The sequence below is a fragment of the Leucoraja erinacea genome, chromosome 1 (assembly GCF_028641065.1).
Source record: "Leucoraja erinacea ecotype New England chromosome 1, Leri_hhj_1, whole genome shotgun sequence".
Classification (NCBI taxonomy): domain Eukaryota; kingdom Metazoa; phylum Chordata; class Chondrichthyes; order Rajiformes; family Rajidae; genus Leucoraja; species Leucoraja erinaceus.
Window position 1 is genome coordinate 14,676,823 of NC_073377.1, and position 280,049 is coordinate 14,956,871.

Consider the following 280,049-nt stretch of genomic DNA (forward strand, 5'->3'; position numbering starts at 1 on the left):
AATTTTCACCCAGATAGTTGTGAATTTATGGAATTCCCTGCCACAGAGGTCAGTGGAGGCCAAGTCACTGGATGGATTTAAGAGATAGTTAGATAGAGCTCTAGGGGCTAGTGGAGTGAAGGGATATGGGGAGAAGGCAGGTGCGGGTTAGTGATAGGGGACGATCAGCCATGATCACAATGAATGGCGGTGCTGGCTCGAAGGACCGAATGGCCTCCTCCTGCACCTATTTTCTATGTTTCTATGTTTCTATGGTCGGTGCAGACTCGGTGGCCCATAGGGCCTATTTCCTTGTTATTTCTCTAAAGTCTAAAGTCTGGGCAGAACAGACTATCCACCCACATTGAAACTAAATGGCAGCCACACCCAAGGAAAGAGCTAACTCACAATTACTTGACACTTGTGCCTGGAAATAATGGTCCTAGAAGTATAAAGATGTTTGTGTGGCTGGAGAGAGTGTATAGACTGAAGCCCAGTGGACATTTTCATTCATTCTATTCAGGGGCAGTAACTGGTGGAAAGTAGTTCACTTCAAATACCTTGTCACTGGCCATGTTACACTAATGCCCCAACACAAAGAGCAAAGAGACTCTTGGCTTGATTCAACGACATTGAAAACAATGGGAGTTATTTTTGCCTTAGTCTATTATGGCTGGAGCTAAGTACAAGTAGTCAGCTGGAGAAATGGAGCCCAATCAGAGTCGCTGACTTTCAATAGATTTGTTGTTCACTGTTTTCCCTTTAAGAAAAACGTTAACAATTGCAAAGAGAGTTCGGTCCTGAAAAGGTACACATTAGCCACCACTTTCTGCCCTTTCATAGACACTGAACACCCATTCACTCAACAACTGAATCAAAGAGCTTGAGCCTCAATCTTCACATTAATGGTGTCAATGTTGGGTCAGGGCGGCACGGTGGCGCAGCGGTTGAGTTGCTGCCTTACATGGCTACGGGTGCTGTCTGTACGGAGTTTGTACGTTCTTCCAGTGACTGCCTGGGTTTTCACCGGGTGCTCCAGTTTCCTCCCACGTTCCCAAGATGTGCAGATTTGCAGGTTAATTGACTACTGTAAATTTTTCCGACTGTGTAGAATATAATTCATGTACAGGTTATTGCTGGTCCGCACAGACTCGGTGGGCCGAAGGGCCTGTTTCTACACTGTATCTCTAAACTAAACTAAATCGACATCTTGATTCTGAGTTAGCAGGCTGTGGATCATGTTCCATTCTAGTTTATTTAGCTCAGTTTGGAGATATAATGCAGAAACAGGCCCTTCGCTAACACCATCCTACACACACGGGCCAATTTACAATTTTTACCAAAGCCAATTAACCTATAAACCTGTACATTCTTCTTATAGCCTGACCTTCTGTGCATGTCCCACAGCTCTGCTATTCCAAATACAGTACCCTGACAAAGAGGTATAAGCTTTTCTATGTTTCTATGGGATATGGGGAGAAGGCAGGTACAGATTATTGATTGGGGACGATCAGCCATGATCACAATGAATGGCGGTGCTGGCTCGAAGGGCCGAATGGCCTCCTCCTGCACCTATTTTCTATGTTTCTATTCAAATTGCAACCTCCACCAACCTCTGTGATCTCACCCTATCAAAGATATTTCCTTTGTTCCGCTTATCCAACTCCAATCTTTGCTGCATCAGGATACTAACGTTTTGTTCTCTTTTCCAGGTCACGTGATAGGAACAGAATTAGGCCATTTGGCCCATCAAGTACTCCATCTTTCAATCATGGCTGATCTATCTTTCCCTTTCAAACCCATTTCCTGCCTTCTCCCCATAACCTCTGACACCCACATTTGTGTAGTGTTCTAGTGAAAAGGGTCACAAACGTGAAACATTACCTCTGTCTTTCATTCCACAGAAACTACCTGACCTGTTAATTATTTTCCAATATGTTCTGCTTTTATTTGCGGTGTTAAATCTGTCCACTCTCATAAGGTCAGAAGTGATAAGATCAGAATTAGTCCATTCATAGAAACATAGAAACATGGAAAAGGACCGAATGGCCTACTCTTGCACCTATTGTCTATTGTCTATTAAACATAGAAACATAGAAAATAGGTGCAGGAGTAGGCCATTCGGCCCTTCGAGCCTGCACCGCCAGTCAATATGATCATGGCTGATCATCCAGCTCAGTATCCTGTACCTGCCTTCTCTCCATACCCCCTGATCCCTTTAGCCACAAGGGCCACATCTAACTCCCTCTTAAATATAGCCAATGAACTGGCCTCAACTACCTTCTGCGGGAGAGAATTCCAGAGATTCACCACTCTCTGTGTGAAAAATGTTTTCCTCATTCGGCCCATTAAGTCTACACAACCATTCAATCATGGCTGACCTATCTCTCCCTCCTAACCCCATTTTCCTGCCTTCTCCCCATAACCCCTGACACCGGTACTAATCAGCACAGGGATTGAGTTAAGGAAAGAAGGGAAGTTGTCCCATTGTGCTGACCATTATTCAACACTGACAAATAACCTGATTATTATCAAATTGTTGTTAGCAAATTGGCTGCTGCGTTTCAAAGAGTGTCTATATTTCAAAAACTGTTAATAGGCGGTGAAGCAATTTGCAAGACCTGAAATCAACATGAAAGATGCTGTGTAGATTGACACAAAAAGCCGGAGATACTCAGCGGGTCAGGCAGAATCTCTGGAAAAAAGGAACAGGTGACTTTTCGGGCGGAGACCCTTCTTCAGACTGAGATTCGGGGAAAGAAGCTGTACTTTTGCCAGTCGGTGAAATCATTCACAGCAGCCGTGTTTCTAGATCATCCCTTTGAGAGTCACTAACGAACCTGTGCCAGAAAAAAGGTCTTACTAAGTTGACCCACAGGCAGGGTAGAAACCAAACTTTGTTCTGTAACATCTTCTACAGGTGTAATCAGTTTTTCCAGCTTCTTCTGAATTGGTTTTGAAAATCAGTGGTGGCTGGAGTAATGTGAGTAATGTGACTGCAACGTTCTCGTGAACAACAGCGCTATCATCTTATAGAATTAACAGCACTAACAGGCTAGATGCAGGAAGATTGTTCCCGATGTTGGGGAAGTCCAGGCAAAGGGGTTACAGTTTAAGGATAAGGGGGAAATCCTTTGGGACCGAGATGAGAAAAACATTTTTCACACAGAGAGTGGTGAATCTCCGGAACTCTGCCACAGAAGGTAGTTGAGGCCAGTTCATTGGCTATAGTTAGATGTGGCCCTTTGTGGCTAAAGGGATCAGGGGGTATGGAGAGAAGGCAGATACAGGATAATGAATTGGCCATGATCATATTGAATGGTGGTGCAGGCTCAAGGGCCGAATGGCCTACCCCTGCACCGATTTCCTATGTTTCTATGTTTCTATTTTTAGACAGGTTTCTTCTCCAGAGGCAACTGTGGTAAGGAAATCGTTACTCGCCCAAATGATCCTAGTGTCAGCGATACTCTCTGCAGGTACCTGCAAGGTCTCCACCGGGTGTGAAACTGAATCAAATGCATTTTATTAATCCATGAAGTAAATGCCTTTTCTGGTTTCTCACATTTTCAGAAAAGGAGCACATGGTTTTTACAGGAAGCACAAAGGGGGAACAAAAAGCCTAGAGGACGGACGCTGAGTACATTTGGGAAGGATAAAGGAACTTTTCTAAGTGTGATGGGCATCAAGGGGCATGAGGTGTGGACAGGAATATGACATTGAGATGGACGACAGCCTATGTAGAGGTAGAAGCATCAGTGTGTAGGAAGGAACTGTAGATGCTGATTTACACTTTTTTTAAACTGTGCTTTTTTAAAATTTCTTAAATTTTTAATTCAATTTCAATTTTATTTTTAATATGTTGTATTATTTATTTATTATTTATTTTTATTATTTATTTGTGATTTTTTTATGATACTGCCTGTAAGGGAAATTCATTTCGTTGTCTCAAATTGAGACAATGACAATAAATTTGAATACAATACAATACAATACAATACACTGAAGATAGACACAAAATTGTACCACCATTGTACCAGTTCCAAAAAACCCAAACCCATCCACCCTGAATGACTTGAGGCCAGTGGCACTCACGCCAGTTGCCATGAAGTGTCTAGAAAAACTGGTTCTCACACGTATCAATCACCTGGTCCCGGGCACGATCAACCCCCTCCAGTTCGCCTACCGCCCCAACCGCTCAGTGGACGACGCAGTGGCCATTGCTCTACACCACATCCTGCAACACATGGACAGCAGAGGAACATACGTCAGAACGCTGTTCCTGGATTACAGTTCGGCCTTTAACACCATTCGCCCGGGCAGGCTGACTGAGAAGCTGACAGACCTCGGCGTCCCGACTCCCACCTGTAACTGGATCTTGGATTTCCTGACTGAAAGACCACAGGTGGTGAGGATGGGAAGGAGGGTGTCTGCAGAGCTCACCGTCAGCACAGGATCACCACAAGGCTGCTGTCTCAGTCCCAAACTTTTCACCCTGTACACACACGACTGTGTCTCCACCCAGGAAAATACCATCATTATTAAGTATGCGGATGATACCACCATCCTGGGCCTCATCAAGGGAGGGGACGAGTCGGGCTACAGGAGTCTGGTGAACGACATTCTTGCCTATGGTGAGGTGAACGACCTAAGCCTCAACACAGACAAGACAAGAGAAATAATAATGGACTTCAGGAAAAATCCACCCCCCCTGCAGCCCCTCATCATCAAGGGGACTGTGGTGGAGAGGGCTGACAGTTACAGATACCTGGGATTACAAGTAACATCAGATCTGAACTGGACTTTGAACACTGCTGCCACAGTGAAAAAAGCCCAGCAGAGACTGTACTTCATCAGGCTGCTCAGAAAAGCTGGTCTGCACTGTTGCCCTCTCACCCAGGTCTACAAAGGACTGATAGAGAGCATCGTCACCACAGGCATCACGGTGTGGTATGGAAACACCACACAGACAGAGAGGAAGGCTCTGCAAAGAGTTATAAAGACTGCAGAGAGGATTATCAGAACGGAACTCCCCTCCATGGATACAATCTATACACAGCGCTGTCAAAAAAGAGCAGAGAGAATCATCAGAGACACACTACATCCAGCTCACTCCCTGCTCAAACACAAAAACTGCACATACAACCTCAGGCACAGACGAGCGGACAGCATCGTCACAAACAGAACACGCTTTTTTAAGAGCTTCTTCCCTGCCACAGTGAGACTCTTGGCCAAAACAAAATGAACTGATGTCCTGACCTACCTCATAGCACATCATATTATATTATATTATATTGTCTCCTGGGCCTGTGCAATTTACAATGCAATCGACACTTTTTATATAGGGTTTGTGTAATTTACAATGCTCTCACTTTCCCCTTTATATAGGGTTTTAGGCATTTTCTTTCTTTTTTAGTTCTAGAGAAGTATATGTTTTTATAGATTATGTGTCTTCTGTGTGTCTTTTTAACTTGACTTGACTTGACTTGACTCTCTGAACAACCGCACAAGAGTTCCTATGTGTGTAAGCACAAATGGCAAATAAAGTTTTTGACCTTTGACCTTTGAAATGCTGGAGTAACTCAGCGGGTCGGGCAGCGTCTTTGGAGTAAAGGAATAGATAATGTTTTGGGTTGAGACCCTTCTCAGACACACCAAAGATAGAAACCAAAATGGCAGGGGATTAATATATCAAACCAAAAAAAGACACAAAGTGCTGGAGTAATTCAACGGGTCTGGCAGCATCTCTGGAGAAAAGGAATAGGTGATGTTTCGGGCCGATACCATTTTTCAGACAATTGAGGCATCAGTGTGCTTTCTTCACCATAGTGTCATTGTGACTGGACCAGGGTAAATTGTTGACATCCACTGACACCCAGAAACTTGAAGTTCTTGACCATCGACAGAGCACCTTATCTTATTCTTCTTCTCATGCAGGCTCGCAGTGCCAAGAATGTGTTTAATGTTTTCCTTCCCGTCAGGCACTGCCGTTTCAGAGGTTACAGAGTCATAGAGTCCTGCAGCACAGTAACTGGCCATTCTGACTGCCATGTTCCTCCTGACCATCAGGCAATTATCAACACTAATCATATTTACCAGCACTTGGCCCATGGCCTTCCGTGCCTTGAATAGACTCCACATGCTGGAGTAACTCAGCAGGTCAGACTCTGAAGAAAGATCCCATTCCAAAACATCACCCATCCTTTTTCTCCTGACCTACTGAGTTACTCCAGCACTTTGTGTCTATCTTCAGTATATATTAGCATCTGCAGAACCTTTCTACACCTTCTGTGCCTTAACAAGTGATGCTTTCATGAAAGAGTTAGATAGAGCTCTTAAAGATAGCAAAGTCAGGGTATATGGGAAGAAGGTAGGAACAGGATGCTGATTGTGGATGATCAGCCATGATCACAGTGAATGACAGTGCTGGCTTGAAGGGCCAAATGGCCTACTCTTGCACCTATTGTCTATTGTCTATTGATGTCCAGATATTTCCTAAATATTGTGAGATTCTTTCCCCCCCCATCACTAACTCAGACAGTGCATTCCAGATTCCAAACACTCTCTGGATGATAAAGTTCTTCCACAGATCCCCTTACTCTGAACCAGTGCCCTCCAGCTTTTGATAGCTCTGCTATGGGGAATCATCTCCTACTATCGATCCTATCTGTGCCCTTCATGATTTTGTAAACCTCCATCAAGTCCTTCCTCAGTCTCCCCCACTCTAAATAAAACAATCCTATCCTTTCCAATCTCGTGCTATAACACCCTGGTGAATCTCCTTCACATCCTGTCCAGTGCAATTATCTTATCCTTCTTAGTTGTGACCGGAACCTGTGTTTTATAAATGAGTCTACAGAAGGATCTCGACCCGAAACGTCACCCATTCCTTCTCTCCAGAGATGCTGCCTGTCCCGCTGAGTTACTCCAGCTTTTTGTGTTTCTAATCAACATTTTATAAAGTTGCTACACAACTTCCATGAGCTTGTAATTCGGAGTGCCGCTACTAAAGGCAAACGCCCTTTGCTCCTAGTTTTTTCCATTAGCTGTGGTAGCGTTCAATTCACCTCTCCCGCATTGAGAACTTTGGGCTTTGTCTATGGAACAGATGCACTCTAACACGCTACAATGCTGACAACTATCTTCTGAAACTGTATCTTCCCCTTTGATCTACCCTATTGTACTTGACTTTGAACTGATTGTATCTACACATGGTATATCTGATCTTATGACGAGACACATGTTAAGAACTAAGTGATCTTTATTGACAGATACAAAGTCAGACACTCGCATGCTGAGAGTGAGTCTCTGCAGTTGCAGTTGGGCACACCCGTGACTCATGACGTCATCTTCCCGCCAAACGCAGTCACGCGCCCGTTCCAGTTCTACTGACGAGGGTTCGATCTATCACTGGCCTAACTACCCAATGGAGCTACAACCTGTTTGGATAACATGCAATTGAAAGCTCTTCACTGCACCTAGGTACAGTAAATAACAATAATAGACCTAAACCTATCCCATGTCTTCTTCAACATATTATGTATACATACACAGAACAGAACAGGGTAGAAACAGGCCCTTTGGCCCATTGTATTGATGCCAGGTTAAACTAATCTCCTGTGCCTGCACGCTATCCATATCCCTCCATTCCGTTCATCCATGTGTCTAAAAGCTTCTTAAATGTCACTATCATGTCTGCTACCACCACCACCCCAGGCAGCACTTGTTGAGATCCAGATGTTACTTGTCCTGTGGTATCCTTTGATAATAGCTTTGTTTTCCAGAAATACAGCATGGAAACAGGCCCTTCAGCCCACCGGGCCCATGTACAAGATACAAGATACAAGATACAAGATACATTTAATTGTCATTTGGACCCCTTGAGGTCCAAACGAAATGCCGTTTCTGCAGCCATACATTACAAACAAATAGACCCAAGACACAACAACACAACATAATTTACATAAACATCCATCACATCATTGTGATGGAAGGCCAAATAAACTTATCTCTCCACTGCACTCTCCCCCCCCACGATGTCAGAGTCAAAGTCAAAGCCCCCGGCTGGCGATGGCGATTGTCCCGCGGCCATTAAAGCCACGCCGGGTGATGCGAGGTCGCACACCGGGTCTTGCTGTTAGAGCCCCCGGCGTGCGCTCGCAGAGTCCCGAGGCCATTCCAAGCCTCGCGGGGTGGTGCTGTAAAGGCCCCGCTCCAGGAGCTCTTCAACCCCGCAACTCGGGCGGGGGAAGTCGCCGTTGCGAGAGCCCTGAAAAGCGGTCTCCCTCCAGGGAGCCGCGGGCTCCCGGTGCCGCCGTCCACAGACCTGCCGTTGGAGCCTCCGACTCTCCGGTAGCAGCAGCAGCAGCATCAGCGCTCCTCCACCACTCCACCCGCTCCGGACTCGGCCAGCCCCGCGACGGCGACGGTGAGTCGTCGGCACCTGAGTCCCCGGCTTCTTCCTGTTGGAGGCCGCTCCTCGTTGCGGCCCCAACGACAACGGAAACCCGACGAAAAAGGTTGGGTCTCCAGTGCAGGGAGAGATTTAAAAAGTTTCCCCCCCCCCCTCCGACACACACACCCCAACAAAAAATAACAAAAACTACATTAAAACACAGCCATTGATTGCCCATTCACACTAGTTCTACGTTATCCCACATTCAAAGCCCCTCCGTACCCACTGAGATCAAATTTCAGAGGCCAATCAACCTAAGTCCTTTGGGATGGGGGGGGGGGGGGGGGGGGATGTAGCATCCGGAGAAAAACCTACGTGGTCACAGGGAAAACGTGCAAACTCCACACAGACAGCACCCGCAGTCGGGATCGAACCAGGATCTCTGGCGCTGTGAGGCAGCAGCTCTTGCAGCTGCGCTACTGTACTGCCCACTAAATGCCCCCTAAACAAATGTATAAATTCTTCTGTTTATCTCACCGGTACTCCTGAAGGTGCCAGGCACTCAGTGGCGGTCTTATACCTGCACATGGCATTTAAAATTCTTACACACAAGGAGCAGAGTTCTGGATAAGATGGAGCAGGACACTACATAGACAATAGACAATAGACAATAGACAATAGGTGCAGGAGTAGGCCATTCGGCCCTTCGAGTCAGCACCACCATTCAATGTGATCATGGCTGATCTTCCCCAATCAGTACCCCGTTCCTGCCTACTCCTCATATCCCCTGACTCCGCTATCTTTAAGAGCCCTATCTAGCTCTCTCTTTAAAATAGCCAGAGAACCGGCCTCCACCACCCTCTGAGGCAGAGAATTCCACAGACTCACCACTCTCTGTGAAAAAGTGTTTCCTCATCTCCGTTCTAAATGGCTTACCCCTTATTCTTAAAAAGTGGCCCCTGGTTCTGGACTCCCCCAACATCGGGTACATGTTTCCTGCCTCTAGCATGTCCAAACCTTTAATAATCTTGTGTGGTTCAATAAGATCACCTCTCATCCTTCTAGATTCCAGAGTATTCAAGCCCAGCCGCTTTATTCTCTCAGCATATGACAGTCTCGCAATCCTGGGAATTAACCTGGTGAACCTACGCTGCACTCCCTCAATAGCAAGAATGTCCTTCCTCAAATTAAGGGACGAAAACTGCAAACAATACTCCAGTTGTGGTCTCATTATCAATCAAATATGATTGGATAGAGTGGCGAATAGTGAAAGGCCTGGATGGAGTGGATGTGGAGAGGATGTTTCCACTAGTGGGAGAGTCTGGGACTAGAGGTCACAGCCGCAGAATAAAAGGACGTTCCTTTAGGAAGGAGATGAGGAGGAATTTCTTTAGTCAGAGACTGGTGAATCTGTGGAACTCATTGCCACAGAAGGCTGTGGAGGCCAAGTCAGTGGATATTATTAAGCAGAGATAGATATATTCTTGTTCAGTATGGGAGTCAGGGGTTATGGGGAGAAGACAGGAGAATGGGGTTGGGGGGAGGGGGGGGAGATAGATCAGCTATGATTGAATGGTGGAGTAGACTCGATGGGCCGAATAGCCTAATTCACTTATGACCTAGAACTATTGTTATTGTATGTGCCTCAAACACTTCTGGCAGCTAGTTTCATATACATACCACTCTCTGTGTGACCGTTGCCCTCAAGCTACCCTCGAGTAAACCTTTCCCCTCTCGCCTTGAACCCAAGCCCTCCAATTCTTGAGTTTTTCATGCTATCTAGTCAGATCAGATAATACTAGACATAAATACAATCAAGACAAACTCAAGTACAATAGATAGAACAAAGGGGAAGATACAGAATGCAGAATAAAGTTTCCAGCATTGTAGCGCACCAGTTACATAGACAATGTTCAATGTCCGCAATGGGGTAGAGGTGAATCTTCTCCAATCACTTATGATCTTATAAAGTTATCCGTTTGAGCTGCCTGCAAGCATTGTAACCCAGAACGAAGTCTGGAGGTGAAGATACCTTTGCAACAGCTCCAGAGCTGCTCACATAAACATGGAGCTCTGGATGGGGCTCCGGGCTCTCATGTAACGCTGCCTGCCTGCCTGCCTGCCTGCGGCTGTTTATTTTTCTGCGACGTTTGCTTTTGCTTTTGTGAGATTGGGGGTATTCACACAGCCTGCCCCTGAGGAATGTTTCCTGGTTTCATGTAACCTGGGTTTGCATATTCACCAAGCCCCAAGGTCAGGGTTGAGATACATAAACAGCAGTTTTAAAATGTGGGAACCACAACTATATATTTAGCCCAATACCATACTTTACCCAACCCTTGTGCATTCGGCAGAGGCATAATTGGTATAATCTCAAACTATAATCTCAAACTATCTCAACCTTTCTTTCCCATAATCGCTCACTAAGTTTATCGCGCTGTTAATGTTATTAATGGTTTAATAGTTCAACGGTTCTTTATTATCACATGTACCGAGCTACGGTGAAATTATTTTTTGCGTACAGTTCAGTCAATTACCACTTCACATAAACACAACCCCAGATTAAGTATATAACATAGAAGTGTATAGAAGTGTAGAGTGTATAGCAGTATAGAATGGGCGGTATGATGCAGGAGCGGTAGAGTTGCTGCCTTACAGCGCCAGAGACCTGAGTTCGATCCTGACCTCGGGTGCTGTCAGAAACATAGAAAATAGGTGCAGGAGTAGGCCATTCGGCCCTTCGAGCCTGCACCGCCATTCAATATGATCATGGCTGATCATCCAACTCAGTATCCCGTACCTGCCTTCTCTCCATACTTTAGCCACAAGGGCCACATCTAACTCCCTCTTAAATATAGCCAATGAACTGGCCTCAACTACCTTCTGTGGCAGAGAATTCCAGAGATTCACCACTCTCTGTGTGAACATTTTTTTTCTCATCTCGGTCCTAATAGATTTCCCCCTTATCCTTAAACTGTGACCCCTTGTTCTGGACTTCCCCAACATCGAGAACAATCTTCCTGCATCTAGCCTGTCCAACCTCTTAAGAATTCTGTCTGTACGGAGTTTGTACGTTCTCCCCGTGACCTGCGTAGGTTTTCTCCAGTATTTCCGGTTCCCTCCCACACTCGAAAGACGTACAGATTTGTAGTTTAATTGGCTTGATAAAATTGTAAATTGTCCCTAGAGTGTGTGGGATAGTGTGAGTGTACGCGGATTGCTGGTCGGTACAGACTCGGTGGGCCAAAGGGCCTGTTTCCATGGTGCATCTCTAAACTAAACTAAACTAAACCTAAGTAGTCCACTGAGACAATATAGATGCGTCGCCAGGTTTTGGCGCCATTTTCAAAAGCCAGGTTGCTTTAAGTGCAGCCGGCCATAAAGGCCCATTGTCCTGGCGGCGTTGCAGGGTCGGCCTACCCTGTTCATTTTGCTACTTGGGGATACAAGGGAAGGAGTCCTTGTTGCAATTATATAGACTGCAGCTGGAGTATGGTCTTAAACTTTGACATTTAAAAATATATACATATTTGCCTTAGAGAAAGTGCAGCATGGGTTTCTGGAATAGCAGGTTTACTGTGTGACAAGAGATCACGTACAGGGCGACATTCTCCAGAGTTTAGAAGAACAACAAGGGATTTTCTTGAAACATACAAAATTCTTTAAATGCTAAAGAAGCTGGAAGCAACAAGTAGTTTCCCCATGCTGAATAGTCTGGTTTAGAGATAGAGCGTGGGAACAGGCCCTTCAGCCCACCGAGTCCACGCCGACCTGTACACTAGTTCTATCCAATAGACTAGGGACAAGTTGCAGAAGACAATTAACCAACAAACCTGCACATCCTTGGAATGTTTGAGGAAACCGGAGTACCCGTAGAAAATCCATGCGGTTACACGGGAACGTACGAACTCCATACAGAGAGCACCCATGGTCAGGATATAACCCAGGTCTCGGGCGCTGTAAGGCAGCAACTCTGCTGCTGCCCCACTACGCCGCTCAGTATACTGGAACCACAAACAGCTAGGTCATAGAGACATTGAGTCATAGAGTGATACAGTGTGGAAACAGGCGCTTCGGCCCAATTGCCCACACCGACCAACATGCCCCAGCTACACTAGTCCCACCTGCCTGCGTTTGGTCCATATCCCTCCAAACTTGTCCTATCCATGTGCCCGTCTAACTGTTTCTTAAACGTTAGGATTCCTGCCTCTGTGCATCTAGATCGGTATCTTAACCTGGTCCAACCTATGTCTAACTCCAAAGTTACAGCATTTAATTTAACTCGTAACTTTGAAATGGCCTAACAAGCAATTCTGTTTGCAAGCAATTACAGCCAAAGAGGATCATTGCTGAACTTGTTTATTGACTTCCATGCCCCACGAATAAACAAATAAAGAACAGATCTCTGAGTTGTCACTGGATGATCACAGAGGTCATTAATTAGTAAATGCCAAAGATAGACACAAAATGCTGGAGTAATTCAGCGGGACATGCAGTATTTCTGGATAGGATTGAGTGAGGTTTCGGGAGAGACCCTTCTTCAGACTGAGAGTCACTGAGACACAGAGATAAGGAAGTGTAAGGTGTGAAAACGAGAGATCAAAGGGAATGAAAGTTCAAGGATCTCATGTCACCTTCTTCCCTGATTCTCTGTCTGAAGAAAGGTCACAACCCGGAACGTCATCCATTCCTTCTGTCCGGAGATGCTGCCTGTTCTGCTGAGTTACTCCAGCATTTTGTGTCTATCTACGGTGTAAACCAGCATCTGCAGTTCCTTCCTACACAACTAGTAATTGCTATTGACTGATCTCATGGTAATTAACTTCATAAAATGGATCCAAAATTAGCTCGGGGCAAAGGTAGACGTTCTAATTGATGGAAAGCTGAATAATGTGCGGTATCAAAGGACTCAGTAATAAATATCACTTGTGTCAGACTTAACGTAGGAGGTAAGATTAACAAATGTGCAGATGATAGGAAAACTCCAATGTGGTTTAAAAACAAAGTGAAAAAGAAAGTTGTAGACTGCTTTAACAAGGGAGAGTTTTAAGAAAGCATAAAATTAACCTAATATGTGTCATAAAGAAAACGTTAGAAGTTGTCATTAAATGGTTTGTAACAGGGGACACAAACAAAACAAGGTAATCAGTAAAGTTAATATGACTTTGTGAAAGGGAAGAGAAACACAAAATGCTGGAGTAACTCAGCGGGACAGGCAGCATCTCTGGATAGAAGGAATGGGTGACATTTCAGGTTGAGACCCTTCTTCAGAGTGGGAGTCAGGGGAGAGGGAGACACAGAGATATGGAAGGGTACGGTGTGAAAACGAGAGATCAAAGGGGACGAAGTACATGGTAAATGTAGAATGGATCATTGTTAGCTGCGGGAAGGTGGCAAGGAGGCATACAAAGATAAAATTTAATCAGGAGGGCAGTCAGACTGGTCGGAAAACTAGGATGGGAGAAGGACAGAAAGAGATGGAAAGCAAGGGTTACTTGAAGCTAGAGGAGTCAATATTCATACTGCTGGGTTGTAAGCTGCCTAATGGGTCTGGCCCACAGGCAATTTTTGACAAACCGGCAACTGGAACGGCGACTGTCAGAGTGAAACACACACACACACACACACACACACACAAACATCACTTCCTTCACCAGCCCATTATGCTGGTGGGGGACAGGGCAAGTGGGGGTAGCGCTGTCTGAGTGAAATTCACACAGTGCAAAGCCAAGGTGATACAGACACACACCGCGATGAACAGGAAGGTCGACGCTGTTATTAAGAAGGTTAAGCACAGTGTAAGGTAAGTCCTTTAAAAGAGGGGTGGGGGAGAGGGGGGAGAAGGAGGGAGAAGAAGTGATAATAGTGGATACAACTTTTAAGAAGCCAGAGATACACAGCTGTGAAGCTCGGCGGACATTTAACATTACCAGTCAGTTATTCTTGGTTCTGAAAACTACTCTTATGTTTTTTCCCCCAATGAGCCAATGAAATTCACCGGTCACCACCGGCTCCAACCTACGAGAATCTACGAGAACCTTCGACCTCCTGGCAACCCACTAGTTCTTCCTGGCGATCCACCTACGGCATGAGAATTCTCGCTGCTCTCCATGCATTCTGGTTGTCGCTAATTTTTCAACATGTTGAAAAAATTTGCGGCGACCATAATGAGGCCGCGATTAGTTCCCAGAATGCGGGAACTCCTCACGACCGTGAAGGCGACTCTCCGACAACCATCCGCGAACACGTGGTCTCCTGCAGTCGCCTAAAAAGTCGCCTAAGTGGGACAGGACCATAGGTGAAATATTTTGTGTCGATCTTGGGTGCTAACCAGCATCTGCAGTTCCCTGCTACACATTTTGTGAAAGGGAATTTGTGTTTGACCACTTGATTGAAGCTTGTAGAAGAGGCACCAAGCATCACGTGATATGGATACAGGGGAATTGGTAGATGTACTACATTTAGCATCTGATTGCATGCTCTGTGGACAATTATTGCAGAGAACAACTCATTGTGCAGGAGTTAGCACACGGGGGTGGGTTGAAGGTTGATTGGGGAGCAGTAAAATGAAAGTAGATAAAAAATGGACCTTCTCCTGGTTGTCAAGTTGCCATGGGTGATGCACAACATAGTGCTGGGGTCTCAATTCTTTCCAAGTTTAAAAGTATTGGATGAAGGCACTGAAGCTTAAGATGGTTAAGATGTGAAGAGATATGAGGATGTGATGAGATGTGAAGATGTGAAGAGAACGGGGTGGTGAATCTGTGGAACTCTTTGCCACAGAAGGCTGTGGAGACCTATTTTTAAGGCAGAGATAGATAGATTCTTGATTAGTATGGTCTCAGAGGCTATGGGGAGAAGACAGGAGAATGGGGTGAGGAGGAAGAGATCGATCAGCCATGATTAAATGGCGGAGTAGACTTGATGGGCTGAATGGCCTAATTCTACTATCTTAGAAACATAGAAACATAGAAATTAGGTGCAGGAGTAGGCCATTCGGCCCTTCGAGCCTGCACCACCATTCAATATGATCATGGCTGATCATCCAACTTAGTATCCCGTACCTGCCTTCTCTCCATACCCTCTGATCCCCTTAGCCACAAGGGCCACATCTAACTCCCTCTTAAATATAGCCAATGAACTGGCCTCAACTACCCTCTGTGGCAGAGAGTTCCAGAGATTCACCACTCTCTGTGTGAAAAAAGTTCTACTCATCTCGGTTTTAAAGGATTTCCCCCTTATCCTTAAGCTGTGACCCCTTGTCCTGGACTTCCCTAACATCGGGAACAATCTTCCTGCATCTAGCCTGTCCAACCCCTTAAGAATTTTGTAAGTTTCTACAAGATCCCCTCTCAATCTCCTAAATTCTAGAGAGTATAAACCAAGTCTATCCAGTCTTTCTTCATAAGACAGTCCAGACATCCCAGGAATCAGTCTGGTAAACCTTCTCTGCACTCCCTCTATGGCAATAATGTCCTTCCTCAGATTTGGAGACCAAAACTTATGATCTTATGACTTATGATCTTATGATAACATAAAAAGGATATAAAGAAGTAAAGATAAGTGGGCAAAGTTCTGGTAAATGGAATGTAATTTGAGAAAATGTGAAGTTAATTTTGGTAGAAAAATTAAATCATTTTCAAAAGACGTGTAGGATTGGACTATGAATGAGGGGCTGAGTGGCCTGCTCCCACTCCTAATTCACCTGTATGTTAATTGGAATGGTCAGCTGAGCAAATCAGTGGAAAATAGAAATAATTCTGGAAAAATGTGAGGTGATATAACTGGGGCGGGCAAACAGCATCCAGTTAATTGTAAACATGAAGCGGTGTGGAGAGCAGTGAAAACAGAAAATGCTGAAAATATTCAGCGAGTCAATCAGCATCCACACAGAGAGAAACAAAGGGAAACTTTCAGATTAATGACATTTTACCACAACTATCTCCAGAGCTGCTGCCAGACCAGCAGAGCAAAACAGTGCTGGAACTGGTAGAGCTGCTGCCTCGGGTTTGATCCTGACCTCGAGTGCTGTCTGTGTAGAGTTTGCACGTTCTCACTGTGGGTTTCCTTCGGGTGCTCTGGTTTCCTCTCACATGCGGGTTTGTAGGTTAATTGGCCTCTGAAAATTGCTCTTTAGTGTGTAAAGAGTGGATGAGAAAGTGGCATAACAGAACAAGTGTTAGCGGGTGGTACACAAAATTGCTGGAGAAACTCAGCGGGTGCAGCAGCATCTATGGAGCGAAGGAAATAGGCGACGTTTCGGGCCGAAACCCTTCTCTCCATAGATGCTGCTGCATCCGCTGAGTTTCTCTAGCAATTTTGTGTACCTTCGATCTTCCAGCATCTGCAGTTCCTTCTTGAACACAAGTGTTAGCGGGTGATCAATGGGTAGCATGAACTCAGTGGGCTGAAGAGCCTGTTTCTATGCTGTTTCTCTAAACTAAAATAAACTGTTCCACCACTAAGTTCCTCCCAACTGTTATCAGGCAACTGAATCATCCTACCACAACCAGAGAGCAATGTTAAACTACTATCTATCTTTGATGACCCTCGGACTATCCTCGATCTGACTTTACTGGGTTTAACTTGCACAAAAGGTTATTCCCTTATCATGTATCTATACACTGTAAATGGATCGATTGTAATCATGTATTGTCTTTCTGCTGACTGGTTAGCACGCAACAAAAGCTTTTCACTGTACCTCGGTGCACGTGACAATAAACTAAACTGAACTAACTAAACATTTTGATTTTATTACATGTTTTTGGGTTCTGCAGTTTATATGCTTGTCAGGCACTCGGATGAGCACGAGAGATCTCTGCCGATGAGTCTGTGGACTGAGAAACGGAAAGCAGGATTTATCAGACTGGCCCTTTTGGCAGCAACAGATTCAAAGCCCTTTGACAGTGAAGTAAATTGCATGTTGTGAGTTTAATGTTTGCTATTTGCCACAAACAGAGGGAACAGCAATTCAATTTTGCCATTTAAATGTCTTTTGTTCTCTAATTATCACATGTCTCAACCATAATTGAAACAAACACAGGATACATCCAAAATGTAGTGCCAGCCGGCAGCTTTATTTCACGGGATTTTGAGAGAATGTAACAGGGGACGTTGCAGCCCCAATAACTTATTCTGCCATTTACTTATATCATGGCTGACCTAGATTTCAATTACAGCGCAATGCTTTATGCAAGATATCCCGATACCCTTACCTGATCTAACTACCTTTCAATTGACACAGCAAGAACATCTCTTTCGAAGAGAATTCTGTATTTCTGCTAAACTTCATGCAACACTGAACAGGGTTGTGGAAACATGGAACTGCAGATGTTGGTTTATACCGAACATCCGCACATCTGCATTCCAGCACTTTGTGTCCTTTTGAGGAAAGACACAAAGTGCTGGAGTATCTCAGCAGGTCAGGCGGTATCTCTGCAGAAAAAGGATGGATGACATTTTGTGGTCGGGTCAGCCTGAAGAAGGGTCTCGACCCAAAACGACATCCATCCTTTTCCTCCAGAGATGCTGCCTGACCCACTGAGATACTCCAGCACTTTGTGTCTATCTTCCAACTGCATGTTTTTTTTTAAAAGGACACAAAGTGGGTCAGGGAGCATCTTTGGACCACAGGGATTGGCGACATTTCGGGTCGGGACCCTTCATCAGACTTTTTCAGCTGTAACGGGTTAGATCTTATATCCTCCATATAGAACATAGAACAGAACAGCACAGGAGCAGGCCTTTCAGCCCACAGTGTCCGTGCCGAATATGATGTTAAATTGAGCTAATGTCCTCTGCCTGAACAAAATCCATATCCCTCCATTCCCTGCATTTTCATGTGCCTATCTAAAAGCCTCTTTTGATTCTGTGGATTCCCAGCAGATGAATTGGGTTCCTTGTCAATTTAGTTTAATTTAGTTTAGAGATACAGCGACGAAACAGGTCCTTCAGCCCACCGAGTCCGTACCGACCAGCGATCCCCACACATTAACACTATCCTACACACACTAGGGACAATTTATACAAACACCAATCCAATTAACCTACAAACCTGTACATCTTTGATCTTGGAGAAAACCCACGCGGTCACGGGAAGAATGTACAAACTCCGTACAGACAGCACCTGTAGTCGGGATCGAACCTGCCTCTCCAGCGTTGCAAGCGCTGTATGGCAACAACTCTACCACTGCGCCACCGTGCTGCCCTTATTATTTAATCATAAGATTATTTAATCATTTCAAACAAACCAATTAGATCACCGCTCATCTCCCCAGTTCATGATTAGACAATTTAAAGGACTTTCCATCTCATATATATTGACAAGGTTTATGTAGAATAATAATCATAGAAATGTTACAGTATTGAGGAGGCCATTCAACCCATCGAGTCCATGGAAGCTCCTCATTCAGTACTCCATTGGTTCCATTCTATCCCCACCACCCTGCCTTCTATTCTATCTGTGTCTATGCAATTTCCTTTCATAAAAAACAAAACAGAGTGTCCTAGAGGCACTCATCTGCATGGAGAGAAATAGAATTGCCACTGCTTCTCTCCCATGCACCCGCCTGAACCTCTGAGTACCACCACCATTCACTTTTTCTGTTTTGGATCACCTGTACCTGCAGAATTCTGCTTTGAAAACTTTGGTCGATTGTCATAGTCATACAGCCCTTTGGCCCAACTTGCCCACAACGTCCAACATGTCCCATCTACACTAGTTCCACCTACCTGAGTTTGGCCCATATCCCTCTAAACCTGTCATATCCATGTGCCTGTCCAAATGTTCCTTAATGATTGCGATCGTACCTGCCTCACGTACCTCCTCCAGCAGCTCATTTCATACATCCAGATTCAGATTCAGATTCAGATTCAATTTTAATTGTCATTGTCAGTGTACAGTACAGAGACAACGAAATGCATTTAGCATCTCCCTTGAAGAGCGACATAGCAAACGATTTGAATAAAAAATAATAATAAGTGTCCGGGGGGGGGTGGTGGTGATTGGCAGTCACCGAGGTACGTTGTTGAGTAGAGTGACAGCCGCCGGAAAGAAGCTGTTCCTCGACCTGCTGGTTCGGCAACGGAGAGACCTGTAGCGCCTCCCGGATGGTAGGAGGGTAAACAGTCCATGGTTGGGGTGAGAGCAGTCCTTGGCGATGCTGAGCGCCCTCCGCAGACAGCGCTTGCTTTGGACAGACTCAATGGAGGGGAGCGTGGAACCGGTGATGCGTTGGGCAATTTTCACCACCCTCTGCAATGCCTTCCGGTCGGAGACAGAGCAGTTGCCATACCATACTGTGATGCAGTTGGTAAGGATGCTCTCGATGGTGCAGTGGTAGAAGTTCACCAGGATCTGAGGAGACAGATGGACCTTCTTCAGTCTCCTCAGGAAGAAGAGACGCTGATGAGCCTTCTTGATCAGAGTAGAGGTATTGTGGGTCCAAGAGAGGTCATCGGAGATGCTGACTCCCAGGAACCTGAAGCTAGAAACACGTTCCACCTCCGTCCCGTTAATGTGGATGGGGGTGTGCGTGCCGCCTCTGGAAAGTCTACAATGAGCTCCTTGGTCTTCTTGGAGTTAAGGGCCAGGTTGTTGTCAGCGCACCATGCTGCTAAGTGCTGGACCTCCTCCCTGTAGGCCAGCTCATCGTTGTTGCTGATGAGGCCAATCACCGTTGTATCATCTGCATACTTGATGATGGTGTTAGTACCATGTACAGGTGTGCAGTCATAGGTGAAGAGGGAGTAGAGGAGGGGGCTCAGCACACAGCCCTGAGGAACGCCGGTGTTCAGGGTGAGGGTTGAAGAGGTGTGCTTGTCTAACCTAACAGGCTGGGGTCTGTTGGTTAGAAAGTCCAGTATCCAGTTGCAGAGGGAGGGGTCGATGCCCAGGTTACCGAGTTTGGTGATCAGTTTTGATGGAATAATGGTGTTGAATGCTTAGCTGTAATCGATGAACAGCATTCTTACATAAGTGTCTCTGTTGTCGAGGTGGGAGAGGGCGGAGTGAAGTGCCGTTGAGATGGCATCCTTCGTACTCCTGTTCTTGCGGTAGGCAAACTGATAGGGATCCAGTGTGGGGGGTAGGCAGCTTTTGAGGTGTGCCAGGACCAGCCTCTCGAAGCACTTGGTGATGATGGGGGTAAGTGCAACTGGGCGGAAGTCGTTGAGGCTTGCCGCAGTTGAGTGTTTTGGCACTGGCACGATGGAGGTGGCTTTAAGGCAAGTGGGGACAACTGCTTGGGCAAGTGACAGGTTGATCCACCGCCCTTTGCGTAAGAAAGTTACCCCTCAGGTTTATTTTGAATCTTTCCCCCCTAACCTTCAACCCATGTCCTCTGGTACTCGATTCCCCTCACTCTGGGCAAGCGACTCTGTGCGTTTACCTGATCTATTCCTCGCATCATTTTTTACACCTCTATAAGATCAGCCCTCATCCTCCTGCGCTCCAAGGAGTAAAGTCCAAGCCTGCTCTACCTCTCCCAATAGCTCAGACCCTCGAGTCCTGATTGTGCTTCCATTACACTTCCAGGCGGTGAATTCCAGATCCTAACCCCACTGTACATACAAAGGTTTTTCCTTGTCACCCTCTACTTTTGCCCAAGTTTGCCTCGTCTAAATCAGGCGTGAACTTGTAGATGTCCATAAAAGGTTTTGTCAACCTGCTTAGTTTGACGAGCCGAAACCCAGTTTCCCCACTCTTACCTTGCCACTGAATGCCTTCATCCCTGGAACCATTCCTTCCCCACTGTCATTCCAGCTCCCCCACTGTGGGCAACATAGTGACATAGCTGGTAGAGTTGCTGCCTCACAGCGTCAGGGACCCGGGTTTGATCCTGACCTCAGGGTGTTGTCCGTATGGAATCTGCACGTTCTCTCTGTGACCGCGTGGATTTCCTCCGGGTGCTCCGCTTTCAAGAGTCAAGAGTCAAGAGAGTCAAGAGTCAATTTAATTGTCATTTGGACCCCTAGAGGTACAAACGAAATGCCGTTTCTGCAGCCATACATTACACACAAATAGACCCAGACACAACATAATTACATTTTACATAAACATCCATCACATAGCTGTGATGGAAGGCCAAAAAAAACTTATCCTCCCACACTCGGGTTTATGGGATAATTGACCCTCTATAAATTGCCCCGAGTCTGTCGGGAGTGGATGTGAAAGTGGGATAACATGGAACTAATGCACGGGTGATCGATGGTCAGCGTGGACACGATGGGCCGAAGGGCCTGTTTCCATGTTGTACCTCCAAACTAAACTAACCTAAACAATTCTCGTAAATGTTCGCTACAACTTCAGCTTCTTCCGAAAGAACTGGACGTAATATTCCATTTGTGGCCCAACCAGTCTTTTGCTTGGTATTGGTTTTTTGTTGTTGTGTGTACCAAGCTACCGTGGAAAATGATTGTTGCGCATTGGATCCAGGCAAATCATACCGGGTGTGAGTAATAATCAAACCGTACACAGGTACATCAGGTAGTGCAAAGAGAAAATAAACATAGGGCAGAATGTCGTGTTGTAACGTCATAGTGTTATAGCTGCAGAGGACCTACAGATATAAAGATATATTGATTTGGATAAATTCATTGGACAGGATAGGATAGGTTTAGATGGGCAGGTGGGACTAGTGTAGCTGGGACATGTTGGGCGGCATGGGCTAGTTACTGTAAGCCAAAGGGCCTGTTTCCGCGCTGTATGACCCTATGACTCTTTGACTCCAAAGAGTACAAGGTCCACAATGATTGGGAGATCATGCCTGCATCCATAGCTTGTGAGATGTCTGTTCAATAGGCTGATACCAGTGAGGTATCCTGAATCTGGTGGTACATGCTTTCAAGCTTATCTATCTCTAACAGAGCTAATATAAAAACTGAACAGGCTGCATCAGGGCACCATCTGGGATGCAAGCAGAAGCCTCCACATGGTGCATCCTGGGCAATGCTGACGACAGATCTGTACCACAGTGACTGACTGAAGTAGCCAATTCTGCAACCACCGACCGTCAACCGTCACTGACCGACCGGAAAGATGTGATATGGAAGATGGCCGGACACGAGGAAGAAGAGAGCACCATCTATGAAAAGAGAAACAGAGAAAACGATTCTGGTCAAAGTCCCTTCTTCATGCTCTGCCTGACCTATGGAGTGTTTCCAGCACCTCCTGTTTTTCACTTCCACTGTCGGTATTTTAGTTTTCAACCGAATTTCCTTTTCAACTCTGTCTCTATTTATGATCTTGAGGATCTGCTGTGTTTAGAGTCATAGTCATACAGCATAGAAATATAGCCCTCGGCCCAACATGCCGACCAACATGTCCCATCTACACTAGTCCCACCCGCCTGTGTTTGGACTATATTCCTCCAAACCTATCCTATCCATCCTAAATGTTTCTTAAACATTGCGATAGTCTCTGTCTCAACTGCCTCCTCCGGCAGCTCGTTCTATACACCCACCACCCTTTGTGTGTAAACGTTACCGCTCAGATTCCTCTTTAAGTTTTTCCCCTTCACCTTAAACCTATATCCTCTGCCATTCCTCAGCCCACCACGGCGTTTAAGCACCATTCTCTCCATGTGCTCTTCCACTGTCAAGGACGTCCCTCTGGTTTAACTTTAGATAGCTCAATTGCTCTGGCTGTAGTGACCAGGTGCCGCAGATGTTGGTTTACAAAAGACCCAAAGTGCTGGAGTAACTCAGCAGGTCAGGCAGCATCTCTGGAGAACACGGATAGGTGACGTTTCTGGACGGAAGGGTCCTTCCAGCACTTTGTGTCTTCACTCTGCCTGCCTTCACTCTGGCCATTTCTGGTTTCATTGTTTTGCTCAGTTTTCCTGACTCTACTCGTATAGTCTGGTGCATTGGGCATGCTCCACGCCCTCACCATTTACCAAAATATTACACAAAGCAGCTTAATACGCTTGTAACCACCCGTATTAATCCATCTGGACGCGCCCAGCTCCTTTGTTCTCCGCATCTCTCCTCCCATCTTCTCCCCCACTGAAAAACAACTTGTTTTTCTCTCAAAGATAAACAATAAATGCTGGAGAACTCTCATCGGAAAGGGGAGGAGAACTTCTTCAAAGTGGGTAGACACAAAATGTTGAACTCAGCGGGTGAGGCAGGATCTCTGGAGAGAAGGAATGGGCAGCGTTTCGGGTCATGACCCTTCTTCAGACTGACGAAGGTCAGTCCGAAGAAGGGTCTCAACCAGAAACGTCGCCCATTCCTTCTCTCCAGATATCCTGCCTCACCCGCTGAGTTACACCAGCATTTTGTGTCTACCTTTGATTTAAACCAGCATCTGCAGTTCTTTCTTACACATTCTTCCAAGTGGGCATACCTAGAGATTTTGCAGTCTTTCCCAGTTCTGAATTGAATTGAATCCCGAAGCTGAACCTGTGAACTGTTTCCCTTTCCACAGAAGCTGCCCGACCTACTGAATATTTCAGTATTTTCTGTTTTTATTCCACCCATGTCCCTGCATGCTCTTAAGAATTTCACATTGAATTTGAATGATTCTCTCACCTCAGTTGCTTATCAGTTCTCTGTATGAAAATACATCCTGTACGCCCAAATAGGCGGCACGGTGGCGCAGCGGTAGAGTTGCTGCCTTATGCCCCTGTCCCACTTAGGAAACCTGAACGGAACCCTCTGGAGACTTTGCGCCCCACCCAAGGTTTCCGTGCGGTTCCTGTAGGTTTTTGTCAGTCTCCCTACCTGCTTCCACTACCTGGAACCTCCAGCAACCACCTGCAACCTCCGGGAACCGCACGGAAACCTTAGGTGGGGCGTAAAGTCTCCAGAGGTTTCCGTTCAGGTTTCCTAAGTGGGACAGGGGCATAACAGCGCCAAAGACCCGGGTTCAATTCTGCCTTACAGGTGCAGCCTGTATGGAGTTTGTACGTTCTCCCTGTGACTGCGTGGGTTTTCTCCGGATGTTCCGGTTTCCTCCCACATTCCAAAGACGTGCAGGTTTGTAAGTTAATTGGCTTCTGTAAATTGTTCCTAGGATTGTGGTACTAGAGCTAGTGGAAAGGAGATCGCTGGTGCGCACGGTCTCAATGGGCCCAAGGGTCTGTTACCACTCTGTATCTCTAAACTAAACTAGTTTATCGCAATCGTGGTGACTATCCTTCTCACTGCTTACCACACTTTCCAATCAATAAATCTGAGGATTTATTTACCTCCACGCCAATGACTTAGATCATGGACACTCAGTGATTCCAACACTGGTAATTGGGGCATACCATTGTCTACAGTTCTCCAATGTGAAAACCCATCGTATGTTACTGGCATCAGCTTTCTAACTTTAGGCAAAGTTTCTATTTATATTGTTAGTGCTCTTTTAATTCCATTAGCAGTAATTCCACTATCCAAGCCATGTCGGACTATATCAAACACTCTTTGAATATTAATCCACAACTATATTTCCTTCATCGACCTTCTCTCTGGAATCATCAAAACTTAATCCACGTACCCAGCAGTCTCTGAGCAATAATGTTGCCACTATAAATTCTATTGAATTCTATTAAATCTTTCCCCCCCTCACCTTAAACCGATGTCGTCTAGTTCTTGATTTTCCCTGCTCTGTAAAAGATTGTGTGTTCACCCCATCAATTCCCTTCATGATTTTACACACCATACATTCACCCCTTAGCCTCCTGCGCTCCAAGAAATAGATTCCTGGCCCTACCCAGCAGTTCCCCCTCGCTCAAGCCCTCGAGTCCTGGCAACATCCTGATAAACAAGAAACTCAGACACACCGGCAAAAATAAATTACACATGCATCATACATTAATTACATACACATCTCTAAAAGAAAGAAGATAACAAAAACATAATAATGAAATAAAAGTCCAGTATACTGCAGAATAATAATAATAATAATAATAATAATAATAATAATAATAATAATAATAATAATAATAATAATAATATATTTTATTGTCATTGCACATAAACGCAACGAGATTTGGTATGCAGCTTCCATCCGATGTCATGACTTAAATAACTAAGAAAATTTAGATTTAGATACCCAAAGAACATGGATTGTAAAAAGAACAGTAAAATTGTCAAAACAGTCAAACAGGCTAAAGTGCAGATGTGTCTGTGCGACGTGACCATCCGAGGGAGACAGTCCAGGGGGGGGGGGGGGGGGGGGGGGGCACTCAGCAGGGCCGGTTCAGAGCCGCTATAGCTCTGGGAATGAAGCTGTTCCTGAGTCTGGAGGTTCGGGCGTAGAAGGCCTTGTGACGTCTGCCGGAGGGAAGTAGTTCGAACAGTCCATTACAAGGGTGTGAGGAGTCTTTATGGATGGTGACGGCCTTGCTGGGGCATCCTCAGGAAGGCCGTCAGCATCTTCCTAAGGTGGACTAGAATATTCTGTGGTTGAGGTAGGATTAGGGTTGTGCATGCTGGTTCAAGAACCTAATAAGGAAAGTAGAGTTCCTGAGCCTGGTGGTATGGAGCTTCAGGCCTCTGTGGTGGTAGCAGCAAGAAGAGGGCATGGCCTGGATGGTGTGGCCATTTGGGCCATGTTTTTGGGAGCTCGAAGAAAACCAGAAAAGTCCGCCTTTGCCTATGTGACCTCCCGGTTGCCAAATATTTTCTCTACCCATTCCTGTACTGGCCTTTCTGTCCTGGGCCTCCTCCATTGTCAGAGTGAGGCCACACGCAAATTGGAGGAACAGCACCTCATATTTCGCTTGGGTAGCTTACACCCCAGCTGTGTGAACATTGACTTCTCTAACTTCAAGTAACCCTTGCACCCCCTCGCTCTCCATCCCTCCCCCACCCTGGGCGTCCTGCTCGTTTCACTGTTCATATCCCTTCGTTATCACCTCTTCCACAGCCAACAATGGACCATTGTGGGCTCCACCTAAAGAAATCGGTGGTAGAGAAACAGAACTCAATGCTAGCATTTATTTCAAGAGCGCTTGTATGCCACTGTGCTGTCCAATATACCAAATTAGTACTCCAACTGTGTCTTCTGCCTCCAGGTATACATCAACATATTTATCCCTCATTGGCCACAGCCCTCTTGTTGCTGTAGTAATTCCTTTCACCATGTTATTTTAGAGAAATACTTCCTTAAACGTAGTTCAGTGTGAAACACAAATAATTCAATGTAAATTGAGACAGACCCAGACTAGGCTGATGCAGTGAGGGACAGTATGCTATGTTCATACCTCCCCAGTATCAGGCAGCGTTAGGGCGACACGGTGGCACAGTGGCAGAGTTGCTGCCTTACTGCGCCAGAGACCCGGGTTCGATCCTGACTACGGGTGCTGTCTGTAAAGAGTTTGAACGTTCTCCCTGTGACTGCCTGGTTTTTCTCCGGGATCTCCGGTTCCCTCCCACACTCCAAATAAGTACAGGTTTGAAGGCTTGTGTAAATTGAAAATGATCCCGAGTGTGTACAGGACAGCATTAGTGTGCGGGGATCGCTGGTCGGTGCTGACTCGGTGGGCTGAAGGGCCTGTTTCCACGCTGTAACCCTAAATTAAACTAAACTAAGCTAAACGTGCGTGTGGTGCATGGGTGGCCTGGGTATGTTGAACAGTCTCCCACATTGGTATGTATCTTGCCAATTGACCACATTAGACACCCAGAGGCGTTATTTTGTCTGGGGTGGAAGAAATTGAGCTGACACAGACTCTTTGCTTCTCGGCTTTGAATAATTAGTTTGGTGACAGGAGGTAAAATGTATCAAACTGCACAAACAGGCCGAGCAATAAGGCCCCAGACTTCAGCTGGATCATTCTGGAGTGGTGCCAACATTCCAGGCAGGTGTCAGGAACCACTGCCATAACACATTCCAAAGCCCCTTGCAATGCTTCTAAATACAGGTACAAACAATCCACTGCTCACTTACGCATTCAACCCTTCTCTGCCCTTGGTTTATCATTTACAAAAGGAGGCTACTTCCAATCATTTCATGCCTTCCTTTTGACCGCGTGGAACAAGTAGCCTGCACTGAAGATAGACACAAAATGCTGGAGTAACTCAGTGGGACAGGCAGCATTTCTGGAGAAAAGGAATGGGTGACGTTTCGGGTCGAGACCCTCCTTCAGTCTGAAGACCCGAAATATCATCCATTCCTTCCCTCCAGAGATGCTGCCTGAGTTACCATATAACCATATAACCATATAACCATATAACAATTACAGCACGGAAACAGGCCATCTCGGCCCTACAAGTCCCTGCTGAACAAATTTTTTTCCCCTTAGTCCCACCTGCCTGCACTCATACCATAACCCTCCATTCCCTTCTCATCCATATGCCTATCCAATTTATTTTTAAATGATACCAATGAACCTGCCTCCATCACTTCCACTGGGAGCTCATTCCACACCGCTACCACTCTCTGCGTAAAGAAGTTCCCCCTCATATTACCCATTAACTTCTGTCCCTTAATTCTGAAGTCATGTCATGTACCACTGAGTTACTCCAGCATTTTGTGTCTATCTTCGGTTTAAACCAACACCTGCAGTTCCTTCCCACATAAGTAGTCCTCACTTGTCATTCTGCTGTTTATTGTTGATCCATGGTTTATTTGGGTCTCCCGCAGAGATAAGCAATTGAAATCCCATTTGCACAGCAAGGTAGATTGGGTCCATTTGGTTTAATTGACTTGTAAGCAAATCCAATCATCATCTGCTTAATGACTGGAGCATCCGAGCACCATAAACACATCAGCCTTCTGGTGTTACAACACAATGGTTTGTTGAAGTGCAGAACAACCGACGGCAAGATTTAAAGCGACTGTTAGATCGCACCCTGGCCATTGCCTCGTCTCCCCTCTCCCATTAGGAAAAAGGTATAGAAGTGTCAAAATGCACACTTCCAGATCCAGGGACACTTTCTTCCCAAGATAGACACAAAAAGCTGGAGTAACTCAGCAGGACAGGCAGCATCCCTGGGGAGAAGGAATTGGTGATGCCTTTCAGGTCGAGACCCTTCTTCAGAGTCTGAAGAAGGGTCTCGACCCAAAACGTCACCCATTCCTTCCCGCCAGAGATGCTGCCTGTCCCGCTGAGTTACTCCAGCTTTTTGTGTCTATCTTCAGTTTAAACCAGCATCTGCAGTTTCCTCGGCTAAAAATCTGTAGCCTCCCTTCGATCTGGTATTTTGTTGGTCCACATGCTTGATCAATGGTGTTTTATCATTAATGTTTTATTATTATTATTAATGTTTAGTGTTTCCTGAGTCATTCGTAACTGTCACTGTATGCCATGTAGTTACTTGTGAGTGGAGCACCAAGGCAAATTCCTTGTATGTGAATACTTGGCCAATAAATTTACTTACTTACTTACACAGTTTCTTCCCAGCTGTTATCAGGCAACTGATTACAGTAACTTTTGGGGGTAACTGGGGTAACTTTTTCTTACAAAGGGGGGTGGGTGTATGGAACAAGCTGCCAGAGGAGGTAGTTGAGGCTGGGACTATCCCAACATTTAAAAGACAGTTAGACAGGTACAGGGATAGGACAGGTTTGGGGGGATATGGACCAGTTGGCAGGTGGGACTAGTGTAGCTGGGACATTGTTAGCCGGTGTGGGTGAGTTGAATCATGGGACTGTTTCCACACTGTATCACTCTATGACTCCATAACTCAAATCATCCTACCACAACCAGAGAGCAGTTCTGAACTACTAACGACCTCATTGGAGACCCTCGGACTGTCCTTGTTCAGTCTTTGCTGGCTTTACCTAATCATTAACTCCTTATCATGTACCTATACACTGTAATTTGCCCGATTGTAATCATGTATTGCCTTTCCACTGACTGGTTAGCACACAACAAAAGCTTTTCACTGTACCTCGGCACATGTGACAATAAACTAAACTGTAACTGTAAATGGAGGCAAATTAAAGGGCCAGTCCCACTTTCACGACCGAATTCACGACCTCTGTCGAGTTTGCCCTTGACTCATACTCGCAGCATGGTCGTCACAAGGTCGTAGGAGGTCGTAGGTAGGTCGTAGGTAGGTCGTGATGCTAGTCGTAGGTACTCGTGGCATCAAGTAGGTCGGGGCGTTTTTCTAGCCTGATGAAAAATGTCCACGAGTAAAAAAGGTTGTGAATTAGGTCGTGAAAGTGGGACAGGCCCTTTACTTACCACCCATGTGATACGATGGATCCTGAGAGGGCTGAAGATATCGCAGAGCCCAATTCTGCTTTTTATTCTTTTCTAGAAGATATTCACAAAGTGCTGGAGAAACTCAGCGGGTCAGGCAGCATCTCTGGAGAAAAGGAATAGGTGGCCTTTTGGGTCAGGACCCTTCTTTGTCACCGGTCCTTTTTCTCCTGAGATGCTGCCTGACCCACTGAGTTACTGCAGCATATTTTGTCTATCTTCAGTATGTTTTAGAATCCTCTGCCCAGCCTGCGTTCGTTCGTTTGTTTGTTTGTTTGTTCATTTGTTCCGGTGAAAGCTTTGTGCACATGGCAGCCAGACAACAGTCGCTTGTCTCTTTCTTTTTTTTTCACTTTTAATTTAAATTTAACTTCAGGTTTTCGTGTACTGTGTTGTGTGTTATGACTGTTGGTTGATCAATTTCCCTCCGGGGATGAATAAAGTTCTATTGTATCGTATCATATCGTATCGTAAACCAGCATCTGAATTTTCCACACACTTTCCTTTACCAGGTTCACTATTCTTTCTATGGTCACTTCTGAGAGCAATTATGTTTAAATGAGAACTGGGGAGTTGAATTTCCACATGATGTCATATTTTCCACTGCCTTGAGCACTCTCCCTCCGTAACTTGTTTCACTTAAACACTATTTGCAGGGTACATGGCAGTAATGTTTTCTGCCGTCTCCCAAACCTTCAATCTACAACATGGAGAACAAGGGCCACAGTGATATAGGATTCAAGATTCAGGATTCAAGATTCAAGAGAGTTTATTGTCATGTGTCCCTGATAGGGCAATGAGATTCTTGCTTTGCTTCAGCACAACAGAATATAGTAGGCATGACTGCAGAACAGATAAATGTGTCCATATACCATGATATAAATATATACACACATGAATAAATAAACTGATAAAGTGCAAATAAACAGATAATGGGCTATTAATGTTCAGAGTTTTGTCCGAGCCAGGTTTAATAGCCTGATGGCTGTGGGGAAGTAGCTATTCCTGAACCTGGTTGTTGCAGTCTTCAGGCTCCTGTACATTCTACCTGAAGGTAGCAGGGAGATGAGTGTGTGGCCAGGATGGTGTGGGTCTTTGATGATACTGCCAGCGATTTTGAGGCAGCGACTGCGATAGATCCCCTCGATGGAAGGGAGGTCAGAGCCGATGATGGACTGGGCAGTGTTTACTACTTTTTGTAGTCTTTTCCGCTCCAGGGCGCTCAACTTACCGAACCAAGCCACGATGCAACCGGTCAGCATGCTCTCTACTGTGCACCTGTAGAAGTTAGAGAAAGTCCTCCTTAACAAACCGACTCTCCGTAATCTTCTAAGGAAGTAGAGGATCTGATGTGCTTTCTTAATAATTGCGTTAGTGTTCTCGGACCAGGAAAGATCTTCAGAGATGTGCACGCCCAGGAATTTGAAGCTCTTGACCCTTTCAACCATCGACCCTTTGATATAAACGGGACTGTGGGTCCCCATCCTACTCCTTCCAAAGTCCACAATCAGTTCCTTGGTTTTGCTGGTGTTGAGGGCCAGGTTATTGTGCTGGCACCATATGGACAGTCGCTCGATCTCTCTTCTATACTCTGACTCATCCCCATCAGTGATACGTCCCACGACAGTGGTGTCATCAACGAACTTGATGATGGAGTTCGCACTATGACCAGCTACGCAGTCATGAGTATAGAGTGAGTACAGCAGGGGGCTGAGCACGCAGCCTTGAGGTGCTCCCGTGCTGATTGTTATCGAGGCTGACACATTTCCACCAATACGAACAGACTGTGGTCTGTGAATGAGAAAGTCAAGGATCCAATTGCAGAGGGATGCGCAGAGACCCAGTTCTGCGAGTTTGGTAACCAGTTTGGAGTTTGGAGGGGATGATTGTGTTAAATGCCGAGCTGTAATCGATGAATAACAGTTTTACATGTGAGTTTTTGTTGTCCAAGCGGTCCAGAGCAGAGTGGAGAGCCAGTGAGATCGCATCAGAGGTGAGAGGATCACCACTACTAGCAAGTTCCCACTCCCCTCCAAGTCATCCACCAACATGATTTGGAAAGATTTTGTAGCTGAGGCAAAGTCTCAAGGCACTCTTGGCCTGTCCAACTGTAGTAGTCCAAAAAGGTGGCTCAAGCCCATCTCCTCCAAAGATGGACATTGGTCTTCAAGCAACATCCACCGACCACAGGAACGTGAATAAATGTCGACGTGAAATGACACATGCTTTGAAGGAAATTGCATTTGCAGGACATTATTGCTCTTGTCCATCTTTAGATTTTCGAGATACAGAGGGGTTAACGGGCCGTTCGGCCCATCGAGACCGCTCCGACCCGAGATCACCCTGTCCACTTGCACTATCCTACACAGGAGGGGCAGTTTACAATTTTTTCCGAAGCCAATTGACATACAAACCTGTGCATCTTTGGAGCGTGGGAGGAAACCGGAGCACCCGGGGAAAACCCACGCAGTTCACGGGGAGAACTTATAAACTCTGAGCAGACAGCACCCATAGTCAGAATGGAACCCGGGTCTCTGAGGCTGTAAGGCAGCAACTCTACTGCTGCACCACTGTCAGTTGAGGCTGACTTGGCTACATCCACAAATGACTTGGGATCCTGATTGATTAAAAGATAGAGCATGGAAACAGACCCTTTGGCCATCCATCCATGCTTACCTTTGATCAGCCTTTCATACTGGTTCTATGTTATCCTACATTCACATTTACACCCTTACACACAGTAATCCCACTTTCATATCCACTCCTAACTCCCAACCTACAAAACCGCACGTCTCTGGGACGTGGGAGGAAACTGGAGAAACCAGAGAGAAACCATGGAAAGCACGGTCACAGGGAGAACATGCGAGCTCCACAAAGTCAGTCAGGATCAAACTCGAGTCTGTGGCGCTGTTTGGCAGCATTTCTCAAAGCTGTGCCATTGGGCCGAATATAGGCACACGATGCTGGAGTAACTCAGGGGGTCATGCAGCATCTCTGGAGAGAAAAGAATAGGCAATGTAAAGGGTCGGAACCCTTCTGCAGACCACTGTGCCGCTGTGTCGCTGGATGTTGTGGGGAATAACACATGCAGAGACAACCTGTTCACCAGCCAGCCCCGTCCCAGTCCCAGTCTCCGCTCTGCTCATGTTGCCACTGTACGACATGCGCCGACCAGTTATCCTGCTGGTCAGCTGGTCCAAAGATGCTCATCTTGAGGATGCTCCAACAGTAAGGCTTTAGCCATTCAATCTTGACCCCTGACGACATTGCCGCCTTGCTGTCGGTAAGCCACGGTTATTACAACCAACTACAATTAATACAACAAGGGCGGCGACGGTGGCACAGCGGTAGAGTTGCAGCCTCAGAGCGCTAGAGACCCGGGTTCGATCCTGACTACCGGGAGCTGTCTGCACGGAGTTTGTACATTCTCCCCGTGACCTACGTGGGTTTTCTCCGGAATCTCAGGTTTCCTCCCGCACTCCAAAGACGTACAGGTTTGTAGCGTAAAATTGTAAATGTCCCTGGTGTGTGTAGGTTAGAGTGGTGTAGGGGGATCGCTGGTCGGCGAGGACTCGGTAGGCCGATGGGCCTGCTTCCACCCTGTAAACTAAACTAAACTAAATTTGAATCCTTGTGGTTTAAATTGTGAAACAAGGAACACCCAGGCAGAATCAGCCGGCACCTCATTCTTTTTCACCTGCTGGTAATAAATGTCAAATATGCTGCATGTACATTTCCATTCAATGTTTTCCAAGCGTAGTAGCATGCAGATTTCAAGCAGTTTTATAGACTATTGCCTAACCTCCTCTGCTGAAAGTATTCATCAGTGGCATGACCTTGGTGGAAAGGCCTGGAAAAGTAGGCGGGCAGCACGGTGGCGCAGCGGTAGAGTTACTGCCTCACAGCGTCAAATATTGGCCAAGATTGACTGGCAATTAATTCTAAAAGGGTTGACGGTGGATATGCAATGGAAGACATTTAAAGACTGCATGGATGAACTACAAAAATTGTTCATACCAGTTTGGCAAAAGAATAAATCCGGGAAGGTAGTACATCTGTGGATAACAAGGGAAATCAGGGATTGTATCAAAGCGAAGGATGATGCGTACAAATTAGCCAGAAAAAACAGCATACCGGAGGACTGGGAAAAATTCAGAGACCAGCGGAGGAGGACAAAGGGCTTAATTAGGAAAGGAAAAGTAGATTATGAAAGAAAACTGGCAGCGAACATAAAAACTGACTGCAAACGTTTTTATAGATATGTGAAAAGAAAGAGATTAGTTAAAACAAATGTAGGTCCATTGCAGTCAGAAACAGGTGAGTTGATCATGGGGAACAAGGATATGGCGGACCAATTGAATAACTACTTTGGTTCCGTCTTCACTAAGGAAGACATAAATAATTTGCCGGAAATAGCAGGGGACCGCGGGTCAAAGGAGTTGGAGGAATTGAGTGAAATCCAAGTTAGCCGGGAAGTGGTGTTGGGTAAATTGAATGGATTAAAGGCCGATAAATCCCCAGGGCCAGATAGGCTGCATCCCAGAGTACTTAAGGACGTAGCTCCAGAAATAGTGGATGCATTAGTAATAATCTTTCAAAACTCTTTAGATTCTGGAGTAGTTCCTGAGGATTTGGGTAGCAAACATAACCCCACTTTTTAAGAAGGGAGGGAGAGAGAAAACGGGGAATTACAGACCAGTTAGTCTAACATCGGTAGTGGGGAAACTGCTAGAGTCAGTTATTAAAGATGGGATAGCAGCACATTTGGAAAGTGGTGAAATCATTGGACAAAGTCAGCATGGATTTACGAAAGGTAAATCATGTCTGACGAATCTGATAGAATTTTTCGAGGATGTAACTAGTAGCGTGGATAGGGGAGAACCAGTGGATGTGGTGTATCTGGACTTCCAGAAGGCTTTCAACAAGGTCCCACATAAGAGATTAGTATACAAACTTAAAGCACACGGCATTGGGGGTTCAGTATTGATGTGGATAGAGAACTGGCTGGCAAACAGGAAGCAAAGAGTAGGAGTAAACGGGTCCTTTTCACAATGGCAGGCAGTGACTAGTGGGGTACCACAAGGCTCAGTGCTGGGACCCCAGCTATTTACAATATATATTAATGATCTGGATGAGGGAATTGAAGGCAATATCTCCAAGTTTGCGGATGACACTAAGCTGGGGGGCAGTGTTAGCTGTGAGGAGGATGCTAGGAGACTGCAAGGTGACTTGGATAGGCTGGGTGAGTGGACAAATGTTTGGCAGATGCAGTATAATGTGGATAAATGTGAGATCCATTTTGGTGGCAAAAACAGGAAAGCTATTATCTAAATGGTGGCCAACTAGAAAAAGGGGAGATGCAGCAAGACCTGGGTGTCATGGTACACCAGTCATTGAAAGTAGGCATGCAGGTGCAGCAGGCAGTGAAGAAAGCGAATGGTATGTTAGCTTTCATAGCTAAAGGATTTGAGTATAGGAGCAGGGAGGTTCTACTGCAGTTGTACAGGGTCTTGGTGAGACCACACCTGGAGTATTGCGTACAGTTTTGGTCTCCAAATCTGAGGAAGGACATTATTGCCATAGAGGGAGTGCAGAGAAGGTTCACCAGACTGATTCCTGGGATGTCAGGACTGTCTTATGAAGAAAGACTGGAAAGACTTGGTTTATACTCTCTAGAATTTAGGAGATTGAGAGGGGATCTTATAGAAACTTACAAAATTCTTAAGGGGTTGGACAGGCTAGATGCAGGAAGATTGCTCCCGATGTTGGGGAAGTCCAGGACAAGGGGTCACAGCTTAAGGATAAGGGGGAAATCCTTTAAAACCGAGATGAGAAGAACTTTTTTCACACAGAGTGGTGAATCTCTGGAACTCTCTGCCATAGAGGGTAGTCGAGGCCAGTTCATTGGCGATATTTAAGAGGGAGTTAGATGTGGCCCTTTTGGCTAAAGGGATCAGAAGGTATGGAGAGAAGGCAGGTACGGGATACTGAGTTGGATGATCAGCCATGATCATATTGAATGGCGGTGCAGGCTCGAAGGGCCGAATGGCCTACTCCTGCGCCTAATTTCTATGTTTCTATGTTTCTAATACCCGGGTTCGATCCTGATTAAGGGTGCTGTCTGTACGGAGTTTGTTCGTTCTCCCGTGAAAAGCACGGGTTTTCTCCGGGCGCTCCGGTTTCCTCCCACACTCCAAAGATGTACAGGTACGTAGGTTAATTGGCTGAGGTAAAAATAGTGCGGTATAGGATAGTGTTAGTGTACGGGGATCGCTGGTCGGCGTGGACTCAGTGGGCGGATGAGCCTGTTTACTCACTGTATCTCCAAACTAAATAAACTAAGGGCTCAAGGGCAAAATAGATTCTCAGAGTCAGGTTTGTGGGACAGGTTTTTTTAGATTTACCAAGCCGATTAACCTACAAACCTGTATGTTGGACTATCTTTAATCGAATGTTACTTGACTTTATCTTACACTTGATGTTATTCCCTTTATCCCCCATCTGTATACTGTGGACAACTTGATTGTAATCATGTATTGACACAAAAAGCTGGAGTAACTCAGTGGAGACAGGCAGCATCTCTGGAGAGAAGGAATGGGTGACGTTTCGGATCGAGGCCCAGTCTGAAGAAAGGTCTCGACCCGAAATGTCACCCATTCCTTCTCTCCAGAGATGCTCCCTGTCCCCACTCCAGAGTTACTCCAGCTTTTTGTGTCTATCTTCGGGTTAAACCAGCATCTGCAGTTCCTTCATACACATTTGTAATCATGCATAGTATTTTCACTGACTGAATAGCGCGCAACAAAAAAGTATTTCACTTTACCTCAGTGCACGTGACAATAATAAACTAAACTAAACCAAACTATTCATGTACCTGTCCAAATATCTTTTAAACGCTTCGTACATTTCTCAACTATCTCCGGCCTGAATCCAGAGTGAGAAATAATTCAATATTTATTTTAATTATTTTAATTTTAACAAGCAATTGGATATATATATAGTAGATAAGGAAACAATTTCAGTGGTTTATTGAAAGAGCAATGAGAATGCATGTCATTGTCTGAAGAAGGGTTTCGGCCCGAAATGTTGTCTATTTCCTTTGCTCCATAGATGCTGCTGCACCCGCTGAGTTTCTCCAGCATTTTTGTTTACCTTCGATTTTCCAGCATCTGCAGTTCCTTCTTAAACACATGCATGTCATTGGATACGTTTTTGCTTGAGCTAGCATCAGGAGCAATGGGCTGAATGGCCTCAGACTGTGCTGAAAGATTGTAGGAAAGGGGATAGGCCTTTCAAGGACCATAAACGGCTGCATTTGATAAAACAATTGAGACACCTATAAACAAATCTGAAGCAGGCCAGCTTGAGGGGGTTGTGGTTTTAAATTTGGTCGCAGTCTTTGAGTTGCACAACAAATCTTCTGTCTAAAGTTACCAGGCAGACCTGAATATGACCACAAAGATTATGAAGTCTGATCGTGTTGCTATAACTCTGAACCCGTTCTGTGAGTGTATTCATTTAGAATGGATGGTGCTTCATTCACAGCTTTAGGCACTTGTGGTCTGGAAACCTTCGAGGTGCTCGCCAATAAAAATAATTACTTCTAACTCTAGAATACAGGAACATTCCTTCATAGTGGAGTCACAGACACTGAGTGACACAGATACCTGAGAAAGTTGGAAACCATTTTGAACCATAATGTAAGTCACAGTGACTCCTGTCCAACCCACCTTGGTCTCTTGAAACTGCTCGGCCCGAGATCCGTCCAGCTATCAAACAAACTCTCATTCCTGATCCCAAAGACTCCCAAAAAGCCACTCCACTGACTCTCAAACAGAGGAAACAATCATTCACTGTTCCCTTCATGGAAACTCTCCATAACTTAAAATAAAATCTGCATTTCTCCCTCCTCTGCTGCAGTAGAACCAGCCCAGTACCTAAAACCTTTCCTTCATATCTATAACACCCTCACTGGAGATTTTATGCTGGGACGAGTGTAGATGGGACATTGTTGTTTGGACTGGACAAGTTGGGCCGAAGGGCCTGTTTCCACACTGTATAGAATGGAGTCAGTCTGAATGCATACATAGAATGGAGATAGAATTCAGTCTGAAGAAGGGTTTCGGCCCGAAACGTTGCCTATTTCCTTCACTCCATCGATGCTGCCGCACCCGCTGAGTTTCTCCAGCACTTTTGTCTACCTTCCACACTGTATAACTCTCTATGACTCTAAGCTAACTTACATGCTCTGAATGACCATGGTGAGGTGAACAGTTCTTACATTTGTAAAAGTCTAAAAATCTGGGTGATTTTGTTGAATGGCAATGGACTGTGCTGTTTCCCGATTACAGTGCAACCTCAATACGCTGGGCTTACATCCATCGACTTTGAGATTAGATTTGTTAAGAGGCTGAGGTTGGTGTAACACATCTGTATTTAAGATTTACATAGTCACAAGCATTAAGAAGGGCTGAAGAAGGGTCTCAACCTGCAAACGTCACCTATCCATGTTCTCCAGAGACACGGCCTGACCTGCTGAGTTACCCCAGCACTTTTGTGTCCTTTTGAGGGCCAAATGGTCACTGGATCACAAGAACGCAGTGACCTGAGTGATCCCCTTGAATCACACCTGCTCAGTCACAATAGTCATAATTTCAGCTTGTTTGGCATTTTCACCTCTTGGTCAGCAGAGTAGCTGGTCCAGTCAAGGACGTGCCCATTAGGCAGAGAAAATCTAATCAAAGCAACTTGGATGATTAACACTGTGTCCCTGATTAGTCCCCTTCCCTTATCAGCTGTTTATTATCAGCCCCAGACCCGGGGGCCACAGTTTAAGAATAAGGAGTAAGCCATTTAGAACGGAGACGAGGAAACACTTTTTTTCATACAGAGAGTCGTGAGTGTGGAATTCTCTGCCTCAGAGAGCAGTGCAGGCCGGTTCTCTGGATACTTTCAAGAGAGAGCTAGATAGGGCTCTTCAAGATAGCGGAGTCAGGGGATATGGGGAGAAGGCAGGAACGGGGTACTGATTGGGGATGATCAGCCATGATCACATTGAATGGCGGTGCTGGCCCAAAGGCTGAATGGCCTACTCCTGCACCTATTGTCTATTGTCTATTGTTGGGGTATTTGGGCTGCAGGTGAGGTTGACAGTGTCATAGGACACAGACCGTTCGGTCCAACTTGCCCACGCCGACCAACATGCACCATCTACACTAGTTCCATCTGCCTGCGTTTAGCCCATATTCCTCTAAACCTGTGCCTGTACCTGTATCCATGTGCCTGTCTCAATGTTTCTTAAACATTATGATAGTCCCTGCCCCAACTACCTCCTCTGGCAGCCCGTTCCATACACCCGCCACCCTTTGTGTGAAAAAGTTACCCCTCAGATTCCTATTCAATTTTTCTCCCCCCCCCCCCCCCCACCTCACCTTAAACCTTTAGTTCTCGATTCCCCTACTCTGGGCAAGGAACTCTGTGCGCCTACCCAATCTATTCGTGTCATGATTTTATACACCTTTATAAGATCACCCCTCATTATTATCAAATGCCTTGCTGAAGAATGAGTGCATATTGTCATCACTGATGAGTTGCTGGGAGACCTGTGCTCCCTTTAGCCATCATCTGTTCTTCACCATACAGGAATTATCATCATAAAGCCCAAACCGGCATGACACTCATTTTCAACCCTGTCTTCCATACATTGTGGAATCAGGCATGTAAGAGGTTGGACACGCTAGATGCAGAAAAAAATGTTCCCCATGTTGGAGGAGTCCAGAACCAGGGGTCACAGTTTAAAAAAAGGGGTAGGCCATTTAGGACTGAGATGAGGAAAAACCTCTTCACCCAGAGAGTTGTGAATCTGTGTAGTTCTCTGCCACAGAAGGCAGTGGAGGCCAATTCACTGGAGGTATTCAAGAGAGAGTTGGATGTGGCTCTTCGGGCTAATGGAGTCAAGGGATATGGGGGAGAAAGCAGGAACGGGGTACTGATTCTGGATGATCAGCCCTGATCATATTAAATGGCAGTGCTGGCTCAAAGGGCCAAATGGCCTACACCTATTTTCTATGTTTCTATATATCAATATTACTATGGCATACAAGGGTCTGCAGATGCTGGTTTGGGAAAAAAGCTACAAAGTGCTGAAGTGATTCGACGGGTCAGGCAGCATCGCTGGAAAACATTTCTTGCGCGACGTGGCTCTGGTTCCAGTTAGGGGCCAACCAGGATTACAGGTACCTGCACTCAATTTCCCTTCACTCACAACAGTTCTCCGTCCATGCTCTGTGTTCCTCACTCTCCGTACCAGCAAACCCTCACTCTATCTCTCTCGCTGTTGCTGCCCTCGCTCACCCGCACCTGCCATGGACCTCAACTTTAATTTATTCTCCACCTTCTGCACTGAAGAAGGGTTTCAACCCGAAACGCCACCTGTCCACGTCCCCCCGGAGATGCTGCCTGACCCATTGAGTTACTCCAGCACTTTGTGTCTATGTTGCTGGGAACTGCAGCTACAAAAAAAGCACTAAGTGCTGGAGTAACTCAATGGGTCAGGCAGCAGCTCTGGAGGATATAGATATACAACGTTACAGGGTCCCAACTCCAAACACCTCTTATCCATGTCCTTCAGAGATGTTGCCTCAGCCATTGAGTTAGTATTTTTTTATTCATAGAGAGGTACATACTTGCAAAGAAACAGGCTCTTCAGCCCAACTTGCCTATGCTGACCACCATGCCCAAACCACACTAGTCACACCTGCCCGCACTTGGGCCATTACCCTCTAAACCTATCTTAACCATGTGCCTGCCCAAATAGTTATGATAGTACCTGCCTCAACTACCTCCTCCAGTAGCTTGTTCCATATACCCACCCATCTGTAATGTCTCTGACAAATGGCTTGACGCTTCTAATAGAGCAATACCCCTCTAAGATTCTCATTGGCATTTTGAAATCCTCAGAGACTGTGACTCTCCCTAGTTCTATTATCCCCCCTGAATATTCCTGTCTAGTTTCATCCATCAGCACATCCATTCAGCGCTGTATCAGCTACTTTCTTTGATTGGAGATCAAGCTCTACAATCCCATGTTTTGCTCTTTCTAGTCATCTTCCGACCTCCCTTCATGGTACACTTCATTGCTTGTTGTGTGTTTTGTTGAATGTAAGCATTACAATTAAAATGCCTGAATTAGTTTGACCTGAAACATCTCTTGCCCATTCCTGCCACAGATTAGTTTAGTTTAGTTTAGTTTATTGTCACGTGTACCGAGGTACAGTGAAAAGCTTTTGTTGCGTGCTAACCAGTCAGCGGAAAGATAATGCATGATACAATCAAGCTGCCCACAGTGTACAGATACATAATATAGGGAATAATGTCTAGTGCAAGATAAAGTTCATTAAAGTCTGATGAAAAATAGTCTGAGGATTTCCAAAGAGGTAGATAGCATCTCAGGACAGTTCTCTTGTTGATGATGGGGTGGTTCAGTTGCCTGATAACAGCTGGGAAGAAACGGTCCCTGAATCTGGAGGTGTGAATTTTCATGCTTCTTTACCTCGTGCGTGCCAGTTGAACAAGTGGGAGAAGTGGGAGTGACCGAGGTGAAACTGATCCTTGATTATGCTGCTGGACTTGCCGAGGCAGCGTGAGGTGCAAATGGAGTTAATGGAAGGGGGAGGTTGGTTTGTGTGATGGCCTGATATGCTGCCACAATTCTCTGCAATTTCTTGCGGTCTTGGATGGAGCTGTTCCCAAACCATACTGTGATGCATCCTAATAAAATATTTTCTACAGCGCATCTGTAGAAGTTGGTGACTGGTGCCTCTAAGCGGATACTGCCTGACCCACTGAGTTCCTCCAGCACTTTGTTTTGGGCTTAAGATTTTAGCATCTTGTGTCTACAATTAAAATGTCTGTAGGCTTTGAACTATTTTTTTTAAATCAATGGGCGGCACCATGGTGCAGCAGGGGTGGCATAGTGGGGGCACGAGTAGAGTTGCTGCCTTATAGCGGCATAGACCCGGGTTTGATCCTGACCACGGGCGCCGTCTGTACAGAGTATATACTTTCTTTCCCCGTGGTTTCCTCCCTGTGTTGGATCGTGCCGGCGTGCTGATGTGTGTTGGATCGTGCCGGCGTGCGGGGGATCGCTGGTCGGCGTGGATCCGGTGGGCCGAAGGGCCTGTTTCCGCGCCGTATCTCCAAACTGAACAGAACAAAAAAAAAAATCTATATTAGCAGAAAAAATAGTGAAAGAGCAGTCTGGTAAAGCATTACTAGACTGGGCATTGTGAACGTCCTAACTTTTTGGTAGGGAAATCCATGTAGAGTTTAATAGAGTGTTCCATAGGGAATTGCAAAAGCAGCCTGGGGGCCCAGAAAGACATAATACTGACTACTCTAGTGTCTACTGAAAAGTACACTACAAAAGCCTTCCGTGACGTGGCCCGTGCCATGAATTAAATGTTTTGACTTGAGTGTAAAGCTTCCCCCAGAGGTATGAGCATAAATAATATAGTAACATAGCATTTTCTCCTAATATATTTGACTAGCAGGGCTTTGTGTGGTGGAGAGCACAAAGTGCTAGTGTTTAAGTCCATGTTGTAGGTGTGTGAAACACTACACTGCAAGGCCTTACACTGCCGGGGATCATTTTTAACATCCATATGCAGCAAAGGAAATGTGACACGGGACATTTACAATGTGTAGCTACAGTATTACACAAAGGTCAGCCAATCATAAAAACCAAATACTTTCCAGATGCTTCATTAACGTAAATGAGCTCCTGGAAGACAAATAAAAACTCCCAAATAATTCTGTTTGGTTTAATAGATGCAAGATTTGAAAAGAGAAAAATGCAATCAATTGATCATGAGGGCGGCACGTTGGTGCTGCGGTAGAGTTGTTGCCTTACAGCACCTGGGTCGCGGGTTCGATCCGGACCACGGGTGCTGTCTGTATGGAGTTTGTACGTTCTCTCCGTGACCCGCGTGGGTTCCCCTCCAGTTTGGGTTTCCCCACAGTTTGAAAATAAGAATAAGGGGTAAGCCATTTAGAGCGCAGATGAGGAAACCTTTTCACACAGAGAGTTGTGAGTCTGTGGAACTCTCCGCCTCAGAGGGCGGTGGAGGCCGGTTCTCTTGATGCTTTCAAGAGAAAGCTAGATAGGGCTCTTAAAAATAGCGGAGTCAGGGGATATGGGGAGAAGGCAGGAACGGGGTACTGATTGGGGATGATCAGCCATGATCACTTTGAATGGCGGTGCTGGCTCGAAGGGCCGAATGGCCTACTCCTGCACCTATTGTCTATTGTCTATTGCTCCAGTTTTCTCCCACGTTCCAAAGACATACAGGTTTGTACGTTAATTGGCTACGGTAAAATTGTCAATTGTCCCAAGTGTGTGGGATAGTGCTGGTGTACGGAGTGATCACTGGTCGGTGCGGACTCAGTAGGCTGACATACGATCTGTTTCCGGGCAGTATCTCTAAAGTCTAAAGTCTAAAGACTGCCCCGGATTAATACAAAATGATCCATGTCTGTTGGAGTAGGAGTTGGTTGTTTGCTACAGCTCACTCCCGCATTTCCAAAGTGAATGACACCCAAGTCAGGGAAAGCGGGGGAGCGCTGTCTGAAATTCACACCCGTGATGAAGAGGAAGGTAAAACGGCTGCACGGTAACGGTAAGTCCTTTAGAGAGCGCGCATGGGGGGGGGGAAGGAGAAGGGAATAGAAGGGGATCGAGAGGGGGGGACTGAGGGGGGGGGGGGGAAAGGGGGGGACCTCGAGCTGGGGGCACGCACGGACACACACACACACACACACACACACCGCACACACACACACACACACACACACACACACACGGGGGGACAAGGGGAGGGAGAAGGGGGGGGAGAAGGGGGGGGAGCCACGGGGGGGGGAGACAGGGGGGGAGACAGGTGGGGAGACAGGGGGGGAGATGGGGGGGAGAAGGGGGGGGAGAAGGGGGGGGAGAACAGGGGGGGACACACACACACAGAAGGGGGGGAGAACACACACAGAAGGGGGGGACACAGAACCGGGGGGGGAGAGGGGGGGAGAGGGGGGGAGACACACACACACACACACACACAAAGGGAGAAGGGGGGGGAGAAGTAAAACGGCTGGGAGGGAGTAAGGGGGGGAGCGAGGGGGGGGGAGAAGGGGGCAGAGATGGGGGGGAGATGGGAGAGAAGGAGAAATAGAGAGGGGGGAGAGGGGGGGAGAGGGGGGGGAGAGGGGGGGGGGGGAAGGGGGGGGGAGGGGGGGGGGGGAGACACTTTTAAGAAGCCAGACAGTCTGAAGAAGGGTTTCGGCCCGAAACGTTGCCTATTTCCTTCGCTCTATAGATGCTGCTGCACCCGCTGAGTTTCTCCAGCATTTTTGTGTACCAACTTATAATAAAGTTTAGCGGGCATTTTACCTACCGGTCGGTTTTCCTGTGTCCTGAAAACTCCAATGAACCAATCAAAATGCCCGGTCATTGAAGGAGATTGCCTACGGCTGCCCTCGACTGCCTGTAAGTAAATAGCAACCCCACTCGAGTTACTACGTGTTAAAAAGAACCACGTCAACCAAATTTTACTTGCGGAAATTCAACATGCTGAAAATTTTTCCACGACTAAGCTGAGGCCGCGAGTATTCGGGAACCTCCCTCGAGCATGAAGGAGAGTTCCAGTGACCTCATAGGACCTCCTAGGACCACGTGTCGAACATGCTGCGAGTTTGAGTCGAGAGAAAACTCGTGTAAACTCACAAATTAGGTTGCCGCAGTGGGACAGCCCCTTTTCTCTCCCTCCAGAAACCAGAAATGAATCTGATTTTTGTTTAGTGGGTAAACGGGCAATTGAATCTTGTATTCAGCATTGTTGCCAATAATGTGTCCTCCTGACCCATTGGACATTTAAAGCAGAGTTCTCTGTAAATTCACTTTGTACTGTCTAACACTCTTCAATGATTCAATGAAACTTTATTGTCACAGCTACCTAGGTACAGTGAAATGCTTTGTTTTGTACACAATCTGGTAAAATTACACAGCAGACCTCACATGGTCGGTACATAAAGTTTGAAGAAGGGTCTCGACCCGAAACGTCACCTACTCATTTTCCCCAGAAATGCTCCCTGAACTGCTGAGTTACTCCAGCTTTTTGTGGTCCATCACGTGTTGCCATGTTGCTTGCACCAACATGGTTACAAAAGTTCACCACAGTCCTATCTTTCTCCTGCCGCCACACATTGCAGCAGACCACCACCTCACTGGGTCCCCCCTTTTGTTCTCAGCAGCCTCCACCAGGTCCCCTCCATCGTTCTCTTGCGCTCCCCCCACCCCCCCACCCTTTCTCCTCCCTCCTCCACCGGGTCCCCTCTCGGTCCTCACCTCTTTCACTCTCAACACTGGCCCAGGATGTTTTGTGTTTCAAGTCCCACTGCAGTAACATGAATCGAAAAATTTAGATGCAACTCCAGTGCAATACATTAACAAAGTCTGACAAAGGGTCCCAACCTGAAACATCGCCTATCCATTCCATTCCATCCAAAGATGCTGCCTGACCTGTGGAGTTACTTCAGATCTTTATGTAGGAAAGAACTGCAGATGCTGGTTTAAATCGAAGGTAGACAAAAATGGATGGAGTAACTCAGCGGGACAAGCAACATCTCTGGAGAAAAGGAATGGTTGACATTTCGGCCCGAGATCCCTCTTCAGACTGAATCAGACCTACTAAATCGTCACCCATTCCTTCTCTCCAGAGATGCTGCCTGTCCCATTGAGTTACTCCAGCATCTTGTGTCTTACTTCAGCATTTTGTTGTCACTCAAGATTCCAGCATCTGCAGTTCCTTGTGTCCTCATTAATAAATGAAATGTCTTCTCAATGGTCAATAGTTTAGTTTAGCTTCGAGATACAGTGTGGAAACAGGCCCTTCGGCCCACCGAGCCCACACTCACCAGCGATCCCCATACACTAACATTATCCTACACACACTAGGGACAATTTACAATTTTACCTAGCCAATTAGCGTAACGCCTATACGACTTTGGAGTGTGGGGGGAGACTGGAACACCCAGTGAAAACATAGAGAGAATGTACAAACTCCGTACAGACAGCACCCGTAGTCAGCATCGGGTCAAGGAGATAGATTCTTGATTATTACGGGTGTCAGGGGTTATGGGAAGAAGGCAGGAGAATGGGGTTAGGAAGGAGAGATATATCAGCCATGATTGAATGGCGTAGACTTGATGGGCCCAATGGCCTAATTTTGTTTTTTAATAAAGTATGTTGCCTATCAGCTAAAACCAAATTTCAATGTGGTACATGGATAGAAACATAGAAACATAGAAAATGAGTGCAGGAGGAGGCCATTCGGCTCTTCGAACCAGCACCGCCATTCATTGCGATCATGGCTGATCGTCCCCTATCAATAACCCGTGCCTGCCTTCTCCCCATATCCCTTGACTCCACTAGCCCCTAGAGCTCTATCTCACTCTCTCTTAAATCCATCCAGTGATTTGGCCTCCACTGCCCTCTGTGGCAGGGAATTCCACAAATTCACAATTCTCTGGGAGAAAAAGTTTTTTCTCACCTCAGTCTTAAATGACCTCCCCTTTATTCTAAGACTGTGGCCCCTGGTTCTGGACTCGCCCAACATTGGGAACATTTTTCCTGCATCTAGCTTGTCCAGTCCGCTTAAAATTTCATATGTTTCTATAAGATCCCCTCATCCTTCTAAACTCCAGTGAATACAAGCCCAGTCTTTTCAATCTTTCCTCATATGACAGTCCCGCCATCCCAGGGATCAATCTCGTGAACCTAAGCTGCACTGCCTCAATCACAAGGATGTCCTTCCTCAAATTAGGAGACCAAAACTGTACACAATACTCCAGATGTGATCTCACCAGAGCCCTATACAACTGCAGAAGAACCTCTTTACTCCTATACTGAAATCCTCTTGTTATTAAGGCCAGCATTCCATTAGCTTTCTCCACTGCCTGCTGTACCTGCATGCCAACTTTCAGTGACAAGGACACCCAGGTCTCGCTGTACCTCCCCCTTACCTAACCTAACCCTGTTGAGATACCACCAGCTAGGCCTCAGCTCGCCGATATACGATTGGATCCTGAACTTTCTGACGGAGCGACCGCAGGCAGTGAGACTGGGCCCGCACCTGTCCTCCACTATCACCCTGAGCACCGGCACACCACAGGGCTGTGTACTAAGCCCCATGCTCTACTCCCTCTTCACTCACGATTGTGTTCCTGCATTCGACACCATCGTGAAGTTTGCAGACGACACTACAGTGATTGGGCTGATCACCAACGGTGATGAAACAAAATACAGAGCGGAGGTGCAGAACCTGGCGGACTGGTGCGCACGTAACAACTTGTCACTAAACACCTCCAAGACCAAGGAGCTGATTATTGACTTCAGGAGGTCCCATAATGGAGAATACGCCCCAATCTCCATTTACGGGGAAAGTGTGGAGAGAGTGTCCAGCTTTAAGTTTCTGGGCACTCACATTTCAGAGGACCTCACATGGTCCACCAACACCGCTGCGCTGGTCAAGAAGGCACAGCAATGACTGTTCTTCCTGAGGACATTAAAAAAGACTGGTCTGCCCCAACAGCTGCTGGCAACGTTCTACCGCTGCACCACTGTATGGCATCTCTGTATGGTATCTCAGCTGCACGGAGGCGGAGAGGAGAGCTCTTCAGCGCGTCGTCCACAGAGCGCAGAGGATCATTGGGACACAGCTACCAGCCTTGGAAGGCATCTACCACGCACGGTGCCTCAGGAAGGCCGTCAGCATCCAGTTTTCACATAGAGAGTGGTGAATCTCTGGAACTCTCTGCCACAGAGGGTAGTTGAGGCCAGTTCATTGGCTATATTTAAGAGGGAGTTAGATGTAGCCCTTGTGGCTAAGGGGATCAGGGGGTATGGAGAGAAGGCAGGTACAGGATACTGAGTTGGATGATCAGCCATGATCATATTGAATGGCGGTGCAGGCTCGAAGGGCCGAATGGCCTACTCCTGCACCTAATTTCTATGTTTCTATGTTAAAGACTCATCACACCCCAGTAACGGACTGTTTGAACTACTTCCCTCGGGCAGACGTTACAAGGCCTTCTACGCCCCTACCTCCAGACTCAGAAACAGCTTTATTCCCAGAGCTATAGCAGCTCTGAACCGGCCCTGCTGAGTGTCCCCACCCCCGCCCCTGGACTGTCTCCCTCGGATGGTCACGCCACACAGCTTATTTATTTATTTTACTTTTCTTTTTCATCGGTTGGAGCTGCATACTAAATCTCGTTGCACTGACGTGCAATGACAATAAAATATATTATTATTATTATTATTATTATAATAATCTGCCCCCTTGTTTTTGCCGCCAAAGTGGATAACCTCACATTTATCTATGTTATACTGCATCTGCCACGCATCTGCCCACTCACTCAACCTGTCCAGGTCACCCTGCTACTTCTTAACATCCTCTTCACAGTTCACACTGCCACCCAGCTTTGTGTCATCCGCAAACCTGCTAGAGTTGCTCCTAATTCCCTATTCCAAATCATTAATATATATGGTAAACAGTTGCGGCCCCAATACCGAGCCTTGCGGCACTGCACTACTCTTTGCTTCCGGTCTGCCAACCAATTTTCTATCCATGTCAACACCCTACCCCCACTGTCAATACCCTACCCCCAATGTCAATACCCTACCCCCAAAAGGTTTAGGAGGGATATGGAATCTGTGGGTTGTGAATCTGTGGAAGGCAGTGGAGGCCAATTCACTGGATGTTTTCAAGAGATATTTAGATATAGCTCTTAGAGCTAATGGAATCAAGGAATATGAGGAGAATGGAGGAACGGGGTATTGATTTTGGATGATCAGCCATGATCAAATTGAATGGCGGTGCATGCTTGAAAGGCCAAATGGCCTACGCCTACGCCTACTTTCTATGTTTCTATGACCTTATGGCCCATCTTCTGACTCAGAATTCTCTGGCCAAGTTGTCCGACACTTGAGAGATGGAGGTGACTGCTGACCGTTTTAGTCCGTAACTACATTCTACCCCCCCCCCCCCCCCCCCCCCCCCCCCACCACCACCATCAGACAGAAACATAGACATAGAAACATAGAAATTAGGTGCAGGAGTAGGCCATTCGGCCCCTCGAGCCTGCACCGCCATTCAATATGATCATGGCTGATCATCCAACTCAGTATCCCGTACCTGCCTTCTCTCCATACCCCCTGATCCCTTTAGCCACAAGGGCCACATCTACCTCCCTCTTAAATATAGCCAATGAACTGGTCTCAACTACCTTCTGTGGCAGAGAATTCTAGCAAGTACAAGCCAAGTCTATCCAGTCTTTCTTCATCTGAAGGTGCTGACATCCCAGGAATCAGTCTGGTGAACCTTCTCTGTTCTCCCTCTATGGCAAGAATGTATTTTCTCAAATTAGGAGATCAAAACTGTACGCAATACTCCAGGTGTGGTCTCACGAAGACATGTACAACTGCAGTAGAACCTCCCTGCTCCTATACTCAAATCCTTTTGCTATGAATACTAACATACCATTTGCTTTCTTCACTGCCTGCTGCACCTGCATGCCTACTTTCAATGACTGGTGTACCATGACACCCAGGTCTCGTTGCATCTCCCCTAAGCCCCAGAAGCCAGCATGTTTAGAACAGGCATGGCAGCATAGTAACGCAGTTTGTAAATCCTCTGCCTCACCATGTCAGAGAATCAAATTCAATCCTGATCACGGGAGCTGTTTGCAGATCCTCTCTGTGACCGCATGGGTTTCCTTCTGGGTTTAGCTAGTTTAGTTTAGTTTATTCTTGTCACATGTCCTGAGGGACAGTGAAAAACTTTTGCTTGCGTGCAACCGTGGCCTGCGGACTTTACATCGGGAGCTCTCATGGATGTCGGGAGCACCAACGTCGCGGATGTTTCGACCAGCCCTAACGCGGGATTCGATCGTCTGACCTCTCCGGTAGGCGGCGCGGCTCTGGCCAGCAGCGGCCTCTGCAGCCTGTCCGCGTTTTTATTATTTTTTGTCTGTGTTTTTATGTAGTTTTTGTTATTTTATGTGGGGGTGTGTTGTGGGGGGGGGGCGGGGGGTTGGGAGGGGGGGGGGAAACTTTTTGCTCTCCCTGCATGGAGACCCGCCTTTTCTCGTCGGGGTCTCAGGTGTCGTTGAGGCCGCAACGAGGAGCGGCCTCCAACAGGAAGAAGCCGGGGACTCAGGTGTCGACTCCCGTTTGCCGTCGCGGAGCTGGCCGAGTCCGAAGCGGGTGGAGCGGGTGGAGCGGTGGAGGAGCTGCTGCTGCTGTCGTTGCTGCTGCTGCTGCTGCTGCTGCTGCTGCTACCGGAGAGTCGGAGGCTCCAACGACGGGTCTGTGGACGACGGCACCGGGAGCCCACGGCTCCCTGGAGGGAGACCGCTTCTCAGGGCTCCTGCAACGGCGACTTCTCCCGCCCGAGTTGCGGGGTCGAAGAGCTCCTGGAGCGGGGCCTGACACCACTGCCCCGCGCGGCTGGAATGGCCGCGGACTCTGCGAGCGCACACCGGGGGCTCTAACACCAAGACCCGGTGTGCGACCTCGCACCACCCGGCGTGGCTTTAATGGCCGCGGGACAATCGCCATCGCCAGCCGGGGGCTATGACTTTGACTCTGACATCGGGGGGGGGAGAGTGCAGTGGAGAGATAAGTTTATTTGGCCTTCCATCACAGCTATGTGATGGATGTTTATGTTAAATGTAATTATTGTTGTGTCTGGGGTCTATTTGTATGTAATGTATGGCTGCAGAAACGGCATTTCGTTTGGACCTCCAGGGGTCCAAATGACAATTAAATTGACTCTCTCTGACTCTCTCTCTCTCTGACGCGGGAGAGCTGACATCCCCCCGATGCAGGAGCTGATCGTCTCGACGCAGAGGGCCCGCCGCCAACTGTGGGTGTCAAGATCGTCAACGGAGGGCTCAATGCCACCGACCGCGGGAGAGCAAAGGGAAGGAATTAAACTTTTTGTCGCCTTCCATCACAGAGGGGAATGTGGAGGAGTCTCTGTGATGGATGTTTATGTTAAAATATGTTTTGTGTGTACCATTTCTTTTTTTTTTACGACTGACTTGGCAAATGAAATTCCTCGTATGTTGCAAAACAAACTTGGCTAATAAAGTATTATTGTGATTGTGATTGTGATTATCCAGTCAAAGAAAAGACGATACATCAAGTGGTCCACAGTGCACAGGTAAAGGATAAAGAATACAACATTTAGGCCAAGATAAAGTCCGATTAAAAATAGTTGAAAGGTCTCCAATGAGGGAGATGGGAAGCTAGGACCATACTGGTGAGTGGACTGTTCAGTTGCCCGATAACATCTGGGAATAAACTGTCCAATCAGGAGGTATGTATTTTCAAAATATATGTGTTTTCCGTACCTTCTGCCAAATGGGGGAGGGGAGATGGGGGAGGGGAGATGGGGGAGTGCCCGGGGTGAGTCTGGTCACTTTCTGGTCCTCCCGTTTCCTCCACATCCCAAAGGCATGGTGTTGGTCTCTCAGTCTGAAGAAGGGTCTCAACCTAAAAAGTCACCCGTTCCTTCCATCCAGCGATGCTGCCTGAGTTGCTGAGTTACTCCAGCATTTTGTATCCATCTTATTGGTGGTAAGTTAATTGGTCACTGTAAATTGCCCGTAGTGTGCAAGTGATGGTAGAATCTGGGGGGAATTGACAACAAATTGAAGAATAAAATTGGATGACATTAGGGTAGGATAAGTGGACTGGCATGTAGTGGTGTGCAAGAGGCTTTTAGATAGGCACATGGGGGGAATGGAGGGACATGGATTATATGAAGAAAGATGAGATTAGTTTATGTTGGGCACAAACAGTGGGGGCTGAGGGATCATAAGGAATAGGAGTAGAATTAGGCCATTCGGCCCATCAAATCTATTCCGCCATTCAATCATGGCTGATCTATCTCTCCTTCCTAACCCCATTCTCCTGCCTTCTCCCCATAACCAGGATGTGTTCCTGTGCTGTACTGCATTCTGTGTTGTAAATGAGTGGTTTATGGCCAGCATGGACTAACTGAGTCAACATGACCTGTTTCCATGCTGTATCTCTCTATCCATCTGTCTGAACTGAATGTCTTTTCTGGAAGTGAATTTCTATGATTCAATAACTGAGATGATTGAGGTCAGAGATCGCCCCTAAATTAGTTTTGGTACAGAATGTCCCCAGTTGCAGATTGGTGGAAATAATGATGTTCATAATGATGTTCATCTTCCTCACTGATGTTGCAAAAATCACTCTTCAGTCCAAGAAAGATTAAAATTAATGCAATCTTAGTTAAAACCTCAGACTCACACAGTTGGAGTTGTATCATTTATCATTAAACCAATGATCTTGCATTTTACATGTTTTAATGAGAAGAGTGTTCTGGTTCATTAGTTGCATTTAAACTGTTTTGTTTTATTGTATAGACAATGACTGGAGCAGGTTAAACCCATTCAATAAATACAATGCAAGTGGATCTTGATCTTGATGTTTGAGGGTGCAACCCTCAAACATTACAATGCTACACAGGCATTAAATGGGCAAATAATGAGAGGCGCTCATTATTTTACTAAAATGAATCCCCAGATTAAACTAAAAGATAGGTAACTATTTTAGGTAACTAAAGTTTGAATTCTCCAAGTAGCAAAATATTTGAAACTGTAGCAAAACACTTGTCAGGGGTTATGGAGAGGAGAATGGGATTAAGAGGGAAAGATACATCAGACATGACATAATAATAATAATAATAATAATAATATATAATAATTAGACAGGATTTTGCCATAAATGCCGTGCCTTTTCATGCCTTTTTTGATGACCACAAAGATAATACCTTTTACACGATCGAGTGCCTAAATCAGCCTTTTTTTGCCGTTTTCCTAAAAAGTCGTGCTATTTTCTCTAGTTGTACCGTGATCACAATGTCGTTTTCTATGTTAACATGTTAATATTAATGTTATTAATAATGTGTTAACATAGTATAAATTAGAAGAAAATTTCTACCACTGGGGCGAAACCGGGGAAGAAATACAAAGCATAGCTAAACTTCTCAAAGGTAGTTGTAATGCACAAGATATCGATATGAATATAATGTCTGTAGCTTGTTTTGGGTATGCACCAGTGACCTCAGCTGAGGTAGAAAGACGTTTTTCACAACTGAAGCATATTCGGTCTGACAGACGGCATAATTTAACACCAGATAATTTGTAAAAAATGCTAGTAATTACGTGCAATCAGGCAACTTTGGTCATTTAATGTAGAATACATTTATAATTATCATCTTTGACCATATTTTGATGGTGGAAATACATACCTTGTAATGCCCTTTTTGTCAATAAATGCCTTTTAATTTTATTATGCCTTTTTGCCTGCACATTTCAGAGTTTTTTAGTGCCTAAACATCATGGCTCTAATAATAATAATAATAATTATTATTATAATAATAATAATAATAATAATAATAATAATGATGATAATAATAATTCATTATAATAATAAGAATGGCGGAGTAAACTTGATGGGCCAAATGGCCTAATTCTGCTCCTATCACTTATGAACCATATAACCATATAACAATTACAGCATGGAAACAGGCCATCTCGGCCCTACAAGTCCGTGCCAAACAATTATTTTTCTTTAGTCCCATCTACCTGCACTCATACCATAACCCTCCATTCCCTTCTCATCCATATGCCTATCCAATTTATTTTTAAATGATACCAACGAACCTGCCTCCACCACTTCCACTGGAATCTCATTCCACACCGCTACCACTCTCTGAGTAAAGAAGTTCCCCCTCATGTTACCCCTAAACTTCTGTCCCTTAATTCTGAAGTCATGTCCTCTTGTTTGAATCTTCCCTATTCTCAAAGGGAAAAGCTTGTCCACATCAACTCTGTCTATCCCTCTCATCATTTTAAAAACCTCTATCAAGTCCCCCCTTAACCTTCTGCGCTCCAGAGAATAAAGACCTAACTTATTCAACCTTTCTCTGTAACTTAGTTGCTGAAACCCAGGCAACATTCTAGTAAATCTCCTCTGTACTCTCTCTATTTTGTTGACATCCTTCCTATAATTGGGCAACCAAAATTGTACACCATACTCCAGATTTGGTTTCACCAATGCCTTGTACAATTTTAACTTTACATCCCAGCTTCTATGCTCAATGCTCTGATTTATAAAGGCTAGCATACCAAAAGCTTTCTTTACCACCCTGTCTATATGAGATTCCACCTTCAAGGAACTATGCACGGTTATTCCCAGGTCCCTCTGTTCAACTGCATTCTTCAATTCCCTACCATAAACATGTCCTCTGGTTTTGCATTATTCTTGAATTGTAATTTTTTTTTAAACAGATATAATTAAAATGTGAAAATGTACTGTTGAATTCTTGGTGTTATTGATATTCTGCTACTGTTGATTTGAACTACAGGTTTGATACACTACTCTCTCATCACCAGAATCTGACCTTTCTTTTTCAAAACATAGCTATTGCATACACAGTGTCTAACTTTGTGTTTAAAAGTTTTTTAACATGGAAAATACTTCCCCAGCTTGCATTAACCAACGTCTAAAAGGAGAAAATTGTTATTTTAGTGGAGTGTTTCTGTTTGTAACACTGATCTTGAGTCATTTTTAAACATACTGGAACCTTACATATAAAATATTGTTTGTTTGACATTGTTCACTTTAAAATATATTCTCAATCTAAATAATCCATGCTCCCCTCCAAATTTAACCTGGGCCCCTGGGAGGGATAAGAAGAAGGGCTTAGTATTGTTTAGTTTCGAGATACGGCGGGGAAACAGGCCCTTCGGCCTACTGAGTCCGCACCGACCAGCGATCCCTGTACACTATCCTACATACTAGGGACAATTTACAATTTTTACCGAAGCCAAATTAAGCTGCAAACCTGCACACTTTTCAAATGTAGGAGGAAATCAGAGCATCCAGGAAAATTTCATGCGGTGCTGTGGAGAATGTACAAACTCCATACAGACAACGCCCGTGATCAGGATCGAACCGGGGTCTCTGGCACTGTGGGGCAGCAACTCTCCCATTGCACCACCGTGCCACTCGATGAACGGGGAACAATTACAATGTAACGAGGCAGAGTTTAGTTGATAGCACAGTGGCACAAAAGTTATTGATTCACGATTAAAACATAGGTTTAATTTTACCATGCGGCAGAAATGCTGCAGGAGAGGGTTGTGGTCTACACACTACTTGATGTGTGTTTCTACGACATCTACCTCTTCCGTGAAAATTATTTTTGGCTGGCAAGGCAACATAACAGTAGATTCCAAAGCGCTGAAAAACGCACCAAGATAAAGTTAACAACGTGAATATTAAATATTTGCTGGACTGAAATATACCCAAGTCTCCACGACAAAATTTAGGAAAGAACTGCAGATGCTGGTTTAAATCGAAGGTAGACACAAAATGCTGGGGTAACTCAACGCAACAGGCAGCATCTCTGGAGAGCAGGAAAATAAATCCTGTTCCATTTCTGTTCACATTTCCTGTTGGTCTTTTGGAATCACTGTAAACAATGCTTTTTTCCTTTGCTTTAAGTCTTGGGCACATCCATAGAATTGCAAGAATTCTGTAACTGCAGGACTTCCTGTTCCTACCTTTCAAACATTTACATGCAGAGTTGTGACAGTCCTTTACTAGTGGGGCTCAGCTTTTGTTTAGTGTCTGCTAAACTGTCTGTCCCAGGTGTGTTTCTTGTGGCTTCTACATCAACAGGGATGGTCACAGGGGCCAATTATTTCAGCACAGTTTTACATTCAAGAGTAAATTACATCAGTTCTGATTTCCATGTGAAAGTACGGACGAGATAACCAAAAAGCTTCTTGGATGAAAGGACAGCATAATGTCACAACTGGGTGGCACAACGGCGCAACTGGTAGAGCTTTTGCCTCACCGCATCAGAGACCAGGGTGCGACCCTGACCTCGGGTGCTGATTGTGTGGAGTTTGCACATTACCATATAACCATATAACCATATAACAATTACAGCACGGAAACAGGCCATCTCGACCCTTCTAGTCCGTGCCGAACACATAATCTCCCCTAGTCCCATATACCTGCGCTCAGACCATAACCCTCCATTCCCTTCCCATCCATATAACTATCCAATTTATTTTTAAATGATAAAAACGAACCTGCCTCCACTACCTTCACTGGAAGCTCATTCCACACCGCTACCACTCTCTGAGTAAAGAAGTTCCCCCTCATGTTACCCCTAAACTTCAGTCCCTTCATTCTCATGTCATGTCCCCTTGTTTGAATCTTCCCTACTCTCAGTGGGAAAAGCTTTTCTCATTACCCCTGTGACCATGTGGGTTTGCTCTGGGTGCTCCGGTTTTCTCCCACATTCTAAAGACGTTTGGGTTTGTAGGTTAATTGGCTTCTGTAAATTGCCCTTAGTGTGTAGGAAGTGGATGATGAAGTGAGTAACATAGAACTAGTGTGAACCAGTTGAGTGATCAATGGTCGGTGTGGACTCAGTGGGCCGAATGAAGTGTTTCCATGCTGTATCTCTAAATTAAATTAAACTAAACTAACCTCTACTAGCCGGAAGGCCACGAGAAGCACAGGAATTGGAAGACCAACTATCTCCAAGGTTCTTAGTCACACACTCCTCACCTGTTTGGACATATATTGGCATTTGGGTCAGATTCTGGAACTCCCTACCCAGGAGTTAATTTGATAAATGTCATTGGTTTGAGAACATGATTCACTACATTCAAGTCCAAGTCCAAGTTCAAGTCCAAGTTCACATTTATTCAAGTCAAGTCAAGTTTATTTGGCACATACATATACGAGATGTGCAGTGAAATGAAAGTGGCAATGAAAGTGGAGTTACCATACAGCCATACAAGTAAAAAGAACACAATGCATGATAGAGTTTAACATAAACATCCGTCACAGTGGAATCAGCATTCTTCACAGTGATGGAAGGCGATAAAGTTCAGTCACTCTTCATTCTTTGTTCACCCTTGGTCGGGGCCTTGAACCCTCCGCAGTCGCCGTTACAGACGGCACGATGTACAAGAACTCTTCCGACGTCGGGAAGGATCAGAACGCACTCTGCGGCTTGGAGTGAGGAAAGATAAAACATTTGCGTAAAGATAACAAATAAGTAAAGATAACAAAACTGGTAGCACAGCGGTAGAGTTGCTGCCTTACAGCGCCATAGTCCTGGATTGATCCTGACTAGGGATGCTCTGTGTTTCGGAGTTTGTACGTTCTCCCCGTGACCTGCATGGGGTTTCTCCGGGATCTCTGGATTTCTCCCACACTCCAAAGAGGTACAGGTTTATAGGTTAATTGCCTTCGGTAAAATTGTAAATTGCCCCAAGTGTGTGTAGGACAGCGCTAGTGTGCGGGGATCCAGGGCCGGATTTACGTATAAGCTTCACAAGCTTAAGCTTAGGGCCTCGGGATCTAGGGGGGCTTTGGCAGGGCCGGATTTACCTACAGGCTTCATAGGCTGAATCCTTCATAGGCTGAAGCCTAGGACCGCAAAATCTAGGGGGCCTCTGGCCAAGGTGTTTTTTTCCCTGAGTTAAAAAAAATCCTGAGAAAAAAAAAAAATTGGAACGCTATTAGCGTTTCCACTTTGACGGAAATTACCCGAAATTCTGGTTCCAGCCCGCTGGAAGTTTTGGGGAAAAACATTGCGACCATCCGCGCCTGCGCAGTTGGGGGAAGCCGGTGACGCAGTAGCGACGCAAAATGACCCTGTCTCTCTGCGTGTGCGCAGTGGGACTGGGCGGGTTCAGATCTCCATTTGCACTCCACACAATCACCTCGATGCCTCGTGTCTACCAAAGATCCTTGGTGTCTACTCCAGGTAAGTAGTCGAATATTGCGTTGCGGGAGTGACCGTTTCGCCGGGCTATGGTGTCTGCGGAGCGGAGTCGTGGCCTCGTGCCACAGGAGGGAAAGCGAGGGGGAGGGAGGGAGAGAGAGAGGGGGGATGTGAGAGGGGGAAAAGGGGGAGTTGAGACAGAGGGGGAGAGTGAGGGTGGGGAGGGGGGAGAGAGAGAGAGCGGAGGGGGAGAGGGAGAGGGGAAGGAGTGGCAGGGGGGAGAGAGAGAGATGGGGAGGGAGAGAGAAGTGGAGGGAGAGGGAGGTTGAAGGAAGTGGGTGGAGAGGGAAATGGGGATTATCTTTAGTGGGATTGCAAAATTAAGGTAGGTTTTAGAGCAATTATATTTTGTCTTCCATATGAATAATATCAAACAATTGGAACAGCTTTCTTTTCTATAACAATACTGAAAAATATGTATTCCATAGTTTGCAACTTTCATTTTGCATCATATTTTTACTGTGCACACACTAACACAGTCGAACAGTAACAGGCAATCAAATCAACATACAAAACATTTTCTAAAAAAAGGTTTTATTTACTGCAAAAACTTACAGTATTTTATTTGCAGTGTTTGCATGTTTCTTTATAACATTTTACATAACATTTTATTTTACAACTTAATTATTAAAACAAAGACAGCTTCAATTCTTGATTTAAAAAAATGTATACAACAATGATCCCAATCATCCCATTCCAACCACTCATTACTCTTGACGCAACCAAAATTATTTCTGAAATATTGGTCATAAATTTGGTGCGAAAATGCTCCTAAATAAGGCTCAAAATTCACCAGAGAGCACCTAAAACCTCAGAGCTTCCAGGGCCATTAAGGCCCTGGACCCCGGCTGCCATGGTCTTTCAGTTTCGCGCTTGTGATATGCGCTGCATGCACCTATTTCACATAAAATGTTTGTAATTCTGCTATGCCACCCCTTTTTTGAAAAGCTTCATACGGGCCTGGTGTATAATATTTTTGACACTGTCATAGGCCTTTCTTACATATGCTGTCAAAACGCATTGTAGTCTCTATACAACACTTCAGTAATTTTCCTTGCCCTCCATTTGATAATAATAGTGTTTTAAGCCGATAACTCGACACTAGCACTGGCAATATATGATAAGCGCAGCTTTCAAGCCCTTATCTCATTGGCCACGCTCGGCTGCACATCGGTGTCAATCTGCTGGACTCTTCCATCTTCCTCTCGTCGTGGGGGTGGGGGATTGGGAAGGGCCTCACAAGTGGAATAGCCTAGGGCCTCTCTTCATCTAAATCCGGCCCTGTGGGGATTGCTGGTCGGCTGAACCCTGTTGTTGCTGAACACTAATTCTCCCCTAGTCCCATCTACCTGCACTCAGACCATAACCCTCCATCATTACAAATGGTTTTGTGGGCAAGGACGTGGAGGAGAGGCGTTGAGGTTAAGGTAATGATGTTTGCTGATGAATATGAAAACTTGCTGCAGTGAGGATATTTGCATTCGGCAAATGAATCCAGATGGGGTGAAGAGAGGATAAAACCTGGCGCAAGTTTAAAGTGTGAAGTCATGCACTTGGTTAAAAAATTAATGCGGGTAGATTATTATCTGATCATATTATTACTTTATTCTCTTATCATGTATCTGTACACTGTAAATGGTTGGATTGTAATCATGTATTGTCTTTCCGCTGACTGCTTAGCACGCGACAAAAAGCTTTTCACTGTACTTAGGGTACTCGTGACAATGAACTAAACAACTGACCTAAATGAAGAAAAGTTGCAATTGAGTGGAGTACACATACTGTAGATGTTCTTATGCACTAAATGCAAACATTAGCTCTCAGGTGTAGCAGGTAATTAAGAAGGCAGATGGCATATGGGCATTTATTGCTAAGGCGTGGGGTTTAAAAGTAGAGAAACATCTGCAATCGAAGAGGTCACACCCAGAGTACTGTGTACTGTTTTTGTCTCCTTACTTAAGAGAAGATAAACAATAAAACTCCACAAATCTGCCACAGTCACGATTCGGTTCAGGCTGGACTGGCAGATTATCTGAGTCTTCCTCAGTCTGAAGAAGGGTCTCGACTCAAAAAGTCACCCACCCGTTTTCTCCAGAGATGCCGCCGGACCCGCTGAGTTACTCTTGCATTTTGTGTCTATCTTTCAGACTTTCCAAACAAATGGAAGTTCTTCCATTTGGTATCCTTGTGCTTTTTAAAAAAAACCTTGCGCACCATCGTAATATATTACCCAGTCAGCAGAGTTACTTAAAATGGTGATTCTGGAGCGCTAGTATGGGTGTTGTGGGCTGAAGGGACTGATTTCCAGAGGGCTAGTATGCAAATTGTGCGCCAAATGGATTCTTGGGCTGGTGTCTCAGTCAATCAAGCCTGTTGTGCTGGCAACTCACTCACGGCTGGTGGGCTGATAGTTGACTCACAGCTAATCCTTGAAATTCTATCTCAAGCAGGGTATAAGGCCACCAAATTCAAGTGCAGTTTCTTCCCACTTCTAGCAGGATGCAAGGCCACCAAATTCAAGTGCAGTTTCATACCATTTGAAGTAGGGTGCAAAGTCATTAAAGACAGCGAGTCGTGACCTCTCCCTCCTCGATCTTGCAGAGACTGAGCCACACCCACATTTCTGGGTTTTATAACCCCTCCCACCCCCACCGGAAAAGGTGTGGCTTTCATGGAGTGATTGACAGGAGAGAGATTCTCAACATTTTTTTTTAAACTAATAACACTTTTATTTTTCATTGATGGGAAGAATTCTCTGCACCTGCTCAGCGGAGGAGGACTGAGTAAGATGGCCAAAAATCACAGCCGTATGTGGTAGCGTTTTTATCTAAAATCAATATACAGTGCAAACAGGAAGTAAGTGCATTTACAGCAGTGCCTTTTAACTTCAAGCCAAAGCACCCAAGCCACCATTTGCAGTAACTAATGCATTTTAACTTCATGCCACCATTTGCAGTAAGTGGTGCCTTTCAACTTCAAGCCAATGCACCCACGCCCCCATTTGCAGTAAGTAATGCATTGTAACTTCAAGACATTGCACCCAAGCCACCATCTGCAGTAAGTAGTGCCTTTCAACTTCAAGCCCAAAGCTCCCAAGCCTCCATTTGCAGTAAGTAGTGCCTTTCAACTTCATGCCACCATTTGCAGTAAGTGGTGTCTTTCAACTTCAAGCCACACCCAAGCCATCATTTGCAGTAAGTGGTGTCTCCGTAACCTTTGACGCCCTTACTAATCAAAAACTTATCAATCTTCGCTTTAGAAGTTCCCAATGACTTGGCTTCGACAACTGTCTGTGGCAATCAATTGCACGGATTCACCACCTGGCTACTGAAATTCCTCCTCATCTCCTTTCTAAAGGTACGTCCTTTTATTCTGAGGCTGTGCCCTCTGGTCCTGGACCTAGACTCTCCCACCAGTGGGAACATCCTCTACACTTCCTAGTGGATGTCTGAAACGCGCCTCCAGAGGTGGTGGTGGATCAAGATGCAATAGATGCATTTAGGAGGCTTTTCTTCTTCTTCTTCATCTTGCGTATGGCGTGCACAGCCTAAAGTTGTAGGAAACCTGAGGAGGCTTTTGAAAATTTATGTGCAGCAATGGAAGCATATGCATCAGTGTAGACAGAGACAAGTTTAACTTGGCAACATGTCTAGCGAGCACATTGTGGGCCAAAGGACCTGATCCAGCAGTGTGCTATTCTATCTTTTATGTTCTATGTTTTTGATGCATTGTTAAACTGAGGTCACAAATGCTCTCACAAGTAGACATAAAATTGACAATGGCACCATTTTGAAGAACAAGGATATTTTCTCCTCCGTATCTTGCTTAACATAGAAACATAGATAGAAACATAGAAATTAGGTGCAGGAGTAGGCCATTCGGCCCTTCGAGCCTGCATCGCCATTCAATATGATCATGGCTGATCATCCAACTCAGTATCCCGTACCTGCCTTCTCTCCATACCGTCTGATCCCCTTAGCCACAAGGGCCACATCTAACTCCCTCTTAAATATAGCCAATGAACTGGCCTCGACTACCCTCTGTGGCAGAGAGTTCCAGAGATTCACCACTCTCTGTGTGAAAAAACATTTAACTCGATCAACATCTTCAATTATCGCTCATCGTCACAATGTTCTGTGTGGTCCTCACTATGTGAAAGGCAGCTCCTCATTTCCTACATTATAATACTTACCACATTTCAAAAAATATTTTGTTGCTTATAAAATTCCTTGAAATTAAAGGCACTTTGTAAGTAGATGCCTTTCTTTCTTAACTTCGTGACCACTGGGAATATAATTCCAAAACAATCTCTAACAAAAAGGATTGCAAAAAGCATAGTTTAAACATTGACGAGAGATACAGCACAGGAACGGGCCCTTTGGCCCACCGAGTCCACGCTGACCAGCGACCCTTCCACACGCTAGTAGTATCCGACACATTAGGAACTATTTATAATTTTACCGAAGCCAATTAACCTACAAACCTGCATGTGTTTGGAGTGTGGGAAGAAACTGGAGCACCTGGAGAAAACCCACATGGTCACAGGGAGAACGTATAAACAATAATAATAATAATAATAATAATAATAATAATAATAATATATTTCATTGTCATTGCACATAAGTGCAACGAGATTTGGTATGCAGCTTCCATCCGATGTCATAACTTAAATAACTAATAAAATTTAGATTTAGATATCCCGAGAACATGGTTATAAAAAGAACATTACAACAGTAAATAGTCAAAACAGTTCAAACAGACTAAAGTGCAGATGTGTCTGTGCGACATGGCCACCCGAGGGAGACAGTCCAGGTGGGGTGGGGGGCACTCAGCAGGGCCGGTTCAGAGCCACTAAAGCTCTGGAATGAAGCTGTTCCTGAGTCTGGAGGTTCGGGCGTAGAAGGCCTTGTAACGTCTGCACTTCGTACAGTAAACTCCGTACTGACAGCACCCATAGTCAGGTTCGAACCCAGGTCTCTTCCTACATATGTTGCAAAAACCTACCTGATTTGCTAATATCCTTCAGTCAGGGAAATCAGGCATGCTTCCTGGGTTCAAGCCTGCTTGTGACTTCAAACCCACTGATGTGGTTGAATCCTATCCCTGCTTTACAATGGCTGCCAACCCATCCAACTCAAATAACGGTTACTGATGTCTACCTCATCTCCGATATCCCCATCCAATGAAAGATTAAAAGTAGTGTTGAGATGGATATGATGGGGGAAGACAGAGAAAACGTACAAACTCATGATATGTGTATAAAACAATGAGAGGAATAGATCGGATCGATGCACAGAGTCTCTTGCCCAGAGTAGGGGAATCGAGGACACGAGGACATAGGTACAAGGTGAAAGGGAAAAGATTTAATAGGAATCTGAGGGGTAACTTTTTCACACAAAGGGTGGTGGGTGTATGGAACAAGCTGCCAGAGGAGGTAGTTGAGGCTGGGACTATCCCAACTTCTGAGAAACATTTAGACAGGTACATGGATAGAACAGGTTTGGAGAGATATGGACCAAGTGCAGGCAGGTGGGACTAGTGTAACTGGGACATGGTGGCCATTGTGGGCGAGTTGGGCCTATTTCCACACTGTATCACTCCATGATTGCAATATAGATAGTCCTACACAGGCAGGAGTTTGCAAGTTCTCCCTGTGACCATGTGGGTTTCCTCCGGGTGCAGTGGTTTCCTCCCACATCCCAATGACGTGCGGGTTTGTAGGTTAATTGGCCTCTGTGAATTGCCCCGCGTGTGTGGGGAGTGTATTTGAAAGTGGGATAACACATAGAACTGGTGTGAACGGGTGATCATTGGGCGCCGTGGACTCAGCGGGCCCAAGGTCCTGTTTCCGCGCTATGTCTCCAAAGCAAACTAAACAAAACTTTGTAAGTTGAAAGAGTAAAGGGCCCTGTGGCCAGTCGAATGGTGTTTATACATTGCAAACTAATTACATGTTGGGTCTGTGATTGTCTTTGCAAGCTGGAGTAATTACACTTTTAATAACACTCTACAATTAGTGGGGGGCTAGCAAGAACGAAGGGGACCCAGGGTGGGATGGGGCTGTTGCCACGTGCAGTAGTCAGGACTATTTAACCATATAACCATATAACAATTACAGCACGGAAACAGGCCATCTCGACCCTTCTAGTCCGTGCCGAACACGTATTCTCCCCTAGTCCCATATACCTGCGTTCAGACCATAACCCTCCATACCTTTCCCGTCCATATAACTATCCAATTTATTTTTAACTGATAAAACCGAACCTGCCTCCACCACCTTCACTGGAAGCTCATTCCACACAGCTACCACTCTCTGAGTAAAGAAGTTCCCCCTCATGTTACCCCTAAACTTCTGTCCCTTAATTCTAAAGTCATGTCCCCTTGTTTGAATCTTCCCTACTCTCAATGGGAAAAGCTTATCCACGTCAACTCTGTCTATCCCTCTCATCATTTTAAAGACCTCTATCAAGTCCCCCCTTAACCTTCTGCGCTCCAAAGAATAAAGCCCTAACTTGTTCAACCTTTCTCTGTAACTGTTTGATGAACTTTTATAACTGTCGGCGACATAATGTGGCGATACCTGTGTACTGCCTGGGTGTGATCTGCTCCATGAATTTACCAGGTTGTATGCAAAACAAAAGTACACAAAAAAGCTGGAGAAACTCAGCGGGTGCCGCAGCATCTATGGAGCGAAGGAAATAGGCAACGTTTCGGGCCGAAACCCTTCTTCAGACAAAACAAAGCAGTTCACTGTACCTAGGTACACGTGGCAACAAAGTCTTACTTGTGCAGTGCATTTATTTACCTTTTGAGGGGGATGTCCCAGAAAGTCAGGAAATAAAATGAAAATGATGCTGACATCGTCAACCCTTAAACAAGCTACCTGAGGACCGTAATGTAAAACTTCAGGGCTTTTCGAACGTTTCATGAGTGTGTTTGATGGTTAGAGTGATACATCGTGGAAACACGCCCTTTTGCCCAACTTGCCCACACCGGCCAACATGCCCCATCTACACTAGTCCCACCTGCCTGTGTTTGGCTCATACCACTTTAACCCTATCCTATCCATGAAGGACATTATTGCCATAGAGGGAGTGCAGAGACGGTTCACCAGACTGATTCCTGGGATGTCAGGACTGTCTTATGAAGAAAGACTGGATAGACTTGGTTTATACTCTCTAGAATTTAGAAGATTGAGCGGGGATCTTATAGAAACTTACAAAATTCTTAAGGGGTTGGACAGGCTAGATGCAGGAAGATTGTTCCCGATGTTAGGGAAGTCCAGGACAAGGGGTCACAGCTTAAGGATAAAGGGGAAATCCTTTAAAACCGAGATGAGAAGAACTTTTTTCACACAGAAAATGGTGAATCTCTGGAACTCTCTGCCACAGAGGGTAGTTGAGGCCAGTTCATTGGCTATATTTAAGAGGGAGTTAGATGTGGCCCTTGTGGCTAAGGGGATCAGGGGGTATGGAGAGAAGGCAGGTACGGGATACTGAGTTGGATGATCAGCCATGATCATATTGAATGGCGGTGCAGGCTCGAAGGGCCGAATGGCCTACTCCTGCACCTAATTTCTATGTTTCTATGTTTCTATGTTTCTAACCTGTCCAAATGTTTTTTTTAAACATTTGCAGGGAAGAAGCTGTTCTTGAACCTGGTGATCACACGTTACAGGCTCCTGTAACTTTCATTCCGATGGTAGCAGTGAAATGAGAGTGTGGCCAGGGTGGTGTGAGTCTTTGATGATGCACAGAGTCTCTTGCCCAGATTAGGGGAATCAGTGACCAGAGGACATCGGTTCAAGGTGAAGGGGAAAATATTTAATTGGAATCCAAGGGGTAACTTTTTCACACAAAGGATGGTGGGTGTATGGAACAAGCTGCCAGATGAGGTAGTTGAGGCTGGGACTATCCAATCTTTTAAGTTAGACAGGTACATGGATAGGACAGGTTTGATGGGATATGGACCCAGGCGCAGGCAGGTGGAACTAGTGTAGCTGGGGCATTTTAGCCGGTGTGGGCATGTTGGGCCGAAGAGCCTGTTTCCACACTGCATCACTCTATGACAATGTTGGCTGCTTTTATTGAGGCAGTGCCTCCTGTAGATCCATCCCTTCAATGGTGGGGGAGGTCAGTACCTTTGATGGACCGAGTTGTGTCCGCCACTCTCTGTAATTAGTTGCACTGTCTACCAGCAACACCGGTAGGAGGAAGTGAAAAAAGGGCAGATTAAATAAAAACTAAAAACATTATAAGCGAGATGGCACTAGCAGCAACCCTTGCCTGTCTGTTGGTATTTGTTACTGTTTTTTTAAGAAGGTCTGAGTTTTGCTGCCGGTAGATTATCTTATCTGCATTAATGCAGCTTGCTGCTTGTGAGAGATGGGAATGTAATCAACGGCACCGATTCCCTCTTTGCAAAGTGCGTTGCAAAGTGACAGTGGTGGGAGAAATGTAACAGTCGCCGTCAAAAGAGAAACACTGTTCATTCGGGGCAGGCAACTGGCTGTTTGCACACCGCGGCACAAGGTGCATTGAATGCAAAATATGAATCCCCCCCCCCAGCTTCTCCCCACTTCTAGTATCTTTGCTTGCGACCCTTGCACAAGCTTCTGTCAAGGAGAAGCTATACTTCACCCTCGTTAGACCTCATTTGGACTACGCAGTTGCAGCATGGGACCCATACACAAATAAAAACATTTCTTCCATCGAACGTGTCCAAAGACAGGCAGCTCGATTTGTTACTAACACCTATGAGAGAGAAGCGAGTGTCACCAAACTTCTGAATTCTCTGGGGTGGGGAACCCTCTCCAAGACAGACGTGAAGCTCACCGTTTGACCTGTTTTTACAAAATGTTAAATGGTCAGCTCGACGTAGATTACAAGACCTACACCAAACCCAAACCAATTAGGAGCAGACGAGGGCATTTGATCCAATTTGCGATCAGAATCAGAATCAGAATCAGAATGCTTTATTGTCATTGCATGTGTCACATACAACGAGATTACTGTGTCTCTCCATTTAAAAGAACTTCAAACATTCACATACTCATACTTTTTACACTCCCTCCCTCCCCAAACCCACCCATGGATTCACATTTACATAAATTAACACTGTCTCCCACCCCCCCTCCTTCCCTATAACCCGCTCCCTAGACAGAGTTCAGTTCCAAGATTGCTGATGGGTAAAAGCTGTTCTTGAGTCTGGCAGTGCGTGACTTTAGCGACCTGTACCTTTTTCCTGAAGGCAGCAGTGTGAAAAGGTGGTGACAAGGATGTGTAATGTCTTTCACGATATTACAGGTCCTGCTGCGGCATCTGGAGTGGTAAATGTCCCCCAGAGGGGGCAGGGGGAGTCCAATGATACCCTGGGCAGTTTTTATCACCCTCTGGAGAGCTGCTCTGTGAGCTGCTGAACAGTTCCCAAACCAGGCAGTTATGCAGTAAGTCAGTATGCTTTCTACCGAACAGCGGTAGAAAGACTCCAGCAGTTTAGCAGACAGATGGGCCTTCCTCAGTGTTCTGAGGAAGTAAAGTCTCTGTTGCGCCTTTTTTACAACTATAGCAGAGTTCACAGACCATTTAAGATCCTCACTGATGTTGATCCCCAGAAATTTAAAACTAGGCACCCTCTCCACCTCCTCGCCCCCTATATCCAGTGGCCTGAGCTCCGCTCTATGTCGCCTGAAATCAGTGATGATCTCCTTTGTCTTTTTAGTGTTCAGAGAGAGATTGTTGTGAGCACACCACTCAGAAAGTCTGTGCACCTCCTCTCTATAGGCGACCTCGTTCCCATTTGAGATGAGCCCCACCACAGTTGCATCGTCTGCAAATTTTATGATCCTATTTGCGGGGTGATGGGGCAAGCAGTCATGTGTGTATAGGGCGTAGAGGAGCGGACTGAGGACACAGCCCTGCGGTGCTCCTGTGCTGAGGGTCAGGGATGTCGAGGTGTAGGGTCCAAGTCTCACCGTCTGTGGGCGTTCACTGAGAAAGTCCAATATCCACCGACACAGTTGACTGCTGAGGCCAAGTAGGGTCTAGCATTTTTGTAATCAGCTTGCTGGGTATGATTGTATTAAAAGCTGAGCTGTAATCAACAAAAAGCATCCTGACATATGACCCCTTCTCCTCTAGGTGCTGTAGTGCAGCATAGAGGACAGTGTTTATGGCATCCTCTGTAGATCTATTAGCCCTATATGCATACTGGTGTGGGTCGAGTGAGGGGGGGAGAGATAATTTAAGGTGACCTAGGACCAGCCTTTCAAAGCACTTGGAGACTACAGATGTAAGAGCAACGGGCCTGTAGTCATTGAGGGAGGTGATGATTGTCTGCTTGGGCACCGGGATGATAGTGGTGGTTTTCAGGCATGTTGGCACGGAGGAGTGTGCTAGGGAAAGGTTAAAAATGTCTGTGGATACCCCAGCGAGCTGGTGAGCACAGTCCCGGAGCACCCTGCCTGGGATCTCATCCGGGCCAGCAGCCTTACTAGCATTAACAGTTCTCAGGGCCCGCTTTACCTCCTCTAACTGGAGTGTAAGTGGCTGGTCAGCAGGGTCCAGTTGGAGAGAGGTTCTTTCATTCGGATCTCTCTCGAAACGGACAAAACGATCCCAGCTACAAAGACAGATGTATACAGCAATTCGTTCTTCCCCCGCACAATTAAAGCATGGAATAATCTCCACCCTACTATAGTTACCCAACCAGATGCAACTAAATTTAAAGTAGCTCTTTCTTCCCAATAACCCTTTCTGGCTTAAACCCTCCCTTCACCACCTCCAGTTGAAATTCCATTTGGAATATTTTGGAGGACCAAGAAACCAAGAACCAAGAACCAAGCTGGAGGAAGTGTAGACCGCTGTGTGTGCAGGAGCCCAGCCCGTCCTGCAGGTCACAACACTGTGAGCCACTGACTGCAAGCGAGTTCCTCGTGTGGGGCGGGCTGGAGAAGCGAGCGATGCCGAGCTGGGAAGGAGAAAGGGAAGATTTAATTGCCAGAGTCGGGTTACCCTCACTTGACTCCTGAATTATCCGGGGGATTAGCACCTATGAGTCAATTTTAGACCACACAGTGCAGGCAGGTGAAACCCAATCCCTCTAACTTGTATCAAAATTATCTTTTGCATCTAATCATTTGTGCAGTTTTGTATTGCTGATACCCCTTGTCTGAAAACTGTGTAGTCGTGACAGGTGATTAAAAGAAAGCGATATTTCGATAGTAATTAAACGTCATTGTAGAAAAGGTACTTCTGCTTAAAGAATGTGCGTTTAAATTTTGTGATAGAATTGTTGGGAAATTGTTTTGGATCTGGATCTGGATGTAATACCTTGAAAAGCTCTAAGTAGAGCATCACTCAGCACTATGCTGATGGTGGATGTGCTAGTCGAGAAGGAGATGGCATGGCTTTTTGAAACACCCAAATTCAACCAGCTTTGTTACCATCTTTGTATGTGTTGAGTGCTGTTTTGGAGATCGCTGATTTGCTGGCTGACTAAATTAGTGCCTAATATATTCCAATCACCTTTTGCTGTCTTGAGGTGAGCTCAAAAATTTGTGTTAGTACAGTAATTAAAAGTGCTAATGATTAGTGCCGTGCGGAATATATTTCAAATAAGCTTGTTTCCAGGTTGGTAGCTTCTGGCTTGAGTTCACATGCCTATGGGCATCAGGATTTTAGGGTGATTAACATGGATGTTGGGAACCCGCCATCCTTAAATCAGCATCGTAGTATTCTTTTGATCTTTGTGGAATGTTGTCAGATCGCTGATGAACTTGTGTGATGAGTCAGTCTGAGTAGGTGATGAGTAGTAGGTGGATGAAGTTTAAAGTCCTTTATCATGCTGGAGACTGAGCTCTGCCACTGGTAGTTGTTAGATATGAAACTTGCTGCTCTGTTTTGCACTGCCTGGATCTTATTGATGTTCCCTTGAGTGAAAGGATCCCACACGGAGCAGCAATATTCAACATATGGACATACAAAGCTTTTCTATGCTTGGATCTTAACTTCTTTGGGTGCGTTTTGCAGATTGCAACGTGGAAAGCCGATGACACTGCTGGCTTTGTCGAATGGACGAGTGCCCCGGTATAGTGCGGGTAAATATGAACTCATATGAGAACGTTTAGTTTATTGTCACGTGTACCGAGGTACAGTGAAAAGCTTTTGTTGTGTGCTATCCAGTCAGCGGAAAGACTATACAGTACATAATTACAATCGAGCCATTTATCGCGTATAGCTACATGATAAAGGGAATAGCGTTTAGTACAAGGCAAATCCAGTGAAGCCCGATCAAGGGTAGTCTGAGGGTCACCAATGAGGTGGATAGTAGTTCAGCACTGCTCTCTGGTTGTGGTAGGATGATTCAGTTGCCTGATAACAGCTGGGAAGAAACTGCACCTGAATCTGGAGGTGTGCGTTTTCACACTTCTGTACTTTTTGCCTGATGGGAGAGAGGCGAAGGGGGTGATCGGGATGCAACTCGTCCTTGATTGTGTTGCTGGCCTTGCCGTGGCAGTGTGAGGTATAAATTGAAGCAACAGAAGGGAGGTTGGTTTGTGTGATGACAAAAGACATTGGAGCAAGAGTAGGCCATTTGGCCCTTCAAGCCTATCCTGGCTTGAACCTGGTGCCCTGCAGAATGATCTTCCATCTCATCATGGTAGACGGAAAATGCTGGAGAAACTCAGCGGGTGAGGCAGCATCTTTAGAGAGAAGGAAATAGGCGACCTTCTTCAGATTGATGTCGGGGAAAGGAGGGGGTGCGGGAAAAAGAAATGAAGAGGCGGAGACAGTAGGCTTTGTGGGAGAGCTGGGAACGGGGAGGGGAATGAGGGAGAAAGCAAGGGCTATCTAAAATTAGAGAAGTCAATGTTCATACCACTGGGGTGTAAACTACCCAAGCAAAATATAAGGTGCTGTTCCTCCAATTTGTGCTGGGCCTCACTCTGACAATGGAGGAGGTCCAGGGCAGAAAGGTCAGATTGGGAATGGGAGAGGGAGTTGAAGTGCTGAGCCACTGGGAGATCAGGTTGGTTAGTACGAACTGAGCGGAGGTGTTGGGCGAAGCGATCGCCGAGCCTGCGCTTGGTCTCACCGATGTAGGGCAGCTGACATCTAGAGCAGCGGATGCAATAAATGAGATTGGAGGATGTGCAGGTGAACCTCTGCCGCACCTGGAAAGACTGATTGGGTCCTCGGATGCAGTCTAGGGGGGAGGTAAAGCGACAAGTGTAGCATTTCCTGCAGTTGCAAGGGAAAGTACCAGGGGAGGGGGTGGTTTGGGTAGGAATGGACAAATTGACCAGGGAGTTATGGAGGGAGCGGTCTCTGCGGAAATCAGAAAGGGGTGGAGATGGGAAGATGTGGCCAGTGGTGGGATCCCGTTGGAGGTGGCAAAAACGTGGGAGGATTATATGTTGTATGTGAAAGCTGCTGGGGTGGAAGGTGAGGACAAGGGGGACACTGTCCTTGTTACCAGTGGGGGGGAAGGGGAGTAAGAGCAGAGCTGCGGGATATAGAGGAGACCCTGGTGAGGGCCTCATCTATAAGAGAAGAGGAGAACTCCCGTTCCCTAAAGAATGAAGTCATCTTCGATGCCCTGGTATGGAACACCTCATCCTGGGTGCAGATACGGTGTAGACGGAGGAATTTGGAGTAGGGGATAGAGGCCTTACAGGAAGCAGGGTGGGAAGAAGTGTAGTCAAGATAGCTAAGGGAGTCAATGGGTTTGTAGTAGATGTCGGTCAGTAGTCTGTTACCTGCGATGGAGATAGTGAGTTCTAGAAACAGTAGGGAGATGTCGGAAATGGTCCAGGTGTATTTGAGTGCCAGACGGAAATTAGTGGTGAAATGGATGAAGTCAGTGAGTTGTGTATGGGTGCAGGAGATAGCACCAATGCAATCGTCAATGTAGAGTTCGGGAATAGGGCCATGGTACTCCTCGAACAAGGATTGTTCAACGTACCCTACAAAGAGGCAGGTATAGCTGCGGCCCATGCGCGTGCTCATAGCTATGCCTATGGATTTGGAGGAAATTGGAGGAGTCAAACGAAAGTTGTTGAGGGTAGGGACCAGCTCCGCTAGGCAGAGGAGAGTATTAGTGGACGGAAACTGGTTGGTTTCTATGGTCGAGGAAGAAACGGAGGGCTTTAAGATCCTCCTTGTGGGGGATGGGGGATGACTGGACATCCATGGTGAAGATGAGGGAGTGGGGGCCTGGCAAAAGAAAATCATGAAGGAGACGAAGAGCGTGTCAGGTGTCTTGAACATAGCTGGGGAGGGATTGGACCAGGGGGGATAGGATGGAGTCGAGGTATGTGGAAATAAGTTCGGTGGGACCTGAACTTATTTCACCTCATCACTATTACCTTGCCAGCTTCCCAAGTCCTTTCAGTATTCAGAAATTCATCTAGCTCTGCTTTGAATGCAAGGGATGATGGAGCCTCCACTGCTAATCAAGAATCTGTTCATCTCTGCCTTAAAAATAGCCAATGACTTGGCCAGTGCTTTGCGTCTTTTATCGTTCTCTGACTTGGGCAGGGGGAGAGGCCACTGCCCTGAGGTGCTCGTCGTGGTTGAGGAGCAATCTGTTCATCTCTGCCTAAAATAGCCAATGACTTGGCCAGCTTTGCGTCTTTTATCGTTTTGACTTGGGCACTTGTGCCGGGAAAACGGTGCACTTTGAGGCCAGCACTCTGTGTCTCGGGGGACAAAGAGAGGGAAGCAGGGGGAGGGCTAAGCACGCTGCCCTGAGGTGCACGTGTGTTGAGGAGCAATGTTGCTACTGATAATGATCTACACTGACTGAGGCCAGCCTGCGGTCGTGTTCTTGTATTGTTGCAATAAGGCATTCTAATGCCCCTGTCCCACTTAGGAAACCTGAACGGAAACCTCTGGAGACTTTGCGCCCCACCCAAGGTTTCTGTGCGGTTCCCGGAGGTTGCAGGTGGTTGCCGGAGGTTGCAGGTAGTGGAAGCAGGTAGGGAGACTGACAAAAACCTCCGGGAACCTCCGGGAACCGCACGGAAACCTTGGGTGGGGTGCAAAGTCCCCAGAGGTTTCCGTTCAGGTTTCCTAAGTGGGACAGGGGCATAACTTGGCGGCAAGGTCGTGTGTTTGCAGGGAGTAGAGTTGGGAGAATGCATTCTGTAGGGCACCAGAGTCGATGAATTATTGAGGTGTTGTCAGCTATCTCCACTGATAGTGGTCTGTGGGTCAGAAAGCCCAAGGATCCAGTGGCAGAGGGGGGATGCTGACTCCTAGATCTAGGAGTTTGGCGTTCAGAAGTCTGGGAATTCATGGCTCTTGGCAGCTGAACTCAAGACCCAGTAGATCTTGGGCTTTCTGCTTCCATTACCTGCAACCTCCGGCAACCACCTGCAACCTCCGGGAACCGCACGGAAACCTTGGGCGGGGCACAAAGTCTCCAGATGTTTCAGTTCAGGTTTCCTAAGTGGGACAGGGGCATAAGTGGGACATTACTCTTGTAGTCAAACCCTGTCACAAACACTGGCATGAAGCTTCTCCATTTTACAAGATAAACTGATAAACTAGATAAGTTACTCAAAAATGCTGGAGAAACTCAGCGGGTGCAGCAGCATCTATGGAGCGAAGGAAATAGGCAACGTTTCGGGCCGAAACCCTTCTTCAGACCCGAAACGTTGCCTATTTCCTTCGCTCCATAGATGCTGCTGCACCCGCTGAGTTTCTCCAGCATTTTTGTGTACCTTCGATTCTCCAGCATCTGCAGTTCCTTCTTAAAAACTAGATACGTAAATGGCGGAGTGTCTGTGAGTGTGTACATGTGTGTGTGTGGTGTGTGTGCAGGAGTGAGTTCGGGAGGAAATGTAGAAAACTGAATGATCTTTAAGTTACTGACTAACTTCCACTTCTTTTTTTCTTAGCATGCTGCTTGATGGCCGTTTATAATCTCTTTGACTCTTATTTATTGTGCTTGCATTATGTAATATCTCTCCACTGTGAAGGGCAAAAACGAAAGACAAAATGAAAGATCTAACAAATCTCTCAGCTGCTGTTGCCATAGCAACAAAGTTAAAGTGATGTTGCATTGTTGACCTGCTTAAGGGTTTAACTTGAGTATTGGGCAGTTAATAAATAACAATCCGTACAGATAAATAACAGTTTGACATTTTTTTCATAAAGAAATCCTGCACGTCACTTTTCAAACTAATTGATTATGGGGGACAGAGAATTACCATACTGTTGAACACTGGAAATAATATAGCCTACTTGTACTGATGTACTTCAGCAGTGCAATCCTCTCCAAAGAATAAAATTAATTACAACAGAGCCACACCAAATAGTAGAAGTGAGTTTGACCTTTTGTTGCATTATAATATTAAAAAACCGAACGACCTAACTTGTCACTGGAGAGACTATAAAAAGGAACACATTTGATTTTCTTCCCAGTCCTGAATCTAATTACTTGTGACCCAGATTCTGCTCTGAATCTCATCCATTTTATGAGGCAAAGGGATGCTGCCTTCAATTGAGTGGCCTGACCTAACTACTTCCGAACACCTGGTAAAAGCTGGCTTTATACCTCAAACTGTCTGCATGCAAGAGTCGCCATTTTGATGCCATTGTTCAGCCTCACCTGCAGCTGGCCACACATGCCCGTTACAGCCGTTGCCTCTTCTCCGGTCGTCCCATGAACCATTGTCCTCTGTTTGCACGGCCCTTTTCAACCTTTGGTACGTAGGCCCTTTAGTACGGGTTTCAGGGGTTATGTGGAGAAAGCAAGAGAATGGGGTTGTGGGGGAGAGATGGATCAGCCATGGTTGAATGCCAGGGTAGACTTGATGGGCCGAATGGCCTAATTCTGTTCCTATCCTCACCTATGACCTTATGACCCCTTGATCACCAGGGGGCACCTCCCACAGCCAACCTTCAGGGTGCAGAAGGTCAGACCCCACCAGGTTCTTCTTACCAGGTTATTTGTCCAGTGACCGCCGTCGTCTCCCTCCATCCTCCTATCATGCCGGCAGTTCCCCAGCGGGCGAGCTAGGCCTGGTGTTGCCAAGTATGCTGGAGGCTGTTTTGACGCCATAGCGATTGCTGTGTGTTGGGTAGGAGTCAAGGGTCCAATACAGAGTGGAGGGGGGGGGGCGGAATGTGTCAGATCCATGAGTTTGGTTGGAATTATGGTGTTGAAGGTGGAGTCTGTAAACATAGAAACATAGAAAATAGGGCCCTCCGAGCCTGCACTAACAACTCAGTATCCTGTACCTGCCTTCTCTCCATACCCCCTGATCCCTTTAGCCACAACGGCCACATCTAACTCGCTCTTAAATACAGTCAATGAACTGGCCTCAACTACCTTCTGCGGCAGAGAGTTCCACAGATTCACCACTCTGTGTGAAAAATGTTTTTCTCATCTCGGTCCTAAAAGATTTCCCCCTTATCCTTAAGCTGTGACCCCTTGTTCTGGACTTCCCCAACATCGGGAACAATCTTCCTGCATCTAGCCTGTCCAACCCCTGAAGAATGTTGTGAGTTTCTATAAGATCCACCCCCTCAATCTTCTAAATTCTAGTATCTTTATTATCCTAAACAGTATCCTTATTACCCACATATTCCAGGGGTGAGTGTAGCGCCAGAGAGATGCCGTTTGCCGTGGACGTGTTGCGATGGCAGATGAACTGCTGTGGACCAAAGCTTTGTGGGAGGCCGGAGTTAACGTGTGCCATAACCAGCCTCTCGTATCACTTCATGACAGTGGATGTCAGACGCGTGTGATGGTAGTGATTAAGGCACGTTGCTACCTTGTCGTTTTTAAGGCTCTGGGATTATAGTGCTCTTGAAGCTAGTTGGAACCACAGATTGGTCTAGCTGGTCATAAGTTCATAAGTTAATAAGTGATAGGAGCAGAATTAGGCCATTCGGCCCATCAAGTCGACACCGCCATTCAATCATGGCTGATTTATCTTTACCTCTTAACACTATTCTTCGACCTGATCCCCATGACCCCTGACACCCATACTGATCAAGAATCTTATCTATTTCTGCCGTACTGAAATATCCATTGACTTGGCCTCCACAGCCTTCTGTGGCAGCGGTCCATGCACGATCTGAGTTCACGATTGGAGACATCTTCCTGACCTGTCGAATAGTGGAGGCAGCCCAGACCATCACATAAACCAGCCTCCCTTCTATTGACTCCATTTATACCACAAGCTGCCTTGGCAAGGCCAGCAGTATAATAAAGGATGAGTCGCACCCTGGCCACTCCCTCTTCTCCCCTCTCCCATCGGGCAAGAGGTATAGAAGTGTGAAAACTCACACCTCCAGATTCAGGGACAGTTTCTTCCCAGCTGTTATCAGGCAACTGAACCATCCTATGATAACCAGGGAGCAGTCCTGAACTACTATTTACCTCATTGGTGACCCTCGGACTATCCTTGATTGGGCTTTACTGGCTTTACCTTGCACTCAACGCTATTCCCTTATCATCTATCCATACACTGTAAATGGGTCGATTGTAATCATGTATTGTCTTTCTGCTGACCAGATAGCATGCAACAAAAGCTTTTCACTGCACCTTGGTACATGTGACAATAAAATAAAATAAACTAAACTCTCTCGATGAGTTCATCACTAACATCCTCGTGACATCTTCTACTCCTTGCTTTCTCTCTCGTATATTTACCTGAGCAACACACAATCTGCTGAAAGAACTCAGCGGGTCAAGAGTCAAGAGTGTTTAATTGTCACATGTCCCAAACCGGAACTATGACATTCTTACTTGCGGCAGCACGACAGATATGTAAACATAGTACTCGTATGTAAACACCATAATAAACAGCTAAAAATCATGTGCAGTATACATATATATAAAAAACAAACAATAATTGTGCAAAGGCAAAAACAGTGCCCACCCAAGTCACGTTCACAGGTTATAGGAGTAGAATTAGGCCATTAGGCCCCCCGAATCTACTCCGCCATTCAATCATGTCTGATTTCTGCCTTCTAATCCCATTTTCCTGCCTTCTCCCCATAACCCTTGACACCCGTTCTAATCAAGAATTTATCTATCTCTGCCTTAAAAATATCAATAGACAAACATCAATTGACTTGGCCACAGGCATCTATGTAGTTCAGAGCTTATTTTTGAGGTTGCAGTGTTTAATAGCCTGATGATTGTTGGGAAGAAGCTGCCCCTTGAGCCTGGACACTACTGTTTTCAGGTTTCTTTGCCTTCTTCCCGATCTCAGGGGTGAAAAATGAGAGCGTGGCCAGGGTGGTGATGTCTCTGATATGCTGGCTCTCTCTTTGAGGCAGCGGCTCCGGTAGATCCCTTCTATGTTGAGGAGGTCAGTACCCGTGATGGGATCAAGTCATAAGGTCATAAGTGATAGTAGTAGAATTAGGTCATTCGGCCCATCAAGTCTCTCAGCCCATAAAGATGGCTGATCTATCTCTCCCACCTAATCCAATTCTCCTGCCTTCTCCCCATAACCTCTGACACCTGTACTAATCAACAATCTATCTATCTCTGCCTTAAAAATATCCACTGACGGCCTCCACTGCCTTCTGTGGCAAATAATTCCACAGAATCACCACACTCTGACTAAAGAAATGTCTCCTCATCTCCTCCCTAAAAGAATGTCCTTTAATTCTGAGGCTATGAGGAGAGGTCATAGACTCCACTTTGGCGGCAAAAACAAGGGGGCAGATTATTAACTCAATGGGGTTAGGTTAGGTAGGGGGAGGTTCAGCGAGACCTGGGTGTTCTTGTATACCAGTCACTGAAAGTTGGCGTGCAGGTACAGCAGGCAGTGAAGAAAGCTAATGGAATGTTGTCCTTCGTTACAAGAGGATTTCAGTATAGGAGCAAAGGAGGTTCTTCTGCAGTTGTATAGGGCTCTGGTGAGACCACATCTGGAGTATTGTGTACAGTTTTGGTCTCCTAATCTGTGGAAGGACATCCTTGTGATTGAGGCAGTGCAGCGTAGGTTCACGAGATTGATCCCTGGGATGGCGGGACTGTCATATGAGGAAAGATTGAAAATACTAGGCTTGTACTCACTGGAGTTTAGAAGGATGAGGCTGGGTCTTATAGAAACATATACAATTATAAAAGGACTGGACAAGCTAGATGCAGGAAAAATGTTCCCAATGTTGGGCGAGTCCAGAACCAGGGCCCACAGTCTTAGAATAAAGGGGAAGCCATTTAAGACTGAGGTGAGAAAAAACTTTTCACCCAGAGAGTTGTGAATTTATGGAATTCCCTGCCACAGAGGGCAGTGGAGGCCAAGTCACTGGATGGTTTTAAGAGAGAGTTAGATAGAGCTCTAGGGGTTAGTGGAGTCAGGGGATATGGGGAGAAGGCAGGCACGGGTTATTTATTGGGGGTGATCAGCCATGATCACAATGAATGGCTGGCTCGAAGGGCCGTATGGCCTCCTCCTGCACCTATTTTCTATGTTTCTATGTTTCTAGTGGAAAGTACCTGTCCATTTCCTCACCAGATGCTGCCCGACCCACTGAGTCCCTCCAGCAATTTGTTTTTACTTCCAGCATTTGTTTTGTTTCTTGCAGGAGATTAAATCCGCCAGTTTTGATATTTCTGCTCCCCAGGAGACTCCATGTCAACACATGCAGCCATCATGTTATTTAATAACCTGATGGTCGTTGGGAAGAAGCTGCTCCTGAACCTGGACGTTGCAGTTTTCAGACCCTTGTAGCTTCTTGCCGATGGGTGGAGTGAAATAACAAGTTCTCCTTTGGAGTAGCTATTTTGGACAGATATTCACATGAGTTGTGCCTGAGGTGAACCGGTGCTCAATTATGTTTTTAAAAACATGTAGGTTGTTGAGCTAAAAAAAAATCTCACGCCTGGGTACAGCTACAGGGCCCATCAGCTGATGATGTGTCACCACTGGGGCACGAGGAAATAATCCACTGTAGATAAAGAGGTGGCTGTATGGTAATTCGAATATCACTGTACCTTAATTGGTACATGTGACAATAAAAGACCTTTGAAACCTTTGAAACCTTGGTCAAAGTAATTGAGTGCATTGGGCATTTGTCTTCTGAAATGGGTAGCAGTGATTACTAAACGCTATGATGATAAGAATCACACCATTGACACTGAGGTGGCTATGATTAGACTTTACTTTAGACTTTGGAGATGCAGCGCGGGAACAGGCCCTTCGGCCCACCATGTTCGCTCCGACCAACGATCACCCCGTACGCTAGCACTATCCTACTCACTAGGGTCAATTTACAATTTTTACCTTAGCCAATTAACCTTCAAACCTGTCTTTGTCTTCGGAATGTTGGAGGATACCGGAGAAACACCTGGAGAAAATCCATGCGGTCAAGGAAAGAACGTGCAAACTCCGTACAGACAGCGCCCGCGGTCAGGATGGAACCCGGGTCTCTGGCGCAGTAAGGGAGCAACTCTGCCACTGCACCGCCGTGCCGCCATTAGTTGCATTTCTTTTCATGCTTTAAACTTTGAGTCCATTGCGTGGCAGTGTGTGTTTGCGTTCTGACGGAAACGGCAATTAAATCTCGTTCCAGACTCATACTGCAAGAAAAACACAAAGTGCTGGAGTCACTCTGTAGGTCAGGCAGCATCAATGAAAAGAATGGAAATTGCCCATGCAGACCGACATGCCTCATCCACACTAGTCCCACCTGCTTACATTTGACCTATATCCTTCTAAACCTGTCCTATCCATGTACCTGTCTAAATGCTTCCTAAATGTTGCGATAGTGCCTGCCTTAACTACCTCATCTGGCAACTTGTTCCATACCCGCATACATGGTGACAAGTGTAGAAGTGAGATCGACCGATTGACCAAATGGTGCCAGCACAATAACTGGGCTCTCAACAACAGTAAAACCAAGGAACTGATTATGGACTTTGGAAGGTGTAGGATAGGGACTCACAATCCCGTCTACATCAACAGGACAAAGGGTCAAGAACTTCAAATTCCTGGGCGTGCATATTTCTGAAGATCTTTCCTGGTCCCAGCACACGGATGCAATTATAAAGAAAACACATCAGCGTCTCTACTTCCTGAGAAGATTACGGAGAGTCGGTATGTCAAAGAGAACTCTCTCGAACTTCTACAGGTGCACAGTAGAGAGCACGCTGACTGGCTTGGTTCGGCAACCTGAGCGTCCAGGAGCGGAAAAGAATGCCGAAAGTTGTGACCACTGCCCAGTCCATTATTGGCTCTGACCTCCCCACCATCGAAGGGATCTATCGCAGTCGCTGCCTCAAAAAGGCTGCCAGCATCACCAGGGACCCACACCATCCTGGCCACACACTCATCTCTCCGCTGCCATCAGGTAGAAGGTACAGGAGCCTGAAATCTGCAACATCCAGGTTCAGGAACAGCTTCTTCATCAGGCTATTAAACTTGCCATCAAACAAACTCTGAAATATAACAGCCTATTGCACTTTATCTGTTTATTTATGAGTATATATATGGTCTATGCTACATAGACATACTGAACTGTTCTGTATTTATGCCTACAATATTCAGTTGTGCTGCAGCAAGCAAGAATTTCATTGTCCTATCTGGGACACATGACAATAAACTCTCTTGACTTGACTTGACCACCCTTTGTGTAAACAAAGTGACCCCGCAGTTTCTGATGAAAACTTTTCCCCCCTCATTTTAAACCTATGTCCTCTGCTTCTCGATTCCGTGACTCTGGGCAAAAGACTGTGCGTATACCCGATCTATTCCCCACACGATTTTATACACCTCTATAAGATCATCCTGCGCCCCAAGGAATAGAGTACCAGCCTACTCAATCTCTTCCTATAACTCAAGCCCTTGATTCCTGACAACATCCTCGTAACTCCTCGCCATTCATTCTTGTGGTAAAATTCATAGAATTAACCCCTGCAAACATGTGTAAACTGCACCTTTGGTTATTTAATTCATTGTTCTTTCAATACTGGACATCTCTGGCAAGGCCAGCGTTAGGCCGATACCTTTGTTACCATTGACAGGAGGTGATGAGTCACTGTCCTAAACTGCTCTGACCTTCTGCATTGCCCACAATGCTATCGGGGAGGGAGTTCCAGGATGTAGACTCAGTAAAGGGCCTGACCCACTTGGGCGATGTTTTCGGCGACAGCCTGAAGGAGGTTGCCGCGGTGAGGTCACGGCATGACGTGGGGTGACGAATGTAATGACACGCGGTGTCTCCTTGCCGCCGCTGGATTTTGGAATGTTCAAAATCTTTCCGCGACACCTACGTGCCTTATCATGTCGTGCGCTCTGTCGCATGCTAACGTAGGCTGTCCTGCGGGTGATGCAGGGTCATGACCTCGGCTAATTCATTTTGCAACAGACTGCATCATCATGCGTCAATCTGTTGTCCTCAGATGTCATAGACAGTGACGCAGCCTGTCGCGGGTGGACGTATGTTGACTTTGGCTGTCGCTGTTTGACGTTTGTGCGGTCGCAGGATATCGTAGGCGCAGTCGTAGTCTGACGTATGTTGGCGCTGTTGAGGTCCTGGAGATTGTGACATCGGCTGATGCAGATTGTCGCAGCTTGACGTCAGCTATGTCGTAGCCTGTTGTAGATTGTCGTACAACTTGACCTTTGTTCAGCGGCAGCAGGCATCAGTTTCTGACGCCCACAGTCACCGAAAAAATCACAAAGTGGGACATACCCTTAACAGTGATTTGTTTCCAAGTGAAGGTGGCGCGCGGGTGTGCAACTGGAAGATGGACCTTCGGGTAATGGTGTTCCCGTTTCACTTAGTCCTTCTTGGTGTTAGATGTCTTAGTTTAGTGTAGAGATACAGCATGGAAACAGGCCCTTCGGCCCGCCGAGTCCGCACCGACCAGCGATCCCCGCACATTAACACGATCCTACGCACACTAGGAACAATTTACACCTCAACCAAGCCAATTAACCAACAAACCTGTACGTCTTTGAGTGTGGGAGGAAACCGAAGCTCTCGGATAAAAACCCAAGCAGGTCACTGGGAGAACGTACAAACTCCCTACAGACAGCACCCGTAGTCGGGATTGAACCCGGGACTCTGGCGCTGTAAGGCAGCAACTCTACCGCTGCGCCACCGTGCTGCATGGTTGTGGGCGGTGCAGTTGGGGTAGCCAGGACAAGTAACTGCAGAATATGCCATAGACTGTAGCCACTGTGGTAACAATGTGCTGGTGGGAATGAATTATTCGAGTGGTAGATAAGCTACCAGTCTAATGGGCTACTTTATCCTGGCTGATATACTGGTTTAAATCGAAGATAGACACAAAATGCTAGAGTAACTCAGCGGGTCAGGCAGCATCTCTGGAGAGAAGGACTGGGTAACGTTTCGGTTCGAGACCATTTCTTCAGACTCGACCCGAAACGTCACCCATTCTTTCTCTGCAGAGATGTTGCCTGTCCCGCTGAGCTCCTCCAGCATTTTGTGTCTATCTTCGATTTAAACCAGTATCTGCAGTTCCTTCCCACGCGTCTTGTCTTGTCCTGACCGGTGTCGAGCTTCTTGCATGTTGTTGGGGGTCCTGCACTCGTCTGAACAAGTGAGGATTCCGTCCCGCTAATGACACTTTGGCCTTGTAGATGACGGGAAGGCCGAGGTCTGTCAAGAGGTAAAGTCACTTGCTGCAGTTTACCCAGCCTCTTGTAGCAGCACACTATGCATGTGGCTTGTCCACTTGAGTTTCTGATCAATGGTGATCTGGGGTGTTGATGGTGATGGATTAGGTGATGGTAAAACCATTGAATTTCAAGGATAAGTGGTTCAACTCTCGCTTAAATCAAGAGGAAATGAAAGAGAGGTGGCCCAGGATAGTGAGGGGGGAATCGGCAAGCAAAGAGTGTCGGCAGTGGCAGGAAAAAGCCAACAAAAGCAATTTCTGTTGTGAAATTGGGAAATTGTCTTTCACAACGGAAATAGACACGAAATGCTGGAGTAACTCAGCGGGTGAGGCAGCATCTATGGAGAGAAGAAATGGGTGACGTTTCGGGTCTATTCAGATTCAGATTCAGATTCAGATTCAGATTCAACTTTAATTGTCATTGTCAGTGTACAGTACAGAGACAACGAAATGCAGTTAGCATCTCCCTGGAAGAGCGACATAGAATATGATTTCAATAAATAAATCTATTTACATGTATACAGACATAGTGTTTTTCCTGTGGGAGGAGTGTCCGAGGGGGAGGGGGGTGATTGGCAGTCACCGAGGTACATTGTTGAGTAGGTGTGCCAGGACCAGCCTCTCGAAGCACTTGGTGATGATGGGGGTAAGTCCAACTGGGCGGAAGTCGTTGAGGCTTGCCACAGTGGAGTGTTTTGGCACCGGCACGATGGAGGTGGTTTTAAGGCACGTGGGGACCACTGCTTGGGCAAGTGACAGGTTGAAGATGTCAGTCCAGACGTCTGTCAGCTGCGCAGCACAGGCCCTGAGGACGCACCCGGGGATGCCATCAGGGCCAGCAGCCTTACGTAGCAAAGTTACAACATTTTGAGATTTTAAAAATCAAGTCTGTAATTTATCCCATCAGATAAAGCATAAAAAGAAGTTTAATTTAACACCTAATTCACTTTCATATCTCAAGTATTTAAAAAGTTATGGCCATTTTCATACTCGGAAATTAGCATCTTGTTCCCTATTGATTTTCTATGGACATAACAAAAAAGCTGTGATCGTGGACAGTCAAAAGCCCATAACTTTCTTAAAAATTAAGAGAACTGAATGAAATTTTCAGTTATCATAGATTGAAGCATTCTGAAACAAATATAAAACAATCTTACTTGGATGACCTGAAATTAAAGCATATAATTAGTTAGTTACCCAATTGGAGCTAATTTCAAACTTCAATTACTAGATCTAAACATCTATCTATTTCTTAATAAATGATTAACATTTTTAAATAGCCTAAGTGTCCAAATAATATTCACAAATAATTCACGATAAAACATGATTTTAAAATCTTATTTACATTAATTTATAAGCCAAATGGAAGGAATTTAATGTTCAATTGCTGTAAATTAAAGTCAATTTAAACCAGCTTTCTAGTGGGATCCTGTGTACACGCTGGTTTAGAACGTTCACATTGCGGTGGATTTGTACCCTCAAATGCCCAGAAAAATACTGCGGGATATAATGGGCCCAAAATGAGCTACTCGCAACATTAAACTTTGTATAAAGGGATCTTAAGAAGCCCTTTTTAATGTAAAAATAAACAGCCTACCTTCTGTTGTCTGCTGTATGAGACCCTGCCGGTTGCCGGTGGTCGCGGGTTTAGAGGTTAATTTTTAAACTACTACAACAATTATATAAAGCCTTTAAAACTAATAATAGCTAAAGCGACGGAATATTCCAGCGATTTTCCATTAATAATTAACTAGGCTGAACATCCTCGATTGGAACAGCCTAGGGAAAATCACGTTTTAAACCCGGTCGCTTCAGGTAGGCTTTGCAACATACCTTACGTGCATTAGTCCTACTCAGTGCCACGTACACGTCGTAGGGGGTGAGTGTGAGGGGTTGGTGATCGGCAGGTAGCACAGCCTTGATGGCTGTCTCTAGATTGTCCCTGTCGAAACGGCCATAGAAGTGGTTAAGCTCCTCAAGGAAGGAGGCATCGCTGGATGTGGGGGTGGTGTTGGTGGGTCTATAGTCCGTGATGGCCTGGATACCTTGCCACATGTGTCGGGGGTCGGAGTTGTTGATGAAGTGCTCCTCAATCCTGAGCTTATGGCAGTGCTTGGCCTTCTTGATGCCCATCTTCAGGTTAGCCCTGGATGAACTGTAGGCTCGAGCATCGCCTGACCTGAAAGCGGTGTCCCGTGCTTTCAGCAGTAGCCTGACCTCGCTGTTCATCCATGGCGTCTGATTCGGGAATATGGTCACTCGTTTGAGGGAGATGACACTACTGATGGTGGAGTTTCTACATTTTCCTAGACCTTCATTCCCTTTGTCCTATTGTCACACCCAACACTTCCTTAATTAGGTACATCCCTCTCCCCGACATCAGTTTGTAGAAGGGTTTCGCCCGCAGCATCACCCATTCCTTCTCTCCAGATGCTGCCTCACCCGCTGAGTTACTCCAGCATTTTGTGTCTACCTTCGATTTTAACCAGCATCTGCAGTTCTTTCTTACTCAGAAATATCCTCTCTCCTGTTGCTAGGGGACCAGTTTAAAGAGGGGACGGGGTCTGTGGAGGTGGCAGGAAAAATATATTAAATCTAACTTCATAATGAAATGAAAACCAAAATCATAACATTCACACAACAACCATGTCAGTGCCTGGCTCCTAAGCAGTGCAGAAGTGTACAGGACTAGGGTGGAAAGGCATAGATAGAGTGGGTGTGGAGAGGTTGGTGTCACTGGTGGGAGAGTCCAGGACCAGAGGTCAGAGCCTCAGAATTAAAGGACGCTCTTTTAGAAAGGAGGTGAGGAGGAACGTTTTTATTCAGAGGATCGTTAATCTGTGGAACTCATTGCGACAGAGGGCTGTGGAAGTCAAGTCAGTGGATATTTTTAAGGCTTTATAGATAGATAATTTCTTGATTAGAATAGGTGTCAATGGTTATTGGGTGTATGCAAGAGAGAGTTAGATATCGAACTAACAGAATCAAGGGATATGGGGAAAATGCAGGAACAGGGTATTGATTCTGGATGATCAGCCATGATCGTATTGAATGGCGGTGCTGGCTCGAAGGGTTCGAATAGCCCACTCCTCCACCTGTTTTCTATGTTTCTATGTTATGGGGAGAAGGCAGGAAAATTGGATTAGGAGGCAGAGATCAGCCATGATTGATAGGCAGAGTAGGCACGATGGGCCGAATGGCCTAATTCCTATAACTTGTGACTATGAGCCGACTTCAGTTGACCTTTCCACTGCGATGATCGGTCGGGTCTTCACAATAATACCTGGATTAGAGCAGATTGGTATTTCATTGAAACAATACGGCAAAAGCTGGAGATTAACGTTCCCCCCTGACTACATTCCCATTGTTTGCTGCCAGAGTGTTTACCCAACAACTGGATAAGATTAAATAAAGTCTAGTCCTTCGAAAGAATGCAGAAGATAAAATGAGCTGCCAATGATTGCTGAAAAATGTGTTCTCGTGATTACCTCGTGCACTCTGACAAAAGCCATTATATTTCTGGTGAGGGACGGTGTGTGCCATTCACGTGCTCCATTCAAGCATTGAGGTCGTTCATGCCATAGCGTGAAGTTCACAACTCACAAGTTTACAGGAGCAGAATTGTGACTGACTTGGCAAATGAAATTCCTCGTATGTTGCTAAACATACTAGGCTGATAAAATATTATTGTGATTGTGATTAGCCCATTTGGCCCATCAAGTCTGCTTTGTTTTTCAATCGTGGCTGATCTATCTTTCCCTCATAACCCCTGACACCCGTACTAATCAACAATCTGTCAATCTCGAGCTTAAAAATATCCATCGACGGCCTCCACAGCCGTCTGTGGCAATGGATTCCACAGATTCACCACCCGCTGACTAAAGAAATTCCTCCACATCTCCTTGCTAAAGGAACGTTCTTTTATTCTGAAGCTACAGCCTCCAGTCATAGACTCTCCAACTGGTGGAAACATCCTCCCCACATCCACTCCATCCAGGCCTTCACAACAGCAGTTCCCCAAAGATGCACGGGGGTTGTTTGTAGGTTAATTGGCTTCGCTAAAGATTGTAAATTGTGTGTAGGACAGTGTTAGTGTGTGGGGATCGCTGGTCGGCATTGACTCGATGGGCCGAAGGGCCTGTTTCCGTGCTGTATCTCTAAAAGTGGACTCATTAATGGTCGAACACCCGTCAAAGTGCTGCTAGTGCTGTCAGGCAGCTTGTTGACTGAACTGCCCTCTAGTGGCCCGATGGGAATTTATCCCCACCACAGATCTCTCCTAAACGTGGGTCACCTTGGTGTGACTTTGCACAGACCGAAGCGATCCCTTCAAGTTTATCCGCCACGCCATGTCGTGTCGCCCGGCATCTATTTGCTTTGTTGGAACCTGGTCCCTTCAGACAATTCCCTTTCGCAGAGGCAGACGCTGATAAAGTGCTCAGAATTCCATCTGCCTGTGGGACTGGAGCCTGAGCTCTTTATCCAGTGGAAGGGACCCAGCAGCCCCCGAGGATCAGGGTCCCAGCTGAGAGGGTGGGATGGGTTTGTAAAGGACGTCTAATTTATGTTTAGCCAACAATGGCAGCTTTAATCCTCCGGAGAGGGCTTCCCTGGGAGAGGTATGCCTTTTGTCCCCCGACTTAAAAATGTAAAGAAGAGCGGCTTCCCCCATGTAATTTACGGTGGGGCGGAGGGTGGGGGGGTGCTGGGCTGGGCGGCGTACTTCATAGCCCTGTCCTGCAGTTATCTGATTAATCTGAGACCCTGGTCAGTCGCAGACAGTTTGCCTTTTGTTGGCAGCGTTTCAATTTTGGAAGCAATGCTTTGTGGCCGTCATTAGTGCCACTTTAGTTACTGATTAGTTGGCAGTTCGGGATATTTTTGACACGGTATTAGCAGCAGTCACACTGGCTGCTCGTTTTCGAAATGACTTAGTTACCCAGCTCTTAATATTTCACTTAGCAAGCTTATGATTCTCCCATAGCAAGGCGATCCCCTCCTCTACAAGCAGTGGAACAGGATTTTTTTTTTTTTTAATATAGTTATGTGAAGTATGCTGCCTGTCAACTGAAACCAAATAGAATTTCAATGTGGTGCATGGAGAGGAACGGTTTAGAGGGATTTGGGCCCAAAGCGGGTAAATGGGATTAGCTTAGATGGGGTATCTTGGACAAGTTGGGCTGATGGGTCTGATTCCGTGCTCTTTGACTGTGAAAGCTGGCACTAAACGAGAAAATTACTGAAAATTCTGAAGAAGGGTTTCGACCCGAAACGTTGCCTGTTTCCGTCGCTCCATAGATGCTGCCTCACCCGCTGAGTTTCTCCAGCATTTTTGTCTACCTTCCATTTTCCAGCATCTGCAGTTCCTTCTTAAAGGAGAAAATTACATCTTCCATGATGTCGACAGGGGAATCACAGAAAAACTGTTCAGTTTAGAGAAACAGAGTGGAAACAGGCCCTTCGGCCCACTGAGTCCGCGCCGACCAACAATCACCCGTACACTAGTTCTGTCCTGCAATTCACAGAACCTACAACTCCGCACGTCTTTGGAATGTAGGGGGGAACTGGAGCACATAATGAAAGCCCACACGGTCACAGGGAGAACGTGCAGACAGCACCCGTAGTTGGGATCGAACCTGGGTCGCTGGCGCTATAAGGCAGCAACTCCACCGTGCCATCCTTGAAACGGCAGATGGACAAGTTTTATCTCCACAGAAGACAGACACAAAATGCTGGAGTAACTCAGCGAGACAGGCAGCATCTCTAGGTAGAAGGAATGGGCGACGTTTCGGGTCGAGACCCTTCTTCAGACTCCACAGGTCGGGCAGCATCTGCTGAGAGAGTTATTGTTGTTATTTTTTCACACAGAGAGTGGTGAATCTCTGGAACTCTCTGCCACAGAGGGTAGTTGAGGCCAGTTCATTGGCTATATTTAAGAGGGAGTTAGATGTGGCCCTTGTGGCCAAGGGGATCAGAGGGTATGGAGAGAAGGCAGGTACGGGATACTGAGTTGGATGATCAGCCATGATCATATTGAATGGCGGTGCAGGCTCGAAGGGCCGAATGGCCTACTCCTGCACCTAATTTCTATGTTTCTATGTCTATAAAATCTTAAGAATCGTAGTTTTGTTTAGTTTATTGTCACGTGTACTGAGGTACAGTGAGAAGCTTTTCACGCTGCTCTTTCACCCTCCACGGATACTGACTGATCTTGAAGCATGTGTGTTATTTTCTGTTCTTATTTCAGATTTTTTTGCGCATCTGAAGTGTTTTGTTTTTGACGAGTCACATCTCTATTTTGTTGTGGAGAATTGTTGGTTGGAGAGTGGAGTTCACAATAACAGCTGCAATTGGTGATCAGGGAAATATGCCGTGGGTATCTCAGCGAGCCAATGAAGACAAACTTGTTCAGCTACATCGACCACTTGATTTCCCTTCCATCACCCTCTTTTCAAAGTTGTCAAATTGGAAAGGGTACAGAGAAGATATACAAGGACTCGAGGGTCTGAGCTCTAGGGAGAGGATCGGCAGGCTGGGGCTCTATTCCTTGGAGCTCAGGAGAATGAGGGGTAATCTTATAGAGCGGTATAAAATCATGAGGGGAATAGATCGGGTAGATGCACCTTAGATCGGGTAGAGTCCCTTGCCCAGAGTAGGGGAATCGAGGACCAGAGGACATAGGTTTAAGGTGAGGGGTATCTGAGGGGTAACCTTTTCACACAAAGGGCGGTGGGTGTACGGAACGAGCTGCCAGAGGAGGTAGTTGAAACATAGAAACATAGAAATTAGGTGCAGGAGTAGGCCATTCGGCCCTTCGAGCCTGCACCGCCATTCAATATGATCATGGCTGATCATCCAACTCAGTATCCCGTACCTGCCTTCTCTCCATACCCCCTGATCCCCTTAGCCACAAGGGCAACATTGAACTCCCTCTTAAATATAGCCAATGAACTGGCCTCAACTACCCTCTGTGGCAGAGAGTTCCAGAGATTCACCACTCTCTGTGTGAAAAAAGTTCTTCTCATCTCGGTTTCAAAGGATTTCCCCCTTATCCTTAAGCTGTGACCCCTTGTCCTGGACTTCCCCAACATCGGGAACAATCTTCCTGCATCTAGCCTGTCCAACCCCTTAAGAATTTTGTAAGTTTCTATAAGATCCCCTCTCAATCTCCTAAATTCTAGAGAGTATAAACCAAGTCTATCCAATCTTTCTTCATAAGACAGTCCTGACATCCCAGGAATCAGTCTGGTGAACCGTCTCTGCACTCCCTCTATGGCAATAATGTCCTTCCTCAGATTTGGAGACCAAAACTGTACGCAATACTCCAGGTGTGGTCTAACCAAGACCCTGTACAACTGCAGTAGAACCTCCCTGCTCCTATACTCAAATCCTTTTGCAATGAAAGCTAACATACCATTCGCTTTCTTTACTGCCTGCTGCACCTGCATGCCTACCTTCAATGACTGGTGTACCATGACACCCAGGTCTCGCTGCATCTCCCCCTTTCCCAATCGGCCACCATTTAGATAATAGTCTGCTTTTCCCGTTTTTGCCACCAAAATGGATAACCTCACATTTATCCACATTATACTGCATCTGCCAAACATTTGCCCACTCACCCAGCCACCAAGTCTTGAGGAAGAGACTATTACAACATTTAAGAAAATGTTAGACCGGTACATGGATGGGACAGGTTTGGAGGCCTATAGGCAAAGCGCAGGCAGGTGGGACTAGTGTGGGTCTGACATGTTGGCTGGTGTGGGCAAGTTGGGCTGAAGGGCCTGTTTCTACACTGTATGATTCTATGATTGAATGAAAGTTTGTTTTTTTCTCTTTGATCTAAAACTGGGATCTCCATAAAATTGGCACCAAATGTCAACAATTAGTCTCTCAGAAGATGACCAGTCTAGAGAACAACATGCAGAGGAAGGAACTGCAGATGCTGGTTTACTCTGAATATAGATATAAAAAGCTGGAGTAACTCAGCAGGACAGGCAGAATCTCTGGATAGAAGGAATGGGTGACGATTCGGTTTGAGACCCTTCTTCAGAGTGAGAGTCGGGGAAGAGAGAGACTAGAGATATGGAAGGGTAAGGTGTGAAAATGACAGATCAAAGCAGACGACGATAAGGAAATGTAGAATGGTTCAAAAGATAGGCACAAAAAGCTGGAGTAACTCAGCGGGAGAGGCAGTATCTCTGGAGAGAAGGAATGGGTGACGTTTCGGTTTGAGACCCTTCTTGAAGAAGGGTCTCTTCGGTTCGAACCAGCATCTGCAGTTCCTTCTTACACTTAGAATGGTTCATATATGGAGGGGTAATGGGCTGCTATTATCAGATGTTTTCACACCCTACCCCATATCTCTTGACTCCCTCTCCGCTGACTCTCAATTCTACATTGTCCTTGATCTACATCCCCTTCGATCTCTCATTTTCACACCCTACCCTTCCATATCTCTACGCCACATTCTTCCCTCACTCTCAATCTAAAGAAGGGTCTTGAACCAAAATGTCACCCATTCCTCTCCAGAGATGCTGCCTGTCATACTTTGTGTCTATCTGCAGTGTAAACCAGCCCTTTGTGTCTATCTTCGGTGTAAATCAGCATCTGCAGTTCTCTCCTTCAATACGCCTCCCTTCTATCCCCCCTCCCCCCGAATGCAGTGGAGGTTCCTCCTATTCGTGCTGCTGGCTAGGCTCCTGTGTTTACAGTAAACGGCTTCCACAAAGCATTCCATGAGTTCCAAGTGCTGGAAATGTGTGCCTTGCTCATTGCTGTGAGCCGCGGTTCTGTATAACCAGTCTTCCCCGAGTTTTCACTCTTCACTGGATGTTTTCAAGAGAGAGTTAGATTTAGTTCTTCGGGCTAACGGAATCAAGGGATATGGGGAGAAAGCAGGAATGGGCTACTGATTTTGGATGATCAGCCATGACCATATTAAATGGCGGTGCTGGCTCGAAGGGCCGAATGGCCTACTCATGCACCTATTTTCTATGTTTCGATGTTTCACCAATGCCTTTTAAATGCTGCACAGAGACCTCTGCCTTGAAGTGAAATAAAACTTTACAGAGAGAAAGCGCGAGGGATTCAGCAGCAGCCCGGTTGAATTGTGACGGCAATCATTCAGAAACCATGTCAGACCAGCTGGGACGAGAGGAAAAGATTCAAGCAGTTTGTTATATTAGCCCGTTTCATTTTCTCATTTTACCTCGGCAGCTTTGCCTGGGATTGAAGGGGCTGGGAATGAGGCAAGGTCACATGGGGCATTTGGTTAACATATTATGAGCGTTTGATGGCAATGGGCCTGTATTCGCTGGAGTTTAGATGGATGAGGGGGGGTCCTCATTGAAACTTATCGGATTGTGAAAGGCTTGGATAGAGTGGATGTGGAGAGAATGTTTCCACTACAATACAATACAATACAATACAATTTATTTGTGAAATTTGAACCTCATAGAGGTTCAAACAAAATGTTGTTTCTGCAGTCATACACACAAGAAAAAGAACCAAGACAAAACACAATTTACACAAACATCCATCACAGCGAATCTCCTCCTCACTGTGATGGAAGGCAAAGTCTTATCTGTCCCCTGCACTCCTCATTCTCCTCCCGATGTCAGTCAAAGCCCCCGGCGGGCGATGGTTAGTGTCCCGCGGCCATTTAAACCGCGCCGGGTGATGCAAGGCCGCGCTCCGGGTCTTGGTGTTGGAGCCCCCGGCGGGTGCTAGCAAGTCCCACGGCCGTTAAAGCCGCGCCGGGCGATGTAAGGCCTCGCTCCAGGTAATTTTCAACCCCGCAACTCGGGCGGGAGAAGTCGCCGTTGACCCGCTGAGTTACTGCAACACTTTGTGTTTTTGCTCAGTTAGAAGAAGGCATGGTCGCCACAGGACAGCAGTAACATTATAATCGGTGGCAATTAAGTACTTTGGTGTGGTCTGAAATGGAGGCATTAAATAAATACTGAAGGCAGACACAATATGCTGGAATAACTCAGGGGGTCAGGCAGCATCTCTGGAGAAAAACAGTACGGGTGGCGTTTCGGGTCGAGACGTGACCAAATTCATTTTCTCCAGAGATGCTGCCTGACCCGCTGAGTTACTCCTGCACTTTATGTCTGTCTTCGGTATAAACCAGCCTCTGCAGTTCCTTGCCCCGCACATTAAATGCATACATTTGTGTGCAAATGCCTCCGTTGCCATGCGGCGAGAACAGAGAGGTTGAGAAGGAGTTTCTTCCCAGAGGCCATTCGGACTGTAAACGCCTATCTCACCAGGGACTAACTCTATCTTATAGAAACTTACAAAATTCTTAAGGGGTTGGACAGGCTAGATGCAGGAAGATTGTTTCCGATGTTGGGGAAGTCCAGGACAAGGGGTCACAGCTTAAGGATAAGGGGGAAATCCTTTAAAACCGAGATGAGGAGAACTTTTTTCACACAGAGAGTGGTGAATCTCTGGAACTCTCTGCCACAGCGGGTAGTTGAGGCCAGTTCATTGGCTATATTTAAGAGGGAGTTAGATGTGGCCCTTATGGCCAAGGGGATCAGAGGGTATGGAGAAAAGGCAGGTACGGGATACTGAGTTGGATGATCAGCCATGATCATATTAAATGGCGGTGCAGGCTCGAAGGGCCGAATGGCCTACTCCTGCACCTAATTTCTATGTTTCTATGTTTCTATGTTTACTGAACGTTTTTCCTTCCATTATTTATTATGTAAAGGTATATGTGTGTTATGATTGTGTTTATAGGTTGTTTGTCTTTTTGCACAAAAGTCCGCGAGCATTGCCACTTTCATTTCACTGCACATCTCGTATGTGTATGTGACAAATAAACTTGACTTGACTTGACTTGACTTGACTTGACTTAACGTTGAGCATTTATGTAGTCGAGGATCTTGTGTGCCTTTTTATTTTTACAGATTTATCAACTCCATCAGTAGTCTTAAAAAACAGTGTTGTACACAGGGTTCCCTGTTCTTGTTACCGCTCTGAAATCTTCCCATTTAAGCCCGATTGGCCTTAATTTGTGTCCTTATTTCTCCTTCCAGTGTCCCTCTCTGGGACAGAGAGAGCATTGCCATTCCCACAGGGAGATTTCTCTTTTGCAATTTTTCAGCAGCTTTCTGGTAAACAGATCTTCGTGCCGTAATTTATTTATTTTTTGTCACCTGGAATTTTCTTCAGGCTATTTTTAAGCCTCCATGTTTGGTTTTCACCAGCCACTCCTTTCTTTACAAAGTTCAATTCCTGTTTATTCAAAGATTAAAATCCTGACAGCTAGGGAGCATTTCATTAAATCAGAGGGCCCAGGTTATTTCAGTGACAGAAAGAGAATGAAACGCAACTGTGAATCCAAATTTTAATAAAAAGGCAAAATGCAGGAAATACGCAACAGGTTTTTTGGCATGCGTGAAAAGAAATAGAGAACCTGCTAACCATAAGCACTGGCACGGATTATGATTTTAAAAAATTTACATCTAGAATATTAACCAGGTTTCAATGAGGCTGCTAGATATTCCTGGCATTGTTCAATTTATTCTCTTGATGGTTTAAGCTCTAATCATACTTGGCTAATAGTATGATTATAATTATGAGCAACATCCGACATTTCATTTTCTTCACTTTCACTTCTTCAATGGTGGGATTTAACTTTGGACAGTATTAACTTAGTGGAATTTCCCCATCTGTATTCCCCTCACCTTCTTCCCCTCTCTCGCTCCTTTCTCTCCACCTTCCTCTACCTTCCTCTACCTTCCTCTCTCTCCGTCCCTCTCTCCCTCCCTCTTCCTCTCTCTTCCTCTATCTTCCTCTCCCTCTCTCTCTCCTTCTCTCCCTCTTTCCCTCTCTCCCCCTCTCTCCCTCTCTCTCTCCCCTCTCTCTCCCCCCTCTCTCTCTCTCCCTCTCCCCCCCCCTCTCTCTCCCCCCTCTCTCTCCCACCTCTGTCTTCCCCTCTCTCTTTCCCCCTCTCTTCACCCCTCTCCCATCCTTCTTCCTCCCTCTTCCTCCCTCTTCCTCGCTCTCACTCTCTCACTCCCCCCCCCCGTCTCTCTCTCTCCCCTCCCTCTCTCTCCGCCCCTCTCTCAGTTTTGTGTGTGCGTGCGTGTGCGTGTGTGTGTGTGCGTGTACCATTGTCAGGCGGCTCCTGGGCTGTGTGATGTGGTTTGGATGGGTTGGTAACATCTTAATCAGCATGCTCTGCTGCCCTAGCCACAGAATGGCCCCTCGCTCCGAGGCTGCCAGTGTTTGGTGTGTGAATGGGGCGTTTGTGGGGCTGAGCATTGCTCGTGTTCCACCTTGTGCTGGCCGGGTTGGATCCACACGCCAATAGAAACACAGCGAGTATTTCTCTCTCTCTCTCTCTCTGCTGTCACTGGTCGTTTGGGTTTTCTCTTGGTTCATTGCTCGGCATAAATCATTCCCACTTGTGCAGGTTTATGACATCTGCAAACACTGCGGATCTGGCCACTGACTTTCCAATGGGCAGCGCAGATTGGAAGGTAGAAGGTAATTTCCGCGGGGGGAAAAGGGAGAGTGAAAGCAGGCAACTACAGGCAGCTCCACGGATACCAGTCGCAACATGGGGATATGATCCGACAGAGGCACTGTGCAATTATGTTTGACAAATTTGTCACAGAGTTTGCAGGTGGATGTTTTAGTTTTTAGTTTGTGCTGGGCGGTGGAGGAGCGTTAGAGCTGCTGACTTAAGGGCCTGCCCCACTTTCACGACTTAATTCAAAACCTCTGCCGAGTTTAAAGTACCTAAAAAAAAAATCAATATCGTGGTAATCTACGACCTCCCACGACCTGCCACAACTATGTTCACAAACTCCTACGAGTATGTCTACGAATTCTCACGACTATTTCGATGCAATCCTTACGAGTAAAAAGTTGCCATTTCTTTCATCCTGGCCATTTTTTACTCGTGGACATTTTTTATCGGGCTGGAAAAAAAGTCCCGACATACCTGATGCCCTGAGTACCTACTGCTGGCATAATGAGCCGCTACGATATATCTACAAACTCCTACCACCTCCTACGGACCTGTAACGAACATTCTGCGAGTTTGAATCAAGGTTGAAAACTCGGGAGAATTCGTGAATTACGTTGTGAAAGTGGGGGAGGCCCTTTACAGCGCCAGAGACCCAGGTTCAATCCTGACTTATGAGTGCATGTCCGTACAGAAGTCTGTACATTCGCCCTGTGACCTGCGATCTCCGATTTCCTTCCACACTCCAAAGATGTACAGGTTTGTATGTTAATTGGCTTGGTATAAATGTAAAATAAATTGTCCGCAGTGCGTGTAGGATAGTGTTAATGTGCGGGGATCGCTGGTCAGTGCGGACTCGGTGAGCCGAAGGGCCTGTTTCCGCTCTGTATCTGTAAAACTAAAAAACTATCAACTAAAACTATAGGTTATTGACACTTCTACCGACGTACAGTGAAAAACTTTTGTTGCGTGCTAACCAGCCAGCGGAAAGACTACACATGATTTACATATTCTGTTGTGCTATGGCAAGCAAGAATTTCATTGTTCTATCTGGGACATATGACAATAAAACACTCTTGACCCTTGATAACAATCGAGCCATCCACAGTGTTCAGATACATGATGAAGTGAATAACGTTTAGTACAAGATAAAGTCTGATTAAAGATAGCCCAAGGGTCAGCAGTGAGGTAGGTGGGAGGTCAGGACTGCTCTCTAGTTGTTGATAGGATGGTTCAGTTGCTTGATGACAGCTGGGAAGAAACTGTACCTACGGGTGGCGTTTCGGGTCATGACCCTTCTTCACACTTAGATTAGTGAATCTAGTAAATTAGTGAAGGAACTGCAGATGTTGGTTTACACCGAAGATAGACACAAAATGCTGGAGTAATTCAGTGGGACAAGCAACATCTCTGGAGAGAAGGAATGGGTGGCGTTTCGGGTCGAGACCTGAACAATGTCCCAGCTACCCTAGTCCCACTTGCCTGCGCTTGGTCTATAACCCTGCAAACCTGTCCTATCCATGTACCTGTCCACCTGTCTCTTGCTGCAGTGCTCACGTGTGTGTATCTGCCCTAGGAATCAGGGTCGCTGGGTCGCAGTCAGGAGCAGAAGCACTGGTTAATTTTTCCTCCCCTCTCACAAACCCATTGCACCCTGATTGCGGCTCCTCTCCCGGTGGTTACATCAGAACACACCTCGTCAAGAGTGTTTTATTGTCATGTGTCCCAGATACAACAATGACATTCTTACTTGCTGCAGCACAACAGAATATGTAAACATAGACTGTGAACAATATGATAAACAAGAGAGAAAAAAAAAGGTTCAGTGTGTGTGTGTGTATATATACACATACTCACAAATGCACATATATATAGAAGATAGAAACAAAAAGCTGGAGTTACGCATGGGACAGGCAGCATCTCTGGAGAGAAGGAATGGGTGACGTTTCGGGTCGAGACCCTTCTTCAGATTCTTCCAATCTGAAGAAGGGTCTCGACCCGAAACGTCACCCATTCCTTCTCTCCAGAGATGCTGCCTGGCCCACTGCGTAACTCCAGCTTTTTGCGTCTATCTTCGGTTTAAACTAGCAGCTGTAGTCCATTCATACAACACCAGATTCAGATTCAGATTCAAACTTTATTGGTATTGTGCAGTGTACAAGTACAGAGACAACGAAATGCAGTTAGCATCTCACCCAGAGGTATGAACACAGAACAATGGAACAGTAAAATATATATATGTATATGCAGTAGCAGTAATTAAATTTTCGGGGGGGGTGGTGTGACAGGCAATCACCAAGGTGCAGAGTTAAGTAGGGTTCAGAGTTAAGTAATGCAGAGTTAAGTAGTACATTTTTTTTTAGCGTGTGTATATATATATACACATAAGCATACGCATACACATGCATACACACAAAAGACAAAACAATAATAGTGCAATTATAACAATAATAGTTCATAGTTCAGAGCTTATTTGAGGTTGTCGTGTTTAATAGCCGAATGCCTGTAGGTGTGCTGCTAACATCCCGGATAAGAATGTTTGTGAGTGGGTCAGGTGCACATTCCTATGGTTGCATTTACGTCTCTGGATCAGGAGCTTATCAAGTGAAATAGCAGCACTGGGAGGGGGACAAGAATGTGAGCGGTTACTGGCGGAGGCTGAAGCCATCATTAGGCCATTAGCAGCTCGAGATTATGAGACAAAAGAGGGTCCTTTTGTGTGAAAACGCATGAAAATGCAGCCTAGCCAGGCTCCAGGGCCAGAGATGCTCCAATTAGATAAACCAAGGAGGTCAACCCAAGCCCCTGCCCCCTCTGTTGCTGCACCAGGTAATAGCTCCTTAATTATGTCAGCTAATAATGTCAACCTTGGTAGCTGGGTCCCGCTGAGATACTCCAGCATTTTGTGTCCAGCCTTGGTAGCTTGTTGCCTATGAATCAGTCTGTGTTCCACTCCAGTGATTCCAACACAGAATCCAGGCTCGCATTGACCCGATCACAACTGCCAACTGTCAACAGTCACGTCAAAGGCGGCACGGTGGCACAACGGTAGAGTTGCTGCCTTACAGCGCCAGAGACCCAGGTTCGATCCTGACTACAGGTGTTTGGCTGTACGGAGTTTGTACGTTCTCCCCGTGACCTGCGTGGGTTTTCTCCGGGATCTCCTGGGTTCCTCCCACGTTCCAAAGACCTACAGGCTTGGTAAAATTGTAAATTGTCCCTAGCGTGGGTAGGATAGTGATAGTGTGCGGGGATCGCTGGTCGGTGAGGACTCCGTGGGACGAAGGGCCTGTTTCCGCGCTGTATCTCTAAACTAAACCAAACTAAACTGCGCTTACTCCTTCCTCTCCTTTCTTGAATTCACCACTAACTTCCACCCTGCCCTCAAATTCACCTGGACTATCCCAGACACCTCCCTCCCTCCCCTTTCTTGAAGCTCATTCCTACACGTGTTAAATTATCATATGTACTCGGAATAGAACAGTGAAATTCTTACTGGCAGCAGCTTACAGGTCTGTAAACACGGTACTCAGAGATAACATTATGAACAAATATAAATTCAATTCATTAAAAAGCCTCAAATTAGGGCAAAGAGCCCAAAGTCCTTAGTGCAACCAAGAGAGTTTGTGGTTCATAGTTGAGTTGATGTTTGTAGTGTTCAAGTTGGGAAGAGCCTGTTCTTGGTTGTTGGGAAGAGTCTGTTGAACCTGGAGGTCAAGGTTTTCAGACTCCTATACCTTCTTCCCAATAGCAGGAGTGAAATGAGAGCATAGTCAAGGTGGTATGGGTCCTTGATGATGCTGGCTGCCTTTACGAGTCTGAAGAAGGGTTTAGTTTGGTTTAGTGATACAGCACGGAAAGAGCCCGCACCGACCAGAGGTCCCCGTACATTAACACTACCCTACAAACACTAAGGTTCATTTTACATTTGTAGCTAGCCAACTAACCTACAAACCTGTACGTCTTCTGAGTGTGGGAGGAAACCGAAGATCTTGGAGAAAACCCATGCAGGTTATGGGGACAGTACAGACTAGCACCCGTAGTCAGGATCGAACTCGGGTCTCCAGCTCTGTAATGCAGTAGCTCTACCGCTGCGCCACCGTGCCGCCATAAAGGGTCCCAACCCGAAATGGCGTCTATCCGTTCCTTCCACAGATGCCGCCTGACTCGCTGAGTTCCTCCAGCACTAGGACTTTACAAACTGATCCAATCTGTGCGCCACGAGGAATGGGAGCTACTCACCAATGTGTGACATTAGAACAGAGGACAGCAAGGGAAGCTAGAGATGTACCTACCACTAGCACCCAGTCAGGATCCGAGGAGACTCGGGGAGGACTCTGCTGCACTTCCTCCAGCACCTAGGACTTTCCAAACTGGCGTCTATCCGTGCTCCACAGATGCCGGACTCGCTGATGGCACTAGGAGCTTTACTGATGTGTCGAGGAATCAGTGTTCTCACCAAGTGTGTGTGGTGGGAAGGGACCCACACACATCACAAGTATTTACCTTTCAAACGCACTTCATTGTTTGGCTTAAAAGGAGCTTGTGCAGCAGGAGAATGGGGTTGAGAGGGAAAGATAGATCCGTTAAGATCGAATGGCGGAGTAGAGTTGATGGGCTGAATGACCTTATTCTGCCCTTGGAACTTATGGCAACTTTGGAAATGGCACCAGAACATGGCGGCACCCGCATGTGTAAACAGGCAAAAATAATTTCACTGCACACTTGCACGCGCGGCAAATAACGCACTATCGAAACATTGAACTTTTCTATCACAAAAGGGGACACAGGAGACAGCAAATTAAAAATAAAAAATAAAAATATACTTTGTTCAGAAAAAAACCCCCCATATGAAACAAGTACTGTGCAAAAAAAACTTCCGATATTTTCAGAGGCTATACATACATTCATTGGCATCATGTTTTGTTTAGTTTAGAGATACAGCGCTGAAACAGGCCCTTTGGCCCAGCACATTAACACTATCCTTTGGCAACTAGACAGGGTGTGGCTGTTTGGTTTATATTATTCAGTGTATTGAGGTACAGTGAAAAGCTTTTGTTGCGTGCTAACCAGCCAGCTGAAAGACAATAAACGATTACAATCGGGCCATTTACAGTGTACAGATACATGATAAGGGAATAACATTTAGTGCAATGTAAAGCCAGCAAAGTCTGATCGAGGATTGTCCGAGGGCCACCAATGAGGTAGATAGTGGTTGTATAAAATCATGAGAGGAATAGATCGGGTTGATACACAGAGTGTCTTGCACAGAGTAAGGGAATCGAGGGCCAGAGGACATAGGGTCAAGGTGAAGGGGAAAAGATTTAATAGGAATCTGAGGGGTAACTTTTTCACAAAAAGGGTGGTGGGTGTATGGAGTAAGGTGCCAGAGGAGGTAGTTGAGGCTGGGACTATCCCATTGTTTAAGAAACAGTTAGACAGGTACATGGATAGGACCGGTTTGGAGGGATATGGACCAAACGCAGGCAGGGTGGAACTAGTGACGCTGGGACATTGTTGGCCAGTGTGGGCAAGTTGGGCCGAAGGGCCTGTTTCCACGCTGTATCACTCTATGACTCTAGTAGTGCAGCACTGCTCTCTTGTTGTGGTAGCAGGAGAGATTACCTACAGCGTCTCTCCGCTGAGCTCCGAGATGCACTCTGAGAGTTTGGTTAGTGATGGAAATGGCCCGGAGGTTATTTTTTGTTGCCAAGGCCTCTCTCTGCAGGAGCAGGGTTTGAAGGCAAAGGAGCTGCCGCCACAGAAGCGCGACAGTGGAGCCTTTTGTTTAAGGTGATAAAAAAAATCTCCCTTTCAAGTGAAGGACACACACCAGAGCCCCTGCCCAATGTAAACTGTGTTAGAAAGTGAATGTGTCAGGCAGCTGTATTGATGGCCAAAGTGAGTCACGGAGGCTGCTAAAGAGTTGGGCACTGTTGTATCTCAATTCCAGGATTAAATCGTTTTTTCTCCTTTTGTTTTGCCCTCAAGTTTTTCCACGCGATTGTGATTCAGTTTCCGAAAGTGGTGACTCAAGCTAAGACCTGATTTCCAGCTCTCTCTGTCTCCAGTTCCCATCCTGTAAGCGGCTTGATTGTGATTGTGTATGGTTAGCAAAACGCTTGTTCACTGTACCTCTGTACACGTGGCATTAAACTAAACTGAACCATCCCCACAGTCCGTCATTAACCATACAACCATATAACAATTACAGCACGGAAACAGGCCATCTCGGCCCTTCTAGTCCGTGCTGAACACTTATTCTCCCCTAGTCCCATCTACCTGCACTCAGACCATAACCCTCCATCATTACAAATGGTTTTGTGGGCAAGGACATGGAGGAGAGGCGTTGAGGTTAAGGTAATGATGTTTGCTGATGAATATGAAAACTTGCTGCAGTGAGGATATTTGCATTCGGCAAATGAATCCAGATGGGGTGAAGAGAGGATAAAACCTGGCGCAAGTTTAAAGTGTGAAGTCATGCACTTGGTTAAAAAATTAATGCGGGTAGATTATTATCTGATCATATTATTACTTTATTCTCTTATCATGTATCTGTACACTGTAAATGGTTGGACTGTAATCATGTATTGTCTTTCCGCTGACTGCTTAGCACGCGACAAAAAGCTTTTCACTGTACTTAGGGTACTCGTGACAATGAACTAAACAACTGACCTAAATGAAGAAAAGTTGCAATTGAGTGGAGTACACATACTGTAGATGTTCTTATGCACTAAATGCAAACATTAGCTCTCAGGTGTAGCAGGTAATTAAGAAGGCAGATGGCATATGGGCATTTATTGCTAAGGCGTGGGGTTTAAAAGTAGAGAAACATCTGCAATCGAAGAGGTCACACCCAGAGTACTGTGTACTGTTTTTGTCTCCTTACTTAAGAGAAGATAAACAATAAAACTCCACAAATCTGCCACAGTCACGATTCGGTTCAGGCTGGACTGGCAGATTATCTGAGTCTTCCTCAGTCTGAAGAAGGGTCTCGACTCAAAAAGTCACCCACCCGTTTTCTCCAGAGATGCTGCCAGACCCGCTGAGTTACTCTTGCATTTTGTGTCTATCTTTCAGACTTTCCAAACAAATGGAAGTTCTTCCATTTGGTACCCTTGTGCTTTTTAAAAAAAACGTTGCGCACCATTGTAATATATTACCCAGTCAGCAGAGTTACTTAAAATGGTGATTGACACAAAAAGCTGGAGTAACTCAGCGGGACAGGCAGCATATCTGGAGAGAAGAAATGGGTGATGTTTCGGGTCGAGACCCTTCTTCAGACTGGTTAGGGAAACGAGCGATATAGAGGATGATGTAGAGAGATAAAGAACAATTAATAAAATATATGCAAAAAAGCAACATTGATAAAGGAAACAGGCCATTGTTAGCTGTTTGTTGGGGGAAAACGAGAAGCTAGTGCAACTTAGGTGGGGAAGGGATAGAGAAAGAGGGAATGCCAGGGCTAACTGAAATGAGAGGAATCAAAATTCATACCACTGGGTTGTAAGCTGCCCAAGCAAAATATGAGATTTGCCTTAAACTTGTGTTCAAGAGTTATTATATCTTGAAATCGTGAGTTTCATCTCTGGACATCGTCTAGCCATCTGCCTATCAATATCCCCCTCAGCTGTGCTCACTTTTCCCTCCCCCCTCCTCTCTTCCAGCATTCTTTCCCACTCACCCTCCTCCCATGCAATCAGTCTGAACAAGGGTCCCGACCTGAAACGTCACCTACCCCTGTTCTCCAGAGATGCTGAGTTACCCCGCCATCTTGAGTGTTTCTTTGGTAAATCAGCATCTGTGGTTCCCTGTTACTGGTCTCTTTAACTAGCCGTGTGGTGTTAAGCCTTCTTTTAGCTGTTGTGCTCTGTGAAACTCCCAAGAAATTTCAGAAATGCATTTTGGTTGACAAATGTCAATGGATTGCTGCCTTCTGTCAGGGCTGCATGCTCACTTAAACCTGCTGCACTGGAAACTCACTGAGTAAGAAGATCGAACCTGCTCAACCAGTTCCACATATCTTCATCAAAGACTTTCGCTTGATGCTGTCAATTTGCAGAGATAATTCCATTTGTGATTCGCTACATCATCAAGGATCCAGCATTCGCCTCTCTCACACCCCCCCAGCCCCTGCATAGAACAACCCATCTCCCCCCTCCCCTCACCCTTGTCTTAGCTCAATTGCCAACAGTGCAATGGAGTCACAAGTTCGATCCTGACTGCGGGTTTGTAAGTTCAAGGAGCATTCGGCCCATCTAGTCCACTCCGTCATTCAATCATGGCTGATCTGTCTTTCCCTCAACCCCATTCTCTTGCCTTCTCCCCATAACCTCTGACACCTCTATTAATCAATAGTCTATCAATCTCCGCCTTAAAAATATCCATTGAGTGCATCCACAGCCTTCTGTGACAATGAATTCCACAGATTCACCACCGTCTGTCTAAAGAAATTCCTCCTCATCTCCTTTCTAAAGGTATGTCCTTTTATTTTGAGCCTATGGCCTCTGGTCCTAGACTCTCCCATTCGTGGGAACATCCTCTCCACATCCACTCTATCCTGGCCTTTCACTATTCGGTAAGTTTCAATGTGGAAACTACCCACTCATCCTTCTAAACTCCAATGAATACAGGCCCAGTGCCGTAAAATGCTCATCATATGTTAACCCAATCATTCCTGGGATCATTCTGGTCAACCTGGTTCATTTCTGACTACGGGTGTGTATGTTCTCTCTGTGACCAGGTGCTCTGGTTTCCTCCCTCATTCCAAAGACGTGCGAGTTTGTAGATTAATTGGCTTCTGTAAATTATCCCTAGTATGTAGGATAGAACTAGTGTAGGGGTGATCATTGGTCAGGGCAGACCTGGTGGGCCGAAGGGCCTGTTTCCACATTTTATCTCTAAACTAAACTAACAGAAACAAGGGACTGCAGATGCTGGTTTACAAAAATACCTCAAAGTGTTGGAGGAAGGATGAAGATAAGATTTACGAGGATGTTGCCAGGACTCGAGGGCCCAAGTTATAGGGAGAGGTTGAGCAGGCTAGGACTTTATCCCTTGAAGCATGAGGGGTGATCTTACTGAGATCATGAGGGGAATAGATCGGGTAGATTATGTAAATGTGTGTTTTATTGTCACCATGAACTCGGTGTGCCAAAGGGCCTGCCTCTGCTGCATTTAGTTTGGAGATACAGCATGGAAACAGTCCTTTAAACCTACCGAGTCCGTGCCGACCAACAATCCCCATACACTAGTTCTATCCTCCAGACTAGGAACAGTTTCATTTCAAGAGTTACAACAGAATCATGGACTGCACTCAAATAATTTCTTCAGATATCTACAAATTAGAGATTTTGTTAAATCTAACACACAAGTCTACAGGACTAGGGAACCAGAAATCCTTGATGAATGTTTGAACAAGCATCCTAACACTGAAAAATTAATAGCTCATATTTATAACACCCTCCTAAACAACGAGGTACCACCGACGGAACCATATAGACACACATGGGAAAATGAATTAGGTGATCCTATAACGAAAGATTTGTGGGACGAAAGTTTACAACATATACATCAATGTTCGTTAAATGCTAGACATGCTTTCATATAATTTAAAGTCTTACATAGATTACACTACTCTAAAATAAAACTAAATAGAATCTTCCCACAAATCTCTCCTATTTGTGATACATCTAGATGCTAATTTAACACATACGTTTGCAAATTGTATAAAAATTAAACATTTCTGGACTGATATTTTTGAAATAATTTCATAAGTTATTAATACAAAACTGGATCCAAACTCAAAATTAATAATACTTGGAATATCAGAGCAAAGTTTAACAGTCACAACAAGCCAAAGAAATTTCCTCAACTACAGTATAATAACCGGGAAAAAATTAATATTAAAATTTTGGAAACATAGAAACATAGAAACATAGAAATTAGGTGCAGGAGTAGGCCATTCGGCCCTTCGAGCCTGCACTGCCATTCAATATGATCATGGCTGATCATCCAACTCAGTATCCCGTACCTGCCTCCTCTCCATACCCCCTGATCCCCTTAGCCACAAGGGCCACATCTAACTCCCTCTTAAATATAGCCAATGAACTGGCCTCAACTACCCTCTGTGGCAGAGAGTTCCACAGATTCACCACTCTCTGTGTGAAAAAAGTTCTTCTCATCTCGGTTTTAAAGGATTTCCCCCTTATCCTTAAACTGTGACCCCTTGTCCTGGACTTCCCCAACATCGGGAACAATCTTCCTGCATCTAGCCTGTCCAACCCCTTAAGAATTTTGTAAGTTTCTATAAGATCCCCTCTCAATCTCCTAAATTCTAGAGAGTATAAACCGAGTCTATCCAGTCTTTCTTCATAAGACAGTCCTGACATCCCAGGAATCAGTCTGGTGAACCGTCTCTGCACTCCCTCTATGGCAATAATGTCCTTCCTCAGATTTGGGGGGTCCCTGGTGTGTGTGGCCCCTGGTTCTGGACTGCCACCCTCCAGCCGTTGCGGGAGCTCCGGAGAACCGGTCACCAACTAGGGACCCGCGCGCTCCCGATGTTTATGCCAGGCCCTACAACCCCCACAATTAAAATGTGGATTGTGGAAATGTCGGAGACCCTATGTCTAGAAAGAATTAGACTTGTCTTGATGGACAAACAATAACTTTTTTTATAAAATATGGGCTCCATTCATTAATTATCTGACGGGATAGACTGGCCCAGCACGAAAACCCAACTGAAATTAGAGAGAGTACAGAGGAGATTTACTAGAATATTGCCTGGGTTTCAACAACTAAGTTACAGAGAAAGGTTGAATAAGTTAGGTCTTTATTCTCTGGAGCGCAGAAGGTTAAGGATGGACCTGATAGAGGTCTTTAAAATGATGAGAGGGATAGACAGAGTTGATGTGGACAAGCTTTTCCCTTTGAGAATAGGGAAGATTCAAACAAGAGGACATGACTTCAGAATTAAGGGACAGAAGTTTAGGGGTAATATGAGGGGGACCTTCTTTACTCAGAGAGTGGTAGCGGTGTGGAATGAGCTTCCAGTGGAAGTGGTGGAGGCAGGTTCATTGGTATCATTTAAAAATAAATTGGATAGGCATATGGATGAGAAGGGAATGGAGGGTTATGGTATGAGTGCAGGCAGGTGGGACTAAGGGGAAAAAACAATTTGTTCGGCACGGACTTGTAGGGCCGAGATGGCCTGTTTCCGTGCTGTAATTGTTATATGGTTATATGGTTATATGAAACTTGAACTCAGGATTAGATGAAAAGTCATACTTTATAATCTACGAACCTATCTCCAATGACGTATTATATGTAATCCATTCCACCTTTTTTGTTTTTTTGATATTTGTAACTCTTTTTTCTCTCTTTCTCTCTTTTCCTATATTTAAAAAAAACACAAGAAGCAGAAGTGATCGACAATTGAAAATTTTAATAATGTATGACTGATGTACATGAAAAGTTCTTTTACTATAAAATGTAACTATACTTTATAATATGTCTACTTCTAATAAAAATATTTTTTTTTAAAAAGAAGAAAAAAAGACTAGGAGCAGTTTGCAGAAACCAATTAAGCAACAAACCTGCACGTCTAGTTAAAGATACAGACAGAATCAGGCCATTCAGCCCACCGTGCCTGCGCCATCTTGCGATTTTGCCCTGTCCCCCTCCCCCCCACTCCGTACACTCGTATCCTACACACCTGGGACCATTTACGATTTTTACCAAAGCCAATTAACCTACAAAAATGTTATCATCAGTCTGAAGAAGGGTTTCGGCCCGAAACGTCGCCTATTTCCTTCGCTCCATAAATGCTGCTGCACCCGCTGAGTTTCTCCAGCATTTTTGTGTACCTTCAATCTTCCAGCATCTGCAGTTCTTTCTTGAAAACCTACAGACCTGTATGTCTCTGGATTGTGGGAGGAAACCAGAACACCCGGAGACAACCCACTCAGTCACGGGGAGAATGTGCAAACTCCGAACAGACAGCACCCGTGGTCAGGATGGAACTCGGGGCTAGGCGGCTGTAAGGCAGCAACTCTACCGCTGCGCCACTGTGCTGACTCTGTATCCATCTATCTATGACAGGTGTTCAGCACTAATCTGGGTAATTGAACCTGAAGATTTGTTGCTGAATGAACGTTGAGACATCAACCGAGAGGTTTCAAGATGTTTGCTGGTCAGCTTCACCTCATTGGGAGCCCCTTCCCCTGAATCATAAACGTCATAAGGTCAAAATGATTAGGGGGCAGAATTAGGCCATTCGGCACATCGTCTACTCCGCCATTCAATCATAGTCATAGAGTGATGTGGAAACAGGCCCTTCGGCCCAACTCGCCCACACCGGTCAACAATGTCCCAGCTACACTAGTCCCACCTGCCTGCGCATGGTCCATATCCCTCCAAACCTGTCCTATCCATGTACATGTCTAACTGTTTCTTAAATGATGGGATAGTCCCAACCTCAACTACCTCATCTGGCAGCTTGTTCCATACACCCACCACCCTTTGTGTGAAAAGGTTACCCCTCGGATTCCTATTTAATCTTATCCCATTCACCTTGAATCTACGTCCTCTGGTCCTCGATTCCCCTAATCTGGGCAAGAGACTCTGTGCATCTACCCGATCTATCCCTCTCATGATTTTATACACTTCTATAAGATCACCCCTCATCCTCCTGCGCTCCATGGAATAGAGACCCAGCCTACTCAACCTCTCCCTATAGCTCGCACCCTCTAGTCCTGGCAACATCCTCGTAAATCTTTTCTCAACCCTTTCAAGCTTGACAATATCTTTCCTATTATATGGTGCCCAGAACTGAACACAATATTCTGAAGAAGGGTCTCGTTCTGAAACGTCATCTATTCCTTCTCTCCAGATATGCTGCCTAGACCACTGAGTAACTCCAGCATTTTGTGTCTATCTCTAATATTCTAAATGGGGTCTCACCAACGTGTTATACAACTGCAACATGACCTCCCAACTTCTACACTCAATACTGATGAAGGCCAAAGTCCCAAAGCTTTTTTGATCACCTTATTTACCTGCGACTCAACCTTCAAGGAACCATGCACCTGTACTGCTAGATCCCTCTGCTCTACAACACTACGCAGAGGCCTACCATTTACTGTGTAGGTCCCGCCCTAGTTCGACATCCCAAAATGCAACACCTCACACTTTTCTGTATTAAATCATGGCTGATCCATCTCTCCCTTCTAACCCCATCCTCCTGCCTTCTCCCCATAACCTCTGACACCCGTACTAATCGAGAATCTATCTATCTCTGCCTTAAAAATATCCACTGACTTGACCTCCTCTCCACAGCATTTTGTGGCAAAGAATTCCACAGATTCACCACCCTCTGACTAAAGAGATTTCTCCTCATCTCCTTCCCAAACGAACGCCCTTTATCACCCCATTCTAGGATATCAGAATGAAATCTATGCCGACCGATCGGCACAGTAATGAGGGAGGACGATGCTGTCATTTGCCTGACGTATTAAAATTGGACTGTTAAATTGGATTGTCAAAACTTGTTGCCTGGCATTCTAGTGCCATGGAAATCGAACGAAAGCAGGTTAATTGACTTTCATTTGTGGAACTTTGCTGTGCAATTTGTGACTGCTGTGCGTGTGGAAGGTTTGGCTCCGAAAAATAGACACAAAGCAGGGTGCGATGTCCCGATTAATTCATCGCACGATAAGCACAAGACAATGTTGTCCTTTTTTTCCTGCGCCCTGAATCCGGTGGAGGCCACTTAATTTATACTCGTGAGTCACCGGCAGTCCTGCTGCAATGTAAAAACACCTAAACATTCAATCACTATGTCTTCAGGCAGGGAGAAAGCAGGGGTGGAGAGGATAGGGGTGTGTGGAGTTTACAAACAAAGGCTATGTGTTAACCCTGTCACATATGTATTTGGGTTGAGAAAGATTTCTTTATTACTCAGCAGGTTAATTTAAGGAGTATTAGTTGGATCTTATAACTTTCCAATTAGGCAGCTTCTGCCATCCTAATGAGGGACAATGAGGAGATTATGGGGACCCTTTGTCTTGCAAAGCAGCGCCTTTCTTCTGCGGGTGTCACAAAGGTGTTCCTCAGTCCTCAGAATGGAGTTACTGTGGCTGATAAGTTTATTCAGCCTGCCGGAATAATGTGGAAGGGGGGAAAGAAAGACATGGGCCAATGCTCGGTGGAGCGGCAGGGGGCGGGGAGGGGGGGGTCAGGGAAGCGGAGTGGCCTGAATTAGGCTCATCAATCTGTCCATTAATGCAAAGCCTCTCTTCATTGTCGGGGAGCCTGTAAAGCTGTCATTTGATGGCAGCTCGGGGTTTTAATGCCAAGCTGTTTGTGACACTCTCCCTTCTCATTCCCTCTCTGTTGATGGTATTGCCATCTCACGCACCCCCTTCATCTGCAGGCAGAGACACTGTCTGCTCACAGTAGTCTGGCTAATTAGGCTTTACCCATTGTGTGCTCACACAAAGAAAAAGTACAGGCAAATTAAACCGCATTCATTCATTATTTTTCCACACCCCCCCTCCTCCCATTCATCCTCCCCCAAAAAAAACCCAGTGCTATCTGGTTTTAATTTTTTAATTGTCCGTTAATTTTTTTTTGTCGAGGTAAGATTGGGTCTCGATCCATTCACTGGGACGACTTTATTTTAGTGAGAAGAGGAATGAGTCGTTTGAACGACGGCAATGGCTTGAATGCCTTTCGTCCTTTGCCTGATGTTGCAAACAACCTCAGCGGAGGAGTGTTTGATTTGCGTGGTGGCAGGGGCCATCTGCATTGATTTTGAGGAACAGTGAACTGTTATTTACAATCTGTTTTGCCCCAAGCTGTTTTGACCATTGCACATTGTGGCTACACTCTGCCGGGTGAATTCTCCAGTTGCATATCAAGCTCATAACTTGGATCATTGGTGGATCATTTCAAAACTGTCTCTTATATTCATCCTGGGTACGGCCACCACTCTTAACACTTACGATCAAGGAAAGTATTCACAGTTCATCAGACTATTTTAATACAATTTGATTACTGTGGCATTAGTATGACCAGTTTGATTTAGAGAGACAGGCCCTTCGACCCACTGAGTCCACGCTGACCAGCGATCCCCGCACACTAGCACTACCGTACACACTAGGGATAATTTACAATCTCTACCGAAGTCAATTAACCCACAAACCTGTACGCCTGTGGAGTGTGGGAAGGATCCGGAGTACCCGGAGAAAACCCACGTGGTCACAGGGAGAACGCACAACAGAACGTACAGACAGCACCTGTAGTCAGGATCGAACCTAGGTCTCTGGTGCCGTAAATGCCCCTGTCCCACTTAGGAAACCTGAACGGAAACCTCTGGTTTCCTTTGTGCCCCACCCGAGGTTTCCGTGCGGTTCCCGGAGGTTGCAGGTGGTTGCCGGAGGTTGCAGGTAGTGGAAGCAGGTAGGGAGACTGACAAAAACCTCTGGGAACCGCACGGAAACATTGGGCGGGGCGCAAAGTCTCCAGAGGGTTCCGTTCAGGTTTCCTAAGTGGGACAGGGGCATAAGGCAGCAACTCTAATGCTGTGCCACTGTGCCGCGTGGAATTGACATGAATTATTTATTGCTTTAATAATTCATGATCCCTGATAGAAGTATATAAAATTATGAGAAGTATAAATAGGGAAGACAGTCAGAACCATTTTCTCAGGGTGGCAATGCCCAAGACTAGAGGGTGTGGCTTTAAGGTGAAAGGGGACAAAGTTTATAGAAGTGCGGGGCAATCTTTCTTTACACGGAGGTGCCTGGAACGTTTTGCCAGGGGCAGGTATGATAATAACATTGATGAATCTTTTAGAAAGGCACATAGATACGCAGGGAATGGAGGGATATGGACCATCTGCAGGCAGATGAGCTCAGTTGATCTTGGCATCATGTTGGGCTGAAGGGCCTGTACCTGTGCTGTACTGTTCTATGTCCTTTGTTCTTTGAAACAATGCCTGTGACAGATATGGTTCATGAAATTCAACGCTCTGTCATTTATTGCCCTTCATTAGCACAGGAATCTGGAATGCAATGAAAAAATCTGCAATGTTCACTTAAAGCTCTTAAAAAAAAAGTGGTATTCTTTGGCAAAGTGTTAAAATAAAATCTTTAAGTTGTTTAAAACATCATGGACTGTTACAGACTTTTGGTTCCTCCCTTCCATACCCTGTTTTCTTGTATATGTGCACCATTTTCTAGTTGAATAGGTTGGTAGAGAACTCCCTCCTTGACTAGTCACAGACTGGTAGAGCCCTTCAGCCCAACTTGCCCACACCAACCAACATGTCCCACCTACCTGCGTTTGACCTACATCTCTCTAAATCTGTCCTATCCACATATCTGTCTAAATGTTTCCTAAACGTTGCGATGGTACCCGCCTTAGCTACCTCCTCTGGCAGCTCGTTCCATACACCCACCACCCTGTGTATTATAAAGTTACCCTGTTCCTATAAGGTAACTATTAAATTTTTCCCCATCGCCTTAAACCTCTGGTTCTCGATTCCCCTACTCCGGGCAAAAGATCCTGTGCGTCTACCCGATCTACTCCTCTCATGATTTTGTACGCCTCTGTAAGATCACCCCTTATCCTCCTGCGCTCCAAGGAATAAAATCATTACCTGCTCAACCTCTCCCTATAGCTCAGGCCCTCGAGTCCTCGAGTCCTGGCAACATCCTCGTAAATCATCTCTGCGCCCTTTCCAGTTTGACAACATCTTGACTTAATCAACCTAAATAAAACCTTTTTTAAATCATGTTTATTGTCACGTCGTGGTCTGTGGGGGGTTTGTCACATCAGGTGGGATATCCTAGAAGGGACGGGCTTTTTGTTAATGGATATTTTTAAGGTGAGATTGATAGATTGGTGATGAGTATAGGGTGTCAGGGGTTATGGGGAGAAGGCAGAAGAATGAGGGTAGAGAGCGAAAGGTAGATCAGCCATGATTGAATGGTGGAGTAGACTTGATGGGGGCCGAATGGCCTCATTCTGCTCTTAGAACCTGTGAACCTTTTTCTATGGTGGAACATACAATGGACACCACATCAGCAGGTATGATATCAGCTGATGTGTTATCAGCGGGTGGGCTGCGGGAACAGGAGGACCGGGTCAATGTGGGATCAAAACCCCCTGTTGTTTCAGCAGATGTTTCTTGGACAAGCACTTAGGAGAAGAGAGTCATCAGCGGTGACACATCAGGAGATGCGTCCACACGAGTCTCATTTAGTAGGTATTGTATTAAGAGTGGGTGTGGAACACATTATCAACATACACTGACTGTGCTGCCCTCTACGCTGCTTGCTATATTTTGTCAGCAGCAGTATTTTTACCGAAGGTGGTTGCAACATAATTTCTATCGCCGGCCAACTCCCTTCCAGTTAAACTGGAAAGTTAATTCCAAATTATAATTGTTAATGCAATTATCAATCATCGCAATCTGCTCGAAATCCGTGCATATTTTGAACATTAAACAGGCGCAGGGACTCCTGAAGCAGCAGGCTGAGCCAGTTTTATTCATTGTAGGCAGTAATATTGTTGCCATTCGCCTAGAAACAGCGGCCAAACAAAAATCAGGGGATTTTAAACGCTGACACCAGTTTTCAGTGAAGCATCGTACAGAATCAAGTCCAGTCCACCCTATAGAGAGTTGTGTGGTTGATAGTTTGTTCATTTCAAGTGATGTGAAGTCGAGTTGTTGCCACTTTAATTAAAACGACTTGATTGTTGGTGCTTGGAGCCGCTTCTAGCCATTCTTAAATACAGAGAAGGAACTGAAAAGGACACGTTTGTGCTCGGCGCTGGTTCGCGGCCGCTTTAACGTGTGTGTGTGTGTGTGTGACCGTGCAGATGAATCTTAGCGGAGACTTGAACTGTGAAGCAATGAGTGCAATTTCGAGTGGATTTTGACCGCAATCGCGCCCAGTGTAGAAACCCTGGCCAGATTTCAAGGTCCACTGATCTTGGAAGCTTTATTTTAGTTCAGTGAAACTTTCTTAACTTTAGTAGATATTCCAGGCTTTCCGCGTGGACTTTTGAACAAGTTTGACAAATATTCCTGTGTTTTTTTGTTGTTGAGTGTTTCTCTGAAATCAACGTTTTGCTGATACATTAACTGGAAGCCACGTTACTTTGAATGCGATTGGAATCTGCGCAGATAGAGATTACGGGGAGACACTGGACAAAGTGGAACTTTCTTTCGGAGAAAAGATAGTGTAAGTGATTGTATCAGTTGTTCTCAACGAGTAGCAGCGCCGACAGCACAGAGGGAGGAGCTGGGCGCTGGATGTAGTTGGGCGTTTGAATCGCTTTTCCCTCCCACAACACTGCTCACTCTGAGCGTCATTGCGGAGAGCTCCGGAGACTGAAATCTGATCCCCCTTAATTTTCTCTCTTTCTCTCTCTCCCCCTCTCTCCCTCTCTCACTCCAGTTCTGCCACTGGCTCTTCGCTGGCAGTTCAGGTCTCGGAGCCAAACCTTCACACACTCGTTCGTACACAGCAGTCAGCAAACTGAAAGCACTGAGACGGCACACGGGAGCGAGCGAGCCAAAGCAGCACCTCTGGAGACACAGCGTACACCCCTCCCACCCCCCACCCCCAACACACAGACACTGGAAGAAATATACTCCTGATACTCGCGACTGACTGCCCAGGGACAGACACTCTGAAGACAAGAAACAGCGCTGGGCAAACGGGGAGGATTCATTCTGCTAAAAAAAAAACCGCGAGCCCTGTGAAGAAACCAAGTAGAGTGAATGCAAAACTAAAAGCCCAAAACAAAATGGTAAAGAAAAGGTGCATAAACTGGTAAGCGAAGGATTGTTTGCTACAGGCACCGGATCGGCTCCTGAACTGAATTCAGGAGTGTTGCAGTTTCTGCAGTCGTTGACAATCAGCCGCCAGTTTTCATTTCTGGGTTTCATGCTGGATTTACAAATGACTTGAATATTCCGAGCTGTTTTTTCATCGCTTCTTGAAACCGCTGGAGAAACCCCCCTTCAACTCTACAGCGAGGACCCAAGCAAGGCATTGCTGAGCGAGTCGGAATTGGCACTTTTAAAAAGACTTGAAAACAGGTTTTTTTGCCTCCTTTTCGGTCAGTAAAAGGTTCGTTTTTTTAAATTATCACTTTCTTTCTCCCTGTCCGGTTTAGTTTTAGCAAAGTGGGGTGGGGGTGAGATGCAAAAGATCAGCCGTTTGCTTAGCATTGGAGCAAGCATAATCTTTGGGAGCAAGGGTCTGTGTGAAGTGTTTCCTTGAGGTGGGAGCTATCAGCCAATTAGGGAGGTATAATATATGGAGACAGATTGGCGTGTGGAGGAGGTTGGGAGCTGCGAAATTACAGCACGTTTCCTGCACCCGGGAGGAAAGGGAAGATTGCAAAGAAAAAGGCAGAGATAGATGTTGTTTCAGGGTCCCTCTGACTAAGGCGAGGAGGGGATTGTGTGTGTGTTTTGGTGTGTGTACATAAACGTTTTATAGCCCTATATATATATTATATGAGTTGTATAGATCTCTCTCTCTCTCTCTCACACACACACACACACACTTACAAATCGTGTTCTAATGGGTCGAGTTCCCCAGACCTAGCTGAATCCTACTGGTCGCAAACCAACACGCAGAAAAAATAGTTGAGCAAAGGCCCTGGAATATAAAGTTACCACCGGCGGTCGAAACTTTAAGTGTGCATCATTTTTTTCCCCCTCCATTTGATCCAAGCCCTTCAGTAATCGGAGAGCCGATGTTTTTTTTAGGCTGGACAGCAGCAGCAATGGGCTTTTTTTTTGGAGTCGCGTTTGGTATTTATTTTGTTGGCGTCACCCCATGCACCTCTGCCGTGCAAACAAACCCGGATACCTTGCAGAGAGTGTGGCTGCCCGGCGCTGCACACAAGCACTGGGCAATAATTAACTTTAATGTGTGAGCGGCTCTCGCATGATCCGTGCCCACACGGGGGCTGGAGCCCCCACCTCCCACCCCCCATTGATCTGTTTGCTGAACGTTACAGAAGGCAGTTCGCATTGAAATCTGGAAACCGACTGGCAATTTCCAGTTTATTTTTTGCAAAAAAATAAGTTTTCAACTGAAAGCGACCCTCCATCCGTGACTCCCACAACCCTGACAATGTGAGATATGCCTGCCCTGTCGGGTTTTGCATTCCCCTCTACATCACAGTCTATATCTCTCGTTTCCCTTTGCCCTGACTGGAGTAGTCTGAAGAAGGGTCTCGACCCGAAACGTCACCTATTCCATTTACTCCAGAGATGCTGCCTGACCCGCTGAGTTACTCCAGCATTTTGTGGCGGTCTTGGGCATTAAGTGAATATGACTTTGCCACTGGGATTTGCCTTCCCATCTAATAGCTTGCAGCATTAGTATGTATGCCTGTCACGTTGTAGCGAACGCTTAAAACACCATCTACACAACTGGTCATCTGAGCCGTGTAGGGAGGACGGAGCTGCAGATGCTGGTTTACACCGAAGATGGACACAAAATGCTGGAGTAACTCAGCGGGACAGGCAGCATCTCTGGGGAGGGGAAAGGAATATGTGACGTTTCGGGTCGAGACCCTTCTTCAGGCTGTCCCGTTGAGTTACTCCAGCATTTTGTGTCCAACGTTAGTTATCTTGAGTCCCTCGGTCCCCACGTCGCCGACTTGCAGGGTTGAAAAGGATTTAACGTTGTGAGCAAAAGGGAAGAAACATTCTGGGAATGTATTTAATTTTCATGTCGTTTTACATTCCCCCAGTAAATACCACGGCCACTTGACAGAATGTTAGTCGCGTTTGTTTTGCCCTTCCAGCGGCAACGTTGTGCCAAGTCGCTGTTTAGTTTTAAAGTCGCAGACAAGCAGCGGTGGAGAGAAAGCAGTGTGTAGGAAAGAAACTGCAGATAGATGCTGGTTTACACCGAGGATAGACCAAAACAAAATGCTGGAGCAACTCAGCGGGTCAGGCAGCACCTCTGGAGAGAAGGAATGGGTACCGTTTCGAGCCGAGACCCTTCTGCAGACTGAGAGTCGGGGGAGAGGGAAACAAGAGGTGATAGAGAGATATAAAGAACAAATTAATACCTGTCTTTGCAAAGAACACTTGCTCATCGTCGGCCTCTTGAAGCTTTGCCCTTTAATGAATGCATCCGTTTGGGGAATCTATTGCAAACTGTTTGATTGTATTTATTTAAAAAAATAAGCATTTCCAAATATCTGGATATAATGCATATCCCGTCAATAGCATTAAATCATTAGATGCATGGAAATAAGCAAACATCTCGCTGAGTCTCGTCCTCCCACACCCCACGGCCTGCTGTTCGCGCAGTGATCAAGTTAACGCTGTTTCGGCTGTGCCCTTAGTTGTAGAGGAGGAATGTATTAACCATAATCTTTGGTATTAACAGTCTTGTGCTGGGCAAAAGTGCGGAACGCTGTTGGGGAAAACCCGCTGCTTTGAACGTCAATTGGTTGTGTGTAACTTTGCCGCCATATAGCAATAGGCAACATAGCCTCTTTCTAATAGTCACCCGTTGGGGTACTGCTGGCCAACACACTGAGAGAGCCCTCGGTTTAACCAGCCCGGGTTGGGGGCTGCACAGGCGGGCACTTGGCGATGTCTCATCGCGGGTAGACTGAACGGGAACTGCACGCTTTTCAGCGCTTTGGCTTTCATGTGTTGCAAAGCAAGAGAAAATGCAGATGTTGCAAGGGTCGCGAACCGCTACAAATGCTCAATAAATCACCTTAAATACATGGAAAGGGGGTACATAGAGCATAGGTTTCAGTGTACGCGTTTGGAGTTAATAGAGGGTGGTATGCTATGTGATGTTCACTGTTCTTTTCATTGAATTTTAAAAACGCAGTTTAAATATTGAATGAAAGTTAAAAATAATACAAAGTTAACAGCAGAACTGTGAAAATCAAGTGGAAAATATAGAGTTTATTAAAAGGGGCTAGTATTTTCAATGGAATAATGAAATGGCCTATCAATTGATGCTAAAATATGCTGGGATTTTTTTTCGTATGCACCTATATACCTTGTTAAAATTTCAAAAGCGGCATCATTCATGCATTATGTGCTGGAAAATATATGTTAAGCAACTGGTAAAAAGGCAGCTCAGTGTTGGAGGAGACCTATTTACTCTGCTCAGCATATTTCAACTCCCCAGTGTAGTATTCAACCTCCTGATTACACAGAATGCCATTCTTCCTGATGTACAGTGCACTCCTGTGAGACTCTTTCTGCAATATTGTACACATTTACAGGCAGTGCAGAGAAGTGAATGTTGTGCAGTGTAAGCAGGAAAAGAAAAAAGGCATATGTGTGTGTGTGTGGAAGAAAAATACTGCCGTGGTAGTCACAAAAAACGCGACAGTTTGGGGCAGCCGAGATTAATGGCATGTGCTGCTTTGAGCTGAGCTGGTAAATGAATAATTAACCGGGTAACAGCTTACACAGTGTGTGTATGTGTTTGGAAAGTGGCTGAGGAATCACAGAATCGGAGAGTGACGCACCTCAGAAAAGAAAACGACCCTTGTTAGTGTACAGTTAGTTGAAGGCAGCCTTCCAGAGGCTGAATAACGAGTTTTATTTAGAGAAAATCTAACTATGTATGATGAATGGTATTTTATCCAGAGATGCTGCCTGTCCGCGCTGAGTTACTCTAGCATTTGGTGTCTATCTGCAGGATATTTTAACATTTTTATTAGATAAGTCTTTGCAATATGGTTTGTCACTTTGTAAATGCTTTTTCAGTATTAAACAGTGGATGATCATTGGAAGAAAATATATGGCAACTGCCGACATCCTTTATTAGGGGCTTTTGGAACAAAAGAATATTCTGTCCAAAAGGACAGAAAGTGCTGGAGTAACTCAAGGGGTCAGGCAGCAACTTCCCGCTGACCCGCTGCGTTACTCCAGCACTCTGTGTCCTTTTGTGCAAACCAGCGTCTGCAGTTCCTTGAACCCACATAGCCAGCTGCATTACCGCCATTAGTCCTGAAAGGGTTAATATGTAACATGTAGGAGAGAGAAGCCAGGAAAGAACAAAACCAAAATGCCAGAAGGCAATTCTGTATGCGAGGATGGCCCAGTGACAAGTTATTACCATGAGACTGAATGAATCTGGGTTGGTTAATCTGGCGCAGAATTTAACTGTCAATAGTCACATCGTCCTTTTCTCAATTTTTAAAGAATTCCCTTGACCGTTACATAGGACACCAACCAATGCTGTAACGAATGGCTGTGAATATTGTAGTTCCATCTACTTTATCAGATAAAAATATGTCGGGCAGCCGTCCCTTGGTCCACCTTTTGGGCGATTGTGTGTTTAAATGGTGGACGGAGGGGGCTGAGTCTGACGTGCTTGTGGGAAAGACAGCCTGTTGGCGTTCAGCGGCCATTTCAACAAAGCGCGAGATGCCATAGAGAACCACAACACCTCATCACAACGGCAGGAACATTCAGATTCAGATTCAATTTTAATTGTCATTGTCAGTGTACAGTACAGAGACAACACAATGCATTTAGCATCTCCCTGGAAGAGCGACATAGCAAATGATTTGAATAAATAATAATAAGTGTCCGGGGGGGTGGTGATTGGCAGTCATCCGGTGAAGGTAGGAGGATAGACACAAAGTGCCGGAGTAGCTCAGCGAGTCGGGCAGCATCTATGGAGAAAAAGGATGGAGGAATGGCATTTCGGGTTGGGATCCTTCTATAGAATGAGAGTGTAGGGGAGAGAGAACTGGAGGTGGGAAAAGGCCAGAACAAATCTGGGCCAGCAACAGATGACCAAGGAAGGATGGAGCCTATAATGGCCCATTGTTGGCTGGGGAAGAGGTGATAATAAAGGGATACATGGATGCAGGGAGAGAACACTGGGATCTCAAAAGTGATCTTACATCATGGCAGTTCGCATGTTTCTCCTTGAATCACACCAACAGGGTTTGATTCTTTCAGGCACATCTTTGTGGCAGAGGGGCCACTATATTTGTGTAGTGTTTGCCCTTCAGTTTCCCTCATTGTGCTGAGTAAACATAGTACCAAACACATTTCAGATGTGTTTAAGAAGGAACTGCAGATGCTGGAAAATCGAAGATAAACAAAAGTGCTGGAGAAACTCAGCGGGTGCAGCAGCATCTATGGAGCGAAGGAAATAGGCAACGTTTCGTCCCGAAACGTTGCCTATTTCCTTCGCTCCATAGATGCTGCTGCATCCGCTGAGTTTCTCCAGCACTTTTGTCTACATTTCAGATGTGCACAGATCTGTAGAGGCTTGGGAGAGAGGCCCTGGGTTTCACTGAGTTAGCTGATATTGGATGGGAGGGGATGGGCAAAAACGCTTGCTGTCCTGATGTGTGTGTGTGTGTGCAGTTGCTGGAGTAACTCAGTCTGAAGAAGGGCGTCGACCCGAAACGTCACCCATTCCTTCTCTCCAGAGATGCTGCCTGTCCCGCTGAGTTACTCCAGCATTTTGTGTCTATCTGGCTGTACTGGTGCCATGGAGGGGTGAGGGTGTGGGGAACGGGGCCAAGCATGTGTGTTTGGATATTAAGTGGATGTAAGATTGGGTTCAGATGGGATGCCATCTCACCGCACCACCTTCAGGCACTTGTAATAATGGTATCTTCGGCTAGCAGCGGATCAATACCCAGTAGAGGTGAGGCAGGAAGAAAATAATTTAATTCGGATGAGAGGCTGTGTGCATTGATTTGGTAGATTCAACGTGGAAGTGAGCTATCAATAGGGGGAAAACGTAACATTTTGACCCATTGTGGTCGTGGGCAGTCCAGGAGCACTTAATAGCCAGACACTAAAGTGGTACATTGGCATAGTTGCCCTCTCACACACAAGGATCATTTAAGATCATACACATCCAGGCAACCACTGTTTTCTTGGGGTGTCAGAGGTGGTGGTGGAGGCAGATCTGATAGTGGCACAAGAGGCTTTTGGATAGGCAAATGAATAGATGAATATGGATCGCATACAGGCAGAGAAAATGTGTTTAACTTGGCATCCTGTTTGGCACAGGCATTGTGGGCTGAAGGGTGTGTTCCAGTGCTGTTCTGGTCTAGCTTCTACATGTCTCTGTCCACAGCTTTAAGCTTTAAAGTTACAGAGATAGGTTGAATAAGTTAGGTCTTTATTCTCTGAAGCGCAGAAGGTTAAGGGGGGACCTGATAGAGGTCTTTAAAATGATGAGAGGGATAGAGTTGATGTGGACAAGCTTTTCCCTTTGAGAATAGGAAAGATTCAAACAAGAGGACATGACTTCAGAATTAAGGGACAGAAGTTTAGGGGTAATATGAGGGGGAACTTCTTTACGCAGAGAGTGGTAGCGGTGTGGAATGAGCTCCCAGTGGAAGTGGTGGAGGCAGGTTCATTGGTATCATTTAAAAATAAATTGGATAGGCATATGGATGAGAAGGGAATGGAGGGTTATGGTATGAGTGCAGGCAGGTGGGACTAAGGGGAAAAAAAATTGTTCGGCATGGACTTGTAGGGCCGAGATGGCCTGTTTCCGTGCTGTAATTGTTATATGGTTATTTAGGTGATGCTAATTGTCAATCCGATTTGGCAGTTTACATTTTGACAATTTCACATTTTTTTTTGATCGTTTAAGTCAATTTACAATTATGTCACCATGCGATGTGGAATGATTTGTTGAATTCTCATCAAATAGCATCATTAAAATGTAAGAACTAGGAAAACATTTCCCAATGACTTGAATGTGGCAGAAGCTTGCAGCTGCCCTGGGTTCCACTTACTGGTTTGTGCTCCTCCATCTGACCTGTGATAGCAGCCATCACAACATAAATGTTGCAGGGCTAGAGCAGGAGAAGCCAACAACAGGAACATGCATTTATGTAGCGCCCTTAAACAGTTCCTTGCATCTGCAGCCTTTGAGTTCCCATTTCCTGATAGCTGTCTAGCGACCCCTGCTGGAGGGTGTTAGAGAGCACAACTGGAGAGCAGTCCTGAGCTACCATCCACTACATTGATGACCCTCGGACTATCTTTGATATGACTTTACTGGCTTTACCTTGCATCATGTGTTGTCTTTCCGCTGACTGGCTAGCACGTGACAAAAACCTTTCACTGGACTTCGGTACACGTGACAATAAACTAAGCTGAACTCATAAGTGATGGGTTGTAGAATTAGGCCATTCGGCCCATTAAGTCTACACTGCCACTCAATCATGGCTGATCTATCTCTCCCTCCTAACCCCATTCTCCTGCCTTCTCCCCATAACCTCTGACAACCTGAACTCATAACCAACTGAACTGAACGAGTGGAAACTTGCAATCAAGTAATGCCACGCATTGGCAGCAGGAAATGCTGCCTGACCCACTGAGTTACTCCAGCATTATGTCTTTGGTGGCAAGTGGTCTTATCTCAACGGGTCTGCAATCAGTGACACACGAGCAAACATGGCTCGTTCACTGCGCCCTTTAACATTTCTCTCTTTCGGCAATGATTTAATGTACCATCAGCATTAGATAAGGCTGCAGCTGACATCAAAGTGTTCCCCCCTCAGCTCACTGTGTGAAGAATAATTGCTTCTGCAACACACCAAACGCCTCTGTCGTTTGGAACCCTTCCTCTAACGAGGAAGCAATTCCTACACCATTGGATGAGGGAAGATTGAAAGGGAATATTCATTTCTTCTGGGCATTTTCACCTGCCTGTTGATTGGAACTCAAACCAAATCTCAATTCCAAGTTCTTGCCATTTTTATTACAAAGCTGATACAAGGTTGTATCTCTGCTCCATGTAAGGTTATGCGATAGATAAGAATGCGATTTATTTTCAGTTCTGGTCTCGCAAGATCTTTGTTTTTTCTCCTTCTCTGGGCTTTCTTTTCATCTATTGGCTTGCTTCCAAAGGCACTGATTTGGAGAGAAAAATTGCGTGGGGCTCAGTCCTTAAATCTTTCATCTTCTGGCTATTTACTTAACATTGAATCCGTCCAGTCTTTTACAAATGGGCTTATTCAGGGGAATCCAATTCTTGCAAGCTCTCCCTCCAGTTCACCCTACCCTTCAGAGTGTAGTTTAGTTTAGACATACAGCGAGGAAACAAGCCCTTCAGCCCACCATGTCCGTGCCAACCAGCGATCCCTGCACACTAACACTATCCTAAACACACTAGGGACAATTTACAACGACACCAAGCCAATTAACCTACATTCCTGGACGTCTTTTGCGTGTGGGAGGAAACCAGAGCACCCAGAGAAAACCCACGCGGTCACGGGCAGAACGTACAAACTCCACATAGCCACAAAATGCTGGAGTAACTCAGCGGGACCGACAGCGTCTCTGGAGAGAACGTCACCCATTCCTTCTCTCCAAAGATGCTGCCTGTCCCGCTGAGTTACTCCAGCATTTTGTGTCTATCTTCGGTTTAAACCAGCATCTGCAGTTGCCGCATACACGTACGAACTCCATACAGACAGCAACCATAGTCAGGATCGAACCATGCTCTCTGGCGCAGTAAGGCAATAACTCTACTGCTGTGTCACCGTGCTGCCCTTGTTGTGTGACTTTGTTACCGCTCACGAGGAGGGGGGGTAACATGACGATGCAAACTAGTCTGGGGTTGCCCTGGTGTCATGGTCACAAACATTATTTCAACCACTGCCCTCAGAAAAAGTTGCTGAACAATCATCTCATTTCATAGACTTCTTGATGACTAAGTCAACGGGCATGTTTGCCCCCATTAAAACAGTAAATACACTTCGTATTCAGTGCAGAAACAAAGACCTGCAGATGCTGGCTTATACCAAAGACATACACAAAAAGCTGGAGTAACTCAGTGGGTCAGGCAGCATCTCTGGAGAGAAGGGATGGGTGACGTTTTAGGTCGGTGCATTCAGTGCATTGAGAATGAGGTGGATTGAAATGGCCAATTATGTCATAAGGCGCTAACGGAACGCTGGTTAGCACACAACAGAAGCTTTTCACTGTACCTTGGTACACGTGACAATAAACTAAACGCCAACTCTAATCGTGTGCTTGGTGTTGACACTGCCTTCTTCCCTTGTCAACTTAAAGGAGATATCTTCCTCTCTCATATGTAAAGAGCTCGGAGATTTTTACGTGGAACTCACCCTATCATATAACATAGAAAAGTACAGCACAGGAACAGGCCCTTCGGCCCATCATGTTCCTGCTGAACATGATGCCAAGTTAAACCAATCTCATCTGACTGTACACAATGCATATCCCTCTATTCCTTACACTTCCACCTGCCTACCTAAAAATCGTATCTAAGACTTATCACGATGTTTAGGTTTATCTGTGTGGCATCCTTGGAAAGTATTTGCGCATTCTGGAGTTATTTCAGCAAGCCGATAGCCTTCAGTGGAGGCAGCTTCACCACCTGATTTTATTTAACAGCAAGGTAATGTATTGTGGTATTTTGGGTCTAAAAATTAGCCAATTTGCAGAGGCTCACCACAGCGGCTAATGTTTAGCCACCGCCTGTAAAGGCTTGGATGAGCAGGGTGGTGATAAATCTTTACCATCAAGCAACAGCATCGGGTTATTGTTAATCATAGACGTCGAGCTAGATTCTGCTTTTAGAAATGCTTCAAAAGGCAGAAGGGTGCAAAGAGTGAAAAGTACCTCAGTCGCTCAAGTTGTGGAAATCACTTTTTATCTCACTCACACTTTTTCTCTTTCTCTCTCCCTCTCTCTCTCCTCTCTCCCTCACTCTCTCCTCTCCCTCACTCTCTCCTCTCCCTCACTCTCTCCTTTCCCTCACTCTCTCCTTTCCCTCTCTCTCCCTCACTCTCTCTCTCACACACACACACACACACCCACACACACCCACACCCGCACACACGCACACACGCACACACGCACTCACACACACACACACACACACACACACACACACACACACACACACACACACACTTCCACTCCAGGGTTTTACCATGTGGCTCTGGGCATTCTAGTGACATTCGGTGATAGTTGCTTTACATTAAGTGCCAATATTTAAAATTTACATCAACTATTAAACTAATCTGCTCAACTAGAACACTTGAGAGACTCTGCGAAACCCACTTCACACAAAAGTCTGTTTAGATTAGGAGTGTTTTTTGCATGGGTTTGTTAATTGGTAATAATCTCATGCTGTGAATCCTGGGGGTTGTATCTTTGGCTATAAAGATCAGATTACATTCAATAAGAAGTTTATAAAACAAGAAACCTTGTGTAATCCACAATGCGGTTGATGAAACCATACAGAAGGTATTTCAAATATCTGCTGTGGGAGGATACAGTAACTGGGATTTTTAGATAAGACGTCTTGCAGGTGGTTTTGGGAAAGGAACCCTGAGGCACAGTAGAGTTGCTGCCTTACAGCGCCAGAGATCCGGGTTCGACCCTGACTATGGGTGCTGCCTGTGCAGAGTTTTATACTTTTTCCCTGTGACCTGCGTGGGTTTTCTCTGGGTGTTCCATTTCCCCCCACACTCCAAAGATGTACCGGTTTGTTGGTTAGTTGGCTACTGTAAAAATAGTAAATTGTCGCTAGTGAGTAGTGTGCTACTGTGTAGTGTAGTGTACTGTAGTAGTATACTGGAGTACAGGACTATCGCTGGCTGGCCGGACTCGGTGGACTGAAGGGACTGTTTCCACGCATTATCTCTAAAGTAAAGTAAAGTTCACAATTTATGGGGGTAAAATTAGGCCATTCGGCCCATCGAGTCCTCCACCATTCAATCATGCCTGATTTCTGCCTCCTAATCCCATTTTCCTGCCCTCTCCCCATAACTTTTGACACCCGTTCTGCTCAAGAATTTGCCTATCTCTGCCTAAAAAATATCCACTGACTTGGCCTCCACAGCTCTCTGTGGCAGTAAATTCCACAGATTAACTACCTTCTGGCTAAAGAAGTTCCTCCTCGCCTCCATTTTAAAAGAACGTCCTTTAATTCTGAGGCTATGATCCCTGGTCCTAGACTCTCCCACCAGTGGAAACGTCCTGTCTACATCCACTCTGTGCCTTTCATTATTCTGTAAGATTCAATGAGGCTCCTCCTCAACCTTCTAAACTCCACGAGTTGAGGCCCAGTGCTGTCAAACTCTCATTATCCGCTAACCCACTCATTCCCTAATTCCTGGAATTCCTGGAAAGTATAATATAATATAATTCTTGATTAGAACAGGTGTCAATGGTATGGGGAGAAGGCAGGAAAATGGGATTAATAGGCAGAGATCAGCCATGATTGAATGGCGGAGTAGACTCGATGGGCCGAATGGCCTATTGTAATAGTGTTTGGCTGGAAGTTCCTGGAAGAGAGTTCTCGTCATTCTCATTTCTTTGCCAGATCTCTGCTCTGAAGTAGTCTGTAGTGGAGATCACGGCAGGAAATCAGTCCCAGGACAAAGAAGGCATGTCACTGACCTCGAGTGTAGGTGCCGGGGTAAGAGGGATAAAGGAGCCTTGACAGCTACAGGCCAGGTCACTGAAATGAGCAGATGGCCAGAACAAGGCAAGACAGATAATGCTTCTTGCTGGGCGAGGCAGGGCCCTCTTCCCCACTCTATGCAAACAGCCACAAGCCAAAGCGACCGAAGGCTGTGTGGCCTTTTTCACAGAAATGCAAAGGCCACGTTTCACATGCAGCAGAGGAATCTTTGATGTGCAGATTGGGATCATTTATTCTCTGAATAAATGCCAGCTGGAGCGCAAGGGTTTTGTTTGCTTTAATGACAGTGAGCAGAGTCAGCCTTAGATAGATAGATCTACATATATATCCTCTGTAGGAAGGAACTGCAGATGCTGGTTTAAACCGGAGAAAGACACAAAATGCTGGAGTAACTCAGCGGGACAGGCAGCATCTCTGGAGAGAAGGAATGGGTGACGTTTTGGGTCGAGGCCCTTCTTCAGACTGATGTCAGGGGAGAGGGAGATAGATTGATAAGGAAGTGTTGGGTGTGAAAATAGGACAAAGGGAATGGAGATCCAGGAAAATGTAAAATAGATCATTGTTAGCTGGGAGAAGTTAACATCAAAGAAAACAGATAAAATGTAGTCGGAGACAGTAAGACTGGTCGGAGAACTGTGAAGGGGAGGGATAGAGAAAGAGGGAAAGCAAGGGTTACTTGAAGTTAGAGAAGTCAGTGTAATGGGGCAACCAGAACTGCACACATTACTCCAAATGCGGCCTACAAATGTTTTACGCAACTGCAAAGTGACATCCTGACCCTTGTACTCAATGGGGTGCAAGCTGCCGAAGCGAACTATTTTGCTCATTGGATTTCTTGGATCAAATGTTTTAAGAAATAAGGTCACACCATTTCCATCCAGGGTGGTCACGGTGGCACAGCGGTAGAGTCGCTGCCTTACAGCGAATGCAGCGCCGGAGACCCGAGTTCGATCCCGACCACAGGTGCTGTCTGTACGGAGTTTGTACATTTTCCCTGTGACCTGCGTGGGTTTTCTCCGGGATCTTCGTTTTCCTCCCACACTCCAAAGACGTACAGGTTTGTAGGTTAATTGGCTTGGCCAATGTAAATATTGTCCCTAGTGGGTGTAGAATAGTGTTAATGTGCGGGGGTCGCAGGTGAGCACATGAATATGCAGGGAATGGAGGGATATAGATCTCAAGCAGGCAATGGAGATTAGTTTAATTTGAGCATGGAGATTGTGGGCCGAAGGGCCTGTTTGTTCAGTTTCCACCAGCATGGAAACGGGCCCTTCTGCTCACCAAGTCCACGCCGACCAGCGATCACCCGTACACTAACACTATTCTACACACACTGCCAACCGGACGCAAATTACAGGACCTCATATTCCGCCTGGGTTGCCTGTGTCCGGTTGGCATGAACATTAAATTTTCCCAGTTTTGCTAGCCCTTGCTGTCTCCTCCCCTTCCTTAACCCTCGCTGACCCCAGAGTCTCCCTCCATCCCCCCGCCCTCGGGCTCCTCCTCCTCCTGGAAGGATCCCCCCCCCCCCCCCCCCCCCCCCCACCCCCCATCAGTCTGAAGAAGGGTTTAGGCCCGAAACGTTGCCTATTTCCTTTGCTCCATAGATGCTGCTGCACCCGCTGAATTTCTCCAGCATTTTTGTGTACCTACTAATTTTAGATGATCAGACATGATCATATTGAATGGTGGTGCTGGCTCGAACGGCCAAATGGCCTACTCCTACACCTATTTTCTATGTTTCTATCAAGTTTTTTCTCAGCCTTCGACGTTCCAGAGAAAGCAATCCATGTTTGTCCAACCTCTCCTTGTAGCTAAAACCCTCTAATCGAGACAGCACCCTGGTAAACCTCGTCTGCACATTCTTCCAGTAATGGAGCGACCAGAACTGCACACATTACACCAGCTGCGGCCTAACCAATGTTTTACACAACTGCAACATGACTTTCTGACTCCTATACTCTTCACTGCTTACTGCAGCAGGCAGTGAAGAAAGCGAATGGTATGTTAGCATTCATAGCAAAAGGATTTAAGTATAGGAGCAGGGAGGTTCTACTGCAGTTGTACAGGGTCTTGGTGAGACCACACCTGGAGTATTGCGTACAGTTTTGGTCTCCTAATCTGAGGAAGGACATTATTGCCATAGAGGGAGTACAGAGAAGGTTCACCAGACTGATTCCTGGGACGTCAGGACTTTCATATGAAGAAAGACTGGATAGACTCTGCTTGTACTCGCTAGAATTTAGGAGATTGAGGGGGGATCTTATAGAAACTTATAAAATTCTTAAGGGGTTGGACAGGCTAGATGCAGGAAGATTGTTCCCGATGTTGGGGAAGTCCAGGACAAGGGGTCACAGCTTAAGGATAAGGGGGAAATCTTTTAGGACCGAGATGAGAAAAACATTTTTCACACAGAGAGTGGTGAATCTCTGGAACTCTCTGCCACATAAGGTAGTTGAGGCCAGTTCATTGGCTATATTTAAGAGGGAGTTAGATGTGGCCCTTGTGGCTAAAGGGAACAGGGGGAATGGAGAGAAGGCAGGTATGGGATACTGAGTTGGATGATCAGCCATGGTCATATTGAATGGCGGTGCAGGCTCGAAGGGCCGAATGGCCTACTCCTGCACCTATATTCTATGTTTCTATAATAGACTCCAATAGTCAATAGTCAACTCAGCGGGACAGGCAGCATCTCTGAGGAGAAGGAATTCCAGAGACCCTTCAGACTGAAGAAGGTTCTCCACCCGAAACGTCACCCATTCCTTTGCTCCAGAGATGCTGCCTGTCCGGCTGAGTTACTCCAGCATTTTGTGTCTACCTTCAATGTAAACCAGCATCTGCAGATCTTTCCTACACATCCTATACTCAATACCCTGTCCGATGAAGGCAGGCATACTACATGCCTTCTTTACCATTTTATCTACTTGTACTGCTATTTTCACGGACCTATGAACTTGAACCTCAAGGTCCCTCTGTCAAGAGTGCTGTTTGAATAAGCTCCTGTGAGGTGCTTTATGGAGTAATAAGAAGTAACTGCAGATGCTGGTTTATACCAAAGGGAGGCATAGTATGTTGCTGTAACTCAGCAAGTGCTGGAGTAACTCAGCAAGTGCTGGAGTAACTCAGCGTCTCTGGAGAAAATGGATAGATCGCGTTTCAGGTCAAGACCCTTCTTCAGACTGATAGTGGTCGGGGGAGCGGGCAAGAAAAATCTTCCCTGCTCCCCTTACTACAATTAGTCCTAAGGATCTTCTCTATCGTCACCTATCCATTTTCTCCAGATACGCTGAGTTACTCCAGCACTTTGTGTCGATCTTGTGGAGTAGTGGTATTTTAAGTATTACAATTCTAATTGTAAATTTAGAAACATAGAAAATAGTTGCAGGAGTAGGCCATTCAACCGTTTGATCAAGGCTGATCATCCAACATCAGGAACCCGTTCCTGCTTTTTCCAATGACTCCCTACAAGTAGTTGGTTGATGAGGAAACCAGAATTGCTGGGGGCAGGCCATTTGATGGGATAGATGGTGAGGGCACACGAGATATCACAACCCATCACGTCATTTTTTGGCCCAAAATGCTGGAGTGACTCAATTAGTCAGGCAGTGTCTCTGAAGAGAAGGAATGGGTGACGTTTCGGGTCGAGATCCTTCTAAAGACTCGACCCATTCCGTCTCTCCAGAGATGCTGCCTGTCCAGCTGAGTTACTCCAGCTTTTTGTGTCTTTCTTCAGTTTAAACCAGCATCTGCCGTTCCTTCCTTCCGACACATATCATTGTTCAGCATGCCCACATGCATACTGTGCTTTCCGGCAAGTGTAACTGCTTAGTGATTGGGAGCGGAGCGGAGCGGTAAGCTTTGGTTATCCCTCCCTAGCCTCAGGGTGCTGAGTTTAACAGTGACAACCTCACCTGCTAGCACAAACCAGTCCTCGATTCTGAAACGCTCAGCTCTCTGCGGTGCCTTCAATGCACAGTTTCTTTACGCAGAGAGATACGGCTAAAACCTTCACACTGTTTCCCCAACAAGTCCTCAGCACTTCGTTATTCTATTTATTTTCAGGGGGTGGCACAGTGACGCAGCGGTAGAGTTGCTGCCTTACAGCGTCAGAAACCAGGGGTCGATCCTGACTGCGGGTGCCGTCAATGCGGAGTTTGTACGTTCTCCCCGTGACCTGCGTGGGTTTTCCCCGGGTGCTCAGGTTTCCTCCCACACTTCAAAAGCGTCCATGTTTGTAGGCTAATTTGGCTTTGGTTAAAATTGTCCCTAGTGTGTATGATAATGTTTAGTGTACGGGGATCGGATCGCTGGTCGGCGTGGACTCGGTGGGCCGATGGGTCTGTTTCTGGGCTGCATCTCACAAGTACGTTCTCATCGCCATTGTGAATGATTCCCGATTCGCAAACTGTGACATGCGACATGGTGGATCTGACCTATCGCAACCTGCAGTAAATATGATGCAAAATAGGCAGATTACTGGGGGAGAATTAACTGTAGCACCTTCCACTGCCACTGGACTAATTACTGCTCGAGCCCTCACTCACTCACTCACTCACTCACTCACTCACTCACTCACTCACTCACTCACACACTCACTCACTCACTCACTCACTTACTCACACACTCACTCACACACTCACTCACTCACACACACACTCACACTCACACACACACTCACTCACTCTCACTCACTCACACACCACACTCACTCACACACTCACTCACACACACACACACTCACACACTCACACTCACACTCACTCACACACACACACACACACACACACACACACACACTCACACACACACTCACTCACACACTCACACACAGACACACTCACACACACACACACTCACTCGCTCACACACACACACACTCACACTCACACTTACACTTACACTCTCACCCTGCTTCTGATCTCACACTTGAGAAGGCACAGTCTGCTGTCAATAGCTGTTGGGGTTGGTCTAACCACAACATTCCGGTTTCCATGCCTTTCAAATCTGACAGGCACAAAGAGCTGGAGTAACTCAGCGGGAAAGGCAGCATCTCTGGAGGAAAGAGGATGGGTGACGTTTCGAGTCGGGACCCTTCCCCTGGCTCTCTGAGCTGCAAGGATATCTCATTGAAACATATAAGATTGTTAAGGGCTTGGACACGCTAGAGGCAGGAAACATGTTCCCGATGTCGAGGGAGTCTAGAACCAGAGGCCACAGTTTAAGAATAAGGAGTAAGCCATTTAGAACGGAGAATAGGAGGAAACATTTTTTCTCACAGAGAGTGGTGAGTCTGTGGAATTCTCTGCCTCAGCAGGCGGTGGAGGCAGGTTCTCTGGATGTTTTCAAGAGAGCAAGATGGGGCTTTTAAAATAGTGGAGTCAGGGGATATAGGGAGAAGGCAGGAACGGGGTACTGATTGGGGATGATCAGCCATGATCACATTGAATGGCGGCACTGGCTCGAACGGCCAAATGACCTCCTCCTGCACCTATTGTCTATTGATAGCAGATTCAGCAAACCCCCACAACACCGAGTGCCGTCCGATGGTGCAATGTTGGCGGAAATGATAGATTCCACAGTGGGTTGGATATTCTCACCTCTTCCTCAGAATTAAAGGACGTTCTTTTAGGAAAGTGATGAGGAGCGGCTTCTCCTCCTTCCCTCGCCCCTGCCCCCTCCCCAGGCCACATCTGGCGTCTTGGGGCCACAACTGATATTTCTGGACCATTTTCAATGTCTTCACCCTCATCTGAGCCACTCCTGGAGTCTATGGGACAATCTTGAAGTCTCTGGGTCACTCCTGGAGTTTCTGGACCCCTCCTGCCCCCTCCTGCAGTCTCTGGGTCACTCCTGGAGTCTCTGGACCCCTCCCTGGAGTTTCTGGACCCCTCCTGTCGTCTCTCGGTCACTCCTGGAGTTTCTGGACCACTCCTGCAGTCTCTGGGTCACTCCTGGAGTCTCTGGACCACTCCTGTCGTCTCTCGGTCACTCCTGGCCCTGCCACCTGCCATCCGACCGCATACCTGGCCTGTGGCTGTTGATAGAGAGAACCCTTTCCCCATCTGCCACTGTCAGAGTTCAAGGACGTTCTTTTAGGAAGGAGATGAAGTGAAATGTCGTTAGTCAGAAGGTGTTGAATCTGTGGAATTATTTGCCACAGAAGGCTGTGGAAGCCAAGTCAGTGCATATTTTTAAGGCGGGATAGAGAGATTCTTGATTATGGGGAGAAGGCAGGAGAATGGGGTTAGGAGAAAGATAGATCAGCCATGATTGAATGGCGGAGTGGACTTGATTCTACTCCTATTCCTTTTATGACTGTCCAACCCCACAGTTAAGCCCGTATCTGGACACACGGCCTTTGTTTCCGCCTCCTGGCTTGACTTTCAGAATTTGGGGAATCACTTTTTAAAAAATCATTTATTTTAAGCTGGTGGCGGGATGAAGGAAAGACTTCAGGTTGTCTGGAAATGAATGAGGTGGCACAGGATCTACCCCATCAATTCATCTCATGATTTTATACACCTCTATAAGATCACCCCTTCATCCTGCTGTGCTCCAAGGAATAGAGTCCCAGCCTGCTCAACCTCTACCTGTAGCTCAGCCCCTCGAGTTCCAGCAACATCCTCGTAAATCTTCTCTGTACCCATTCCAACTTGACAACATCTTTCCTGTAACATGCTGCCCAGATCTGAGCACAATACCAGCATCTGCAGTTCTTTCCTACACACAATACTCTAAATGCATCTTATATAGTTGGAACATTGTTGGCGAATGTCTTCACTGCCCGTTAGCCTTGTCTGAATGTCATCGATGCAGTGCAGGCGGATGACTCCTTTGTGCCAGATAATTTGAACATTATGCAACTCTCAGCAAACGATCCTCCCTCTTCTGATCCTCTGATGGGAGAACGGTCATTGATGAAGCATCAGTAAGCTGTTGGACCTGTTCTGAAGAACTCCTGCAGTGAAGTTGTGTGGCTGTGATAGACTTCAAACAACTTCAGTGAAAGGCCTGGATGGAGTGGATTGGCCACTAGTGAGAGAGTCTAGGATCAGAAGTCACACTCAGAATTAAAGGGCGTTCCCTTAAGAAAGGGATGAGGAGGTATTTCTTTAGTCAGAGGGTGGTGAATCTATGGTTTTCATTCCCACAGAAGGCTGTGGAGGCCGTCAATGGATATTTTTAAGGCCGAGATAGATATTCTTGATTAGTACGGGTATCAGAGGTTATGGGGAGAAAGCAGGAGAATGGGGTTGAGAGGGAAAGATAGATTAGCCATTATTGAATGGCAGAGTACAATCGATGGGTCGAATGGCCTAATTCTGCTCCTATCAGCATCTTTCTGTATGAGAGCTGATTTTCCATTTGCATCTGTGGATCTGGAGTCCAAGCCACCTAATTGCTCATCCACTGACCTCCAGTGCTTGGGCTAACTGATCTGCTGAAAGCTTTATGCTGACCAGGGATCAAGCCTGAGAGCTTTCTGCTCTCCGTGGATGGGCATCCAACGGCAAGCACTCAGGATAGAGCCGTAGAGATACACAGCATGGAAGCAGGCCCTTCGGCCCACGTCGACCAATATGTCCCTGCAGAGATGAACTTCTCCCAAACTAAACAGTGTAACGTTCATGTATCAGAAAGAACTGTGGATGCTGGTTTAAATCGAAGATAGACACAAAATGCTGGAGTAACTTAGCTAGACAGGCAGCATCTGTGGGGGGAGGGAAAGGGTGACATTTAGGGTCGAGGCCCTTCAGTCTGAAAAAGGGTCTCGACCCGAAACGTCGCCCATTGCTTCTGTCCAGAGATGCTGCCAGTCCAGCTGAGTTACACCAGCATTTTGTGTCTATCTGCGAGTGTAACATTCTTTTTTCTTCTCCCCTTCCAACCACATACAAATGAGCACCACATGTCCCTGCTCAAGGCCTTGGTGGTTTTGACGTCTCTGTGTTAACTGTTCTTCCAGACATGGCCACAATTCCCCAGACTCGCTGCATTGGTTTACTCTTAATCAGGCTACATTGAAAAAGCCTCATCTGGTATCTTATTAAATTGGACACAGAACTTTGTGTACTGTACACTAGGTTACAGTGAACTGCAACAATTTAGGAACAGTTGCTGTTAGAAAACTGAACACGTCTGCTAAAAAATATCAGTCGCTCTTAGATTATGCACCAGAACAAAAGTAGCCTGTAATTATGAGCGAGCGTAATACTGAAAAGAGTCTAATTTAAAGTGCACACTGTATGGATAATTTTAAAGTGCATACTAGATGAATCGTGGCTTGAAGTATTGTACAGGAAATAATGGTGGCAGGGCTGCACCAGGACTGTGTCAGAGATGGCAGTGACCTGCTTAGCTGTTTCTGCCATTGAGATTGTTTACTTTTGATCCAAGATGGCGTCCAACCCAGGTGACTCTCAGTGCTAGTCACAGAAGTGGATCTGCAATCATGCATTACCATCGCTCCACTCTTTTAAATCTATCATAGAAACATAGACAATAGGTGCAGGAGTAGGCCATTCGCCCTTCAAGCCAGCACCGCCATTCAATGTGATCATGGCTGATCATCCCCAATCAGTACTTCGATCCTGCTTCATCCCCATATCCCTTGATTCCTTTAGCCCTAAGAGCTATATCTTACTCTCTCTCTTGAAAGCATCCAGTGAATTGGCCTCCACTGCATTCTGTGGCAGAGAATTCCACAGACCCACAACTCTCTGGGTGAAGACGTTTTTCCTCGTCTCAGTGCTAAATGGCTTACCCCTTATTCTTAAACCGTGACCCCTGGATCTGGGCTCCCCCAACATCGGGAACATATCATGTGGATAGCTCGATTGTAAATACATACTGTCTTTCCACTAACTGGTTAGCACGCAACAAAAGCTTTTCACTGTACCTCGGTACACCTGATAATACGCTAAACTGAACTAAACAAAGGGATTGAAGTCGGCGTATCTTGCTCTCTCTATCTTTGGAATTGATGCACGACAATGCTGAGAACTGCATTCTGTATCTTTCCCTTTCCTTTATCTATTGTAGTTGCGTTGTTTGTATATCTATGTACGGTATATTTAAATCTGTTTGGATTGCATGCAAAGCAAAATTTCTCACTGTAATAAGGCACGAGGGCACAGCCTGGGTATAGTTGAAGATACAATATTTAAGATTTCCCTCTCCCCAAAATTCTCTTTCCCACTCCTATGTGTTGATTCTCGACTTGAATTGGATTGATGGGGCAGTGGATTGTCGCGGAGCGTCGCCTTGGTAGAGTTGCTGGGGTCGTGGTTGAGAACGCTCCGCGAATGTTGTGTTGCCGCACGGCGACCCGGTAAGGCATTGCCCGCTCCCCGCTGGTATCCCAGCGCTGCGATGCCGCCGACTCCCGACATTCTCGGAGCTGCGGGCCGCGCTGGATTTGGAGCGCCTCGCAGCCAGGGGTAGAGATGCCGGGGTCGGAGCTCCAACCGGCGCCGCCCGCGGCCGGACGGAGCCCCCAACTCCGCGAGGTTGGGAGTCGCCGACCAGGTAGGTAGGGGACTAAGAATTAAAGTTTCCCCCTTCACCCCTACACCACCACCACCACATAAAATCCCTCCAACTAACTGACTAACATTTATGCAATGATTCGTTGATTCTGGAATGGAGAGGGTCTGGACAATATGTCTGGAGCTATGATCCTGGTAGGGCCACCCATGGCGGTAAGGTGGAGGGGGAGGTCTCTGACAAAGAGCAATCCAACCAAGACCTCTACGGTGGAACAGGCGGAGGACGATGGCTGACCTTAGTGGAGCGTCACAACGGCTGGGAAGGCGGATGAAGGCTGCAGTATAAAAGGGTCTCGGTGATCTTGGACTCCATGCCACTGGATCCTGACCCAGATCTGTCAAGGACTGTGGGGTAGCTGTCTGTGCACCAGTCTCACCAGGTTAAACAAAGTCACGCACAGGCGTCCTCCTTATAGGGAATAGCACCCTGGAGACACCCATAGTCAGCCACGACCGAAGGGGGTCTAAGAGCTCCCTATAATGACAATTTCTCAATAACGAACAACTGCAGATGTTGGTTTGTAGCAAAAGACAGACACAAAGTGCTGGAGCAACTCAATGAGTCAGGCAACATCTGTGGAGACAATGGACAGGTGATTTTCCGGGCCGGGTTATCACCTATCCATGTTCTCCAGAGATGCTGCCTGGCCCGCTGAGTTACTCCAGCACTTTGTGATCATCAAAGCTTTTCACTGTACCTCGGTTCAAGAGTAAACTGAAACATTCTGTGTAACATTAAATAATCCTCAGATAGACACAAAATGCTGGAGTAACTCAGCGGGACAGGCAGCCTCTCTGGAGAGAAGGAATGGGTGACGTTTCGGGTAGAGACCCTTCTTAAATAATCCTTGCACTACTTCAACCAGCAGTTGCTTTCAGTTTAGTTTATTGTCACGTGTACCGAGGTACAGTGAAAAGCTTTTGTTGCGTGCTAGCCAGTCAGCAGAAAGGCAAGACATGATTACAATCGAACCATTTACAGTGTATAGATACATGATAAGGGAATAACGTTCAGTGCAAGGTAAAGCCAGCAAAGTCCGATCAAGGATAGTCCGAGGGTCACCAAAGAGGTAGATAGTTCAGAGGAGTGCCCTGATCAATTCTTCATCGCTTCACTCCTGTAAGAAGTCTGTGTGTCCCCGTGTCCATTAGTGGGTGTCGCATGTCAAACGCTAGTGTGTGGAGAGCACCCCCACCCTGGTGGCACCCTGGCGTGGTTACCACAGAGCCCGAGGGTGAGGTATCTGGTATGCGAGCGCCACTGATCCTGCTGACATTCAGCCTAGGGTGCAGATTCCTTCTATGGGTAGGTGCTTTGAAGTGCAAAAGGAGGCTGGAGGGAAGTTGACTGAAAGAGACTCTTTGGTCTGCAAACCTTTACAGGCAGATCCCGCTTTAAGGATGGGATGGGGGGGAGGGGAGGGAAGGGGAGGAGAGAGGAGTGGTCTACATTTACTGAAAACTGGCTCCGCACTCCCCGTAGTTTTCCGTAGGACAAAATCCGCAGCATCTGCACGCCCTTCAATAAACACGAGTTGAAGAAAAGTACATTTTAGTTTATTCGTATGAACTCTGAGAGAGTTAGATACAACTCTAGGGCCTAGTAGAGTCAAGGGCTAGTGGAGTGGAGTCAAGGGCCTAGTGGAGTCAAGGGATATGGGGAGAAGGCAGGCACGGGTTATTGATTGGGGACGATCAGCCATGATCGCAATGAATGGCGGTGCAGGCTCGCAGGGCCGAATGGCCTCCTTCTGCACCTATTTTCTATGTTTCTATGTCATGAAAGTATTCTAATAGATATTGTTTAGACAAACGATGCGGAAACAGGAAACATCGGCGACCACGATCACCCTTAGCAGACAAACCTGCACGCATTGGGAATATGGGAGGAAACCAGAGCATGCAGGGAAAACCCACGGGATCACGGGAAAAACGTACAAACTCCGTACAGACAGCATCTGTATTCAGGGTGTAACTGCCATTATGATCACAGTGAATGGTGGTGCTGGCACGAAGGGCCGAATGGCCTTCTCCTGCGTCTATTGTCTGTTCGAACATGGGTCTCTGGCGCTGTAAGGCAGCAACTCTACCACTGCACCACCGTGCCGCCCTTTTTCTCAATTGTCGATGTACACTTTTCCTCATAAGTTTCATGAGTGAATTTTATCCCTATTTTTGGGTAGGAATTTGAATTCTACAAGGGCGGATTTGTCTAACCTAACTCCTAGGGGTTGTAGGTATCAAGTGGCATCAATCATGCCTTTGTAAGGCCGTATTCCAGAAAATGTTATTCATTCAGGTCTTGCTTGCCTCCAGCCATTCTTAGCAGCCTGCCATTGTTGACGTTGAAAGGCAGAGGCCCTTGCCTTGAAGGCACCACCTGCTGATGAGGTGTTGAACAGTATAGGGGGCTGCAGGCCTTGTCAGAGACATATGGGGTGCCTCATTTCTTAATGGTTCTAATGGAAATGGAATGCACACCCTGGGTATTTTTGCAGATGCAATATTTTAAGATTCCCCCCTCCCCAAAAAAATCCTTCTTCCTATGTTACTTCCATAATCCTAGGATGAGGGGGGGGGGGGGGGCCTCATTGAAACTTACCGAATCAGGAAAGGTCTGGATAGAGTGGATGTGAAGAGGATGTTTCCACTAGTGGGAGAGTCTTGGACCAGATGCCATAGCCTCAGAATAAATGGACGTACCTTTAGAAAGGAATTGAAGAGGAGTTTCTCTAGTCAGAGGGTGGTGAATCTGTGGAATTCATTGCCGCAGACGGCTGTGGAGGCCAAGTCAATGGAATTTTTAAGGCGGGGATTAACATTTTCTTGATTAGTAAGGGTGTCAGAGGTTATGGGGTGAAGGCTGGAGAATGGGGTTGAGAGGGAAAGATAGACCAGCCATGATTGAATGGCGGAGTAAACCTGATGGGCCAAATGGCCTAATTCTGCTCCTAAAACTAATGAACTTCCCACTCCTGCAGTTTGATTCTCAAATTGAATTGGACTGATAACAGAACTGAAGATGCGTAGAAAGACAGTGCGGAAATAGGCCCTTCACCCCACCTCTTTGGAGTGTGGGAGATCCCCACGCAGGTCACGGGGTACAAATGTACAAACTCCGTACAGATAAGCACCTGTAGTCAGGATTGAACCCGGGTCCCTGGCGCTGTAAGGCAGCCACTCTACCGCTGCGCCACCATGCTGCCCTGTAATGACAAATTCTCACCAGTAAGTTTGGATAGTCAGTTCTAGATTTTAACTCCAGATAAGACAATAGACTTGTGATAAGGTGCTACATAAAAGATTATTGCATGAGATCAGAATATATACAATTGAGGTTGATTATATTGGCATTGATATGGTGATAAGGCAGGGATATCGGATTGGCAATCAAGACTGTGCCTTTCAAATCAGTGCTGGAGCCTCAATTGCAAGATGTTTGATTCATAGCAAAAGGATTTGAGTATAAGAGCAGGGAGGTTCTACTGCAGTTGTGCAGGGTCTTGGTGAGACCACACCTGGAGTACTGCGTACAGTTTTGGTCTCCCAATCTGAGGAAAGACATTCTTGCCATAGAGGGAGTACAGAGAAGGTTCACCAGACTGATTCCTGGGATGGCAGGACTTTCATATGAAGAAAGACTGGATAGACTCGGCTTGTACACGCTAGAATTCAGAAGATTGAGGGGGGTTGGACAGGCTACATGCAGGAAGATTATTCCCGATGTTGGGGAAGTCCACAACTAGGGGTCACAGTTTAAGGATAAGAGGGAAGTATTTTAGGACCGAGATGAGGAAATCATTTTTTATACAGTGGTGATTCTGTGGAATTCTCTGCCACAGAAGGTAGTTGAGGCCAGTTCATTGGCTATATTTAAGAGGGAGTTAGATGTGGCCCTTCTGGCTAAAGGCATCAGGGAGTATGGCGAGAAGGCAGGGATGGGATACTGAATTGGATGATCAGCCATGATCATATCGAATGGCGGTGCAGGCTCGAAGGGCCGAATGGCCTACTCCCGCACCTATTTTCTATGTTTCTATGGTTAGGTTGAACCCGGGTGTAAGTTAGCAGCTCTAACGCTGCGTCATAGTGCAGAGATGATTCATTGGAGTCATTCATAGGATTGATGTTCTGTTCAGTGTAGTTTATTGTCACGTGTACAGTGAAAAGCTTTTGTTGCATGCTATCCAGTCAGCGGAAAGACAAAACACGATTACAATCGAGCCATCCCTATACAGATACATGATAAGGGAATAAAGTTTAGTGCCAGGTAAAGTCAGTAACATCCAATTAAACCTCAAAGGAGTCCAGGGGTCTCCAATAAGGTAGAAAGTAGTTCAGGACTGCTCTCTAGTTGTGGTAGGATGGTTCAGTTGCCTGATAACAGCTGGAGGGAGGCTGAGAAGACTGGGTCTCCAGTTGTTGAAGATATTACGGAAACATCTAACATTTTGAGAGACTGGTAAGGTAGATGCTGATAAAATATTTATCTTGTGTAGTTACCTTGAAATAGTGGGGATACTTTCAAAATACGAGTTGCGCTTTTTCAGTTTGTGATGAGAAGGAACTTCTTCCTTGACACAGTCGGCAACCTTTAAATTCTCTTGCCAAGAGAGTTGTGGAGCCAGAGTCATTTCAAGGCCACAGCTGACATACATTTAGTAGTGAGAGGGGCAAAATTTAGAGGATTTGTGCAAGACAAGTTCTTTACACAGAGGGCAGGGAGTGTCTAGAACGCGCTGCCAGGGTTGGTGGTGGAGGCCGATACGATAGTGGGGTTTTGGAGGGTTTTGGATAGGCATGTGGCTGTGCAGGGAATGGAGGGTTATGGATCACGAGCAGGCAGAGGAGATTCGCTTAACCTGACATTGTATTCAGCACGAATATCGTGGGCCGAAGGGCCTGTTCCAGTGCTGTGCTGTTTCACGTTATGTACATACATGGAATTCATGGGCATGGGGAGAAAGACTTTGAAGCCAAGCTATGATTAGTACCGGTGTCGGGGGTTATGGGGAGAAGGCAGGAGGATGGGGTTAGGAGGGAGAGATAGATCAGCCATGATTGCATGGCGGGGTAGACTTGATGGGCCAAATGGCCTAATTCTGCTCTTATCAATTATGGCTTTATGCGATAAAAACCGTGACCCACAATAGCTTCTTCCAAACAGCCATCAGCCGTTTGAACACTACACATCACTAACCTCAACTTCCATGAACTGTCTTTGGTTGCACTAAGGACGATGGGGTTTTTTTTGGCACTCGTATTGTGGTGATTAATTTATTAGGGTTTTTTTTGGTTTAGTACATATTATGTGCGTGATTTCTCTTTCAGGCCTGTCATGCCACGGCAAGTAAGAATTTCATTGTTCCGTTGACAATATGACAATTAATCACAACCAAAGACACAACGTGATGGAGTGACTCAGTAGGCCAGGCAGCATCTCTGGAGACCCAACATGTTTTTTCTGAAAAACGGGCGCTTTTTCTGAAGAATTCATATCAAATTCTTCACTCTCAGTAGCCCCCTGATTATCTAATATTATTGGGATGTTTTTAATGTCTTCACTGTAAAGACCAATCCAAAATAACCATTTAATATATCTGTCATTTCTTTATATTCCATTATTAATACCACAGTCACATTGTTCAAGTTTAAGTTAGTCAATCTTTTTTCTACATCTATGTCAGTTAATTTTCTAATGCTTGGTTTAGTTTAGATGCAGCATGGAAACAGGCCCTTCAGCCGAGTTCGTACTGACCAGCGATCCCCTTAGGGATAGGCCATTCGACCCATCAAGTCTACTCTGCTATTCAAACATGGCCTATCTACTTTTCCCTCTCAACCCCATTCTCCTGCCTTTTAACCCCTAACACCTGTACTAATCGAGAACCTACCAATCTCTGGTTTACAAATACCCAATGATTTGGCCTCCATAGCAATCTGTGGCAATGAATTCCACAGATTCACCACCCACTGACATAAGAAATTCCCCTTTACTAATCAAGAATTGATTAGTTGGACAGCCACGGTAGCGCAGCGGTAGAGTTGCTGCCTTACAGCGCCGGAGACCTGGGTTCAATCCCGACTAATGGTGATGTCTGTACGGAGTTTGCACTTTCTCCCCGTGACCTGCGTGGGTTTTCTCCGAGATCTTCGGTTTCCTCACACACTCCAAAGACGTACAGGTTTGTAGGTTAATTGGCTTGGTGTATGTAAATTGTCCATAGTGTGCATAGGACTCGGTGCGGATCGCTGGTCGGTGCGGACTCGGTGGGCCGAAGGGCCTGTTTCAATGCTGTATCTCTAAACTAAACTAAAATAAACGCTTTGAAAGCTGAGAGATGCAGACCTGGTTGTTGTGCTGACGTGTCTTTTTCTCCTGCAGGGCACAGAGCGACGGAGGTGGGCAGTGCCAGCACTGCGCCCATGACTGTGAGGGAGGCACGCAGATGATGTCCAAGGCTGGGCAGGCCGTTGGCAGTCGGGCGGACAGCAGCTGCGGAGGAATGATCGCCCTGTGGTACGCGCTCTGTGTCTGCGTTGCCACCGCCGCCAGCATCCCAACAGCCAGGCTCCGCATCTCCGACCATGAAACGAAGGCCAGCACGCGCGCTCCACCAAGTAAGCATCGCCATGGATTTATTTCCGTCTTCAGTTCGTCCGTATATGTTGGGGGTTTGTGGGGGGGGGGTGTATGGAATGTAAAGAAGAGTCAGAATGTAGACCCAACATGCTGGAGTAACTCAGTGGGTCAGGCAGCATCTGCAGACGAAAATAATAGTGACATTTGGGCTCAGGGCCCTTCTTCAGACTGCAGATTAGAGGTTGTGGGCTGAGAAGGGCTCTGACCTTAAACGCCACCTATTCCTTTTTTCCAGAGATGCTGCCTGACCCGCTGAGTTACTCCAGCATTTTATAATAATATCTTTTATTGTCATTTCACATCAGTGCAACGAGGTTTAGTATGCAGCTTCCAACCAATGTCAAAGTGAAATAAATAAATAAACTGTGTGGCGTGACCATCCGAGGGAGGTCCAGGGGGGATGGGGGGCACTCAGCAGGGCCGGTTCAGAGCCGCTATAGCTCTGGGAATGAAGCCGTTCCTGAGTCTGGAGGTTCGGGCGTAGAATGCCTTGTAACGTCTGCCGGAGGGAAGTAGTTTGAACAGTCCATTACAAGGGTGTGAGGAGTCTTTATGGATGCTGACGGCCTTCCTGAGGCACCGTGTGTGGTAGATGATTGAAATGATTCAATTTATTGTCATTGTCAGTGTACAGTACAGAGACAACGAAATGCATTTTTAGCATCTCCCTTGAAAGGGAGACACAGGGCGTCGCGGTGTGCCCGCGCCTGCCGCCGTAACATTCCATTACAGGCAAAGGTGGGTGAAGTGTCTTGCCCAAGGACACAACGACAGTATGCACTCCAAGCGGGATTTGAACCGGCTACCTTCCGGTCGCCAGCCGAACTCTTAGCCCATTGTGCTATCTGTCGTCCTCCAAGGCTGGTAGCTGTGTCCCAATAATCCTCTGCGCTCTGTGGACGACGCGCTGAAGAGCTCTCCTCTCCGCCTCCGCGCAGCTGAGATACCACACAGAGCGTTAATATGCTCTCTGTGGTGCAGCGGCTATCTTCAGTGTAAAGCCGCATCTGCAGTTCCTTCCTACACAAGAGTCAGAATGCGTATGATTCTTGCATTCACCGTTCTTGGATTTTAAATGATTGATCTGTGCATTGTAAACAAGTTCAGTGTTTCTGGTGTGTATGGTGTTTGAGAAGGTCCTTTTCTTGAATTGCAGCAGTCTTTGTGTTGAAGGTATTGTGCTCAGTCTGTGCTGCTTGCTCAGGTAGCCCAGGATATTGACTCACATAGGAACCTTTTGTCCTTTATAGTGAAACCTGCGTTTCTGCTGAGCAATCCACCATGTGAAGTTTATTAGTGATAGCAGAATTAGGCCATTTGTCCCATCAAGTCTACTACCATTCAATCATGGCTGATCTATCTTGCCACCTCAACCCCATTCTCCTGCCTTTGCCCCATAACCCCTGACACCCTTTCCGGTTTCACATTTTATTTTGAGGTTCCTGTGAAGCATCACATTGCACTGGTACATTAACACTGCTACAGAAAGTTGGAATTAACATGAAAAGAATTGGTGATATTTATAGCTGTTCATTATCTCGGCTGATTAAATATTTCTGCAATTTCCATCAGGCTGTTAATAATTTGATTCCCATGGGAAAAGGAATATGAATGGCTTAAAAATAATTTGCCTTATAAATCTTCTGATCCATTAATCTAAGTGGAGTTTATATCCACAACTCGCATCATCTAGTCTGAGACTAGAATCAGGCCAGTTACAGTAGATAGGCAGTGAAGAAAGCGAATGGTATGATAGCTTTCATAGCAAAAGGATTTGAGTATAGGAGCAAGGAGGTTCTACTGCAGTTGTACAGAGTCTTGGTGAGACCACACCTGGAGTATTGCGTACAGTTTTGGTCTCCAAATCTGAGGAAGGACATTATTGCCATAGAGGGAGTGCAGAGAAGGTTCACCAGACTGATTCCTGGGATGTCAGGACTGTCTTATGAAGAAAGACTGGATAGACTTGGTTTATATTCTCTAGAATTTAGGAGATTGAGAGGGGATCTTATAGAAACGTACAAAATTCTTAAGGGGTTGGACAGGCTAGATGCAGGAAGATTGTTCCCGATGTTGGGGAAGTCCAGGACAAGGGGTCACAGCTTAAGGATAAGGGGGAAATCCTTTAAAACCGAGATGCGAAGAACTTTTTTCACACAGAGAGTGGTAAATCTCTGGAACTCTCTGCCACAGAGGGTAGTCAAGGCCAGTTCATTGGCTATATTTAAGAGGGAGTTAGATGTGGCCCTTGTGGCTAAGGGGATCAGAGGGTATGGAGAGAAGGCAGGTACGGGATACTGAGTTGGATGATCAGCCATGATCATATTGAATGGCGGTGCAGGCTCGAAGGGCCGAATGGCCTACTCCTGCACCTAATTTCTATGTTTCTATGTCTGATTTAATATGCTGGACTTTGCTGCTTGGCCGGTGTGGGCAAGTTGGGCTGAAGGGCCTGTTTCTACGCTGTCTCACTGTATGACTCCATGCTTGCTTTAAGTGGCAGTGGTTGTTACAAAGTGGGTTCTGATGGATTCTACCCCACAGGCGTTGCTTTGCCTCCCATCCCCACGCTCCCAGCAATGGATAACAGGCTGGCGAGGAAACCAGAGCAAGCACCCCCTTCTGCTTGCCCACCTCCCTCATCTGCTCACCATCCACGCAGAAGGATAAGGGATGGTGGTCCTTGGGAAGATGCCCTTCCCCCCCCCCACCTCTTCTCCCCCCCATAATGTTCCCCCTCACCACCGTTGACTTCCCTCCGCTGTGTGCCCCCAGCTTGATTTAGTACCATAAATCGTTACCTAGGTTGTTTTTTTTTTCAATCTGCAAGAAAGCCGCAGTGAAAATATCTACCAAATGAAACACAGCACAACTTATTTTCTGCAGTTAAATGGGCTGATTTATGGAGCTCCCAAAAAGCCACGGATGAATTTGCTGGAGGTGGATATATAAAGACTGCGCTGATTAGGGCTGGAGCCGTGGGTTCTGCCCGCCAAGAGCTTTGGAGTCCTGTTGCTCAATGCGAGCTGATTGTGCTGCATGCAGACTGTGGCTGAGGTTTCTCTTGTGTGGGCAGCAGTTCCTCTCAAGGGAGCGTGCTGCAGACACATAGACACAGATCCACACACACACACACATGCGCGTGCATGCTTGCCTGTACACCACTCTACACACACATACACACACACGCACTCTCATACACACACTTTCTCCCACTCGCACACCTCTCTTGCACGCACACTCACTCGCACACTCTTGCACACACACATGCACTCTCTCGCGCATGCACATACTCTCACACCCAAACAGCTCTTGCACACACACACACACACACTCACACACACACACACACAAACACACACACACACACACACACACACACACACACACACACACACACACACACACACACACACACACACACACACACACACACACACACACACACACACACACACACACACACACACATATATACTGACACACACACACACACACCTCACACACACACATACATATATACTGACACGCACACACTCTCTCTTACACACACACATACACTCCCACCCACACTCTCACACACATACACTCTCGCACACACATACACACATCACACTCCATCAAATTCACACACAGTCACACATACACACACAACACACACACAGTCACACATACATACACACACACACACACACACACATCCATACACACACACACACACACACCCACACACACACACACACACACACTAACACACACACACACACACACACACATGATGAATTTGGAACTGACACACACACACTGGGGTAAGGGACACACACAAGTACTCAGCAACACACACACACTCTCACTTTCTGGCATGTCTCCCTCTCCACTCTCACTCGCGCGCGCACCAGCACACACACATACCACTCACGCACACACACACACACACACTATCAACACTTTCATACACACACACACAAAATCAAACACTCACACACATATAGTCACTCGCACATACACTTTCACACGCACTCTTACACGCTCTCTCTCTCTCTCTCTCTCTCTCTCTCTCACTCGCACACAGTCACACGTACACAGTTCCTACCTTGCCCCCGTGTCTGTGAATTGAGTTGTTTATCGCAGTGAGGCTCCCGCGCCTTTCTCTTGCACTCGGTTCACACTAAAGCCAACATGTCTAGTGGGGTGGTGCTGAATATGATGAATTTGGAACTGATCTACCAGCTTGGAAAGGATGGGGAGGTGGGGTGGGGTAAGGGACACAGGGGGCAAGTACATCAGCAACAGTGTCGGACAACGCTGCATTAGCTTGCTTTCTGGCATGTCTCCCTCTCCACCCTCCCATTGCTGGTGCACTGAAGGGTGTGAATGGCCAGCTGGAAGCACCAGCAGGCAGGCCTGAAACCGAGGTGCCAAACTGGCAACGCTACCACACAAGCCTGTGGGACCAGCGAGTTACAGAATAATGCAGCATAGAAACAGGTCTTCAGATGGCTGTGGAGGCCAAGTCAGTGGATATTTTTAAGACGGCGATAGATAGATTTTTGATTAATACAGGTGTCAGAGGGTATGGAGAGAAGGCAGGAGAATGGGGTTAGGAGGGAGAGATAAATCAGCCAATTGAATGGCGAAGTAACTTCTGCTCCTATCACTTATGACCTTCAAGTACCTATTTCCACTAATCCCATTCCATTCTCCCCATATTCCCCTCAAAACCACCCTCCTTTCTCCCCATCTCCGTGCAATCAACAATTTACTCTCAACAATGTCACCCATTCCTTCTCTCCAGTAGCTGCCTGTCCCGCTGAGGTACTCCAGCATTTTGTGTCTATCTTCAGTTTAAACCAACATCTGCAGTTCCTTCCTACACATTTATCAATATCACACCATCACATGGAGAACATGCAAACTCCATACAGGCAGCACTGGAGGTCAGTGTTGAATCTGGGTCATTGGAGCTGTGCAGAAACAACTCTCTTAACTGTGCCTCTGTGCCACCCCCAAATAGGACTCGTGATTATTTGCTATGTCTTATCCATAATGTTTCAATGAACTCTCTACATGGATCATCATAGCTCCACTACTTCAAGCTTTGCAACATTTAGGCTTTGCCAGAATTGTATCCTTTTATCACGTGTACCATGAGAAGCCAAGCTTCTTTCCCTTGCCGTTTTGTGAGACATTTCTGTCTGCTGCCCTTTACAACAAAGAAGATATTTAAAGAAGGTATACAAGGTCATGACTGGTTTGTGCTGTATTCAAGACCGGGTTAGATTTAGCTCTGCGGGCTAACGGAATTAGGGGATATGGGGAGAAAGCAGAAACGGAGTACTGATTTTGGATGATCAGCCATGATGGTGTTCAAGAAGGAACTGCAGGTGGTGTTGGTGGTGGTGGTGTTCAAGAAGGAACTGCAGATGCTGGAAGATCGAAGGTACACAAAATTGCTGGAGAAACTCAGCATCTATGGAGCGAAGGAAATAGGCGACGTTTCGGGCCAAAACCATTCTTCAGGCTGAGAGTCAGGGGAGAGGGAAACAAGAGATATGAAAGGGTAAGTTGTGAAAACAAGAGATTAAAGGGGCGAAGTTCAAGGAAAATGCAGAATAGATCATTGTTAGATCGGGGAAGGTGACAACGAGGCATGCAATGTATAATTTAAGCAGGAGGGAAGTCGGACTGATCGGAGAAGTAGGAATCGGGGAGGGCAGGAGAGAAAGGGAAAGCAAGGGTTACTTGAAAAGTTATACTGCTCTCATTAGTCCCGATGTTTCATAACCATATTGGTTGTGCAGTACTTTCTCTGAAGTTACGCAGAGGACCAGCAACACAGAAATCTGAGTTCAAATCCTTCTGCGGTATCTGTGGAATTTAAATTCAGTTAATGATCTGGAATTTATGTTAAAAAAAAATAAACAACTAATCTCAGGAATGATGACCATGAAACCGCCAGATTGTTAAAGCATTTTTATACCGTCCTTTAGCAGAATGAGAAGTGACTTGATTGAAATATAAAAGATTCCCAAAGGACCGTGACAAAGTGGCTGTGGTCCGAGAGCAAGGTCACGTTCAACATAGAAACATAGGCAATAGGTGCAGGAGCAGGAGTAGGCCATTCGGCCCTTCGAGCCTGCAACGCCATTCAATATGATCATGGCTGGTCATCCAGAATCGGTACCCCGTTCCTGCTTTTTCTCCATATCTCTTGATTCCGTTAGCCCTGAGAGCTCTATCTAACTCTCTCTTGAATACATCAGTTTAGAATAAGGGCTTGCCATTTAATACAGAGATGAGTTGATTTTGTTCACTCAGAGTGCCATGAATCTTTAGGCCATTCTTCCTTAAATGTTTAGTGGAAGCGCAATCATTGAATATCTTTAAGACAAGAGTCAGTAGATTCCAGATAATATAGAGGGTGAACAGAGTTACCACAAGTAAACGCGGAATGTTGGAGTTGATCAGATCGGCTATGATCGTGTTAAATAGTGGAGCTAGTTTGATGGGCTGAATGGCCTACTCCTGCTCTTAATTAATGCATTTGTATGTTCTAGGACTAGGGGCATGGGTTTAAAATATGTGGTGGAAGATGCAAGGGGAGGAAGCAGGAAAATTCCCCTTTATACAGGAAGTATTTATGGCTAACAATTCACTGTGTATAACAGTATGGATAGCTGGCATTAAATTAGGTGCTTGAGCAAAAGGTCTTTTGCCCAGAATGGAGGAATCAAGAACCAGAAGGCATGGGTTTAAGATGAGGGGAGAAAAGATTTAATAGGAACCCGAGGGGCAACTTTTTTTACACCAAGGGCACAGTAGGTATGTTGAACGAGCGGCCGGTGGAGGTGGTTCAAGCAGGTACTGTGGCAACATGTAAGAAACATTCAGACAGGTACATGGATAGGACCCGCTGAGTTTCTCCAGCATTTTTGTGTACCAGGTACATGGATAGGACAGGTTTAGAAAGATATGGGCTAAATGCAGGCATGTGGGGGCGGGGACTAGTCAAGATGGGGCATGTTGGTAAGCCTGGGAAAGTTGTGCCAACGGACCTGTTTCCACGCTCCGGATTCGCACACTATGCTCACGAAGAAACTGCATTGCTGTTCCTTCAGTGTCACCGAGACCGCATCCCGAAACTCCCAAGCCAACAGCGTTATGTGAGCACCTTTGCCAGGACTGCAGTTTAGTTTAGAGATACAGCTCGGAAGCAGGCCCTTCGGCTCACCGAGTCCTCGCCGACCGCAAATCTCCGCACATTCACACTGTCCCGCACACACTAGGGACGATTTTCAATTTTACCGAAGTCAATTAACCAACAAACCTGCATGGAGTGTGGGAGGAAACCGGAGCACCCGGAGAAAACCCACGCGGTCATGGGGAGACCGTACAAACCCCATACAGACAAGCACCTGTAGTCAGGATCGAACCTGGGCCTCTTGTGTTCTCAGGCAGCACCGTTTTGTTACCTGGACTCTGGAATATCCTCCCTAAAATGTTCTAGCTGTTTACTTCCCTCATAGAATCCCCATTGTTCCCTAAACGTATGGTCTTCCCCCATTCCTGAGTTCATCATCCATCTGTGTCTGATTAAAGCGGGTGAGACATTTTCCTACGCTTAAACAAGCTGCCTTTTCAACAAGGTGTCTCCATTCAACAAGCTGCTGTTGTCCCTGTTTGATAATTAAAACCAAACCATTGTAACCCGAGCAGAAAATGACTCTTTTGGCTTAATGCAAAGTTAGCTGACCCCAAGCTGTTATGGATTAAATTGATTACAGCTGTTGTGGAATTACAGAAATCCAGATGTGCGGTAAGGTAGCTCCAGCTGCCAGTCAGACAGCTGTAATTTTCGTTGGACAAAGCCAATCCAGCTGTTAAAGGATATGGTCAGTCATCATTGTAGAGGGAGGAGGCTAATTATGTTTTGGATCCAAGTGCTCCAGATAAGAGATTTACAGATGTTGTAGAGCAAGCCTGAATCCAGCTGTGCCAGGGCTAGTCCATTCAGTTGTCACACCACAGGTTAGTGTAGTTTAGATTTGTAGATACAGTATAGAAGCAGGTGCTTTGGCCCATCAAGTCTGTGCCGACCAGCAATCTGTGGAATTCATTGCCACAGAAAGCTGTGGAGGCCAAGTCAATGGATATTTTTAAGGCAGAGATAGATAGATTCTTGACTAGTACGGATGTCATAGGTTATGGGGAGAAGGCAGGAGAACTGGGTTAAGAGGGAAAGATAGATCAGCCATGATTGAATGGTGGAGTATGGATGGACCGAATGGCCTAATTCTGCTCCTATCCCATATGAATTTATGAACCCATACCCACTAGTTCTATCAGACAATTTACAGAAGCCAATTAACCTACAAACCTACACATCTTTGGAATGTGGAAGCACCCTGGAGAAAACTCACGCGGTCACAGGGAGAACGTACAAATTCTGTACAGGCAGGCGCCCATTATCAGGATAGATCCCGAGTCTCTGACATTGTGTGGCGGCAACTCTACCGCTGCGCCACCGTGTCGCCAAGTAGTGGTCATAAAGAAGCTTGCAGTAATACCGAGTCACCAGCGGGGTCACTGCTGAGGCATCCATTTAACGAGCATCTCAGCAGCCAAACTCGCCAGCAAAAACTGCGTGTTAGCTGAAACACTCTGGAGTTTGGAAGGCAGCCTACCGTCAGTGCTGTGTGCCTCAGGTTGCCTGATGTCGGTAGAGACTCCCTGTAAATTTCCAATAAAACAACAATCTAATTCAAGTGAAACTTTTTCCTTGATGGCTGTAGTCTGAAGTTTTGATTTCCAATTTACATCGGTGCAGGCAAAAAAAGGTACGTTACATGAATAGTAATGTCAACAAACGGCACGGTGGCGCAGCGGCGGAGTTGGTGTCTTACGCCGCCAGAGACTGGCTGTGGGCGTTGTGACTGTGTGGGGTTTCTCCGGGTGCTCTGGTTTCCTCCCACATTCCAAAGACGTGGTTAATTGGCTTCTGTAAATTGCCCCGTGTGTAGGATGCGAAAGTGGGATAACATAGAACTAGTGTGTGGGTGATTGCTGGTCAGTGTGGCCCAGGTGGGCCGAAGGAAAAACAAAACTAAACTAGACTATTAGTTATCCACCAATGACACAAATAAGGGTCTCGCCCCGAAATGCCACCCATTCCTTTTCCCCAGAGATGCTGCCTGACCCGCTGAGTTACTCCATCTTCTTCAATGACACAAATACAGTACGCCAGGTACCTTAATAGGAATCACATTCAAAGTGTCCGGTGCAGTTTTATAAGCAGTGAGATTGTACCTGGAAATAATTGTCACTGTGTCAGTTCTGGGTAAAACTTTGCACAGTGAACAAATAAGGACAACATTAGATGTCGAGGTTTGTGGCGCCGCATGGGTTCTGGGATTGAACTGGCCATCCAAAAGTTGAGTTGTTGGACACCAGACAAAAATAAACGCGTTGCTGGACTGGAATAAAACCCACAGCTGCCTTACCAGTACCTCAGGGGCCTAAACTTGCTGCTCCCACAGCATGGTCCAGACTACTAATTCCACACCCACACTCCAAGGCTGACATTTATAATTTCACAGGTTATAGGAGTCGAATTAGGCCATTCGGCCCATCGAGTCTACTCCATCATTGCTGATCTCTGCCCCCCTAATCCCATTTTCCTGCCTTCTCTCCGTGACCCTTGATAACCTTCAAGGCAACTTTGGGCAGCATGATGAACTATAGAATTGCTGCCTTACAGCGCCAGAGAATTGCTGCCTTACAGCGGGTTCGATCCTGACTACAGATGCTGTCCCTACGGAGTTTGTACGTTCTCCCTGTGACCGTGTGGGTTTCCTCCAGGTGCTCCGGTTTCCTCCCACGCTCCAAATTGTAGGTAAATTGGCTTGGCTTAAATGTAAATTGTCGCTCATGTGTGTAGGATAGTGTTCGTGTGCGGGAATCGCTGGTCGGCATGGACTTGGTCTCCGTGCTGTATCTCTAAACTAAACTCGTTGTCAATGAATGCAGTGAATTTGAGGGAAGAAATATGTAAGGCGGGAAGAAGAGGAATACTTTGGCATGAAGCTTCTGTTTGTATTCATCTCAAAGCCGGTGCAATTATCTCCATAATGTTTTAACATCAAATAGGCGTGTGTCCTGGGAGAGTGGACACATTCTTGTGGAAAAGAATGCTCGAAACCACCAACACCCGCCACACAGGAAATGACTCTCACTGAAAAGGTCACTTCCTTTCGGAAGTCGTAAGGAAGTTCAAATGATGCTGCTTAACTCGATTGCTAAATTAATTCCAGAGCTGTGCAATTTGCAACATGCTGTCTGTCAGTGGGTGCTGTGTGTCTAAAAATCACCAGGGTGCAGGCCAAATATTGCAGGTTGACACACAAAGTGCTGGAGTAATTCAGTGGATCAGGCAACGTTAGGGTTTGCCAACTGTCCCGTATTAGCCGGGACATCCCGTAAATTGGGCGAATTTGGTTTGTCCCGTACGGGACCGCCCTTGTCCCGTATTTGACTGTTACTACTCGGGTCGAGGGGACTGTCGGGTCAGAGCGCCGCGGCCGGCCCCACTTCGGCCCCACGACAGTGCAGCTCATGGAGTGCAGCTGCAGCGCGTTGCCCGTGGCCCTGTCGTTCGGTAGCCCGGCAAACTATCGAACCTTCGGACCTTCGCTTACCGCCGACATCACCACCCCTCCTTCTCATGGCCGACTATCAGTTCACGAGTTGGATGGGGTGAGGACTTTGCATGCACGATCCGGCGGTCGGAATCAAAACTGGGTCTGAAGCTGAGGCAGCAACTCTATGCCAATGTATACTGGTGCCCTCCCCTAATTCACCATTTACAATACAATACAATACAATACAATTTTATGAGGTTCAAATGAAATGTTGTTTCTGCAGTCATACACACAAGAAAGAACCAAGACACAACACAATTTACACAAACATCCATCACAGCGGTAAGCCTCCGAATCTCCGGGGTCTGGTCACAGCAGCGCGTCAACACTGCTCCTCCCGCTCCGAACTCGGCCAGCTCCGCGATGGTGAGCAGGTCCGCAGCTCCGTGACTGGAGCCCCAGTTCGTTCCTGCTGGAGGCCGCTCCACGTTGCTCAGCCCCAACAACAACGGAGACCCGACAAGGAAAAGGTCGGGTTCTCCGTGCAGGGGAAAGATTTTAAACGTTTCCCCCCCCACACACACACATACCCCATCCAAAAAAATAAAAACTACATTGAAACGAGACAAAAAATAATAAAAAGACAGACGGATTGCAGAGGCCGCTGCGACGAGTCGTGCCGCCCACAGGAAATACGGAACATGACTGGTGCCCTCCTCTATAATCATTTACTGGTGCCCTCCCCTAATTCACCATTTACTGGTGCCCTCCCCTAATTGACCATTGCGGGTGCCCTCCCCATATTCACCATGTATTTGCTCTCCTCAATCCCATATGCTTTACATGTGGGCCTGAGCCATAGGGGGAGGATGAGTAGGCTAGGACTATTCCTTGGATCGCAGGAAGCTGAGGTGCAGGAGTAGGCCATTTTATACAAGATAGCTGATCTTGTATAAAATCACAAGGGGAATAGATAAGATATACCCAGACTGACATGATGAAAGAATGGATTGCCTGGGCTTGTATTCACTGGTTTAGGATGGGAGGGGATCTTGTTGAAACATATAAAATTCTTAAGGGATTGGACAGGCTAGGTGCAGGAAAAATGTTCCCCATGTTGGGGGAGTCCAGAACCAGGGGTCACAGTTTAAGAATAAGGGGTCGGCCATTTAGGAATGAGATGAGGAAAAACCTTTTCACCCAGAGAGTTGTGAATTTGTGGAATTCTCAGCCACAGAAGGCAGTGGAGGCCAATTCACTGGATGTTTTCAAGTTAAATATAGCTCGGGGCTAATGGAATCGAGGGATATGGGAACCAGTAATGGGGTACTGATTTTGGATGATCAGCCATGATCATATTGAATGGTTGTGCTGGCTCGAAGGGCTGAATGGCCTACTCCTGCACCCAGTTTCTATGTTTCTATCTCGACCCAAAAGGTACCCTATTCCTTCTCTCCAGAGATGCTGCCTGACCCGCTGAGTTACTCCAGCTGTTTGTGTCTTAAGGACATCTTCTTCAGACCTGATCTAATCGCCTCTTTCTCATCCCTTTCCAACAGTGCTGCATCTTAACTCCACATTTGGTTACTCCATTATTGTTCTGTGATTTTTTTTTAAATATTGTGCTACCTAGGATTTTTGAACTGGAATCTTGCTTCATTCTGCTGCTTTGCACTAATCGTTGCATCTATCATTACATATGCATAAACTTCACTTTGCGAACTTTATGTGAACGAGAAATTGCATCACACGCAGTCAACAAGCAAAGATAAACTAGAGCAGTGCAGAGCTGTCTGCATTCAGCTAACCTTCACTCTCCTGCACCCCCTCCCCTCCCCGAGTCTCACTGGATGTTCGAGAGTTGTTTTTTATGTATCTATAGTGAGATTAGTTTCCTCCCCTCCCTCAAGTCTTTGTAGCATAATGTTAGATTAAAGGCATTGTTTGAGTTATTTACATCCGGGTGGACCTCTATTAAACACAGATTAGGCAGGGGCTGTTCAAATCACAAAGCAGTGAATGGGACAGGATTTAGATTCGGTGTATCTGCAAAACAGGAGTTTAATGCTCTGCTTTGTCATGGATTTTCCAATACTGTACACGGCGTTCACTGAGGGTGCACAGTCCGCATGTGCCTCTGCACCAGACCCCAGACTATGGGGTGCCCACCACGGTGCCAGAGAATGACAACAGAATCACTGGGTTGATACCTTGATCCTCTGGTCCTTGGCGATGGTACTGCATCAGCAGCAATTGCCAGAGTCCCTGCTACCTCTCGCACTGACCGACAAGGAGGGGGGTGTGCTGTATTTCACTGACGTGGGGAAACAGCTTGTGGGCGTGGAGTTCTTCCAAGCCAATTACAAAGCCAAACCTGTCCGTCTTTGGAATGTGGGAGGAAAGCGAAGATCTCGGACAAAACCCATGCACGTCACGAGGGGGAACGTACAAACTCCGTACAGACAGCACCCGTAGTCGGGATCGATCCCGGGGTCTCCGGCGCTGCATTTGCTGTAAGGCAGCAACTCTACCGCTGCGCCACCGTGACTGGCCTCTCTTGGAACCTTGTTCCATGTTAAAAAGCACCACACACATGCACAATCTTGCGGCAACCAAACCTCCTGCTGGAACCTGATTTGTTTTCTGTGCCTGATGTTGTACTCTCTCCCCGCCTGGCATGCACACGCACGCCACAGCTGAGTCAGACTTTCCCTTTCGCTGGCAGTGAGATCCAGAATGGATGCCGGTGTCTCGTGGTGTCTCAGACGCAGACTTCACTCGAGGGTGGTGAATATGTGGAATTCCTTTGCCACAGGAGGCTGTGGAGGCCAAGTCAGTGGACGTTTTTAAGGCAGAGATAGATTATTGATTAGTACAGAGCTGTCAGGGGTTATGGGGAGAAGGAAGGAGAGATAGATCAGTCATGATGGAATGGCGGAGTGGACTTGATGGGCCGAATGGCCTAATTCTGCTCCTATCCCTTATGACCTTATTACCTAAGTTCTGTGTTGCGTGTTCCTCTGGCATTACTTGCAGATCCACTCGAAACCCATGGCCAGTAGAACCTCTGGTCTTGTAGCCAAGGTGCTGCTGGATAAGGATCAGAAGGACTAACCTGGCGTAAGTGGTGCAGGTTAGAGAGGAGTTAACGGGAGGAGTGGTGGGGAGGGGGGGGGGGATGTTGGGAGCGCTGCAGTTCCACAAAGCTAAGGCCCTCCTAACTGTGTGTCTTGGATCCTAAAACTCCGTCCAAGCAAACCTGTTACACTCAGATAGCAACAATTATATTTTTGCCTTTCACTTCTGCTTGAAGTCAGTCGGTAGCATTTAATTAAACGGTGGCTTTCATTCTTACTGATTATTGATTCTCCGTGCAATCTAAACAAAAATAACATGATGTCCTCTCTCGGGAAGCAACCCAATCAATAGGCTGTGTCCCTTCGCACAGATCTGATTATCTCCTTGCAACCAACCCACACCTCCAGTGTCAGGGACAGTTTCTTCCCAAGCTGTTATCAGGCAACTGAACCATCCTATCACTGACTAGAGACACGAGAGATAGATCAGCCACGATTGAATGGCGGAGTAGACTTAATGGGCCGAATGGCCTAATTCTGCTCCTATCACTTATGAACTTAGATAGCAGTCCTGAACTACTATCTACCTCATTGAAGACCATCAGACTATCTTTGACCGGACTTCACTGGCTTTATCTTGCACTAAACGTTATTCCCTTATCATGTGTATATGTACACTGTGAATGGCTCGATTGTATCCATTTATTGTCTTTCCGCTAACTGGTTTGCACACAACAAAAGCTTTTCACTGTACCTCAGTACACGTGACAATAAATCCTGTTATTCTGATTGGTGTCAGTTAAACACCAGTCACAAGCATTGAATGATTGAGAGGTTGTATCTAACCATTTAACAGTCGGCGCTGGAGTATTTAGTGGGTTTCTGTAACTAAAATAAAAATCCTGTCTGAAGCTGCAGCTACTTTGGGTTGAGTGCATTTCAAGGGAAAGGCTGTAGACTGCCTGGTAACCACACAACAGAGACCAGATTCAGCTTCTTACTCCAGCTGGATGTCACCCAGTGGAGCCGTGATATGTTTATGTTGCCCAACAGTTGTTGTGCAGGATGTAACATTCGCTGTGTAGAATGGAACTGCAGATGCTAGTTTATACCGAAGATAGACACAAAGTGCTGGAGTAACTCAGCGGGTCAGGCAGCATCTCTGGAGAAAACGGATTGGTGACATTTAGGGTCGGGTCTGAAGAAGGGTCCCGACCTGAAACGTCACAGGGATGCAGCCTGACCCGCTGGGTCACTACAACACTTTGTGCCTATCTTTACTGCAGCAGCTGCAGCTTTTCTGCAGTGCCCACACTTTTGAAAGTGCTTCTTTTGCAAGGGCCGGAGACAGTGTAGGGTGCTGTGGAAGTACATCCTTTTTACCCACGATGAACTCAAATGATGCTGATAGCAGGAATTCAAGAATAGAGGAACAAACCCATTGGTATCAACCCTGCTGGGCTTGGAATGCACAGTGGTTCTGCTAGTAACGTTACTAACACACCACTCCAAGAGACTCCGGTTCAATCCTCACCTCGGGTGCTGTCTATGTGGCGTTTGCACATTCACACTGGTTGCTTGGGTTTCCTCGTGGTGCTAAGGTTTTCTTCCAGATCTCAAAGATGTGTGAATTGGTAGATGAATTGGCTGATGTAAATTGCCACAGCCTGCGGGTGGGAGCCACAGCCTTTGGTTTGATCCTGACCCCAGATGCTGACTGTGTGGAGTTTGCAATTCTCCCCGTGACCATGTGGGATTTCTCGCACATTACGAAGATTTTGTTTAGTTTAGAGATACAGCACGGAAACAGGCCCTTCTGCTCACCGAGACCTCGCCGACCAACGATCCCCGCACGTTAACACTATCCTACATAAACTAGAGACAATTTACACATACACCAAGCCAATCAACCTACAAACCTGTACATCTGTGGAGGAAACCGAAGATCTCGGAGAAAACCCACGCGGGTCATGGGGAGAACGTACAAACTCCGTACAGATAGCACCCGTAGTCGGGATCGATCCAGGGTCTCCGGCTTTTCAAGCTGGTGTAAGGCAGCAACTCTACCGCTGCGCCACCGAGCCGCCCTAAAGATGTGCAGGTTTGTAGGTTAATTAGCTTCTAGGATGATTAATTGTGTAGGATGCACAAATTGAATAACACAGAACTAGTGAGTGTTGATGGTCGGCGTGGGCTGAAGGGCCTGATTCCATCCTGTATCTCTTAAAAGAAATAATAAAAATAAACCTGGAAATAGCTGATGGGAATGTGGGATGAATAAAAAATAGGATTAGTGTGGGACCAGTGTAAGTGAGTGCTTGATGGTCAGCATAGACTTGTGGTTCTCTGGGAGAGGAGTGTGGGTGGTGGGCCACAGAATGTGATTTGACAACATACTCACCTCAGGAACATGAATCAGGGGGGAGGGGGGAAGGGGGGAAGGAGGAGACGGTACAACAACAACTTTATTAGGAACATGGAAGCGAACACCGGTGTCTGTACTTAACCTCATGTTTCATTAGCCAGAGTGTCTCGTGATTATCTGTCTCACTGTAGACAGCTTATGAGGTGCATGTGTGGCTCTCTGAAATATCTAAGTCAAGGTCACATCTTTCATTTGATTTTCCCTTCAATTTCTCTTTCGTATTTAGTTTAGTGTCACGCGCACTGAAGTAGAGTGATAAACCTTTTTGTGCCGTGCCATCCAGTCAGCTGAATGACTATACGTGGTTACAATCGAGCCATCCACAGTGTACAGATACAGGATGAAGGGAATAAAGTTTAGTGCAAGATAAAGTCCAGTGATGTCTGAACTTGGCTTCCACTTTACCCTCTGACTAAAGTTCCTCCTCACCTCCTTTCCAAAAGAATTCAGAGGCTTCGACCTTAGGTCCTAAACTCTCCCACCAGTGGAAATATCCTTTCCACATCCATCCTATCTATGCCTTCCATCCGCACAGTGTCTAGTCACCCCGCTGCCACAGTTTGTAGACCTGCTTGGACAATGAAGCAGCCTGTAGCTGTAGGGCATCGGGATCCGACCCATAGGATCAGAACATCAGTCCCTCTGTGAGCTGTTCTTGAACCAGGATGTGGTGAATGCAGCAGTGATGTCAGGACTGTCTTATGAAGAAAGACTGGATAGACTTGGTTTATACTCTCTAGAATTTGGGAGATTGAGAGGGGATCTTATAGAAACTTGCAAAATTCTTAAGGGGTTGGACAGGCTAGATGCAGGAAGATTGCTCCCGATGTTGGGGAAGTCCAGGACAAGGGGTCACAGCTTAAGGATAAGGGGGAAATCCTTTAAAACCGAGATAAGAAGAACTTTTTTCACACAGAGAGTGGTGAATCTCTGGAACTCTGCCACAGAGGGTAGTCGAGGCCAGTTCATTGGCTATATTTAAGAGGGTGTTAGATGTGGCCCTTGTGGCTAAGGGGATCAGAGGGTATGGAGAGAAGGCAGGTACGGGATACTGAGTTGGATGATCAGCCATGATCATATTGAATGGCGGTGCAGGCTCGAAGTTGCCGAATGGCCTACTCCTACACCTAATTTCTATGTTTCTATGATTTTTTTTTTACCTGGTAAGTCACTGCCTTCAGGAGGTTAGGAAATTAGACACAAACATCCCCAATGAGGGCACCCTCAGCATCCTATGCTCCAAAGAAAAAGATCCCAGCCTACCTAACCTCTCCCTATAACTCGGGTCCTGATAACATCCCAACCCAGTGAATCTCTTCTGCACCCTTTCTAAGTTAATGACATACTTCCTTTACCTGGGCGACCAAAACTGCCCACAGTGCTCCAAGTGTGGCCTCACCAACAGCTCCAACCTTTGTACCCAATACCCTTCCCAATGAAGAAGGCAAGTGTGCCAAGCCCCTTCTTCACCTCACTCACCTCTAACAACAACTGGATAGCAGCCCAGAGCCACTATCTACTACACTGGAGACCCTGGCACGATCCCTAATGGGTCTGGACTTACTGGACTTTATCCTGCACTAAATGTCATTCCTTTTATCATGCATCTGTACACAGTGGACGGCTGGATTGTAATCATCTATAGTCGTTCCGCTGACTGGTTAGCATTCAACAAAAGCTTTCCGCTGTCCCTCGGTACACGTGACAATAAACTAAAGTGAACTAAGTAGTCCACCTGACTCAGCAATCGTAGGGGGAAACGTGCACCTGTACTCCCCGACCTCTCTGATCTGCTACCTTCCCCAGGGCTGTAGCCATTACTGTCTAAGTCCTGCCCTGGTTTGATAGACCATCATTAAGAGAATTGAAAATCGGATGAATGCATGATTTGTGTAAATGGGTGGTTGATGGCTGGCACACGTTTGGTGGGCTGAAGGATCGTTTTCTGCACTGTATCTGTCTACAACTCCATGTAAGTACTAGAGTTCAACGCCTGTAGCACTCAACGCTATCGAGAAATGAGAGCATTTCTCTTCACCGTTGGTGGAATCTGCCATTCTCTCTGAAGTAGACACAGATATGGAGAGGTGACGGAGATAGAGAGTGGACGGGGTGTGACTAGATGCTTGAAGTGCCTGCACAGCGGTTTTAAATGGACGCCCCCTGCCACGGTAAAGTGCATTTGGCCTCTCAGTGTTTGACGGCCTTTCAAAGCGCAGCTTGTGAAAGATAGGTGTGCTGTAGGTTCTGAGTGGGTGCAGTCAGCTCTGTGTGCCGCCACCATCAGGCTTCAACAGGGCTTTGGAACAAGTGGCAGTTTCGCTACCTTCAGCTCAGTGACCCTGCAACGCCCGGTCTCCACTCTGTGCTCAGACTGGAGTTACTCTGCAAGTCTTTGTGTTAACTCTGCCAGTTAAATTTGGATCTGCAGGGAATGGAAGAATATGGATTTATTTTTTTTTTAGTTTAGAGATACAGCGTGGAAACAGGCCCTTCGGCCCACCGAGTCCGTGACGACCAGTGATCCCCGCACATTAACACTATCCTGCACAATTTTTACATTTACCAAGCCAATTAACTTACAAACCTCTACGTCTTTGGAGAGTGGCAGAAAACCCATGCAGGTCACGGGGGGGGGGGGGGGGGGGGGGGATCGTACAAACTCTGTATGGACAGCACCCCTAGTCAGGATCGAACCAGGGTCTACGGCGCTGCATTTGCTGCAAGGCAGCAACTCAACCGTCGCGCCACCACGACCACCCTGATTCTTATCTATATGTAGGTAGATAAGAATAAGTCTTGGCATCATGTTCTGCACAGGCATTGAGGGCCGAAGGGCCTGTTCCTGTGTTGCACTGTTCTATGTTTTATTTCCCCCACATCAGCGTAACACGGATTGTCCGAGCCTTCGACCATCTCTGCCTTGGCATGTCTGAGAACCCTGGTGCCAGGCTGGCTGTCATGTTCATATGTTATAGGATCAGAATTAGGCCATTCGGCCCACCAAGTCTATTCCACCATTCAGTCATAGCTGATCTATTCTTTCCCTCCCAACCCCATTCTCCTGCCTTCTCTCCATAACCCCTGACACCTGTACTAATCAAGAATCTGCCAATCTCTGCCTTAAAAATATCCTCTGGCTTGGCCTTTCTAAAGTTAGGTCCTTTATTCTGAGCCTTTGGCCACTAGTTCTAGATTTTCCCTCGAGTGAAATCAAGTTCAAGTTCAAGTGCGTTTATTGTCATGTGTCCCTGTATAGGACAATGAAATTCTTGCTTTGCTTCAGCGCACAGAACATAGTAGGCATTTACTACAAAACAGATCAGTGTGTCCATATACTATAATATAAATATATACACACATGAATAAATAAACTGATAAAGTGCAAATAACAGATCATTGGTTATTAATAATCAGAGTTTTGTCCGAGCCAGGATTAATCTTCCTCTCCACATCCACTCTATCCAGGCCTTTCACTATCCGATTCCCCCTCATACTTCTAAACTCCAGTGAGTACAGGCCCAGTGACGTCAAACGCTCATCACATATTAGTCCAGTAATTCCAGAGATCATTCTTGTAAACCTCCTCTGGACCCTCTCCAATGCCAGCAGATCCTTCCTCGGATATGCTCATAAGTTCAAAGGTTCTAGAAGCAGAATTAGGCCATTTGGCCCATCAAGTCTGCTCCACCATTCAGTCATGGCTGCTCTATCTCTCCCTCATAACCCCATTCTCCATGGCTGCTTTATCTCTCCCTCCTAACTCCATTCTCCTGCCTTCTCCCCATAAATCCTTTCACCCGTACTAATCAACAATCTGTCAACCTCCGCCGTAGAGACATTCACTGGCTTGGCCCCCACAGTGACAATGAATCCCACAGTTTCTCCACCCTCTGACTAAAGAAGTTCCTTCTCATATGGGGCCCAAAGTGCTCACAATACTCCAGATGTGGTCCGTCACCTTGACCTCCAGTGCCCATGGAGAGCTCGTCTCTGCATCTTCGCTACCGTGTTGTTTTCCGTTATCCTTTCATATGAAGAAAGACTGGATAGACTCAGCTTGTACTCGCTAGAATTTAGAAGATTGAGGGGGGATCTTATAGAAACTTACAAAATTCTTAAGGGGTTGGACAGGCTAGATGCAGGAAGATTGTTCCCGATGTTGGGGAAGTCCAGGACAAGAAGTCACAGTTTAAGGATAAGGGGGAAATCCTTTAGGACCGAGATGAGAAAAACATTTTTCACACAGAGAGTGGTGAATCTCTGGAATTCTCTGCCACAGAAGGTACTTGAGGCCAGTTCAGTGGCTATATTTAAGAGGGAGTTAGATGTGGCCCTTGTGGCTAGGGGGATCGGGGGGTATGGAGAGAAGGCAGGTACGGGATACTGAGTTGGATGATCAGCCATGATCATATTGAATGGCGTTGCAGGCTCGAAGGGCCGAATGGCCTACTGCATCTATTTTCGATGTTTCTACGTTTCTATCCCCTTCGCCCACTGGAAGGTCGCGCTTCATGTGACAGAACGCTTCCCACAGGTGCTGATAATCTCCCTTCTCCCCAGCCCAACAGCTGTGCCTATCTGTGCTTATCTGACACGCACAGCTGTACCCTGTAGCTGTGCCTGCTGGATAGCAAGCAGCTGGCACGGTGGTGCAGCGGTAGAGTTGCTGTCTCACAGGAGGCAGTGCCGGAGACCCAGGTTTGATGCGAAGTTGATGTTTCCACTTGGGGGGACAGTCTAGGAGCAGAGGCCATAGCCTCAGAATAAAAGGACATACCTTTAGAAATGGCGATGAGAAGGAATTTCCTTCGTCAGAGGGTGGTGAATCAGTGGAATCCATTGCCATCGATGGTTGTGGAGGCTGTCAATGGATATTTGTAAGCTGGAGATTGACAAGTGCTTGATTAATATATGGTGTCAGGGGTTATGGGGAGAAGGCAGGAGAGCGTGATTGACAGGGAAAGATAGGTCAGCCATGATTGAATGACAGAGTGAGCTTGATGGGCCGAATGACCTACTCCTAGAACGTACGAACTTATGTATCATTGAAGAAGAAGAAGGGTCTCGACCCGAAACGTTGCCTATTCCTTCGCTCCATAGATGCCGCCTCACCCGCTGAGTTTCTCCAGCATTTTTGTCTACCTTCGATTTTTCCAGCATCTGCAGTTCTTTCTTAAACCCATGTATCACATCACTTGTGTGTAGGAAGGAACCGCAGATGCGGATGCTGGTTTCCGCCAAAGATAGTCACAAAATGCCGGAGTAACTTTGCGAGTCAGGCAGCATCTCTGGAGAGAAAGGAATAGGTGACATTTCAGGTCTCGACCCGAAACGTCACCTATTCCTTTTCTCCAGGGATGCTGGCTGACCCGCTGACTTACTCCGGCCTTTTTGAGTCTACCTTAGCCCTGGAGTTGTATGGCTAACATAACAATTGCATTTATCAAAGTCGGGGTTGAAGGGAGTGGGTGGATGGTGCTGATGAAGGAGTTAGGGGGGGTGTGGTGAGTTTATGAATCAATGAACCTTTGTATGTACAGAACAAAACAAGCAGAAAGTACACACTGTACATCTAAACAGCTGAAGAAACTGGAACAGGCACAAGGAAAATGTGGCCACTGGGCAGATCAGCAGCTCCCTGCTTGTCACCCATTCCTTCTCTCCAGAGGTGCTGCCTCTGCCACCGAGTTACTCCAGCTTTCAGTGTCTATCTTCGGTGCAAATCAGCATCTGCAGTTCCTTCCTACATAAGCTCCCACCCTTCCCCTGTGTGTGTGAGATTGTACACGTTTGGATGGTGCGGGTCAGAATCATTTGTGCTTTCTCACAAGTTCATAAGTTATCGGAGTAGAATTTGGCCATTCGGCCCATCGAGCCTACTCCGCCATTCAATCATGGCTGATCTCTGCCCTAGACATTTTCCTGCCTTCTCCCCACAACCCTTGACACCCATTCTAATCAAGAATTTGTCCAACTTTGCCTATAAAATATCCACTGATGGCCTCCACAGCCCCCTGTAGCAATGAGTTCCATAGTTTAACTACCCTCTGACTAAAGAAGTTCCTCCTCACCTCCTTTCTAAAAGAGTACCCTTTAATTCTGAGGCTATGATCTCTGGTCCTAGACTCTCCCACCAGTGGAAACATCCTCTCCACATCCACTCGATCTATGCCTTTCACTATTCTGTAAGTTTTAATGAGGTTCCCCCTCGACCTTCTAAACCCCAGTGAGTTGAGGCCCAGTGCTGTCAGGCTGTTGCTGCTGCCGATCGCTGTTAGAATGCCTAATGACACTGAGCTCCGTCCGGCCTGCTGGGCTGTTTCAGCTGCGTGCTCGAATTAAGAGGACTCGTTCGAAATTAAAATTGTTTTTCTTATGCACTGGTATTCTGGTAAATAAAAAATATTTGAGCATACCTCGCCAAACAGGATTGCACCCTTTCAAGGCAGTACTTACTGGTGTTAGGAAAATACATACAACATGCTACGACGCTGTGTTTGCTATGTATGGGGAAATTGTGCCTGAATGAAAGGCTGCTTTATGTTACCCCTCTGTTTTATTTGTTTTCCTTTGTCTAGGCGTATTCCTGACTTGTTGGACTGTACGGACATATGGGCCAAAATATACAACTCGGTGATTACATGTTGACAGATGTGCTTTTAGCTGTTTTCCTTCGAACTGTTTAGTGTTACTAAAGCTCGTATAATGGCCTAGGTTTCTTCCTTGCGTCTTACTAACCGCCCCCCCCCCGCATTCCCCACCACACTTGCATATTGGCTCGAGTTAAAGCTGTACACACTGGTGCCAATCGATGCGGTGGCTTCCCTTCCCTTCCCTTCACAAGTGAGGTGCTTGCCTTTGCTTGCTCTGGTTGGTGTCCACTCGAGATCTGTTTAGCAACGTGCAGTCTCTTACCACGGTGTACAATAACAGCGTATTAGGAAAATGTGACCCGTTGGCCTTCCAGATTCGTGAGGTGTGCACCAACCGGCCTCCTGCACTGTTGAAGCAAATTGATATTCATTTAAAATTGCGCACTTTCTTTACTTTCTTTACTTCTATCTTTTTCTTAAAGCTCAAAACAAAAAAAATGAAGCAGTACAAAAAATGTATTAAGATATATGTGTTGTGTAGTATTGTAATTTACCGTACTTCTAATAAAAAAAAAATAAAAAAAAAAAAATTAAAATTAAAAAAAATGAAGCCAATCTCCACGGCCAAGCTAAATCTCTCGGGCTAACCCCATTGTTGTTCAACTGGGACTGGCAAACGTCTCACTCATTCCGCGGATGCTGGTGTAGGGTGCAGATAGGTGGTGGGTGTATGGAACGAGCTGCCAGAGGTGGTAGATGAGGCAGGTACTATAAAAACATTTGAAAGACATTTGGCAGGTACATGGATAGGAAAGGTTTAGAGGGGAACACGTGGTTACATTAGAGCCACCGGCAGTATATGGATAAAATTGGCCAGTTCATTCTTGTGTCCAACGGGCCGCAACTGCCAGCCAGTGGATGAGGCGTTGATCTTTGGGCATCATTGCATCCCGCATGGCAGCGAAACGCGGTGGCTTGAGGCATCCATCACAGAGTGAAGCACATGTCATTGTGTCGGTAGACACACAAAGCTGGAATATCCTGAAACTCCTTCTTCTCTCCAGAGATGCTGCCTGACCCACTGAGTTATTTGTGTCTATCTTCGGTGTAAACCAGCATCTGTGGTTACTTCCAACACTCATCGTGTAGGTGGTGTGGGTTAGAGTGTTTGAAAGTGATTCATGCTTAATGAAAGGGGCTTCAGAGTTTAATTCATTGAATTCATTGCCAAGGGCTGCGGAGGCTGCCAGTGGTTATTTTTAAGGTGAAGATTGACAGATTTGATTAGCATGGGTGTCGGGGGATATGGGGAGAAAGCATGAAAATGGGATTGAGAGGGAAAGATGATTGAATGGCAGAGTACACCTGATGGGCCGAATGGCCTAATTTTGCTCCGAGAATGTCTGAAGAGACGAGCATTTATTTAAAGTAGACAGAAATGCTGGAGAAACTCAGCGGGTGAGGCAGCATCTCTGGAGCGAAGGAAATAGGCAATGTTTCGGGTCGAAACCCTTCTTCAGACTGATGATTAAGAAGGAACTGCAGATGCTGGAAAATCGAAGGTAGACAAAAATGCTATATAAAGTGTCATTGTTTCCTCCTCAGGAACGGTGACATCGGGAAGCCAGCGAACTGTTCTGGAGGAGATCGTTCTTGGCAGCGGCGACACCCTGGACCTGTCTTGCAACCCCCGAGGCTCCTCGCTGGCACCACTGGTGTGGTTGAAAGACGGGCTCAGAATCCTGCCCAACAACACCACCCAAGTCGGCCAGAAGTGGCTGAAGATCATCAACGTTTCCTACGATGATTCCGGAGTCTACTCCTGCAAACTCTGGGGGACCAACCAGATTCTAAGCAACTTCACCATCAAGGTTGCAGGTGAGTGTTGATTGTCATCGCTGTTTGACCATGCGGTGGCTAAATGTGTTCCTCATGATGTCCATGAACAATGCTGTGGTGAGTTGGCTCACCTCTGTAGTGATGACAGATAGCCTCCCCTTCGCTTTGTTGGGAAGTGTATACTCACTTTGTTGAGAAGCGGATAAATGTCAGGCCGTTGTTTCAAAGACCCAATGGTTCAACTGTGTTTTTATTGTCACACGTGCAAAAAGTTTAGTTTAGTTTAGTTTAGTTCAGAGATACAGGCCCTTCGGCCCACCGGGTCCGCGCTGACCAGCAATCCCACGCGCATTAACACTATCCTACACACACTAGGGACAATTTTTACATTTACCAAGCCAATTATCCAACAAACCGGTGTGGGAGGAAACCGAAGATCTCGAAGAAAACCCACGCAGGTCACGGGGAGAACGTAGAAACTCAGTACAGACAGCACCTGTAAAGCAGCAACTCTACCGCTGCAACACCGTGACCGCCCAAACATAGTGAAATTATTTTTCTTACAAACAGTGCAGTGGGGTATTGCCATTCCCCCTCGGAAATAGTTTAGTGTGCTCGCCTGCAAGATCCGCCATGTTTTGACATGTCAGGACTTTCATATGAAGAAAGACTGGATAGACTCGGTTTGTACTCGCTAGAATTTAGAAGATTGAGGGGGGATCTTATAGAAACTTACAAAATTCTTAAGCGGTTGGACAGGCTAGATGCAGGAAGATTGTTCCCGATGTTGGGGAAGTCCAGAACAAGGGGTCACAGTTTAAGGATAGGGGGGGAAATCTTTTAGGACCGAGATGAGGAAAACCTTTTTCACACAGAGAGTGGTGAATCTCTGGAATTCTCTGCCGCAGAAGGTAGTTGAAGCCAGTTCATTGGCTATATTTAAGAGGGAGTTAGATGTGGCCCTTGTGGCTAAAGGGATCAGGGGGTATGGGGAGAAGGCAGGGATGGGATACTGAGTTGGATGATCAGCCATGATCATATCGAAGGGCCGAATGGCCTACTCCTGCACCTATTTTCTATGTTTCTATGACTCCATTTACAAAGTCAACGCTCCAGTTTTTCTGAGCGTTGCCTGTCCCAGGAGAGTCCCAGGCTGTTGCGGGGCCTGCAGTCGTCATCTTCCTTGGACGCCGCGTCCCTCTCCTCCCCCGTCCACCTTTGTTCCTCGAGGGTGCGTCCCGCAGCCGACCACGAGGGAACGGTAGGCCAGACCCCGGTTCCCTCTCCTCTCCCACCGGCCTCGCTCCTCCCGCGCCACGATTGTCGTGGGGTCCGGCTCTGGTCTTCTGGGGTCGAGCAGGAGACCGGCACTGGGGGCTTCCTCCTCCAAGGCCTGCGGTCCGCTAGGTCCAACGAGCAGAGGGCCGGCACGAGGGAGGGCTTCTTCCTGCAGGCCGTCATCCAGTGGGTCTTCCATTCAGCCGCGGGAAACCGGCTTGGTGGACTCCGCCTGAAGCCCCGATCTACCGGGTCTTGAGTTCAGCTGCCGAGAGCCATGGATTCCCAGACTTCTGAACGCCAAACTCTGAGATCTAGGAGTCAGCATCCCCCCTCTGCCACTGGATCCTTGGGCTTTCTGACCCACAGACCACTATCAGTGGCGACAGCTGACAACACCTTCTCAATAATTCATCGACTCTGGTGCCCTGCAGAATGCATTCTCCCAACTCTACTCCCTGCAAACACACGACCTTGCCGCCAAGTTATGCCCCTGTCCCATTTAGGAAACCTTAACGGAAACCTCTGGAGACTTTGCACCCCACCCAAGGTTTCCGTGCGGTTCCCGGAGGTTCCAGCAGGTTTTTGTCAGTCTCCCTACCTGCTTCCACTACCTGCAACCTCCGGCAACCACCTGCAACCTCCGGGAACCGCACGGAAACCTTGGGTGGGGCGCAAAGTCTCCAGAGGTTTCCGTTCAGGTTTCTTAAGTGGGACAGGGGCATAAAAAGGCTCCAACTCCATCTACAAGTTTGCCGATGACACCACTGTGATGAGCCGGATCACGAACAATGATAAGACAGAGTAACAGGTGGGAGATACTGAACCCAGTAACATGGGGTCAGGACAACAACCTCTGTCAATGTCAGCTAGGCAAGGGAGCTAGTTATCGACCTTGAGAGACGTGGTGGAGAACATGCCCCAATCAGCTTCAATGGTGCCAAAGTGGAAATGGTTGAGTACTTAGTCCTTGGCGTAAATATTGCCAATGAACCATCGTGGACCAGCCACATTGAAACGACAGCCAAGAAGGCACATCAACCCCTCTACTGCCCCAGGAAACTGAGGAAATTTGGCACAACCCCAATGACGCTTACAAACATTTACACATGCACCTTGGAAAGCATACTTCTGTAAATAGAAACATAGAAAATAGGATGCAGGAGTAGGCCGTTCGGCCCTTCGATCCGGTACCGCCATTCAATATGATCATGGCTGATCATCCAAAATCAGTACCCTGTTTGTGCTTTTTCCCCATATCCCTTGATTCCGTTAGTCCAAACACACATAGGAAGCACCACATCTTGATTTGGGAACAGCTCTGCTTAAATCAGCAAGACATTTCAGCACAGTCCTCCACACTGACATCCAAGATGGCGCCCAGCCCAGGCAACGGAAGGTCTTAACCAGTTGATCATCAAGAAAGGTTCTCCTGTGGGGACAGTGGGAAGAACTGGTATCACTGAGATCCAGGGTGGAATTGGTAGAGATACAACGCTGAAACAGGCCCTTTGGCCCACCAAGTCCACGCTGACCAGCGATCCACGTAAACTAACACTACCCTACACACATTAGGGACAATTGGTGTTCCTTTTTGAGTCTTTGTTGGTTGCCCGTTGCCTTGCTGTAGCTCGTGTACATGGTGGCCATCGTTACGATTGAGTGTTGGCAGAATCATGCCCAGTCCGCGCTGACCAACGATCTCTGCACATTAACACTATTCCCAAACAGACTAGGGACGATTTACATTTTCATGCCAAGCCAAGCCAATTAACCTACAAACCTGTACGTCTTTAGAGTGTGTGAGGAAACCAAAGACCTCGGAGAAAACGCACATTGGTCGCGGGGAGAACGTACAGACTACATACTGACAAGCACCCGTAGTCGGGATCAAACCCGGCTCTTTGGCGCAATTCTACCGCTGCACCGCCCCTAACAAAGATTTAATCTGCTCAAATCTGACAGCATCTAACAATAGCACACGTTGGGGACACGATCCAATCTCCCTGATCCAAAGCCGCTGATCTATGCCAGCAGGGAACAAGGACATTCCAGACTAATGTAACAAATCTGTGGACAAAAACATTGAGCGATATTAGATTGTAGGGAATCAATGCGGACTTCATTAGGCTTAAGAGGATATCTTTAGGAATTTGCAGTATGCAAGCTAGGAATTCCTATTGTAACCAAATACCTGCATTCCAGCATGATAAGAAATGCTGCATTCATGATAGTCAGTGAGGGACAAGGGAGACATTCGACATCCAGAGAGTTAATTTGGACAAATCACAAAGAGTTTCGTACACCACCCTGTGCCTTAAGGTTTGAGCTGCAAGGAAAGAAAAACAAAAGTTGTTGGAGTAACAGCGATAAAGTTGCTGCCTTACAGCGCAGGGACTAGAGTTCGATCCTGGCTATGGGTGCTGTCTGTATGGAGTTTGTATGCTCTCCCTGTGACCTGCATGGGTTTTGTCCGGTTTACTCCCACACTCCAAAGACGTACAGGTTTGTAGGTTAATTGGGTCAGTAAAAATTGAATATTGTCCCTAGTGTGTGTAGGACAGTGTTAGTGGTCAGTGTGGACTCGGTGGACGGAAGGACCTGTTTCCACACTGTATCTCTAAATGAAACTAAACATAACACATGTACTGAAGTACCTTGAGAAGCTTTTTACTTGCCTGCTATCCAGTCAGTGGATAGACTATACATTATACAATCAAAATGTACACAGTGTTCAGATACAGGATGAATGGAATAAAGTTTAATGCAAGATAAAGTCCTGTCTAGTCCAATTAAAGATAGTCCAAAGGTGTCCAGTGATATAGATGTTACGTGAGGGCCACTCTTTAGTTTATTGTCACGCATACTGAGGTACAGTGAAAAGCTTTTGTTGCATGCTAACCAGTCAGCAGAAAGACAATACATGATTACAATCTAGCAATTTACAGTGTACAGATGCATGATGAGAGAATAACGTTTAGTGCAAGGTAAAGCCAGCAAAGCCCGATCAAGGATAGTCCGAGTTTCATCAATCAGGTAGATAGTAGTTCAGCACTGCTCCCTGGTTGTGGTAGGATGATTCAGTTGCCTGATAACAGCTGGGAAGAAGCTGTCCTGTAAACGTGGTGAAAGGTAGGTTCAGTTGCTGGATAACAGAATTGGATGTGACATGAAATAAAATAGGGTGAAGGAGTAGGCCTTTCGGCCCTTCGAGCCAACACCGCCATTCAAAATGATCATGGCTGATCATCTAAAATCAGTACCCCGCTCCTGCTTTTTTTCCCCATATCCCTTGATTCCTTTAGCTCTAAGAGCCAAATCTAACTCTTTCTTGAAAATATCCAGTGAATTGGCCTCCACTGCCTTCTGTGGCAGAGAATTGCACAGGCCGGAGGTACCGCCAGCCTATCGGTCACTGGGGCAGTGACAGGAAGGAGTACCACTCGGCCCAGGGAGAGTGCTGACTGCTTGCCAGCGTGCCTCGCTGTTAAAGCACCTGCAATCCTACTATACCAGTACAGGAGATCTGAGGGAAATGGCTGCTTCCTGCAGAGGGCGATGACTTGCTTATCCTGACCAAGTGCTCTAATGGCCAATTTATTACAACGTGTTTGGAGGGGCCCTGGGTCTCCATTTGTTGATGACTGATTGAAAGGTAATTAACTGTAGTGTGTGAATATTGGAAGCAGCTGGGCCGCTGGTGTTTTACGTGCTCTGATTAATCCTTTATTTGGAATCCCGCTGGAGCAAATTAGGGCTCGCTGGCTCGTAATTCTCATTTCTGGATCACGTGTGAATCAAACATCCTCCTGAATACCTTGCCCCCTTTCCCAGATCTCACAGCTCCCGTCTGACACCACGTTCCTCTCCTTCCCCAGGTTTTCTTTCTTCCCCCCCCCCCCCCCTCCTTCCCGAACCCTCGCTTCCCAGACTTGGCGAAAGTTTCCCTTTTCCCCTCCTTTGGCAGACCGTATTTCTCTCCTCCGAATTTCTCACCGCCGCGGTAGAGCTGCTGACCCACTGCGCCAGAAACCCATGTTCGATCTTGACTACGGGTGCTGTCTGTACAGAGTTTTTTTTTTAACGTTCTCCACGTAGGTTTTCTCCGAGATCTTCGATTTCCTCCCACGCTCCAAAGACGTACAGGTTTGTAGGTTAATTGGGTTCGGTATAAATATAAATTGGCTCTAGTGTGTTTAGGATAGTGTTAAGGTGTGGAGATCGCTGGCCGGTAACACACCCGGCTGGCCGATGGTCCTGTTTCTGTGCTGTGTCTCTAAATCGAAACTAAACTAAAAATCTGCAGGCAGATCGATGTGAATGGGTTCAATGTCGCCTCTCTTCATTACCATCAGGTTTAAAGCAACGTACTCCACCGAACAAGGGCCCAAACATAAACTCTGCTGCACTACGTTACGCTGCATCTTGACTTACTAAGTGATTCCAGCAGCTGTTTTCAATTGAAGCACTGTGCATGGCATCGGTGGTGATTTCTGGTTTTGATCAAGTGGCTGATGAAAGAGAGCTCTCGGTGTGAAAGATATTTCACCCACTTTACGCTCCATTTAAATGTACACCTGTCAGGCAAATACAGTCAATATGCATTATCACAACCTCAAGGCATGGTGTAACATATGATGAGCGTTTGACGGCACAGGGCCTGTACTCGCTGGAGCATAGAAGGATGGTGGGGGACTTCATTGAAACTTACCAAATAGTGAAAGGCCTGGATAGAGTGGATGTGGAGAGGATGTTTCCACTAGTGGAAGAGTCTTGGGCCAGAGGTCATAGCCTCAAAATTAAAGGGCGTACCTTTAGGAAGGAGATGAGGAGGAATTTATTTTGACAGAGGGTGGTGAATCTGTGGAATTCATTGCCAGAGACAGTTGTGGAGGCCAAGTCATTGGGTAGTTTTAAACCAGAGTTTTGACAGATTCTTGATTATTAAGAGTGTCAGGGGTTCTGGGGAGAATGGGGTTGAGAGGGAAAGATAGATCGCCCATGATTGAATGGCAGAGTAGATTCGATGGCTGGATTGCCTGATGTAGCTCGTTATTCTTATGAACTTGCAAGGAGGATCAGCAAGCCTGTGAGCCGGGAAGGATCGGAATTAGAATAGGTCTTGATATTGGAGTATAGGGGCAGAGAGGTCCTTCTGCAGTTGTACAGGGCCCTAGTGAGACCACACCTGTAGTATTGTGTGCAGATTTGGTCCCCTAATTTGAGGAAGGACATTCTTGCTATTGAGGGATTGCAGCGTAGGTTTACAAGGTTAATTCCCGGGATGGCGGGACTGTCATATGCTGAGCGAATGGAGCGGCTGGGCTTGTACACTCTGGAGTTTAGAAGGATGAGAGGGGATCTTATTGAAACATATAAGATTGTTAAGGGTTTGGACACACTGGAGACAGGAAACATGTTCCCGATGTTGGGGGAGTACAGAACCAGGGGCCACAGTTTAAGAATAAGGGGTAAGCCATTTAGAACGGAGACGAGGAAACACTTTTCCTCACAGAGAGTTGTGTCTGTGGAATTCTCTGCCTCAGAGGGCGGTGGAGGCAGGTTCTCTGGATACTTTCAAGAGAGAGCTATTGTATTGTATTGTATTTAAATTTATTGTCGTTGTCTCAATTTGAGACAACGAAATGAATTTCCCTTACAGGCAGTATCATAAAAAAAATCACACAAAAATAAATAAATAATAAATAAATAATAAAACATATTAAAAATAAAATTGAAATTGAATTGAAAAAAAAGCACAAACACAGAAAGTCCACGACACAACATAACATAAATGGCACCAAGGTGAGGATGGCACCATAGTCCAGCCAACCTCCCCTCCGTGTTCATCCGTGGTCGGGGCCTTCCAAGCACCCGCAGTCGCCGCCCCGGATGGCCCGATGTTCAGGCCCTCATGCCGGGCTGGTGGAACGCCGACGCCGAACCCCGACGGTGAGCATCCTCCTCCTCCTCAGCGGCCCGGACCTCCTGATCAGCCGCCTGCCGCTGCCGGAGTCCGCAGCTCCTGAGTCCGCAGGCTAAGCCGGGCAGAGTCACAGGACCCCGCGCTGTCCATCAGCGCCGCCCGCGTTGGGAGCTCCGCAAACCGCAGCTCCATGATGTCGGTGCAGCAGGTCCAGCACTCTGGGCTCCAGACGGCGACCCCCGGCAAGGCATCGCCAGCCCCGCGATGTTTCAGCGCTGTCCCGCCGCTGCTGGAGCTCCGGTCGATCCCGGCAGGAAGGCCGCGCCAATCCAGGTAGGTAGGCCGCTGTGGGGGGGGGCGAGGACGCGACTCGAATATTAGTCGCGTCCTCACCAGGAAGCGGCTGAAGGACGGTATCCCCCGCACCGTGCCCTCTTCCCCCACATAAAAACACCAAAAAAACACACTTTTACATAACTAAATAAACAAAAAAACAAAAAGATACCGGGCTGTAGGTGGAGGCTGCTGGCACCAGCGCCACCGGAAGTACAACACAAGCTAGATAGGGCTCTTAAAGATAGCGGAGTCAGGGGATATGGGGAGAAGGCAGGAAAGGGGCACTGATTGGAGATGATTAGCCATGATCACATTGAATGGCGGTGCTGGCTCGAAGGGCCGAATGGCCTACTCCTGCACCTATTGTCTATTGTCTAAAGCAAGAAAGAAAACTGTATTAATTTGAAAGATGGAGTCAACATTCAGTTGATCACAGATTTGCTTGTGCGTCCCAATGTTGGGGTTTGTGGCCCATTGGAAGGAATTTTCCATGTTATGTAAGGCTGTGCTGCAATGCAGAACTCAGGGACTGCTGTAATGTTGGACATATTGTCTACATTTCAAGGATGGTTCATTGGCTGTGAATTATTTGAAAACATCCTGAAGTTGAAACTGGTATATATTTTCAAGTTATTTTATTATTATTCTTTATAGATGCACTTTTATTTGCTACTGGGCCATTAGGAGCATTTGGGACACAAAACGCTGGAGTAACTCAGCAGGTCAGGCAGTATCTCTCAGGACCCAGAGAAGAAACACCACCTATCCATGTTCTCCAGAGATGCTGCCTGACTCTCTGGATTACTCCAGCACTATCTGCCCTGTTAGGAATTCCAGAAATCCAGAATGTTGTTCCTTACTTATTGGGTCGTAGGACGCTGTTGTCACTGCCTATCTCCAATTTCCTCTAAGTTTGGTGGCTTATTAGGCCATTTCATTGCGTGGATGTGATGTCACATGGAGGACAGACTGGGTCAGGATGGAGGATTTCCTTTCCTAAAGGGCATTAATAGACCAGACGGTTATTTTCCATTGTCATTTGTACTGACTTTTTATTCCTAATTTATCGAATTTGCTGTATTTGAATTAGTTGGGATGGGGATGCAAACTCGTATTTCTGATCCAATTATCTGGGTCTCTCTTCACGAAGTAACTGTGTGAGGACTGACAAAGACCCCCAGCTGCCATTCGATTCCAATAAGGGTTGCCAGGCAACCCCAATCATGAGGCGGCACTGTGGCGCATCGGTAGAGTTGCAGCCTTACAGCGCCAGAAACCCGGATTCGATCCTGACTACGGGTGCTGTCTGTACGGAGTTTGCACGTTCTCCCTGTGACTGCATGGGTTTTCTCTGGGTGCTCCGGTTTCCTTCCACACTCCAAAGACGTGCAAATTTGTAGGTTAATTGGCTTTGGTGAATTGTTGCTAGAGTGTGTGATAGAATTAGTGTATAGGATGCTTCTACGGGTTGGCACAGATTCATTGGGCCGAAGGGCCTGTTTCCACGCTATGTCTCTGAAGCCTTTAGACTTTAGAGATACGGCACGGCCATTTGGCCCACCAAGTCCGCACCCATAGCTACACATTACTCATTAGGGACACATTAGGGACGATTTACTACGTTACCGAAGCCAATTGACCTACAAACCTGTACGTCTTTGGAGTGTGGGGGGAACCAGAGCACCCGTAGAAAACTCATGTGGTCACAGGGAGATCTAACAAACTCCATACAGACCGCTTCTAACATCGTCAAGATCGAACCCGGGTCTCTGGCGCTGTGAGGCAGCAACTCTACCGCTGAGCCACCAACTCTAAAGTCAAGTTTCGCTGCCAATGGCAGAGGAGCTGATAGTTCAATTTTCCCGTTCAGCTGCGCCGATAGGGAGCGGCGATCAAATCCAATAATATATTTTCCTGTACAGGTTTCATTCAGCAAAAACATGAGCTGAGTGGCTTGAGACTCCAATTCATGTGGAATCAGTCTGGGAACAGGAGGTGGGAAACATGCCAGGGCCTGATTGAAGTGATCTGTGAGACTGCAGCTAAATGCAGTTTCTGTTTAGGTGCCCTGGACCTGCACACTGACTCACTGTGTGGAAACGGCCAGACCTTTCTCTTAAAAGGGTCGTGTCTAACATCCGTGGTTCCTATGCTCATAAAAACTGCCGTAAAAATTATAAATAAAAATACTCGACATACTTCAGATAGAGAGTCCATTAACTCTTAGAAACGTAGAAACATAGGAAATAGGTGCAGGAGTAGGCCATTCGGCCCTTCGAGCCTGCACTGCCAATCAATATGATCATGGCTGATCATCTAAAATCACTACCCCATTCCTGCTTTCTCCCCATATCCCTTGGTTCCTTTAGCTGTAAGAGCAACATCCAACTCTCTCTTGAAAACTCTTGCAGAAAAGGACCAAGTCACAGAGGCCTAATCATTCATTCCCTCCGTGGCTGGTGTACAGAACAGACCGCAGTTACTCCCCCATAACATCTCCCAAATCTGTGAGCTCTGCCACAGGTGTTACAGGTGTGTGGTTCAGAGAAAAAATGTAATTCTTTCCTACTCAGAGTACAAGTACGTAGTTGCCTGAAAGTGGCATCACAGGTAGACAGGGTGGTGAAGAAGACTTATAGCATGCATGCCTTCTTTAGTTAAGGCATTGAATACAAGACTTGGAACGATATGTTGTGGTTATACAAGATGTTGGTGAGGCCAAACTTGGAGTATTGTGTACACTTGATTATCCTGCGATAGGAAAGACTCCATTAATCTGAAAAGAGTACAAAGAAGATTTAGAAGAATGTTGCTGGGACTCTAAGGAGCATTTGAGCAGGCTGGGAGTTTATTCTGTGGAATGTAAGGGAATGAGGTGACTTTATAGAAGGTACACAAAAATGCTGGAGAAACTCAGCAGGTGCAGCAGCATCTATGGAGCGAAGGAAATGGGCAACATTTCGGGCCAAAACCCTGTTTCAGACTGATGGGGGGGGGGGGTGACTTTATAGAGGTGTACATAATTATTAGGCAGTTAAAAAATGAGTGCACACAAGCCTTTTCCCAGGGATGGGGATGGGGACAGCATTGATTTATGATGTGAGGGTAAAGATTTATACGGAACCTGAGGGCCAACCTTTTCACAAAGAGGATGGTGGGCATATGGATTGATCTGCTGGAGAAAGTAGTTGAAGCAGGTACAATACAAACTAGAGAGTGGCCCTGACATACCATCTACATCATTAGAGACTCTCAGACTATCTTTAATTGCACTTTACTGGACTTTATCTTGCATGAAACCTTATTCACTTTATCCTGTATCTGTACACCATGGATGGCCTGACTGTACACTGTGGGCGGTCAGTATTTTCACTGACTGGATAGCAGGCGACAAAAAGCTTCTCACGGTACCTCAGCACACGTGACAGTAATAAACTAAACAAAACAATAATGACATTTGGACAATAGACACTAGGTGTAGGAGGAGGCCGTTCGGCCCTTCGAGTCAACACCGCCATTCAATGTGATCGTGGCTGATCATCCACAATCAGTACCCCGTTCCTGCCTTCTCCCCATATCCCCTGACTCTGCTATCTTCAAGAGCCCTATCTAGCTCTCTCTTGAAAGTTTCCAGAGAACCGGCCTCCACCGCCCTCTGAGGCAGAGAATTCCACAGACTCACCACTCTCTGTGAGAAAAAGTGTTTCCTCATCTCTGTTCTAAATGGCTTACTTGGTATTCTTAAACTGTGGCCACTGGTTCTGGACTCCCCCAAATTCGGGAACATGTTTCCTGCCTCTAGCGTGTCCAAACCCTTAATAAACATATGTTTCAATAAGATTCCCTGTCATCCTTCTAAACTCCAGAGTGTACAAGTCCAGCCGCTCCATTCTCTCAGCATATGACAGTCCCGCCATCCTGGGAATTAACCTTGTAAACCTACGCTGCACTCCCTCAATAGCAAGAATGTCCTTCCTCAAATTTGGAGATCAAAACTGCACACAATATTCCAGGTGTGGTCTCACTATGGCCCTGTACAACTGCAGAAGGTACCTGGATAGGAAATGCTGGGAGGGGTATGGGCCTTATGCGGGCAAATGGCCCTATCTAAAATGGGCATGTTGATCAGCGCGGGTGTTGGTTCGAAGGGCCAGTTTCCGTGCTGTATGACTCTCTCCCCCCCACGAGCTGACACCCAGGTCGGAGCCTATCACTGCAGAAGCATGAAGCTGTAATGCAAGCTGCCACCCAATGCATCACTGAGGGAGATAAACTGAGGAGGTGCAGTAAATGCATTGGATCCCACGGCACCCTGTAGCAAAGAGCAAAGCTATTCTCCCAGTTTCCTGGCCAACATTTCACACTGAACCTACTGTGACAGGGCTGATTAACTGCATCTTTGTTCATCGCTCTGTGTGTGAGAACTTACTGTACCCAGACTGGCCAACAGTTCGAGAGTAATCCTTATGCTATGAAGTACTTTGGGAGCTCATGACAAAAGGTCAAGTGTTCGACAAATACTGCCCTGGTTCCTTATTGCCTTTATTTGTATCGCCTCCATTCTGTACTCTGAGGCCATTTATCTGCAGGTAGGGGACTTTGCACTGTTTCTGAAGTAAAGTGAATGCAATACATTGACGCACGAGAAACTGCAGATGCTGGAATCTTGAGCAAAACACAAAGTGTTGAATGAGCTCAGTGGGTCAGGCAGCATCTGAGGAGGGAATGGTCAGCTGGCATTACTGGTCAGTCTGACTGGACCCCTGGAGGCCTATCAGAGGCCCCGTGCACAAGAAAGAAGCCTCTTCAACATTCCTGCATTACCAGGTTTAGTTCAGAGATACAGCGCGGAAACAGGCCCTTCAGCCCACCGACTCCCCGCACACTATCCTACACACACTAGGGACAATTTACAGTCATTACCTAAAGCCAATTAACCTACAAACCTGTACGTCTTTGGAGCGTTGGAGAAAACCCAGACGGCCATGGGGAGAACGTACAAACTCTAAACCGACAGCACCCGTAGTCGGGATCGAACCGTGGTCTCTGGCGCTGTGAGGCAGCAGCTCGACCAGATGCGCCTCTGTGCCACCTAAATGTAGCTGGAATGTCCCAGGACTTGGTCCCAGTGACAGTGAAGGGTGCTAAGGTTGCCATGAGTGGACAGTGAGTCGGATTCTCATGCTGCTGTCACTGGGACCACGACATGACCTTCTTTCCTCGGTGCAGTTGTAGAAATCTTGGCACATTGAAGTGTTCCACCTTACACATTCCCTCTGGTGTTACGCTAATAAGAGTTTTAATTTGTCTTTCAGATTCTTTGTCTTCGGGTGATGATGAAGATGATGATGATGATGATGGAAGTGAGGATACAGGTAATATACCAATGCCATAGAAGCTCTTTCTCCCCATACATACATACGTTAAGAATCATGCTGTCCTATCTACAAGGCTAGCAGAGATCTGGCTGGCAATCCCCTTCTCGCAGAATACAGTGGAAATGGTCATTTGCTTTGCTGTAGCTACGAGGAACTGCAGGTGCTGGTCTACAAAAAAAGACACAAAGTGCTGGAATAACAGGCAGCATCTCCGTCTGAATCTGAATCTGAAGGAGGGTCTCGACCCAAAATGTCACCTCTCCATGAGATGATGCCTGACTCACTGAGTTACTCCAGCACTTTGTATTTTTTATTTGCTGTGTCATTTTGGTATGTAGTATACTGAAATGTAGTGAAAATCTCCTCATTCCACCACCCAATTTTAGATTAGTTTATTATTATCATCTGTACTGAGGTGAAATATGAACAGCATTTTTATTGCATGCTATCCAGACAGTGAGAAGACTGTCCATGATTACAAAGGTAGACAAAAATGCTGGAGAAACTCAGCGGGTGAGGCAGCATCTATGGAGCCAAGGAATAGGTGACGTTCAGACTGAAGAAGGGTCTCGACCCGAAACGTCACCTATTCCTTCGCCCCATAGATGCTGCCTCACCCGCTGAGTTTCTCCAACATTTTTGTCTACCTTCGATTTTTCCAGCATCTGTAGTTCTTTCTTAAACATCCATGGTTACAATCACACCATCCATAGTGTACAGGTACATGATTAAGGTATCCGTTGAATACATGGTACATGATACACCATTTAGTGCAAAGTAAAGTCCGATAAAAGATAGTCTAAGGGTCTTCAATGAGGTAGATGGTAGGTCAGAACCGCTCGCTGGTTGGGGATAGGATGATTCAGTTGCCTGATAACAGCTGGGAAGACACTGTCCCTGAATCTGGAGGAGTGAGTTTTCACACTCCTGGTACCTCTTGCCTGATGGAAGAGGGAGTGATTCAAGGAGTGGAAAGATATCAAGTCAGGAGTTACAGATCAAGGATTCCATGTGTGTGTAAGAAGGAACTGCAGATGCTGGTTTAAACCGAAGAAAGACACAAACAGCTGGAGTAACTCAGCGGGACAGGCAGCATCTCTGGAGAGAAGGAATGGGTGACGTTTCAGGTCAAGACCCTTCTTCAGACTGAAGAAGGGTCTCGACCCAAAACATCGCGCATTCCTTCTCTCCAAGGATTCCATGTAAACAGATTTGATAAACTTTGTGAAAATTGCATGCTTTTATATTCATGACATATTTCACAGATAACCCGTGCGTCTCGGCTGAAGTTACAACCGTGTATCACATTTGTTCTGCAGAAAGATAGGGCAGAAATCTGCAACTGCCGAGATATGACAGACAGAGGTGGTGCCCGGATCCCCACTAGTAGAGGCCATGGGTTGGTAAAAATCCACCTGAAGCACCAGAATTCTTTCCTGAGTAGTAAGAGCATCACAGGTTACGGGGAGAAGGCAGGAGAATGGGGTGAGAAGGAAAGATTGCTCATCAGCCATGATTGAATGGTGGAGCGAGCAGACTCAATGGGCCCGTTGGCCTACTTCTACTCCTGCTCCACACCAGAAGTCGAGCACCAGTTAAAGAATTATTCCTGCCTTTAAATGAGTCTCTGTATTCATCCGGCTCTCTGGAACATGCCATCTTGTTTATTTCTTCAGCAGTCGGGGTTGTGCATGAAACGTCACTCAACAACTATTAAAATGTCTCTTTATTTGCCCGCCCACCTAGCAGCCGTGTTCCCATGCTGTAGTGTTATTATATTCTGTGGTGGGATTTGGATCGCGTGCATGGAGGGAGATCAGTTTAACTTGGCATTATTTTCGGCACAAACCCTGTGGGCTCAAGGGCCTGGTCCTGTCCTGTGTTGTATTATGCTCTACAATTGCAAGAATACTATGGGGGAGTGGATTTTTCAGGATTATTTCTTGAACCGATGCAGAGGAGCTGGTAAAGGCTGAGAGATAAGGAAACCAGGAATTGCAGATAGACACAAAAAACTCAGCGGGACAGGCAGCATCTCTGGAGAGTCAGGGGAGGGGGAGGGGGAGATAAGGAAGTGTGACGTGTGAGAACGAGACATCAAAGGGGGCGGAGACCAAGGAAAATGTAGAATAGATCGTTGTTAGCGAGGAGAAGGTAACAAAGCAAACAGAGATAAAATGTAATCAGGGACACTCGGACTGGTCGGAGGGATGGAAAGAGAGGGAAAGCTAGGGTTACTTGAAGGTGGAGAATTCAATATTCATACAGCTGGGGTGTAAGCTGCCCAAGTGAAATATGAGGTGCTGTTCCTCCAATTTACGCTGGGCCTCACTCAGACAAAGAACTGCTGATGCTGGAATCTTGAGTAAAACACAAAGTGCTGGAGGAATTCGGCGAGTCGGGCAGCATCTGCTGGTGACTAGCGGAGTTACATACTCTTTACATAGAAATTAGGTGCAGGAGTAGGCCATTCGGCCCTTCGAGCCTGCACCGCCATTCAATATGATCATGGCTGATCATCCAACTCAGTATCCCATACCTGCCTTCTCTCCATACCCCCTGATCCCGTTAGCCACAAGGGCCACATCTAACTCCCTCTTAAATATAGCCAATGAACTGGCCTCAACTACCCTCTGTGGCAGAGAGTTCCAGAGATTCACCACTCTCTGTGTGAAAAAAGTTATTCTCATCTCGGTTTTAAAGGATTTCCCCCTTATCCTTAAGCTGTGACCCCTTGTCCTGGACTTCCCTAACATCGGGAACAATCTTCCTGCATCTAGCCTGTCCAACCCCTTAAGAATTTTGTAAGTTTCTATAAGATCCCCTCTCAACCTCCTAAATTCTAGAGAGTACAAACCGAGTCTATCCAGTCTTTACGTTGTATATCAATGATTTGGATGAGGGGATTGAAGGCTTTGTGGCCAAGTTTGCAGATGTTAGACACAAAATGCTGGAGTAACTCAACAGGACAGGCAGCATCTCTGGAGAGAAGGAATGGGTGACGTATTGGGTCGAGACCCTTCAGACTGATAGTCAGGGCAGAGGGAGACAGAGAAATGGAAGGGTAAGGTGTAAAAAAAATACAGATAAATGGGGACGATGAACAGGGAAATGTAGCATGGCACATTTTGGTCTTTCAAAAAACCTTAGACAAGGCCCACACAAGAGATTAGAGTGCAAAGTTAGAGCACATGGTATTGGAGGTAGGGTATTGACATGGATAGAGAACTGGTTGGCAGACAGGAAGCAAAGAATAGGAATTAACGGGTCCTTTTCAGAATGCAGGCAGTGACTAGTGGGGTGCCACAAGGCTCAATGCTGGGAGCCCAGCTATTTTCAATATATATTAACGATTTAGACGAGGAAACTAAATGTAACATCTCCAAGTTTGCAGATGACATAAAGCTAGGTGGCAATGTGAGCTGCGAGGAGGATGCTATGAGGCTGCAGGTTGACTTGGATAGGTTGTGTGAGTGGGCAGATGCATGGAAGATGCAGTATAATGTGGATAAATGTTAGGTTATCCAAAAACAGGAGGCAGATTATTATCTGAATGATGCCAGATTAGGAGAAGGGGAGATGCAACAAGACCTGGGTGTAATTGTACATCACTCACTGACAGTAAGCATGCAGGTACAGCAGGTAGTGAAGAAAGCTAATGGCACGTTGGCCTTCATTGCGAGAGGATTTGAGTTTAGGAGTAAAGAGGTCCTACTGCAGTTGTACAGGGCCCTGGTGAGACTGTGCCTGGAGTATTGTTTGCAGTTTTGGTCTCCTAATGTGAGGAAGGACATTCTTGCTATTGTGGGAGTGCAGCGTAGGTTCACCAGGTTAATTCCTGGGATGGCGGGACTGACATATGATGAAAGAATGGGTTGACTGGGCTTGTGTTCAGAAGGATGAGAGGATCTCTTATAGAAACATGTAAAATTCTAAAGGGATTAGACAGGCTAGATGAAAGCAAAATGTTCCCGATGTTGGTGGAGTCCAGAATGACAATAAAGGAAATTCAATTCAATTCAAAACCAGGGGTTCCATAGTTTAGGAATAAGGAATAAGGGGTAGGCCATTTAGAACTGAGATCAGGAAAACATTTTCACCCAAAGAGTTGTGAATCTGTGTAATTCTCTGCCACAGAAGGCAGTGGACGACAATTCACTGGACTTTTTCACGAGAGAGTTAGATTTATCTTTTTGGGCTAAAAGAATCAAGGGATATGGGGGAAAAAGCAGGAACGGGGTACTGATTTTAATGCTGATCAGCCATGATCATGTTGAATGGCGGTAAAGGCTCGAAGGGCCGAATGGCCTACTCCTGCACCTATTTTCTATGGTGACGGAGGGGAAGGTGACAGCGAGACATACAAGGCACTCTGCAGTAGCTTACAGGTAACGTCATGGCCACCTGTGTGGCCCCGCGATCAGGTAATCCAGAGAAAGGAATCGTCCTGCTACAGTATTTGTTTTGGCCCACCTAGCAACAGCCAGCTCCACTGATTAATCGGGACGAGATGAGATCACATGCGAGTAATTACAAAGAAGCATTGTTCCTGCAACCGAGAAAGCTTCCAGGGCTGCAGCTCGAGATGTGGCCATGGTGAATGTGTTTTGAAGTTTCAATGTGCTGAATGCAGCGGCCAGCACTGGTACGTCGCGTGTTTTAGCCAGGAACTCTGGCCTAGCCTCACATGGAGCCTCCTGGGAGTTGTCCCAGCAAGCGGGTGGTGCTCCACAGGCAGGCTGGAGGCCATCTGCAGACTCAAGCTCCAGGCCTATGTCTGCCCACCATGAGCTTTAGGGGCAAGGGTCTGAAGAAGGATCTTGACCCAAAACGTCACCCACTCCTTCTCTCCATAGATGCTGCCTCACCGCTTGAGTTTCTCCAGCATTTTTTGTCTACCGATTTTTTTCAGCATCTACGGTTCTTTCTTAAACATGAGCTTTAAGTCGATGTCTTTTTGGAGGAGAGGGGAAGGATGGAGGACCAGAAGTTTACGCCACTGTAGAGATACAGCGCGAAAACGGGCCCTTCAGCCCACCGGGTCTGCGCCGACCCCTGCACACTAACAATATTCCACACACACTAGGGACAATTTACAATGTTTACCAAAGCCAATTAACCTACAAATCTGTACATGTTTGGAGTGTGGGAGGAAACCAGAGCACCCGGTGAAAACCCACACGGTTGCCAGGAGAACGTACAAACGCCGTACGGACAGCACCCGCAGTCAGGATCGAACCCGGGTCTCTGGTGCTGTAAGGCAGCAACCCTTCTACCGCTGCACCACCATGCCGCCCTTTAATGTCATGTGTCCCAAAACATAAACATGGCATTCTTACTTGCAGCAACACAACGGACATGTAAGCATAGTACTCTGTAAACACCATAATAAACAACAAAAATGTTCAGGATGTAAAAAACAAACAACAATAGTGCCTCAACAAAACCAACGCCCCAGGTCTATATAGTTCGGAGCTTATTTGGAGGTTGTGGTGTTTAAAAGTCTGATGGTTTCTGAAGCAGAAAGAAACAGTGGGGAGGCGCAGCGGTAGAGTTGCTGCCTTACAGCGACTGAGCTCCGGGTTCCATGCTGACTCTGGGTGCTGTTTGTTCGAAGTCTGTACGTTCTCCCCGTGACCACGTGGGTTTTCTCCGGGTGCTCCAATTTCCCTCCACACTCCAAAGACATGCAGGTTTGTAGGTTAATTGGACTATAAATTGCCCCTTGTGTGTAGTGTGCAAAACTGTGATAACATAGAACTAGTGTACGGCTGATCGCTGGTCGGCACGGGCTCGGTGGGCCAAAGGGCCCGTTTCCTCGCTGACTCTCTAAACTAAACAGTACCAAGCGGTGCAGCGAGGATTCGTTATGGACGGATAGACACAAGATGCTGGAGTAACTCAGCGGGACAGGCAGCATCTCTGGAGAGAAGGATTGAATGGGCACCATTCCTGGTCGAGGCCCTTCTTCAGGTTGAGAGCCAGGCGAGAGGGAGGCACAGAGATAAGGAAGTGTATGACGTGAGAACGACACATTAAAGGGGATGCGGAGCAAGGGAAATGAGGAATAGATCAATGTTAGCTGGAAGAAGGTGGCCACGAAGTATAGAGCTCTGTATTTTTGGACAGCTGGAGTAGAGAGCCAGCGTGGAGGCGGTTAGTCTACCACGTTAGTATGCAGCCAGAGTACAGGGTAACCGAGTGGGTCGAGGTTGGCAGGAAGGTAATAAGACGCCTGATATCGAGAGCAGTGTGTGTGGGGGGGGGGGGGGAATGTGTTGCTGCTGCTACCTGCAGTGTAACGCAAACATGTACAAATCTAGCCAGTGATCATCATTGGGCCCATCACAGGATATCGGCATTTTAAAGAAGGGATTAGTATAAATTGGAGCCAATTTGTTGCTTTAGGAAATTAGACGACGGCTTATCCAGTCCAAATATGTCCACCACTTTGCAACAAAACATGCAGCTCTAAGCCTGTTAGGCATTCATTTGAATGCACATCAAAAATTTCCCTTTGTGCATGCTGGAAAAAAGAAATCCAATTCTGGACTCGGTTCTGGGTTCTGCAAAATGGCTTAAAACTGTATCACAGCCGAGGAATGGCAGAGACAGAGTAAAACAAAAAGCTTTCATTCGTTGTTCGTTATCTCTCTACATTATCATCTATATCTCTCGTTTCCCTTCTCCCTAACCAGTCTGAAGAGGGGCCACGACCCGAAACATCACCCATTCCTACTCTCCAGAGATGCTGCCTGTCCCGCTGTTACTCCAGCTTTTTGTGTCTATCTTTGCTTTAAACTAGCATCTGTAGTTCCTTCCCACAGGGGCAGCAGACTTGTCATTAATCTTCACTTAAGTACCTGTTTGTCAGTAAAGCAGTCGTTACCTTCACAGAAAGATTTCTTGGTGTTCTTTCCTGAACGCACAGAGTCTGTTGCCCAGAGTAGGGGAATCGAGAACCAGAGGACAACAGTCTAAGGTGACGGTGGGAGGGGGGGGTTTAATTGGAACGCGAGGGGTAACATTTTCACATAAAGGGTGGTGGGTGCATGGAATGAGCTGCTGGAAGAGGTAATTGAGGCAGGTGCTATCACAATGTTTAAGAAACATTTGGACAGGTACATGGATAGGACAGGTTTGGAGGGATATGGGCCAAATGCAGGCAGGTAACCATATAACAATTTACAGCACGGAAACAGGCCATCTCGACCCTTCTAGTCTGTGCCGAACACATATTCTCCCCTAGTCCCATATACCTGCGCTCAGACCATAACCCTCCATTCCCTTCCTGTCCATATAACTATCCAATTTATTTTTAAATTATAAAAACGAACCTGCCTCCACCACCTTCACTGGAAGCTCATTCCACACAGCCACCACTCTCTGAGTAAAGAAGTTCCCCCTCATGTTACCCCTAAACTTCAGTCCCTTCATTCTCCCAAGTCATGTCCCCTTGTTTGAATCTTCCCTACTCTCAGTGGGAAAAGCTTATCCACGTCAACTCTGTCTATCCCTCTCATCATTTTAAAAACCTCTATCAAGTCCCCCCTTAACCTTCTGCGCTCCAAAGAATAAAGCCCTAACTTGTTCAACCTTTCTCTGTAACTTAGTTGCTGAAACCCAGGCAACATTTTAGTAAATCTCCTCTGTACTCTCTCTATTTTGTTGACTCGGTAGGACTAGTGTAGCTGGGATATGTGAGTCGGTGTGGGTAAGTTGGGCTGAAGGACCTGTTTCCACGCTGTATTGCTCTATGACTATCCTTAAGCTTTGTTCTTTCATTTCTGTCGTCACACGTAACATACACCCTAGGGGTTAGTGATAATGAAAACCTGGCTAGTGCTTCATATTTTCCCCTCAGCTGAAAAACAATGATGTTTTCTGGCAATCAGACTTAAGTCAAATAAAAGACGATGCATCACTTTAGTAAATCAGTCCATTTATACATGTTCCCTGTGGACCTTCAGCAATGCGTCTTTTAAGTATTGAGAGGCTATTTGATCTTTAATTAAATCTGCCCATGCACTCTCAGGCATCGGACAGACACATTATGTAATTAGCTCTGATTCCATTTAGAACACAATTGGTGGCCGGCACCAATTTATTAAATGGGGTCCATGTCTTTTTAACCAAAATGAGTACATGGTCATTTACTGGATATTTAACCAGTCTTCCGTAACGGAAAGCAGGGGGTTGATAGTAGAAGTAAAGGCGATTGGGGTCATAGATACAAGATACAAGATACAAGATACAAGATACATTTAATTGTCATTTGGACCCCTTGAGGTCCAAACGAAATGCCGTTTCTGCAGACATACATTACAAACACATAGACCCAAGACACAACATAATTTACATAAAACACCCATCACATCGCTGTGATGGAAGGCCAAATAAACTTATCTCTCCACTGCACTCCCCCCCCCCCCCCCCATGTCAGAGTCAAAGTCAAAGCCCCCGGCTGGCGATGGTGATTGTCCCGCGGCCATTAAAGCCACGCTGGGTGATGCAAGGTCGCACACCGGGTCTTGGTGTTAAGAGCCCCCGGCGTGCGCTCGCAGAGTCCCGCGGCCATTCTAAGCCGCGCGGGGCAGTTATGTAGGCCCCGCTCCAGGAGCTCTTCAACCCCGCAACTCCGGCGGGGGAAGTCGCCGTTGCGAGAGCCCTGAAAAGAGCAGTCTCCCTCCAGGGACTCCCGGTGCCGCGTCCACAGACCTGCCGTTGGAGCCTCCGACTCTCCGGTCGGGCCGCAGCAGCAGCAGCAGCAGCGCTCCCCCCCCGCTCCGGTCTCGGCCAGCCCCGCGACGGCGACGGTGAGTCGTAGCACCAGAGTCCCCGGTCTCTTCCTGTTGGAGGCCGCTCCTCGTTGCGGCCCCAACGACAACGGAAACCCGACGAGAAAAGGTCGGGTCTCTCGTGCAGGGAGAGATTTAAAAAGTTCCCCCCCCTCCCACCCCACCCCCGCCCCCCCCCCACACACACACCCCAACAAAAAATAACAAAAACTACATAAAAACACAGACAGAAAATAATAAAACGTGGACAGACTGCAGAGGCCGCTGCTGACCAGAGTCGCGCCGCCCACCGGGTACATAGACAATAGGTGCAGGAGTTGGCCATTCGGCCCATCGAGCCAGCACGACCATTCAATGTGATCATGGCTGATCATCCACAATCAGTACCCCGTTCCTGCCTTCTCCCCATATCCCCTTGATTCCGCTAGCCCTAAAAGCTCCATGTAACTCTCTTTTGAATGCATCCAGCGAATCGGCCTCCACTGCCTTCTGAGGCAGAGAATTCCACAAATTCACAACTCTCTAGGTGTAAACGTTTTTCCTCATCTCAGTTCTAAATGGCCGACCCCTTATTCTTAAACTGTGGCCCTGAATCTGGACTCTCCCAACATCGGGAAAAATTTTCCTGCATCGAGCTTGTTCAATCCCTTAATAATTTTATATGTTTCTATAAGATCCCCTCTCATCTAAATTCCAGTGAATACAAGCCCAGTCGCTCCATTCTTTCATCATATGTCGGTCCCACCATCCCGGGAATTAACCTGGTGAACCTACACTGCACTCCCTCAATAGCAAGAATGTCCTTCCTCAAATTAGGGACCTATCTTCAGTGACTGTATTAGAGGGCAGTCAGGTAGATATCATTTGAGAGTGGGATAAAGCTTGGTAAGTGATAGGTGGATACAGGAGCTGGGTTTGGTTGGCAGATGGGTAGACAAAGACCTGAGATATAAAGGAGACGATGGAGTATAGGGTTAGGAGAGAAGATGAGTGAAATGTCTGGCCAGAGGGAGGGATATAGGTGGAAGGGGAGGAGGGATGGCAGAAGGGTGGGAGAAATGGTGTGCACAGATAAGGTCATAAGGAATAGTAGAATTAGACCATTTGGCCCATCAAGTCTACTCCGCCATTCAATCATGGCTGATCTATCTCTCCCTCTGAACCCCACTCTCCTGCCTTCTCCCCATAAACTCTGACACCCGTACGAATTAAGAATCTGTCTCTGCCGTAAAAATATCCACTGACGAACTCCGCCACAGATTCACCTAAAGACCAGACTAAAGAAATTCCTCCTCGTCTCCTTCCTAAAAGGACGTTCTTTAATTCTGAGACTATGGCTTCTAGTCCTAGACTCTCCCACTAGTGGAAACATCCTCTCCACATCCACTCTATCCAAGCATTTCACTATTCTGTGGGGAGGGAGGAAAGTGGTGGTGTTATTTAAAGTTGGTGAATTCTGTGTTCATACTGTTTATTCCAATGATAAGGTAGTCACAATAATACAGCAGTGTCTTACTTTAATTTAGTTTAGAGATACAGCGAAGAAACAGGCCCTTCGGCCCGACCAGCGATCACCCCGTACACTTGCACTATCCTACATATCAGGGACAATTGATAATTTTACCGAAGCCAATTAACCTACAAACCTGCACGTCTTTGGAGTGTGGGAGTAAGACGGAGCACCCAGAGGTGGTCACGGGGAGAATGTACTAACTCCGTACAGACAGCACCGGTAGTCAGGATCAAACCCGCGTCTCCGGCACTACCGTTGTGCCACTGTGCCGCCCTGTAGTGTAGCACTTGGTGCCACAGAGTGATATAAAACTCTGTGTCTGTAGTTATGTGGCCATAACCGTAACTGTGACCATGGGTGGCACGCTGGCCAGTAGAGCTCCTGTTAATGTCCGGGGAATGCTGATAGGTGCGGATTCGGTGGGCCGAATGGCCTGTTTACACGCTGTATCTCTCAACCTAAAAACGAAACCTAAAACTTACTCCTGCTTTCACTCTCTGTCGATTAAAACATTGTTAATCCTAATTAAGTGTTGGGCTTGGCTCACTTGCCCCAAAGTGAAAGGACTGTGGATTAAATTCTCAAGCCTTGAGCACTTTATTTTATTCTCCGAAGCCCTTGGTTCTGTGGCAAGGGTTTGCTCTAATTCACAGGGCATCACTTTGTACACGAGAAGAGGTCCCATTTGAACCCTTGCCTGGATGTGAAGAGGAACAGGAATGTTTCCAGCGCTCCCGGCCAAAGCCTATGTCTATACAAGTCGTACAAAGGAACAGTTTAACTGGTCATTAATCTCGCACTGTTCTCTGTGTCCAAATCTGCCACCTTGTTTCCCATTGTGGGAGCAAGAACGGCATTACTTTCATTGGCTGCGAAGAGTTTAACAACCTCCCAAAGAGAGTCAAGAGTGTTTTATTGTCATATGTCCCAGATAGAACAATCTTAGTTGCTGCAGCACAACAGACTATGTAAACATAGTACACTGTAAACAAAGAATGGTGACAGGGCCAAGGCAAATTCAAGCACACCAGAGGTTCAGTTACAGTTTAGTTCATTGTCACGTGTACCGAGGTACAGTGAAAAGCCTTTGTTGTGTGCTATCCAGCTAGCGGATATGGGTAGTTAAGAAACCGAGTCTGCACCGACCAACGATCCCCGCACATAACCCTACCCTACACACACTAGGGACAATTTACACTTGTACCAAACCAATTCACCTACAAACCTGAAGTGGGGAAAAAATGAAGATCTCGGAGAAAACCCACGCAGGTCACGGGGAGAACGTACAAATTCCATACAGACAGCACCGGGATCGAACCCGGATCTCTGGCAAATCAAGTGCTGTAAGGCCTGCAACTATTACACAGAGTGGTGTAATACCTGGAATGTGCTGTCAGTGGTGGTGGAGGCAGGTACGAAAGTGGCATTTGAGAGACTTTTAGGTAAGCACCTAGATATGGAGGGTGGTGGATTATATACAGGCAGATAAAAGTTGGTCTTGACATTGTGGACCGAAGGGCTTGTTCCTGTGCAGTACAGTTCTAAGTTCTATGCACATCCCTGATTTTTATATGCCTCCACTCGCAATGCCACCATCCCTTGTTAGATCAGGCCCTCTGGCATTGTAAGGCAGCAGCCCTACCACTGTGCCATCAGGACTGCACGGTGGCGCAGCGGTAGAGTTGCTGCCTAACAGCGCCAGGGATCCTGGTTCATAGAAACATAGAAAATAGGTGCAGGAGTAGGCCATTCGGCCCTTCGAGCCAGCACCGCCATTCGATCCTGACTACGGGCACTGACTGTTTGGAGTTTGTATGTTCTCACTGTGGCCGTCTGAGTTTTCTCCGGGTGCTCCGGTTTCCTCCCACATTCCAAAGGCGTGCAGCTTTGTAGGTTAATTGGCTTCTGTAAATTGTCCTCAGTGTTTGTAGGATAGAATGACTGTGACCAGGTGATCGCTGGTCGGCAGGGACTCGGTGGCCTGTTTCCACGCTGCATCTCCAAAGCAGAAACCGAAGAATAAAGCCCTGCTCAATCGGCTTCTTTCCTACAGCCCCTCCCTAGGCCCGGGCCCAGCCTCCAACCTCTATTCCTTGGCCTCTTTCCTGCTCCCCGCCCAACACTTTGCCCCGGCAGTACTGAGGATCATCAGGTCCGGAGCGCGGCGGGTTTAGCGTTCGGCTGCGGGGAACGGGCGGAGCCGTGGAGTGGTGGCGCGGGTGAATGAGTCCTGGAGGCAGTTTGGCCGTGGAACCTACATGTGAAAAAGCACTGCAAGGGAATGCGTGGAATCTGCTGCAGTAACTCGCCAGGGATTCTCATCGCATTCACATCACATTTTCCAACACTGTTGGCAGCCTGCACACTTCACGCATTATTTTATGAATGCCATTGATTCCGATGTTGCAATCTCGGCTGTTTACTTTTTTTTGGTCTCTATGTTATCCCACTTGGCATAATCATCACATCTGTTAGCAATAGCGAATTGAAACCCAGTCGAGCGGCCTACTGGTGGGTGTCCAGAAATACCAGCGGGTCAATGCCGATACGCAGGGTGGAGCAAGGCCTGGCTAAGGAAGGGAGAGTAGTGGCGCCCATCTCCAGGCAGTTAATCCATGTGTGAACTGGCCAGGCATACAGGTGTGTCATTGGCGAGGTGATCGGGGCAGGGACTTTTAAGTACGGCACGGTGGCGCAGTGATAGAATTGCTGCCTTACAGCGCTACCCGGATTCTCAAACCTGACGACGGGTGCTGTCTGTACAGAGTTTGTACGTTCCCCTTGTGACCGTGTAGGTTTTCGCCGGGTGCTCTTGTTTCCACCCACACTCCCAAAGACGTACAGATTTGTAGGTTCGGTAAAAATTGTAAATTGTCCCTAGTGTGTAGGATAGCTAATATGATGAGGATCGCTGGTCGGCACAGACACGGTGGGCGCTGTATCTCTAAACTAAACTAATCAGGAGGTAATTATGGAGAAGTATCATTTAAAATTCCCCTGCCCCCTATTATCAGTCTGAAGTTAAGGATCCCGATCCCGAAACATCATCTATCCGTGTTCTCCAGCGATGCTGCCTGACCCACTGAGTTACTCCAGCACTCGGTGTCTGACTTAACTAAGACTTCCCTGCCTGATTGAAAATCATGTTATTGGTTTGCTCCTGAGATTCCCTGCAGTTTAATAATTGAGCTAATACTTACTCTCAGTGGCAATTTCCTATCTTGGGTGGTTACTGGTCAATGCAGACTCGGTTCCGTGTTGTATCTTTAAACTCTAAACTACACTAATTAATAGGAATCTCAGGGGCAACGTTTTCACACCGAGGGTGGTGGGCACATGGAATGAGCCGCCCGAGGACGTAGTTGAGGCAGGTACTATAACAACATGCAAAAGACATTGCTTCAGGTACATCGATGGGGAAGGTTTAGAGGGACATGGGCGAAACGTGGTCAGGTGGGACGAGCGGAGATGGGGTATCTTGGTCGGTATGGGCAAGCTAGGTCGAAGGGCTGGTTTCCACACTGAATGACTATGACCATTTGTTTTGAGAAGACAAGGGCGGCCAGGGTAGCGCAGCGGTAGAGTTGTTGCCTTACAGCGTATGCAGCGCTGGAGACACGGGTTCGATCCCGACTACCGGTGCTGCCTGTACGGAGTTTGTACGCTCTCCCCGTGACCTACGTGGGTTTTCTCCCTGAGATCTTCAGTTTCCCCCCACATTCCAAAGACGTACAGGTTTGTAGCTTTATTGGCTTGGTATAAGTGTAAATTGTCCCTAGTGTGTGTAGGATAGAGTTAATGTGAGGGGACCCGCTGGGCCGAAGGGCCTGTTTCCACGCTGTATCTCTAAACTAAAGTAAAACTAAAAGAGTTTTTGAGTGTGGCACCCTGTGAGCCTGCAAGAGGCGGTGAGCATCAGATTGGTCCCACAATGTCCCACATCACCCATTTCTCTTGCTCAGCGTTGGAACCCTGATAGCAACAGCTGAGAGTTGGGGAGCACTCATCGTTGATCGGAGGAGTTATTTTCAGTAGTTTATCTTCATTCCCATCCTCATAGTGAGTGTTTGATATAGCCATGAGCACACCTCCGATCCAAGGCTGATGTCGTCTTTTCCCACAGCCCATAACCTTGTCCTCCACTGCCTCATAAATAGTTTTGTGCAGCAAAATTAAATCACGTTGTGTTGGCAGGCAGTGAGCTCTCTTGTCAGCGTTTAAGGTCAGGGAACCAATGTTCTTGGCCATATCTGTCTGCACAGAAACATCTCCCTCACTGCAAATCTGTCAGCCAATATCTGCCTGGTGCCAGAGTGAAATAAATGGCTTGCATTATTGGTTCGCCTCGCTTGTGATGGTTAACAGTGAGAACTGCTGTGACCCCGCGTTGCCCCAGAGCAGCGAGCTTTGATTAAGCTCTCCATGCTGGGAAAGTAAATTAGTCTGACATTGCTGCTCTATGCTGGGTGAGCAGTGACATAGCGCAGCCATATATGACAGTGCCTGAAGCCTTGCCCAGGCCGATAGACAGACAGCAATCCTGCCCTCTCCCTCCCTCACCCACAGCCCTAACGCCCCCCCCCCCCCTCCCCCCCCCATCTCCCTCCCCTCCCCCACCCCTCTCCCTCCCCCACCCCTCTCCCTCCCCACTCACTCCCCTCCCCCACTCCACCCCTACCCTCCCCATCTCACTCCCCCCTTCCCACCCCACTCCTTACCTTCCCCCACCCCTCCCATCCCCCACCCCTCTCCCTCCCCCCCACCCCCACCCATCTCCCTACCCTCCCCCACCCCACTCCCTACCACCCCCCACCCCACTCCCTACCACCCCCCCCCCTCCCCTCCTCTTCCCCCCCCTCTCCCTCCCCTCCCCCACCCCCAATCCTCTCCCCTCCCCACCCCTCTCCCTACCCTTTATGAGGCCGTCGCAGCTGAAACAGAGTGAAACTTGGGAACGCTGGAGGTAATGTATTTGGGATGTGGGTGTGGGTGTGAGTCGGCACGGTGGTACAGCAGGTGGAGCTGCTGCCTCACAACACCAGAGGCCCGTCTTTGATCCTGACCTCGGGTGCTGCCTGTGCGGAGTTTGCACATTCAGACTGAAAAAGGATCCCGACCCGAAATGTCACCCATCCTTTTCCTCCAGAGATGCTGCCTGAGCCGCAGAGTTACTCCTGCACTTTGTATCCATCTTCAATATAAACCAGCATCTGCATTTCCTTTCTCCGCAGTGTTGCAGGTTAATTGGCTTTTGTAAATTGTCTCTCGTGTGTGGGATAGAGCTAGTGTGTGGAGTGACCGATAGTCAGTGCGGACACATTTAGGGTTGAGATAAAGAAAAACGTCACCCAGGGAGTTGTGAATCTGTGGAATTCTCTGCCACAAAAGGCAGTGGAGGCCAATTCACTTGATGTTTTCAAGAGAGAGATTTAGCTCTTAGGGCTAAAGGAATCAAGGGATATGGGCGAAAAGCAGGAACGGGGTACTGATTTTAGATGATCAGCCATGATCATATTGAATGGTGGTGCTGGTTCAAAGGCCGAATGGCCTATTGCACTTATTTTTCTATGTTTCTATATGCAAAAAAGTAATGATGATAAAGGAAACAGACCAGTGTTAGCTGTATGTTAGATGAAAACGAGTTACAAACATTGATACTCAACAAGACGACTTTGAACCTTATACGACTAAGGTGGGGGAGGGATGGAGAAAGAAGGTATGCAAGGGTTCCTTGAAGTTAGAGGTCAATATTCATACCGCTGGTTTGTAAGCTGCCCAAGCAAAATGAGATGCTGGTCCTCCAATTTGTGTTTGGCCTCACTCTGACAATGGAGGCCTAGGACAGAGAGGTCAGTGTGGGAATGGGAAGGAGAATTAAAGTGTTTGTCAGGTAGACAGGCAGACTGAGCGAAGGTGTTCAGCGAAACGATCGCCCAGTCTACATCTGGTCTCGCCGATGTATAAGAGTCCACACCCAGATACAGTAGATAGGGTTGGAGGAGGTGCAATGTGAACCTCTGCCTAACCTGAAAGGACTGTTGGGGTCCTTGGGTGGAGTCGAGGGGAGAGGTAAGGGGACAGGTGTTGCATTTCCTGCGGTTGCTGAGAACGGTCTCTGCGGAAAGCAGAAAGGGGTGGAGATGGGAAGATGTGGCCAGTAGTAGGAGCCCGATGGAGGTGGGGAAAGTGTTGTAGGATTATATGCTATATGATGGGGTGGAAGGTGAGGGCAAGGGGGACCGTCCTTGTTATGAATGGGGGGAAAGGGAGCAAGAGCGGAGCTGTGTGATATAGAGACCCTAGTGAGAGCCTCATCTATAATGGAAGAGGGAAACCCCCGTTTCCTAAAGAATGAGGACATCTCCGATGATCTAGTATGGAAAACCTCATCCTGGGCGCAGATGCGGCATAGATGGAGTAATTGGGAGTAGGGGATAGTCTTTACAGGAAGCAGGATGGGAAGAAGTGTAAGGTACACAAAAATGCTGGAGAAACTCAGCGGGTACAGCAGCATCTATGGGGCGAAGAAAATAGGTAACATTTCGGGCCAAAACCCTTCTTCAGACTGGGAAGAAGTGTAGTCTAGATAGATATGGGAGTCAGTAGGTTTTGTAGTAGATGTCGGTCAATAGTCTGTCTCCTGTGATGGAGACGGTGAGATCCAGAAATGGTAGAGAGATTTCAGAGATGGTCCAAGTGAATTTGAGTGTAGGATGGAAATTAGTCATGAAGTCGGTGAGTTCTGCATGGGTGCAGGAGGCAGCACTGATGTAGTCGTTAATGCAGCAGAGGTAGAATTCTGGGATAGGGCCAGGGTACACCTGGAACGGGGATTGTTCGACATACCCGACAAAGAGGCATGCATAACTGGGGCCCATGCAAGTGCCCATAGCTAAGCCTTGGACTTGGAGGAAGTATGAGGAGTTGATGGAGAAGTTGTTGAGGGTAAGTACCAGGTCTGCTAGGCAGAGGAGAGTATTAGTAGATGGAATTTGGCTGGTTCTGCAGTCGAGGAACAAACGGAGTGCTTTAAGACCTTCCTGGTGGGAGATGGAGGTGTAGAGTCACTGGAGATCCATTGTAAACATGATGGAGTGGGGGCCTGGAAAAGAGATGAAGAGCGTGTGAGATGTCTTGGACATAGGTAGGGAGCGATTGGACCAGGGGGATAGGATGGAGCTATGTAGAAAAAGGTGACATTTCGGGTAGAGATCCTTCTTCACTGAGAGTCAGGGGAGAGGGAGACTAGAGATATGGGAAGGCAAGGCGTGAAAACGAATGATCAAAGCGGACATTTGTGACTCGTGACTCTTAGGACCTTTGAATAGGTATGTTACAATACTTACCTTCAGCGGGGCTGCAATTCTGCCACTGGCCGTGTGTGCGATTTTGACGCCTTTGGGGGGGGGGGGATTTAAAACGCGTTTTTTGTCCTGGATTATATTTGGTTGGAGTGCAAGCTTTTGCTGAAGAATCGTTCCGACTGCCGTTCTGTGTATATATATTTTTCAAATCGCCCGACTCGTTCAGTGCTGGAATCATTTTAAAATCAGCTTCTAAAGCCATCAACGTCGACAACGGGGACGGATTTCATGTAGGTGACAGGTAAAAGAAAGCTGTTTATTTTTATGTTTTAAAATGGTCCTTAAGATGTCTTTAGTTCACATTTTAAGTTGCGAAATGGTGATTTACTGCCCATACCAACTGCCAGTGTTTTTCATGCTGATATGGGGGTCTAAATCACTGCAAACCGCAACGTTTCAAATGGTCGGTTCTAGAAAAAAACACTCGCCAGTTGACTTAAATGGCCATTAATTTACAGGTATTAAACATTAAATTCCTTCCATTTGGCCTATAAATCCATGACAATGAGATTTTAAAATTATGTTATATTGTGAATTTTTGTGTGAATGTTATTTGGACACTTATGCTATTTAAAAATGTTGATCTATTCTTAAGAAATTGATAGATGTTTAGATCTAGTCATTGAATTTTGTAATTAGCTACAATTAGATAACTAACTAATTATATGCTTTAATTTCAAGTCATCTAAGTAAGATTGTTTCATATTTGTTTCAGAATGCTTCAATCTATAATAACTCAAAATGTCTTTTAGTTCTCTTAATTTTTAAGAAAGTTATGGCCATTTGACTGTCCTCGATCACAGCTTTTGTATTAAGTCAATGCAAACCATAGGGAACAAGATGCTAATTTCCGAGTATGAAAATGGCCATAACATTTTTAATACTGAAGATATGAAAGTGAATTAGGTGACAAATTAAACTTCTTTTTATGCTTTATCTGATGGGATAAATTACAGACTTGATTTTTAAAATCTCAAAATTTTGTAACATTGCTACATTGAGTCATGGAGTGATACAGTGTGGAAACAGGCCCTTTGGCTTAACTTGCCCACACCGACCAACAGAGCCTGTTTTCACGCTGTACCTCTAAACTAAACTAAACATCATGGATTAATTTCATTCATTCAGTTTATTTTATTGTCACGTGTACCGAGGTACAGTGAAAAGCTTTTGTTACGTGCTATCCAGTCAGCAGAAAGACAATACATGACTACAATCGAGCCATTTACAGTGTACAGATACATGATAAGGAAATAATGTTTAGTGCAAAGCTAATAGAGAGTCGCAGTGATACAGTGTGGAAACAGGCCCTTCGGCCCAACTCGCCCACACCAGCCAACAATGTCCCAGCTACACTAGTCCCACTTGCCTGCACTTAGTCCAGATCCCTCAAACCTGTCCTATCCATCCATGTACCTGTCCAACTGTCTCTTAAACTATGTGATAGTCCCAACTTCAACTACCTCCTCTGGGCGCTTGTTCCATACACCCATCACCCCTCGGATTCCTATTAAATCTTTTCCCCTTCACCTTGAACTTATGTCCTCTCTGTGCATCTACCTGATCTATTCCTCTCATGATTTTGTACACCTACTATAAAATCTCCCTCTCATCCTCCTGCGCTCCATGGAACAGAGATCCAGCCTCCTCAATCTCTCCCTATAGCTCACAACCTCTAGTCCTGGCAACATCCTCGTAAATGGCCGCAAAGTCTGATCATGGATAGTCGGAGGGACCTCAAAGAGGTAGATAGTGGTTCATTGCTCTGGTTGTGGTGGGATGATTCAGTTGCCCAGCTGTTATTAGGCCTCTGAATCATCAGTAGGTGTGATAGCATTTTGAGATGAGTCCCTGGTTAAATGTGTTCCGCTTGTTCTGCCTGGCGTTTGCAGGAGCTCCGTACTGGGCCCGCCCCGACCGCATGGAGAAGAAGCTGCACGCGGTCCCCGCGGCCAACACCGTCCGCTTCCGCTGCCCCGCCGCCGGGAACCCAACCCCCACCATCCACTGGCTGAAGAACGGTAAAGAGTTTCGGGGAGAGCACCGGATCGGTGGCATCAAGGTGAGCAGTTACTCCGCGCCGTCCCTGGCCTGTCTGAGCCCAGCCGCTGCTCACCAGCCTTAAGGGGGCTGTCCCACTTGGGCGACCTAATCTGCGAGTTTAGAAGAGTGTCTTCGACCTTCAAACTCGCAGCATGGTGGACACGTGGTCCTAGGAGGTCCTGTGAGGTCACTGGAACTCTCCTTCATGCTCAAGGGAAGTTCCTGAATATTCTAGATTGTGCCTCAGCTAGATCGTGGAAAATTATTCAACATGTTGAAAAATTTTCCGCAAGTAAAATTTGGTTGGCATGGTTGTTTTTAACTCGTAGTGCAGTGGAGTGGGGTCACTATTTAGTTACAGGCAGTCGAGGGCAGCCGTAGGCAATCTCCTTCGCTGACCGGGCATTTTGATTGGTGCATTGGAGTTTTCAGGACGAGGAAAAACCGACCAGTGGGTAAAATGCCCGCTAAACATTATTATACTTCTTAAAAGTGTCTCCACTACTTCTCCCCCGCCCTCTTCTCTCCCCTTTTCTCCCCTTCTCCCCCCTTCTCCCTCCCTTCTCTCTCCCTCTCCCCCCCTCCCCCCCCCTCCCCCCCCCCCCCCCCCCTCCATGCCCTCTAAAGTACTTACCATTACCGTGCAGCCATTTTACCTTCCTCTTCATCACGGGTGTAAATTTCAGACAGCGCTCCCCCGCTTTCCCTGGCCCCTACCTGTGTGTGTGTGTGTGCGCGGTCGGTGGATCCAGCTCACGGTTTCAACACGGACGGTCGATCCAGCTTGAGGTTTTCCAGGCGAGTGCCCTCGAGCTTGAAGGTCGAAGACACTCTTCTTAACTCGCGGATTGGGTCGTCGCAGTGGGACAGCCCCTTTATACATTCATTGGTTCCAGGAGCAGAATTAGGCCATTTGGCCCATCAAGTCTATTCCGCCATTCAATCATGGCTGATCTATCTTTCCCTCTCAACCCCATTCTCCTGCCTTCTCCCCATAACCCCTGACGCCCGTACTAATCAAACATCTGAAAATCTCTAGCTTAAAAATATCCATTGACTTGGCTTCCACAGCCGTCTGTGGCAAAGAATTCCACTGATTCATCACCCTCTGACTAAACAAATTCCTCCTCATCTCCTTTCTAAAGGTATGCCTTTAATTCTGAGCCTATGGCCACTGGTGCTAGGCTATCCCACTAGGTCATAAGGAATAGGAGTAGAATTGGGCCATTTGAACCATCAAGTCTACTCCGCCATTCAATCATGGCTGATCTATCTCTCCCTCCTAACCCCATTTTCCTGCCTTCTCCTCATAACCCCTGACACCCGTACTAATCAAACATCTGAAAATCTCTGTCTTAAAATATCCACTGACTTGGCCTCCAGAGCCTTCATAGGCAATGAATTCCACAGATTTGCCACCCTTTGACTAAAGAAATTTCTCCTCATCTCCTTCCTTAAAGAACATCTTTTAATTCTGAGGCTATGACCTCTAGTCCTAGACTTGCCCACTAGTGGAAACATCCTCTCCGCATCCACTCCACATCCTCTCCAGGCCTTTCACTGTTCGGTAAGTTTCAATGAGGTCCCCCCATCCTGCTAAACCCCAGCAAGTACAGGCCTCTTGCACAGGACGAGGGTTGATGGTGGGGCTTTATGTTGACGGGACTCCCAGCAAGGGAGTTCAGTGGCGCCCAGCCTGGGAGATGAAGCTGACCAGACCATGGCTACATCAGACCGTGCCTCCTCACCTTATCTGCCACAGATTTTGTTCATAATGTTCTCCCTTGCCCCACATCCACAGGGAGACATGAATCACCATGGGATCGTCAGGCAATGCACTGTCATAAAGAACGAGCTGAAATCTCTTGACAAAAAACAGCAGCTTCAAGCTACAAGCAACTTAGAAACATAGACAATAGATGCAGGAGTAGGCCATTCGGTCCTTCAAGCCAACACTGCCATTCATATAATCATGGCTGATCATCCAGAATCAGTACCCAGTTCCTGCTTTTTCCCCATATCCCTTAATTTAGCCTCAAGAACTATATCTATCTCTCTCTTGAAAGCACCCAGTGAATTGGCCTCCACTGCCTTCTGTGGCAGAGAATTCCACAGATTTACAACTCTCTGGGTGAAAAAAGTTTTTCCTCATCCCCTTATTTCCTCTACCCCTTATTCTTAAACTGTGACCCCTGATTCTGGACTCCCCCCAACATGGGGAACATGTTTCCTGCATCTAGCCTGTCCAATCCCTTAAGAATGTTTTATGTTTCTAAACTTGCCTTTAATGACGCCCATAAACCAACTGAACAAGAATAAAACGTGTGTTTGCCCGTTTACTTTTGTTCAACTCATCTCAACCTGTTGTCTCCAACTTGGAATTATACACTAACCAGAAGTGACAAGTTGGCTTTTTGGTCTGAAATCCTACTTTAAAGCAGCTTTCAAATCCTTTGTGGAATCTGCAGTATTTTCTAATCCTCTAAAGCCCATGTGACATCGCATGCTTAACCGCATGAATGCAGCTCTGGCTTTAATCTGTTACCAACCACGCAAGCCAGGAATTGTCTCCAACGCTGCAGTAAAAGTCGCTAAATGTTTTGCTTTTTTGTTGCCCTGCCCCTTCCAGACACTGGTTGGCATTAGATGCTACATTTGCACCCTTCCTCTGCCAAATTGGTGCCACCGTGCGCTCTCCAGGTTGAGTAGGCTGGGAGTATGAGGGGTGATCTTTTTGAGGTGTATATATAATCATAAGATCATAAGTGATAGGAGCAGAATTAGGCCATTCGGCCCATCAGGTATACTCTGCCGTTCAATCATGGCTGATCTATCTCTCCCTCCTATCCCCATTCTCCTGCCTTCGCCCCATAACCTCTGACAACATCACGAGAGGAATAGATTGGGTAGATGCATAGAGTCTCTTACCCAGATTGGGGAATCAAGAACAAGAGGACCTAGGTTTAAGGTGAAGGGGAAAAGATAGGAATCTGAGGGGTTATTGTGGACAGGTTTGTGTTTAGCCCCTGTTTCCTTAGGCCAACAACCAACTCTTTCGTCTTGCTGACGTTAAGGGCTAGGTTGTTTTCCTGACACCATAAGGTCATGTGATAGGACCATCAAGTCTACTCTGCCATTCAATCATGGCTGATCTATCTCTCCCTCCTATCTTCATTCTCCTACCTTCTCCCCATAACTTCTAACACCTGTACTAATCAAAAATCTATCTATCTCTGCCCTAAAATTATCCACTGACTTGGCCTCCACAGCCTTCTGTGCCAAGGAATTCCACAGATTCACCAACTACTGACTAAATACATTTCTCCTCATCTCCTTGCTAAAAGAGCATCCTTTGAGGCCATGACCTCTAGTCCTAGACACTCCCACTAGTGGAAACATGGCTCTCTCTTTCCCATGTGAAGATCCGGCCGGCAGCAGTGGTATCCCTGGTCAATTTAAAGACTGTGTTACCAACCATCTCGACTGGCCCAGGAATGGCTCTGAGGTCAGAGGAAGCTGATCAACCTCTAGTGCCTGCTATACACTTTATTGAATTGCATTCATTACTAATGAATCATCGCGTGTATTAATCAGCTCAGCTTAGTTTATTGTCTCGTGCCATAGGGAAAAGCTTTTGTTGCGTGCTAACCAGTCAGCGGAAAGACAATGCATGATTACAGTCGAGCCATTCACAGATATACAGATACACGATAAAGGAATAATGTTTAGTGCAAGATAAAGCCAATAAAGTCTGATGGTTCCGTTGCCTGATAAGAGCTGGGAAGAAATTGTCCCTGAATCAGGATTGGCAGCAGCTGGTGAATAACGTGGCTTGTGTTTGTTTGTGTCTAGTTGCGACATCAGCAGTGGAGTTTGGTGATGGAGAGTGTGGTGCCCTCAGACCGTGGCAACTATACGTGTGTGGTGGAGAACAAATACGGCAGCATCAGCCACACGTACCAGCTCGATGTGCTCGGTGAGTAAGCACCTAACCAGTGTGGGTTGGACAGGTCCACTGTCGATTTTGCTTCCAGAGCCCTGCCGTATTATCCCTTTTGCCGGACCAACAGAGGCTGTGGCCTCAGGGGTGTGACACCGGCCTGCAAAGTTGGCCGTGGAAGTCGGCTGTGGGAACGGATCTGCCAGCTCTGACTGGGCCAGAGTTGAGAGCGGCCATCTCACCCGACCTAGGCACCACATTTTCAGGGGGACATCCAGAGGACGGACGGAAGATAGACACAAATTGCTGTAGTAACTGAGTGGGACAGGCAACATCTCCGGAGAGAAGGAACGGATGAAGTTTCAGGTCAAGACCCTTCTTCAGATCTAATTCAGTCTGAAGAAGGGTCTCAACCCAAAATATCGCCCATTCCTTCTCTCAAAAGATGCTGCCTGTCCCACTGAGTTACAACAACAAATTTTGGCTGTCTTCGATTTAATCCAGCATCTGCAGTTCTTTCCTACTCATAGAACCAGCGTGTATGGACTCGGTGGGCAAATGGCCTGTTTTCATGTTGAATGCCTCTAGGACTGTTGTGGTCCTTGGATGGTGGTGACGTAGGAACAGGTGTTGCACTCCCTGTAATTTGCACCGGTGATCACTTCTGGGTGAAATCATGGCCTGAGTGAAATTGGGCCTGTCTAATGCAAAGTCCACACCAGCCATTTCTGTGCAAGAGACTCTGTGCATCTACCTGATCTATTCCTCTCACGATTTTACACACTGTTGTTCTGGGAGTGGGCTTCGATTAACCCGGGGAACTGGTTGCTTTGTTTTTCAGAGCGGTCTCCACACCGGCCTATTCTCCAGGCAGGGTTGCCCGCAAACCAGTCGGTGGTGGTGGGCAGCGATGTGGAATTCCACTGCAAGGTCTTCAGTGACGCACAGCCCCACATCCAGTGGCTCAGGCACGTGGAGGTTAACGGGAGCAAGTTGGGCCCGGACGGAGCTCCCTACGTCACCGTGCTGAAGGTAAGGAGCAGGGCGGTGGCCCGACCTCGCGTGACCCTGCGGCACGGGCTCGCCGTGGCCTCTGTAGAACTCCCTCACGCCCACCGTACGGTAGACGCAGCTGCAGGCTGTGCTTCCTCCCATCCCCATTGGCTGCACGGTGGCACAGCGGTAGACTTGCTGCCTTACAGTGCCAGCGACCCAGGTTCGATCCTGGCCACGGGTACCGTCTGTACGGAGTCCTCCACGTGAGTTCTCCTCACGGGTGCTCCCGTTTCCACTTACATTCCAAAGACGTGCAGGTTTGCAGGTTAATTGGCCCTGGTGTACTCGTGAATCACTGGTCGACGTGGACTCGGTGGGCCAAACAACCTGTTTTCGCTCTGTATCTCTAACATCTAAAGTCAAAGGTGATGCAATCAGGTCAACAAATGCTTTGAAATTGAAATGCTGATCAGAGTGTTAGTGAATGAGTGAATGAACCAGCCATTGTCATGCTGATCCCTAGGCCCCAGGGACAATATCCACTAAGCACTGACTTCCGTCGTCCACACAAGGACAGTTTGCGAATAATAAGCAGTGGTGAGGGGGGGGTTTAATCCCCCCCACCCCTTCTGGCAATCCCCTGCTGCCAGTTGTGGCCAGATCTACACAGATGACAATCTGTTTTTGTAAACCAGCATACACAGTTCCTAGTGTTTACAACACAGGTAGGAAATGAGCATAGAAACATAGAAAAATAGTTGCAGGGGTAGGCCATTCGACCCTTCGAGCCAACAGCGCCATTCATGGCTGATCATCTAAAATCAGTACCCCGTTCCTGCTTTCTCCCCATATCCCTTGATTCCTTTAGCCCTAAGAGCTAAATCTAACTCTCTCTTGAAAGCATCCAATGAATTGGCCTCCACTGCCTTCTGTGGCAGAGAATTCCACAGATTGACAACTCAAGGTAGAAAAGTTTTTCCTCATCTCAGTTATAAACGGCCTACCCCTTATTCTTAAACTGTGACCCCCGGTTCTGGACTCCCCCATCAGGGAGCATCGTGTTTGTGCGTACGAGTGCGGTGCATGCAGACTCCACCCCGCACAGGAAACGGATATTTGTGGGCAGCAGCAGGGAGTCCCGCTTGCGACTGGCAAGTTTTTATTGTTTTAGTTTTAGAGGTACAGCGCGGAAACAAGCCTTTCGGCCTAGTGGGTCCGTGCCGACCAGCGATCCCCGCACACTATCTTACACACACTAGGGACCATTTTTACATTTACACCAAGCAAATTTACCTGCATTCCTGATCGAGTGCGGGAGGAAACCAAAGATCTCGGAGAAAACACAGGTCATAGGGAGAACTCCGAACAAATAGCACGCGTGGCCTTGATCGAACACGGGTCTCGGCGCTGTAGTAATTGTAATATGCAGCCACAGATAAACAATGGCATTGTTACCCACCCCTTACCCTTCACCACACATCCCACTACACCTGCCACCCCCACCCCATTCCTCCAACCCACTCCTCCGCACCCCACACATATATTCCTATGACAGCTCCTGAGGCCAGGAATCAAGATAGGCCAGATTTGTCAGAAAGAGCCCAGCTAGAAGCCCCTGGTGATGTTTGGTTGCAGTGAGAGGGCAGTGGAGGCCAAATCACTGGATGGATTTAAGAGAGAGTTAGATAGAGCTCTAGGGGCTAGTGGAATCAAGTGATTATGGGGAGAAGGCAGGCACGGGTTATTGATTTGGGACGATCAGCCATACTCACAATTAATGGCTGTGCTGGCGAATGGCCTCCTCCTGCACCTATTTTCTATGTTTCTATGAGTTTGCTGGTGTGTGAGGTAGTCAGAGCAGCGGTAGAGTTGACGCCTCAACCCTCAATCCTCTGTACAGGTGTTGAATGTACGGGGTTTGTATGTTCTCCCCGTGACCTGCGTGGGTTTTCTCCGGGTGCGCCGATTTCCCCCCACATTCCAAAGACTTGCAGGTTTGTAGGTTCATTGGCTTCTGTAAATTGTCCCCGGTGTGTAGGATAAAACTGGTGTACGGGTGATCATTGGTCGGTGCGGACTCAGATGAGCGCTACACTGACCGGCGCTGCACACTTTAATCATGTATAGTCTTTTCGCTGACTGGTTAGCACGCAACAAAAAAGCTTGTTACTGTGCCTTGGTACACATGACAATGAACTGAACTGAACTAAACTATCCAGCTGTCCTTGGAGAAGCCAGATTCTAAATTTGCTGCCATGCCCAGTGAGAAGAGCTGTGCATTTAGACTTTAGACTCTGGAGATACAGCGTAGAAACGGGCCCTTCGGCCCACCGAGTCCGCACCGTCCAGCGATCCCCGGACACTAACACTATCTGACATACACTAGGGCCAATTTACAACTCTACCACAGCCAATTAACGTACGAACCTTTACGCCTTTGGAGTGTGGGAGAAAAAACGGAAATCCCGGGGACAATTGACAATGGGTGCAGGAGTAGGCCATTCGGCCCTTCGAGCCAGCACTGCCATTCAATGTGATTATGGCTGATCATCCACATTCAGCACCCCGTTCCTGCCTTCTCACCATATCCCCTGACTCTGCTATCTTTAAGAGCTCTATCTAACTCTCTCGTGAAAGCATTCAGAGAATTGGTCTCCACTGCCTTCTGAGGCCGGGAATTCCACAGACTCACAACCCACTGTGTGAAAAAGGTTTTCCTCATCTCCATTCTAAATGGCTAACCCCTAATTCTTAAAAGTGTGGCCCCTGGTTCTTGAAAACCTATGCGGGTCACTGGGAGAACGTACAAACTCCGTACAGACAGCACCCAGGGTCAGGATCGAACCTGGGTCCCCAGTGCTGTAAGGCAGCAACTCTACCGCTGTGGCACCGTGTTCACAGCAAGGCTGACTGACGCCAGGTCCTGGATTCTTACACCTTTGTTGAAGCAAAACATGCCACAGGAAAGACTTTAAGCCTCTGTTTGTCCACTTCTGTTTGGGCGTCCCGGAGATTTGCTGACATCAGCGGATTCCAGGCAGCCGCTGTTGCTTCTTACCGAGTTTGATTTAAATCCGGGATCAGGAAAGACAATGGGGATGGGGCACGAGGGGGGGGGGGGGGAGGGGAGGGAGGGAGGGAGGGGGGGATTAATGAGCAGAACGTGCATGGAATGTGCACGGTGAGCGCAGAGAGAGGATTTTCCCAAACAGTCCCGACCAAACAATGGCACCTCAGCATCACTATCAGGAGGGAAGGACCACTGCATTGAAACTAATGACCTTTCTCTTGACGAGGCATCAAAAGGAATAGAAGACAACTTTGCCTGTGAGAATAAAACATCAGTCTGCTTCTTGAGATCACTACAGCATCAGAGCGGAAATACTGGCTCCGGATACTGTGGGAATTCAGGAGGTGATGTCTCTTCCCAAGTCGGGCACTTCATTATTCAGTTTAGTTTAGTTTAGTTTATTGTCACGTGTACCGAGCTACAGTGTAAAGCAGAAAGATTATAGATGATTACAATCGACCCATTTACAGTGTATAAGTAAGTGTACAGTGTACATAATAAGGGTAAGATGCTTTGTGCAAGGTAAAGCCAGTAAAGTCCGATCAAAGATAGTCCAAGGGTGGCTGAGAGGAGTTTAAGAAGATCACTGTTAAAGTAATAAATGTTGCTGTGGGAGTGGGGATTTAAGAGCGATTGCAATATGTGACTGTAGATCTGTTTCTGTGGCCAGCACGCAAATAGTCGCCTGGGTTGGCCGCCATTTTAGAAGCAGGTGTTATTCAGGAATCAGTCCATCAGCTCTGTAAATAGGCCAATGCTTGCTTCAAAATGCAGCATCTTTGTGAGAAGATGTACAGTGATCCGTGCTACTTTGATGTTTACGGCGGCACTGGTGCAGCTGTTGCCGCACAGCATCAGAGACCAGGGGTCCGATCCTGATTTCGGGTGCTCTCTGTGTGGAGTTTGCTCATTCTCCCTGTGATCACGTGGGTTTCCTCCTGGTCCTCCGGTTTCAAAAGCAAGACGTGCGGGTTTCTAGGCCAATTAACCCAGGGACTCGCACACTCCACAGAGACAGCGCAAAGTCGGGATTGAACCCGGGCCTTCCCCAGCTGCACCACTGTGCCACCACAAACGTCAAAGTGGCACAGATCACTGTATGCCAAGCACGATGGGCTGAATGGCCTAACTCTGCCATGATTGAAAGGCGGAATAGACTTGATGGGCTGAATGGCCTAATTCTAATCCAATCCCTTATGATCTTGTGAAACTCTAGACTGAGAGAGGAGACATTAAAACAAGGTCACGACTGCTATCACCAGTGGATTTCAACAATGCTATAACAATATTGAAAAATAACAAGAGTATTACCCCCCAATGCCCAAGCCAACAATTCCCACAATTAATGTAATTAAAATAGATCATCGAGCTGGTCACAGCGACATGCCGAGTACAAATTACAGTCAATGATCTTCGCAGTTACTCCATTTGGTCGTTATTCACTTTGAGGTGATTAAAAAAAGAACGTCAGTGTACTATTGCAGGTTTGTTTAGAAATAAGGAAAGTAATTTGTCTTCTTTGTGACGTGGGTCCCAGCTTCAATGACCTTGAAGCAATCGTATTTGGTAAACAGGAAAATCATTACTTTAGTGTTCCGTTAGTGTAGAGTACCTGCCTCTGCCCCTGATCTGGTCTGTGTGTGACTCCTGCCTCACATGTAAGTATTTTGTGGTTCTGTTTTGGGACATATGACAATAAAAGACTCATGACACGTGACTCCTTCCCCACATCTTTCCTATCCTGAATCATGGCTTGGCCTAATCAGGGCATCTTAGTTTAGTTTAGTTTAGAGATACAGCGCCGAAACAGGCCCTTCGGCCCACCGACCAGCGATCCACATATGCTAGCAATGTCCGACAAAATAGGAACAATTTTTGCCGAAGCCAATTAACCTACAGAATTGTACGCCTTTAGAGTGTGGGAGGAAACTGGAGGGCTGGTGGTCCTGGTTGACGTGACACCAGGGTCGGGGCCCGAGAAGCACCAGGTCGACGGACCAGTCGCTGCAAACTGTGGATCAACAAATTCACTTGCATTTGGTGCTCCAACGAAGGGGAAACAAAGTGAATCGAGGACCAGAGGACATGGGTTTAAACGGTGACGGGGAAAATATTTAATAGGAATCTGCGGGGTAACTTTTTCACACAAAGGGTGGTGGGTGTATGGAACAAGCTGCCAGAGGAGGTAGTTGAGGCAGGGACTATCCCAACGTTTAAGAAGCAGTGAAACAGGTACATGGATAAGGTAGGTTTGGATGGTATTGGACCAAATGCTGGCAGGTGGGACTAACGTAGCTGGGACACATTGGCTGGTGTGGGCTAGTTGGGCCGAAAGGCCTGTTTCCACGCTATATTACTAAGTGGGAGCCAGGGCAGAGGGGAAGAAGGAGGGGGCAGTGGTGGCGGGGTGGAGGGGAGGTGGCAGCAAGGGTTAGGGTGTGCCTGGAAGATGGACACTTGTTCGATCTTTGGAGAGCCTGGAGAGAAGGCAGGAACGGGATACTGATTGCGGATGATCTCATTGAATGGCGGTGCTGGCTTGAAGGGCCGAATGGCCTACTCCTGCACCCATTGTCTATTGCCTTGCCTTGGGCCTGCAATGATCCTGAGTAAAACGTGGCAGATGACAAAAGAAAGAGGAGAGCTGTGGCTCACATTTACAGCTGAGTGACCTCCCGCCTGTACGGTTACCTCCACAACACCATGCTCAGCGATCGGCAGTTTTTACACACGTTATTGGTTTGGAATCACCAGGCCTTAAATAGGAACAAGGCAAAACCAAAATATTATTAGAAATACTTTGTGTATTGTGCCTGTAAGTAAATATGTTGCAATCTACGCTGTGATCAAAAATCACACATAAAATATGTCTACCCTTTCACCAGCCCAGCCCGTCTAACAATGGGAGCAGCCACAGTTCACAAAGGAACAGTATGAACTTTCAACCATATCAGCAGTTTAGTTTAGTCTAGTTTAGAGATATAGTATGTGTGGAAACGGGCCCTTCGGCCCACCGAGTTGATGCCGACCAGCAATCCCTGCACACTAACACTATCCTACACACACTGAGGACAATTTTCAAATTTACTGAAGCCAATTAACCTACAAACCTGTACGTCTTTGGGATGGGGGAGGAAACTGGGGATCCCGGAGAAAACCCACGCAGGCACGGGGGGAACGTACAAACTTGATATTGATATGCCATTTATTGTCACTATACATGTACAATGAAATTAAAAGCTGCTCGTACTCAGTGCATACATATAATTTAGTACAAAAAACAAGAAACAGAAAAACAAAAACAGAAGGGAGAAGTGGGGGGGGGGGGGATAGGTGCACAATTCTGCGGCGCTATATACATATATACAGATACAAACTTCGTAAGCATAGCGCCCGTGGTCAGAATCGAACCAGGGTCTCAAGAAGAATTTTGTCCTGTAACGTTGCCTATTTCCTTCGCTCCATAGATGCTGCCTCACCCGTTGAGTTTCTCCAGCATTTTTGTGTACCTTCGATTTTCCAGCATCTGCAGTTCCATCTCTGTATCCTTCCCATTATCACAACTTCCCCAGGCAACAATGGACCATTATGGGCTCCACTCTTTCTGCAGCCCAGGGTTATTCTGATCTTTTCTTGCCTCCAATTTATACCCCCCCCCCCCCCCCCCCCCCCCCCCCCCCCCCCCCCCCCCCCCGGCTCTATTTTAAGAAGAACGGTTCCAGCCTAAAACGTCACCTATTCTCTTTCACCAAAGATGCTGCCTGACCCGCTGAGTTGCTCCAACATTTTGTGTCTTATCTTCGGCATAAGTTAGTTCAGTTTAGTTTATTATCACATGTACTGAGGTACAGTGAAAAACGTTTTGCTGCCTGCTAACCATTCAGCGCAAAGACAACACATGATTACAATCGAGCCATTTACAGTGTACCCAGTATAATAGACTGTACAATATACTGCAGTATAACAGTTTACAATCCAGTACAGTATAAACCAGCATCTGCAGTTTCTTCCTAAACAATGGTTAGGATCGCTGGATGGCACAGACTGGGTGGGCCGAAGGGCCTGTTTTCGTGCTGTATCTCTAAACTAAACAGTGTGAATCTCAGTCCCTTCCGCTCGGCCCCAGCCCGTTGCGAGGTGTGTGTTCAGGGGGGGGGTGTGCTGCTGCTGCTGTCCGCAGCCTTGTCTTTGGTGCCGGCCTGACACGCTGATCTGTTTATTCCCGCAGTCGTGCATAAGTAAGAGCGCTGAAGCAAACGTTAAACTCATTCTTTACAATGTGACAGAGCAGGACGCGGGCGAATATCTGTGTAGGGCCACCAACTTCGTTGGCGTGGCCGAGAAAATGCACTGGCTGTACGTCAACCAACCCAAACCAGGTAAAACACTAGCCTCTGTCCCAGGCCAGGTCTCGAGTGTGGCTGTGCACTCCACCTCTAACCTCCCCACCAGCTCCGGCTGTTCGACTCCGGGCCGGGAACGTACTGTCTATGTTGCTGAACTCTGAAACTGCTGAAGCCTGCCAGTCGGTCACTGGGCACCTTTACTCCTTACTTGCTTTGCCTGTAAAAAAAAAAAGCTGCCCTTTTGCTGAGGGGGAAAAAAAAATGGCCACAATACGAGAGGATTGCCTTCCGTCGTTGAACTCTCTTCCATCAGTTTTCCCCTTTCTGCCAATATCCGGCTGTCTGCTGGATGGAATAACAGTTGGCTGATCTGCTCTCAAAACGCTTCCCGCTGCTCCTGTGCCTAACCATTTATCTTCACGTTTCCTCTCCACCTAATCCTCCAAGTTCCTCTCAGCGCCTCCTTCAGGCCCTGACGTGAAGCAATCCCGGCCGATTGTGGGTCCATTTTTTTTTTTTTTTGAGACGAAAATAAATAAATTCAGGATCAAACACTTCTGCACTCCTGCTTTTGCATGTCTAATGATGGGACAGAGAGAGTGAAAGCCTGGTGAAGGGAACTCTTGACTCAGTGTGCTGGTTGCGGAGGTAGGAATGTCTTATCAATGTGCCGTTCGTTCCCTCCCCACCCTGGAGAAGGGTGGACCCTCTTACATGTGCTTCTACTTGCTCTCAGGTGTGCGGTGTGCGGGGACTTTAACTGCGGTGCTCCGGTCAATACTTGGACCTGGTTGTTGTACCCTCTTCTCTTCATTTCCTCCTATCCTGTTTGCTTTCTGTTTTGTTTTTGTAGACTGCTGGTATTAACACAACGGATAAGGAAATAGAAATTCTGTACTTGCGAAATGTTACTTTTGAGGATGCAGGGGAGTATACCTGCTTGGCTGGTAATTCTATTGGGTATTCGCATCATTCTGCATGGCTGTCCGTTTTTCCAGGTACTTCTGCTTCTCTCTTGTGATTATTGTTTGGTGTCTCTTCCCACGATAAGGGGTGGAAGACTGTGTGCTCTTTCAATTGCAATGACTTCAAACAGGGAGTCTCACCATCTGCGACCTCGACCTTGTTAAAAATGCGTTCCACCTGACTCCTGCCTGCCTGGTGCACTTGGTCGTTCCAACAACATGGGCCTCTGACCCACACGCACAGTGTGGAGACGGGCCCCTTCCTCCTGACTTGCCCACACCAACCAATATAACCATATAACAATTACAGCACGGAAACAGGCCATCTGGACCCTTCTAGTCCGTGCCGAACACATAATCTCCCCTAGTCCCATATACCTGCGCTCAGACCATAACCCTCCTTTCCCTTCCCATCCATATAACTATCCAATTTATTTTTAAATGATAAAAACGAACCTGCCTCCACCACCTTCACTGGAAGCTCATTCCACACAGCTACCACTCTCTGAGTAAAGAAGTTCCCCCTCATGTTACCCCTAAACTTCAGTCCCTTAATTCTCATGTCATGTCCCCTTGTTTGAATCTTCCCTACTCTCAGTGGGAAAAGCTTTTCCACGTCAACTCTGTCTATCCCTCTCATCATTTTAAAAACCTCTATCAAGTCCCCCCTTAACCTTCTGCGCTCCAAAGAATAAAGCCCTAACTTGTTCAACCTTTCTCTGTAACTTAGTTGCTGAAACCCAGGCAACATTCTAGTAAATCTCCTCTGTACTCTATTTTGTTGACATCCTTCCTATAATTAGGCGACCAAAATTGTACACCATACTCCAGAATTGGCCTCACCAATGCCTTGTACAATTTTAACATTACATCCCAACTTCTATACTCAAGTCCCATTTCCCTCTTAAAGACAGGGTAATAGAGGCAGAGGGGGGGGCGGGTAGGTCCGTTCATCGGGGGACCCGGCATGGTCACGACAGACTAAGGCGAGAGGTTCCCTCAGGGAACCAGGTTCATCCCCACCATCCTGCGCAACTCCACCCACGCAACGTCTCCGGCTGGAAGCCCGGACCTCGGCCACATACACTGGGCAGCACCAGGTACTAAGGGCAGGAGGAGAGAGCATTGGTTTGCCTGGTGCACTTGGCATTCCATCAACACAGGGCACGCTTGACTCTTGACTGCCACAACCTGGCTTATACAGCGTGGAAACGGGCCCTTCAGCCCAACTTGCCCACACCGACCAACATGGCCCAACTGGCCGAGTCCCACCTGCCTGCGTTTGGCCCATATCCCTCTAAACCTGCCCTGTCCATGAACCTGTCCAAATGTTTCTTAAACATTGCGATACTAAGGCTTCTCCTTTCAACTCTCTACATAAACCAAACGGCTGAATATAGAGAGAGACCAGATGGTGAACATTTCCTGTTTGAATGCAAACTAATTGATAAAAATCAAGATTATGCTTCTCAAGTAGAATGATTTTGTCAGCTTGTTTTTAATAATTAATTAATTGAAGGCTAATTGATCATTGCATAATAAAGCCAATTCTCCTCACCTGCCTGGTGAATGCCGGAATATGAATATTTCAATGGGATTATGGATGGTTGTAGAATAATGTAATGGAATAATGTAATACATATGGAATAATGTCATGTTCACAAGCCGTTTGATTTCAGTAATTGATCTCTTGTCTCTACAAAATGTGAAACGGCAGAGAGCTGGCACATTGGAGAAGCTGCCTTATTATAAGAGGGCCAGACCTTTCTTTGCTCAGCAGTGCCTCTGGCACAGATGTGGTGACAAGTACCCGGTCAATGTGAGAATAGACCAGTCTCCAGATTTATTAACGTAGAACAGGAACAGGCACTTCAGCCCACAATGTCTGTGCTCAATGTGATGTCAGGTTAAAATAATAGACAATGGACAATAGACAATAGGTGCAGGAGTAGGCCATTCGGCCCTTCGAGCCAGCACCGCCATTCAATGTGATCATGGCTGATTATCCCCAATCAGTACCCCTTTCCTGCCTTCCCCCCATCCCTCCGTCCTATTTTTAAGAGCCCTATCTAGCTCTCTCATGAAAGCATCCAGAGAACCGGCCTCCACCGAGGCAGAGAATTCCACACTCACCACTCTCTGTGAATCTCCTACGCCTGCATGTTCACAAGTCATAGGAGTAGAATTAGGCCATTCGGCCCACAAGGTCCACCCCACCATTCAATCACGGCTGATCTCTGCCTCCGAATCACATTTTCCTGCCTTCTCCCCATAACCCTTGGCACCCGTTCTAATCAAGAATTTGTCTATCACAGCCTTGAAATTATCCACTGACTTGACCACCACAGCCCTCTGTGGCAATGAGTTCCACAGATTAACCTCTGTCTAAAGAAGGGAAATGTGATCCATATCTCTCCATTCCCTGCATATCTGTACATCTAAAAGCCTCTTAAATGCCATTATCACATCTGCCTCCACCAGCACCTTAGTCATTGCGTTCCAGACTCTCACTATCTTCTGTGTGAAAGAAAACTTGCCATGGCCATCTACACCAATCCTTGCCTCTCACACCTTAAAACTAAGCCTTCTAGTCTTTACCATTTCCACCCTAGGGGGAAAAAAACCTCTGTCTACCATATCTATGCCTCTCACAAATATATATACTTCTTTCAGGTCTCCCCTCAACCCCCGGCTTTCATAAGTTCATAATTTTTAGGAGCAGAATTAGGCCATTTGGCCCATCAAGTCTACGCCGCCATTCAATCACGGCTGATCTATCATTCACTCTCAACCCCAATCTCCTGCCTTCACCCCATAAGCCATGACACCCGTACTAATCAAGAATATGTCAACCTCGGCCTTTAAAATATTCATTGACGATCTCCCCAGCCGTCTGCGGCAATGAATTCCACAGATTCACCACCCTCTGACTTAAAGAAATTCCTCCTCATCTCCTTTCTAAAGGTTCGTTCTTTTATTCTGAGGCTGTGCCCTCTGGTCCTGGAATCTCCCACTAGTGTAAACGTCCTCTCCACATCCACTCTATCCAAGCCTTTCACTATTCGGTGAAGTCCCCCCTCACCCCCTTGCTCCTCCTCCACTAGTAGAAGCAACATTTCCAGAGAAAACAATCCAAGTCTGTCCAACCTTTCCTTAAGGCCCATTCCCTGCATTCCAGGCAACTATCACGGTGCCACGTGCCTTGTGTAATGTCTGTCTGTTCGATAAGAGCAGTGTCGCAAGGCAGCCTTGATGCCCTCAAGTCAAGTTCTTCCACTGCCACTCTTACCACCTTATGACTAGTGGATAACAAGCACCAATGTCTCTGCTCTTACCCCAGGCAAACCACACCCTCTCTTCCACAATCCCAAGGAATTAAAACCAAAATAAGAGAGCAGAGAGCAGATGACTGAAGATCCAGTCCCAGAAGAGTGTTTTTTTTTAAAGTCTCATGACAATATTTAGAGTAAATCTCTTTGGTTATGACCACAGGAGCAATTGTATTTTGGGCTATAATTATCTTTTATTGTTTTTTTAAATGTTATTTTGTATAATAAAATCCCTTGTGTGTGCAGTGCAATGATACACTGAGTAAATGAGATTTGTGTGCCTGGGCATCGACGAGTTGATGCACAGAAGGACCATGGTGTGGTCTTGTAACTTGTTTCTCACCATGTTCTCCCTGCAGCTGAAGACTTGGTCAAGGAGGACGACTCTGGCTCGGTCTATGCAGACGTCCTCATCTACGTGACGGGTTGTGTCCTTATCATTCTGACTGTTATTATAGTGATCATGTGCAGAATGAGAACGTCCTCTAAGAAAACCCTCAACCCACCTCCGGTGCAGAAACTCTCCAAGTTCCCACTGAAGAGACAGGTAACAGAAAGTAGATACAAGAGTTTAGAACGTATTGTAGCCATTTGGGGCCATTTAAAGGTGTAGCCATTTGGGGCCATTTAGGGTCGGAAGGACATTAAACATGAACTGTATCTCATTGCCTGACCTGCTGAGTTTTTTTCCAGCATTTTCTGTTTTCGGTATTGAGAATGAGTGGGTTAAGATATGATGAGCGTTTGACGGCACTGGGCCTGTACTCACTGTAATTTACAAGGATGAAGGGGTACCTCATTGAACTTACCGAATAGTGAAAGGCCTGAATAGAGTGGATGTGGAGAGGATGTTTCCAGTAGTGGGAGAGTTTAGGACCAGAGGCCATAGCCTCGGAATTAAAGGATGTTCTTATAGGAAGGAGATGAGGAGGAATTTCTTTAGTTGGAGAGGGTGGTGAATCCGTGGAATTCATTGCCACAGCTCCATGACTATGGTGGTGGAGGCCAAGTCTTCTTCTTCTTGCGAATGAACCATAAATAAACCAAAGGAGGGGGCAGAGCCCCCATCTCTCTGGCGGAGCCCCCATCTCCACATGCTGCCATTGAAACGCCCAACTCAAGTACCAAGTCTGTGAAGTTTCACCCATGCTCCTCTGGGGAGATCAGATCCTTGACAGCTTTAATCTGGTGAAGGGATGTAACTGTGTAATGGAGATGAGGTTGCCTTCCACTCCTGTGACCACTTGGTTGCTATCCAGGCCAAGTCAATGGATATTATTAAGGCAGTGAAAGATGGATTCTAGATTTTTAAAGGTGTCAGGGGTAATGGGGAGAAGGCAGGAGAATGGGGTTTAGAGGGAAAGATAGATCAGCCATCATTGAATGGTGGAGGGGATTTGATGTGCCAAATTACCTAATTCTTCTCCTATCACTTATGATCTTACACTCTTGAGGTTTTGCTGCACTTTATCAGAGGGAGCATGAAGGTAGAGGCAGCCCCCAGCTGAGATGTAGTAATCATGTCTGGGCTACCGAGGGCAGTAGAAGATGTCCACTGTACTCCTTTATTAAGCTTCTGGGCCCTGCTTTACCCCCATGCACCTGTCTGTTGGGCAGAGATACAACAGTCGGATTGATTACGTGCTGGATATATCACGTGCGTTGAAGATAGGGGAGGTTTATGGAGAGGAACGGTTAAGGTTACGAGGGGTTATGGGCCAAATGCGGGTAGGTGAGATTAGCTTAGATGGGGCATCTTGGTCGGCATGGGCATGTTGGGCCGAAGGGCCTGTTTCCGTGCCGTGTGATCCTCACACAAAGGGTGGTGGGTGTATGGAACAAGCTGCCAGAGGAGGTAGTTGAGGCCGGAACTATCCCAACGTTTAAGAAACGAACAGGTACATGGATAGGACAGGTTTGGAGGGATATGGACCAAGCGAAGGCAGGTGGGACTAGTGTAGCTGGGACATGTTGGCAAGTTGGGCCGAAGGGCATATTTCCACACTGAATGACACCAGTACCTCAGACATTAAAAATGTACTGTCCCAGCCTGCTGGTTGATATGTTTGGCAGCTGGAGATAACCAGGGCACGAGGCCATCGTTTCAGAGGGACAGAATCTGCACTGAATAACAATAATCGATGTTATTCTGTAAAACAATAAATATAACCTGGCTTCCTGCGTCAGCCTTTTATCTCTGTCCCTGATGGAATCCCGTATTGGTAGAATTCCCAGTAACAACGCAAGGAATAGAATGATATAAGGAATGAAGGAGAGCCGCACAATCTGTTTGACAGCCTTTGATGTTGTCTGCATCCTCAAACTGTTTACATTCAGACTTCACAGCAACATATGGTGCTCGGTAACAAATTTGAATCATTTTTTCATTCAAGCAGGTGTCCTTGGAGTCCAATTCCTCCATGAATTCCAACACGCCGTTGGTGAGAATCGCCCGCCTGTCCTCCAGTGATTCACCCATGTTGGCCAACGTGTCTGAGTTGGAGCTCCCTGCCGACCCCAAGTGGGAGTTCCAGCGGCCAAGGTAACCTCCAGTGGCAGGCTGTGTCTACCCACGACTACCCCTTCTGCTATCTCTGTTTCAAACTCTTCCCATCTGCTATCAGGCAACAGAACCATCCTACCACAACTAGAGAGTAGTCCTAAACTACTATCTACCTAGCAGCGGTAGAGTTGCTGCCTCACAGCACTGGAGACCCGGGTTCCATCCTGACTACGGGTGCCTGTCGGTACGGAGTTTGAACGTTCTCCCCGTGACCTGTGTGGGTTTTCTCCGGGATCTTTAGCTTTCTCCCACACTCCAAAGACTTTAATCGGCTTGGTACAAATGTAAATTGTCATTAGTGGGTGTAGGATAGTGTTAATGTGCGGAGATCGCTGGTCGGTGTGAACTCAGTGGGCTGAAGGGCCTGTTTCCGCACTGTATCTCTAAGCTAAAACTAAACCTCATTGGAGATCCTTGGACTGTCTTTGATTGGACTTCTCTGGCTTTATCTTACACTAAACGTTATTCCCTTCTCCTGTATCTCTGTACACTTTGAACGTCTCGATTGTAATATACGTATGGTCTTTCAGCTGACTGGTTAGCACGCAACACAAGTTTTTCACTGTACCTCGGCTACACGTGACAATGGGCTAAATTAATCTTTTCTCTTCGTTAGGCTGACCATGGGGAAACCCCTGGGTGAGGGCTGCTTCGGGCAGGTCGTAATGGCTGAGGCCATCGGCATCGAGAAAGACAAAGCAAACAAGCCAGCCACTGTCGCAGTGAAAATGCTAAAAGGTAAGATATACTGAGAAACGATATTCTCCACTCTGGTACATGTCTCTTCACCTTTTGTATTTGATTCTGGCTTGATTATATTGATGTATTTCCTATCTGATTTGCCTGGATAGCACACAAATAAAATAATGTGTACCTCGATACACATGACAATAATAAACCTAAACACTAGAAGCCTAAGAGTGACCACCTGGTTCAATGGTTCTTCATTGTTTCACGTATAGAGGTACAGTGAAATCCTTTAGTCACATTGACCTTTAGTTACAGTGACGTTTGCCACAGAAGGCTCAGGAGGCCGAGTCAGTGGATATTTTTAAGGCAGAGATAGTTAGATTCTGGATTAGTACAGGGTTAGAGGTTATGGGGAGAAGGCAGGAGAATGGGGCTAGGGGGGAGAGGTAGATCAGCCATTAATGTATGGTGGAGTAGACTTGATGGGCCTATTGGCCTAATTTTACTCCTATTCCTTATGACGTATTAATATACATAAACACAATCCCGGATTAAGTGCAAAGTGTATAGAAATAGTTTACTGAGACAGTTTATATGAGTGGCCAGGCTTTTGGCTCATTTTGCTGAGCAGTAAACTGGTTCAAAGACTGTAATCTAAGAAAGCTCCTCTATAGCCAGAGTGAGGACACATGCAAACAGGAGGATTGACGGATTCTTGATTAGTACGGGTGTCAGGGGTTATGGGGAGAAGGCAGGAGAATGGGGTTGAGGGGGAAAGATAGATGAGCCATGATTGAATGGCGGAGTGGACTTGATGGACTGAATGGCCTAATATGTTCCTAGAACATATAAAGTTAGAACCTGCAAACAGTGTCCAGCAATGCATCTGGACCTATGAAGTTCTCCCTCTGCTCACTTCAGTGCTCCTTAAGCAGAAATGTTTTCCATCTCTCTACATCTTCTTCTATATCTCTCGTTTCCCTTTTCCCTAACTAGTCTGAAGAAGGGTCTCGACCCAAAACGTCACCCATTCCTTCTCTACAGAGATGCTACCTGTCCCGCTGACTTACTCCAGCTTTTTGTGTCTATTTAATGTTTTTGTCCTTGCAGACGACGCGACTGATAAAGACTTGTCTGACCTGGTCTCGGAAATGGAAATGATGAAGATGATCGGAAAACATAAAAATATTATTAATTTACTGGGAGCCTGCACACAGGATGGTGAGTATGCGGGGTAATATTTTCAGAGTGGGTCTCGGAAGGTGTCTGCACACCCAGCTCCCAGTACCCCCAACCCAAGCACGTTACCACCCAGCAGCCCAGGACCTACAGCCCTGCTCCCAATAACCCAACTCCCTTTACCCAGCTGCTCGTAGTTCAGGCCTCCACACCACAGCTCATATGCTAGATCCCATTCTCCCCACCACAACACAAATTACCAACACCCCACTCCTCAGCTCTGCAAACATCAGCTCCCCACACAGGTACCCGCACACACCAGCCCCCCACCCCCACCTCCCAGCTCCCAGTGCTCTCACCTCCCACCATCCTCCCACTCCCACTAATGGAATGTTGGCCTTCATAACAAGGGGATTTCAGTATAGGAGTAAAGAGGTTCTTCTGCAGTTGTATAAGGCTTTGGTGAGACCACATCTGGAGTATTGCGTACAGTTTTGGTCTCCTAATTTGAGGACGGAAATCCTTGTGATTGAGGCAGTGCAGCGTAGGTTCACGAGATTGATCCCTGGGATGGCGGGTCTGTCATAGGAGGATAGATTGAAAAGACTAGGCTTGTATTCACTGGAGTTTAGAAGGATGAGGGGGAACCTTATAGAAACATATACGATTATAAAAGGACTGGACAAGCTAGATGCAGGAAAAATGTTCCCAATGATGGGCGAGTCCAGAACCAGGGGCCACAGTCTTAGAATAAAGGGGAGGCCATTTAAGACTGAGGTGAGAAAAAACTTTTTCACCAAGAGAGTTGTGAATTTGTGGAATTCCCTGCCACGGTGGGCAGTGGAGGCCAAATCACTGGATGGATTTAAGAGAGAGTTAGATAGAGCTCTAGGGGCTAGTGGAATCAAGGGATATGGGGAGAAGGCAGGCATGGGTTATTGATTGGGGACGATCAGCCATGATCGCAATGAATGGCGGTGTTGGCTCGAAGGGCCGAATGGCCTCCTCATGCACCTATTTTCTATGTTTCTGTGATTGCGAACATGGCTGGTCGTTTCCTCGCATCCCAGCTCAATCACTAGTCCCCACACCCCCAGCTCCCCATATCCCCAGATCAGCTATCAGTCTGGGTGCTGGAGAATATTGGCCCAGCCGAGCTTGCGAGCTGCTTTGGTTTTTTTTTTAATGTTTTCCTCTCTTCATTCCTGGTCGTTCCCTCCTGCAATCCTCTCTGTCAGCAAAGAACCACATTGTGATGCCCAATGACCCTGAGAGCTGGCGGGGTTTGGAGCTAGCGATGGACTTTGTCCCTCCGCTCACACCTCCTGTGACGCAGTTTGTGGCCTTTCCTTCCGCTCCAGGTCCACTCTACGTCATTGTTGAATTTGCATCGAAGGGCAACCTGCGGGAATACCTGAAAGCCCGGAGACCCCCCGGGCATGGATTACTCCTTCGACACCTGCAAGGTGCCTGATGAGCAGTTAACCTTCAAGGATCTCGTGTCATGTGCCTACCAGGTGGCACGTGGTATGGAGTACCTGGCCTCCCAAAAGGTGAGCCCTGTGTGTTCCTGCAGGCTTCATCTGTGCACCAGTATATGTGTAGGAAAGAAATGCAAATGCTGGTTTAAATCAAAGGTAGACACAAAATGCTGGAGTAACTCAGCGGGACTCTGGATAGAAGGAATGGGTGACGTTTAGAGTCAAGACCCTTCAGATTGATTCAAGATTCAAGAGAGTTTATTGTCCCAGATGGACAATGACATTCTTACTTTGCTTCAGCACGACAGAATATAGTAGGCATGAATACAGAACAGATCAGTGTGTCTGTTATATAAATATATACACACATGAATAAATAAGCAGAAAAAGGGTCTTGACCCGAAACATCACCCATTCCTTCTCTCCTGGGATGCTGCCTGTCCCGCTGAGTTACTCCTGCTGGGGGATGGATCAATTAGACTTTAACCAAAGGTGATCCACAGAATGGTACAGTGGTGCAGCTGGTGGAGTTGCTGTCTCACAGCCCCAAGAATCCGGGTTCAATACTGACTACGGGTGCTTGTCTGTACGGAGTTTGTACATTCGCCATGTGACCACGTGGGTTTTACCCGGGAGCTTCGGTTTCCTCTCACGCTCCAAAGACATACGGGTTTGTAGGTTAATTGGCACGGTAACATTGTAATGCTTGTCCCTGGTGATAGTGCGAGTGTACAGAGTGCTCGCTGGTCAGTACAGACACGATGGGCCGAAGGGCCTGATTCCACATTGTCTCTCTAAACAGTTTTGCTGGGAGATGGTTTAATTTGACTTCAATCAAAGGTGACCCACAGGGCAGCACAGTGGTGTAGCTGGTAGAGATACTGCCTCACAGCAAGGACACCAAATGCTGGAGTAACTCGACGGGTCAGGCTGCATCTCTGGAGAACGCTTCATGAGTCCCGGGTTCGATCCCGACTTCAGACACTGTCTATGTGGAGTTGCCATGGCCTGTTCACGTTCTCCAGAGTTGCTGCCTGACCCGTTGAGTTACTCCAGCACTTTGTGTCTTTCATTGTAAACATTTAAATGGTGCCACATTCACCAACTGCGTCAAGCAATGCCAATACCTTACTTATACCAATACCAAAACCAGTCTTGAATTTGCTGCAGTAACTTTGAACGTGGAACCGCATTAAATACCCTCTGAAAGATCAAGTAATTTGGTGAATATAGCAGAATATTAATAATCATCGCCACATTATTTGACGGAATGAGAAATAGCGATAGAAAAGGCTGTAGTTGCCGAGTTGTTCCCTCCGCCCAATGGTATAATTGTCCTGATGGGGTTTGCACCGTGTGTCCTCTGGCCAGGGGTTTAATTGTCCCGATGTGTTTTGTTCCCGGCCAGTGCATCCACCGGGACCTGGCAGCCAGGAACGTGCTGGTGACCGAGGACAACGTGATGAAGATCGCCGACTTTGGCCTGGCCAGGGACGTGCACAACATCGACTACTACAAGAAAACGACCAACGTAAGTGTCTGGGCATCTCGGGCAGGCGGTGGGGAGGGGGTTCAGGGGCGCGGCAGGGGGCGAGCAGCTCTCCGGGGACCTTCCGCCTGAACTCCAGTCGATGGCTTTGGGCCGCAGGCTACGATCACCATGCATGGGGGAGGGGTGGACATCGAGCGGCGGTGTGAATTTCCTCGATCCCCACTCTCCTGGGGTTTGTGGCGAAGGCTGGAAATGAGGGAATAAACGTTATTCATGTTATTCCCTTCATCGTGTATCTGTACACTGTAGGCGTCTTGATTGTAATCATATACTGTCTTCCCGCTGGCTGGTTAGCACACAACACTACCTCAACGCACGTGACAATAAACTAAACTCGTCAACTCGAGAAGTAAATTAGCCAGAGCCCAACCCACAGGGTGACCAACTAAAGAGATTCCATAACCCATCCCCACCCCCCCCCCCCCCAAACAAACAAGGGCACAGTGGCGCAGCAGTTGAGTTGCTGCCTAATGGGCCTGTCCCACTTAGGCGACCTTTTAGGGGACTACAAGAGACTATGCATGGTCTCCACATGTTCGCGGGTGGTTACCGGGGAGTCGCCTTCATGGTCGTGAGGAGTTCCTGCATTCTGGGAACTAGTCGCGGCCTCATTATGGTCGCCGTGAATTTTTCAACATGTTTAAACATTAGCGGCAACTAGAATGTCGCCGCCGCGGAGAGCAGCGAGAATTCTCGTGCCGTAGGTGGGTCGCAAGGAGGTCCTAGTGGGTTGCCAGGAGGTCGAAGGTTCTCAGAGGTTCTCGTAGGTTGTAGCCGGTGCTGACCGGTGAATTTAATTGGCTAATTGGGGGAAAAAAACGTAAGCAGTAGTTTTCAGAACCAAGGATAACCGACCGGTAATGTTAATGTCCGCCGAGCTTCACAGCCGTGTATCTCTGGCTTCTTTAAAGTTGTCTCCACTCCTTCTCCCCCACCCCCCCTTTTAAAGGACTTACCGTACACTGTGATTTAGCCTTCTTGTTACAGCACCAACCTTCCAGTTCATCGCGGTGTGTGTCTGTTTCACCTTGGCTTTGTACCGTGTGAATTTCACTCAGACAGCGCTCCCCCCACTTGCCCTGTACCCCGCCTGCATAACAGGCTGGTGAAAGAAGCGGCGTGTGTGCGTGTGTGTGTGTGTGTGTGTGTGTGTGTGTGTGTGTGTGTGTCTGTGTGTGTGTGTCTGTGTCTGTGTGTGTGTGTCTGTCTGTGCAGTCGCCGTTCCAGTTTGTTCAGGCGATTGCCGGCAACTTGACGGTCCCCGACAGTCCACTGAAAAATCACCTAAGTGGGACAGGCCCATTACAGCACCAGAGACCCAGGTTTGATCCAGACCTTGGGTGTTGTCTGTACAAGGCGTTCTCCCTGGCAACGTGGGTTTTCTTGTATGCTCCGGTCGCTGACAGTCCAAAGCTGAAAAATCAGGTAAGTGGGACAGGCCCATTACAGCACCAGAGACCCAGGTGTGATCCAGACCTTGGGTGTTGTCTGTACAAGGTTTGTACGTTCTCCCTGTGACCACGTGGGTTTTCTCTGTATGCTCCGGTTACCTGCCACGTTCCAAAGACGTGCAGGTTTGCAGGTGAATTGGCTTCTGTAAAATTGTCCCTATGTGTGTGTGTAGATAGAACTAGTGTACGGGTGATCATGGGTGGGTGTGGACTCAGTGTGCCAAAGGGGCCTGTTTCCACACTCTATCTCTAAACTGAACTAAACATGACATGATTATAACCGCCATCCACATGACGAAGGGAATAATGTGAACACTGTGTAATGCCAGATGTAGAGCAGTGGGATGTGTGTGTGTGATATGTCGATTCTTATTGGGATTGGTTTTTGAACGTTGAAGATGGGATGAACCTCCCTTTCTCCTGCTTGTTGCCCACAGGGTCGGCTGCCAGTGAAGTGGATGGCACCAGAGGCCTTGTTCGACAGGGTCTACACCCACCAGAGTGACGTGTAAGTACGACCCGCAGTGCCGTGGCCATCTCTCAACTCTTACGTTGAGTCTGAAGAAAGGGTCTCGACCTGAAATGTCCACCCATTCCTTCTCCCCGGAGAAGCTGCCCGTCCCGCTGGGTTACTCCAGCTTTTCGCGTCTACCTTTGGCTTAAACCAGCACCTGCAGTTCCTCCCTGCGCACTCTCTCAACTCTGCCAGGAGCCGAGATTGTAAACAAGGGGCCGGCGGCGACAGCACAACTCTGACTCGCTTCCTAAGTAGGGAGAAAGAATGCAGAGAGAAAACAAAGTCATTAGTTCTGCTCCAGAGGATTGGCAGAATAGTGGCTGGTTAGAAAGGGGCCTGTCAGCGATCTGATTAACTGGCCGTTTTCATTCCAGCGCTGGTCTGTGCTGGCGTTTGCTGCCATTGAGGGGATCAGCAACTTCCAGCCGGAAGGGAAGGGGGAAAAAAAGGAGGGGGGTTAATTCAATGAGGTCACGCTGTTGATAACTATGTTAGACGCGGGTGGCAGCACCGGGAGAATGGGGTGGTTTTTGTAAAGGCCGTCAGTGAATGAGATCTCCATTCTGTGTCCTGCCCTCGCAGCTGGTCGTATGGTGTGCTGCTGTGGGAGATCTTCACGCTGGGAGGATCACCCTACCCTGGCATCCCCGTGGAAGAGCTCTTCAAGTTGCTGAAGGAAGGCCATCGAATGGACAAGCCCGCCAATTGCACGCACGAGCTGTAAGCAACGTCACCCTCCCACCTCCTCGTATTGTTGCCTGATGTGGCCAGATATCTAAGGCAGTCTTGTATTGAAGACACTTGGTTTAATTATTGCTTTGTCATCTTTCTTTCAGGTATATGATAATGCGAGAGTGCTGGCACGCAATCCCATCACAGAGGCCAATGTTCAAACAGCTGGTCGAGGATCTCGACAGGGTCCTGACTGTCACGTCGACTGAGGTCAGTTCACCTTACAGGAACTGGGCGGGTGGCTGGACATTAACTACAGTGAGTTTTAGAAGATTAGTAGCATTGCAATGTCCTCAATTCAGATTCAAACTCGGATCGATCACACATGTATCAGAGTACTATGTACTCCTTTGATTCCAGCTACTGACAAAACAGCCAAGATTCTTTACTGTATGTAACTTTAAGAACACAGCGCAGAAACAGTCCACTGAGTCCACACTGACCAGCGATCACCCCGTACGCTAACACTATCCTACACGCTAGGGACAATTTACAATTTTTTACCGAAGCCAATTAACCTACAAACCTGTACGTCTTTGGAATGTAAAAGGTCCTAGACTCTCCCACTAGTGGAAACATCCTCTCCACACTCACTCTATCCAGACCTTTCACTGTTCAGTAGATTTCACTGTGGTCCCCCCTCTTATCTATCTTGTTTACCCAGATCTCTGTTGTCTCACCTCTTCATTCTCCTTTAACCTCCTAGAACCCTTGCACTGGACTTGTATCTAGGCTCCTCAAATTCCAACCCTGATTTTAAAAGCTTCACCCTCGCTCTCAGCTGCAACAATCTGAAAACTGTGGACATTTGTTCTGCCAAAACCCCTCTACCTTGTACCTCGCTTTTCTACTTTCTCTTCCAAGATACAGCCCTTGGCCCATGTCAACCTTTTGTCATCTGTTCACACTAGTTCTATGTCATCCACTAGAGCTTCAGTTTCGTTTTAATGTCGCGTGAAAAGCTTTTGCTACGTGCTAAAAAGTTAGCGGAAAGACAATACAATAGACAATAGGTACAGGAGGAGGCCATTCGGCCCTTCGAGCCAGCACCGCCATTCAATGTGATCATGGCTGATCATCCACAATCAGTACCTCATTCCTGCCTTCTCCCCATATCCCCTGACTCCGCTATCTTTAAGAGCTCCATCTAACTCTCTCTTGAAAGTTTCCAGAGAATTGGCCTCCACCGCCTTCTGAGGCAGAGAATTCCACAGACTGACAACTGTGTGAAAAAGTTTTTCCTCATCTCAGTTCTAAATGGCTTTGCCCTTATTCTTAAACTGTGGCCCCAATACATGATTACAATCGAACCATCCATAGGGTACGGATACATGATAAAGGACATAATGGGAATAATGTTTAGATCAAGATAAAGTCCGATCAAAGATAGTTTGAGGGTCTTAAATGAAGCATCCATTCCCGACACACTAGGGGGCAATTTATAGAGGCCAATTAACCCACAAACATGCTCCAGACATTTTGGGACGTGGGAGGAAACCAAAGCACCTGAAGGAAAGCCACGTGGTCACAGGGAGAACGTGCAAACTCCACACAGACATCAAACCGGAGACAGGATCGAACCTGGGTCTCTGGCGCTATGAGGCAGCAGCTCTACCGGCTGTGACATCCACCAGGTGCTCAAGCTTCCAATGACCTAATATCTCCTTACGTAGGGTCAGATTAGCCTTGCAAGTTAAGCATGCCATGGGTGCTACAGAACTGAAGCTGTCATTTACTGGTGGAGCAGCAGGAGTGGAATGGCCAGCTCCTGTCTCTAAAGCAGTTCTCGTTACAGCTTGAGGCAGCTTAGTTTAGTTTAGAGATACAGCGCGTAAACAGGCTCTTCGGCCCAGTGAGTGTGCGCCGACCCCCAGTGATCCCTGCACACTAGCACTATCCTACACACACTGGAGGCAACTTACAATTTTGTATTGAAGCCAATTAACCTACAAACCTGGAGTGTTGGGGGAAACGGGAGATCCCGGAGAAAACCCACGCAGGTCACAGGGAGAATGTACAAACTCCATACAGACAGCGCCCGTAGTCAGAATGGACCCCGGGGTCTCTGGCGCTGTAAGGCAGCAACTCTACCGCTGCGCCACCGTGCTGCCCGTTAGACCTCCTCTGCACTGAGCCTCACAAGGTCAGCTTGGGTCCATCGGTGAAAGGACTGGGTTAAATGTGCTCCGCTGCTTCCTGACTGCTTGTGTCATCACCCTCCCCTGAAGCTGTTGACTTCTCACTGGGGTTGTGGTTTCACATCTGCTAGTTCCTGTTCCCGGAACCTCACGCCTGGAACAGGAGCAACCCATTAAAACCACCTCAGACCCCTGATAATGCTCTGCTACTATTCCTAGATGCATTCTGATGTTTAGTTTAGAGATACAGCACGGAAACAGGCCCTTCGGCCTACCGTGTGCGCACTGACCAGCGATCCCTGCACATGACCACTATCCTACACACGTTAGGGACATTTTATACTTAAACCCAGTCAATTATCCTATGAACCTGTATGACTTTGGAGTGCGGTGGGAGGAAACCGAAGATCTCAGTGAAAACCGGCGCGGTCACGGGGAGAACGTACAAACAGCGCTCGTCTCCGGGATCTAACCCAGGTCTCCGGTGCTGAAAGGCAGCAACTCTGCCGCTGCGCCACCGTGCCACCCACTATTGTATTGAAGATGGCGGCCAAAAGCCCGGCGATTCTGCGTGCTTGTCCCAGAGTGGATCTGCAATCGCTCAACTCTTTTAAACCCCTACTCCAACAGCAGTCACGGTGGCGCGGCGGTAGAGTTGCTGACTTACAGTGAGTGCAGCGCTGGAGACCCGGGTTCGATCCCGACTACGGGTTCTGTCTGTGCTGAGTTTGTACGTTCTCCCCGTGACCTTCGTGGGTTTTTCCTCTGAGATCTTCAGTTTCCTCCCACACTCCAAAGACATGGAGGTTTGTAGGTTAATTGGTTTGGTAAATGTACAAATTATCCCCAGTGTGTGTAGGATAGTGTTAATATGCAGGGATCGCTGGTCGGCGCGGACTTGTGGGCCGAATAACCTGTTTCCGCGCTGTATCTAAATTAAACTAAGCAGCATTTCTTATTCCCTTTATCTGTACACTGCACACAGGTCAATTGTAATCATGTATAGCCTTTCCGTTGAATGGTTAGCACACAACAAATTACTTTTCACTGTACCTCAGTACACGTCAACTAAACTAAACTAAAACATTTTTTTAATCCTGCGCATCTTCCCAAATAAATATCTGCTGGTTTGGTTGCGCAGCGGTCGAGCTTCTGATGAGAGCCAGAGATCCAGGTTCGATTCTGACTACGGGTGCTGTCTGTGCGGAGTTTGCATGTTATCCCTGTGACCGCATGGGTTTTCTTCAGGTTTCCTCCCACACTCCAAAGACGTGCGAGTTTTGTAGGTTAATTGGCTTTGGTAAATTGCCCCTGGTGTGTTGGGAGTGGATACTAAAGTGGGATAAGATAGAAGTTGTGTGCAGGTGGCCGTGGTCAGCGTGGGTTCGATGGGCCGAAGAGCCTGGTTCCACGTGGCATCTCTGAACTCGAAATCTACCAACTTCAGCATTGAAGTGATTATCTGACCTGCAACCAGAATACTGTTTTGGTGATTTGATCCCATGATCTGAGTTTTGTTTCCCCAACCCTGAGTCGTTTGCCCAGAGCAGGGGAATCAAGAAGCAGACAACATGAAGTGGGAGGGGGAAAGGTGGAAACCTGAGGGGCAACATCTTTACTCAGAGGGTGGTGGGTGTATGGAATGAGCTGCCAGAGAGGGTAGTTTAGGCTGGTACTATAACAACATTTAAAATACATTTGGACAGGCACATGGATAGGAAAGGTTTAGAGGGATATGGGCCATACACAGGCAGGTGTTTCTAGTATAGATGGCATGAGGAAGTTGGCCCGAAGGGCCTGTTTCCGTGCTGTAGCACTCTGTAACTAACCTGGCAATTGTAACACACACCTTCACAACCTTCCCCTGCTCTCCATAAATCTGTGCTCATCCAACAAATTCACTGCTCAGAGTTCATTAAAGGTCATTGCTGTGTAGGACTGACTGGTGTACCATGACACCCAGGTCTCGCTGCATCTCCCCCCTTTCCCAATCGGCCACCATTTAGATGCTGGTTTAACCGGAAGACAGACACAAAAAGATGCAGTAACTCAGCGGGAGGGGCAGGCAGCATCTCTGGAGAGAAGGAATGGTTGACGTTTCGGGTCGAGACCCTTCTTCAGACTAGGGGTCAATTCACTGGTCTGAATAAGATGCTCCCTGCCCCTCCCGCTGAGCTACTGCAGCTTTTTGTGTCTAACAAAGGTCAGTGCTGATTGGCCACCATCCTCCTCCGCCTTGCCCCCAGAGCTCCTCCACTGTTGTAGATTTCCACTTCCAGCTGTGTTAATGGGTGCTTCCTGACACCCACTGTAGAACATGGAACAAACAGCACAGGAACAGGCCCTTCAGCCCACCTTGTCTGTGCCAGCCATTATTCTAAAATAAGTTAATCCCGTCTGCCTACACTAGGTTCATATCCCTCTATGCCGACTGCTTTGGTGATACCTCCTGCACCCACACACAACTGACTGACTTCATCCACTTCACCACCAACATCCATCCGGCACTCCAATACACCTGGACCATTTCCGACACTTCCCTACCATTCCTTGACCTCACCATCTCCATCGCAGGGGACAGACTTCAGACCGACATACACTACAAACCAACTGACTCACATGGCTATCTGGACTACACGTCTTCCCACCCTGCCCCTTGTAAAGACTCCATCCCCTATTCCCAATTCCTCCGCCTATGCCACATCTGTTCCCAGGATGAGGCGTTCCACACCAGGGCATCGGAAATGTCCTCGTTCTTCAGGGAACGGAGATTCCCCTCCGCCACCATAGATGAGGCTCGCACCAGGGTCTCATCCATACCCTGCAACACTGCTCTCTCTCCCCATCCCCGCACTCGCAACAAAGGCAGTGTCCCCCTAGTCCTCACCTTTCACCCCACCAGCCGGCAAATACAACACATAATCCTCCGCCATTTCCGCCACCTCTAACGTGACCCCACCACTCGCCACATCTTCCCATCTCCCCTTATGTCTGCCTTCCGAAAAGACCGCTCCCTCCGCAACTCCCTTGTCAATTCTTCCCTTCCCTCCCGTACCACCCGCTCCCCGGGCACTTTCTGTTGCAACCGCAAGAAATGCAACACCTGTCCCTTCACCTCCCCCCTCGACTCCATTCAAGGACCCAAGCAGTCGTTCCAGGTGAGACAAAGGTTCACCTGTATCTCCTCCAACCTCATCTACTGCATCCGCTGCTCTAGACGTCAGCTGATTTATATCGGGGAGACTAGAAATTATAGAAATTAGGTGCAGGAGTAGGCCATTCGGCCCTTCGAGCCTGCACCGCCATTTAATATGATCATGGCTGACGGGAGGTTGGGCGATTGTTTCGCCGAACACCTCCGCTCAGTCCGCAATAACCTCCCTGAACTCCCGGTGGCTCAGCACTTCAACTCCCCCTCCCATTCCCAATCCGACCTCTCTGTCCTGGGTCTCCTCCATTGCCAGAGTGAGCAACACCGGAAATTGGAGGAACAGCACCTCATATTCTGCCTGGGTTGCTTGCGTCCGGCTGGCATGAACGTTGTATTCTCCCAATTTTGCTAGCCCTTGCTGTCTCCTCCCCTTCCTTTAACCCTCCCATCCCCCCGCCCTCGGGCTCCTCCTCCTCCCTCCCTTTTCCTTCCCTTCTCCCCCCCCCCCCCCATCAGTCTGAAGAAGGGTTTCGGCCTGAAACGTCGCCTATTTCCTTCGCTCCATAGATGCTGCTGCACCCGCTGAGTTTCTCCAGCATTTTTGTGTACCTTCCCTCTATTACCCGCCTGTTTACCAGCCTGTCCCAATGCCTCTCAAGTTTTAGCTTAGAGACACAGCGCGGAAACAGGTCCACCAGCGATCCCCGCACCTTAACACTATCCTACACACACTAGGGACAATTTACACTTAAACCAAGCCAATTAACCTACAAACCTGCAGGTGTTTGTAGTGTGGGAGGAAACTGAAGATCTTCTAAACTCCAGCGACTACAGGCCCAGTGCCGTCAAGCGCTGGTCATATGTTAACCCAATCATTGCTGGGATCATTCTAGTAAACCTCCTCTGGACCCTCTCCAATGTCAGCACATCCTTCCTCAGATATGGTGCCCAAAATTGCTCACAATACTCAAAATGCGGTCTGACCAGCGCCTTATAGAGCCTCAGCATTACATCCCTTTTGTGTACGTCTTTGGGATGCGGGAGGAAACCAGAACACCTGGAGAAAACCTACGCGGTCACAGGGAGAACGCACAAACTCCGTACAGACAGCACCCATAGTCGGGATCGAACCTGGGTCTCTGGCGCAGTAAAGCAACTCTACTGCTGCCCGCCCATCTCACTTGGTTAGTGGTTCTCATCTGACTGGGATGTCCTGGAGCCCTCACTACAACAGCAGGAGTAACCCATTAAGACACCTCAGCCCCCCTCCACTGCATATGGTTGAACCTCCAGCCCAGGGCACCAGACGGGGGTGGGATGCTTCTGTTTCCAGCTCCTGCACTTCCAGCCAGGCCAAGGGAATCGGCAGAGCTTGGGATTTGAATGTGACAGGACCCGGACTCCACTCACTCACTCACTCGCTCAGCCCAGCTGCACACCAGATGAACTCATTGAAACATCAGGAGAGTGGCCGCCATCGACCTGTGGTGACCTCTGCTGCACGGAGACGGCAGCAGACTGCCCCCCAGAGCACAATAGCACCCAGCCCAGTAAACCTGGTGCAGGAAACTGCAGGAAAGCTGCCAACAAATCAATACTCCGCAGGGTTTTATTACAGTTCAGAGGAGCACAGCTTTCCCTCCACACACCGTGTCACCACCTCTGTAAACTGATCCGAGCTGCCTTGTGTATAAACCTCTCCGTATAATCGCATCTGATGGCCATTGCCAGAATATACGTGGAAGTTTAAAATTGCCATGGTAAATTGTGGAAACGGGGCAGCTACAATGAGCTGCTCGTAAGAGAAGACCTGGATGTTGTCCATCAGCACATGTTAATTTTTGGCTTGTTTATTAGTATTGTCGCATGTTTCGAGAGACAGTGAAACTTTTGTTTGCCTGCTATCCAGTCACTTCATGCTATAAGAGTACAATCAAGTGGTACACAAGTACACCAGGCAGTGCAAAGGGAAACATACCATAGTGATACAGCGTGGAAACGGGCCCTTCAGCCCAAATTGCTCACACCGACCAACTTGTCCCATCTACACTAGTCCCACCTGCCTGCATTTGGCCCATACCCCTCGAAATCCATCCTATCCACGGACCTGTCTTAATATTTCATAAACGCTGAGATAGTCCCAGCCGCAACTACCTCCCCCGGCACCTCGTTCCATACACCTACCACCCTTTGTGTGGAAAGGTTACCCTTCAGGTTCCTATTAAATCTTCCCCCACCCCCACCTTAAACCTATGTCTCCTGGCTTTCGATTTCCCTACTCCCGATCTATTCCTCTCATGATTTTGTACACCATTGTATGATCACCCCTCATCCTCTGGCGCTGCAAGGAATAAGGTGGTAGCCTGCTCAACCTCCCCCAATAGCTCAGGCCACTCGAGTCCTGCAAACATCCTCGTAAATCTCTTCGGCACCAGAGTGCAGAATAGAATGTTATAGTGTTGTTAAATGTTAATTGAATGTTAAAATGGTGCATGGGCCACAGGGTGACCCCCTTTGTTTTCTACTCATTGGTCAGAATCCGGCTGATGCTTTCACCCCCCATCGGTCATTATCCCTGAAACAGCCCCGAGTTACCTTTCTGCACCACTGCAGTCCAACTGCTGGTTGGGGAGGTCTCGGACCCAGCCCAGTGTCTGCGTTTTTCATGTGCTAGGAGCAGAGTTAGACCATTCGGCCCATCAAGTCCACTTCGCCATTCAATCATGGCCGATCTATCTTTCCTTCTCCACCCCATTCTCCTGTCTTCTCCCCATAACCCCTGAGTAATCAAGAATCTGTCAATCTCTGCCTTAGAAATACCCACCGACAGCCGACTGTGGCAATGTATTCCACAGATTCACCACCCTCTGTCTAAAGAAATCCCTCCCCATCGCCTTCCTGAAGGTACATCCTTTTATTCGGAGGCTATGCTCTCTGGTCCTAGACTCTCCCACTAGTGAAACATCCTCTCCACATCCACTCTATCCAAGCCTTTCACTATTCCGTACGTTTCAATAAAGACCCCCCCCTCATTCTTCTAAACTTCAGCTAGTACAGGCCCAGTGACGTCAAACACTCATCATATGTTCCAATCCTGGGTAGACAAAAATGCTGGAGAAACTCAGCGGGTGAAGCAGCATCTATGGAGCAAAGATGGAGCAAAGGATTAGGTGATGTTTCGGGTCGAGACCCTTCTTCAGATCCAATCCTGGGATCTTTCTCGTGATCATCTTGCAGATTGTACACAGTATAAGCACCGTGCGTTGAGTTAAGTGGTTGAGTTAATGAATGGTTAGAGCCGTTGCTGGGTGCTTTGTCCTGGACGGATGGAGATACCCCTTCTAGGGAGCTATGCTCACCCAGGCCATGATGATCCCATCATTCTGCTGACATCTGACCAGCGTCCGCATCCAACACATCATTCCCAGACACTGCAGCCGCCTTCAACATGATCCCACCAACACTCGCATCTTCCCATCTCCACCCCTTCTCCTCTTTCCTTTGGAGACTGCTCCCTCCACAACCCTTTTGTTCGCTCCCCATTCCCCAGGTGCTTTCCCCTGCAGCCACGGGAGATGTAACGCCTGTTCCTACACCTCCTCCCTCACCTCCATCCAGAGACCCCCACAGTCCTTCCAGGTGAGACAGAGGTTCACCTGCACCTGCACCTCCTCTAACCTCATCTACTGCATCTGGTGTTCCCGATATGGACCTCAGTGAAACTTTGCGAGTAGTGTTAGGCCTGGATAGAGTGGCTGTGGAGAGGATATTCCCAATAGTGGAAGAGTCCAGGACCGGGGGTCATAACCTCATAATTAAAGGACGTTCCTTTAGGAAAGCAATTTATTTTGTCACAGGGTGGTGAATCTGTGGAATTCGTTGCCACAGAAGGCTGTGGTGGCCAAGTCAATGGATATTTTTTAAGGCAGAGATAGGTAGATTCTTGATTAGTACGGGTTACGGGGAGAATGGGGTTAGGAGGGAGAGATAGATCAGCCATAATCTATCTCTCGTGGAGTAGACTTGCTGGGCTGAATGGCCTAATTCTGCTCCTATCACCTATGAACTATCTATTCCCTCCAGAGATACTGCCTGATCTGCTGAGTTGCTCCAGCACTTTGTCTTATACTCCTGGCTTGGCCTTGTAGATGATGGAGAGGTTTGGGAGGGTGTGAGCGATTTTCTCACCGCGGGTTGCTCGGCCTCTGACTGCTGCCCTAGCAGAGACCGCCATCCTTGGACCTGCTGCAGAGATCCAGCTTTTTGCTCCTATCGGATTCCAACATTTGCAGTCGTTTTAAACCTGCGCACAGACCTTCACCTCAGTACATCCGACACATTGTCTACTGTAAATCGTAATTTAAAAAAATGGTTCACTCACACACACACACACACACACACACAGAGGGGCATTCAACAGGCCAGGCTGATTTAGTGCGCTGTTCAAATTCTTGACAGATAATTATTGAAAATGATCGACAGTACCAAATCTCCGGGCTAGCGATCATAAAACATTATCGCCGGGATTTATGCAGTGTCCCTCCTGCCCAATAACCTGCCCTCGACTGGATAGTTAACCTGCGACCTCAGAAACCGAGATGGAATGTTGCCAAGTCCGAAGCTGAAAGGCGGTCAGATTTTCACCGCCATCTCGCGGGAAAGGGGAAGTGCTCGCTCCGTTTGCAGCCAGAGGCGCTGTCTTTTTACGATGCTGTTGCCCCCTATCATGTGACTGGGGGGGGTGGCGGTGGGGAGGGAGGGAGGGCTGGGGAGGAGACCGTACACACAGCAATAAAATGTGAGAACTATAGTCAGCACACTTAACTCTTTAACATTATGGTTCTCATAAGGAATCCATTAATTGCTGTAATTTGGAAAGTAAGTGGTTACCTTGGGGGATTTGCTTCAGCTTTAGTTTTTTTTTTTTAAAGCAATTTCCTGATTTTGTACAATGCAAATCATTGTCGCTGTTCAAACTGGTGCCTGTGGAAAATATATTACAGAACTCACTGAATGTTCATTGTACAGCTCATTGTCCAAAGGTACACGCCATGCACTGATGGTGGAGAACGGCTGTACTCCTGTAATTACTATCATTAATCTAAATCGGTAAGACTCGTATCAGAGTGTCTGGATTAAAAACAGAAAGTGCAGGTCTGTCATTCCTTGAGATGTTAAATGATAGAGTCTGGTAATTTGACTACGCAACCTGCCTGTTTTTGGGCACGAAACTAACTTTGTGTTGGTGCCTCCACAATACACCATCCACATTCAGTAACACAGTGTTGTATCAGCCTTGATTTTGTTCCTAGACCTCAGGTGCAGTCCTGTCCTGTCAACCTTCAGTTTTCAGTTTAGTTTACTGTCACGTGTACCGAGGTACAGTGAAAAGCTTTTGTTGCGTGCTAATCAGTCAGCGGAAAGACAATAAGTGATTACCATCGAGCCATTCACTATGTACAGATACATGATAAGGGAATAACTTTTAGTGCAAGGTGAAGCCAGCAAAGGTAGTCAGAGGGTCACCAGTGAGGTAGATAGTAGTTCAGGACTGCCCTCTTTGGTTGTGGTAGGATGAATGAGATGCCTGATAACAGCTGGGAAGAAACTGCCTCTGCACCTTCTATCTCAGAGGCAGGAGATCAAGCCACATGCACGGCAAGGCGCAGAGATTAGGTCATAAGTGATAGGTGTAGAATTAGGCCATTCGGCCCTTCAAGTCCGCTCCGCCATTCAATCATGGCTGATCGGTCCCTCATTCTTAAGCCCATTCTCCTGCCTTCTCCCCATGTAACCCCTGACTCCCGTCCATTTCATTGTTGTAACGATTTTCTTGTCCTTTGTATTCCAGGAGTACCTTGACCTGTCAGCACCTTTTGAGCAGTATTCGCCAGCTTGCCAAGACACCCACAGTACCTGCTCTTCCGGGGACGACTCGGTCTTTGCCCACGACGCTCTGCCTGATGAGCCATGCCTCCCAAAACACCAGCAGTGCAACGGTGCCATCAGGACATGAGAGAGAGAACGGAAGAGTCCAGAGTGCTGAACTATGGAGAACTCACACTGAAGGAAATACACTGAACCAGCTGCCGGGATCTCCTTCCCGCAATTTTAACTTCCCACCATTTTTGAGCCTTATATCTCTCAAGTGCTGTACTCATCGAAAAACAAACAAAAAAAAACGTACTGCTTGGCAAGAAGAGACTTTGTGATGTGGAAAACCCGAAATGGAAAGTTCTGCAATAAAAAAAGCGATCTGGAGGTGATAACCTATGACCTCTGGTATTGTGACTGCTATAGCAACCATTCTGTGCCTAACTCGTGATAAGAAAAGGAAGTAACACAAAAGACAATTATTTTTCTTTACAAGAGAGCATTTAAATACTTTTATTTGTGTGAAGCTGCAGATTTCAGAAGAGTTGTAAATATATAAATATGAATATTGTATGATAATGTTTAAAAAAAAACTGTTGTATACTTATGATTAGGGGGGGGGGGGAAACAAGCATAATTACAAGTATGAATGAGGAAGCAAAATCCTAAAATCATTGCAGTCTAGGATATTCAGTATTAATTCGGAAGTTATTAAAGAAAACTCATTCTGTAGCAGACGAGGGGTAAAATAGTTCAAAAATCAATAATTATTTGCAATCTGATTAGCATATTGTATATTTGTAAAGTTGTTCATAGACTTTAACATATCATTTTGGTTAAGAGATTTATAAGTATATAGCTTATTTACTAATTACTGTACACAGCTTTAGTTACCTAGGTTCTTTAATTTTTGGTTATACATGTTTATAATTTTTAATTTATTACCCATTGATTAGACATTAAGGTTAATGAGGAAAAAAAATAGCAACATTGTGTAAAATGAACACTGTCTTCTTATTTTAGATTGCAATGATTTTTTTTCCCAATGTTCGGTAATCAGATTTATTAATTATCTTGATTAACAGTGGAGCCTTTGATGAGAAAAACACAAGCAAATTGTTCCAGTGGAGGTTTGTGCTTCTTATTTAGATTGCAATGATTTTTTTTTCCCCAATGTTCGGTAATCAGATCCGAGAATTATCTTGACTTTTCTTAACTAGTGGAGGTTTGTGCTTTGCCTTTGATGAGAGCACAAGAGCGCAAGGTACTGAGTGTGAGTGAGCCTTGCTGTGTATGGGTACTGTGCCTTGCCCGGAGATGCCACAACAGTATTGGCCCAGTGAAGGAACACTGGGTTTTGCGGCTAGGGCTAAGGGTGCCATTCTAGCAGCGTGCCCCATCGCAACGGGACACAGTGACAAACTTCGGTCGCCTGAAGCTGGGTTGTTTCCAAGACAACGTTATCCAGCTCGGCCACAAATGCAGGGTCAGGTTCAGGTGCTGGTCACACCTGGGAAAACGTCAGATTGTGAATCAAGTGCGGCTGCTCAAGCAGCACATCGCACAATGTTATAAAGCACATTGGGTTAGCGTAATCCCTTTCATTCTTATCCCTTCCCCTGGCTTACTGGCACCAAGACACAGAATACAGTTCATAGCGTCATAAGCGATAGGAGCAGAATGAGGCCATTGGGTCCATCAAGTCTACTCTGCCATTCAATCATGGCTGACCTATCTCCCCCTCCTAACCCCATTCTCCTGCCTTCTCCCAGTCGCTCCCTTCACTTTATGCAAGTCCGTGCCACAAGCACAACTCACCTGGTGCAATTTAAATGTTACCTGCAATTTTGCAGAGAACTCATTTGAGGTAAAACCCCATTTTGTTAAAAGGCCAAAACACAAAGAGCTGAAACAGATGGCCAAATGTGTAGCTGGCAGTTGTCTGTGAAGCAGAATAACACTGTGTAATCCAGAATTGGACATAAAGCTCAGTTTGATTTTAAATAGGATTCTGCAGCTAAATTGCAAATAGGAAATGAGGCAGGGGAATCCTATTGAAATCAACTCAAAATTCTGCTTGTCGCCTTTAATCTTTCTTTTGACCATCAAGCTCTTATTCAGTAGAAAAGTTAATTTAATAGATTGAAGTTATCTGTTAACTCTTTAATACAGATGTAGGAGATTTATAGTGGTGTAATTTTGGTGTAAAAATGAGAAGACACTTCATTATTTTCTTACCGATTGCTGTTGATGTGAACATTCCAGGTACCCTAATGCATAAAAATACTTTTCCAATATTTGAAATCTGTGCATGATTTACAAAAAAAAAGAACTTAGATATATATCTAATTTATTGAGTTTTTTACAAAATATACATATGTAGCTTCGACCGAACTTAACATTTGATATTCAGTTCCCTTTCTGTAGGTTTAATGATGTCAAGCAATACTGGCAATAGGCGAGGTTCTTGATTTATGTTCCAGGTTCAATTGGACCATTGCCTGTCTCATTCCACACTCACGGTGGTCGGAGGTGAGCTCCCAATACAAGGAACAACCCCTTAAGCCAATTTGCCCGTCTGAAGCCTGTAAAAGGCCACAGGTGGTCTTGTTGGAATTAAATAATAACTAGCACTGAACAATATCTGTCTGCCTTTACGAAGCTTTGTTATTAACATGGAACTGTTCCATTCCACAAAAATAAAAAGATATTGTTTTAAAATGCAAGAGTGTCCATTCCTTTCCTTCCGATACCTTGTTATTGATGTGCTTTATAGTTTTCTACAGTGCCACTACTGGTTATGAGCACTGTACATTGCAGCCAATGAACTTCAGGAGCAAGTTCAGTCCCTAAACAAGGGTTGGAAGCAGGTTTGTATTTTTAAAAGGCATCAAATCCATTTGGAAGCCCTCACATCAGTGGTTGGGGACCCAATCCACTCCACCCTCACTGCAGATCTATTGGAGAGGATACTTTGTGATAGGATTTACCCCCCTTTGGAGAAGAATGGGTTCATTAAGGAGAGTCGGCATGGTTTTTGTACTCAGCATGTCATGTCTTACTAACTTGAGGAGCTGACAAAGATGATCTACATGGAATTTAGTAAAGCATTTGATAAAGTCTCCCATGGTAGGCTGATCCAGAAGAGTAAGATGCACAGGATTAACAGTAACTTGGTCCTATAGATTCAAAACTGGCTTACTGATAGAAGGGCTGTATTCCCTTTGGGATCTGTGCTGGGACCTCTTGTGATATATATATATATATATATATATATATACAAATCACTTGGATGGAAATGTAGATGGGTTAGTATGTTTGCAAATAACACCAAGATTGCTGGGGTCGTGGACTGTAATTATATAACTCAGCTGCGGAAATGGGCAGAGAAAGGGCACATAGAGTTTATTCCGAGCAAGTGTGAGGTGTTGCTCTTTGGGAGGTCAAATGTAAGGAAAAATCTACGGGCAAAACCCTTAACAGCATTGATGTACAGAGGGATATTGGGGTCCGTCCATAATTCCCTGAAAATGGCAATGCAGGTATATAAAGTGGTAGAGAAAGCATATTTTATGCTTGCCTTCATTGGTTGAGGCACTGATGAGAAGAGTCAAGAAGTCATGATTTCCAAGTCAGGTCTCCAAATCTGAGGAAGGACATTATTGCCATAGAAGGAGAGCAGAGACGGTTCACCAGACTGATTCCTGGGATGTCAGGACTGTCTTATGAAGAAAGACTGGATAGACTTGGTTTATACTCTAGAATTTAGAAGATTGAGAGGGGATCTTATAGAAACTTACAAAATTCTTAAGGGGTTGGACAGGCTAGATGCAGGAAGATTGTTCCCGATGTTGGGGAAGTCCAGGACAAGGGGTCACAGCTTAAGGATAAGGGGGAAATCGTTTAAAACTTTGATGAGAAGAACTTTTTTTCACACAGAGAGTGGTGAATCTCTGGAACTCTCTGCCACAGAGGGTAGTTGAGGCCAGTTCATTGGCTATATTTAAGAGGGAGTTAGATGTGGCCCTTGTGGCTAAGGGGATCAGGGGGTATGGAGAGAAGGCAGGTACGGGATACTGAGTTGGATGATCAGCCATGATCATATTGAATGGCGGTGCAGGCTCGAAGGGCCGAATGGCCTACTCCTGCACCTAATTTCTATGTTTCTATGATGGGCCGAATGGCCTAATGCTAGTCCTATTCTTTATGACCTTTACAGGACTTGGAGAATGTGTGGAGAGTAAGGTTCGGCATTGTAGTCTGCAATTGAAGGTTAGATGACATGCGATCCTGGCATGAGTTAGCCGACTGGATAGAAGTTTAGCTTCAAGGAAGGAAGCAGAAGGTTATGGTCGAAGGTTGGTTTCTTGAACTGAAGGCCTGTGGACTAAAGGCGTGTCTCAGGGATCAGTGCAGGGCCCATTGCTGTCTGTGATCTATATCAATGATTTGAATGAGAACGTACAAGGCATGATTAGGAAGTTTGCAGGTGACACTCAGGTGGGTTGTAGCGGGTAGGAGGACATCAAAAATGACAGCAGTACCTTGATCAATTGGGCATGTAGGCTGATGAATGGTTAATGGAGGGTGATGGGTATATTGAACGAGCTGCCAGAATAGGTAGATGAGGCAGGTACTATAAACAATATTTGGACAGGGATATGGATAGGAAAGGTTTAGAGGGATATCATAGGGACCAAACAAGGGCCAGTGGATAGGGCACTTTGGTCGGCATTGACAAGTTGGATCGAAAGGACTGTTTCCCTGATGGGCTGAATAGCCTAATTCTGCTCCTATGACGAATTTATGAACTAAATGCAAAACACTAATTCGCCGGGGATAGACACAAAATGCTGGAGTAACTCAGCGGGTCAGGCAGCATCTCACGATAGAAGCCATGGGTGACATTTCAGGTCGAGACCCTTTTTCAGACTGAAGAGTCAGGGGAGTGGGGCACAGAGATATGGAAGGTATGGTGTGAAAATGAGAGGGCAAAGGGAACGAAGGAGCTCATGGATGTCACGTAGCGGCTCGTACGAGTAACGGTAGGTACTCGGGAAATCTGGTAACTCGTGACGTTTTATCAACACTGAAAAATGTCCACGAGTAAAAAAATACTGGTGATGAAAAAAATTGTTACTTTAACTCGTACGAGCCCCTACGTATCCGCTACGGACATTACACAAGCTTGAATCAGGGGAGAACTCGGGAGAACTTGAATTACCTCGTACAGTGGGACAGGCCCTTAACTCAGCAGGACAGGCAGCTTCTCAGGAGAAAAGGAATAGGTGACGTTTCATATTGAAAGGATTCCGACCCGAAACGTCACCTTTACCAGGATGATTCCAGGATTAGAGGGTGTGGTCTACAGAGAGAGTTTGCATTGTTTTCTCTGGAATGGCGGAGGTTGAGGGATGAGCTGATAGAAGTATATGAGATGCATCGATACAGTCGACCTTCAGAACCCTTTTCCCAAGGTAGAAAAACCAAAGATAGACACAAAAAGCTGGAGTAACTCAGCGGGGCAGGCAGCATCCCTGGAGAGAAGGAATGGGTGGCATTTCGGGTCGAGACCCTTCTTCAGACGAGTGGACATAGAACATAGAACATAGAAATTAGGTGCAGGAGTAGGCCATTCGGCCCTTCGAGCCTGCACCGCCATTCAATATGATCATGGCTGATCATCCAACTCAGTATCCTGTACCTGCCTTCTCTCCATACCCCCTGATCCCTTTAGCCACAAGGGCCACATCTAACTCCCTCTTAAATATAGCCAATGAACTGACCTCAACTACCTTCTGTGGCAGAGAATTCCAGAGATTCACCACTCTCTGTGTGAAAAATGTTTGTCTCATCTCGGTCCTAAAAGATTTCCCCCTTACCTTTAAACTGTGACCCCTTGTTCTGGACTTCCCCAACATCGGGAACAATCTTCCTGCATCTAGCCTGTCCAACCCCTTAAGAGTTTTGTAAGTTTCTATAAGATCCCCCCTCAATCTTCTAAATTAGTATGAGTATGACATAGTATGAGCACATTTCTATTGCCTCATCAAAATAAACGATTAAAATTGTTAATATTGTTCCTTACAAATGGGCACTGCATTCATTCATTCACATGCTAGTGGTGATTTTCTCCAACATTACTCTATCCAAAAGCACCACCGACTATTGCTGTGGCTAAGTTCATCCTTCTCCCCACTTTAACATTTACAATGCCCCCATTGCCAATCATTTGCCAAACATTTTAAATCCCCTTGACTGACTTTTCTGTCCTGGGCCTCCCACTGTCAGAGTGAGGCCACACGCAAATTGGATGAACTGCACCTCATATTTCACTTGGGCAGCTTACACCCCAGCGGTATGAACATTGATTGCTCTAACTTCAAGTAACCCTTGCATTCCCTCTCTCTCCGCCCCTCCCCCACCATAGTCATTCTGCTAGTTCTATTGTGCACATCCATATATCCCTTCGCTATCACCTCTTCCTCAGCCAACAATGGACCATTGTGGGCTCGACCCTTCGTTGGTCATCGGTGCTGTCTCTGGATTGTTCTGAACCTTTTAATACCTCTGGTTACCCTCTGAAAGACCTGAAAGATCACCTATTCCTTTTCTCCAGAGATGCTGCCTAACCCGCTGAGTTACTCCAGCTTTTTGTGTCTTTCTTCAATATAAACCAGCATCTGCAGTTCCTTCCTGCACATCATTCTGGTAAATCACCTCTGCAGTCCTTCTTTTCCATCTCCCCACATTCCTAAAGCCGGTTTTCCAGTCGAAATGCCACTTCCCAGAGCATGCCGTGCACAGATTGCAGGCAGTTTAGGATGATATACATGCATATCTCTCTCTGTGTGCAAGTTGTATGTGGACTTCCACTACCCTCACCCCCCAAACCCTCCCTCTCCCTCCCCAATTAAGGCAGCACAGTGGCTCAGCGGTAGAGTTGCTGCTTTAGAGCGCCAGGGACCCAGGTTCAATCCTGACTACGGGTGCTGTCTGTACAGAGTTTGCATGTTCTCCCTGTGACCTGCGTGGGTTTTCTCCAGGTGCTCCAGTTCCCTCCTACACTCCAAAGACAGGCAGGTTTGTAGATCACCTATTCCTTTTCTCTAGAGGTGTTGCTTGTCCCGCTGAGTTACTCCAGCATTTTGAGCTCATCTTCAGTGTAAACCAGCACCTGCAGTTCCTTCTTACACAGGTCTGTAGGTTAATTGGCTTCTGCAAATTGTCCCAAGAGTGTAGGATAGAACTAGTGTATGTGTGAGCAATGGTGAGCGTAGACTTGGTGGGCCAAAGGGCCTGTTTCCATGCTATAGCTCCAAATTTAACTAAACTAAACTGTTTTCAAGAGAGGATTCGATTTAGCTCTTAGGGCTAATGGAACCAAGGGGATATGGGGAAAAAGCAGGAATGGGATACTGAGTTGGATGATCAGCCATGATCATATTGAATGGCGGTGCAGGCTCGAAGGGCCGAATGGCCTACTCCTGCACCTATTTTCTATGTTTCTATGTTTACTCCTGCTCCCGATGTTGGGGAAGTCCAGGACAAGGGGTCACAGCTTAAGGATAAGGGGGAAATCCTTTAAAACCGAGATGAGAAGAACTTTTTTCACACAGAGTGGTGAATCTCTGGAATTCTCTGCCACAGATGGTAGTTGAGGCCAGTTCATTGGCTATATTTAAGAGGGGGTTAGATGTGGCCCTTGTGGCTAAGGGGATCAGAGGGTATGGAGAGAAGGCAGGTATGGGATACTGAGTTGGACGATCAGCCATGATCATATTGAATGGCGGTGCAGGCTCGAAGGGCCGAATGGCCTACTCCTGCACCTAATTTCTATGTTTCTATGTTTCTTAATTAATTCGAGCCATTGTCAAAGCTCAGGACTGGAGACCACCTGCAAACTTCACCCCAAAGAAGAAAGAATCAGGAACCTCTGGAGATGAGGCAGGAAAACAAACAAGATGCAGTTTTAATTTCGAAGGTATCGTCAGCCCATGGGATTAGGTGTAACGTAGCCAGCTTTAAACTGGTGTCCCAGTGGCTATCCCTGACCCTGTCTGGGAAATGCTCTGACCTCCATTTCCTGTCTCCGTGTGATTTCCTTATCACGTAGGTATTGCACTTTAAAGGGTAGATATGTGTGGAGGCCATTCATGAACTTAGTCTGTGTGGCAATGGGTCCCCTTTTCAAACGTGTTTGCTGAAAAATGAGCTGACAAGTGAGCAGAAATGTTCTTTGGTGACAGGACTGGTAAATAATGTGGGTGATTAAGTTGAAGAAACATAGTATAAAGGTCAAGCAGAAGGTGTTAAATATTTTTCTTTGTGATATATGTAAATATTTGACTTTAATTCCATATATGCCAAGTACATGTCCTTTTTAAACAGAATAGGTTTCACCTTGAGGTGAATATTGCAGGTGTTGGTTGAAGAGGAACTATATCCAGATATTGAGAGTGTTAAATTAAAAAAATAAGTTGCGACTGTTCAGAGACAAACAATCTTCTGTTTCTCTATGGAGTGGAGGTTTAACAGAAGCAGGTTTCTGAAATCAGTCATGTGTTTTACACTCAAAGACTATAGTCTTATGGAAAGTGTTTGTACATTGTAAAACACATATGTATTTTCCGTATCAGCAATGAGCTATTCCTCACTAATGAAGAGATTCCTCACTAATGAAGAGCTTACAAGGAGAGAATGAGAAGAATGGGCCAATATTTTCTGAATTTCAGTCAAACAAAGACAGATGTAAGATGTAAATTTCACAGTTGCCTTAGTGAGTGAGACACCATGTCACTTGGCTAAAATCAAGTGTTAAGGGCCTGTCCCACTTACGTGTCCTTGGCAAGCAAATTACGCAACCTCGTGGTCGCGTTGAGCCATTCGACCTCACAGCGTCTGGAGCGCGTGACGTCGTTTGTAGATGGACACAAAGCTGGAGTAACTCAGCGGGACCGGCAGCATCTCTGGAGAGAGGAATGGGTGACGTTTCGTGTCAAGACTCTTCTTCCGTCTGAAAAGAAGAGTCTTGACCCGAAACGTCACCCATTGCTTCTCTCCAGAGATGCTGCCGGTCCCGCTGAGTTACTCCTGCATTTTGTGTCTATCTTCAATTTTCTTGGCCCCGCTCTGGGAGTTGAAGTGGGGACGGATCCGGACCGCAACGGCCGTGAGCCCCAGGCCGAGTTCGGCGATCGTGTGCCTGCTTCTGCTGCTGTTGGAGGTGAGACGTTGCATCGCGCCAGGGTCTTGGGCCTGTCCCACTTTGGCCGTCAGTTCCGCGACAGGCCGTTGGCGCGCGAAGATTTTGTTCACTACAAAAATTTCGGAGCCCTGCGCGATGTCACACACATCTACATACCCCTCTGCGCTTCTAAGTGGGACTGGCCCCGTGCGGCCATATGATGCCCGTGCACCTCAACGCGGCCACGAGGTCGCGTAATTTGCGTGCCAAGGCCACGTAAGTGGGACAGGCCCTTAACCGTCTCAGGAGTATAAATGGGGATCCTGTGGATAGGGTGAACTGTTTTAAATATCTGGGAGTCCACATCTCTGAGGATATGACATGGTCATCACACGCCTCAGCACTGGTGAGTAAGGCAAGGCAGCGCCTTTACCACCTCAGGCAATTGAGGAAATTCAGAGTGTCTCCGAGGATCCTCCAGTGCTTCTACGCAGCAGCGGTGGAAAGCATCTTGTCCGGGAACATTACCATCTGGTTCGGGAATTGCTCTGCCAAGGACAAGAAGGCTCTGCAGAGAGTAGTGCGTTCGGCCGAACGCACTATGGGAACTTCACTCACCCCCCTGCAGGAACTATACAGCAGGAGGTGCAACTCCAGAGCAAACAAAATCATGAGAGACCTCTTCCACCCCTGCAACAGACTGTTCCAGCTGCTACGGTCAGGCAAACGCCTCCGTTGCCATGCAGTGAGAACGGAGAGGTTGAGAAGGAGTTTCTTCCCAGAGGCAATTCGGACTGTAAACGCCTTTCTCACCAGGGACTAACTGTACAGAACGTTTTTCCTTCTATTATTTATTGTGTAAAATAATATGTGTGTTATGATTGTGTTTATAATTTGTTTGGTTGTTTTGTTGTTCCGCGAGCATTGCCACTTTCATTTCACTGCACATCTCCTATGTGTATGTGACAAATAAACTTGACTTGACTTGATACCAGTACCGTAGGCTGTATGGATGAATGTATTAACTTCTAAAGAGTGATTCATGAATTAGTCAAGTCAAGTCAAGAAAGTTTATTGTCATGTGTCCCAGATAAGACAATGAAATTCTTGCATTGCTGCAGCACAACAGAATATTGTAGTCATAAATACACATCAGATCAGTGTGTCCATATACCATAGAATATATATATACACACACATCAGCAAACAGATAAAGTGCAATAGGTTGTTATAGTTCATAGTTTGTTTGAAGTTGTGTTTAATAGCCTGATGACTGTGGGAAGAAACTGTTCCTGAATCTGGATGTTGCAGATTTCAGGCTCCTGTACCTTCTACCTGATGGCAGCGGAGAGATGAGTGTGTGGCCAGGATGGTGTGGGTCCTTGATGATGCTGGCAGCCTTTTTGAGGCAGCGACTGTGATAGATCCCCTAGATGGTAGAGCGGTCAGAGCCGATGATGGATGGACTGGTTACAACTTTTTGCAGCCTTTTCTGCTCCTGGACGCTCAGGTTGCCGAACCAAGCCACGATGCAACCAGTCAGCATGCTCTCTACTGTGCACCTGTAGATGTTCGAGAGAGTCCTCCTTGACAAACCGACTCTCCGTAATCTTCTCAGGAAGTAGAGACGCTGATGTGCTTTTTTATGATTGCATCCGTGTTCTGGGAACAAGAGAGATCTTTAGAAATATGCACACCCAGGAATTTGAAGTTCTTGACCCTTTCCACCATGTTGATATAAACAGGACTGTGGGTCCCCATCCTACCCCTTCCAAAGTCCGCAATCAGTTTCTTGGTTTTGCTGGTGTTGAGGGCCAAGTTATTGTGCTGGCACCATTTGGTCAATCGGTCGATCTCACTTCTATACTCTGACTCGTCCCCATCAGTGATACGTCCCACAACAGTGGTGTCGTCAGCGAACTTGATTAGATTAGATTCCTTTATTGTCATTCAGACCTTTCGGTCTGAACGAAATTCCGTTGCCTGCAGTAATAAATAACAAAACACACAATAAACACAAATTCACCAGGCTCATCCTCACTGTGATGGAGGCAAAAGTCTTAAAGTCTCAGTCTCTTCCCTCCTTGTTCTCCCTCTGCGTTGAAGCGATCCAGGCCTCCGATGTTGTGACCCCGCCGGATGATGATCATAAGTCCCGCGGCTCAACCGAGCTCCGTGAACGGGCCGGTTCAAGCTCAGTGGCCCGGGGCGGTCGAAGCTGCCGAAGATGCCGCCCTCCAGTCCAGCGGACGCAGCTGTAGTTGCAGGAGCTCCGGAAAAACAGGTCATCAACCTGTGACCTGCGAGCTCCCGACGATGTCGTCCACTGGGCCCGCGGTCGAGCTCCGAATTCAGCTCGCCGCCACCGGAACGCCGCCGAAGCCCCGAAACCCCGAAGCCGGGCCACCACCATCGGAACGCCGGAACGCCGCCACAGCCCGAGGTCGGCCAGCCTAGTGTTGGTAAGTCCTGGCTCTGCCTCCGGAGCCTCGAGGTCGGTCTCAGTTGGAGGCCGCCAGCTCCGCCATTAGGCCTCAGCGCAGACGGAGGCAGGGAAGGGGGATACGACAAGAAAAAGTCGCATTCCCCCGAAGGAAGAGACAAAAAAACATGTTTCACCCCCCCCCCCACACACACACACACACACACACACACACACACACACACACACACACACACACACACACACACACACACACACACACACACACACACACACACACACACACACACACACACACACACACACACACACAACCTAATAAACTAAAATTTAACTAAAACAGGACAAAAAAACAACATAAAAAGTAAAAACAGACAGACTACAGGCGAGCCACAGCTGTCAACAGTATAGAGCTGTCCGGAATGGAAGTTGATGGATATAACTTGATGATGGAGTTCGCACTGTGTCCGGCTATGCAGTCATGGGTATAGAGTGAGTACAGCAGGGGGCTGAGTACGCAGCCTTGAGGTGCTCCTGTGCTGATTGTTATCGAGGATGACACATGTCCACCAATACGGACAGACTGTGGTTTGTGAATGAGGAAGTCGGGGATCCAATTGCAGAAGGATGCGCAGAGACACAGTTCTGCGAGTTTGGTAACCAGCTTGGAGGGGATGATTGTGTTAAATGCCGAGCTGTAGTCAATGAATAACAGCCTGACATATGAGTTTTTGTTGTCCAAGTGGTCCAGAGTGGGGTGGAGAGCCAGTGAGATCGCATCCGCCATTGATCTGTTGTGGCGGTACGCGAACTGCAGTGGGTCCAGGTTTTTGTCGAGGTAGGAGTTGATTTGTGCCAAGATCAGTTAAATGGATAGGCTGCAGGAAGGAACTGCAGACGTTGGTTGATACCAAAGATAGACACAAAATGCTGGAGTAACTCAGTGGGACAGGCAACATCTCTGGAGAGAAGGAATGGGTCGAGACCCTTCATAAGACTGAAAGTCAGGGGAGCGGGCGGTTAGAGATATGGAAGGAACACAGCAACTAAGTTACAGAGAAAGGTTGAACAAGTTAGGGCTTTATTCTTTGGAGCGCAGAAGGTTAAGGGGGGACTTGATAGAGGTTTTTAAAATGATGAGAGGGATAGACAGAGTTGACGTGGAAAAGCTTTTCCCACTGAGAGTAGGGAAGATTCAAACAAGGGGACATGACATGAGAATTAAGGGACTGAAGTTTAGGGGTAACATGAGGGGGAACTTCTTTACTCAGAGAGTGGTAGCTGTGTGGAATGAGCTTCCAGTGAAGGTGGTGGAGGCAGGTTCGTTTTTATCATTTAAAAATAAATTGGATAGTTATATGGATGGGAAGGGAATGGAGGGTTATGGTCTGAGCGCAGGTATATGGGACGGGGAGATTATGTGTTCGGCATGGACTAGAAGGGTCGAGATGGCCTGTTTCCGTGCTGCAATTGTTATATGGTTATATGGTTATATGGAAGGGTAAGGTATGAAAATGCCAGATCAAAGCAGATGAGGATACGGAGATGTAAAATGGTTCATTGTTAGCTGAGGGGAAGGTGGCAAGGAGGCATACAATCTAATTGTCACCTTCCCCTCAGCTAAATTAATCAGAAGTACACTGAAACTAATCGGTGAGCTAGGGTGGGGGAGGGACGAGAGAGAGGGAAAGCAAAGGTTACCTGAAGTTAGAGAAGTCAATGTTCATACCGCTGGGGTGTAAGCTGTCCAAGCGAGATATGAGGTGCAGTTCCTCCAATTTGCACTGGGCCTCACTCTGACAATATGGCTGTCAGTCAAGGGCAGGATATGCTGAACTGGATTTCAATGTAAGCAAAGGTTAGGTCATCCACTTTGGAAACAAGATGGATAAAACGTTCTAAATAATGATCAGCTCGCAGTATTGATGACCTACAGACCTGGAGACTCATGGAGGTGGATCATTATATTGTTGCGGGTATAATAGTTAGATTATTATATAATTAGTTTCAGAGATACAGCGTATAAACTGACTCTTTGGCCCACCGAGTCCACGTCGACCGGCGATCACCCACCCGTACATTAGTTCTATCCTACACGCCAGGGACAATTTACAGAAGCCAATTAATCTACAAACCTGCACAACGTTGGAATGTGGGAGGAAACCACAGCCCTCGGAGAAAACCCATGCTGCCACAGACAGAAAGTGCAAACTCCGTACAGACAGTGCCCGAGATCAGGATCGAACCTGGGTCTCTGGCGCTGTAAGGCAGCAACTCTACCTCTGCGCCACCCTGCTGCCACTGACGTATGGAGAAGATGTTTCCACTAGTGGGAGAGTCTAGGACTAGACATCAAAGCCTCAGAATTAAAGGAAGGAGATGAGGAGGAAATTTCTTTAGTCAGAGGGTGGTGAATCAGTGGAATTCTTTGCCACTGAAGGCTGTTGAGGCCAAGTCAGTGCATATTTTTAAGGCAGTGATAGATAGATTCTTGATTAGTACGAGTGTCAGATGTTGTGGGGAGAAGGCAGGAGAATGGGGTTAGGAGGGAGAGAGATAGATCAACCATGATTGAATGGCGGAGTAGACTTGATGTGGCGAATGGCCCAATTCTACTATTCCTTATGACCTTATGCTCTTGTATACAAACAATTAATCAGAGGATCAATGGAATAATAGGCCTTATATATAGAGAACTGGAGTGTGAAGGGGAATAAGACGTGCCACATCCACACGGTCTCTCATTGAGGCCAATCTGAAGCCATCAGGCTAAGACCAGTTCTGGACGTCATGTACAGCAAAGTGGAGGCGCTAACTGAGTTGTTGCCTCACAACACCAGCGTTAGTGCTGTTTGTGCAGTGTTTGCACGATCTCCCTGTAACAGTGTGGGTTTCCTCCAGGTGCTCTGGGTTTACTGAACACTTATAGATTGGTTGGTGAATTGGCTCCTGTAAACTGACCCTGGTGTGTGGATGAGTATAGGATCTGGGAGATCTTGATTGGCATTTGAGAAAAATAAAATCGGATTAGTGTAGGATTAATGCAAATCGGTGCGTGATAGATGAGATAGGCTCAGTGGGCTGAAGTGCCTGTTTCCATGCTATGTTACTCCATGATTATATAATGTTCAGTGGAAGGTTTGGTGCATTGGATAAAATAAATGAGAGACTCAAAGTGCTGGAGTAACTCAGCAGGCCAGGCAGCATCTCTGGGGACAGGAATAGGTGTTTCAGGTCAAAACCCTTCTTCGGTATGAAATAAATGATACTTGGACCCCAAGGATATACCGAGCCCATAGATGTATCCCTCTGCACTTGGATGATTAAGTATCATTTCAGTTTCCAAGATATCAATAGAAATGGATAGAATGGATGGAAAGATATTATTTCTGTTAGCAGAAGTAGCCCGAGAGTTAAAGTCAAGCCTTTCAGGAATTTGATCCATCAATTGTTAACGACAAATAATGATGTTTTCAAGAGAGAGTTAGATTTAGCTCTTACGGCTAAGGGGGATCAAGGGATGTGGGGAGAAAGCATGAAGGGGGATACTGATTTTGGATGATTGGCCATGACCATATTGAATGGCGGTGCAGGTTCGAAGGACCGAATGGCCTACTCCTGCACCTATTTCTATGTTTCTATAAGGGGAATGGGAAATGGGGGGGGGTCAAAGGTCACCAGATGTAATAGATTTGTGTACATCCTATACTCTTACCATGTACTAACACAAGGGTACACCTCCGATGCATATCTGTCTGTTTGGATTCACACAACGTTTTTCACAGCCACTGCTCCTTTCACTATTCGACTGCATGCCACCGATTGCATGTCACTGGAATTCTCTCTGCCCATGGTGAGACTTCTAGGAATGTGGGCTACAATGTAATTCAATTAGCAATGGGAGAAGCTGTGTCTTACATGTGAGCTTCAGGTCAGCTATAGAAAGAACATGAAAGCATGAACATAAAAAAGACCAAAGCTGTGGTAAATAACACTTGGCAGCTAATTTATGCACTGCATTGTCACCAAATTGCAATGAAATAATAATAATAATAATAATAATAATAATAATAATAATAATAATAATAATAATAATAATAATAATAATAATAATAGTCTGCTTTTGCCATTAGTTGAAGGATAAATGTAATATAATTTTAGAATAAAGGGGAGGCCATTTAAGACTGAGGTGAGAAAAAACATTTTTCACCCAGAGAGTTGTGAATTTGTGGAATTCTCTGCCACAGAGGGCAGTGGAGGCCAAATCACTGGATGGATTTAAGAGAGAGTTAGATAGGGCTCTAGGGGCTAGTGGAATCAAGGGATATGTGGAGAAGGCAGGCACGGGTTATTGATTGGGGATGATCAGCCATGATCGCAATGAATGGCGGTGCTGGCTCGAAGGGCCGAATGGCCTCCTCCTGCACCTATTGTCTATGTTTCTATGGTTCTAATTTGAGAACAATCGATGTTACTTTAAGGCAAAGACAGACACAAAACATTGGAGTAACTCATCGAGTTAGGCAGCATCTCTGGAAAAAAGGAATAGGTGTTGTTTTGGGTCGAGACCCTTCCTCATACTCAGATTTACTTTAAGGCAATTGTCCTTTAAAGATCTCATTATGTGATGTACCACGTGAATGTTTTGCAGAAATCTCTGAGGGCATGTTTATGAAGAGCCCTTGAATAACTACAAACTATTTGTATGAACTCTTCATGTATCCTGAAGGTATTCTATTAGACGTTAAGAACCCACTGAGTGCACTGATTGCTATTTAGTTTTAGTTTAGGGATACAACGTGGAAACAGGCCTTCAGCCCGCCGAGTCCGCGCTGACAAATAATCCCCGCACACTAACACTATCTTACACACAGAATGGTCAATTTACAACTGTACCAAGCCAATTAGCCTACAAACCTACATGACTTTGGAGAGGGAGGAAACCGGAGTTCCCGGAGAAAAACCACGGAGATCACTGAGAGAACGTACAAACTCCGTACAGAGGGTAGACAAAAATGCTGTAGAAACTCAGCGGGTGAGGCAGCATCTATGGAGTGAAGGAATTAGGCAACGTTTCGGGTCGAGACCATTCTTCAGACTGATGTGGGGATGGGAGGCAGGAAGAAGAAAGGAAGAGGCGGAGACAGTGGGCTGTGGGAGAGCTGGGAAGGGGAGGAGAAAGAGGGAGAAAGCAGGGACTACCTGAAATTGGAGGTCAATGTTCATACCGCTGGGGTGTAAACTGCCCAAGCGAAATATGAGGTGCTGCTCCTCCAATTTACGGTGGTCCTCACTCTGACAATGGAGGAGGCCCAGGACCTAAAGGTCGGATTTGGAATGGGAGGAGGAGTTGAAGTGCAGAGTCACCAGGAGATCAGTTTGGTTATTGCGAACCGAGCGGAGGTGTTGGGTGAAGCAATCGCCAAGCCTACGCTTGGTCTCACCGATGTAGAGCAGCTGACACCTAGAGCAGTGGATGCAATAGATGATAGAAACATAGAAACATAGAAAATAGGTGCAGGAGTAGGCCATTCGGCCCTTCGAGCCTGCACCGCCATTCGATATGATCATGGCTGATCATCCAACTCAGTATCCCATCCCTGCATTCTCTCCATACCCCCTGATCCCTTTAGCCGCAAGGGCCACATCTAACTCCCTCGTAAATATAGCCAATGAACTGGCCTCAACTACCTTCTGTGGCAGAGAATTCCAGAAATTCACCACTCTCTGTGTGAAAAATATTTTTCTCATCTCAGTCCTAAAAGATTTCCCCCTTATCCTTATACTGTGACTCCTTGTTCTAAACTTCCCCAACATCGGGAACAATCTTCCTGCATCTAGCCTGTCCAACCCCTTAAGAATTTTGTAAGTTTCTATAAGTTTTAATCTTCTGAATTTCAGCGTGTACAAGCCGAGTCTATCCAGTCTTTCTTCGTATGAAAGTCCTGCCATCCCAGGATGTTGGAAGAAGGGCAGGTGAACCTCTGCCGCACCTGGAAAGACTGCTTGGTCCTTGGATGGAGTCGAGGGGGGAGGTAAAGCGACAAGTGTAGCATTTCCTGCGGTTGCAAGGGAAAGTGCCAGGAGAGGGGGTGGTTTGGGTGGGAAGGGACGACTTGACCAGGGAGTTACGGAGGGAGCGGTCTCTGCGGAAAGCCGAAAGGGGAGGAGATGGGAAGATGTGGCCCGTGGTGCGATCTCGTTGGAGGTGGCGAAAATGTTGGAGGATTATCTATTGTATGTGACGGCTGGTAGGGTGGACGGTGAGGACAAGGGGGACTCTGCCCTTGTTACGTACAGATGACACTCCGTACAGATGACACCCGCAATCAAGATCACACCCGGGTCTCTGGCGCTGTAAGGCATCAACTCCACCGCTGGTTCACCGGGCCGCCCTTATATTTAGGCCAACATAAATATTGGCCTTAATGATGTTCCTCCCTTGTTCATGATGAAGGATTATACTTCATGTGTCTCTGTCTAAACTTGTAGGATTTTACAGATTCTGCCACAGAGAAAGAAATATACTGTATATAAGGTGTTGATGAAAGCACCATGGAAACACTAGCCTTGCTATATATACATATTCATTTACCACAGAATTAGCTTGGGGTTGTCAGTGAATGAAGCCTGAAGGAGGTGCAGAATAGCAACTGTCCAATTTATTTGCCTATCGGGTGACATGCAACTTATTTTTGTAAATCAAATATGAGCAATGACTGGAAATTACGTCCTTCGTCCACAAAAGTTGCTTTTTAATAGATTGTTCAGGTGTTGGAAACTGGCTAGTGATATACAAAGTGCTGGAGTAACTCAGCAGGTCAAGCAGCATCTCTGGAGAAAAAGGATTCTTCAGTCTGAAGAATAGTAAGATTAAATGAGAACTTACCAGTTTGAAGTTTGATCTTTATTTTATGAGGAGGAACGTTGAGGGAATACGTGAAGAACCCCGCTACGGCGCATGCGTGTCATCCTTCAAAGCAGCGGTGTGAGGTCACAGATACACTATAATGACCTAAGATAGTAAGATTATTAAAGAGATACCAGTTTAAGATATGACCATATGAGGGTGGGAGCGGAGGACACGTATTCCCTCAACGTTCCTCCTCATAAAATAAAGATCAAACTTCAAACTGGTAAGTTCTCGTTTAATCTTACTATTTTACTTCGGAGTCACGTGAGTGACTTCGTGAAGATTTCAAAGCTCTGTGACCTCATGCCGTGGAACGAGTCCAAGCTTCACAACTGCCTTGGTAGTTTGGGAGAAATTGTTACTGGTATTCAAGAAATACATTCATACCAACATTTTAAACAAAATGGTAAATAATATTTATTAAATCAATTCATAAACCTTGTAAGCTTCAGGTATGAATTATATAGAACTTAAAATTTTCCCCGAAAACGTTTCTTCTTTTCTAACTGGTTTGTTGTAAAATGTGTGAAACGTTTTCTCTGATGACCATCCTGCAGTTCTGAGGATTTTGTCCATCGGTACCTCAAGGCGATTAGCTGCTGATGTAGCTGCAGCCCTGGTGGAGTGAGATTTGAATACATTAGTGTCCACTCCTGCCTGAATTAAGCAATATCTCAGCCACCGTGAAATGGTCTGAGTCGAGACTTTATGGTACGGCTTCTTATGGCTAATCAAAAGAGCCTTTTCATTGCCTCTGATAGCCCTTGTTCTGTCAATATATAACACAATGTGTTTCACTACACAGAGGCGTTCGTCCTGCGGATAGGCTATGAACTCTATGACCTGACCCGCTGATCCTGGTCTATTTTGCTTAATAAGGTCCTGGATCACGAAAATCAAACTTCCTGTCGCCTCAGTGAAGTTATCCAATCTTAATTTCTGCAATGACTGGACCCTTTGCGCTGTGACCAGCGCCATTAGCATTACCATTTTCATAGTGAGTTTGTTCAGCGTTAATGCTGTAGCCGGTGACCAATTCCGTAACATAGTTAGGACTACACTCACATCCCAGATTTGGCTATATCTAGCCCTTGGTGGGTTTGTGTTAAAGATGCCTCGTAACAGTTTTACTACTAGAGGATGTGAGCCCACACCCTGTCTTTCTGTGCCTTCCCATAAATAACTCGACAAGGCACTCCTAGCACTATTGACCGTGCTGTAACTGAGTCCTTCATAGTGCAGGCTTGTGAGAAATTCTAGCACAGCTGGAACATCCATCTTTCTGTGGTCTAGATTGTTATCCAGGCAGTATTTAGTCCATTTCTTAATATGACATAAATACTGTTTTTGAGTCGAAGTTCTCTGTGCTGCTGTGATCATGTCCACAGTTCTATCAGATAGACCCATATGCCGAAGTGGTTCTTTCAGAGTCTACAAACCAATAAATTCAGATAATTATGGCAAGGATGGCTGTCCCCAGTCACCGGATGCACCAGCAACTGAGGACTATGTCTTAAAGTAATATATGGTGTTAGCACCAAATCCTGAAGCACCGAGAACCATGGTTGGGTAGGCCAATCAGGTACTATGAGAATCCCAGATGCCGAGTCTAGTTGAATTTTCCGTAGTACCCGATTGATGAGGCAGAAAGGAGGAAATGCATAAATGAACCATTTCCCCCAGTGCAGTGAGAATGCATCTGTAGCTTCTGCCCCAGGATCTGGTTCCCATGATATATACCTTGGTAACTGATGATTTAACCTGGATGCAAAAAGATAAATATCCGGCTTTCCGTACTTTGCTGTGATTTCAGCAAATATCGTTCTGTCTAACATCCATTCCGTATTTTCATTAAATTTTCGTGACCTGGCGTCTGCCACTGAATTAAGTATCCCTGGTAGATACGTAGCCGATAACCAAATATTCCTTTGGATACACCATTGCCAAATAGAGTTCGCCAATTCATCACAGGATGTTGATATATTTCCACCCATATGATTTATATATGCCACCACCGTGGTATTATCTATCTGCAATCTAACATGCTGGTTAATCATTCCCGAGCAGTAAGATTTTAGACCATAAAAGGCACTCAACATATCTAAGTAATTTATACCCTTAGTGGTAAGTAGGTTAGTTTCCTGTATATTCCATCTCCCTCCACAGCTCGAGATGGTATCCGTTGCTCCCCAACCAATTGCACTGGCATCTGTTTGTAATACCACAGATGGGTTTGGAATAACTATTGGGTTGGAGCTATATTTAACATTGTGTTCCCACCATTGTAGTTCTTTTATAGCTCTTATTGTTAGCTCCATTGGCCTATCAAAATGGCCTCTATTAATTTTGAGTGCTCTAATTTTTTCTCTCTGTAAATTTTGGTAATGTAATCGTCCAAATTGAATGGCAGGAAACGTGGCTATAATTTTCCCAATAATCCTGGCTACCCGTCTAATGGATGGTTTAAAGGTATTAATAAGCTCTGTGCAATCCTTTTGTAACTCCGTAGCTTTCCCTATAGGTAAAGTTACTAACATATCAAGTGTGTTAATGGTGAACCCTAAGTAATCAATATTAGTAGCTGGTGTTAATCTTGACTTAATTGGATGGATAATGAATCCCAGCTGTTCCATCAATTGTGTTGTGGCAACCACTGCTTTACTAGCCAATTCATAAGTTTTCCCCACAATCAAGATATCATCCAAATATGCCATAACTCTATAGTTTTGTTGTCTAAGGAATGCCAAGGCTGGTTTAAGAATTTTTGTGAATAATCTAGGGGCTGACGTTAGCCCGTTTGGTAGCGCCTTGCATTGCCAAAGCTGACCCATCCAATTAAATTTCAAAAACCGTCTGTGTTCGCCTCTAATGGGTACCGTATAGTAAGCATCTTGAAGATCAATACTTGCCATAAAGTAGCCCGCCTACACTAACTCTGTAGCAGTACTAAAAGTATCCATTTTAAAATGAACATATTGTACAAAATTATTAAGCGTTGATAAATCAATAATAATCCGGCAACCCCCATCTTTCTTATGTCTAATAAATATATTTGAGACAAATTCCTGTTGTTCATGTTTGGTTTTTTCAATTACTCCTTTAGTGAACAACCTTTGTAGTTCAATATGAGCTTTAGCTTTGTCTAATTTGGTAAGCATGTAAGTTCTGTCCGGTGTATGTTGTACTGGAGGGTTTTGTATGTGTATAAACTCTATCAGATATCCCTTAATACTGCTAAGGATATACCTATCCATAGTTAAATTACACCATGCTTCCAAATGAAATTGCAACCTCCCTCCAAGTTCCGTGCTCCTTATTAATTTTTGAGGCACAGACCCACCTACCTCCATGGTTATCGGTGGAAATTTTGTTACTTTCTCGGTTTCAACCGAGGTTGTGGAGGGCCTTGAGGTTGAGGGTGGGGTAGATGTTGAAGTGGAGGCTTGCGCATTTTCCATTGTGGGCCAACCCCTAAAAAAGGACGCTGCTGCTGGTTACCTCTGGCCTCTCTCCAATTTTTCGTACTATAAATATTAGTACTTCCTTTTTTAGGAGTCCCATAAGGATGATACCGTTTTCCGAGATATCCTTTGGTCGCTCTAATTAGGCCCAAAGTTTTGGCCTCCTCTTCCAAATCTTTGACCTGTTTTGATAGGTCACCCCCAAACAACAAGGTTTGGGGTTTTATAGCTTTCTGCTTGCACAGGATTGCAAACTTTGGATCCAGAGCTGGCTGAATAGCCCCTTTCCTAATGTTGTTAAGTTCAAATTGAACGTTGCAAAAAAGTGCTAAAGTCTCTTTAAGGTCATTTGACATGTCAACGTTCTCTAGCGTACGGGCCAAAGCTGTTATACCCGCCGAGAGACCTTTAAGAGCGTTTTGTATTTTGATATCTTGACTGCGGATAGCCTGACCAACGTGTCTCCAAATACTTTGGTTCACACTGGCCACATTCAGAGCCGCACAATTTCCCGGAGGTAAATGTCTTGCCAATACCTCAGCTAAGGTATTGGTTTGCAGGTGATGGGTCGTCATGTAATCAATGCTGGCAGCCATCCTGGCCTCTAGGTCTTTGCCAGTCTGTTCTTGCTGGAAATATTTGCCCACCATGTCCAGCAACTGTGTTCCCTCATCCTCCATATGGGAACGTGGCTCTGACTCTTGTTCAGAGTCTGACTCAGGCAGCCCTTGAACACCCTCTTCAGAGGAGGATGATATGTCCAGCTGCCTTTTCTGGCAATGTGCTGAGGGACTTACACCTTTGCCTGTGTGGCTTTTATCCATATTCTGGAGCCTGGCACTGTGGAGAAATTCCTCCCACAACCGCTCCAGCCGACTTACGTGCTCTCCCGCACTGGTCGATCGCGGGTGTTTATTTTTATCCCACCGCTCCTGCCGACTTTCGTGCCCTCGGGCACTAGTCGCACGCGGTTTTTGTCGCAGCCGGTCCCCATGCCTACCGGCTCTGGTTGCTCCCGGCCGCTCCAAGTGCCGTTGTTCGCCGTCCCGGTACTCGTCGGAACATATTGATGACGGCCCCACATGCTGCAGCCACTCGTACTGGTTTCCGAGCTCTGCAGATGTGGTCGCTGCTGGCTGCTCTATGCCCTGCAGCTGGTCATCGTTATTGCGGTATAGATAAGTATTAACCGGCGACTTTTCCAGCTCACTTTCGCAGTGATAGGTTTTCCGTTTTGCCTTCCCGCCCGGTCTAGAATTTGTTTTTCCCGGCGCGGGGTTTAAATCTGGCATAGCTGTCTCAGTACAAACTGCCTGTGCCGACGGCTGCTGCTGCGGGTCCCCGGCACCTTCGCCGCTGACGTCCTGCAACTTCTTCACAGCCTTCCTTTGTGTTGCTCTGTCCATTTCCTATACAGGGTGAAAATGCAGAGTCACTTACCTGCCGTCCGTCGGCTTTTCAATTCTCCCGTTCAAGGGGACATCCTCCCCAGGTGCGACGAGTTCAATGCGTGTATGCGCCGTAGCGGGGTTCTTCACGAAGTCACTCACGTGACTCCGAAGTAAAATGAAGCCCGTAGATGTTGCCTGACCCGCAGAGTTACTCCAGCACTTTGTGTCTGTCCTCGGTATAAACCAGCATCTGCAGTTCCTTCCTACGCATAGCTTTTGATATAGACAGATGGTGCACTGCACTGCAGTAAGGCATATCCAGTGTGAGTTTCTGAAAAAGACACTGTATTATCCAACATGCCCACGGATGTGAAGGTTAATACTTGCCCTAAGAATGAAAGATTACCTTACATTGTGCATATGACATACTTTTCTTGTATATTCATTCATATTGGTTCCCTCAAGCTATTTTGAATGTTACTAAACAGTAGCTGCAATGGTATTTATTAAGAACCATGAGCTCTGCAACATGTCTGTATGTGTTTCCCCTGCTACTGGGACATGAAACTGGAACACTTGCCGTTAAGGTCTGTTTCTAATCACCTCGAGTCATTTTTGCAAGCGTCGTCATTTTTACAGGTCAGCAGAGAATAACGAAAATATAGTGCTTTCCATTTAACTCAATTTTAATATAACGCTATGAAGCATAAAAAAAACTATGGTACACAACCAGTTTAATTTAGTTTGGTTCATTGTCACGTGTACCGAGGTACAGTGAAAAGCTTTTGTTGCGTGCTAACTGGTCAGCAGGAAGAGAATACAGGATTACAATCGAGCCATTTAAGGGGTAGGAATAGGAATACTTTATTAGAAACATAGAAACATAGAAAATAGGTGCAGGAGTAGGCCATTCGGCCCTTCGAGCCTGCACCGCCATTCAATATGATCATGGCTGATCATCCAACTCAGTATCCTGTACCTGCCTTCTCTCCATACCCCCTGATCCCTTTAGCCACAAGGGCTACATCTAACTCCCTCTTAAATATAGCCAATGAACTGTCCTCAACTACCTTCTGTGGCAGAGAATTCCACAGATTCTCCACTCTCTGTGTAAAAAATGATTTTCTCATCTCGGTCCTAAAAGACTTCCCTCTTATCCTTAAACTGTGACCCCTTGTTCTAGACTTTCCCAACATCGGGAATAATCTTCCTGCATCTAGCCTGCCCAACCCCTTAAGAATCTTGTACGTTTCTATAAGATCCCCCCTCAATCTTCTAAATTCTAGCGAGTACAAGCCGAGTCTATCCAGTCTTAGCTATCCAGTTGTATAGTAATTTATTTCCTATATTTGTTTGTCTTGTATTATGGTGGTGGATTCTGTTTTGTATATTTGTATTGTATATATTATTTTTAATAATTGAATAAATTAAAAATAAAAACAAATGTTGGTTACCAAGCCGAAGATGTCGTGGTTGGATTGCTCCTGGGCCTGGCCAAGCTGGCCATCCGCAAGTCACGGTGCCAGGCGGAAGTGGACTTTGCCTGAGTCAGATGCTTGCCCTTTTTGCGGGGTTACGTCCGTGCCCGGATGGTGTTAGAGAGGGACATGGTTGTACAGTAGTTATTTAGTACATTTGTAAGGATTGTAACATTGTTGTTTGAAATTTTAGTGCCAAGATAATTTGGTGATTGAGAACAAAGCTACGGGATATAGAAGAGACTCTGGTGAGAGCCTCATCTATAGTCGAAGAGGGGAACCCCCGTTCCCGAAAGAATGAGGACATCTTCGATGCTGTGGTTTGGAACACCTCATGCTGGGTGCAGATGCGGCGTAGACAGAGGAATTGGGAGTAGGGGATGGAGACCTTACAGGAAGCAGGGTGGGAAGAAGTGTAGTCCAGATAGCTAGGGGAGTCAGTGGGTTTGTAGTAGATGTTGGTCAGTAGTCTGCGATGGAGATAGTGAGGTCTAGAAACGGTAGGGAGATGTCGGATATAAAAGCGTGTGAGGTGTCTTGAACATAGGACGGGAGGGATTTAACCAGGGGGGATAGGATAGAGCCAAGGTATGTGGAAATAAGTTTGGTGGGACATGAACAAGCAGAAACAATGGGTCTGCCAGGACAGGTTTGTGGATTTTGAGGAGAAGGTAAAATCGGGCCGTGCGGGGCTGGAGGCTTGGGAGGGCAGGGAGCCGGAAGTGATGAAGTCAGTGATAGTGTTAGAGATCATAGCCTGGTGCTCGTCTGTGGGGTCATGGTCCAAGGATAAGTAGGAGGAGGTGTCTGAGAGTTGGCGCCTGGCCTCAGACCAGGAGAGATCAGCGCGCCAGACTACCACGGCACCTCCCTTGTCGGCAGGTTTGATCACCCAGTCTGGGTTGTTGCAGGTTGGTGTACGTTCAGGGGGGAGAGATTAGAGTGAGACAGGGGAGTGGAGAAGTTGAGGCGGTTGATGTCTAAAGCCGGTAGATGGCCATGAGGATGGGTCCAAGAGGAGGGGGTGCGTTGGAGACGGGAGAAGGGGTCATCACTAAGGGGTGAGGACTCCTTCCCGAGGAAAAACGCTTGGATGCGGAGGCGACGGAAGAAGAGCTCTACATCGTGGCACACGCGGAACTCATTGAGGTGGGGACGGAGGGGAACAAAGGTGAGGCCTCTGTTGAGGACAGACTGTATAATAGTGGATCGTGTATTATGGTGGTGAGTTCTGGTTTGTTTTTTACTGTACTGTATATATTGTTTTAATATTTGAATAAATATTTTTGATTAAAAAAATGTTTTTTTAAAAGCTGGTTACCAAGCTCGTGGAACTGGGTCTCTGCACATCCCTCTGCAATTGGATCCTCGACTTCCTCATCCACAGACCACAGTCTGTTTGAATTGGCAGAAATACTTCATCCTCATTACCAATCAGTACGGGAGCTCCTCAAGGCTGCGTGCTCAGCCCCCTGCTGTGCTCACTCTATACTCATGACTGTGTAGCCGGACATAGTGCGAACTCCATCATCAAGTTCACCGACGACACCACTGTTGTTGGACGAATTAGAGATGGTGATGAGTCCACTGCCTAGTCCATCACCAGCTCTGATCTCCCCAACATCGAAGGGATTTATCGGAGTTGCTGCCTCAAAAAGGCAGCCAGCATCATCGGAGACCCACACCATCCTGGCCATGCACTCATTTCACTCCTGCCATTGGATGGAAGGTACAGGAGCCTGAAAACAGTAACGTCCAGGTTCAGGAACAGCTTCTTCCCTACAGACGTCAGGCTATTAAACATGACAACCTCAAATAAACTCTGAACTACAATAGATTTTTATTGTTATTATTGCACTATTATTGCTTGTTTTTTTGTGTGTATGTATGTTTGTGTGTGTGCGTATATATATGTGTGTGTATTTGTGAGTATGTGTATACACACTGAACTTTTTTTTCGGATAGAACTAGCGTATGGGGTGATTATTTTAGTTTAGTTTAGAAATACAATGTGGAAACAGGCCCTTCAGCCCACTGAATAGAAGTGTAGAAATGTAGAAATTATAGAAACTTACTCTGCACATACTGGCTGCTGGCTTTTACATTACAATAGTGGCCACACTTCAAACAAAACCCTTCCTCGCCAGTAAAATAATGGCCAATGCTTATGAAAAGTTGCATTTTTATTAGAGATTCTATCAGGAAATTAGCATCTTGTTCCCTATTGCTTTTCCATTGACTTAACACAAAAGCTGATCGAGTACAGTCAAATGGCCATAACTTTCTTAAAAATTAAGAGAACTGAAAGACATTTTCAGTTATTATAGATTGAAGCATTCTGAAACAAATATGAAATAATCTTACTTAGATGACTTGAAATTAAAGCATATAATTAGTTAACCTAATTGTAGCTAATTACAAAATTCAATTACTAGATCTAAACATCTATCAATTTCTTAAGAATAGATTAACATTTTTAAATAGCCTAAGTGTCCAAATAACTTTCACACACGAATTCACAATATAACATAATTTTTAAATCTCATTGTCATGGATTTATAGGGCAAATGGAAGGAATTTAATGTTTAATACCTGTAAATTAATGGCCATTTAAATCAACTTGCCTGTGGGTTTTTCTGGAACGCGACTATTTGGAACGTTGCGGTTTGCAGTGATTTAGACCCCCATATCGGCATGAAAAACAATGCCGGTTGGTATGGGGACTGAATCACTGTTTCGCAACTTAAAATGTGAACTAAAGGCATCTTAAGGACCACTTTTATACGTAAAAATAAACCACTTTCTTTTACCTGTCACCTACATGAATTCCGTCCCCGTTGTCGGCGTTGACGGCTTTAGAAGCTGATTTTAAAATCACTCCAGCACTGAACGAGTCGGGCGATTATAAAAAAAAATACACAGAACGCCCGTCGGAACGATTCTTCAGCAAAAGCTTGCACTAACCAAATATAATCCAGGACAAGGTAAGAAAAAAAATGCGTTTTAACCCCGCCCCCCCCTCTCAAACGCACCAAAATCGCGCACACGGCCAGTGGCAGAATTGCAGCGCCGCTGAGGGTAAGTATTGTAACATACCTACTAAGTTGGACTGAAGGGCCTGTTTCCATGCCATACGACTCGATGACTCTATCTGTGAATTTTAGTCATATTCCTTAGGATAAACGTTGTGTTTCATTGGAGTTTGATGGCTAGCGGAAAAACCACCACTTGCTAACAGAGCGGGGAGACAATCACCATCTTTAGCTGACTGACTGTTTTCTTAACACTTTCTCAGAGCTGTAACTCACTCATGAGGAGCGGCCTTCCTGTATATGGCTTTGCAGAGGATCATACAGTGTGGAGACAAGCCCTACAGTCCACCGTCTACAGTCAACACCAACCATTAGTTCCCTTTAACACTACTCCCATTTCATTCTAAGGGCACCACAGCGGGGCAGCGGTAGAGTTGCTGCCTTACAGCGCTTGCAGCACCGGAGACCCGGGTTTGACCCTGATTATGGGTGCTGTCTATACGGGGTTTGTACGTTCTCCCCGTGACCTGTGTGCGGTTTCTCCGACAACGGTTTCCTCCCACACTCTAAAGAAGTACAGGTTGTAGGTTAATTGGTTTGGGTTTGGATACTTGGTATAAGTGTAAATAGTCCCGAATGTGTGTGGGGTTGTGTTAATGTGAGGGGATTGCTGGTCAGTATGGACTCAGTGGGCCGAAGGGCCTGTATCCGTGCTGTATCTCTAAAAATAAACGTTCTCCTATCAATTCCTCCGGGATTCTACATTGGGCATCATTTGCGCTGGACAATTGGATTATCAACAGCCTATCATTGGACTGTGGGATCAGAGCAGAACGTGCAAACTCCACACAGACGGCACCAGAGATCAGGACTGAACCCTGACCACTGGAGCCAAGAGGCAGCTGCTCTACCAGCAGCGCCACCGTAGACTGCCTGTGGCAACCGACCACCCCCAACTGATCACTCTTCAATAGGCGGCACAGACTGTAGCTGGTGGAACTGCTGCCTCACATCGCTGGAGACCCAGGTTCGATCCTGACCTCGGGTGCTGTCCGTGTGGAGTTTGCATGTTCTCCCTGTGGCATCATAGATTTCCTCTGGATGCTTCCACGTGTGGATTTGTAGGTAAATTGACCTCTGAAATGTGTAGGGAGTGTTTTAAAAAAGGAAAATAAAGCAACACGGTGGTGCAGCAGTAGAGGTGCTGCCTTACCATTTTACCCTGAACTGGGCAATTACTCCAGTTGCTTATCCCAAATGCATTGTTTTGAGACATTCCTGTTGTGTATATCTATATTATAAACTTACTTTGTGTTCTTTTTCTGTCCTGACTCTTATTAAAAATGACCCAGTAAACCCAAATTAAAAGTTTGATCATCAAAGACAAAACCACTATTCATTATTTCTGAACAAACACACAATTATAAAGAACAACCATAGGCTGAGGTGGCAAGTAGGGAAATAACATTTGGGACAAATTTCTGACAAATTAAGTGGGAAATTGAAATGATGCATTTCAGTGGGAAGAATGAGGTAGTCTAATATGTAGCCCGTGGAATGTAAGAATGAGGCACAGTGGAATCTAGGTACACAAATCTTTCACTGAAGTAACCCAGCATCACAAAGTCTTAAATTGTTTGAAGAATTAACCAGGGCTAAATTCTTGAATTAGAAGGAAACAATTTGCTTGTATGTCACCTTGATGAAATTGCATTTCAAACATGTTTTATTACACAATTAGAACTGGAAACAAAAAACAGGTTTTTTATCAAGGCTGCAACTAACAGGAAAATCGGGAGGCTTGGATACTTCCGTAAGAGAAAACAAAGTTCCCTGATAAACCTCAAATTATTTGCAAGTAAATACAGATATAAAGTTGTCAATGGCGAAAAAGCCCAAAACTCAGGTATTTGGATAACATTGGCGATAAATCCAATGAAGAATTTAAGTTATGAAAATGTGGAACTATCACATTGAATGTTTGAGGTTAGAATATATACATTTAAGAAGAAGTTGGATTTAAAGAAAATAGAATCCAATAGGATGTTATTGATGGGATAAACTGCATTGAAGTGCATTGGGGTAAATTGGTGCATATATAGTGGCATAGAAACATAGAAAATTGGTGCAGGAGTAGGCCATTCCGCCCTTCGAGCCTGCACCGCCATTCAATATGATCATGGCTGATCATCCAACTCGGTATCCTGTACCTGCTTTCTCTCCATACCCCCTGATCCCTTTAGCCACAAGGACCACATCTAACACCCTCTTAAATATAGCCAATGAACTGGCCTCAACTACATTCTGCGGCAGAGAATTCCAGAGGTTCACCACTCTCTGTGTAATGGATTGGTTGAGATTGATGGCTGTTCTGCAGTCTATTTGGTGCTGTGATTTGGCAACGGTTATTTTAATATTGCTTGCTTGAGGAAAATGTATGAGTTATATTTTTCAATGATCTGGCCTTGTTTCCCCAAAGTGGTCTCCGTAGGGAATGCAACTGCATCCCAAACATGCGTAACCCAAGCCTGAATGCTTGTGATTTTGTTTGTCAGGCCTGACTCCTTCAGCTGGTGATTTATTTGTGGGTTTATTCTGAGGAAAACAAGTTACTTGCGGAGGCATTTGCACATGGATAATCTGAAAAGAAACTTGCTGAGATGTAATAATAATGCATTCAGTTATATAAAGTACTGAACTGCCTGGATTTGAATCTTAATGCATGCTACAGATTACAAGTCTGACATATTAGATTTTAGGCTTCTAAGCATGCACGTACAGCAGGCAGTGAAGAAAGCTAATGGCATGTTGGCCTTCATTGCAAGAGGATTTGAGTTTAGGAGCAAGGAGGCCCTACTGCAGTTCCAGGGCCCTGGTGAGACTGCACCAGGAGTATTGTGTGCAGTTTTGCTCTCCTAATTTGAGGAAGGACATCATTGCTAATGAGGGAGTGCAGCGCAGGTTCACCAGGTATGGCGAGTGACATATGATGAAAGAATGGGTCGACTGGGCTTGTGTTCACTGGAGTTTAGAAGGATGAGAAACATATAACATTCTTGAAGTATTGGACAGGCTAGATGCATGAAAAATGGTCCTGATGTTGGGGCAGTCCAGAACTAGGGGTCACAGTTTAAGAATAAGGGGTAGGCCATTTAGGACTGAGATAAGGAAAACCTTTTCACTGAGAGAGTTGTGAATCTGTGGAATTCTCTGCCACAGAAGGCAGTGGAGGCCAATTCACTGGATGTTTTCAGAAGAGAGTTAGATTTAGCTCTTAGGGCTAACGGAATCGAGAGATATGGGGAAAAAGCAGGAACGGGGTACTGATTTTAGATGATCAGCCATGATCTGAATGGCCCACTGGCCCACTCCTGCACCTATTTTGCCATGTTTCTTGCAGCACCAGAGACCAAGTTCGATCCTGACTCCTGGTGCTGTACGTAGGGAGATTGTATATTCTCCCTGTGACCGCGTGGGTTTTCTCCGGGTGCCCCGGTTCTCTCCCACACTCCAAAAACATACAGGTTTGTAGGTTAATTAGCTTTGGTAAAATTATAAATTGTCCCCAGTGTGTGAGAGTGTGCTAGAGTACGGTGTGATCGCTGGTCGGCACGGACTTGATGGGCCAAAGGGCCTCTATTCGTGCCCTATTTCTAAAGTCGAAAGAGTGGAAGTAGGATAACATACAGCCAGTGTGAATGGGTGATCGATGGTCGGCATGGACTCGGTGGGCCAAAGGGCCTGTTTCCATGCTCTATCTTTCAATCAACCAACTTTTCGATGACACACCGTTGAATTATTACGGTTTTTCTACATTAACCATGGCAGCTTCAAATAGGAGTGGTTATTGTTGTCGCTGGTGGGCAGCCATCAGCATTTCCTGACTGGGGTGAAAAGGGTTAAAGTCTACTCCTGGGGAAGGAGAGGTTTCCGGAGGCTGTTGTACCGGCTTGAGGAACCAGGCGAGAGACGGAGAGCTGGCGACGCTAACAAATGATGTTCACGCCTCCCATTCAGATTTGCTTTCACTCCTCCAGACTTTTCAGCTCATTAAGGCCGGAGTTGTCGAGCTTCCTTTGTGCAGGAGGGATGAAGGAGTAAATCCGTTCCTTCCTGTTGAAAGTGCACCAAACTGCTCCTGTTCAAATGAAGATAAACAAGAGGAAATGCACATGCCCAGCTCAGCCTTCTGAACAGTCCTTTCATTAGTCAGGCTCACGGTGCTGCCCAATTCACCTCTACCCCATTGTGGACATTGCACTGTCTATGGAACTGATGCAATGCAATGCTGAGAATTATATTCTGCACTCTGTATCTTCCCCTTTCCTCCATCTATAGTACTTGAGTTTGACGATTGTATCTAAGTATTGTATATCTGATCTGTTTGGAGTCTGCAAAACAAAGTTCCTCTAATCACCCCCTTCCCATGTCCCCTGTAATATCCCCCTTTGTGTGTGTTGTGTGTGTGTGTGTGTGTGTGTGTGTGTGTGTGTGTGTGTGTGTGTGTGTGTGTGTGTGTGTGTGTGTGTGTGTGTGTGTGTGTGTGTGTGTGTGTGTGTGTGTGTGTGTGTGTGTGTGTGCGTGTGTCTGTGTCTGATGTCATCTACCCCATCCCATGTGTTTATGTCCTGCTGTGACCACTCTTCCTATCAGTCAGTATTGTTGGACTTTTTCCTCTGTGTCCAGTACTTTCAGCGTTTACAAGCTCCTCTCTCCCATGCTTTTGTGATGTTAATACGCATTCATGTTCCCTTGTGTGGGGAAGGCTGGAGTTTGTGGCTGGTACTATTCTGCAACTTTACCAAAATCAATTCCAGTTAATAAATGAGTGAAAGGCATTGCCTTCCCCCATTCCACAGACTCACCACTCTCTATCAGAAAGATGGGATGTGGGGTTAGTGTCGCATGATCGACTGAAGTCAAAGATCAACCACAATCTTACTCAATGCTGGAGGGGGCAAGAGGGGCCAAGTGCCGTATTTCTGCTTCCATTTCTGAGATTTGCTTGGAAAGGAACTGCAGATGTCGGCTTACACCTGACTGTTACGAATAAATTTGACTTTGCCTTTGACACCGAAGAGAGACTCAAAATGCTGGAGAGAAGGAATGGGCGACGTTTTGGGTCGCGACCCTTCCTCAGGCTGAGAGTCGAGGAAGACACAGAGATATGGAAGGGTAAGGTATGAGAGGTCAAAGGGGACGAAGTTCAAAGAAAATGTAGAATAGATCGTAGTTAGCTCGGGGAAGGTGACAGCATGGCATACAGAGTAAAATTAATCAGCAGGACAGTCAAACTAGTTGGAGAACTAGAACGGGGAGGGATGGAGGGAGGGGGAAAGCAAGGGTTAGAGTCATAGTCATAGAGTAATACAGTGTGGAAACAGGCCCTTCGGCCCAACTTGCCCACACCGGCCAACATGTCCCAGTTCCACTTATCCCACCTGCCCGCGTTTGGTCCATAACCCTCCAAACTTGTCCTATCCATGTCGATACTTGAAGTTAGAGAAGTCAATACTCATTCCGCTGGGTTGTAAGCTGTCCAAGCTGTACCTCCAATTTGCACTGGGCCTCACTCTGACAGTGCTGGAGGCCCAGGACAAGAAAGGTCAGTGTGGGAAATGGGTGTGGGAGCTAAGGGCCTGTCCCACTTGGCGATTTTTTCAGCGACTGCTGGTAACATTGACTGATGTATCAGGTCACCGAAAAAGTCGCGGCGTGATGCGGTGTGATGCGGTGTGATGTGATGCGGTGTGATGCGGTGTGATGCGGTGTGATGCGGTGTGATGCGGTGTGATGCGGTGTGATGCGGTGTGATGTGGTGTGATGCGGCATGATGCGGTGTGATGCGGCGTGATGCGGCGTGATGCGGCGTGATGCGGTGTGATGCGGTGTGATGCGGTGTGATGCGGTGTGATGCGGTGTGATGCGGCGTGATGCGGTGTGATGCGGTGTGATGCGGTGTGTTGCGGCGTGATGCGGTGTGATGTGGCGTGATGTGGCGTGATGCGGTGTGATGGGGTGTGCGGTGTGATGAGGTGTGATGCGGTGATGCGGTGTGATGCGGTGTGATGCGGTGTGATGTGGCGTGATGTGGCGTGATGCGGCGTGATGCGGTGTGATGTGGCGTGATGCGGTGTGATGCGGATGCGGCGTGATGCGGTGTGATGCGGTGTGATGCGGTGTGATGCGGTGTGATGCGGTGTGATGTGGTGTGATGTGGTGTGATGCGGTGTGATGCGGTGTGATGCGGTGTGATGTGGATGTGGTGTGATGCGGTGTGATGCGGTGTGATGCGGTGTGATGCTGGGGTGATGTGGTGTGATGCGGTGTGATGCGGCGGTGATGCGGTGTGATGCGGCGTGATGACGTATGATGTGGCGTGATGCTGTATGATGCGGTGTGATGCGGCGTGATGACGTATGATGTGGCGTGATGCTGTATGATGCGGTGTGATGCGGCGTGATGATGCGGTGTGATGCGGTGTGATGCGGTGTGTGATGATGCGGTGTGATGCGGTGTGATGTGGTGTGATGTGGTGTGATGCGGTGTGATGCGGGGTGGTGTGGTGTGATGCGGAGTGATGCAGAGTGATGCGGTGTGATGTGGTGTGATGCGGTGTGATGTGGTGTGATGCGGTGTGATGCGGTGTGATGCGCGTGTGATGCGATGCGTGTGATGCGGTGTGATGATGCGATGCGTGTGATGCGGTGTGTGATGGTGTGTGATGCGGGTGTGATGCGGTGTGATGCGGTGTGATGCGGTGTGATGATGCGGTGTGATGCGGTGTGATGCGGCGTGATGCGGCGTGATGCGGCGTGATGCGGCATGATGCGGTGTGATGCGGTGTGATGCGGTGTGATGCGGTGTGATGCGGTGTGATGCGGTGTGATGCGGCGGTGATGTGGCGTGATGCGGCGGTGATGACGAATTGATGAGCAGTGTTTCCTCGAGCGTCGCAACATTATTTTTCTCACCCCTGCATTTTGAAATGTTCAAAATCATTCGGCGACCCTGATACGTCAGTCAATGACGCCGGAAGTCGCCGAAAAAATCTGTCAAGTGGGACAGGCCCTTTAAAGTGTTTTAGCAACCTGGAGATCGGGAACCTCGTGTCATTGTGTCACGACAAATACACGGCCCTTAACATTAGCAAGATAAAAGAGTTGGTTGTTGACATCAAGATGCACCAGGTGAATAACAACCCTGTCCTCCTCAACAGAGCTGCTCAGGAGATTGTCGACCTTATTAGGTTTCTCAGCAACCGAAACTGGTTCCTTCACATTGATGCGTGGTCAAATAAATGAAACCCAGTTTCTAGATATACGCTCCTTAATTACTTAAACTTCCTTTCCCTTGAAGAAATTCACTCAGGCAATGGTCATATTTCTGGGCATGCCTTTATTCCATATAACCATATAACCATATAACAATTACAGCACGGAAACAGGCCATCTCGGCCCTACAAGTCCATGCCGAACAACTTTTTTCCCCCTTAGTCCCACCTGCCTGCACTCATACCATAACCCTCCATTCCCTTCTCATCCATATGCCTATCCAATTTATTTTTAAATGATAACAATGAACCTGCCTCCACCATTTCCACTGGAAGCTCATTCCACACCGCTACCACTCTCTGAGTAAAGAAGTTCCCCCTCATATTACCCCTAAACTTCTGTCCCTTAATTCTGAAGTCATGTCCTCTTGTTTGAATCTTCCCTATTCTCAAAGGGAAAAGCTTGTCCACATCAACTGTCTATCCCTCTCATCATTTTAAAGACCTCTATCAAGTCCCCCCTTAACCTTCTGCGTTCCAGAGAATAAAGACCTAACTTATTCAACCTATCTCTGTAACTTAGTTGTTGAAACCCAGGCAGCATTCTAGTTATACCCAGATCCCTCTTTTCAACTGTATTCTTCAATTCCTACCATTTACCATGTACGTCCTATTTTGATTTGTCCTGCCAAGGTGTAGCACCTCACATTTATCAGCATTAAACTCCATCTGCCATCTTTCAGCCCATTTTGCCAAATGGTGTAAATCACTCTGTAGACTTTGGAAATCCTCTTCATTATCCACAACACCCCCTATCTTGGTATCATCTGCATACTTACTAATCCAATTTACCACACCTTCATCCAGATCATTGATGTACATGTCAAACAACAAAGGACCCAACACAGATCCCTGAGGCACCCCACTAGTCACCTGCCTCCAACCCGATAAACAGCCATCCACCATTACCCTCTGGCTTCTCCCATTTAGCCACTGTTGAATCCATCTTGCTATTCCTGCATTTATACCCAACAGTTGAACCTTCTTAACCAACTTTCCATGAGGAACCTTGTCAATGGCCTTACTAAAGTCCATATAGACACCATCCACTGCTTTACCCTCGTCAATTTCCCTAGTAACCTCTTCAAAAAATTCAAGAAGATTAGTCAAACATGACCTTCCAGGCACAAATCCATGTTGACTGTTCCTAATCAGACCCTGTTTATCTAGATGCTTATATATATTATCTCTAAGTATCTTTTCCATTAATTTGCCCACCACTGAAGTCAAACTAACAGGTCTATAATTGCTAGGTTTACTCTTAGAACCCTTTTTAAACAATGGAACAACATGCGCAGTACGCCAATCCTCGGGGACTATTCCCGTTTCTAATTCCCTGGCCTCTTGAACTTTCACCAGCATCACAGCCTAGGTGACGGGGACACCAATATCAGGCAACTGAACTGTAGATTGATGATGCATGTGAACCAATCACACATAAGCCAGCATCACTAACACCACCCCACTAAAACACTTATACTAACACTCATTTCCCAGCACTGCAGTTCGAGCAGCTAGGATGCACTGACAACCTGCCGTCCTCAACGCTGCTAAGTTTCAAGTGCTCATTAGAGATGTGTTTAAATCATACACTCTCTCTGGCTCTTGTTTTCAACTTACATCTTGCATCTTACAGCTTAGAATCAAATACACAGGACTAGATGTTAAAAGTCCCTTGTGCCAATAGGTGGGGAGCATTTCACGACATCCGTTGATTGTTGAGAGTGGTAGACGCTCAACATCGGTGGGGGGCACTGTTGACCGTCTCCCACTCTTTCTTTTCAACAGCTTTGGGCCATTTCACTCCAGGTTTGTGCCCTTTGATCTTACCCTCCAATGGAGGTCTTTGTCGTTGTTGCGTGGGCTCCTCCACCAGCATTTCTGTGCTTGTATCACCCTCTTCAGTGACATGGGTGCTGATGCTCTGCGAACTTTGGTTTGAGTCCCGTCGCTGTGCTTCACTCGACTGATTTGACTGGTTGCTTCGTAAGAAGTACTGGTCAATGCGAGGCCCATGTCTCTGCTCTCTCAAGCACTTTTTCTTCCCTTGGTGGATCTTCAAGCCTTTCACTGATGTAATTTTCTCCCAACCACAAATGCACACCTACATCTTACCAACAACCAGAGAGCAGTCCCGAACTATTATCTACCTCATGGAGATCCTCGGACTATCTTTATTCGGACTTCACTGGACTTTATCTTTGCATTAAGCGTTATTCATGTTATTCCCTTCATCATGTAACTGTAAACTGTGGATGGTTCGATTGTGATCATGTATTGTCTTCCCGCTGACTGATCAACACGCAAGAAAGGATCTTATAGAAACATATAAAATTATAAAAGGATTGGACACGCTAGATGCAGGGAAAAATGTTCCCAATGTTGGGCGAGTCCAGAACCAGTGGCCACAGTCTTAGAATAAAGGGGAGGTCATTTAAGTCTGAGGTGCGAAAAAAACTTTTTCACCCAGAGAGTTGTGAATTTATGGAATTCCCTGCCACAGAGGGCAGTGGAGGCCAAATCACTGGATGGATTTAAGAGAGAGTTAGATAGAGCTCTAGGGGCTAGTGGAGTCAAGGGATATGGGGAGAAGGCAGGCGCGGGTTATTGATTGGGGATGATCAGCCATGATCACAATGAATGGCGGTGCTGGCTCGAAGGGCCGAATGGCCTCCTCCAGCACCTATTTTCTATGTTTCTATAAAAGCTTTTCACTGTTTCTTGGCACACGTGACAATAAACTAAACTAAAACTCTATATTAGAACACAAAGTGCTGGAGTAACTCAGCGGGTCAGGCATCATATCTGGAGGATATGAGTGGGTGACGTTTCGGGTCAGGGCCCTTCTTCAGAATGATTGTGGTTGCTGCTGGGGGGGTGTGGTGTTAATTGGCACATGGGTGGACCAAGGCCAAATGGATGGATGGATGAAAAGGAGACAAATGAAGACAGAAAGGAGATAGACACAACATGTAGCATCTCTGGAGAGAAGCAATGGGTGACGTCTCGGGTGGAGACCCTTCTTCAGACCCTTCTCTCCAAAGATGCTGACTGTCCCGCTGAGTTACTCTAGCCTTTTGAGTCTACCTAGAGGGTGGGAAATCTGTGGAATTGTTTGCCACAGAAGGCTGCAGAGGCCATGTCAGTGGATACTTTTACGGGAGAGATAGATAGATTCTTGATCAGTGCAGGTGTGAGAGGTTATGGGGAGAAGGCTGGAGAATGGGGTTAGGTGGGAGAGATAGACCGGCCATGATTGAATGGTGGAGTATGATTGAATAGTTGGGCTGCATAGCCTAATTCTACTCATGTCATGACCATATGACCATATGACCATATGACCAATCTTTGGTGTAAACCAGCATCTGCAGTTCCTTCCTACAACAGAAAGGATGTCATTGTTTGTTTGGGTGTTGCATCTCCCGTGGCCACCAGCAGTTTTCTGCCACAGTGCGACCTGACGCTTGGGACAGCCCAGTGCGTGCTCCAGCCCCAGTGCGTGCTCCATCCCCAGTACATGCTCCAGCCCCAGTGTGTGCTCCAGCCCCAGTACGTGCTCCCGCCCCAGTGCGTGCTCCAGCCCCTGTGCATGCTTCAACCCCGCTGCGTGCTCCAGCCCCAGTGCGTGCTCCAGCCCCAGTGCATGCTCCAGCCCCAGTGCATGGTCCAGCCCCAGTGCGTGGTCCAGCCCCAGTGCATGCTCCAGCCCCAGTGCGTGCTCCAGCCCCAGTGCGTGCTCCCGCATGCTTCAAACCCGTTGCGTGCTCCAGCCCCAGTACGTGCTCCAGCCCCAGTGCATGCTTCAACCCAGTGCATGCTCCCGCACCAGTGCGTGCTCCAGCCCCAGTGCGTGCTCCATCTCCAGTGCATGCTCCAGCCCCAGTGTGTGCTCAAGCCCCAGTGCACGCTCAAGCCCCAGTGCGTGCTCCAGCCCCAGTGCATGCTCCAGCCCCAGTGCGTGCTCCAGCCCCAGTGCATGCATGCTCAACCCCAGTGCATGCTCAAGCCCCAGTGCATGCTCAAGTCCCAGTGCATGCTCAAGCTCCAGTGCATGCCCAAGCCCCAGTGCATGCTCAAGCCCCAGTGCATGGATGGATGAAAAGGAGACAAATGAAGACAGAAAGGAGATAGACACAAAATGTAGCATCTCTGGAGAGAAGGAATGGGCGACGTCTCGGGTGGAGACCCTTCTTCAGACCCTTCTCTCCAAAGATGCTGACTGTCCCGCTGAGTTACTCTAGCCTTTTGAGTCTACCTAGAGGGTGGGAAATCTGTGGAATTGTTTGCCACAGAAAGCTGCAGAGTCCATGTCAGTGGATACTTTTACGGGAGAGATAGATAGATTCTTGATCAGTGCAGGTGTGAGAGGTTATGGGGAGAAGGCTGGAGAATGGGGTTAGGTGGGAGAGATAGACCGGCCATGATTGAATGGTGGAGTATGATTGAATAGATGGGCTGCATAGCCTAATTCTACTCATGTCATGACCATATGACCATATGACCATATGACCAATCTTTGGTGTAGACCAGCATCTGCAGTTCCTTCCTACAACAGAAAGGATGTCATTGTTTGTTTGGGTGTTGCATCTCCCGTGGCCACCAGCAGTTTTCTGCCACAGTGCGACCTGACGCTTGGGACAGCCCAGTGCGTGCTCCAGCCCCAGTGCGTGCTCCATCCCCAGTACATGCTCCAGCCCCAGTGTGTGCTCCAGCCCCAGTACGTGCTCCCGCCCCAGTGCGTGCTCCAGCCCCTGTGCATGCTTCAACCCCGCTGCGTGCTCCAGCCCCAGTGCGTGCTCCATCCCCAGTGCATGCTCCAGCCCCAGTGCATGGTCCAGCCCCAGTACGTGCTGCCCCTGCCCGCCCAGTGCGCTCCAGTCCTCCCGCCCCAGTGCGTGCTCCAGCCCCTGTGCATGCTCCAGCCCCGCTGCGTGCTCCAGCCCCAGTGCGTGCTCCAGCCCCAGTGCATGCTCCAGCCCCAGTGCATGGTCCAGCCCCAGTGCGTGGTCCAGCCCCAGTGCATGCTCCAGCCCCAGTGCCTGCTCCAGCCCCAGTGCCTGCTCCAGCCCCAGTGCATGCTCCAGCCCCAGTGCGTGCTCCAGCCCCAGTGCGTGCTCCAGCCCCAGTGCATGCTCCAGCCCCAGTGCGTGCTCCATGCTCCAGCCCCAGCTCCAGCCCCAGTACGTGCTCCAGCCCCAGTGCATGCTTCAACCCAGTGCATGCTCCCGCACCAGTGCGTGCTCCAGCCCCAGTGCGTGCTCCATCTCCAGTGCATGCTCCAGCCCCAGTGTGTGCTCAAGCCCCAGTGCGTGCTCCAGCCCCAGTGCATGCTTCAACCCCAGTGCATGCTCAAGCCCAAGTGCATGCTCAAGTCCCAGTGCATGCTCAAGCCCCAGTGCATGCTCAAGCCCAGTGCAGCCAGAGTTGAAGAGTGGTGTGATCGGCCACCTTCCAATTGGAAGAAACAATCACATTGAAGTGAAGCCATCCTCCAAAGTTCTTTCTGTGAATACCACCCGCCAACCAATCAGTAACAGACTATGCCACCGTTGTAAGGAAGCCAGCCAATGCCTTGCAGCTACTTTTACTAGGTTACCACTTAACTCTAGCTCGGTAATTCTGGGAGCTAATTTATTGTCAGAAGGGAACTGTTGGCATGTCCCCCAGCACTCGATTCTCCGGGTCTAATAAATGCTTCTCAGTTTTAAAAGCTGCAGTGGGGACGGACTGCTGAATGACATCCATTCAGCCATTACTTCCTGACAGCGGTGCCTTGCACAGAGGCCAAGCCTGGTGCTTGGTCACTGCCAGCTTCCCCGGCTAGAGGCGGAGGGAGGGTGTTGATGGGGCCGAGCGGGCTACCAGCTGCGAACAATGACTGCATCTGGCACCTCTCACACCAGTGAAGTGCAGCTTACAACGGCCCCACACCTTCACGGGAGCAATGCCCTGGATCAGCCCCGCTACACCAGTCTTCCCTGTTCACTGAACTTTGGGAAGGGAGAGAAGTTATTCTTATCGCCCTGACTGTCAACAGTTATGCAAGAGAGGCACTGAAGCTGCTAATTATATTTATTTATTTATTTATTTTTATTTATTTTATTTATTCCGAACAAGTAAAGACATTAAAGACATTAATAGAAACAAAATCGAAATTATCAAACAATTGGACATTACAATCAATATTTACAAGCAATGAAATGAACAAAAAGCAAATTTCCAATGTCCAACTCTGTGTCTGTACAAGGTCGAAAAGGAGTGAGAAGAAGAATAACTTATTAAATCTCACATTAGGAGATTGAGAGGGGATCTTATAGAAACTTACAAAATTCTTAAGGGGTTGGACAGCCTAGATGCAGGAAGATTGTTCCCGATGTTAGGGAAGTCCAGGACAAGGGGTCACAGCTTAAGGATAAAGGGGAAATCCTTTAAAACCGAGATGAGAAGAACTTTTTTCACACAGAGAGTGATGAATCTCTGGAATTCTCTGCCACAGAGGGTAGTCGAGGCCAGTTCATTGGCTATATTTAAGAGGGAGTTAGATGTGGCCCTTGTGGCTAAGGGGATCAGGGGGTATGGAGAGAAGGAAGGTACGGGATACTGAGTTGGATGATCAGCCATGATCATATTGAATGGCGGTGCAGGCTCGAAGGGTCGAATGGCCTACTCCTGCACCTAATTTCTATGTTTCTATGTTTCACCCCTTTTCCCCAACACTTCTACTATATTTAAAAATCAATTAATTAATAATAATAATACTACCCCAGGCAATTTCCCATAATACCTACAGACATATATATACATACAACTATTATACACATACAAACTTCATATATGAAGTAACCAAACATAAGTAAACAATGTATATGCTTTTGTAATTTCAGAAACTAGGTCACAAGTACACTTAACTTCAGTGAAAATGCAGCGTTTCGATGTGTTGTGGTTCCACAAAACTATCCTCGACATTCCCAGCACAACATGTAAGTGTCACTGCAAGTCCCACCACAACCCGTTAACTCCTCTGTAACTCCTTCGACGTCCCAACAAGCCTCTTACAAAATCTGTAACAACTTTGGCGTCTCCTCGACCAGAGAAGCAACCTATACCCAGCCACTGACACTCTCCTCCGCCTAGCGGAGCTGGTCCTTACACTTAATAACTTCACGTTTGACTCCTCCCATTACCTCCAAACACAAAGCGTAGCTATGGGCACACGCATGGGCCCCAGCTACGCCTGCCTCTTTGTCGGATACGTCGAACTTGTTCAATGCGTACCAGGGCCCCATCCCCGACCTCTACCTCTGTTACATCGACGACTGCTTTGGGGCCACCTCCAGCACCCACACACAACTTACTGACTTCATCCACTTCACCACCAACTTCCATCCGGCACTGAAATACATCTGGACTATTTCCGACACTTCCCTACCATTCCTTGACCTCACTATCTCCATCGCAGGTGATAGACATCTGACCAACATCCACTATAAACCCACTGACTCCCTCCGCAACTCCCTTGTCAATTCTTCCCTTCCCTCCCGTACCACCCCCTCCCCGGGCACTTTCTGTTGCAACTGCAAGAAATGCAACACCTGTCCCTTTACCTCCCCCCCTCGACTCCATTCAAGGACCCAAGCAGTCGTTCCAGGTGCGACAGAGGTTCACCTGTATCACCTACAAACCTGTACGCCTTTGGAGTGTGGGAAGAAACCAGTGCACCCGGAGAAAACCCCCGCGGGTCACGGGGCGAACATAAAAACTCCGTACAGACAGCACCCGTGATCAGGATTGAACCGGGGTGTCTGGCGCTGTAATGTAGCATCTCCACCGCTGCTCCACCGTGCTGCCCCAACTTCCTCAATCATACTTGATTCCCTCACGCCCTTTCCTTCAACTTCACTGCCATTCTGTGTCCATCTCACAGCAACTTCACAGAAAGGCAATCATTCGAAACCTTGACATTATTGATTGAAGAGATATTAGCTTCGGTGATGAAGAGACTTTGGTTTTAAGGCCTTTGACATTCTCTCCCTCGTGGTTGCTGACCTCCCCACCATCGAAGGGATGTACGGAGTCGCTGCCTCTATAAGGCAGCCAGCATCATCCATCAGAGACCAACACGACCCTAGCCACACTCACATTGCACCCCTGCCTTTGGGAAGAAGGGACTGGAACACCATGATCACCAGCTTCATTTTTAAGAATTTCACTGTTCCATTTTCCGTACATGGGACAATAAAACACTCTTGATTCTCAAGAATAACTTCTTCCCGACAACCATCAGACTTGAAAACAGCTCAATACAAACCTCACCTATGAACCCCTATGGACTGTCTGTGTCTAAGGACTAGTTTCTTTGCACTATTATTGTTG

The 280,049-nt window shown here is 46.7% G+C and overlaps 1 protein-coding gene across 1 annotated transcript; it reads left to right on the top strand.

Moving 5' to 3' along the window:
• Window positions 1-112,944: 112,944 nt before the first annotated feature.
• On the top strand, window positions 112,945-237,510 carry LOC129707757 (fibroblast growth factor receptor 3-like). Its single transcript, XM_055653075.1, is given in 19 exon segments — window positions 112,945-113,735; window positions 140,997-141,232; window positions 165,595-165,867; window positions 178,684-178,743; window positions 198,314-198,483; window positions 202,317-202,440; window positions 203,246-203,436; window positions 210,699-210,849; window positions 215,470-215,657; window positions 217,504-217,652; window positions 218,290-218,411; window positions 219,474-219,584; window positions 220,904-220,971; window positions 220,973-221,095; window positions 222,432-222,554; window positions 224,464-224,534; window positions 225,126-225,263; window positions 225,380-225,485; window positions 236,416-237,510. Coding segments are annotated over 18 exon segments (2,505 nt in total). The 5' UTR covers window positions 112,945-113,735; window positions 140,997-141,060; the 3' UTR covers window positions 236,581-237,510.
• Window positions 237,511-280,049: the final 42,539 nt, after the last annotated feature.